The sequence below is a fragment of the Trachurus japonicus genome, chromosome 14 (assembly GCF_045865225.1).
Source record: "Trachurus japonicus isolate A0001 chromosome 14, Traja_1.0".
NCBI classification, from domain to species: domain Eukaryota; kingdom Metazoa; phylum Chordata; class Actinopteri; order Carangiformes; family Carangidae; genus Trachurus; species Trachurus japonicus.
The window spans coordinates 27,906,254-28,119,122 of NC_140920.1; the positions used below are offsets into that span (position 1 = coordinate 27,906,254).

The 212,869-nt window shown below is 41.5% G+C and overlaps 4 protein-coding genes across 11 annotated transcripts; 2 read left to right on the top strand and 2 right to left on the bottom strand.

Moving 5' to 3' along the window:
- Positions 1-32,596: 32,596 nt before the first annotated feature.
- On the bottom strand, positions 32,597-41,653 carry LOC146974970 (pannexin-3-like). Of its 3 annotated transcripts, none has more exons than XM_085798708.1 (5): positions 40,858-41,064; positions 36,115-36,257; positions 35,553-35,767; positions 34,259-35,010; positions 32,597-33,238 (listed from the first exon to the last, which is right to left on the bottom strand). In XM_085798708.1, exons 1-5 carry the CDS (start codon positions 41,039-41,041, stop codon positions 33,180-33,182), a joined length of 1,353 nt encoding a protein of 450 aa, XP_085654834.1. In that variant the 5' UTR covers positions 41,042-41,064; the 3' UTR covers positions 32,597-33,179. The 3 variants fall into 3 exon arrangements, with proteins under 3 accessions (XP_085654834.1, XP_085654833.1, XP_085654832.1); XM_085798707.1 differs by lacking the exon at positions 32,597-33,238 and adding an exon at positions 41,371-41,653 and having other exon boundaries at positions 34,167-35,010; positions 40,858-41,050; XM_085798706.1 differs by lacking the exon at positions 32,597-33,238 and having other exon boundaries at positions 34,167-35,010.
- Positions 41,654-45,696: 4,043 nt separating this feature from the next.
- Positions 45,697-150,639, bottom strand: LOC146974971 (homeobox protein PKNOX2-like). Of its 3 annotated transcripts, none has more exons than XM_085798703.1 (12): positions 150,468-150,639; positions 123,941-124,023; positions 88,537-88,643; positions 85,895-86,031; positions 63,770-63,941; positions 57,713-57,898; positions 57,394-57,529; positions 55,309-55,406; positions 50,302-50,421; positions 50,062-50,138; positions 48,844-49,019; positions 45,697-47,479 (listed from the first exon to the last, which is right to left on the bottom strand). In XM_085798703.1, the coding sequence occupies exons 3-12, from the start codon at positions 88,621-88,623 to the stop codon at positions 47,238-47,240; spliced, it is 1,431 nt and encodes a 476-aa protein (XP_085654829.1). In that variant the 5' UTR covers positions 88,624-88,643; positions 123,941-124,023; positions 150,468-150,639; the 3' UTR covers positions 45,697-47,237. The 3 variants fall into 3 exon arrangements, with proteins under 3 accessions (XP_085654829.1, XP_085654830.1, XP_085654828.1); XM_085798704.1 differs by having other exon boundaries at positions 45,697-47,274; positions 48,840-49,019; positions 150,468-150,638; XM_085798702.1 differs by lacking the exon at positions 150,468-150,639 and adding an exon at positions 150,068-150,089.
- A 3,329-nt stretch (positions 150,640-153,968) lies between these two features.
- Positions 153,969-162,584, top strand: tmem218 (transmembrane protein 218). Its single transcript, XM_085796887.1, has 3 exons — positions 153,969-154,382; positions 155,341-155,443; positions 162,300-162,584. Exons 1-3 carry the CDS (start codon positions 154,273-154,275, stop codon positions 162,432-162,434), a joined length of 348 nt encoding a protein of 115 aa, XP_085653013.1. The 5' UTR covers positions 153,969-154,272; the 3' UTR covers positions 162,435-162,584.
- Positions 162,585-169,340: 6,756 nt separating this feature from the next.
- On the top strand, positions 169,341-202,187 carry robo4 (roundabout, axon guidance receptor, homolog 4 (Drosophila)). Of its 4 annotated transcripts, none has more exons than XM_085798709.1 (19): positions 169,341-169,557; positions 175,692-176,018; positions 179,860-180,017; positions 181,710-181,830; positions 182,563-182,701; positions 183,815-183,942; positions 186,046-186,161; positions 186,253-186,484; positions 186,574-186,695; positions 187,685-187,856; positions 187,979-188,176; positions 188,270-188,312; positions 188,745-188,857; positions 189,924-190,250; positions 190,930-191,034; positions 191,154-191,301; positions 194,546-194,764; positions 196,009-196,358; positions 201,175-202,187. In XM_085798709.1, the coding sequence occupies exons 1-19, from the start codon at positions 169,356-169,358 to the stop codon at positions 201,357-201,359; spliced, it is 3,405 nt and encodes a 1,134-aa protein (XP_085654835.1). In that variant the 5' UTR covers positions 169,341-169,355; the 3' UTR covers positions 201,360-202,187. The 4 variants fall into 4 exon arrangements, with proteins under 4 accessions (XP_085654835.1, XP_085654837.1, XP_085654836.1 ...); XM_085798711.1 differs by lacking the exon at positions 169,341-169,557 and adding an exon at positions 172,594-172,892; XM_085798710.1 differs by lacking the exon at positions 169,341-169,557 and adding an exon at positions 172,625-172,892 and having other exon boundaries at positions 196,006-196,358; positions 201,175-201,480.
- The last annotated feature ends 10,682 nt before the right edge of the window (positions 202,188-212,869 follow it).

Sequence of the window (212,869 nt, forward strand, 5' to 3'; positions counted from 1 at the left end):
GAGGCTGTGAGTCCCTCTGTTGTTACTTAAGTGTGTTGTTTTTTCTCTCTCTTTGGGTCCATGTCACATTTACTATATACTGGTTCCAGGCATGTAGGCCTACTGTCAGACATCCACCCTCTCAAAAGATGCAAATGCTCACCTCAAGTAAGTAAGTAAGTTACCATCTGTGAGACTGAAATGAAAGGTCATATGATGATGGATGGTTTAAATCTATGAGTTTGTGATAGTGATGCAAAATTAAACAAATCCTTGCTTTCTGTACACTTTCTGTTTTCTTTTTTTTGTATAAACTGTGCAACTTTAGTCAAGTCACACAAACAAGAAACAGTCAAATTAGGCAGAAGAAACTGAACAAACACATCTCGAAGATTTTACACTAAGATTAAGGCTGTGTTTGATTTAGTTGAAGTTCCTCTTCAGACACTTTTAAAACTATGTACAAATACTCTGCTGTGAATAATATTATCTTTTTTATATTAATACTTCAAAAATGTCCCCAGTGAGAAATCTGGATCAGGCCTTGTGCCCGCCCACCACCTGCTTTCTCCAGTTGACAGGTGAAAAAGCAGAAACATCAGAGAGACCCAGAGCCATGTTGGAGCCTCAGGCAGAGCAGGCGCTTAGAACAGATTATTGTATCGTATAGAGGAAAATGTGTTTATTTCAAGTTAAGTAACATCTGCATGTAAAGCGGACTGTTGGCTCTGGAAACCTCATTCACAGTCTCTGAATATCCAGATGCTGATTGCTACACATCACTGTGATGCTTTATATTTCTACAGTGACACTTTATTCAGATGGTCCACCTACACAGAGTTCAAGTATTTCTTCATTTTTTATCAGTCCATCAATTTAATATTCAGCTATACACAAATGATTCAACAATTAGTGAAGCATTTGATGTTGATGAGTTAGGGTTAACACTCGCATGAACCATCCATTGTGATGAAGTGTTAATTATGATATTTAATTATTTACCTCGTGGTGTGATACACTAATGCAATGTACAGTTGATTCATTTGTGGTCTTGTGAGGCTGTACTTCTGCACAGCAATGCTTTGAGCTAAATGCTAACATCAAGTCCTACAGGAGGACAAGAAGGTACAAAACTCCAGAAGGTTTATCCATCATACCAACAAAATGGAAATCATAATGAATGAATTATGTGATGAGCTGGCAACGGTGGGAGAAAATATGATCATACGTATGATGAGGCTATGAAATCAATACGAGATCTAGATATGAATGAGATTTGATGCTTAAATACCAACCCACAGGTCGGATGTTAACGCCTGTCCTATGTGAGCTGCAGTAGCCTCAGACCTTTGGCTGGAACCCAAGCAGATGTCATTATGTTCAATGATCCTCAGCAGCAGGCTGTGGGTGGAATCCTTCTGGAGGTGTTTGTGTTACCACGGCTCTGAATTCTACTGTTATCAGCAGTTTTTGGTTATATTGGAGTAGGCTTCTATCTGGGTCTCATTCATGAAACGTGAGTAAATCTGTGTGTAGATTTGCACATAAAAGCTCACTCTACTAAAACTCTACTCCGGATTCATGAACGGTGCGGGAAACTCAGATTTGATCGTAAACACGTGTGTAACTTCATGAATGCCAACCCATCGTAAACTAACAACACGTCCCCGGTGATCAGCAATTAGCATAGATCTCCATACATGAATAGCCATATAAGGAGATCCTGACCACCATATTAGGGGGTAGGTGCATCCTGCTCACCTGTGGCCGTGACGCCAACAAGGAAAGAGGGAGAGAGAAAAAAAGAGAGAGATTGCGGATCGAAGTCATTTTGGGTGAAGTGGAGTTTAAAGTATGTAATTCTCTTCTGTTAGTAGTGGTGTGACTGGGACAGGTCAAAGGCGTGGAGGGAAGAAACAGATTTAGTGAAATAAGTATCCTTGGTTTATTAAAGAACCGTTTAAGAAGTAGGCTAAAGCCAGAATAGTTCGATATGAAACATGAAAAAAAAATACACACAACTCCAGAGCTACAGCAGCGACGGGAGGAGGAGGCTCTTCACAGCCTCAGCTGTAGAGGAGCATGGTTGTATCAACACATGAAGTTATATAGGCAGGTTATATTGTAACAGAAGCACCAGCCGTCTGTCACAGCTCCATCCAAACCGGTGCCGACTGCGCTGCTGCGCAGGGTGAAGTGTGCGCCCACCGAGCGTGTGGCAACACAAAAAAGTTTTTTCCAGTTTTATACAGTATCAGATTATTATCATCATTAGATGGAGCCTTGACGTGTTTGTGTGTGTTCGATCCCTAAAACGTCTCTCTCTCCAAATATTTCTAATTGTTTGTCATGTTTTAAATTACGTGTTTCAAAGGCGTCGGCGTATTTTGAACATGAGAGAGAGTAATACGGATTAAAATTGTAATTTTCAACAGTGACAAGCAGTATTTATTTGCATTCCTACATTTACACAAGCGCTACACACAGTCCGGAGCAGGTGTAGATTTTGTGAGTAGCTACGAAAAAATCAGCACTACTAAAAGATTGATGAATGCGGAAATCCACGTAAATTTGCGCTGCACAGGGTTTACACACAAATCCGTGCTGCTCACGTTTCATGAATGAGACCTGCAGGCTCTTCTGCAGGCGGTGGTGGTGGGCAGGATGTGTTGCCAGCATCTCTCTCATGCACTCAACTTTTGCTAGATAATATTAGGAGGGACTGGCACTGGCCAATTGACTCAAAAGTTGTCCATAATCCTCAACAATGGAACTGCGATAGCAATTTAAAGTTGCAAATTATATTGTACAATAAAAGATGTGGTCATGCTGCATATTTTATATTTCACTCAGATCTGTGAAGAGTGCCCTGGTGGTCATTCCTCAGAGAATACTTTTGCATCTATCTATTTATAGTCCTTTCTCATTTTCTTCAATAATAATAATAATACTAATAAGCTGTAAAATGCATTCAAGGCAGCGTCCACATCCCTCCAAACACGTGGCTGCAGCACAGTTCTCTCACTCCCTTGTGCATACTACTCTCCTTCCATGTTCACTGATCCTGGGCTTGAAACATCTGCTGGTTTAGACTGCATTCTGCAGAACACAAGGACATCTGACTTTGTATCTCACATCACTGACGTACAGGTAATGAGACTTTTACTTTGAAATACTGCACAAGGGTGTGTGAGTCACTTTTGTTGCTCTTCAGTGGTTCTTCATATTTCACCACAACGTCCTTCAAAGCACAACAGAGAAAGTGGGTGCTAGCTTGGGCAAACTATTCCTGCCCCACAACAGGGAATGCAAACACTATAATTAGCATTTCCCTTTACACTGCTACCCCTGTTAGCTGAACTCACTGGGATGAGCAGTCTTAAATACATCATCATTAACATAATAAACCGGCATACAGAGCATATGTCTGCAAAGCAATGTCAAGTGCAAACAAATTTCTAAATTGCTGCAAATTATATAACAAAGCTGCAGCTCTCTTGTAATATCTGTCACATCACATCATCATCCTGAAGCTGTGGTGGTGTCCATAGTCAGCAGAGTAATGTGTGACACAGAAGGACAGAGGAGGACAACCGTCCCTCCAAGTGTTCCGCCATTTGGCATCTGGGTGACAGTGTCATCTGCACACTGTGCACTCACAGTATTGGTGCAAATATGTCTATTAGAAGATGAGTTTAAAAAGATCATCCCAAAGAGTGGGTGGCTCATATTGTATTTTTTTTTAAATTCAAGGTTAATCAACAGTTCTATATGATAATTTTTATTTTTTTTTAAATGAATAAATAAATAAAAATGCTTCAATAATTGGGTCTGCCACTTGGATCTAGACTAAAATATCTCAGCAGTCAATTACTGGATGACTGTACATGCACATACACAAGAGACTAAATCAAATCAAATCAGTTTATTTATATAAAGCACATTTAAAAACAACCGAGGTTGACCAAAGTGCTGTACAATTCAATGATCACAAATTACAAACAAAGTGCTGTACAAAATAACCGTGGCAAGAGGAAGAATTATCCTGACGATATACTGTTCAGACAAGGTTCAGATTAAATCCTATGTAATGTAAGGTTCCAGATTTGCCAAGAGGTAAAGAGTCTGAGTGGTTGTGGGAAAAATTAAGTTCACAAGCATAAACAGTTTGAGCTTGCTGGGTCAACTTGCCTATTATATGGTTTTTATTAGGTTTGTCATGGTTTTATTACGTTAACTTTTGTTTGTTTTATTGTGACTAAAAACCCCACTAGTTAAGATAAGTTACTGCTGTAGTGTACAACTCTTGTCGACCCCCTGTGGAAATCTGCATAATTACAATAACACTGCTGGCATTTCCAGTAGTATTGGCTGCAGTCACACATGAGTAGTCACCGGCAGATTGTGGCTGTGCTCACATAGGGAAATAACAGTGGTGAATATTCCTCTTCACTTTCAGTCTATGCGGTTGATTATCCTTCGCCTGCATTTGTGAACATCTGACTGAAACCTAAAGTTTATTCCAAGCTCCCCCAAGGACGGTGATGTTTGTGTCTGCTTCTCTTTTGTTAGCAGGGTTATGGAAAAAATGCAGCACTAAATCAAACAAAATTCTGTAAGATTGTAGCATGGGCCGATATAGAACACTGAGTTGTTCACCCATTTTCTCAAACAGTTAAGTGCAAACACTAGGTTGTTTACATACTGTACACTACAAGCACTATTTCCAATAAAACAATACATTATCCAAATAATGCATGTCCAAATAACAGCAGTAATGCTCTACATGGTTACACATGTGTTACCAGGTAAAGCACATGTAAAACATGTTACCACATGTGGAAAATGAGTTCACATGGGAATTCACATGTGATTCACATAAAATTGTGAAAAAACCACATCTTTCCCATGTGCAAGATTTTTCACATCTGAATAAATCACATTTGAAGTTCATGTGGTTTTTCTGTGAATAGCAAACTCCCCATCTTTTCCTAGGTTGTGAGATAAAATGCATCATTTCCTGTGCACAGTGAGGTAATGTCGTTGGTCGACACAAAAGTAAATACTGAAAAAACACAGAGATTTGTGTAGCTGTGTTGTGTTATGTAACGTGCATTTAACAGACATTTTAAAAGTTACGCACTACAGCTTTAACATTATGGCATCTTTCCAGACAGTGCATGCCCTGCATGCCCACAAGAGATGACCACTCTGCTCTAGACAAGATAGCCTGCACCGCCACATACCCTCTTCCACCTCTGCTGGATCGGAGAACAATTAAGATGGCAGTCTGGAATTTAAGATGCACTTTTGCTATTTTAATATCATCTGCTCTGGTCCACTCTGCTACCTCCTCTGGCATGCTAATGAGGACAGATGCTGATTTACCTGGATCAGCTGAGGTTGGATTCATGAATAAATGAGCACGTCTGAGGTCCCAAATGGAAAAGATGAATGTCTTTATTCTGACCTCTGCTTTTTTAAGATGAAATCATGCTGCGTGATACCTTACTTGATATTAAATTTGCAATACAATAGGTAACAGCTCAAGTGGATTATCTATCTATCTATCTATCTATCTATCTATCTATCTATCTATCTATCTATCTATCTATCTATCTATCTATCTATCTATCTATCTATCTATCCATCCATCCATCCATCCATCCATCCATCCATCCATCCATCCGGCCAGAGACATTAGAAACTTGAGAGGAAAAGTAAGACACACGTACACAGAGAGCAGGGGGCACTAATCGTTTAAATCTAATAAAGAACTTGAATGATCTAATTACATATGCTGATATGAATCTCGTGTTTGAGATATAATGAACTTGATAAGCACTTTGAAGTAACAAATCATATCTTCTGTCTCCAAGCTAATAAATCACACAAAGCACATGATAGTGGAAGTTATCATTCTGAGAAAGTTAAGCAAGTTAATGTTGGTCCATCGAGAAATATGTGTGGCAGTAGCTAGAAAGTTGTTGCATTGAAGTAAATATGGCTTCAACATGGCTACAATTAAATTTCATACATATTTCGTAAATATTACAAAATAGATTTTGGAGTTTAGTTCAGCTTAGTTTTCCACATCGATGTGTTATTTTCTATGTTCTAAAAGTTACTATGTTTGTGCCTCCTTCCCCCAGCTGTTAAATAAAATAGTCTTTAAGTTTGTGTTTGCAGTAGAAACACAGCACTCTGTCAGTGTCCTCAATAATTTAATATCCCTGTTGCTGTGAAGCACCTCAGCTCCTGTTACCACCCAGTCCTGTTCTGTACAGAAATCAAAGTTAGAAGTGCACAAAACACAAGCAACAGTCTGTTACAGTGAACCATCTGGGCTGATGTACAGGTCAATATAGACACAAACAATGTCTCCATCACACAGTTCATAAACCAGACAGCTCAGACAGGCATCTGTATTAGGTTCTCCTAGATGTTTGGAACAATGTATCTGAATGAGGAAGAACAGTTGTTGTGGGGTCACACCAAATATCAATATATAGTCCAACTTTTATTTAGACATTTTGATACTGACTTTGTTATTGGTCAAAACCCCAGGAAGCTGATTAAGCTGCTTACAGCTCTACAATCAGGTTTCATTTATTTGAAATAGTAAAATATTTTGGTTTTATAATGAGACTGTGTCAGAGGAGGTGAATAGACAAGGTGGGTCCTTCAATGTGGTCAATAATGTCACTTTTAAGGTCAGGGCAGATCTGAATAGGGCCTAAGGTAGACACAGTGAGAAGCATTGTTAACCACATATCAAAGATTTTATTTTTTATTAGATATTTTTTAAATAGTTCGTATTGATGGAGAAACTTTTTCCAACTTTGGGTGTATTAGCAGGAGATCATCAAACATGCTCGGCAACTGCCACACACACATACACTTCTTAAGAAAGCTTTCAAAGAGTGTAAGAAGCCACCAATTAAAGAGACAAAAGAAGACGGGAGTGCTATTTGTTTGGGCAGGACGTCTCGACAAATCAAAGCACACTTTCTGTGTACAACAGCAGAATTTCTGACAAATGACAAATAAGCATTGCTAATAGATTTTTCACGGGGCGGTTGGAGGAGGCCTCCCGCTGAGCCTAACGTACCGTGGTCAACAGTCCCTGCAGTCTGTCCACCACACCGCTTCCTCAGATTGGCAAATTGCCTTTCGCTGCATTACACAGGAGTTTTCTGAAGGAGAAGAAAAAAGGTCTCCTATTTCCTGCTCTCTTTAAATCAGGGGGTTTGAGCCAAACATAAGTTAACAGCAATATCTCAGAACAGGCAAATAAGGCTGAACCAAATGATTAATCAGCTTCTGAGCTGCAGGCACCTGAAAAACTGAACTGTGAAGGAAATTTCACCCAGACAAGAGGTTTTGTATCTCCCTGCTGAGTGATAATAATAGCATAATCCCTTTCCATATTGCTGCTATGTTGTTCAAGCTTAACCAGCTAATGAAAGCTTTAAGATGGGATCTTTAAATTCGCCAAAAAAGTGTTTGCTTCTTCCTTCAACTATAATTGCAATCTCTCCCAAACTTAAAACAAGTTCTCTTTGTGACTAAACCCAAGTTCACCTATGGCCACAAAGAAGACTGATGAGAAAAATGCCATAAACTGGATCACACATACTGTGCACTACACTGATAGACAGCCATCCCAGCTCAGCACATTCATATGCATGGGCGTCTCAGTCAACAACACCAACTTCATCAAAGCCTCTATCATCTCTCAGTCAGTTGCTGTGGATTTACCAAGACCACACAAAGGCAAACACAGTCAATTAGCTTTCTGGCAAATTAATATGCAATCATCCTGGCTTACACTGTGTTTACCTAACGTGATATGCCATTTAACACAATATTTGCAAGGAAAGAAAGAAAAAACTATGCAGCAGACCAGGATTTTCCAACACTGAGAGATGAGAGCAGCAATATCTTTGTCTCTAATATTTGAGTGCGCTGTTAAGGTGGATGCATATTAAAATGTTTCACAAGAACAACTTGGAAATAACAACTCCAAATACTCTATAATATCCACATTAGGAATGTCCATACAAAGGGACAAAACAAACAAACAAACAATTATAGACAATTGATTGAGATTAATTCAGGGGCTTATGTGAACAAGCTCTAAAAAAATAACCCCATTACATTAGATAATTGATCATTTGAAAAATCTATTGTGGTCCTTTCCCCACACAAGAATTAAGATCTCTGCGGGCCTTAATTCATTACCTGCTTGGCAAACAAAGGCACCAGTGTGTTCCTGCTGTTTCTCAATGTCATCCTGCAGACTCTGGGTGAAAATGTTGCTACATTGTAGACTGTGTTTTGTGACTTAAGGATTTGAAAAAGTGCAGAGAAAAGAACATAAAAACTTTTCTGGTCAGTGTTGAGGATCCAATCATTTTGTTGTGGCCTTGAATGATCCGTATTGGGTTTGATATACAGTATCAAGTCAGTTTATCTTGCACAGATTGTGTCTTCTAAAGACAAATGGTGGGGCAGAACAGAGTCCTGCAAGTTCTTCCACTGACCATCTACAGTATGTACACCACAATATTGGAGGATCCAACCCATCTTTGATGTGTCCTATAGGAGAGTTCTCTCCAACCCTCTGCCAGACCTTCACCTGCTAGACCTTGCATGTTGGTACACAGAGGAACATGTCAAATGATGGCATGATGTTCTTCAGGAGTAATTCCATCCATCACGATCATCTAATACTGCCCAGTTAAAGCAGAAGTATGCAATCCGGTCGTTTTGGCTAACTTTTTGTCAGCCGATGGAGTTAGCAGTCCCCGCCCTCGTCATGGATCTATTGGTCCTCGTCCCTACGTCACCAGATTCACGCGCATCCCTTGGCTGCACACACAGCCCTTCATGCTGTTCTCTCTCCTCATTGGATAAAGGTTGTAGGATACAAGGAAGTATACAAGAAGTTTTCTCCTCGGCTTACAGCAGAGCAGAGTGACCGACAGACCCGTTTTCCGGACCAAACACTAATTGCTGTTGGAAGATATAACTATTTAAGACTTATATTAACACAAAACATTCCGCTTACTTCTGCTTTAAATGATATAGATCTCCATCCATGTGTTAAGGTCAGACCTGAGGTGGGGTCTTCCTGTGTGCTGACGTAGGGTGATGACTGGTAGCAAGGTGATGCCCCTGAAACAGTGTTTGTGAGAATGATGAGAAGCTCCATGATGATTACTACAGTATATGCACATCTGGGGATTTATGTTAGTGGGATCCTGCGAGGCTGTATAGCCCCCAAAAAATAACAAAACATGAATGTTTTGGTTCAACAATTGACCAGGATATGAGACAGTTCCCCCTGCACTCCCCCCATCCCATCCCATCCCATCCCATCCCACCCCACCCCCACCCTGGTCAATCCACCTGTGATCCGGTTTTATGCTTCTTTGTCTCAGGCCTTTTAAACACAAACACAGTTTCTTCGCTAGTGAAGGTAATCTCAGTGCTGTGTATCACATATTGCCATCTCACGTGTAGGCAACTGTGTGCTTAAAAAGATGGGGAGCCAACAATAACAGGAGAGACTTAAATGTACACTTGCATTAACATGCACACACCAGATGCCTACAAAAAATGAAAACTACATAAACTCCTACGTTTCTACTCACTGTGCCATCACTTCACTTTAAGTAGTAGATGGTTTGTTCCTGTTATATATATTCTTTTAATTTACAGAACTTTTACATCACATAAAATGGGCCTTTGATAATAACATAAGACATCTTGAAATGACTAGAGCAGAGAAGTTTGCACCTCAAATCTGCAATGCACATTCAAAATATAAAATAAGGTACATCTGATTTTTATTGACTATATTTAAATTATTAAAGCATTAACTGAAACTCATTTTCATTTAGCTTCCAGGCAGCCATTTTTCTCAGTAGTGCCATAACTGTGGATGTTGAGTCACTTTGATTTGTTCATTTATTTGTTTGGTGTGTTTGTAAAGTTAGTTACCAATGTGTGCCTCTGCAGCTCAGAGCTGAAAAACCTTTTGAAAACTCTTTGTATGTTCAAGGCTGTTGCAGCAAAAAAAAGAGCATACCCAGCTGCTACACAGTGTCGTAGTTAGCTCAAGTGACTCTTTGATAATATCACCGAGTTCTGGTCTTCAGGGATTGGATTTCTAACATCGTACTGAAATCATTGCTTTTCAAGATCATACACATATTTCAGGAGGAGGAGGAGAGGTTTTATTCATTGCGATGTAGCAAAATAAATACACATTTTGGACTAAATGTAAAGTGTTAAAATGTTTAATGTAATTTTCCTCAACCTCAAGAAAGTTTAAGGTCTCTACAAATACTTGTTGGTTTTAATTTACAGTTTTAATGACAGGATTTAATGATGATTTGATGCTTTTTCACTGTTAAGTACACAATTTGTTTCTCCTTCCTTTGTCCTTTCCCTTTAACTCATCTGAAAACATAGAAATCTTAATATTTCACTGGTTTGTAGCTCTACAGCGGCTGCCTTCACTGATCTGTCACAGTGATCACTTTATAAGGAATTATCATGTCACATCAGTCCATGGTAACTAATAAGTAAGTTGCCCTGGCTTAACAGACATCAGGGTCAAACAGAATAACTGAGATGTGATTAAAATACAGGCTAGACATTTTAATCATCAGGGAGGGAAGATCAGAACAAAGCTGTCAAAGGTCAGGTTACGAAATATAATAAGTATATTCATAATTAACTAAAATTCTAATTGGGCGTCTTACTGCTTTGATGAATATCTTGTAATGATGGGTCCTGATGGAGGAACATGTTGGATTTAGAGGAAATCATTGTCTTATCCTTGTCGCTATCATGGGTGCGTGTGTGCGCACGTGTGTCTGTGTGTGTGTGGGTGGGAATGTCAGTCTCCTGAGGCGGAGAGACAGCTCAACCTGACATGAGGGATAGAGCAAACTGAAAAATCTAGTGTTTCCAGCATCACCACAGAGTTGCAGTGTGCGAGTAGTTCCAGTGGAGCTCAAGCAAGTGACACTGTGACTGATTCGCTGGCCAGGTCTGAGGTGCTGAATTGCAAATTCACTGAGATAAACTCCCCCCAAGTCCTCACAGCAGAGACACTCAGGCCAACGTGATCAGAGGAGGAAGGAAACGTTCATCTATGACACTTTTTATGCATCTACTGTACTGTATGTCTCTACAGCTAATGGTCATGTGTCTCCATCACCTAGTTCGTAATTCCTGATACAGTTCTTCATGAAGGAGAAGAAAGAGAAAAAGAAAAGAAATAATAAGGAAGATGAAGATTACTTTTATATATTGGGAACATGAGGGGCGTTTCCACTGCAGGAACTCTGGGGTCGTTTTACGTGGCCAGGGCCCTTGGTGCATGTCTCCACTGTAGGAACCGCACCCAAAGGACCATCTCTAGGAACTTATGCGGAGGCTAAATGAGTCACTGTCTCGGAGTACTGTAGGTACTCAGATCAGCCCCGAAAAACTGGTGGGGCGTGAGGTTTACTGTGTGCTTATTGGGCAGACTCAAAGCGGGTGGTGATGCCAAGAGAAAGCCCTGAAATAAGCGGCATTTCTAAAGCCCAGCATTATTAAGAAAATGTCTACACCGCCAGAAAAAAAAGAGAATAAATCAGTAAAAGACATGATAGTGGTAAAAAAAATGTATGATAAATACGTGATTATGCTATTATGCTATTAGGCAATAAGTGAAACGGCATAATAGAACCCACTTAAAACCCATCCGGAGGTCCTGGTCTGCATGTGGAGACACGGTGGCTGCGGGTGCCGGGTGAAAGGATGGTTCCTGTAAAGTTCCTACTCCCTGCCCTTTACCAGGAACTCCTGCAGTGGAAATGCGGCTATGGATACGGTGCTGCCGTTCTGTCCTGCAGCAAATTTTCCCAGTGGTCATTTGTGGTATTGGAATAAAAAATTCCTCTGCAGCCCAAAAGGAATAGTACGTCTCCAGCTGCAGTCACTTACTAATGTTGCATTGTACAGGCCATTCTTTGCGTTACAAAGAACAAAAAGTCACAGGAAAGTTTATTTCCCGTGAAAGTAACCCCAATGCGGAGGGTTTTTTGAAAATTTCAAGTGGGCGCTATTTCTCCATTTTGCGTCGACCATGGGCGACACCCCCAAATTATGAATTTTTTGGGCCGTCTGGACATGTGTGCAAATTTACATGCATTTTGGGGCATGTTTCTATGTTACTGGTGACTTTGTACAGTGCAAATAAATGTTGTTAGAGTGAAGAGACGAATGAGTTTTCATTTGGACACATCAAGGTATTATGACTTAGTCAGTTTTAATGGCAGTGATTAGTCACTTGTCAGATCTTGTTCTCAAATGTAATTGTTTGATAAATTAGCCAGATAATGACTGAATTCACTGATGTTGCATGATTTTTCATAACTACCCCAATAACACAGTCATTTAGTCATTTATCTTGTATGTGATATTTCAGTGATGTGTGTGTCTGTGCCAGCAGCCTGTTCATCCATTCACAGCAACCACTTTCATTTATTTTATAGCTCAAACTGTCTCAGTGGTCCATCTCTAACTTTGCAACCAGAGTCAGTGGTGGTGGCCTGTGGCCCCCAAACAATGTGTCATTGAATCTCATTTGTGTTTGCTTTGTTGTTGCTTTTGAGCTCGCTTTCTTTTTGAGTGAGTGTTGTGGGGTCAGCAGCAGTGTGGTCTGCTTGAATTGGTATTTTTCTCTTACTGGTTTGGTTTAAACATCCAAAAAGACAAGTCAAATATCTGGGGAATTTGTGTTACCACTACACTACCACAACACTCAATATTTGCAGTATTGACTGACTTGAATTTTGATCACCCGAACCTACAGTACATTCAACCAAAGATCAACTTCTTAAGACGTTGATGGCCAACTATGTGCCTGGAGGGAGGCTGAACTTAATCATGGAGTTCTCAGTTGTGACTGTACACACTTTAAAACCTGGCAGCGGGTGTGGTGACAAATAAAAGCAGGAGAGGACAGAAGCTTTTGTCTCTGTTGGAGTGTGCAGAGGTGGGGTTATTTCCTGGAGGCAATTTCTTTTCTAGTGAAATCCCAATGCATCCTGAGGCCTTAAATCTCAGGAGGGTTGAAATGTGGTGATTGATGTTTTGCCAGCAGATAGCTGAACATTTGCAAGCAAAGCTCTTGTGTCCCCCTCACTTGATGCTCACTTCATCTAAACCAGAGAAATAAATTCATGGTGTCAAAAGTTAGGTAACCCTTTAATTTACAGGCCGTTAATTATGTGATAATGTCAAGAAAAAGCCTAGAAATAATTCAGATTCACAGTAATGTCATGTTTTTTATTAAGGCAAAAGATTACACATGCTCAAATTTTTTTGGGAAATGCCAGAATTTTTCTCCACCAAGTCCTTGCAATTGACCTTTATTGCTGAGTTATTTCTATTCTCGGCTTTTCTTCGATTCTAGGGCATTTCTAGACATTATGACATGATTAATTGTTATTTCTTGACATTATTATGTAATGAACAACCTGTAAATTAAAGCAGATATCATCGGCACGGCCGTTTCGGCTAATGCTGTGTTCAAGGCAGGCTTTTGAAACCGTAAGTTACAGCTTCAAGTCACAACTACGACTTGGTAGCGTTCCAGGTAACCCGTAGCTCGTGTTTTTACCGTCCTGTTGTCTGTGAAAGTTCCCTATAACGGCCACTCGTAACTTCCGACCCGTGAACTCGTACCAGATCGAACTGGTACGACTTCACAGGAAGGAAAAACACAAAGTACGAGTTTCCTTGAACGCACCATGAGTTAGCAGCCCCCGCCCTTGTCAGGCATCAATTGGTCCTCGTGCTACGTCACCACATTCACACGCATCCCTTGGCTGCACACACAGCCCTTCATGCCGTTCTCTCCCCTCATTGGATAACACTTGTATCCCACAAGGAAAATTTTCTCCTCGGGTTACAGCAGAGCAGAGTGACGGAGAGACTCGTGTTTAGGCTGAAATACTTCATGTAAGTGATTGCTGACGGAAAATAGGACTATTTAGGACTTATATTAACAAAAACATTCCACTGATATCTGCTTTAAAGGATTACCAAAAGTTACATGGGAAGTATTGCAAACTCTCAAGTACTGGACATGTATGCTCTACACATACTCACTCTTTTTTATTTTTTTTAAGAAAAATAAATATTCGACACAGGCTTTAGGCAGAGAAGTAAAAATGCAACGCTTAAATGAAATATTCAAAGTCAATAGCGGTAAAGGATGACCCAGATGTGGACGTGTATCTCCAGAAACAGAATCTGTAGTTGACTAAGTGCCACATGATGTCACTAGAGCAAAAAAAAAAAAACCACAAACAGCAAACCTGTTTTCAACAGAGCAAGTCTTTTGCTGTTGAAAGTCACTTGATAAATAGCTGGATTGACTGGAGGCCAAGGGCATGATATCAACAGAACAGAATGTGCTGGGGAACATGACACAGGCAATAATCATCACCTGTAACGCCAGCGTATACAAGTATGTTTAATTCCAGCCTGAAAATGGAAGACATACCCACACAATGAAAAATACACAGTGTAAACACTTACAGGGTTTCCAGTCCTGTGCTTTTCATGTTGGCAGGAAGTGACTGTTCCCCTTAGGCCCTGCAAAGTCACATAATCAGTAAAAGTCTGAGAACAGGTGCACAAACTGGCTGAGGCTGTTTGGAGTGTTGTTTTTTTGTTTTTTTTACACATCTGTGATACATTTTCCTTATAAAAGAAGGAAAAATAAGGTGTTTGAGGTCAGTGATGGTTAAAAGAGGACGAATCCAAGTTACAAAACCAACTCCACCATTGCTTTCATCTCTGTGAATCACATTGTACATGCCAAAGTGCTCTTGATAATCTTTCACAGGCTCTACATACAGCATCAGTGGTGCCTTTAATGGCCATTTATCCCATTGATGTAGAAAGAAATGTGCTTTGAATATAAAGGACATCAATCAGAGCACATGAATGAACAAATGTACTTCAGAGCAGCTGTCTGTCTACCACCTTTAAGCAGATAGGCACACAAACATGCACGTGTGAGAACACTACACACACACACACACACCTCCCTTGGGTGTGATGCTTCAGGATTGTTGACAGATGAAATAGATACAGATGGGCCAACACTTGGCACATTTATATCATTCTTCCCGTCGCCCCCTCCTTCCATTTCTCTCTCTCTTAAGCAAGTCATCAGTCAGCACGGAGCTTTCACTCAGCTGCGTCAGCGAGACAGCGGTGATATTTATTGCGCGGAGGCAACATACACACACACATACGCTTCCCTACATCTGCCCTCCAGTCAGCGCTGCAACCGTTTCTGCAGCCCACTTCATTTCAACCACAGCAGCAGGTGTGCCAATAAAAAAAAATCCACACCACATCACCTGCTCCCCCACCAGGGGAAGATAAACAGGTCTGAGAGCTTTTGCGTGTAAAGCCCTCCTCATGCTGCATGAGAAGAAATAAACTGCTGGACATGAGAATCAAAAACTGGTTAATGCCTTGTCTTCTTTTCTCCGAACGCCGATGCCAGCCGTTTGACAAACTGGGAATTGGGAAACGACACCTGCAGACTGTAACTGTCAGGACAGCCTGGAGTTCACACACTGTGACAGGAAATCCACTCCTGAATCTGACAGCTGGGCTATGGGTCTTAATTAAAGTACGGCACACTGGTGTGGCTACACTTATTCCTGGGAGTGGTTGTGTTGATACCTGTGGTGCTTTTCAGTGTGAGCCGTTATCCACTTCCCTGCAGAGGGGCCACAGGCTCTGTTCAGTTAGTGCTGGGAAAAGCAGTTCTTTAGAGAGTACTGAATCACTAGAATCAGGGGCGGATCTCCCATGGTGGCACTGGGGGGGCACCCTGTGTGCCCCCACAATGGTCATTGACTTGTGGTAATGTCAATCACTGTGTAAAAGCTCTTCACCACTGCTCTGTTCACTGTAAAAAGCTAGCACTAACTTCTAAGGCTATGTAAAGCAAACATCCTGGTGTTGTAGTAAATAAAAAATATGGTGAAGTGTAAGATTGTTATCGTTTTCATTTTCATTTGAGTAATGCTTGTTCTGGTTATTCTGTATGCATTGACTGTTACACAAAACAGTGAGATGTTCGTTGTTCAGAGTTGAGGTCTAGCTGACTACTGGGTAAGACTATAAGATATTCACATTAACTTTGAGAATTTATTGTGTTGCTAATTCTGCCAAGATTTCTTATTCAAAATGTAGAGCTGATTATTGATTGATTATAATTTTAATATTGAGTGGAAAATGCATCCTCCTTACAAAGTAAAAGATTCAATGTAGGCAATAAAGCCAGATAAAGACATAATGTAAACAGTGCGTAAACTGTACAATATAAATATTCAAGACAGTGATCCCTGGCAGCCTTCAATTTTGCTTTTGGGTGCCCCCCCAGATTCACTGTTGTTACCCCTTGTGCCCCCCCACCAGAAAATACTCTGTGTGCAATACTTTCGCAAATGACACAACACTACATTCAGTGGTACATTCAGTGAAAATGAGCCCTGAGCCCCGGGTGACGGTATGTTCAGTCAACACATCACTGAACATGTACTGTTCCCTCGCAGTGAGAGTCTCCACCACCAGATTTACGAGTTCCACTGCCGGCCTGCACGATGCTGCTGAACTCAACTGAACTAAGAAAAGGGTGAATCAGTTGAGGAAGTGATACCATTCAGTTTGTTCACTCAAACAAATGGAAATTAATGAGTTAACTTAAGTTCAGGAGCAGGGCCACGCCTCAGGCACACCTCTAATCACTGGTCAAACCTACAAATACCCGGTCAACCCCTTCCTTCCTCTGTTTCCCTCGATTTCTCGACCCACCCCCCCTTCTTCCTCTCGTCTAGGCACCTCCTGGTTCCAGCCTCCTCACTCATCCCTCACTCTCATCCCTCCATCTTTCCCTCCCTTCCTCCATCCCTCTCTTCTTAAAGCAGAACTTTGCAAGTCGGCCGGAAATAGCTCGCTCCTTCGTTGGTTTCTCTTTTTTTCCCTCTCCGGAGCTCCCCCACAGTTCTGGGAGGCACATGTCACTGTCGTAAAAAAAAAAAAAAAAAAAAAAACTCGCCGCAGCCACCTCCTCCACCCCCCCTACACGTGCTTGTGTTTACTGCTGTTTGCTAAGCCCTGCTAACACCGAGCTAACGCTAACACGGAGCTAATGCTAACACGGAGCTAACGCTATGCTAACACGGAGCTAACGCTAACACGGAGCTAACGCTAATACAGCCACACACAGGCACAAAGACACAGACATACACACACAGGAATAAAGGTTCCAAAACGCGAAGGTGTGTGTGTGTGTGTGTGTGTGTGTGTGTCATGATGTATTACATTATCTTATAAAAGACCCATGGTGTGTGTATCTGTGTTAGCATTAGCTCCCCGTTAGCCACAAGCTGAACTTCATCAGTAAACATTTCATGTTTCCATGGTTTCCTCCGACTTTCCGAACTCAAACCAATCACGATTCGTGACATGCATGACGTCATATGCGTTCTTATCTCGTACTGCCGTAAGGCAGTTTCTCGCGATAGTTCTATCCATTGACGAGATTTGTAACACCGAGACGGACGACTGATCTTGCAAGTGCGGTTTTCAGCCAGTGGGGGGGGTGAGCGCATTGGCTTAGACCCCATTCACTTCATAACAGGTCACTCAACCATCACAGTGACTCTGAGCCACAATAATTACAGCCCAATTCCTGCATAGTTCTGCTTTAACCAACGCATTCCCTTTCACATCTCCAAGGCATCGTCTGGGGGGCATGAATCCAGCTCGGACGGAACAATGCCGAGACGGAACCCCCACACTGAGTCTCCCTCCACCGGTCTCCAGTTCATCCCCCCAGACCAGACGCGCTGACATCAACCTTCCCTCACCTTTACCACGCTGTACAATATCATTCATTCATCCCATTAAATCATCTAATGGTACATTGTTGTGGCGTGGTCGAAACGTTCCTGAATGATACAACATCAGAGCAGGTATATCAATCTGTCTCAGGCGATCCGGCCATAAAGGATCAGCTACAAATCTTAGATCTGATCTCTCAGACCACATGTAGAGGTGGTCTGGACCACATGTGTCAGCATTCAGCAGTGTAAAGGCAAATGTGCTCTGTCCACCTCCTCTGCTACAGTCTAATTAGTCCCAACACAGTTTCATTATGAACTAAAAATATGTCTTTCTATTTCAAATGTAAGAGCTGCACAGCGCATTAACTCACCCCATGCCCATCGTTATCGCTCTTTCATCCACTGGCTCTGTCATTCTCTCCCTCTTAATCACACACAGACACAGAGACACACTGACAATGAACCCATTTGTCAGGTTGCCTCAAAACATCACATACCTGTTAATTTAGACATAAAACGGTAGCGATCAGATCACAAGTGGTGGACAATGACGACATTACATCACTAAAGAACTTAATAATAGGTCTGAACAGTGTGAGTATAGGCTCAATCTGCTACCCAGCATGCACTGTGAATCAGTGAGAACCGGCAGTATCAACTCTAACTTTGTTCAGAAGAATGTGAAATGAATACAGATTGCTTTAATTATTGATGAAGACCCTGATGATCATGTGCTGCAATCCGTCACAGAAAACTCTGCCTCCTCATCAACACTAATTGGTACCTAAGACAATTAAGTTAACTGCAGTTCGCTGAAAGTAAGGTCAATGGCTGTTTCACAATCCATCACTGAATAGTAGATAAGATTAAGCGCACCGAATGTTGCTTGTGTGATGTGTGGTGCCGTGGAACATCGAGAAACCGAGGAGAAGTGAAGGATGAGCATGGTAAAAGATTAAAGAGTCGGCACTTAGGTGTAAGCCAGAACGCCTCAGGCCCTGGTTATGGTTGGAGAGGAGAAGAAAAAGAAGAACTTCTCATAACATGTTGTCCAATGAGATAAGAAGGGAAGACTTGAAGGTGAAGTGGAACCAAGGTCGTCAGTTGTTTAAATATGGAGATGACACCACGCTCCCAGAGGGCGTTCATTCATTTGTACACACACAAAAAAAGAATGATACAGAGAACTGAGAGACTGAGTATTATAGTTAAGCAATATTGCAGGTCATCAAGAGTGACACTGCCATTGTGTGTCACTTCACGTACACATACAGTACCAACATTACATATATGCATCCTCTACATATACTGTATGTGGGTGTAAGTTTATGACATGTTGAAATACCTACTATAGTAACAACATGATGAATTCTACTAATGGTATAATACAGTGTTTGCCACCTGGAATTCAAATGGGGTCGCCTGAAATGTCTAATAATTGATTAAAAAATTACTGTTCTTTTTTAACAAATTATTCTTTTTAAAATTATGATTAAAAACACCACACACAATCTTAAACAACTGTATTCTATACTTTCACTTTCTCAAATATAAATCAAGTTTACATAAAATGCAGCATATAGAAATATCTGAGCTGACCCATCTTGATTGAGCCAGAAATTTGTGATATTAAAATGGGGTCACAGGCCAAATAAGGTTGGGAACCACTGGTATAGTATGTTGAGTCAATTAAAAACAACATTCATAAAAAAACTATTTATATATTTATATTGTATTATTCATTCATTTATTTTATTTTATTTCATGTGGCCGTGTTTCAATTTGAGTTAGTGCCAAATAATATCTCAGTTGACAATGGGGTTGGGGTTGGAGTGGTGATGGTTTCAAAAGCCATGGCCTTTCTTTTTTTTTTTTAAGTAGGCTATATTTTTTGGCTTTTCACACCTTTATTAGACAGTACAGCGGAGAGAGACAGGAAATGGGGAGACAGAGAGAGGGGGAATGACATGCAGGAAAGGGTTGCCCAATGTGGGATTCGAACCGGGGCTGGCTGTAGTGAGGACTGTAGCCTCCATGGGGCTTAACCTCCTGCGCCACTCCACACCTTAGAAAGTAGACTTAAAACAAATAAAAGTACAACAACTCCAGAGGCAAACTTTTTATTGCACTGCTTACTCCATAATATTTCAACATGCAGAGCATATCATGAAAGGAGAGCTACATTTATCATCTGGAGTAGAGTCTCCAGGAGGTGGGTGGAGTGGAGGTTTAGGCACGTCACTGTGATCCTCTTTTTTTAAGTTGAACCAGGATGTTCCTGAACTTGACATATACCCGTGAGACCCTAAACAGGGCCATTAAAAAGTTTCATACTGCAGTTTATTTGCATAGAAATGTAATTCTTGGAGACAGCTCTGAAATCAGCCGACACTGCCCAGTGAAAAATTATGGTGCAGAAGCCCTGATCAAAACACCAGCTGTGTTGCAGTGGGGTGCAGCTATAGAGTATAACACAGGGAATCAGTGATCAGTTTGTTGTAAATGGCACAGACAAACAGATCCTCACGTTTAATCAGATTTGCAGCTACAAGGCTGAGGTCACACCGCTTCCAAATGTCCCGCTCATGCTAATAAGAACTCGGGCCTTTGAAAATCATCTGTTACCGAACTGGACAGATCAGACACTTTCTCTGGCTTGAGCAGAAAAGCACAGCGACTGAGCTGATTCAGCGGTTTCCTCAATGACAAATAAAAACTTTGCAGGACCGATGAGAACATTCTCTGAGCTGTTTCCTGGTGTGATTCCTTCTACACAGTCTTGGTCAGATATTGTCAACAAGTGACATTAATACTACTGCTTTTGTATAGGTCTGAAATTTGGCATGTGTGTAGGCTTACTACAAATCTGACAGAAGGTCCATCAACCAACAGCAGAATGTATTTTCCCTTGGTGGAAGGTGTTTCATTGTGTTTTTGATGTTTCAACAACTTGTGTGCACAGTCGAATGATTGACTTCAACATAATATCATTTATAGAAACACAGGGTGTTTGGTGGAGGTGGTAAGGCCAGGTGTTTGCATGTTCTTTGATACAAAGGAATGAACAGCACGATTGTGTGTGTGCTCTATAAGGAGAGAAAAAGGGAAAAAAAAGCTGTGACTTGCTCATACAATTAAATTAGATCCCTGTTGCCAAGGTTATTTTGACTCGCATCAATTAGCTTGTTTGTTTGTCGGCAGGAAATGTTTAAAGTTACAAGATAATTGGCGGAATGAAGGGTGTGAGTGTACCAGGAAGTTGCAGAGAAGCTCTCTCTCTCTGTGGTTTTAAGAACTCAGTGTAGTTTTACATCTTCTATCTCAGGCCTCAAGCTTTTCTTAGTAACAACAGGTTGATTTGAGCCAATAAGAAGAGACTCTGAGTGTTGGCTCTTGAGTGGTGTAAATTGAATGCACCGTTGAATGTTGGTGGCCTGGGTGGGCGGGGCTGAGAGGAGAGAATGCTTTGTTGTGACATCACAAAGTGACAGGAAGTCCTGACGGCTGGTTTTAAGGCTCAGTTTCAGAATACAGGCTGTGTGCATTTCTCTGTGGATTGTGTCTTTGATACTTTCACATAAAAGAATAGTTCACCCAAAATTCAAATTGCACTTATTATCTACCCACCCTCATGTCGACCAAGGGCTGGGAGAAGTTTCAGAGTTATCCGTGGCTACAGGGGGTCTCGGCGTAGCAGTGATTGTCCATATAACAGACGGTCATTACATACGAGCATTATGGAGGTATTCAGATGTTTTTTGTTGTGTCTTTTTGTTAAGAAGAAAAGTGATATCCATTTGCAACCGTCATATGAACATGCAGTGCTGCACGGAGCCCCGCTGTAACTCAGAGAAGCCATGGATAACTCTGAAACTTCTCCCAGCCCTTAGTCGACATGAGGGTGAGTAGATACAGTACAAATGAGTGATTGAAATTTCAATTTTGGGTGAACTATCCCTTTAATATAGAACCAGGACCTACTTTGTAATCACACTGCACATGGACATCTACTTTTGTGCAATGTGAGACCTTTAATCTATCCTTTGTACAGAGAACTGATGTAGAATATATTAAAGCACATCTTTAAAAATAAAATAGACGGCAAACGACAACAGTATTAGAGCTGCTGTTCATTGTACATCTCAGCACTGGCATTTGAATGGTGATACCAGTTCTTTTCTCAAACACCTATTATTTTGGATCATGTGGGGTAAATGACTCCATGAATAATAAAGCTGAAATGATAATACCCATGCTCAGCGCTCGGCAGAGGTGGAGAGAGGAAGATTTCCACCTTTCAGGACATTATCAATGTCAGGGAATGACAGCACTGACTGAAATACAATGTCACAGCCCCACCACCCACCTTCCTCCGTCTGTGTCATCCCACATCCATACCTGCTGACAGCTGTACTTGACACTGACACCTGAGGTAAGAGGCTTGTCAGCACCACAAGTCAGAGTGGATTGGAGTCAGACTGGAGGTCAGACCTGTCTGGGTGTTGTGTAAATACAGTTTGAATTACACAAAAGGTTAGGAGGGAGGGTGTGTGTGGGTGACAGCACCTTAGTCAACCGTGAAGCAAATGTGTGTTACTGTAAGACAGTCTAAGTAATGTTAAGCTGTTGGAGGACAAATTGCAATAATTGTATTGATAATGTGTTACAGTACGTCTAATTGAGTAACTTTGGGAAAGGACATGATAATAAACCCAGTGGTGGACAGTAACAGAGTAAATTTACTTGAGTACTGTACTTAAGTACATATCCAGAGGATTTGTACTTTACTTGAGTATTAGATTTCTTTGGTACTTATTACTCTTACTTGAATACATTTCCAAGACAAATATTTGTACTTTTACTGGAGTTAATTTCTAGGAAGGCTGAAAAGTACTCGTTACTTTCAGGTCTGCCTTTTTTTTTCTAAAATACTATTGGACACAAGCTGTGTTTGTCAAAGAAGGAAACCCCAACCCCAACCCCTTAAGGCCCTTAAAAATGTTGACAACGTCATCATTAAACCGGCCGACAAGGGAGGACAGATTGTCCTACAAGATAGGGCCAACTATTTACTAGAGGCCCACAGACAATTGGAAAACTCAAATTATTATAGGCCACTCCCAGGTCTTATGCAATCTGAAACACAAGAAATCATCAAACCCATCATTTATAATCTCTATCACAAGAAATGTATTAACTTTAAACAACTTAGCGGAGTATATAGACTATTATTTGAATCTGTTAGCACATATGCACTCCAGCTATGTTAAAGATGATTTTGTTCACAAGCTACGCACTCTCAGGGTTCCTGCTCAGGCTTTTCTTTTCTCTATTGATGTAGACTCGCTGTATACCAACATTGAAACCGACCGCGGTTTGCTAGCGGTTCAAAAAACCTTCCAGAAGTCCCCTGATAAACATAGACCAGATGCAGAAATTCTAGAATTATTAAAAATCACATTAACTAGAAATGATTTCCAATTTGAAGATAAAGCTTACCTACAGAACTGTGGATGTGCTATGGGAAGAAAATACTCCCCAACATTGACCGATATAGTATATATGGCCGAGTGGGAGGAGTCGGCGTTAAAAAAAATGCACCTTTTTACCGCTACTATATCTCCGTTACCTTGACGACATATTCGGCATATGGTCCGGCACTGAAAGTGATTTTGAGGTCTTTTTGGCTACTTTAAATCAACATCATCCCAAAATTAAATTAAAGTGCAATCTACAGAAAGAAAGGGTGGAGTTTTTGGACACACAGGTTTTCTTTGTCCCGATTCCCAGTAGTTCTGATAAAAAATTAGCCACCAAAGTCTTCTTCAAAGAAACAGACCGCCATGCGCTCCTATACAAAAGCAGCTACCATCCAGCACATACTTTTCGTGGACTTATTAAATCACAATTAATCCGTTTCCATCGCATTTGTTCTTACCCTGACGACGTTGAGGAAGCCACCAATATTCTTTTTTCAGCCCTTAAACATAGAGGCTATGCAAGACGGTTTCTAAGAGAGATTAAGAGCGAAGTCAACTGCAGTTTTCAAAATGTACAGGTACATACAGCAGCTGACTCTGATCACCGATTGGTCCCCCTCGTCCAAACTTTTTCTCGTCACCTTTAATCCTCTCCACAGGAAGTTTAGACTTAGCTTCCAACAAGTGCAGCAACAGATCCAGCCCCTTCAAAATTACAAGCTAATCATGGCTTACAGAAAAAACTCCAACTTGAAGGACAGTCTGGTTCACACTGCCTTAGATAGAAAGAGGTCAGGGGACGATCCGTGGCTGCTCAATCGAACCCCTTTTATTTTTAACGGTTCCTCAGGGAGAGGTCACCCCATTAGAGAGCTCATCGCATCACAGGTCAAAAATGTTATTTACATTGCCCAGTGTCAACAATGCAAACTTTTATATGTGGGCGAGACAGGCAGAGTCTTAAAAGTGCGCATAATGGAGCATGTGAATAATATCAAAAAAGGTCAAACTAATACTACCCTTTATGCGCATTTTCAGTTTCATGGCATTCAGCATTTCAAATACATTGGAGTGGAACATAATCCACTCTGGTCCAAAAATCAGAGGATCAGACGAGAGGGACATATTATTGTTAATTTATCCTCCATTGTTCCTGGAGGTTTAAATGAAAGGACCTAATTGGTCGCAAAAAATCCAGGTAAAAGAAAAAAACAGGGTTATTATAGAATATTTCACATTATACATTTAATGTTTCCTACTTACCTTATTTCTCCATCCAGGATCTTCCTGGCACTTAAACCAAGTCTAATAGCTATGATATATTTATTTGTTTGTCTAATACCTATAAATATACAGTATTTATTTTTCTATATGTTTTTTGACAATTATGTCTCTATACTATCCTAATATATTTATTTCAGGTGCTGTAATTTGCACCTTCTAGCTTGTTTACTATTTACTGCATGCCTTCTCTTTTTTGGTGTGTTCATGTTTACTATTTACTTTTAAACAAGTTAATATTTCCATATATGTCATGTTTATTTGTCCTAATCTTTTTCCTTCCTTTCTATTAGACTTTCCACAACTGGTCTCCTATGATCCTGCCGTCCGGTGTCTCCTATTATGTATATTTTTTTCTAGGCTTGTCAAGATTTTCTCATTGGGCACACTTATTTGTTTATCTTCCCTAACCCATTAAAACAATATTTTTGTCTTTTTCCTGTGTGTTTATATATATTTTTTAGGGAATCATATATATATATATTTGTCACCTTATAAATCTTTCTTATTGACATGTCTGATATTTATTATTATTGTTTTTTTGGGTTACAACCATCTCATAATATTTATAGATCTTAGCCCTTTATAGATATCTTAACTTAGCCTTTCTTGACCTTGGTCATTCCTGACCTCAACCTATTGGGGTATTACTTGCTGTTGATTTGCAGCAGTACTATCAGATTTCGTATCATACCTATTTTTACCCCCTACCTTTATTTTTATACTAACCCTAACCATATATAATATCTTACCTAATCTTAACCTGTATCCCTGGGTCTAAATAACCTAATACATGATCTGCCCTACTCTGATTAACTCTTTTTTATTTTTTCTCTAACAATTTAGATTAACACTTACCCTGCCTGTCCTGACCTTGTGACCTCTCCCTGGGGTCCATTTTTTGTTATTAAAATGATTTGTTCATTATTATCTTTTGTTATTCCCTCATCCTATGGTTCCACTGTTTATTGTCTTTATTTGTTTTTGTTTTACTTTGAATTAGTGTCTTAACTGGATCATGTTTCCATTATTTTTACTACTATTTGTTATATCAGACTACATGTTATCAAACATATTACTATTTCGGATTACCCGATGTAGGTGACAGCCTGTGCCTGAGCCCGCTGTTTCAATTTATTGATCTAGCAATTACCTTCCTACAAACATAACCCCAACCCCTAAAAGCAAGCATATCGCCAGTGAGTCAATTCTCAGAAACAAGAGTTAAAAGGTCCTTAAATTCATTTAGAAAAAAATATAGTAATTCATTGATGTGAAAAATAAGAAATTTACTCTTACTTTTACTTAAAGTAAATTTAAAAGCATGTACTTTTGGATACTTAAGTACCTTTAAAAGCAAGTACTTTTTTACTTTTACTCAAGTAACATGTCGACTGAGCTACTTTTACTTGTAACGGAGTAAATTATGACCAGTAGTATTTGTACTCTTACTCAAGTACTGGGGTTGAGTACTCTCTCCATCTCTGAATAAACCCAAAATAACTTTATTGAGGGAGTGATACAAAACAGCTAGGGTGGCTGGAGTGTCCAGGGTCAAACAGAACAAACAACAAACAACAGTAACAAAGAAAACAACAAGAAACTGTGCAGTGGGGTTAAAAGCCTGCAGACACACAGAGAGTAACAGAAGCTGAGACAGACAGGATGAACACATACAGTGATGAAACACAGACAAACAGATGAAGAGGAAACACTGAGACTAAATACACAAGGGAGAAACGAGACACAGGTGGGCCAATCACACAGGTGAGACACATCAGGTAATCACTGGGAGAGACCCACAGGAAGTGGAACAAGCCTTTTTAAAACAAAGCATAACATGAACAATGACCAAAAAAAAGGAACTCAACAGCAAAACCGATACACAGAAAACAACCGAAAAACATCTTTAACCCTGAGTACGGTCTGGACTACGGATGTACCCAGACCAATACATGATTTATTCAGAAGTAGGCTACACAAATAATGCTTAGATCCAGAATAGTTTTTTTCTAATGAAAAAGAAACGTTTGGATGCCTGTTTTGAGCATGATTTTGAGAGAGCAAGATTAAAACAAAACAGAACAAAAACACATGTTGGTGCATGTTTTGAGCCAATCTCATCCATGCATGAGAAACTGCCACAGTTTGGTTTTGGTTAGTCTGGGGCCGTTCACTTGCTGTTTTGGTAAGCAACCAGAACCAGGGCGAGGGAGACAGGCCTTTTATTTCTGTCAAAATAAAAGCACCAAGCCAAGAAAATGCGGTGAAACTCCTTAATTTAAGGAATATCATTTACAAGAAAATCCCTGAGCCATTAAATTAACCATTTTTTCTTTTATCGTATTTAATTGTATGACAAGTTATGCTATATTTTATAAGTAGGCTATCATGTTGATGAACACTTTTACTTTGGTGAATTTGGTGATTTCCAGATCCGGAACCAGAATGCACACAAAATTCGGAGTTAATAGAAACCAGACAAAAGGCTAGTTTTGATGAAGAGAGCCCTCAGGCTTAGTCCTTTATGTTATTGCAGAGGAGCAACAGCGCATAACCAGGTGACTCTGGTTCACACTCCAACACCGTAGGTGGGGCTTAATGCACCTTAACGGGAAAAGAAGGGCTATAAAATGGTGGATACATTTTTTTTGAGTGTAACAACCCCGCTAAACGGCTCATTTCACTACCAGAATTTGATCCATTCAGTCCCATTACGTTTGGAAAGTCTAGAAGAGCTGCACGGTTAAATTATTTTATTCCCGTTCTAGTTAGCCGAGAGCTAAAAGCAGAAGTTAGCCGGCTAGCTCGGCGGAGGTCTCTAGTGCGCCCACTTCTGGTTTCTTCCCGAATACGAATAACAAATCTGAAGTTTTTTTTTCTAAAGCCCAAATCCGAACTCGAATACAATTAGTGCACTGGCTGTACACCCCTAGTCTGGACGTCAGGTCTTAATTCTACATTAGACTCTAGCCACCAAAAGGGCCCAAACCCAGTCCCAGAACGTATTGACTGATTGATTTACATTACCTTCCTCTTTGTCTGTTGTATGGCCATCGTTTACAGTTTTTCGTGTGTTTCTTCAGCTGATCAGACCTTTTCCTAGGCACCGACATGAGGTTTGTACTGCTGGGAAATAAATGTGATTTGTTTGGCCTCTCTTAGCTTCAAGAGAAAGTTTAGCAGAATGTGTTGTTCAAATGTTTTGCTTCAAGACTGATCTGTGTCTCATGGACATGTACTAAAGTAATAAACCTGTGGATTATTATATTATCAGCTTCTCCTCCTGTTTGATGAGTTGCACCGAGCTTCATAAACACAATATAATAAAGATTATTCATCTTCTGTTTGAGAGCCCTTCTTAATTTATTCAGCCTCAGATGCCTTCAGATCGTCGTTACTGTTTGCTCTCGCATATGTGTTATGAGTAAAGTCGGGCTTCATAGAGTGTGAGGATTTGTACTTATTTTACATGAATGTCAGAGATTTGGGAGGAATGAATTGCTAAAACCTGATTACAGGAACACACTCACAGGTAATTCATGCAGCTCATGAAAGCAGCACAGCAGCTGTTGGGTAGGAGTTTCATCCACAGCTGTTATACATTTCCTACTTTGTTTAAACAGGAGTGCTTTACATTAACTTACATGGCTAAATACAGAAAGGAAGTCCACTCAATTCAAACTTGACAACTGGAGAATCTCATGAAAAACAGACAGATTAGTCAGTTAAGAGCAAACCTGTGAGTCAAATGTAGAGTGAGCATTCACTGTGCACGCTGAAGACAGAAACCTCTCCATGCTGAGAGGGGTCAATGAGGACTTGTGCAGTTTTTTCTCTTTAGACAATTTCTCTAATTAGCCACAGTCTACAGTCAGCCTTGCTGTAAGTCAGTGCACTTTTGTAGAAGCACAGAAGCACCAACTGCTTCCATTCTAAGATAAAGTTTCTATGATATAATACTGAGAAAACCCTTGTTATTTCTGCCACTATGGTGAACTGCAGGCAGTACCCTGTTGCTTGCGCTCACGTGTTCACATGCCGTGTGTTGGCAAAGGCAAGCATGCTGGGCATCAGCCATGACAGTGACCCAGTCATCAGACTGGGAAAGGAACTCAGCCATGTGATGATGCCAATTTAAGGATTAAGGAGAAGAAGGAGCCGAGTACCTTTCTGTTATATGAGGTTTTACATGGATTTTAATTCACTGAATTGTGACCACCAGCTAGAAAACATTGACTGCATCTGATGATGCCCGAAGTCCTGGACTTACCTGTCCATGTGGCGTGATCTCAACAAGTCCTCCAGTCTTAACAACCAAAGAGGTTGTTTTTTTTCCCTTAAAATACCTACGGCACCACAATCAAGTTAATAAAGTTACCATAACGCAATACAGCCCCTTAAGATGAGCAGCAATTTGGTTTTCGAGGGGGTCCAACATAAAACACAAAGCACATACTGTATATGTATACAGTATGTGTATACAATATATACGGTCATGACAACAGACATACACACATGCTCTCAAATACCCATCCACCCAAAACGCCAAAACCTATCCAGCCACCATACATATCCACCAACCAAGGCATAATACAACGTGACACAACACAACACATAGTATACTCATATAGAATAACACTATGATGCAATAAATATGTCACTGATATTTTGAATTATTCACAGAAATGTAATCCTCCATTGGTTATGTAACTAAATGTTTTTAAACTTTATTTTGCAGTTTTTCATAAAAAACATAACTTCCAAACATAGACAAGAAAAAAAATATCCCTTCTTAAATTTGTGAAAACTGAGAAATCAAAGTGCAATCATCTGTGACAAAACTGCAGTTGTCATAGAGGTTTCCAAGGCAACCACGGTAGGTAATTGACTCACATGTGAGGGTCATTATAGCTGATGCTGCTCACCTGGACCTTCCACGCTGAAGAAGCTGGGTCATGTGTTAATTTGTTCTCCTTCTTTTTGGCCTCCACAGCACACATGACGCTCATCCTTGCACTGTGTTCATGATTAAACTTACAGACCTCCACTCCACATTACAGTATATTTTCTTTATATGTTCAATTTGTAATATATCATTTGCTAAATAGTTTGTTAGTTTAACTATGTGTGGCTGCAATTTCAATGCAAAAAAACAGAACAGAAGTTTTCAGGTTTCAAAAGTAGAGACAGGTCTGGCCATGCAAGACATTCAGAAAAAAAGGCTTGTAGGCTTATAACTTTTTTAGTTAGTTTTTGTGCTTGAGTTTGTGTTATGCTGGGAGCTGATTGTTTGCTGACGACAGACTCCATTTCAAAGTAAACAGTACATATTATATATATATATATATATATATATATATATATATAGGGCTTGATTTCTTATCATTTCATGAAATAAACAGTACCTCATAGCGGCTGTTAAATTGTATTGTATTACGTATACATGTCTCGCTATAATCACATCTTTCCCTGACAGGCATGTCAGTTGCTATTCCAGGCTTCTCTAGTCATTATGGCAACAGCAAAAACTGCCTGAGTGTGAGTCACTTTCACTTTTAATTGGAGATTCTCTGTGCAGTGTGAGGAGGGAGGTGATCAATTGTATCATGAACTCAAGGTCACCTCAGCGTAAAGGTTTACCATCGGCTCCTATTTGCATGCTGTCACCATGTGAAACCCGCTTTAAATTCCTCAGGAAAATGATCCGCAGGCAGCTGACCCGAGGCACAGCCAACAGAACAATGTATTTGTAAAAAAAAAAAACTGATCATGGAAAGTCTGGTACTATGTTCAGGTAGCTAATACTAGAAATCAACAGTGCACATCGACACAAAAAAATATGGCTGTCCTCATCCATCAGTGCTAATTAGATGGCAATGTGATTAGTTAAAGCAGCCTCCTCTTACATCAGCCTCATTGCTATTGACAGTGGAAACCAAAAAAAGGTTGAGTGCAAAGTAAATTGATGGTTTCTATCTGTTCCCTTCAGTAAAATCCTCATGCAGAGTTGAGTGAAAGGGTTGTGGCTCTGAGAGTTGTCAGACTGTATAAAAGAACAAACTCAATAACTCGAATCCCGCCGCGCTCGCCGCTGTGCTGTGAGCTGCGTAACCCTTGTGATGATACCGCCTCGGAATTGTTTGGATGCAACAGAGTCATCACCATTATGCAGACGGGCAGGCGGGCAGGAATGACAGCGTGGAGCGGGGCTGAGGACGCCCTTGATCTCTCATTTCACTCAATCAAATTCTGCTTTAAAGCCTAAGTCCAACATTTTGGGGAAACGGAGCGCAAACAGTGGTAGCCGGTGTCCAGCCTGCTGACATAGCCGAACTCGGCGAAGATTGCCAGCAGTTTCTTGACTCCAAAAAGGCAGCTCTCCAATCACAGCGAGCAGCCTCACCATAAAATTGGCTGCGGCACAGAAGCTTTTTACAGACTCTGGCAGGAGAGTTTGGACCTGGTGAACGCCTGATAAGGCTGATTTGAATGAGACTGCATTCTCTTTTGTTTTGATTACAGGAATTATAAATATCATTACTGACCCCCACTTGTGATGCAGCCCTAAATTAATACGTTGTTATCAAAACAATGCAGGCGCTCTGGTTTTCAGGATGACTCAACGATGCCCTCAAGTGGCCTGAAGCAGCCAGTAAGAGAGGGCCCGGACGACGGCAACAACAGCAGGATGATCACAGACGGTCGGAGGACTCATGTTCTTGCCTTTTGAGTAACGCTCTGAAGTTTAAGTTTAAGTCCATTTTTTCAAAGTAGGCCTATGTAGTTCATCATCTGTGGGGATTGGATCTTACATGCATGACTGTTGATGACAAGAAAAGTCTCTAAAGTTGTACATCAGCTTAAAGAGGCCAAGCCATTACTGTAGCACAGAGAATATCTGAAAGCTGAAATGCTTTGACTATAAAGTAATCCATGGCCTGTGACTTCCTGTTTCCATAAAAAACTCACTTCATTAAGTTGTATTTTCATTTTTTTATTTTTTTTTGTAGTGAGTCACACACAGACGCATGCACACACACATCATTTGTAACTAAACTTCCAAAGGGTTCATTATAGGCCTCAGATCTTCATTGCATTCCTATTGTACACCAGTGGCCCCCAGGAAACTAGCCTGCCTCTGTGCCTTTGACTACATCAAAGTAATTGCATGCTTTTCCTCACACTGCTTCACAGCATTGATTCTGGGCTTACTCAGTACAATAGTCACACATACAGTTACACAAGTGGAACCTTTTTTTTTTCCTCTGACAATTCTGGATCATATTAAAGAGACATTGCATCTCCAATTTGTGTCCAGCCAGACCTCCACTCACATGATTCTGGATCCTCTGAAGCATACAGTTATTATGGTAGATGCTGTATGTTGATTGGCTGCTTCCTGTGTCATCTGGGTACCAGTTAAATGTGAATTACAAGCACTTGGACACAAGTGATACAGGGCCATCACAGCCACCATGGAAATACTGTAATTTCCACAGCTGCTTCCCCCACACACACCCTGCGCCTCATTCTACATGCCTGTAAATATACAGTGCTGCCAAGTCATACAATCATGGAAACAGTACACAGCCATCTGTTAAAATCAAGCCTCTTAAAGTCATTAGCCGTGGCCTCAACAACAGTGTTCTTTATGTATGTCTACCTTTTTGTAGATGAGCATCTGACATTTCAGTGCAGACACAGTGCTCAGCCCACTCAGCTCTGTAATTACATGTACTAAAAATACAAGCACTGAAATGACAAGTGGCTCTCTGTTGCCCTTAAAAAGGACAGCTAAAAATAAAATCATACATGCATATCAAGCAGAAATCGCAGAAACTGAGACTGAAACACCTGAAATTATACCAACTTGATTTATTTAAACTGACATAAAGAAGAAAAAAATCAGAATTCTCACACAGACAAATTTCATCTTATTTACTGATAAAGTAAATGACAATACAAGGAAGCAAAAAAAAATTAAGTGAGTACATAAATTACAATATTCACTCATGTTAAAAAAGTTACAGAAAGTTACTCACATTGGAATCCATAGTTGCCACTGAATACTTTTTTTTCTGTCTCTCGAATGATGACACACAGTATAAACTTCTATTTCTCACAAACAGAGATCACATATATAGTTTATAGCACATGTGATTGGAACATCTATGTCGATGTGTATGCTGCCGCCTATTAAAAATAAATGGGACCAGACTGAGAGACAGAAGGAAGGTCTGTGGCAGCCACAGATGCATAGCTGTTGAAAAACCTGACAAATCCAGATCCATAGACATTTACAGCCAGAACAATTTGCCCTTTAATTCTAAAAGAGGCTCTTTTTTTTCTTTCTTTTTTGTCTTCACACTGCATAGACCAATGATTGGTATCCACAGTGTTTTTAACGAGTACAGTACTCTTGAAAATCTACTGTAGAGAGTGTCCCCACCCCCCCATTGTTATCACTCTGATTCAGTCCATAGGTGGCCTAGTAATGACTAAATGGTGCTGTCTCCTTCAACTCATGGTACCCCTGGTGGTTTGGCTCTGTGAAGAGACAGAGAGGGCAGTTAGGGCTTGAAAGTACCACAAATCTATCTCTTCTACATTAGCCAGTGATTTGACTCTTTTTTTTTAGAAATAGGTGAGTCCAAATTGATTTCAGACAGAAAGAGCGAAACCAACACAGATGGAGACAATACAGTGAAACACTTTTACAGTTTTGATGAGGATCCACGGTCTACAGTTTCTCAAATTGTCCACTTCAATATGAAATCATTCAAAATGCACACTTTTTATTCTTTGTCCGAGCCTGTAGCTGTAGTCTGGACTGCCCTACAAAGGCAAAGTGCAGTATCTGTAAAAATGCCAAACTGAGAAAAACAGCTTTTTGTGTTTTTCATTGTCAGGTTTAAGCATCAAATTATGAATAACTACCAAGTCTATAATTGATTAGAAAAGGTGGACTGAATTGGATGCATTTTGTAGTTTGTCTTTGTGACCAATTTTGACCGTTTTATGGTAGATAGGCCTACTGCACTTTTGCCTTGGTTTTGGTGCAGATACTGCACTTTGGCTTGGTATTAGCTACAGATACGGCACTTTGCCTTGGTTTTACTCCAATGGAATTATAGAGTAAAATTTAGAATGTAGGGAGTACAGTTACTCCTTGCAGATACTGTACTTTGCCTTGTTTCACAGTGCTTTTTTGGATGGACAGCAAAATAAAAAGCACAATAACTCTGGAAATTTTAGTAGTACCAATATCAAATTCTACCAGATTGAAGAGAATATGCCATACTTTTGATTGGTCAAAAAAATTATTTTTGAAAAAATGCAGATACTGCATTTTCTTTCTTTCTTTTTATTTATTCCAACCAAGGCAATTCCAAAATCTGACAATATCATCACAACATTTCTTTCACTGGAAGGGAGCAGGGAGAAGATACTTGTACTTGGGCGGGGGCAGTGGAGGTCACTTAATAATTTTCTGTACATCCCAAATGATGAAGACAAAAATAGCAACTAATAGGAAGCGTTTGAGTGTGTAGATAAATGTTACGGTACCCAGACTCATATTCTGCTCCACCAGCGGCCTCTTCTCGCTGCAGTTGACCACTCTCCCTTGCGCCGCTCCCAGAATGGTCATGATGTCCACCAAGTTGAGCTTCCCTTCCTCTTTGGCCTCCTCCACCTCCTCCGCCAGCTCCATCGCAGCCTCTTCCCGCTCCTCCATCTCCTCCTGGGTCAGCATCGCGTTCAAGCCTTGGCCCGCCGTGGCGTTGCCCACTTGGGGCGGCGCCAGCGAGCACAACGCCCTCACGTTCCCGTAGGACTTCAGGTGCGCCACATTGGCGCGCAGGAAGAGCAGGAGGACGTTGAGGTCGTTGAGCGGGCAGCCCAGCCTGCGGCGGTTCAGGAGGTCCAGAGCCGGGAGGACCTCGTAGACGGAGATGAAGGTGGTGTCCCAGACGAAGAGTCGAATCAGGCTGAAGAGAACGATGGGAGCCAGCAGGACGTAGATGGCGCCGTTGGCCACGCTGATCACCTGAAAGACCAGCTGACCGATCATTTTGCACTGAACCAGCTCGGGAACCCAGCTCTGATCGCGCAGCATGCCCGTGCGGACGAAGCAGCTGAACTCGTCCTGCAGGAACGCCGACATGTGGAAGTAGGCCAGGTAGAGGCAGGCGGCGGTCATGAAGGTCAGGAGGAGGAAGCCACGCAAGAAAAGCATGCTGACGAGGAAGTAGGAGCTCTGTTTGCACTGCATGTATCTCTCCAGCAGAGGGTACTCAAAGTAGCGCTTCTTCTTGGCCCTGCGATCGGACAAGGAGAAGAAACTCAGTACAGTGTTCTCCCTCATGTTCATGCAGCTACACATTTCCAGCTGGGAGCCTCCCAACACCCGACCACAGCCTTCTACTTTTAGCCACTGGGAGCTGCCTACCACAGCACTTACAACAAATCGTCCGCTGAAACTTTTGGATCATAAATCCTTGCTTATGGGTACATCAACAGAGACTATTGAGTGAGGGGAAAACATTACTCCTCACTTTCCAGAATAGAAGTTCCCTAGTTTATCAAGTGATTCAAACTGAGAGCTTTAGATCATTTCCGTAACGTTTGGGCAATATTTCTCGATGGTGGATTGTTGCTATTTGCTGCTGCAGTGACCCAATTTCTCTACAGGAATCATTAAAAGTTTAATTCAACAAGCCTTATTCTTGTCTGGAGGCAAATCAGCACACATGGAGATCACAAGAAAACTGCAATAGGCTATATGTAGCGTTTTTCTTTTAGATCTGAAACAGGCAGATGGAGCAGCGGGTGTTCGTGTACCTAGAGTTGCGGGTCTCACCTCTGCAGCTCCGCCTGAAATGTGAGGGGGTTCTTGGTGGTCTGGCGCATATCCAGAATGCTCTGGGCGAGTCGTATCGAACGGTTGTATGACTTGTCCAGTTCGTCGATTATGAAGAGAAGGTCCGAGCCCAGCGACGGCATCACGAGCTGGCGCCAGATCAGAGCCGGCAGGTACATGAGCACCGCCATGGCCAGGAGGGAGTAAGGAAACATCTGGACGGACGATGAGAGAGAGAAAAGTGGTCAAGAGGGGAAGTACAGATGGAGTGGAAGAAAAGGTAAAAGACAGAGAAGCAGACGAGTCAAATATACACTGGTACCACTTAGAACAACTTTCTTTCTTATAATTAGGCCTTGAATGTCAACTGTACTATTTTAGAATGCCTCGCCAAGGGTTTAACAGGAAATCAAGTACTCCTACCAAAGGGTTATGCTGACATTTTCAACTCAAGTCCTAAAGATTACAATAAGATAAAGTGAAATGTTTCAGTAGCCTGTCTGTCAGGATCTCCAGGTGAGCGTGGCAGGTCAAGAAACTCGATCAGAATCTGGCAACTTACTTTATGAACCCAGAGAGAGCGCTCCTCAAAGTTCCCATCGCTGTCAAACTCGTGATGCATGAGAGAGTCCCAGCAGTACGTGTCTACGTAGCTGGCCTGCTTCATAGTGAAATTGCTGGGAGGGAAACAGCTGATCTGAGGCCCTGCAGAATAAACAAATGTTGATCTGTAACATTATCTGCTCATACAGGGAAATGGTTCCTGCAGCCTCCTTTGATCCCGTTTTATCAATTTGCCTGTAAGCAGTCTCTAAGCTCTTGATATCTCTCATACATATACACACATGCACGCAGACACTCTCAAACACATACACACTATGCTCAGTAGTGGAGGTCCACAACCAGACACGTACATGTGGGCTTCTGCATGCCCTTTTCTTTTCAGTGCTACAGATTTTCACTGGGGAAATCATACATTTCCAAATGGCAGTCTGGCATTTAAAAAACCCTGGGTGGCTCCTTTCCAAAACTGGCCTCCTCCTCCACCTTATATTTAGTTCACCTTGATATTACCACATATAGTCTGACCACTTGAATCCATGCTCTGCACCCGTCTGTCATTTCCCAAGAGTTCTCCACCCTTAAACATAGAGCTCGGGAGGGAACACACCAAAGGGTGTGCCCGACCTACAACACAGCCTTACAAGAGAAACATGGAGCTTCTATTTTTTACAAGCAGCCTCCACATCTGCCCCGAAACATGCTGCAACTAATTTACTGTCAGGACAGAATTTCCTTTGCCTTATTATAGGCGACTGGTACTGGTCCAATTATCCTATAGCCGTGCATGTGTAATTAATCAACAGCATTTTCTTTTTTTTTCTTTTTTAACATACTGATAATAAAACCTCACACATAATTATAGAAGCTGAGGTTAAAATTTAATACATGTCTGAAAATGTTTCCTATGGATACAGAGGTTTGCTGTGAAGGCAACATTAACTCGTCTCATATTGCTGTAATATAGGGTAGTTATTTTTTTAATGGCAGTTATAACTACAGTTTTTTAGTGGTTTCTAAATTAAGTTGTCAACAGTGTGTTTCCAGTGCTTCACTCAACAGCATAAACAGCCTATTTGCATCTGTGCAGTGTGACTGCAGTGATAGTCATGCTAGTCGATAGTCATGCTAGTCATGTTATGTGTTACTATTGCAAAGCTAAGTTATAATAATAATCTAAAATAAAATGTATTTATATAGCACCTAACAAATTTTACAAAGTGACAACCAATAAAATGACAACCAATACAATTAAAGAGACAACGAGGAGTTTCTATTCGGTTATAAAAAAGTCTCACGTTAATGTGGATGAATCTCCGCTACCCACACTTGTTAATGGGCCCATTTTCGATAAATATATCGTTTTGTCTCTATCGTTATTTTGTTATTATTAGTGGTGGCGGAAATGCTGGTCGAGCCGACCAGCGTTTCCTTACTTTCGGTTTCGTGGCGAGTTATGAGAATAACGCAGCTGAATCGCCGTTTATGGTTGAAACTACGACGGTAACTGAACCTCTTCGAACATCTGACTTTAATTATTGATGAATGAAAACATGAGTCTGTCTTGCGCCGGTCAAAGAATTCTACGGTGCGCGCGGAGGCTCATAAATGTAGTGTGAAAACGCTTCGCTTTTCCAAAACTCCTCGTTGTCCCTTTAAAGGAGCATTATCGCAAATTCTTAATTCGGCCACTAGATGGAGCCAGGCGGAGCATATCAGATATAAACAAGTGGGCAGCTGTCAGAGAGAGAGAGCAGCCTCGTTTGTCTCTTAAGGAGGTCGGGTTTGCGAGTTCCAAGTGCAATCGAACGCAGCAAGTGCCAGACCGGGTTGTATCATAACAAAAGACGAATTCTGCATTTGCCCCGCGGACACTACACTGTTGGCTATTTTTTTGTAAATTTAGTTATGGCTCCCCCCGACCTATCTTTTGCATATTTCAGCTTATTTTATGCTATTACTGCTGTGTTTGCGATAATGCTCCTTTAAGTTAAATCAAATAAAATCAGGGGAAATTCTCAGATAAAACTTAGTTTTAAGGATAGATTAAAAACATCACACTGATAGCTGACCTAATGTCCTCTGGCAGGTTGTTCCAGAGCCTTGGGGCCCGAACTTGGAACGCTTTTTCCCCCTTTGTCATTGGGCCCCAGGGACAGCTTAAAGACCTTTGCCTTTGCTTTAAAAGTAATCAATAAAATCTTAAAATCAAAACATACAGGTAGCCAGTGTAGGGAAGCTAAGACAGGCATATGTTCATGTTTCTTAGTCCTAGCTAAAAGCCTGGCAGCAGAGTTCTGCACAGCTGGAGCCTATCCAAGGACTTCTGATTAAGACAAGTAAAAAGACTTGTTAAGGTAATGCAGTCATGGTGAAATAAAAGCATGTAAAACCGTTTCAGTGTCTTTAAAAGATAAAAAAAAAAAAAAAGATTGAATCTTTGAAATGTTTCTAAGCTGATAAAAGCCAGACTGTACAAGTTTTAGTGTGCTGTTCAAGGCTTAGCTCAGATTGCTATAAAACCATGGTTTTCCATGAAGGGTCTGACGCCATCCAATAACTAAGTATAGTTGAAAGGAAAGAGTTAAGCTCATCTATCTTTTGAAGAAAGATGTGTCATCGTCCCTCACTAATGCCTGATGCACATGCATATACATTGAAATCTGGTCCTGAGATAAACATAGGTTTTTACTTATAGTCCAACATGGTGAGGACAGATGGTGTACAGAGGGAGAGAGCAGTGATGGTTCATCATCACCCATTACTGGCAGCCAGTCAATGACATTAAGTGTTATGGTATAAATTGTTTTTGAAAAGCTGTCCATGATGCTCTCTGTACCCAAAGCTGTCGAGTCTTCACCAGCCTCCTGAGGCAGCACGCTGGAACCATTCATGCTTTCACTGGTGACAACATGTCATGTGATTTGTGGGTCACCAGATGAGCCTGGAGAAAAATAATGTCAGTGAATGGTGTCCTGCTTTTCTTTTCTTTTTATATTTTAGGGCCTCTGTAATTACTATTGTAAGTTATAACAACAGGAGCTCCAGTGGTACTTGCTCTGGTCGAAGTTGTGATGACTGCTGTAGTTGTAATAATAACCGACACCGCCGTATGTTCTGGTGCAGCCTGCACCATGGGGATCTATTTTTCCAGTTGGCCTGCGAGAACATGTGTGGGCGCATGCGTTAACATGTCACCCTAAATAAAAAACGACAGCACATGCCTTCTCATGAAATCTTGTAAAATCGCCCTCCCTTCCTCCTTTTAGCTCCCAACCCCTGTGAGCCATTTGGCAGAGCGAAGGGGGTGCCTAAATTTATGCCGCTGCTCCTATCTCTTCCTCCCACTCCCCAGTTAACGCTGGCAGATCATCCTCACATTTCTGCTTTTTTGTACAAGAATTCTTGGCTGAGAGTCCAGGTGCAAGTAAACCAGACTCCAGACAGCAGCGCAATCAAGCACTGTTGTGAAACTGACAACCCGGCAGATAGGCAGCCAAGATCCATCAGTCGAGCCACTCGGCACCATGTCATGTTCTGCCCCCCACCCCCCCCACCCCACCCCACCATCCCATCATCACCCCTCCCTCTCTGGTTAATCAACATATCCTCTCATTTGACTGAAATAGAGGGGGAGCCGCCACAGAGGAACTTCGCCTTGTAATTACAGCGTTGCCAGCGTTAGTGAACGCTGCTCTCAATCATCCCACCACCCCACCCCGCCACCATGGCAATTAGCATCAGGAGCATAAGGCTGATTGCAGACCAGCTCTGGAGAGATGATGTTTAGTTTAAAGTCAAGGGAATCTGCCTCCTTAGCAGCAGGTTTGTGCTGAGGACTTGCCACGTATCCTTTCGCCTGTCACTTGTAATGCGTGCAACAGGCTGTGGGCACAGAAACATGTCATTTTCTCCATGTTCCACGGTAAAATAAACAGCAAAAGAGTCAATAATGGACCGAATGGGGGCTCCGAGCGTCATTGTGATTTTTGTGTTGTCATATCATTATTGCTATATTCTGTTCAGAGTTGTAGTTGTGACGCATTGTTAATGGAACCGACAGTCAGCCTTCCTTCCTTTTATGATAGGTGCTGTTTAAGTGTTTTCCTCCTCTTGCTTCGCAGCAGCCTAAATTTGTCGAGCAAAGTGCCGTGTAATTATGGCTCTCATTGTTATTGCTCCTAATAATTAGTTTCCTCAAGTTGGAATTGTAAGGGATGAGATGTTTCTGAGTGCAAAGATAAAAAAAAAACCTGCTGTGAAAGAGTTGAGATATATGCATACTTGTCAGGACTTTCAATAAAAACACATTAGGCCCAACGGCCCACTCTCCACTTTTACCTTCTCCTACGTTTTTTTTTTCTTTTTCTTTGATGCATAGAAACTTTTCAGACATTAGAGTTAACTTTAAATCGGCTGCCACTGATCTCTGGAATGATAAGTATGTTTACATTAGTATGTATGATACCCCCCTCCCCCTCATCACAAGTTAAATTAAATGCAGTTTAGCGAGTAAACGGTGAGCATTTCAAGGACAAACGATACACAATTACTACACAGAGGACACTGCAGAACAGTGTCGCTGAAACGCAGAGCAAACCACAAAGCCAAAAGACAAGCATGGAATAAAAAACAAGCGCTCATGAATACAGGGTGTAATTAGGGGCAACAGCAAAATGGAAAACAAAACAAAGGTCCAAACATTTTTTATTTTTTTAAAGGATGGAGACAGAAAGTTGCTCACCCAGGGAGATCTCACGGGCGAACGCCATGCACACCAGCAGCAGTGGAAGGCCAACAGACACAAATTTGATGACCTTGTCCAGAGGAAGCTCCAGCTCCAGGTGGGTGATCCGGTTTATCCCGGGGGCGTCCTGCAGCAGGGCATCAGATAGCATGGCCTTGGCCGCTGCCTGGGCGATGGACATTTTGAACACCTATACCCCCGGTGATAAGGGGGGGGAGAAAAAGGTTTATTTTTTGACACAGTCAAGTAGAAAGAGAAGATACGGTGCGCTCTGAGCTGCGAGTACAAATCTGACTTGTGTGACCTTTGTCACATGTCAACGCTCCCCTTTTCCCTATCTTATCTTCCCTGTCAGTCTTCACAACATGTGGTATAATGAAGCACAAGTGCATACAAATCTCCACAGTAATAAAAGAAACCCTCTTAGAGTGGCGATGTGCTGTTGCAGTTCACATGAAATTCGTAATCTTGTTATTCCAGGTAAACACCGCAGATATCATGGAAGCCAACCACCTTACCTTAACTCTTCCAGCTTCCTCTATAGTGACAGTTTTTATTCAATATGTTCCAGATCCAAGGAGGTCTTGTGAAGGCCTGCTCAGAATTGGAAAGCTCCTTAAGTATTCAGGGAGGACCTGGGTAAATGAGAGGTTGGATCTGGGCTGGACCAGGCCAAGCTGAGCCTGCATGGCTCTAATTACAGGGAGGACATCTGGGATCATGTAGTCGCCCAGATGGCACCGGCTGCACCAGACCTCCAGTACCCAACAGTAGGCCATGCAGTCTTTGGGTGTGTGTGTATAGATGTGTGTTTTCTCTGGTGTATGGAGGCTGCTGTGAAGCACGGTGGCTGTGGCCCACTTCAAACAAGTCAACCATCGCCAGTGGCTTTTTCAGCCTCTGTCATTCTGAGACTATTTTTTACCTCAGTCCAGCCCCAGAGCTGCTGCTAAATACTGTACTGCACTGCATGTTTCTGTAGAAGTAGAGAAAATAACGTTTGACTGAATCGATCTGACATACAGAGCTGAATGGGAGGGACATTTTAAGAACACTGTTTTGAAAGTTTCACATTTCACATTTACAGTACATGGATCCAATGTATTGTAGACATATAGAACTACAATATATCTGCAGGTTATTTTGTGTGTTACTTGTGTTTTTTTTTATATCGAGATGTATAATTCAACAAACCACATTTTATTCAGTCATAAAAATATCTTGTTTACACTTTCACAGCCAACAATCTCTGGTGGTTATGCAGAAATGAGCTGCTCTCCCTCACACCCAGAGGAACAAGCACCATCACTGTGCAAAACATCTTTGGGAGGGGTTGCTGGAGGGTAATGGGCCAGAGGGTACAACATCTACAACATCTACATCATCTGTTGTTTTCAATCACGATGAACAGTACTGGCCTCCTCCACATGGTTTTAGTTTCCTCACATGAAGCAAACCTCCGCCCTCCCTCCATGGTGTGGACACCACACTCCATGACCGTGGACCTTATGAACCACTGTTCAGCTCCAACGATTCCTTCAAGCCTTAAGCTGTTGGTCTGAGGTCACCAAATCATTCCGCGTTCAACTGACGCCCACTTCTGTGGAGAGTGGTAATCGAACTAAATCTGTGTTTACAGTTTGTCTGGACTGATTACGATCTAAGCTCTTTGAGATGACTGTGTGACCCTCTCAGCTTCATGCAAATCAACTATATAATCCCAAGTCTCCTGAGATCATTGACTGATATTTGCTGTTCACAATCAGCAGCTGCTGATGTAAACCAGGCCTCACAACAAAGTAATGCAAGATAACTCTTGGCTCCAGTTAGCATCTGTTGATGTTATTGAACATCATGTGATACTAAATATCACCCATGTGCCACAAGAAGCCACAGAAGTCCTAATGGCTGGTTTTAAGGTTGTGTGTGTTTTTCTGTGGCCTAAGGATTTGAACAGTGTTAAAGCTAGTTCAACATTTTGGCAAATTGGCATCATCCCTATAGTTTTAGGAGTAGGTTCATTATCTTTAATTGTCGGTGCAAGCTGTTTTTAGAACGGCGGAACAGAGCCGTGAGCTGCTCAGAGCTACGCTACAGAGGCTCATGGGATTTCTTGGTTTCCCTCATCCAACTCATCAAATACACAATCCAACAACTCCAACTGTGACCTGCACATTCACCACGCTATGAGATAATAACGGAACGTTACCAGACAGAGTTGTTTTCGAGGTGAATTCATGCAAAACCGCTGATGCGCGTTCCTGTTGGGCGCAGTTTTTCGGTAAGCAGTCTCTGCATTTGCCTCGAAAACAACTCTGTCTCGTAAGGTTCTGTTATTATCTCATGGTGGTGAATGCTCACAACTTGACCTTGACCTGCTATATAATCTGTCTTTAGCCTTCAAAATTAGTTTATAACCATGATACTGTGTAATCCGCAATTGTAAATGGTAAATGGATTTGAACTTATATAGCGCTTTTCTAGTCACTCAGACCACTCAAAGTGCTTACCCAGTTTCGTCACATTCCACCTTTCACACACATTCATACAGCTCTCTTTGCAGACAGGCTTTTGACACATCGGAGGACAATTGTGGTTTCAGTGTCTTGCCCAGGGACACTACCGCCCTACCAGGTAGTGAACTCTACCTCCTGAGTCAATTACAATTTATATTATCTGGCCAAATTTAGAGACTAATTTATATATTAAAGGGATAGTTCAACATTTTGGCAAATTGGCCCATTGCCATGATCCCTATAGTTTTAGGAGTAGGTTCGTTGCCTTTAATTGTTTGTGTCAGTGTTGAATGTACAGGCCACAACTTGTCCACCAGAGCGTTTTGGAGTTGTTGGATTGTGTATTTGATGAGTTTGATGAGAGAAACCGCTGGCGGCTCTGCTCTGCCATTCTCAAAATAGCTTGCACCGACAAATAAAGGTAACAAACTCTACTCCTAAAACTATAGTGATTATGGTAATGGGCCAATTTGCCAAAATGTTGAACTATCCCTTTAATGAAGATAATACTAATGAAACCACTGTGTGACATTCAGACTGAAAACAGCACTGTTCAGAAAACAAAAGGAGGAGCTGCAGTGGTGATGCCATGTTGTGTCCGGTACCAGTGAGATGATGAAATATGAATCTTCAGGAAGATGAATTGAGAACGGTGCAGACATGAGTTTGAAGGCTTACTGTATCTGAATGCTCTCTGCACTGGCATCATCACACCGATCACATTTAAGTATTTTTTTTCTTCTTCCTCTCCGTGATGATGTCTGTGAGTGACATGCTGATCTTTTCAGGGTGTGTAACCTATAAAAAAGAAGGGTCACCATCATTTATCATGTCATATTTTCACATACTGATATGCAAAGAATCGCTGTTGCAGACTATCCTTGGATTATAAAGTACATGCATTCACTGATCCTTGAACTCCACCGAACTCCTGAAGTGAATCACAGCACACGGAAACAACCTGACTGTGTATTAACACACAAATACAATGGTAAATGATTCATGGCCGGTCCTCCTGCTGTAGCTAATGTCACCTCATGATAAATTAAAACGCCCACCGTGGCTACTGTATGGGACGGATTATTACATTTACATTTTAACCCGCTGCCTTTCCAGCTGATGGGGCCGGGCTGAGCTGCTGCGTGGAAACAGAAGAAATGCTGTGTCCGTAGTCTCCTCCAAATTTAGTCCATTTCTCTAACATGGGCGATTTCCCTCTAAGGTCTAACAACCTCCACTTAATCTGTTATTTTGAGGCCCTGCATGGCCACTTGTATTCAAATTCCTCCTAAGAGAGGAAAAAAAAACAGTGGCTGAAGCAGGAGAGAAGTAGCAAAAAGTACATGATAAAAGATATTTAATAAGTGTTTCTGCAGTTTAAGTTTGACCTTTTTTTAAGAAGGGGAGGACTGGGAGAGAAAACAATGCAAGGATGCAATTACATACAAGCGTACAAGCCGTGTGAAAACAATACAATGCGGCTTGTTCAGTAAAAAAAACACCCACAACAGTGATTAACATTTATTCTGAGGGAGCAGCATCCACATTTTGAAAAGTTGAAACCCCCGACGGTCAAAAAGCTCTGTCGGGTTCCTTTGTGGTAAGTCGGATGGAAAGGTGGGAGAGCGTTTGGGTGGGCGTCTTCCAGCGAGTGAAATCACAGGATCGAGCGATAACCAGTGGGTGGGAGACTGCGCCATGTGACAGGAAAATGTGGGATGTTAAACCAATATTTAGACTGTTAACTCTGTAATCTGGGAACGTGTTACAATACAGCAGGGCCCTGAGAGGGTTCGTAAGTGTCTGTTGAGATCCTGGCTCAGTGTATGTGTGTCTGTGTTAAACTGCCTACTTGCTCTTTGTGGATTCATGGCCCCGGGTGTTTGCTTTCACTCTAAACACACGCAGGATTTTCAGATAACCAAGTCAGAATCGGTACCTTTATATGTTTAATTATTAAAATTGGTCTATTGAAACACAATAGATTATGACAACAAAGTGTACAAATGAAATAGAAATATTTCCTATCGTCTGTCACTTGTCCTGTAAGATCCATTAAAAAAAAAAGCAATCAAGAAAAAAGAATATTAATGAGCAACATACTTCACAATGAACAATCAGAACATTCAATATAACATGTTTTTTTTTTCCTTTTTCTAGATGTGTTCACATTAGAAACGAGTGACTCCATTGGTGTGTGTTATTTTTAGTACAAAACAGCTGAAATTGTTTCACAGTTTCTTCAAAATCCTTCACATAAAATTGAAAGAGATGTCACTGCTGAGTTTTTTTTTTCTGTTTGTGTTCCTTTTTTTTCTCCTCCCCCGTCTCTCTTTCTCGTTTTCCTCAAAATTGTCTGCTTTCTCTTGAAAAAGTTTGTCAGTAAATGACACCAGCTCCGTCAGGTCAGGGATTCCAAAGTCGGCGGCCATCTTTGTATGCGTGTGTTTGTGTGAGTGTGATCTCTCCTGGGTGCTGAGATGTGAGCGAGGACGGTCTGCGGCAACAGGCGGGGGCTCGTCATGCTCTTCGTTTTGTGACAGAATCACCCGAGGGTCACAAAAAAAATACACCAAGCAATTCTATGAGTAGATGAGCTGAAGTCAAGTATGTGCACGGCCACTGGTTATTTCAACAGCCAAAAAACCTACAAGCTGTCATTGTCATGTAGTTCTTTCAAAAATAAAACAGAATAAATATGCAAACCTTCAACACCAGAATGCAAACATATGAAAAATCCAATATACATACTATAATGTGCAATCAGTATACACTGGTTTTACTACAGGATTTTTTTTTTCTGACTTTTTTTTTTTTTTTTTTTTGAATTTTTTTAAACTTTTGCTCATGGTAGAAGAAAAATAAAATAAAGTTTGTTTTCAAAAGTCATGCTGGAAAGAGATTCGCTGCAGCAGTGAGTGAAATGTTTCACTTATGAGGAAGAAACACGTCGTATGAGAGTGTCGCTCAACCTGAGAACGTATGAGTCAGTTTAAAGGCGCAAACCAGGTCCCAGCAGTGGATGCTGATATTTGCACAGCATGACACTTTTTTTTTCTCCCCCTTTTTGTGCGTCACTTTTATTTTAGGAGGTTAAATGACACGTGAACTGCAAAGTTCAATAGTTGACAGCCAATTTTTCATACCTTCAGTCATATTTAAAATTAACAGTTGCAGCCCTTTTCTTTTTTTTTTTTTGCAACTATCTCCATGCTGCCAAAACATTTGTGACAGGTTACATTCAGTTAAGTAGTTGTTTACACATTCAGTCAGCAATTATCACCGTGCAAAGATTTTTTTGATGCGTGTGCAGCTGCTTCTCCTCTCCGACGTCCTCAGTTTCACTGTACCTTCGATTCAAAACAGACTCAAAATGTCATCACCTCCTCTTCTTTTTTTCAACACTGACAGTAAAATGGGTGAAAGTGTCTTCAATTTAAAACTGACAGTAATCTATTCAACCTTTCAGTTTCTGTGCCATTTTCCCCAGAAATAACAGGAGCTGTGATTTTGTCAAAAAAAAAAAAAAAGTGCTACTATCCAAATGTCTGGAGCTCACTGCATGAGGACATACTGTTGTAAAATGGATCAACACATATTCATCATTAAACTAATATGAATTCTCTATGATCATGATCATGATAGTCGTTGTGTGTGTGTGTGTGTATTTGTGTGTGTGATTAGGCTCCGCAGGAGAGTCTCTGGTGACGGTGGAGAAAGCCTAATATGCCCTTAAATGCTCTCATGAGTCACTTGATGTCCGAGCCGTCTATAGTTTGAGTTTGAATGGAGCCGAACTGAAGTGGACAAACTGTGATTAAAGTTCATATCTCCGTTTCTCCTCCTCCCCCCTCTGTTGCGTTACTCCAGTTCCTCTCTGTGCTCCATGCTCAGATCTCTCCTTTGCCTCCCCCTGTCATTCTCCTCCTCCCCGTCCTCCTCCTCGTCCTCCTCCTCCATCCCTTCCTCCTCTTCCTCCTCCTCCTCCTCGTCCTCCTCCTCGGTGCCGTCCATGGAGTCGTCGGCTCCCAGCATGGCTTGCTGCATGGCCAGGGTGGCTGAGTCTGAGGACAGTGACTGGAGGCTGTCCATGCTCAGAGGGTCTGGGGGGGGGGGGGGGGTTAGAAGAGGAGAGGTGAGGATGTGGAGCACAATTACAAACTCTGTTATTAGAAACTCTGATCATTAGTAGGTGTTTTCAGTCACTTCAGTGCAGTTCGGTTGTTTACATCCAGCCATCATCACAGTACCACTAATGACTGTAATCACTATTAAATGCTTGTAAAAGTATGTCATTATATAATCAGTGTCTTTTGATTATAACTCACTGAGCTATTATATCACAATATGTAAATGTGTGTATTTTGAATGAGGGGCTATATAATGCAGTGTGTATATCTCCAAGCTTTCATCTTGACACATATACAGTAAGCTGGTGAACTGGTTCAGTTATTAAGTCATTTTACTTTGAGAAACTTAAAGGGATAGTTCAACATTTTGGCAAATTGAGCCGCGAGCTGCTCAGAGCTACGCTACGGAGGCTAATGGGATTTCTTTATTTCCCCCATCAAACTCATCAAATCAAGTTGTGACCTGCACATTCACCACGCTATGAGATAATAACGGAACGTTGCGAGACAGAGTTGTTTTTGAGGTAAAATGCAGAGACTAGTTGTCGAAAAACTGCCCCAGACGGAAACGTGCATCAGTGGTTTTGCATGAATTTACCTCTAAAACAACTCTGTCTCGTAACATTCCGTTATTATCTCATAGCGTGGTGAATGTGCAGGTCACAACTTGTCCACAAGAGGGTTTTCGAGTTGTTGGATTGTGTATTTGATGAGTTTGATGAGGGAAACCAAGAAATCCCTTTAGCCTCCGCAGTGTAGCTCTGAGCAGCTTGCGGCTCTGCTCCGCTGTTCCAAAAATAGTTTGCACCGACAATTAAAGGTAACAAACCTACTGCTATGACTATGGGGATTATGGTAATGGGCCAATTTGCCAAAATGTTAAAATGTTGAACTACCCCTTTAAGATTCTCAACAGTGTTGTGTCTTCACCTGAAAAGTGCAGAACAGAGAAGGCAGACCGGCAATACATTACACCTAGCAACTAAAATCTATAATCTACTCTGAGGTTTGTCATGAAAAACCTAGACAGTTACCATGGGTGACGGCATTTATCACTGTTTTTTCTCCCTGACTGAGGGAGAGCTAGAATCCACACTGTTTTAAATACATGCTCAGATCCAACATATGACTCCTGTGGGACAAATTCTACTTTTTTCCAGTAACTTTTCAGATGGTCTTTGTTCTCGACTGTGCCTCCACAGCCTCTCACAGGAAGAACAGGTGTGTCAACAGTGACATCTAGTGGTTGAGACTGAGAGAGACATGCAGGATTCATTTCTGAGTAATCTGCCATGCATGTGTTAGAGGCTGGATTATGTTTGTGCTTGTTGACATACTGTCTGAGTTTCCTGTTTGAGATCGATGCGTCTGCAGAACTCCAGCCACGATGGAGTCGGGCCAGAAACGCTGTGTGGGACGATGCTGGGACTTCATCTTCTTGGCTTTAGGAGCTGGGTCTGGGTTACTGGCATCCAGCATCGGCTGGAGGATGCGCCGGCGAGCATTGATGAACCTGGATCATAGAATATGACAGATTATCACATCATCATCATCATGGTCAAAAAATATAGTTACATAGATTGTAATAGAACGAAAACTCAGGGGAAATCTGAGTGAATACAAAACAATCTCTGTTTTATCAATGGATACGAAGCAAGGTTGAGATCAGTGTGAGATTTAATACGGTGCCATCCAAGATTATTCATCCACTCGACTGCGTATCTCTGGGTGGAGTCTGAGGTCGTTTCTGTTCCTTATAGAACAGGCATGGGCAACTTATTCTACAACAGACTGGTGTGGCTGCAGGTTTTTGTTCCAACCGAGCAGCAGGACACCAGACCGGACTCATTTAATCAACTGAGCTCAGTCTGCAGACAATGCAGGAACTGTACAGATTCCACTGCCTTAAAAGAGCCAGGAACATACTGGGGCACTCATCACATACTGGTCGCCCTTTGTTTGAGCTGCTGCCATCAGGCAGAAGATACAGAGCACTTAAAGCAAAAACAAATAGATTAAGGAACAGTTTTTACCCAAGAGTCATTGCCGCCCTAAATGCCTAAGCCAATGTACAATATGTATGGTGTGTGTGATAATTCTTTTAGAGTTTTTAATTTAGTGTTGACAACAATAAAGTCTATCTATCTATCTTGATTGGTCAAACTGTGTGCTCTTGGTAGGTTGGAACAAAAATCTGCAGCCACGGCAGCAGCCCTTTGTGGAATGAGTTGTCCATCTCTGTTACAGACCATTGAATGAGTCATGTGACTTATTATAGATCACCACAGATACAATGAGAAGTAAAAAAGTAAATAAAAATATAATCATCCCTTATAAAAGCAAAACTTTATAGTACAAAGTAGAAAATACTGGTTTTAGAAAATCCTGTTCAGAGAAAACAATATGACGAGGTCTCAGGTGTGCTGCAGTGGTGTGACCAGCAGATGGCAGCACAGTGTCAGCAATACACCGAGGAGCTCCAGTAAATTCAAGTTTGGTTCAAGTAAGGCCTCCTGTCATATTTTTTTTTACATAAGTGACATCCATCGTCTTACCAGTTGTTGACTTGCAGAAGGGTCAGACTTGTCTGTGCAGCAATCTGCCTCTTCTCATCTTCTGTGGGGTAGGGGTGCTGAGAGGAGGAGGCAGAGGAGGCAGGTTCATCCAACTGACAGTATTTAGCCCTATTGATGTCATTTCAGATTATCCAAACACACACACACACACACACACACACACACACACACACACACACACACACACAAATGTACAGTAGTAAACACACTGTGCCTCACCATGAGATGCTGAAAGAGCCAGGACCGCATGATGTTGGTGGCGTGTTTGGGCAGGACCCCTCGTTTATTCTTGGACTTTTTGTCTTCACTGTCCAACAGGGACGACAGGTCCACATTCACCTTCACAACAAAGAGCAGGAAGGAGGGAAGGAGGAAGAAAAACAACAAAAAAGAGAGAAGAAGGAGTGGATGGAAGGGCTTAGTTATTGTTGCCACGGAAACAAAGGGAGACTACCAATTACCTATCTTTTTTTTTTCCTTTTTTTTCTGTGGCAGGGCCAGAAACACCTCCTCAAGTGTCACCATGGTAACTGAGATTGAGTAATGATACTTAAAATAAAATAAATAAATAAAAAGGCAGCACTCTTAACTATGAGGAAACAAGGCAGCCGGTGTGTTGGGGGCTGCAGGGGGCTGGAAGACGACGGGGTCAGTCGGCCTTCGGGCCAAAGTTTGGACTCCACAGTTTGATGCTGATCTGAGAGCAGCTGCTACAAAGCGCGGCTGCGTTTGGCTTCGCTTTTCATTGGTATTGACCTGAGCATGCCTTTGTGTTGAGTGAGGAGAATCATTATTCAGATGTTTTATGTTAGAACAGGATGAACTCAGGGTATCGACAGTCTTCGACAGGCTGTGTGTGTGTTTGTGTGTGTGTGTGTGTGTGTGTGTGTGTGTGTGTGTGTGTGCTCAGTCTGCACTTCTGAAGAGTGAGTTGGTTTGTAGTAAATCTACTCTTCATTTGAAGACGTTTAGATCTTTGTGATGGTGCTCAGGGGAGGTTTCTATGGTGACAGTCAAGGGTAAGGTCGGGAAAGACGATAATTTGGTTAAAGGTGAGGTAGACTAAAAGATAAGTCTGGTGATTTGATGTATTCTTCCCCCAAAATAACAAAAAAATGATCCGATGATCCCGTCCTGCTCCACTATTTAAAAAACACACCAGTAACTGGACTGTTTTCTTCATGACCATGAACAAACACACATCAAATGTCTCTATAATAAGACACTGAATATAGGAAACAGTGGCCAGCCTGACTTAGACAATTACTCAGCTGTTTCTTTTACATGAAAGTAGTGAAGTCAGAAGTCAGAAGGTATTGAAAGCTGAACCAATATTGTAATTTCTTGGAAACTAGAGAAACATTGAATCCATAGAATTCCACCAGTTTCTGTGATCTTCTTTAAAGGGACTAGGAGTTTCGGAAAGCAAAGTGTTTTCACACTACATTTCCCATGAGCCTCCACCTGCATGGTGAAATTCTTGGACCAGCGTAAGACGGACGAAAGCAAAAGCATTTGCCAAGAATGTTTTCATTCATCAAGAACAAAAGTCGGAGGTTTGAAGACGATCAGATACCGTCGTAGTTCCGACCATGAACGATGCCAACTAGCGATTCGGCGGCGTTATTCCCATGACCCGTCGGCAGCGCCCGGGAAACCAAAAGTAGGAAATGCTGGGCGAGTCGACCACTAAATAATAATATCAAAATAACTATAAAGACAAAATGATATATTTATCGAAAATTGACCCATTAACAAGTGTGGGTAACGTAGATTCATCCACATTAATATGAGACTTTTTTTTTTTAAACCAAAAGCAAACTCCTCAGGGTCTCTTTAACATCCCCTACAAGATGTTTTAAGACATGAAAATAGGAATGATGTGATGTGGGATCTGGGATGTGGGATTGCAGCCTAGTGCCTCCTTCTAGAAAACCCATAGTGTCACTCTGCACACACATCATTCTACACAGAGAAGCTCAAAGTGAAGCAACACACACTTGTGAGTGGTGATGGACTTTATCAATAGAGATCATGTTTCTTTTGTGTGCAGTAAAATCTCAAAAGGTCTACCCCAAATTTCCAGAAAATGTCTTAGGTTAAGTTTCAGGTTAGGTTAAGACAGGGAGTGGGGTTAAGCTTGTCTTAGTCCGGGTTAAAGGTTAGTTAAGTCCCCTGAGAACAAGTGGAAGCCAACACAATGTTCTCCTAGTGGGAAAAAAAGAAAAAGTAAAGAGTGTGTGCATCTGTGGTGTGTACACACACTGTGTTCTCATTTCATTGTAGCAATAAAAGTGTATGTGGGCTCTGAGGCAGATAATGTGAAAGACAATGGAGCCTCAGTAACAGCCATTAGCAAACAGTGTCTGACACTGCAAAGAACTAGACTGAAACCCTACTGAATCACATCTGTACACTGTCTTTTAATGTCTGAATATTCATAAATATATAATATTTATGTTTCCAATTCATAATATGAAGCAATAATTTAAATCCGTCATCGTCATTGCGGCAGGCAGCAGCGCCCGTGCTTTGAGATTTTTACGATCTTTCTGAATTTTCTGAAAAATAAAATATATACATGAAAAATTCATGCACATGCAAGAAAAAGCTGGAATAAATAAATCAAGAAGGGCATAAATATCAGACCTGTATGCATTCACACTGCCAAACCTTCCCTATCTCACACAATGCCCATAAATACACACTGACATCCACTCAGAGCCCCCCCCCCCCCCACCTCACAGTCTCCACACAAAACAAGACTCATTACAGCTGCAGCTGGGTGTCATGTGGGTAACCCCCCCCCCACCCCCCCCACCCCCCAGCCCTGGGAGCATGTGTGTTCCGGGGGAAGGCGAGGTTTGGATTAATTGGCGGCACCGGACTCGACAGTGTGATTACTCCGGGCTTGTCGAGTGAAGTAGTGACGGGGCCACGTTCAATTCCCAGCCCACATGTAACGCTGGGCCTCGGCCGGGTCACGGCAATTCACCCAGGCCTTCACCCCCCCCCCCCACCCCCTCCCCTCTAACCATCAAGCACAGAATTACTCTAAAACTGAGCCGCTCTCCAGACCAGGACTTTCTTTTTTATTCACACCTATAGGCTCGTGCCAAGGCCGAGCACACCGCTGGCCTCGGTACAAATCCACCTTTCCAGGCTTCTCTGACTCTTGGATAGACTAACGTTTTTGAAATGTTCAGGACAAATACAGAAAAAGAAGGCAGTGACTGTGAAATTGAATCCTAAACATTGTTTAAACTTGAACTGAGTGTGTCTTCTGTTCTGATTATTCTGTTTCTTTTGCGGTTCAAACACAAGTTACAAGTTAATTTTCTGCTGAGTGCCACGCAGACTCCCACTCTGAAGAACAGAGTTAAATATAAAGGGAAATTTCTTCAAATAATTCATTATCCACTTTTTATCATGCATTGCCTGCTCTGTTACGTTCCAGAACTGTCCTCGTAACTTTATCTGAGGCTGTTGCACATCCTACACAGCTTAGTCTTCCTTCCTAAACAACACAAACATAATGATGACACTCACACTACTGACTGGTGCAGAATAAAGCCACTGTTGCTTCTACTCCTGATGCCAGATGCTGTTTTCTATTCAACCAGCCTCCATACACTACATTTAATCTGCTCTACATCTGCTTTGTAGCCTTCGGTGCGGCGTCCCAGTCCCATGTTGTGTCTACCTATTAATGAGTCAGCACCAATTATCCAGGTCACATTCCTTGTGCTTCCGTTGCGCACAGCAAAACAAAGACAGTCTGGCTCTGGGAAGATCCTGGGTCCTCCGAGCAGAAGCTAACAAGGGCTCAAGTGCCTTCAGAGGAGGGTTTACATGTATACCCTTGATACTGTGTCGCCCAATAGGGGGAGGGCGTACGCTACATAAGGAAAAGTCATAAAGGATGGATGTCAGGAGTGCTTTCCTAACTAGATTAACTTTTAAAATAAACAGAGGGAGATTCCTGATGGTTAAAAGCAGCAGTTGTTACAGTACAGCTAAGTTACAAACTGAACAATTTACATTGGACTTAAATAGACCCTGAGGAGTCTGCTTTTGGTTATAAAAGAGTCTCATGTTACAGTAGTGTGGATGAATCTACGCTACCCACACTTGTTAATGGGTCCATTTTCAATAAATATATTGTTTTGTCTTTATAGTTATTTTGATATTATTATTTAGTGGTCGACTCGCGCAGCATTTCCTAGTTTCGGTTTCCCGGACTTATGATCGGAACTGCGACGGTATCTGATCGTTTTCGAACCTCTGACTTTCGTTCTTGATTACAGTAATGAAAACATTCTTGGCAAATGTTTTCGCTTTCGTCCGTCTTATGCCGTGGCTCATAGGAAATGTAGTGTGAAAACACTTTGCTTTCCAAAACTCCTCGTTGTCCCTTTATGGTCCTATTGTTAAAGTTTTTAATATGTTATTATACATTTTCAAAATTCCCCAAATTAGATGGATAGATAGATAGATAGATAGATAGATAGATAGATAGATAGATAGATAGATAGATAGATAGATAGATAGATAGATAGATAGATAGATAGATAGATAGATAATTAAACACTCAAACAGAGAATATGAAAATGACACTAGTATGAAATGAAATATTAAAACCACAAATGTGACCTTGCATCATAAAAAATCTAACTCATGGTGCAGTTGGCTCTCTCTCATGGAAAGGAGATAAAACATTTGTAGTCCCAGTAATATTTCCTCTCAAATACTGTACTTTCTTTCTTTTCACATGGTACTTGGTGCACAAAGACTGAAGTGTGACACAAGGTTGTTGGGTTGAGAACGTTCAATGGCAACTTGTAAGTTTGTCTCCTTGCATCTGTGCACATCTCACCATCGTAAATATCTGATCTATAAAGAGAGTTTGCGTTCTGTGACTGACTGAACGGCTGTCATCTGATATTGTACCTGACGGGATCATGTGAGGGGCTGTAAACATCATGGGAATAAACATTTTCCATTTTGTGTCTCAGCGGGGGCTCGTGTTCAGATGCAGAAAAAGAAAAAAAAGGCGCCCAAGGGGGATTCTGTGAGATGTAAAGAGGGCCGTTTAATGACAACAAATTGAGACAGTGGGTGGCGAGTGCAGGGGGGAGGAGGAGGAGGAGGAGGAGGAAGAAGAAAGGGGGTGGGGGGCGAAATGTGCCGGCCGAAGCATCATCACCCCAGCCCAAACTGCTTTACCTGCGAGTTTTGGATCTGGATGGTTCCCGGCGGCAGCGCCTGCGTTAACACTTGCCCTTGCGATGTCACCATGGCAACCGGCTGGTACAGGGTCCCACCTGAGGGGATAATTTGCCGTCATGAGTATCAAGTGGCTTCAGCAGCTCCTGACAGTCACATCCCACACTGCCGACGCTGCCTTATTAACTTCTCGTCGGCCGCGCCAAGAAAAAGGAAGCAAACAAGAGACCAAATGATTCAATTCAAGGTGCATTAGTATTCTTTAACCCAGGAAAGAAAGAAAAAAGAAGAAAAAAAAGGAAAAAGAGGAGCGAGACTGTTTTTGATGCTGGCTTAATTAGCCTTGATCAAGACACTCTTATCACAGTCTGTTTGAGCTCTTCAATGTGTAGTGATCAAAGGCAGAGACATTGATTTATTTTGGGTTAAAAGGGATTTCCAGAGGGCAGGATTAACATTTCACTGTAGAGGCTTGACATTATAAGAACCTATCAGCCGAGCACTCTGTGAAGGTAATACCACAGCTCTCTGATACACAAGTACACAAAGATCAGTCACTAAAGCTGTAACCAAGATTACAATTTCATATAATAGCGGTTAACCACCACGCTTCATTTCAGAATGCTTGGGCTGAGAGATATGGTTGTAATCAACTATATGTTAACCAAACAGCATATAATCTATGTCACAATATGGATTATTCATGGAAAATCATGATGAGTGAGAACATTGAAATGTGTATTGGCTTTTGTGTTGGTTCAAATGAAGGGTTAGTAATGTCTCCTTAGTAATAAGAATATTTTGTCCATATCCTACAGATGATTTACTGTAAAAGAGAAATTGGAAATTGAAACAAAGAACAAATAAAAAACTTGACAAGAGCTGAGCATCAGCAGTTTGAAGTAGCTTCTCATTTCTGTCTGATGCTGAGTCAGATGTAAACTCGCTCAAAATTGAGGAAAGATGAAAATTATTTTGTTCTAAGCTGATTCACCCAGGCTGCATGCAGTGTCCTACACTACCTTCCTGTGTTAGAGTCGGCACCGACCTGTTTCTAGGCTTTTAATGCATCAAAGTAACACATACACTTGTTTATTGCATCAAGGCTTTTTGACTTTGTCAGGAACCTCTATTGAAACAAAATTGGTTAAAATTATGACATTTGTGTTGTTAGGGTCGGTTTTGTTATAACGAAAAGAACAATAATTGCAAAACCAACCTTTTAATGGATAAGGAAGCCTAACAATGTAACCAAGAGATGAGAAACAAATAGGATGATAAATAATTGTCTAAGACTCAGGTCAAAACCGACCCTAACACAAGAGATGGTAGCAGAAAGCTAAGACAAAGGTAAATTTTGGGTGACACACAGCTGTGACTGGACGAGGAGGGTGATAGAGAGTAGGGGCCGGACAATGATCACCAATCAGATGGGGTTGGAAAAGGTTTTGTGAGATTTACTCATGCTAGTAGCGATACGATCAATGTTATGTTAGCATCACCAGGTCTAATGTCAGGTCTCTGGAAAACAGAAGTGGGTCAAACTGATCTTTGACAGAGCAGGTAGAGAAGGGATCCATCTATTGGATGAGAAGATCATGTTGGACTGGTCATCTGTAGGTGGACACTGCATTAGATTTACAGACTGCATCCATGTTACTATTTGGTAACTAACAGAAACGACTACATAATGTCTGCGTGCCTGACAAGTAAAATGTACATCTTAATGTGAGTTTTTGGAGGAACAGCATTTCAGAGCTGGAAATGCGTCCATTAGAGAAAAAAAAAGCACACAATACATTACTAATAATACCAGAGGGGTGCTGAAATAGGTGCAAGCAAGTGAAAGCAAGTGTGACCATGGAAATCATAATATGCCTTTTTAATGTGGATGCTCCACAGTCTGTGTGAAATGAGGCTGCTTGTCTGTCCAGAACAGCCTGAACCAATCCCAGTCTGATGGATGTCAGAGTTATTAGTGGGGTTTAATATGGAGAGTGCAGTTCATGTGAGAAAACTGATACAAGACGATTATTTGAAGCTCTCATTCTGTGTTTTCATGTGTGTCTGTAACCTCATGCTTACCCGAAACCACTTGAGAGTTGATGGTAGTCATGGCGACATTGCCCTGTTGCAGACCCCCGGCGGGCACCACAATCCCTGAAGGGTTAACAGAGCTGGAGACAGAGGTCATGGATGGAGAGGAGGTCTGAATTAGTTCCTGGGGGGATCACAGAGAGACACTAGTGAGCAAATGTGAGAAGGTATAGCGCTACTGTTTGTGAGCATAGAGCTCCCTAAAGCAAAATCTGCCCGGTGACAAATGACAAGACTGGGGATCTTGGGGGGAGTGCTCCACAGAGAGAGGGGCTGTAAACCAGTCCATATACTGTATATGACTGACCTGCTGCATGCTGAGACTGGTGTGTGTCGGAGAGTAGGGTCCTCCCAGGTCGTTACGGAGGAGGTTGTCGCTGTGCATCTTGGTCTTCAGACAGGTGATGTAACGGTTACAGAAATCCTTACACAGCTCATTGACCTTCTCTAATTCCAGCAGGTGGATCCTCAACACCTGAATGGCCTTCACCATCTGAAGGACACAGAGACAAACACATGCCACTCATCAACATATCACACAACTCAATCCATGTTACAGTGTTTCCAAGCAGATAAGGGATTAATACGATATAAGAGCTTCTTATGAACTTCCTGGACATTATAAATGTTGTCTATGGTGGCAAAACTTCTTTAATATTGTTTCCATTTTATATGAAAATATGGGGATAATTGATCGGTTGATATTTGGTTAATTTTAATGGAACAAAAAGATTTTGAAACCAACTCCATCCTCATATTAGCCTTGCTAACGCCAGACTGCATCTCATTCTCACTGGAGATTGAGTATGTATGTATGTAAAACAATTACAAAACCAATTTTCATATTACAAAAGAGAGCAATAAGGATAATCAACAGGGCCGATTATCGAGACTCAACAAACACATTTTTCATAAACCTACAGATCTTGAAATTTAATGATCTTGTGGACTATAAAACTGCTCAAATTATGTATAAAGTAAATAATAATCTGCTTCCAGATGGTGTCCAGAGGATGTTTCAGACCCGAACCAGTAGATATGAACTAAGAGGGACTCATGTGTATACAAAAGCAAAAGTACGAACAAATGTGAAACAGAGATGTATATCAATTACAGGAGTCAATCAATGGAATAATCTAGAATTAGAAATCAAACTGTGCAACACACTTAATAGATTCAAAAAGTTATTTAAAAATAATATTATTAATAAATATAAAACTGATTTATAAATACCAGTGTGCTTATAAACTGCTGTATGTAGAATATGCAGGGTTTTTTTTTTTTTGTTTGTTTTTTGTTTGTTGTTGTTGCTCTGTAAAAAAAAATGTTTTAAATTGAGTGAACGAAAAATGTTAATTTAAGAAGGGTAGGCAAAATAAGCTGATGCTTCAGCCTACACCTTTTCGGTCAAAGTAAATTGATTTGCTTGTTGTGTTTTTTGTTCTGATTTATTTTGTTTTGTATTTATACCTTTATATTTGTCTACTGTATTTGTTTTTATGAGACCGAAATAAACATACTAAACTAAACTAAACTAAACATGTGTCTGGGGAAGGTGTGTTCACCTTCGGCTTCCAAGAGATGTGAGATCAAAATGCCAGTGTGTACACAATTGGTTGACCTCAACCAAAGCAACAATCCAGATGATGTATGCAAAGCGATGGGAAATATGCCAATAAATGTGGTTGTTGTAGTTTTGCAGGAACAACGGTGTCTAAGGACTTCTGCTGGTTTTGCAAAGAAAATAAAAGAATGACTGATTTCTATAGCCACTAAATCAACAATACTACAGCCAAAGATCCTCTACTATGACAAGATGGCTCATTACAAACTGTGCCAATGATATGCAATGGTACACTTCCTGTCTCCTCAGTGAGCGTGGTCACCTGTGTGTAGATTTATAAAAGTTGTCCGTAGAGGAAAGTTGTTTATATTTTCTTATGTTAACATTATGGTAACAGCTGACATCATATATTACATCATATTTAGCGTTACGAAAATTAGTTAGCGCGGGCGTTCGTGAACGTTAGTTGACGTTGCCTAGGAAATTTGTGCCAAATCTCACAAGAGTGTGTTGTTGAGACAGAGACAGGCCTTGAACAAAGTTCATTGTCTCCTGATGTGTCCGTCTGAAATTTTTCCTTTTTAGTACCAAAATGTTCAGAAGAGATGTGGCTTGTGAAAAAATGAGTCCAACTTCATTGACTATGTCACAGATACAGGTCACAGGACGTCTTGTTTCCAAACCATCTTTGCTCTTTGGTGGCCGCCATGTTGCATGTAAACAAAAGCTGCTAGATGTCGCTTCTTTGTTGTCATCACATGAAGCCCACCTATGTAAAAAAGCTTGTTTTTGATGTATTCTCTAGTCTGGAAGTCCAGATGGACCTTCAAGTGAAATGAAATTAGTGGCAGGTTGGTCTGGATTCACCCAGTCTGTCTCCATATTCTATATTTCATTATGTTCATATCCATTAACATCAATCTGAGATTTAGCAAATACTGAGGCATTAAAATATGTTTTATGAATATTGTTAATATTTTTTACCAAAAAGAACCCAGTACAACTGTGAACGCAAGACAACCACATGTTAACACTGAGTTACTGGACGGTTTGTTCCACAGAGACAATCACTGCCACCAGCCCTGGATCTACTCAAACACCATTTGACCACATTAAAGGACAACTGCAGGCAAATTCAACTCGGGGTGTATTTTCCTAACATTTTAGGTCTAAAAGAATGAATCTGAAGATTTTCAGTCCAGGAACAGCAACTCTTGACTTGCTTCAAGTAATAAAAACTTCTTGGCGCATGTTTAAGTGGCCACCTGACCCTGTCTGTGGAAAAAAATGTACACTTCAAGCAAGTCAAGAGTTGATATTCCTGTGTTTATGACACAAACGGTAGCTCCCACTAAGCCGGTGCATATTCTCATCTGTCCAGGTCATAATATTTAAGGAGGTTAAATCGAAAGCAACTGGACTTAGTTATTTGTCTAGGAAGACGTTTCACCTCTCATCCAAGAGGCTTCATCAGTTCATGTACGCATCTGACCAGGCTGGGACTGACCCACTGCACCTGAACACACCGCGCACGGCAACTTGGGTCTCACGCGAGACTCTGGGAGACTTTGAATTAGATCTAGTTTTACAAACATGTCGGCTTGCTTGAAGTAAATAAACTTCTCAGTGCATGTTTGAGTCGCCATCTGACGCTGTGTGTGGGAAAAAAATTGTGGCTTTGAGGGCTGTAAACAGCCTAAACAGCGGAACTTGCATCCGCTCCCATTCATTGCTGCCATGGCGATGCGGGGACAGACACAACTACCGCAAAACAGGTGGAATTAAACTGAAAATCTTCAGATTCCTTCTTTAGACCTAAAATGTTAGGAAAATACACCCTCGAGTTGAATTTGCCCGGAATTGTCCTTTAAGTAAAACTAAATTCAGAGTCAGACTGTCGAGTCTCGATGTAAAACGGTGAGCTGAAGTGTTTACAGGCTGTTTCAAAGGGTGACAAGTGACAGGCAGCAATTTCTTTTATTGATGAACAGGGAGTGACATTCAATTTCCATGTTTATTCCTGAGATGGGTATAGATTGTAAGTATGGAGGAGGGGGTGTAATCCTTTCATCCTCCACTCTCCCACAGATAGAAATTAACACAGCAGGCCTCTAATATATAATGAAGGGAGCTTTGACTGTAGGACAGGCTTTGTTGGCTTCAGAGTCGAGACAAATAACGTCTTATATTTAAAATATTATTCTAGTTTGATATCTCGGCTGTTCAAAACACTTCTTTTCATTAATCCAATTAAATTTAATTAAATCCAGTGTATATCAAGAAGGATGTTTTCTCTCTTCTCACAGCCAAGGACAAACACAACATTTAAATAACATATATTTTTAGAATATTTCCGGTTTCAATCTTCAAAAACCCTCATTACTCGTTACACTTAACCTGTGAGGTGAAGAAAAACTAATGGTGCTACCTCCTGCTGTTGTAGCTCTAAGGTTATTGTCAAAGACCAAAACACCCTTTGAATAAAAATAACATTCGGTAGGAAATAAACAGTTTTAATTCGACTGTAGTCATGCCAAATCATTCCCTCTATTTGCACGGATTCAATATTTCCCTCAGAAGGGTGTTCCTGGCGTGTGAGCAAAGACTTGGAGGCAGCGTTCAGGCCGTGATGGGGATCAGGAGTCTCCAGTGAAACACCACCCAGAGGAATAGCTGCTTCTCCTCAGAGGGTTTTGATGATTTTTTCCACACGCAGACTCTCCCTGAAGCTGTCGAGGAAAATCCTCCTCTAACGCAACAGAGTGATTGGATCACTTGTTTTTCTCATCTATAAAATAATTATCAGAGAGCAACTCCTGTAATATCAGAAGCAGATGACACTGGTGGACAATTATCTGATATTTAAGTTAAGTTTTAGTGTTGCTAGGAAACATAGTAACTGGTTATATAATACTTCTAATGATAAAAGCAAATGATTGGAAAACACTTGAATGTATGGGATGCTCGTTGGTCGAGTGGTAAAGAGCATGTCCCTGTTGCCAATGCCCGATGCAGTGATCGCCAGATCGATTCCTGACTGTGCTGACCTCTCCCAGTCTCTCTACACTATCACTAGTTTGCCTCCTGACTCATTAGAGGTGGTCATGGAGAAGAGAGTAGTAGTAGTTCCTTTAGTGACAGACTAGTGATGCCAGGGTGCTTCTCAGAATGATTTAGGACAGTGTTTTTCAACCTTGGGGTTGGGACCCCATGTGGGGTCGTCTGGAATTCAAATTGGGTCGCCTGAAATATCTAGTAATTGATAAAAACAATTACTGATAAAAATATTACGATTAAAAACACAACCACACACAATCTTAAATAACTGTATTCTATACTTTCACTTTTTTGTATAAATCAAATTCAAATAAAATGCATCATAATAAAAATATCTGAGCTGGCGCATCTTGATTGACGGCCACGATCACGTGATCGCGGGGTCCCCAGAAATTTGTGATGTCAAAATGGGGTCACGGGCCAATAAAGGTTGGAAACCACTGATTTAGAAGGTCCTTTACCTGGTGCAGTAGGTTTCTTTAGTGAACATTGTTGTTTATTTGTTAAGTGCTATGCTAAGTAATAATTTGCATTGCACTTATTTGTATTCATAGTGTACTGCATTGAACATTTTTGTATTGCTTGAGATTTGTTGTTGTTATGTTGTGTGTTGGCTGTCCTGTACGTGGGGACATTTCATTTCTCTTTACTTTCAATTCAATTTAATTAAATTCTGTCAATGAAAGGAAAAAATGCCCAAGAAAACAGCTTAAAAATCAAACAAACTTGAATGTAACATGATTGGAATTCCATTATAAATCAAAGTTTGGCAAAAGTTTAAAGCAACTACAAAGAACTTTTTTTTTGCTGATGTCTCTGTATGACGCCAATGAGGCCATTGGTTGGAAATAAGCTATTTCTAATTCGCATAACTCTTTACCTTCAGGAGGCAGTGGTCGGGTCAGTCCAGTGGACAAAATGATTTATGGCACAGGAGCCAGATACGCGTCTTTACGACAATACGCTCATGGGAAATGCAGTCTTCATTCTGGCAAAACACTACCGCTTTTGTCCACAAGGGTTGCCAAAATCAACACAACATGAAAGTTCTTCATAGATGCTTTAACCTAGTTATGAGAATATGTTAGTGACACTGTTTTAACAACAGGAAACCATTTGTACACTGGATCCCTCCTTCTTCTCTTCTGCCGTCACGTGGCTGTCAGCAGGCTGGCTGCTCTCCGCTGTGCGACGCTCACTCCCTGGAAGTCACCAGTCAAGGTCAACAGGATGGCCAGGAAAGTGCTTGGCCAAGGAAGAGATAAATCAGCTAATTAAACTGCACTCGCTTAATCAAGGGACCAGTAACTCTCGCACCCATCGCAGCCAGTCAAGCCCAGTGTAACATTACTGCCCTGTGGAAGAGTTAGTGCCCTCTGGGAGGGATGCCTGCGCCCGGTGCCTCATAAAACACACAGATGCAGGGTTAATTGACTGTTGAACACTTGTCGGCCTGCCATCCCGAGTACTGTGATAGCAAAAGTGCACTTTTTCTTTTTTTTTTTCCTCTTGTCTCTGTCTGGCTTCAGCTCCTCCCCCTCTTTTCTGAGGGAACATGATCAGCATCCACCTCTTCTTAATTTGTAATTACAGCAAGGTGTCACACAAGAGGAAGTGTAAGGGTACGGAGGGGGGGATAACATGGAAAAGGAGGGGATGATCAGGAGAGGGGATGATGGGATCTGTTGCCAGTTCTACAGTCGTACACCTAGACATAAGTGTTTATCACAGAGGTTGACTCACCAAGTTGTCCAGCTCTGGATCTTCACTGAAGAAGGGCTTGTGTTCTCGCTCCTGCTGGTGCACAAAGTTTTCTATATCCACATCGAAGCTGGCTGACGTGATGCATTCAGATCCCTGCGTGGCCTGCTCACACTTCTCAAACAGCAACGCCAGCAGAGGGAACAACGGATGTCTGAGGAGAGAGAGAGAGGGAGCCCTTCATTCTAAATTATTATGTTTCTGATTTTAGTATTAGTAGCAAATGTTGGTGTGCATCAAGACTTCCTAATGTCCCATTGGAGGACAGCTTTTGTGTTGTAGTTGTCTCCTCTCTAGTGTGGTGCTGCAGGAACAATCTCTCACTCAACACCCACAGGACAAAAGAGACGGTCATAGGTTTCAGAAGGCACAGAGTGGAACTGGCTCCAGTTTATATCAGTGGGGACCTTGTGGAGAGAGTGTCTACCTTCGAGTTCTGGGGAATTCACGTCTCAGAGGAGCTGTCCTCTGGTCAGACAACACTCTGCCAGTGGTCAGAAAGTCCCTGCAGGAGCTATGTCAGAGTTTCAGTGGTGTATTTTCATTCATAAAAGATGCTGATTGATTAAGATGAACTGATTGATTTTCTTTTTGTAATTATCAGTAATTGTGCGTGCTCCTTCCTTCTTAGGTAGTAAGGGCTTAACTTTTACATTTTAAAGGAGACATATTTTGTCCCTTTTTCACAAATTAAAATAGTTCCCAGGTGTCTTAAAGACATGTCTGTGACATGCTTTGGTCAAAATACCCCAAGGATCAAACATCACAGCTCTTTTCGTCCTCTCAAAACAGCCCTGTTCAGAATGGCTGGTTTCAGTGCCTGTCCCTTTAAATGCAAATCAGCCACTGCTTGCCCCGCCCCTTCTACTGGTACCAGGTAGGGGTGGTATTATGCAAATTCGAAAGCTAGTTACATCACTGGAAGACAACTGAGGGAACAGCCCATAAAACCACATGGATTTCAACCTAGGGAGCCTGAAAATTACAGATGTGTTTGTCAATCCTCACATTTTGGGGGCCGAAAGCCAAGACAAACACCCACATATATGTTAAAGAGCCTTCAAAAAGTGATATTTCCATGTCCCCTTTAAGATGACTGTAACCTCTCTGGACTCACCACAATACATCATGTCGTTCTCTCATTTTGCTTTTTCATGTTTGACAATGAATAATAATCACCAGACCAGACTGCCTTTCCACAGCTCTGCAGGAACCAATTTATTTCACATCTTCAAATGAACACTTGTTCTTGTTTTAAAGGGCTAATCAATAATCAATAATCTGCTACAAGTAACCAACAGAACATGTGTTATGTTGATTACTTTAAAAGATTAGTCCAAACTGAGAGCAGTGTGTTAACTATCTGGAAAAGATACAACAGAAACTATGCAAATAATCATATGAAACACCACCAGCTACCTTTATAACGATTAAACAAAACATACATGAGAATCAATCGCAGTCAGAGACACAACAACAACGCAGCTCTGTTCTACCACTTTTCCAGACCTCTGCGGTGAGAAGACGTCAAAGGACGGGAGGACAAGTTCATATTTTCAATGACTAATGGTGACAACCTGTTGATGCCTCTCTGTGGCTTTTCCTTTTTAATCCGTAACACTGATCATCACATATCTGACAGGCATCTGTATTCAACTGGCTCTGTGTTACAAATCCCATATACAGGTGATTATTAGACTGTGTCAGTTGTAGCAGTGTGTCTGTAGCCAGTCTACATGACACTGTATACTGTACATTACATCAGCCAGACATCAGCATGAGAGCATTACAACTTGCTGACTGCTGTGCTGACACTGAGTAAAATCAATACCAGCTCTACAGATACACACACTTAACAAGCACACTGTCTTTCCAGACTGGAATTAGATACAGGAAGAACAACACATCTACCAAAATAAATGTATTGGTTAATAATAAATAATTGACTCCCATGTAATATTGAAAGTTTTTTCTAAAGAAAATCCTTTTTGAATCGTGTCTGAAGTAGTTACAAGTTACATAAGTTACATAAACACTCCTTTTACACACATTTCTGTGCACTGTACGTGTTAATCTGTCCATGGTTCCCTTGCATCTTTAAAGATACATTAATGGCCTATCAATGGAGGGAAGGATTCAATATCTAATATGAGCTCCACTCCACACTGCTTCTCCCTCCTTCCCTGTACTTTTAATAGTGTGGCAGCTCCATGACATTCCCTAAAGGACACGCTGAGCACACGCACAAGGTTAAAAAAAAAAGGATCTTTAAGTGGAGAGGACATGGTCCAGTGATGGCACCAGCTTCCACAGTGTCACCTATACATTGTTAACATCTGCCTTTTACTGGGAATGTCACTCACACAAGATCCCCTCAGATACACGGCGCAACTGTCTGTGCTGCCAAAATTATTGAGCATTTCCTGTTGGAGAAAAACTACTGCCCTAATGGCCTCAAGCACAGAAAACTATAGCGGACAATAAAATTTGGAAGCAGGTTGGACAGATGACTGACTGAGAATAAAAGGTTCTGGTGGATCTGAATATCTGTGCTCCATTATTGTTTTTTACAGGTCTCTCCATTTCACAATTCACTATTCCTCTGTTCTTCTTGTTACCTTTAACTGAGAGAAGACCCAAAGGAATGTCCAAAAAAACAAAACAAAACAAAAAAAAACGTATGTCACTATCAAATCAATTACCTATCTGCCTACCTACAGTACTAGGGGTGGGGAAAAGAAATCAATACAGAATTGTAACGCAATAATTTGCATGGTAATACTCTATCAATACAGTCGCCAAGTATCAATCTGAACAGACTAAGTCAGTGTTTTTCAACCTTGGGGTTGGGACCCCATGTAGGGTCACCTGGAATTCAAATGGGGTCGCCTGAACTGTCTAGTAATTGATAAAAAAAATACTGATAAAAATATTTTTTAAACTAATTATTATTCTTTTTAAAATTATGATTAAAAACACCACACGCAATCCTAAACAACTGTATTTATACTTTCACTTTCTCAAATTTTAAAAGAGTTCAAATAAAATGCAGCATATAGAAATATCTGAGCTGGTGCATCTTGATTGACGGGGTCGCCAGAAATTTGTGATGTCAAAATGGGGTCACAAGCCATAAAAGGTTGGGAACCACTGGACTAAGTTGATCTTATTAGAAAAAGCAGAGTTTGCATTTGAAGACATTATTGCAGCTGAAAAAAGTTAATAGACCTCAATATATTGCACTATTTCTAATATCGCAATAATATCGTATTGCGACACAAGTATCGTGATAATATCGTATCACAGGGCCTCTGATGTTCCCACCCCTATACCTACCTACCAATCTCGCTACCTATCTGTTTCACAGTGATGATAGGTATAATTCATGTCTGTCTTACTACACCTGTATGTCCCCAGGCTGGAGGGAAGAAGAAGGTATTCTCTCTGATTCTGAAAAGTAAACGTTCTGAGGATCCTGTTCTGTAAAGCCCTGAGAATTTGCTTTGGCCAGTATTAATTAATATTGAATATTGCCATATTTCCCACCTAATCCAATATTTTTCACAATATTAAATTATTTATTTTACTATCTATTTATTTTGCAGTTTTCCACAGGTCTGCCCCGCTGCAGTCCAACAAATTAAATATTGAAGCATTTCTTATAACTGAAATATATTATTACTCTAGTATATACTGTGTATCTCTAATGCCTAAAGTATCAACTAAGTTCCTACTATTGTTTCTTACCTGTAAGCTAAGTGCTATACAAATAAAGTTCAACTGTCTGATTGGTTGATTGATTGTACCTATAACACAAGGGGGGTTCTTTTAGGGCACTTTCATACAACCCTGTGGTTGGTCTGCTTTTGCTTTCACACCACAAGTAGTCCACATCAGTGTTTGTCTTGAGACTTGATACTTTCAGTTCTGTTCTTTTAGTCTGAGTTTCAGTGAAAAACAGCCTACTGAGCCACAATAATCAGTTTTTATGCTGGTGAGAAACTATTCTTTAACATCTTTAACTTGTTTACTCTCTGACTGTGGTTATACAGCAGGCTAAAGTCCCTGCAACAGTCAGTTCAATCCCAGACTGACAGGACTCATCCTTCCTCTCCTCTCTGCCAAGGTGCTGCTAAACCGGGCATGTACAGTGGCATGCAAAAGTTAAGCAAGTGGAAGATGAAATGATCTCCAAAAGGCATTAAGTTACAGATGACACATTCCCTTTATATGTGTATGTGTGTATATATATACAAAACCTAGTTAGTCTGGGGCGGATTAGTGGCTGTTTTGGTAAGCAACCGGAACCAAGGCAAGAGAGAGACAGGCCTTTCTGTCAAAATAAAAGCACCATCTAATAAAATGCGGTGAAATTTTTTAATTTAAAGAACATAATTCATATAATAAACCTTTTTTATTTTATTGTATTTAATGTTATTACAAGTTATTGTCTGTTTCATAAGTTTTATGTTGGTGAACACTTTTACTTTGGTGAATTCGGTGAATTCCAGATCGACTCTCTGGACCGGAACCAGAATGCAGACAACATCTGGAGTTAACAGAGACCAGGCACTTCTCCTCTCTGTATGTATAGAGCCTAGGGACGCTAGTACCTAGTAGCCCTCCCTTTGGACACTATCATAGCATGTAAATAGTAAATATCTTCTGATCTTGTCTGATTGGTCAAAGTTTTCTGAGAGCTCCAGTCTCCTGGGTTTCCCATTCTTTTGCAGGCTGCTGCTTTGTTTCCATTTTCACTCTAAAACTGTAGAAAACTAAAAGAATACACTGATATTGCTTACAATAAATTGCAAAAGAGTGTTTCATGTTTAACTTTATGTCTTTTGGAGATCATTTCATCTTCCACTTAACTGTTCACATTAACAGGGGTGCCCAAACCTTTGCATGTGACTGTAACTGCTCTGTTGTTTTAGTGGAGCTGTTTGAGTACACTCACTCCATGTGGTGGATAACTAAAGGTCCAATGAGTGTAGTTTTATTCCTGAAATTCTGGCTATTGTTTTTTTTTCTTTTTTTTTGTACTTTGATCAAATACAAGAGACACAAACTGGAGGTCATATTTTTTCACGCCTTCCTATCTCACACAGCGTCATTGTTGTGACCATGTAATCATCAGTGTGTGTGTGTGTGTGTGTGTGTGGTGAGTGTATATTGCACTGGCATGGAGGGAGGCTGGGCCCCTGCTCAGGCTCTAACCCATGGCTCTCATTTGCAGCCTTTAATAGTCGTCTATATTATACTCTAATCTGCCTGATCCCAATTTAATGCCGCTCCCTCAGCCAGACGTGACAGGAATACTAAACAGGGAGAGGGTCACATGCAGAGTGGAGAGCTTCTGCCTTGTCTGCTTAATGTCTGCTTGTGGTGGGGTGGAGGAGAAGTCTGGGTGGGGGAGTGAAGGAAGGAGGAACGCAAACAGGATCACTGTCAGCACTGCAGATGGCATCTTAACAAGTTATTTACTTTCACAAATAATCCCAGTGTTATTTTTATTACAGAAAGTGATTAATTCTAACGATGAGGTGAGATCATCAACACGTCTATTTCTTTCCAATGAGTAATAATATCTGAAAACAAGGAGGAGTGTTAGATGGAGTCTGCACAGTGACACCGCAAGTCACCTTGATTTACCTCGAGAAAACACACACTCGTGAACATATCTTTTCATAAACACATGCTGCAAAGGAGAAAGGCCCTATAGGACACAGGGGCATTGTGGGTATAGTTACAGACTGCCCTGCACCTTTGTTCCTATATATAATTCATGTGCATTGCAAAACAAATGTAGCAATTACCGGTGACAACAAATGACATGAAGTTGTTGACCCCGAGCATCAACATCATGATTTTACTGAACAGCAAAATTTCAAAATAAAATCCCACCAGCTAACAACAGTGTCACATCACACAAGAAAAAATGTGTTTGCTTCAATGAGATCTTTGTCGCGTTATCAAAAGATAATTTCCATGCTATTAAGAGAAATATTCTCATTAAATTATTACTTTCACATTTCTACATGTTGATAAAACTAATACCGTCGAGAAAGAGTAGTTCAGGTTCCATGTACATCTGTTGCAACTGCTCATGTGTAACAGTTTTCTTTCTTAAATACATGAATAAAATATATGAATCTGAATTGGAGGTGTGAATGCACCCAAGAGAAGACCCAGTGGCTTTAAAAGTGGCTCATATATTTTGGGTATAGGTGGCTGTAAAGGAGCAGGGGGAGATGTCAGTTGATGTCAGTGACTGAGTCTCTGCTGTCTAATCCACTCCGACACCAAATCCACACAACAATTACACATATTCACACAAACAATAGAGAAGCAGCTCATGATAATTACACATAAAGGCTCATCATATATTATGAAAGGGCTGTGCTGTCTCTGTCTCTTCAGGCACTGACTGGGTTTCAATTCAACATGAGCGAAGGTTTGTGTTGGAAAAGTCGTGTTGTAATGACAAAGAGGAGAGAGAGAAGCTGACAAAACTGATTGAAAGTGATGATGTATCTCTTTTATAAAATAACTGGTTTATGTTTAAACATCATATTATCTTTTTGAAGGATTTTTTCACATTTACAGACAGAAATATAGACTGTCAACGAAATGGAAAATGTGAAAAACAGGCTGTGATGTGGATAAATAATGTATAGACAATATTTTTTACAACCTTGGAGTTTGGAGTGTTCCATAATAATATTTTTAAGGGATTGTCACTAAAGACTTGTTCAATTTTATAGTACAGTAGGTCTATAATTTTTTTTTTCTTTTCCTGGCAGGCATACTTCGTGCAATAATACTGTAGGAGAAACACTGCCAATGCCATGTGGCCAATGACCTATGACATATAATGATATAAGAACCATCTTGTCATAACATCAACATAATTTAGTTAAAACATGATATACAGGTACATATATAGGAACCATTTTCTTTTCACAGTGGTAATTATACGCCTCAGATTTACGCATGTCGTGGCATGGCTGTGGCAGCGACTAGCCAACAATTAGCCACTGAGAGGCTGAGATAGGGTGACGATGTCGAAGAGAAGCATCCCACCATACAGAGTTGCTTTGCACACACACACACACACACACACACACAGATTAACTTAATACACATGATGCCCTGAGATGTTGTTGTAAAACTGAATGCAAAGAAGATTCAATATAGTTTATCATTTGTTTGTTTTTTGTTGTTTTTCTGGTTGCTGTAGAGTGAATTACTTAATCATTTATTTATCGAGTTATGATATGAAGTTATGGTGCGTGCATAAGAGATATGTAGTATGCACATACTGATGATATGTTTTGATCTATTTTTGTGTCGTTAAATATATGTTTTGTTTGTAGATATATGTTATTGAATATGTTATGTTTTTGTTGTAGTCTTGTTAAATAATAATAATGAAAAAACTGAATGCAAATTGCGGTCGACAGAAAGTGACAGGATTGTACTCACTCCTTCTCTGCAAACAATGAAAAACCTACAACCTGTTGATTACTGCCACTAGTGACGAGTGACAGGGATGCAAACTAATAGGTATATATACTGTTCTCGCTCCCTCAGTGGTTGTGTGTGAATCAGACTAAAGATGCTAAATCATCATCCAGGTGGTTGAGAGCTCTTTGTTTCTCACTCAGCGAAAAAAAATAAAAAATGTTCTGATGTTTATTTTTATTGGCTGTGTGACATTTACCTGATCAGAAATCTGACGGTGGGGAATCAAGTGAAACGTGAATGTGTGTTTTATTACCACTGCAGCCGGGCGTGCTAATGCACCATCATCTTCCAGACTGGTAAATTTGCAGCTGTAATTCACGTTATGCATCTTTAATTCTGAGTGACTTGAGACAGTTCTTTATTTTATTTTATTTTTTTACAGCTCTTACATCAAACCGTAGCTACAGAGCAGCAGAGAGACTTTTATCTGCTACAGTATGTTGGTTCTGCCGCGTCGTCGTCTCTCAAACCAAAACAATAAAGTGCGACTCGTTCATTGATGCTGAATCAAATTAACATTCACAAGCAGGGAAGTACATTAGGCTGAAACTGCACATGTTCAACAGACTCTTCTGAGCAGAAATGTTACTTAACTGTGTAAACAAGTGCATGGTCAGAATTTCATCTTGACAACAACAGCTTTGTAAAAGCTTGATGTGGACACATTTGCATGAAGCGTATTGCATCTGCATTTGATTTTATTCATTGCTGCTGCAATTAATTCCCTTTCTTTGCTCACCAGTGGTCAACAAACAATCAAATGTTCATTATTCAACCGGTTAGGCTGAGCCCTTGAAACAATCATGATAACAAGATATTTTATAACACTTTATAATAAGTACACATAAACATTAGTTAAGCATGAAAGACTGAATTCATCATTATGACACATAGACACTCATTAGTATGTAGTTATATAAACATAGTGCTTACCAATGATGAGTAAAACATTTTTAACTAACTGCATTTATAAACTACTGAGTATTCATGTGTTATAAATGAAGAGTTCAGTATTTATTAATGCTTAACTAATGCCTAATAGTGTGTACCGTACTTATTATAAAGTGTTACAATATCAATATTTTTCCTCCGTTTTCCCGAGATGGCGAGATAATTAATTTGAGAGATAATGAATGGAAAGTGATGGCCTGAGATTTCCATCACGTGACAGGTCGTGCTGACTGCAACTCCTTGAGAACCAATGTAGGTAACGTTAAGCCTATAGTTCTCTGTTTGTTTATTTGTGTTTGTTCTCATGTTTGTTTTATTTTATCACGAGAAAACTGAGGAATTATCTCGTTATCACAGGAAAATGGAGTAAATAAAATGTCTTTATGTATGTATGACCCTTTAGGGATTCCATAACTTATCACAGGTTGACGGACACGATTTCCTTCTCATACATTCCCATAACGTCTAAGTGCATTAAACCTGTTGAAGCTCAGTGTCCATGCACTTCGGTGGGGCGGCGGAGAATCATTTGTTTCACTGCAGTGAAGCTGGACAGTTATTGGATGACTGGAGGATCTGTCTAAAGCCTGAATCCTTTTTTGATAGACAGCTACTGTATTTTGAAATATACAACGGCACTGGAGCATTTTCTAGCATAGTCCAGTTCCATTGCGGATTTGGCAAGTGAACTGGAGAGACAAACTTGCAGCTCACTTCTCGCTCTTGTTTGGCGACATAGCCCATTAACATTTAGGTAGAAACAAATGGAAACGTTTTATGATGCAGGCTGGAAATCAGCTATCCCTCTTTGAAAGACCAGCAGCCGCCAATGTGTGAGGGATGGAAGAAACATGAGAAAAACCTGACATGTGCTCAGTGCACATGTGTAAGAACATGTAGGTGTTTTATTGGAATTGTAGGCACCTTGTCTGTGGCTAGAGGCCAGGTGTGGGATTTAAGATAGAAAAAGGCTAATGCTATCAAGGCTATCGGGGTTTGCATGAGCAAACGTGTATCCTTGACAACGTACCACCGCGCACAGTTAAACCTGGCCAACTCTGGAGCGAGCTAAAGAACACTACTAGCCTTCTGCGCTTTCTATGACCTTTACACAGGAAGTTGGGATTAAGGTAGATGGGGTGTGAAAAGGCATGCATTTTTATGAACGGGAACATAGCCGGATGTGTCTGCCCGCGAGTGAGTGTGTATGTGTGTGTGTGTGTGTGTGTGAATTCATGGTCGCACAAATGTGTGTTTTCCAGTCTCCCACTATACCTCCTCCTCCAACCATCCTGAGCCCCCCCATGACGGCTGCCAGAAGCGGCAAGGTTCTATCTGCAGTGCGACGGAGTGGAGATTGCTGGCTGGGGGATCATTACAAGGGCCATAAAAGAGCGATTTACAGGACGGCCAGTGAGTGGAGTCAGCACGGCACCCCCCACCCCCATCCCTCAACCCTCCACCCCCCACTCTCCAGCATGCACCGTGCACCATGCTGGGTCACCAACGAAAAAAAAAACCCAAAATGGCGGGGGGACGTTATGACTTAAACATGAAGGTGAAGCAACGTGGCAGCTCTGGTGGCATCTGCTTTATGGTCACAGAGTCCAAGGTGCTGCTTGGGGGGGGGGGGGGTCACGACTAAAAGGTAGAACAGGACATGCTTTAGAGGCTGTAAAATTATTTTTTAATGCCGCAAAACATATTGTCAAGTCGGTTGTTTAGATCCAGCAGCTGTTCTGGAGCAGGAATGAGTTCCAAGTGAGATTATTTTAAGATTAACACGGTACAATCCCAGCAGGATCCTTGTCTTTGTCTTTTATCTATTGTTTAAGTGAGTCGTGTACATGAACTGAGCAGACTGAGGCCCATTTAATTAACATGCATGTCAGTTGATCCAATCACAAGTGGACAGCCTATACCTAGCGTTAAAATGCACCTCCACTTGCATCTCCAGAGAGCACTTTACATATAGGCTCTCACTTCCCTGCCCTTAATGCAAATATATAGGTACTGTATGAACTGTTGTTTTTAACAAGCTTGGTAGACAGGTATGAACAGCTCTACGGTGAAATAACATTTGATAGGCCTATATATTAAAAAATACAATAAAATAGTATAATATTTCAGGTTTGTAATGGAACTGTGTTGGGACTAATGAGACTGTGGCAGGGGACGTCAGTAGAGCAAGTCCTTCATTATGGTCAAGGTACATTTACGTTCACACTATAGGGAAGTCCCAATCATGTTTTTTTCTGCCACCGGTCTCATCTCATCTCTGAGTGAGATCGGCCAATACACAGCCAACAATGACCACTACTATTGGCTGCAGGGCTCCAAACTGCAAAGCATGGGGAAGTATTGTGTGCGTGTTGATGATCATAATTCATAAGGCTTTTTGGTAGTTCAGTTTCCTGAATGCGCTTGAAAGAGTGCACATCCAGACAAGGACAGAGACACTGAACACACCAAGAACAAGCTGCTGTGGTGTAAGAGCAGTGCTACGTAGTGTGAATGTAACAAAGTGGCCAATTCATGGCAGACAACTCTAGACTTGTTAGAAAGTCGACGCAATTTGAGGTTATAGTCCAGCAATTCAGGCTCAAAACCTGCTGGTGAATGACAGACAGACTGACTGAGCCCCTCCCTCCTCTGTTCAGAAGGAGAATGGAATGGACACATTCAACTTCGAGCCAGATGTTAAACTGGGCCGCAGCTCAGATCACATCCTATAGTAGCTTTTAAATCTCCCAGTAAACCCAGCAGCAGATGAGTATAGCACACAGCCGCTAACAGAACAGACAGCTAAATTCTACACTCATAAAAATAATTTAGCTCCGGTTGCTGACAGCACATGGACAGAGAGAGAGTTAGAGAGAGAGTGTGTGTGTGTGTGTGTGTGTGAGAGAGAGAGAGATATACCATTCTTCAGAGCAACAGGGAAAAGTGAGAAATATCCATAAATCTGCTACTGCCATTCATTCCCATTCCGATGCTTCACTCCAGCCAGGTGTGTTACCATGGTTACCGTGACGCTCTGTGTCTTTCCGTCGCTCTGCAATGTTCTCATCATGGGTCAGTAACAGGTTCATGACTGCTACCGGAGCGCATCACTGAAATAGTATCTAGATATAATTACATGCTGTTTTAACAGAGGCCTCCGAGCCTCCTCCATGAAGAAAAAGGCTGAATTTATCCTTTAAAAAAAGAGGCTGCGACTGGTGACTGGAGCCCTGTTGTTGCTGATGGTCACATGGTCTCCACGTGGCCAACATGTTGTGTTGAGGTTGAAAATCAGCCAATGACAATCTGTGGCAGATCAATCAGGTCAATAGCTGCAGCCACATGTACAGAACAGTGAGTGGATCTGAGACATGTCTTCAGTGTGTCTTCACACCAAAACTTTTTTTTAAAGGTGCTCAGAAAATAAAAATTCATTTGAGCCCACTATCTTAAAATGTGTGTAATCACTCATCTATCAGACGATGTAGCCCAAACTTTGTGCAAAATTCTATTTTTGAGTAAATCTGGGGTGAAAGTGGGGTAGGTTTTTTTGTATTGGATAACGCAGGCGCGTGAATTATGCGTCATGTTGCTCACGATTCATCAGCCAATGATATCAGATGATATTTGTCAATCTAACAGCTACCGTTGCTGCGATATAAACGTCTGAGAAAAAACTAGCTACTAGCTAAGTTCAAGATCAAGATTATACTTTATTATCAGATCACTCTGAAATTTGTCTTGCGTCCCATGACGTCCAAAGTTTCACACAAATAATAACAAAATACAAAAAACATACATTTACAGAAAGCATAAATGTTACCCTCAAAAGTCACATTTAAAGAAAAACACAAACTACCTCCTAACTCCATTAACAACATAAATCCAACATTACAATGTGTCTTTGGTGCAACACCCAGTGCTCAGTCTGTACATGAACCTTAGGGTCTATTTAGAGACCAAACTCTGATTGAACAGTTTGACAGACTGAGGGACAAAAGAGTTCCTCAGCCTGTTCAGTCGAGCTTGTGGAACTCTAAACCTTCTGTTTGATGGCAGAAGCTGATATTCCTCGAATAACACATGAGAGGGGTCAGATGAGATATTACTTGCAAGAGACAACATTCTTTTAGTGTATGCTGCTTGAAAATGTAACTCCAAAATTTGACCCACAATCTTTGAACAGATATGTATCAGTCTGGTTAGTTTGGTTAGCAAGTTAGCAAGCTATAATGTAGCTAACCTACTAGATAACAGTTAGCTATGTTAGCTAAACACACGGTGTCCACACACACCGAAGTGGACAACATCCAAATCAAATTCCTTTGAAACAGTGTATCCCGCCCCAAACATTGAATATCCCGCCCGCTCGGTAACGCCCAATCAAATTTGTTTTCCTTACTCCTGTAAACTTGTGCAGGACAAACAGGACAGCCATTTCTGATCACCTTTAAGGCTCCTGTGTTGTTATTAAAAAAATGCTGATTCATACATTTAGCAATTACAGACCTGCACTGTCATATCTTTTGGTATTTATAGTAAGTCCAATATTTCCTCTTTTTCTCCTCTCTTTTAACTCAGATTTTGGTTAATTCCTGTAGAGATGTTTGGATTGTAGCTGCAATCACAACCTAGCCTACAGTTACAGTACTAACTTTGTCATTGCTGTCAGTTTCAATTCCACACACACGCACACAGCCGATAATAAAATGAAAGCACAACCAAAAAGCCAGCTCTCAGTCAGAACACTCACACCTACTCTCTCATCACATGTCTAACACCAAGAGGCTTACAGTGTTAAATGGTCAAAAGCTCCACAGCAGTGACCAAATGGAACCTTGTGATAAACCTTTTTGTGAGCTAATGTTTCTCTGATCAAGAATGGACTTTCAACCTCAGCTGGATTTTTTATCCTTGAAGGTTGAGTTTTATCACTAAAATGTGAGTTTTGGAGGTTTTTCTGTCAACATCGACGGCAATGACAGCGATGTTAAACCTGCAGTTGCAGAGGTGTGTGCACGAAAAAAAAAAAACAAGCTGGAATCAAAGCGGCACAGTCATCTAAGGAACAAGTCATGTTTGCCTGTTTTCGCAATAATCTGGCAGGCCACCAAGGGGGTACAGAGAGAGGTGGGGGTGGGGTTGGAAGGTATGTGTTTATGTGAATGTGTGTGTGGGGCGGAGAGAGAGAGAGATGGAGTTCCCTCCCTCCTTCCCTCTCTCTCTCTCTCTCTCTCTCTGCTGCACCCCACTGTTTGCCAGCTAATCAGGCCTGCTGTACCCGCGTATATTAGAAGGCGCTTCGTGGTGGAGCCCTGCTGTTTCTGCTCCCAAAAAGGGCTCTGTTTCCCCGGGCTACATGTCTGAAGCACACCCAAACGTGCACACACACACACACACACACACACACACACACACACAGGTACTGTACACATGTACGCCCACACACAAAGAAAGAACCCTCGGCACAAATCTGAATAAACCCATGTCTCCTTTTCTCCTCGTTTCAAACTCTCCTTTTCATTCCCATGTCTGGTCCTGAACCTTTACTTTTGGTTTCTTGTTCTTTTGAAGCCTCCTGAAGCAAAAGGCTGAACACACACACGCACACACATAGATATATTTATATTTATTCATTTATAGCATAAAAAATGGAATAATTATAAGTAAATAACTGTGCCCATTTCCATGAATGCATGACTCATGTCTGCAGTTTCCCTTTTCAGACCTCACAAACATCAGCAGTCTGTTGTTTTTCCTTGTCTTTCCAGAGGCATTACTGAACAGCTGCTTCCCTCTACGTTTTCTGTGGGCTACTATTGTGCCAGGTACAGATAATGCCGATTACCAAACATAATGATAATAATAATAATAATAATAATAATAATAATAATAATAATAATAATAGTAATAATAATAATAATAGTACTATTATTATGATGAGGAAATAAAATTCTGGCCTTCCTGTTTCATCCAAAGTCAAGCAGCGAAGGAAAGCCATAAAAACGTGTATCTGAGAGAAACAGCCAATAAAACCACTTGAGCTCGGACACGGTTTCCTGCGTTCAGCGGCGGCTGAGCACCAACACATGCTGACCCGCTAAATGGCGGAGGCACGGCCTGTTTTAAAGCCCCGTCAGACGGCGAGAGTGTTCGCGCCGCTGGAGGAGCAGCACAGTGGTCGTGGATGCATTGATGCACTGTGGCGGTGAGGATAAACAGACTTTATGGTGCATTACAGAGGCACACAAACAACACGGGGGAAAGCAACAACAACAAAAAAAAAAAAGCACAAATGTGGCCTCGGATGTGTCAAATTAAAAGCTTTGCCTCCTGTCGTGCACGACACGAGTGGTCTTCAAATTTTCACGTCTATGCCAGCATAAACACAGGCTGGATTCTGTTTTTTTATTTTGTATCTCTTGTAGTTTGGCGAGTGTTAGCATGACAGCGGGTTAACCTTCCCACAAATACACACAAACCCTTAAATCCAGTCTCAATGTAGAACACCCTGGCTGACCGGCATGAGAGAGGCTTTCAGCAAAGACCCACTATGGAGAGGACTGAATGATAATATGCACCATACAGGGCTCGGCACTGCAACACTGGAATCTTTGTGAGAGGATCCCCCCACTGTCAACACAGAATAAATCCAATTTGACTGCTGATCTCTCCCATGCAACAGAACGTGTTACAAATAATGAAAAACTGATGAATACGTTCTTGTAAGACATGAATCTGAGGAGCAGGTTGTTTCTTCTATAACAATATAACAGACATGAACAGTGCATGGTTTCATGAAGGCATGCTGGATATGGGTCTTACTGTATGCAGCAGTGTAGAGTAAATGGTGCATGGATTTGTGGTTATAGGCAGCTTTTAAAGTCTTACTGATCCCTCATAGTGCTTTACAATACTATGCAATATAATACTCATACATACAGTATATCTCACCTAAACACACTCAGAGGGAGAGCACATACTGTTGTGGTCAAGACCTAACCTGAGACCGAGTCAAGACCAAGACCAGATCATACCCAGGCCAAGACTTATAGGGGGTCGAGACCAAGTCAAGACCAAGACCAGTTTCAAGACCATTCCTGTGTTCAGCAGTCCTCATAATAATCATGTGGCTTGATATTTACATTATTCCTAGGCTAAAAAGAAAAGATCATTTTATATAAAATCTAAACCATATTTGGGGTGGTGTTTAGCTCAGTTGGTAGAGCACCCACATGTGTTGAGGCTATTAGTCCTCACTGCAGGCGGCCCCGGTTCGAATCCTGCATCGAGTGGCCCTATTCTGCGTGTCATGCGTGTCTCTGTCTCCCGTTTCCTGTCCCTCTCCCTCGACTGTCCTGTCCATTAAAGGCGAAAAAGCCCAAAAAATATACTTTATTTATTTATTTATTTTTTTTAAAATCTAAACCATATTTAATGTAAACAAAGTTTGGACTGAACAGAAGAACACAGCACATAACCTGCTGAAGTCTCCTCCACTGTTGACTCTGGTACAACCAAGTTTTCCAGATAGTCCAGATACTTTTGTAGAATAATTTTAATTATCTTAAAGTTATTGAATTAAACCAAAGTCAGGGAGTGACAGAGACATTTGTGGTTAAAAAACAAGATGCCACAGCAGCTGTAGTCTTGACTGGTCTTGAGAAAAAAGCCAGCGTCCAGCTTGACCGAGACCAAGATCAAGTGTAAAAATACCTTAAAGATACCTTGAGATCAGTACTACACTAATATCACATATGACAACACTGCCTCTTCTGTTTTATTTGTTTTTAGTTTGACAAATTCTTTTTGTCTCATGGAGCGTTTTTCTTAGCTCTAGGATACAATTTCCCCATACAGGTGATTAGCCTGTGTTTCAGTTGTAGCAGTGTGGCTGTAGTCAGTCAGCAAAGACAGTGGACATCTGCATGTAAGCACTGTAACTGTCAGCTTGTTAGCTCGCTGACTATCAGTAATAACAGCTCCACATCAGATGCACATGTTGAAAGTTCAAACTGGACTTGAATAACAGGAGGAACAACACATCTGCCAAAATGGACTTGGCCTCCCTCAGTCACAGGGCTTAACAACACCTAACCACCATCACCCATTCACTCACACTGATCACTGATGGAGTCAGGGATCAAACCACTGACCACAACCTAGAAGCCACACCTCCCACCCCCCCACCCCAGTGTAATAGGCCTACAGTGCCTGTGAGGACTTCAAAAAGAACACACCAATCCTCCTGTTTATTTCCACCTCCCAACATTTTCTCCATGTAAAGCAAAGGAGCAGTTAACTCAAACAAACTCATGGTTGTGCGACCTCAAAGTGGTGTGTTCTGGTAAATAAAGCTCTTCTACCAGAGTTGTTTCAGGGCATCGCAAGGACATTTCTGTTAAATGAAAAGAAAAAACATCAACAAACAAAATAAAAAAAACATTAAAAAAAGGATTATTATGATGTCTCTTTCAATTAAGTGCATGTTTCCATCTCCGAGTCAAATCAGCCTCCATCAGCTGCGAACACTACATCCCACAAACCTGCAAAACAAAACCCTCACCGGCTTTTTTAATAAGATGCAGAGAATCCAGAAGGATCTTTATAGTAAATGCCACAACTCATTAGGCTAATTACCCTATCACACATTTACTCCGCTGCTAATAACAAAGTAGGCAGAGAGACAGAGAGAGGGATAGAGGAAACCACACATCTCCTCATGAAGTTGGCATTCTAGCAATTAGTGAAAAGAACCATTAAAGCCCACACACACACACACAATCACACACACACACACACTTCCTGAGCGGAATAATTAAAGAAAAATGGCAGCGACACTGATTCTCGCTGCTTTTCTCTTTTCAAAGTCGACGGCCCCCATATGAGGCAGGAACACCGGGCGGATCAGACTTCTATTAAAACACGAGAGCTATTTGTGTCTTTTTGTATAATTCCACTCACCGCGGGAGAGACGGTGACTTGTGAAGTCAAATTTAATTTCCGTTTATAACAAGGTAACGAGGTGCGTTTAGTCATTAGCTTCTCGGACGGACAAAAAAAAAAAAAAACAATTCCCAAATTCTTTCGGTGCTCTGCCTCCTCTGAATGCAGAGCGGCGAGTATATTTTCACTTCAGAGCTGCAAAATAATTACATTTACACGCACACATGCCGGTGAACCCTCCGCTCCTGTTGCTCCCCTGAGCTCGGCGCTGCTCTGACGCCGTTGATCACAACATTTTAATTGGCCATCACACACATTTACAGACTCAGCTGGCTCTGTATTCTCCACAGCGCCGTTTAAGTCGGCTTCCCATCTCAGCCGCTGCACCCTCGGCGCCCCCGTAGTGTCACATAAACACACAGATAACATACAGCATGCAGACTAAATGATACTTAAATCTTTAAAAAGGTTGCTTAGTGGGCAGATATTCACTTAATGTTAGAAAATGTGTAGTTAAAGGGACGTTTTACATATGAAATGAAGTCGACTTTATTATGGCGCCAACGCAGCAGCTAATGTCTTCTGTGGGTCTGGAGGACAACAAAGCGGAGCAGGTGGATGCTAAATTGAATTGGGTGTTCAGTTCAGTGCGTTGTTGCTCAAGGACGCAAGGGCAGCCGTCATTATGAATCAATGTCTTCCTACCACTTAGGGGCCTCGCTGTAGTTTTACAAGTTTGAGGGTGAGATGTGGGCCTTTTAGATTCTTTTTTTTTTTTTTTTACCATTTATCCATTAGCATGTGTGTGTTAATGGCAATTTATGATGCTTTAAAACTCATCTGGTGAAAAAAACAAAAGCCTCGCGTTGTGGAGAGGTTTCATCGAGCGACGGCAGTTTGCTACATTTACGGTTGCGTTGGAGTGCTGTGGTTATGACTGTCGCTTTAAGAAAAATCACAACACAAACACCATATTATTTCTGCTGGGCTACACCTACACTTGTGAATTTAATGACATTAATTATATTACAATGTGTCACTGTTATACATCTTGTCGACTTCTGGCCCCTAGGAGGTCTTTTGCCTCCTACCAGGCTGTTGCCTCCTAGCAATTTGGCCTGGTTAAATAAAGGTTGTTGATGATGATGATGATGAGATACCCTCATGATATGTTACCCTATGAATGAAAAGAGAAAGGAGACCCCCCCACCACTCTCCCTAACTACCAACAGTTCTGTTTACCAGCATAATAAGCAGCATGACAAGAAACCGAGCTGTCGATCACAGAGCAGCTCCCACACATGATACAACAACAGCGTCATTGCAATCAGCTGATCAGTGTGTGTGTGTGTGTGTGTGTGTGTGTGTGTGGCAAAACTGAATCTAGATATATCCTAATAAGTTTTCTACATCAATGGGAAAACAGGTCAAACATAGCAGTGACATGCAGACGCATCGGCGATCAATTTATGATACAGTAGCTGATAATAAAGCACCTTTTCAGAAACATAACACAACAACAAAGTTATGGCGGCAGAGCAGATGATATGCATCGATCAGCGCGTAGGAACTCAACAATATCATCCCCAACAGATCACCAATAACACCATCTATCAGCACATCACTGCCCTCAATCTTTATCCTCCCATTTCTTTTTGTACACAGGTCATATAAAATGTAAATTGCTCAGCCTTCGACGTGTTTAACGACATGTTCTTTCCCACTTCGCGTGGAGCCGTTTCTCTTCTTCTACTGTGCATGTTAAAAACTGCTCTACATTAATTAACACGCTTGAAGAAGGGGGGAAAGACAGATCTGGGCTCTTATAGAGGCACTCCAACCAGGCAACTAATAAAGTACATTAGCATTATTAACATTAATGTATTCTCTGCAGAAGACAACAAGAGAGCTGAGAGCACATTTAAATACACTTCTAAATAATGAGCTCTATACAGTATGCAGTCGCTGGAGTCGTTCTTGTTGTGTTTTCTTGCTGCTGAGAGCGTGTTTTTCTTTTTTTCCCTCCTATTCCATATGTGGTTTAGTGGCGGGAAAGAGGAGAAAAGTGGAGGTTGAAGCCCCATGTGCAAGTAGAAGAGGGGCTGATTTACTGATTTGGACTGCTCCTCTACCCCCTCACACCCCCCCCCCTTCACAACCACCACACCGAGCTGCTTCAAACATGGCTGCTCACATCAAAGGCAGCCGTGTATCTCAGAGGAGCTGCTAAGGACTTTACAGAAACTCGCCTCAGGCCTGAGCACAGGGGGGGCTCGCGCTACCTCAGACGGCGGCGTATAAAGCGGATACCCGTGGGTGGGACCCGAGGAGCCGGGGACAGGCGGGGGCTCCGGCGCGGTCTTGCAGCGTCATCATCGTGGGTTACTTCACGGGGGCCTGCAAGCAGACGGAGCAGAGCCAAGGCTCCCGGTGCTCATTTGGCTCTACAAATCTAGTTTTGTTGTCGGTGTGGTGCCTACACCAGGAGAACACCCAGCGCGATTAAAAATGTCTGTATTTTGAATAATTTACCTCATAAATAGATAATACAAGCTCATTATAAGGGTGCATCAATATTCTAGTGATAAGCTGAGAGGAGTGAGGTGTTTTTATATATATATATATATATATATATTTTCACTGGTGTTTTGCACTTCACCCAGCAGTGATTTTTTTTTTTCCCATTCTCCTTTTTACACCTAACAGCCTGCTGCCTTTGGGGGTTTTCACATGGTAAATAAAAGCACAAAAGTCGAAAATTTACTGAAAATATCAGTAACATGATCTGTACACACCCTTAAACAAAGGAAACATTAAAAAAAGGTGAAAAGTTTCTCCGCAGTTCAGTGTGGATTGACAGACAACATGACTCAATAGCAGGGGTGTTGCTAACAATTATGCTCTACTGGGGCACAGACCCCCCCCCACAATCACCACCACCATCACACACACACACACACACACACATGACCTTCCTCACTGCCATACCCCACTACTCCTGTTAAAGGCAAAAATATAGAGAGCTTAAAGGGATACTTCACCCAAAATCGATAATTCACCAATCATCTACTCCCCGTCAGTTATCAAAACGCTTTTGGAGTTCCACGGGGGGTCTGGCTGGCAACGGGTTTTATTTTTTATGACACGCAGGATAGGGCCGCTCGGTGCGGGATGATGCTGCGAGATGTTCGTTCGTCGTTGTAAACCATTGGATGTCTGATGTAAACATGAAAGAACATCTCGCAGCAAATCTCGCACATCTCACGCAGCCACTGGGAGCTACTGCTACAACAAGGCTAAAAACACTTGGGTCAGTACAGACGACCAGTATGGAGGTATTTGGATAGAGCTCTGTCCGCCGGCATTATATGAAAATCTGTTGCCAGCTGGACCCCCCCTGGAGGTCCAAAAGCGTTTTGATGACTCCGAAAGTTCTCCAAACCCTTCCTTGGCATGATTGGTGAATTATCGATTTTGGGTGAAGTATCCCTTTAATGGCGGTATCTTACAGCCTGTATACAGTATATGAACATGTTCAGTGGCAGAAAAAGGGATAGGCTACTCTAACATCCAAATAACAACAAAAAGTACTTGCATCATAAGATCCCTTCATCTACATTACCAATTACAAAACTATTAATTCTAAGAAAATCGATATTTCAACTCAGTCTGAACTGAGTTTGCTTATTCTTTGTACCACCTATATGACAATCATACTGGGGCTCGTCACCCTGTGTAAGGGGTCTGGTGACACCCCCTGCTCAATACTGTTACCCAGCTTTAAAAAGTCTAACATGTACACAATTGTTTAAAATTGTTAACACATTGCCTGTGGTGGGTGGGTCAGCGTGTTCTCCCTCAGCACTGAGTCACTTCACCTGCACTGGTTGATGAGGTCTCTATGACTTGAAGAGTGATGCTTACCTTTGAAAATGACTGTTGGCGTGAAAGAGAAATAAATTATGTTTTAAAATTAAAGTCTGGAGTCAGGCTGAAAGCTCACACAAAACAACTCTGATTCCAAAAATCATTTTGAAAATATGTTGTGATGTTTCCTTTATTTTCTTGTTTTGATTTTTACTATCATCCATCTGCTCATTGTCTCAGCCTAATGATGACAGACACGGGAAGTTAGAGTCAGAGAGCTGCTGCTGCTGTATTATACATTTATTTTAAAGACAATTTATTAAAAATTCAAAGAGCAAATCGAGGGTGCTTCTGCTCGCCTTTGATGAGTGAACACATTCACTGAAGGTGCTCTTTGGTTTAAGAACGACACTAAGTGAAAATTGAAGGATGCACCCTTCAAGTGCAATTTTCAAAAGCTTTTATGTCATGCCAGTTTAAGCGCACCATATTAAAAAAAATCAGCACCACTGCTTGTGGCCTTCGTCGGCGAGCAGCGCGTCAAGTCAATTTACTGCAATTTCTTAAAGCACAGCATGAGGCTAGAGAGAAAATGCAGTAATTGTTTCACAGGAGGAACAAGTGAAGGGACTTTCAAGAGCTGAATGCTGCATTCAGCTCTAGCTACTTAGACATTTCTATACCAAGTGATTAACAAATGCACAAATGAAGTTGTGTTTAATTGCTGGTTGACCATGATACTAGCTTTGTGTTAACTGGGGTGCGTTCACATAGATAAACAGACATTTAAATGACGCATAAACTTGAACCAACCTGTAAACTGCCCTTTTGTCAGACTCAAGCTGGGCCTGAGGGTCGAGGGTCACACTGACAGAGGTATTTCCTGTTGTGGTGGCTGCTGGGATATGGACCTGTGGGGTCTTGGTGTTCTGCTGAGTGGTGCCCGTCATCTGGGGATAAAAAAACAACAACACCAATATTAATATTAGTCACAAAATGACCTCACATTTTAAAGGTTATAGCTACAACTTTTTCATCAAAACGATTAATTTTTCAAAAATAATACATCCACAGAATGTCTTCAGGAGTGCAGAATAAAATTATTAATTTTACTTTTATAGTAGGCTATGTAGATAATTGTTTTATAAATTCTGACGGGTCCAAAACATTTACATCTGGTTACGTTGGAAACGTCGACATTTGATCTCTGCGCCAACAGCATTCATTGATAATTTATGTCACGTGATGCGGAGCTCAGGGGGAGCCAGATCTTGATAACTCTGTGGAGAAATGGCATCGCACTAATCCTAATCCTAATGCTAATGCTAATGCTAATGCTAACTAACGGTCAGCCGGTACTGTAACGTTTACAGTGCAGGCGTGATGCTGCGGGTTTCTCTGGTTTGTCTGCAGGTGAGTTAGTGTGAAATGATTCAAATGTGTTTCCAGTCCGCTGTCAACACCGGAGCTGCTGCTCGTTAAATAGGTACGGTTAGCGTTAGCTCAGCTTTAGCTACTAGCCGTTCCAGTATTTGGCATATCTAGCAACCAGTGCAATCGAAGGTTGGAGCGAGAGCGGGCGAGTGTGAGTGCGACACTTACTGGTTGGGAAGAATTAAACTTGTAGCTAACACCTTTAAATATTTAATGAAACTAATTTGATTGAATACCATTATAGTTTTCCAATGGGATTCAGTTTAAGTGGGTGGGAGTGAGAAATCTCACACGGACAATCTGTATTCATATGTGTATGTACACAAAAAATTAATTAGCTTTAGTATTAGGGTCACATGATCACAAGGTTTGCTCCCGAGCACTAGGATGAGCGTGTGGCTCCTTGTAATTTTTTAATCACTTTAAAAAGCAGTAAGGTGCAACACAGACTGTAAATGAGGCCAGAGCTGGAACCAGTAATTGTTGCTAAACAGGTCAGTAGCCTTGTAATGAAGCTGTTACAGTAAACCAATCAGCCAAGACGGATTATGTAACTGAGTGAGGCCCGCTCAGGTCATATATAGTGTTGAGTTAAATAAGTCTAACCCTAGACTAAATGGTCATTTTATATTCAGCAATAGGGCAGTGAGTGTGTTCACAGCTGCTGCTCTTAGATTCCTGCTGCTTCTGCTGCATCCTGGATTCTCCTGCTCTGGACCACAGCACCTCCAGGGGTGGGGGTGGGTGGGGGGGCTCAAGTTGGACTCATTAGAGAATGTGTTAAGTTGCTGTGTTGTGATTCGGGCTGCGGGGGCGGACAGAGGAGTGACATGCTTTACAAACACAACCCCATTGTCTTCCTCGTCCTTTAGCCCACTTTCCTCCTTCTCATTCCTTCTCTCGGAGGAAATGAGTCTAACAACCCCCATTTCCCCCTGCCTCTTTTTTTTTTTTTTTTTTTGAGTCAGGGGTGGGGTGGGAGGAAGCTTCAAGTCTTAATCCAAGCACCAAATGGAAAATAAATTAGCTTCTTCACACTTAACTAGCTCTCATTTGCATTTGCCGAGTGCGCAGACTTGCAGCTCGGGAGCTCTCCCCTGGCACTAATCCTCCGGGCCGCGGCAGACAAGAGGTGGTGCGGACAAGGAGGAGGGTGAGGCGGTGGGTCAGATGAACCTGCATCTAGCTCCACCTCGGCGGGATGGTCTGTGGTGTGAGACAAAGCCTGTGTCCAGCCACACTTAATTACTCTGACCTGTTGGTGGCATCGTGCGCTGTGCTGAACGCCGTGGGCTGGGGCTCGTCCTTTTTTATTCTTACATCACTGCGTTTCACTCTTAATTTCAGTCATGGCGATTATAAAATCAACTTATTATTAATTTTAGCATTTACCTAGACCCATATTGTGTTTGCTCACTTTTCGTTTTTCCAAATATCAAAGCAAAAGGGTGTCTAAAGGAGAAAAATATGACATAATTCACTGTGATATTCACTATAATATTAACTTCCTTCCATCTGGACTTACGGTGTAAATGTCATTTGTAATCTCCCATGAAAACAAACAAACACTTCACTTTACAAATTTAGTTTTATCATCTTAAACAGAAGCAGACGTCACTGATTTAATGCTTTCTTGCACACACACACACACACACACACACATGAAAAAAAAAATCAAACTTCAAGCACAATAATTATGACTAAACAATCAAATTTGAAAATCTTCGGGAGAAAAATATCATTATTCATTATTCGCCGCTCAGCGCTAATCTGCTTCAACTAATTAACCTTCATCACATTCTGATCTTATTATCTGATCCATGAGTCAGATTGGTGCAAAGAACTGAGCCTCGCATGGAAAAAGAAAAAAAAGAAAAATCCACTGAAATAACCCCAAACAGGGAAACAGTGTGTGTGTGTGTGTGTAAGAAGAAGTTCACACTCATATCTTCATTCATTCATACACTAGCTGCTGCTGCTATAGGATGAGCTGGTACAGTACTGTATGTCAAACCTCTGACCTGTTGGCTCTCCTGGTACGATGGTGGAGGAACACTCTGGGTGGCCATCATAGTCACTGCAGGTGCTGGGGACACATGTTGCATCATGGGATAGCTTCACTTTGAGACTGGTAAGGAAACAAAAACAAAACAAAACAGAAAAGAGAGGAAGAGAGAAGAACATGACTCCAGTGCAAGGCGTGATTGTAAATTCTATTACAGCAGCAGCCACCAGGTGCTGCTATAATTAAATAATAGCAAATGGGATTCTCACGCAGCATCTCTCTCACTCTCTCTCTCTTTCTTTCTTTCCTCTCCCACTTCTCTTCTCCTTCCTCGTTTACTAATTTATTTTCTTTTGCTCGGTCTCCCATCAGTCTCCCTCTGCATGTGTTGCATAGAGCCGGGATGATGTATTAACACCGAGCTGCTGCCAAGCAGAAAGAAAACAAAGCAAACACAAACTCAGTGACAGAGCCCTCCACTGATATATTTCTTTTTTTTTTTTTTACATACCAGCAGGTTCATAATGACACCGCAAACAAACCCGACCACTTGTTTACCAATTACAGCCAGCTATGCTTGTTTACTAATTACAGCTGGCTTTAAAGGAATGCATCGTGGCAGAGTCACCTTGGTTTGTCTGGGTGTGTTATAGCTGCTGCTGCTGCTGCTGCTGCTGCTGCTGCTGCTGCTGCTGCTGCTGGTGTTGTTGTTGCGCTGTTACCAAGCCAATCAAGAGGGCTAATTAGGGCTCTTGTTGGTGGGCTAATTGCTATTGGCTGGAACCCCACAGGGCTGAGGGCCGTACCCTGTAGAAATGCCGCTGTAACCGTCGCTCCCACCCCCACTGAAGGAGCTAATTGTGTTACACACACCGACACACACACACACACACACATACACACAAAGACCCCTACCATTGCCCTAACTTACTATATAGGCAAGCACAGCAGGTGCTCCATCCTGAAGCTACATATAACCTATGTGTATTCACTGCATGAAAATGTCTTGTAAATTACCTATGTGACCTGAGGGAGGGCGCTTTTATAAATGTGAATTTAATTAAAGCTTTTATTTATCAAATTTAACCGCTTTTAACCGACATGAATAATAAAAACCTGTCTGCTCTCATGCACAAAGACGTGACAGTACGTGGATCCAGAAACTTTACCGGACACCCTGAGCTACTGTAAAAAAAAAAAAAATTGTCTCATAATGCCATATAAATCCTTGTGTGGTCATGAAAGACAGGCAGCAATTACAATGGGTCGGTGCACTTGGACTGAGTGGTATTGACCTGGAGGGAAAAACGCTTGATTATAAGCTAGTGAAATGGAACTGGAACATCTGAGCAAAATCTCTGCACCGGGTTGCAACATCCGTTCAGAGCTGCCTGCCGCCTCAGGAAATAAAAAATGTTGCCGTAAATCCTCCTGACCGCTAAAGCCGAGGATTTGCGGCTCTGCGATTGTGAGTTGCGAGGGTTCTGGCCTGATGAAAAGAAACTATAACAACCACATGATAAGTTTTAGAAGAATACCATGCAAGGAAGGATTTTCAAAAAAAAATCTAATAATATCTCATACAAAGTGAACATACTGTACATCCATAAGGTGCAATGAGCTTACTCTGAATGTAAAGAATGTTGCAAGGGGACATGAATGTGATTCTGTGGTTGGGGTCTGATGAGAAGAGGATTACACAGCTACTCCTGCTCTGGTTATAGTCTCTAACACATCTCACATCTGTGTGTCCATCCCCACGCTGAGGCTCTCTGGGCCGATTTCAGGTTCCTTCTGCCAAACAGGAAGTGATGCAAACATGTCGCCCCCCCCTCCCCACACACACACTCCCCTCTCCCTCTCTCTTCTCAGAACCAGGACAGTGCATGACAGACGTTCGCAGACAGTGAGCTCATCCCTCGCTGAGACTCAGACCCTGGCAACGTCTCAGCCTGGGAAAGTCAGAGACAAACCGACTGAGAGTGAGCGACATCTGAACCTCCTGTTCCTCTGCTGCCAACACTCTGATGTTGAATAACAGTTTAGTTTCATTGATGAGCTCTAATTTGGGGTTTTAGCTTGCAAATCTGCATGTTTTATCATGTCATACTGTGTGTGTGTGTATGTATTTTGGTGCAGCATTATATGAGCACGGCTGTGTGTTCACATTTTGTTTGTGTGCCACACGTCCTTGTGTGTCTCAGCCAGTCATTTTTGTGTACTGATTGCGTCTCCCGGTTCCTCTCTCCTCATTCCAACTTGTATCAGCTGAAAGGCATCTTCTCTGTTATCAGTCCTCATTTTAATTGCAAATGCAGCGAGCGTGTTAGTGATTAAATGGAAAATTGCACATTAATTGATGAGACTGAAGATAAAGCAATTCCAATTACTGCACAGTATTTTAGGCGGCCTCTCAAGTTTCGCCGTCCCTCGAAGGAACCAGCCGCCAAAACGCCAAATTTGAGAAGGCAATCATGCATCCATAAATAAACACATGGGGACACGTAACGCGCGCAGGCACATGCCATACCATGGCCGACGAAGCGGAAACGTACATAGGAGAACAGACAGGAACACTGCAAAAACACCAACTAACAAGACGTTTAATTTCAAGAGTGAAATTAAACACACCCAAAGAAAAAAAAGAAAAAAAGAAAGCACAAATCTCTTTCAAAGTCGTGTCGCAGAAGGAGACAATAACCGCCCCGCAACCGCTTCCCTCTCTCTCTGTGAACTCAAAGGTGTACAGTTACACAATAAGTCGTAAAATTCATTTTGAGGACAAATGACATGTTTGTTCCTCAACAAAGGCCTTTGAATTATTACAGTGTTCATAATGCATATCAATTGAAAAATGCCTGTAGTCGCAATCAAAATTCAAAAGCAAGCATAAAATGGAAAATGAGAAGTAGGCATAAAATTATTCCAACAAACATCAAAGGGTTTTATGAATTTGGATTGGAGGCACTCGCACTCTTTTTATCGGATTCTGTGCAGTACCAAACGCTTCTATTCAACATTCAATTTTCCAGCAATTCTCAGGCTCAGAATGGGCCCGTGCTCCACTGATGTAAGGTTAGTCAGTGGCGTAGAGCTGCAGTTTCACTATGTTTTTTTGTTTTTTTTACCACCGAGCAACTGAAATGAAAATCCATATCTGGTTACATATGATGTGATCACAGTCTGCCTCTGGCCACCACACTTCAACCTTGTCTTGCCTTTGGTTTTGAAGGTGAATTCATCGCGCAGCGTTGAACTTCCATTAAATGTGGAATGGGAATGTTTCCTGCTGCAAGCCAAGGTGATAAAACAAAAAAAAAAAAGGAAAGCATATCCATCCTTGTGATTTAAACACAGAGACAGAGCACCATGCCCTGCGATCCATGATCGTGACCTGGCAGGGGTTTGCCAACAGATCATTAAAAGCAGACCTGTGATAAAGATATGATCCTCTCTCGTGTGGAATTATCAACACCTCAATGGCTGCAAAATCACAGTGGTTAAATGTAGTGAACAAAGGTGACAGCTGCACAGGTAATGGATTCATTCCTCCCTTAAACAATATAAAACAACTGAAAATAGACAGAACCGGCGTCAGGTGTTTGATACAGACACTGTGAGTTTTGTCACTCACTCACTCTTCTACCAAATCAAAGACAGGTGATGATTGGAGTGGAGGGAATGTACTGTGATCAGTGTTAACATTATTAGCATAACGCACCGCAAATCCCCGAATCAACTGTAGGCAGACCTGGTGCATTCTGGGAAATGTAGGCACCCATGAAAGTGGAAGTCATGTTTTTGAAGCAGCTATTTGTGAACTCTGTGTGAACTGTGCTGCAGCTACATCGCCATTGTTAGCATTAGCCTTTTTACCAAGCAACAGCTCCAGCCACTGTTTATAATACAAGAGGATAACACATCTGTTTAGGTAGCCTAGGCATTTGAGCAAGCCTGCTGGTGACTGTATTGTTTTTGCAGCATTTCATGAAATGTGTTGCTGCTTTTTCGTTGCTATTTATTGTGTATATTAAAGGGACAACGAGGAGTTTGCTTTTGGTTATAAAAACGTATCATATTAATGTGGATGAATCTGTTACCAACACTTGTTAATGGGTCCATTTTCAATAAATATATCACTTTGTCTTTATAGTTATTTTGATATTATTTAGTGGTCGACTCGCCCACATTTCCTACTTTTTGGTTTCGCGGACGCTGCCTGGCGGGTCATGGGAATAACGCAGCCGAATCACCGTTTATGGTCGGAACTACGACGGTATCTGATCGTCTTCAAACCTCTGACTTTCATTCTTGATGAATGAAAACATTCTTGGCAAATGTTTTCACTTTCGTCTGTCTTGCGCCGGTCCAAGAATTTCACCGTGCGCACAGAGGCTCATGGGAAATGTAGTGTGAATACTTTGCTTTCCAAAATTCTTTGTTGTCCCTTTAATGGTACTGTATGATGAGTGGGTCTTCGTGAGTATTCTCTGTGAGAAGTACTATATAAATAAAATTTTACTTACTTTTTTATATGATATGTCAGTGGTGCAGAGAGCCAGAGTTAGCATTAGCACAACACTGTGTCAGCCACTGCAAATTACATGCTGATAGCTAAACAAACAAAGGATGCTAACTCTGCATGGTCTACTGTACTTGTCTGATCGAGTTTGACTGAGCCTCTAACATTAAAAAAAAATGTTGATATTATGAATACACTTATTTACTTCACTTAGTATTGATCACTGACAAAAGCTCTTGGAGCTATTCAGAATTCTCCAAGCAACTAGTATAAGAGCCCCTCAAAAAATACCACGCAAGGGTGCTTCATTCACCTTCATAACCCACGGAATTGCTTGGAAAAAAATTTTCACAAGGGCAGTCTGCAATTCTAAGGCAAAATTAGTCAAATCCCCATGATGCCAATTTCTTAAAAACCACCACCACAACAACAAAAACACAAGTCTGACTGAAGTAGTGATCGATTGGATCTGCATCTCAGAATCCTGAAGTGCGCCATGAATAATATCTGGAGCAAATTCATAAAAGAAGAGACACAGTTTTTACACCGAAAAAATTCCGCATTCACATCCACCCTCCACAGGTTGGAGCCGTGACAGGTTCCCTGAAACCTGATCTGACATCACACGTGCATGTGTGCGCGCCATGGTGACAGAGCTTTTCTGCGGGTAATGCCGTCATTTGCACATTTCCCCATCAAAATCTCATTTAATCTGAGTTTGCTGGTTTAAGAGGTTGACCTGCAGATGCAATGAATAACATTTTTGGAAGTGGGTATGTCACCTTGGTCAGAAATTATGCATCTTGATGCCCTGCAAGAGAGAAAGATGAATAAATAAATCAGGTGTTTTTGAATACGAGTAGGATCTAATCATCGCCTTATTGTCAGGCCTGATTTACAATGCAAACACCAGGAGGCGAGGCCTTGATGGCGTTGAGTAAACTGGTGGAGGGAAGTGCGGAATGGTAATGAGGCTGGGGCAAGGGGAGGGGGGGGGAGGGCCCCTGTTTATACATTTGTGGTCGGACTCGACACTGAAATCAGAAAACACACAGATCAGAGCGCAAACACACACACACACACACACACACACACACACACACACACACACACACACGGGAATGGGCATACATGCAAACACAGGCATGTAGTGTATATTAATGCACAAATGCCAACACTGAACACAGCGATAGCAAAGATTCAACCACTGTCATCCTGAGGGCAATATCACGCACACACCGTGTCTTGCCCTTATGTACACACACAGGCACGGATGCCTCAACACACACACACACACACACACACACACATAGAGGCGTGAGTGCATTCACAGCCAGAGGCAAAGATAGTCTCACCAGTGGTCTTAGGGCTACAAATAACCCCGAGGCTAAAGAGAGCCCCGCACATACTCAGGACCCAGTCCACACTCCCAGACCACCTCATTAACCTGAGCCAGCCGCCCTCCCTCCCCCCCTCCCTTCCTCGCACCACCCTGCCCCTCACCAGCCCACACTTACAATTCATACCAGTATCATTTATTCATCTGCTCTTGTTGATTGGACTCATCCTCTCGCCCACCAGATAGATAAGGCATGGATTTGAAGCTCGGTGAAGGACGTTTCAACATTATTGTGGACATTGTTAACTCGGGGGGTCGAGCGGGGGGATTGCAAGCGGTGGTTTGCGAGCCATGCCGGATTAATGTCGGGCCGTTGTCTGAAAAGATTTTCCTCTCATGGGGCGGCGGTGGGGAGAAGTTTGTCTGATTTCATGTCTCCGGTTGCACTGGAAGTTTTCTCAGTGTTGCCTTATTGCAAGTACAGTTGGGTGTAGAGAACGAGATGTGTTGAAGAAGAAATGAGCGCCCCTGTGGTCACCGCAGGGCTCAGCGAAAAGCAACACACTCACATACAAATTAGACAAAATAAACCCAATGTTAGGTTACCCACTGCTTATGAATATTGACTGAACACGGACTAATTAATAAAATGATCAGAAGCGGGAGTCAAGTATAAACAAACTGTGATGCTCAGTCAGATTTTGTTTATGGCCTCACAAGGTTAAATCTTCAGCAGACATCTCCAGCGCTCAGAAGCTCAGCAGGTTCCCTCTTCTCACTCCAAAGACTCCTCTGACTCGTCCTTATCAATTTTCAATGACATTTTGCGCTCAAATTTAAATTTATAACCTTTCCAGTTTATTCTTTCCTACTGAACTTTTTAATGAACGTCCTTCACATATTCAAATGTGCCCCACAGCCATAATGAAGACACAAGGATTTCCCCTGGGCGTAACAGTTTGCAAGATTCATCTCTTTCTTTCTAACTGCTGACAATGGCGTTGCTGCTCCAGTCTGACTGCGAATCTTGTTTTCTTTGTGTTTATGCTAATGTTTGTTTGGATATTACAGATTCCGGTTTGATTGTCTTCCTTCCTGCTTTTAAAAATTAGATCAAAATCGCAAGTAAAATGAATCGTGGCGCAGTACAGAACATTTTTGTAATTCTCACAGGACAGAAGCAAATAACCTTATTAGCATAGCTAAAAGCCATTATTATAATGAGGAGAGCTGTTTTATTTTATTTTTTATTATTTTTTAAGAGGCAAAACATAAGACCGACATGAAAGAAGTATTCAGGCTGCAGGTAAATGACTGTAGCGTCTCGAATCATCATTATCTGGAGGGGCCTGGTTTTTCTTTCATTTCACTGAATAACATGGAAAGAATGAGTTTATATTCATGACTGTATTCTATTGATCCTTACTGAGATAAGTCAAGTCATATCTAATAAACCTGCTCAAAATGTTGACTCCATCTATCAATAACTTTTCAATTTAATATATTATATTGATTTAAATATTGAACCACACAAAGCACTAAGTTAATGTGGTTATATTTTCATTGGAGAACAGGAATCAGGAAGTTTTGACAAGAAATGTGTCATGTGTCAAATGGAAAGCAGGATGTTTGACTGCAAAATCAATTTGCTGTCCAATGTCTCATTGTGTTATATCATGATAAATAGCCATTTTAATGATAATTTATCATTAATATTAACTGACGAGTGGTGGAACTTAATATATCAAATATGCTATTCTATCATTTGACTGTGCTGTATGCATAAAAAATGGAAAACAAACACAACAGACAATAAATCTGAATGATCATACAAGGCTAATATTAGCTCATGTATGTAACATTGCTAATATTACAGACATCACTATCGCACGTACTATGCACTACTGTATCTGTCAGGATGCTGGTTTGGATGGAAATTTAAAAAAACTGCACTGAAGGTTTCTGATTGGTTACTGTACTGTCACATGATTATTGCAATAATCACAAATTGACTTCCTTGACTTCAAGTAAAAAGCCAAAACATCAGAGTGAGGACTCCAGCTTCCCATTGGCTACACCAGCAAATATGCCAGCCACAGCACACATGGACGAGTGCAGTGTGCAGCAACCCAACGATGTTGGACCTGCCTGAGTGAACTTATTTTTGGTTTCAGCCCTGTCATGGATAAATTTACACAAAATGGCGCTGCATGGTTTCCTAAAACAAACACACATACACACACTCTCATACAAGTGCATGAACACACACTACTGTGGGTGGGTGGAGAGTGCTAACAGTGCACTCTGCTTCACCAACAAAAATAGCTTTGCAACAGCGTCTGTACGGTGCAAAAGGCTCAGAAAAGCATGGTTGATGATGATGATTATGATGATCAGTAGAATGTGGATCTCAATGACAGGTGGAGATATTCTGTCTCTGTCTCGGTCTCAATCAATCTGATGAAACGACCAAAGCAAACACTGCACTGATCCCACCATTAAGCGTCCCAGTATCCTCCTCTGCACCACAAAGCTCCTCTGTCTCCACAAAAAACTATTTCAAAACAAGTCAATGAGCCTCACTGTTGTACTGGCTGACAGCTTCACTTACACCGAACTGTTTATTTTGATATAGTCCCTCACGCTCCCAGGTCTGTGGCTAAAACAACTTGTTTTTTTTACAGTTTGTTTTCTTTTACAGAGTCTCCAGTCATGCTAGGCTCCACTGAATGAACATCAGCCTGCTCACAATAATGGTGCTAATGCTAATGCTGATGTTTAGCCAACAACTCATCCATAGAACAACCATAGAAGTGACTTGTCCGTTGACCTTCACTGTAATGGAGACAATGATACAACGCTACAATAGCACCCATAGCATTTCATCTCACATGTGTGGTAATATAATACAGTAGTAATTTAGTTAGGGATAAGTACAAAACCATGTTACCGTTAACCCCGGTGATTGGTTCATTTGGGCATATGTAAACACACAGCAATCATGCTTGGATGCGGAATAAAACAAGCGGGCCGAGATCAATGGGCGGTCTCGGCTCGTTTCCATTCGCGCCCTGGAACGGTCTCTTTGCAGTGAGAACGTAATCGACTCAGCAACCGACACAATGGTCCATGGTTCTTGATGACCGGGCGCGCTGATTTGGGCTGAAAATATATAGGCTACCTTTTTTTTTACCATGTTCGGGTTGGGTTTGGGTTGAAAATACACAAAAAAGACTCAGACCGAGTCAGATTTTAATTCTAAAGCCCATTGAGACCTCTATTTCATGTTTTTTTTTATTTTTCCCGGGTAACATCCTCCTCCTTCTTGGTAAGATTTCTAACCAATGAGAGAACAGTTGGTTTGCACATGGCATTTGTTTACAACTTTGGATCGTTTGGGACTGTTAACGTGTGAACACAAACAACCCAAAAGAAAAGTGCAATTGTATCGGTTTAGCCCCTGAATCAGAATAAAGCAAACAAGCCACAGGTCTGAATACACCCTAAGCTACATTAATAGCCTAAATGTAGAGATAAGGCTGTGAACTAAAGAACAACACAGACTGATGGTTTCACACTGGAAATGAAAAGCAGTCTCCTGTGTTTTGTCGACATCATCCATTGACCATTAGAGGTAACAATAAAACCTGGCCTTTTTAAAGGTCAGGTATTAACGGTAACATTAATGGTGTTAAAAGCATTGGGCAAATCTAAGTTTTGAAACAAAGAGTCACCAAGGGCAACTGAACTGGAGCAACATGAAAGACTGAACCAAATTTCACAGCAATCCATGTCATGACACAGCTAAAAGCTACAGAGCTGAAACTATACATTAATTGTCCCAACCCATTTCTTCAGGGAGAATCAATGGGTTTGCAACAGACTGGTTGTGGAGGTCAGACCGTACCGACATGTCCAGTTTTTTTCCTTTAAAGGAGACATATTATGTCCCTTTTCCGCAAGTTAAAATAGTTCCCAGGTGTCTTAAAGGCATATCTGTGACATGCTTTGGTCAAAATACACCAAGGATCAAACATCACAGCTCTTTTCATCCTCTCAAAACAGCCCTGTTCAGAACAGCTGGTTTCAGTGTCTGTCCCTTTAAATGCAAATGAGCCACTGCTTGCCCCACCCTCTCTACCAGTACTCACAGGTAAGGGCAGGTATTATGCAAATTTGAATACTAATGACATCATTGGATGACAACTGAAGCAACAGCTCATAAAACCACATGGATTTCAACCTCGGGAGCCTGAAAATTAAATAATTTTTTTGTCAAATCTCACATTTTGGGGGCCGGAAGGCAAGACAAACACCCAAATATATGTTAAAGAGCTTTCATGATTGTCCCCTTTAAGGTCAAGGTCGATGGTCATTGTGTCATGTAGGTCTCCCTCACATCCTCATCTAGATAATGTCATCCCCACATTTGGGATGTTCAGCTTCATTATTACATAATTAATAATAATAGCCTTGATTAGCAGTGGTGCTAAGATTGGGAAGCGTAAGTCATCTTTTGCTTTCATTGTTGTCATACACATGTTCCTTCTCCATTCAGCTGTGTTCAGGCTTCAGCAGGAATGGCAGCCAGGATATTTTATAGTTGAAAGGTGGTGCAGGGCTGAGTGTCTGTGGAGTGTTTGCTAAGCTGATAACCATCAGAACGACAAAGCTAGAAAAATTCTGGCAAAATTGGAAATGCAATCAACCCCCCCACTGTTCCCCTCACCCCCCACAACACCACTCCAGTCCTCCTCTGTCATGTGTGCTGCCAGCTGGTACATACACTGTGCACCTTATCAGCCATTGCATCTCCAAGGTTTCTTCTTTTTTCTTTTTTTTACAGATATCTTATCACAGTGAGTGTGTACCATCCATGTCGGTCCAGAACATCTTGAGCTACTGGTGGACCAACGACGTGACTGACAAGTGAATGACACACAGTGGAGGGTTGGCTCATTCACTCCAAACACAGCACACAATCGCACACATGCTCATATATTAGCTTTCCTCCAAACATAGCAATACACAATACACAGCACAATGGCACATTATCAGCTGATGGCTCGCTGCTTCAAGAATCCAGGACTGTGGTCTCTATGGAATAATGAACTCCTGCACAACAGCCTTGCAATGGATAGACCTGCATTGTACATGTACAGTATATGGCAGCTTATGGCAGTGATGTAGTGATGCAACTCTATTGTCCATTGAGGCTGTAGTCTGTCATCATGTTGTGTTACATTGTAGTGAATAACACTGAATGGAATGTAGCTTTTGTGACTTTCTCCTATGCGATCGTGTGTACAGCATACCGCTACGTGCTCTTTACATATACTGTAAGTATTTGTTCTTTCATTTTACTATAATTTGGGTAAAAAATACTGTTAAATTTGTCCTGAGGGTGGCGCCATAGGGTTTATTCTTATACATCCCAGTTGATCAGACTCAGCTCTACTATCTATTTGACCACTACACAATACAGACAAACTTAATCAGTCAAGAAGCAAAGTTTTTTTTTTTTTGGGCCATATGCAATTTATATGAGAGTGGGCAGGATGGAAGGATGTGAAGGGCTCTGATGCTACATTCAACATTTAACAAAGACTAGCACAGTGAAACCTAGTTGCTACACATATTGTATTTTTGGGGATTCATACAGTATGTGGTTCAGTTTGCTCAACTTCAACTAACTTGTAATAGTTTGGCTCCAAACATGACCTTGTAAAGACTCCTCACATTTATATTTAGTTATAAAGATGTTAGCAGCATGTCCAATGGGCTCTGCAGTCACAGGTGTTAACTTATCTCAGTGAAATAAGCTTCAGATAATAAGGGCTAGGGTTAGTCCACAGTAATGTTAATACTGAAAATCCAGATTGGGTTAAAATGAATGAAATGAACACCCTACTCCAGATTAACTAGTTATTTACCTTCAACCTCCACTCATGCTGCACCATGCTAACTCTATCAGTCCAAGGTTCAGCTGTCCGTGGGACTCTACTCATTTTCTGGCTGCAATCTTAATTTTGGAAATCTGAGTCTCCAACACAGTTACAAACAGCTGAAAACGACCCCCGGAGTTATCATGTTTTCTGTTTGTCTTGGATCTGCCTCCTGTACACATGCTTCGCTGTCATCTATAGTCCAGCAAAAAGCTGGTGAGATATCCCCATCAGCGTTACGGCGCTTCCCCCGGGCCGCTCGGCTGATGTTTGCGTTTGAATTCTCCTGAACTCTCCTGAGCCGTAAACCAGGTCAACACCTAGTTTATGACTGACCTTGGGAATTGAAGACACGTTGTGGAACTGCAAGTATTTTCAGTGGAAAGCAGCTGAAAAACACTTTGCGTCTGAAACCACTGACTCATTTACAGCTCCTTACTCACAATCCAGGGAGTTCTGTGTAGAGGACTATGAAGTGAACTCATCAGCAAAGTGGAAAAAAAAAAAACTTTGACTGAGGGGACGGTATGATACATTCGGACAACATTACAATGAGGTGAACTCACTTTATAGTGCAGTGAGTAGTGAGTGATTGGTAATGGTGTAAATGTCGCATGACATCCTCTCATCAGCATCTCCTCTCTCTCAGGGTTTTAATTCAGCTGGATTCACAATTAAGCTTTGTTTTTTTTTTACTGTTTCTGTTGTCATGACAACATAACACGTTTGAAATAGTGAAAGGCAACCCAATAATGATACATGTTAGCTAGCAGTCATTTCAATGGTGCCTGACTTCACACTTGCAGGGTGTATATGCGTCAGCCATTATTACCCAGAAAGTAGTCCATCTTTGTTCAGAAAGTGACTAGATTTTTCACTAATGGAGTTTTTTGGGATAAAAAATAATTGAATAAAAAGTGTCTGGAAAATTTGTGACGTGAATGATGTGAATTTAAAACCTATCCCCGATGATGTAACAGCCTGTTTGTGTCGAATCAAAAACCAGTGGTTGATGAGGAAACAAACTCCAACCACAACTGGCTGTAACTGCATCACTCAGCCACTCAGTCAGTCACAGACGTTTTGGGATGATGGTTTGTAATGTCCAACACACACACACACACACACTCAACACACACATACACACACAGATCAGCAGAAGGGAATATTTGAGGAGAATGGTGGGGGATTAATGAGATGGGGTTTAGCAGGTGGGCGATGTGTGCGTGTGTGTGTTTGTGCATGCCTGTGTGTGTCTCCAGTGTTAGCCACTTAAGTGTTAACGGAGCTCTGGTGGTGGTGGTGGTGGTGGTGTGTGTGTGGTGGTGGTGGGGGGGGGTGTTTCGGTGAGCTTGTCTTGGCGGGACCAGGCAGACAGGAGCATGGTTGAAAAGCGGCGCTGCAGGCCAGACAGAAGCAGAGGATGACAGAGCAGACTGGCATGTACAGAGGAGCTGAGCCGCGGTAATGACAGGTCAGACTGAGCATGAAGAGCAGGGGGCTCAGAGGAGATATATGCAGCTGACTGCAGCAGAGCCACTGATCATTTGAAAAGAACAAAAAGCTATAAAGCTAAGATCCTGTTAACACTGTTGTGCTGTTGAGATGCCACAAAAGATGCATTTTAACCGGGATATACTGCAGAGAGGGGTGGATATTAGGGGCATTACAAAACCCCGCCCCCATCTGTCCCCATAGCCACTTTCCCACTGGCCAAAAATTCATTTAAACCTGCTAACAATCGGCCTCTGACCACAGTGGGAAAGGGCCACTGAGCTGCGTCAACCCATGTGAAATGACTACACAACCGACACAGGTTTTAATTGGCTCGCCTCCGATCGGCTCGCAGTGGGAATGTTACACCCGGGTCAACCCGCTCATTTACGTGACGTTGCGCCAGTCGAAACTCGTAGGCTACAAGATCCTTTGCGCGCACTCACCTGACACAGTACTGACAAGACAGCAAGATAAGAGAGCTTCTCATGATCCGTGGGGATGGAGGGGAAAAAATACTGACCACTGCTGTAGCGTATAGACTAGGGATGTAGCCAAACCCGAATACGTTATTCGGAAGTAGCCCTACACAAATAATGCTTTGATCCAGAATAGTTTTTCTAAAGAAAAAAATCACATCACACTGCCACAGTTTAGTATTGGTGAAGAGAGCCCTTACGTTATCACAGAGGAGCAACAGCACATAACCAGGTGACTCAGGTTCACACTCCAACAGAGTAGGGGGCAGTAATGCACCTTAATGGGAAAAGAAGCAGTTATAAAATGGTGGATAGGCCTACATTTTTTTGAGTTTCAACCTCCTGAAACGACTCGTTTCACTACCAGAATTTGATCCATTCAGTCCCATTACATTTGGAAAGTCTAGAAGAGCCGCACGGTTAAATTATTTTATTCCTGTTCTAGTTAGCCAAAAGCTAAACCGGAAGTTAGCCGGCTAGCTAAACGGAAGCCTCAAGTGCGCCCACTTCCGGTTTCTTCCCAAATATGAATAACAAATCCATTTTTTTTTTCACTATATTTTTTTGTATTTAGATGCTGCATAAAAAGGTGATAGGAAAAGTGATAGGTCATTGTTTTCCTGTGCGTAGTGACATGTGTGCTGATGGCAACGCGCTTTAGTGGGAAAGCAGCACATGCTACATCTGCACACAGTTTTTTCAGGTACTTGGCAGGTGTGTTGGTCCAGCATCCTGAGAACCAGCCCCCGGTTCTTCTGTCTATTTATGCGACCACAGACTCTATTATGTCGAGAGCAGCACTCTGTGAGGACGGGGCCATCTGCTGCAGGACACCTTGTTCTCCTTGTATCTGAAGTCCGGCTGTGTGTTTGGACTCATCGTCCTGCTGCAAAAAATTACAGAGGGACTAATCAGACGCCTCCTCGATGGGATTCTGCGATGGATTCCTCACGGCGTTAAGGGGACCACTAATTCTGACCAATTCCCCGGCTCGGTATTTAGAAGTGTAGCCGCAAACCTGCGAGGAGCCTCTCCGCCATGCTTCAGTGATGCCTGCAGACATTCATCATCTCGGAGAACAGACTTCTGTTGCAGCCAAATATTTCCAACTTGAACTCATCAGCGCAGAGCACCTGCTGCTGTTTTTCGAAACCGCAGCTCTTGTATTTCTGTGCATGAGTGGATGACATGGCTTTGGAGGAATGGCTCGTTGGCTGCGGGTCTCCCATACGGACCACTTCTGGCCGGCGTGCCACAGTCCGACCGGTCGGTGCCAGCTCTGAGCTGATGCCACCGGATAACGATCAGCTTCAAAGTGAAAGAGAAATCTTCTTTCTTGTTTCATGTTTCCTTTCCTTTCCGACCGCCGTGTTTCCGGTCCTCAAACTTTCCCATTTGTGCTTCTGCAGGAAATCTTGGATGGCACAACTGTAAACATCTGTAGTCTTACTGATACAGAACGCACAAGGTGGTCATACCTTGTGCGTTGAGTTTAGTTGTCCCTAATTTCCTATTTTTTTCCTACACAGCTGTTTCAGTTAATTATTCAAACGCAGCATAGTTTTTTTTTTCTTTTTTCTTTTCTTTTTTTAATTAACACCTGTTTGGTGTAATTTTATCACACTGGTACCTTCACAAACTGCTAACTATGAAACTGCACTGTAAAATATGAACTTTTGTTTTTAAAATATATACCGGTGTGTATATATATATATATATCTTAGGTTGTGAACTGTGCGACTCTGGCTACAGCTGTGCTTCTCAGAGAGCCAATCAGTATCTGACACATCTCCTTCATACAGAGTTGGTCAGTGTTTGAAGCTGCTGGACATTGGCAGGAAGTGGAACATGATGTCATACATACAGTACAGATCCGGATCGTCCCACCGACACGCTCAGTGGGTGACATGTTGTGGTTGTCGACGCATGCAGGCTGTGCGAGGCCTCGGATGTTTTTTAAGCTTCCAGGTATTGTGAACAACGAGGCGATGGCGGCAGATGCACGACGCGACAACAAGCCTCAGGATGAGACCAGTACATCTGTCGTAAACGCCTCAGATCTTTTATTTCAACTCGTGAAAAATGGGCGGAAAAAAAAAAGGTGTTGAACAGTTATATATGTCCACAGGAGTCCTTGTGCAGTCCTGTACAGTATATCACTACAACATCATGATGCTGCTTTTACCTGTGCTGAAGTCATTATCTGCTCATATACACATGATTTATAAAAATCTGTTTACATCCCCATCAGGTAACGTAAAAGCTTTCAAATGCTTGTTAAATGTAAAGGAAAGCTCTTCACATAGAAGCTATAAAGTGACCCTGTGCGGCTGCCATCAGAGAGCTTTCACTTTGCAGGTGCATTAGATCCCAAAGTGAAGCTATCTAGAAAAGGAGTCAGGCAGAAGGGAACAAACAAAGAAATGAAGTGGAGACGGAGACGTCTGAAGACCAAATAGTGAGGCCAACATCAGCGGTGTTTGCTGCTCTTGGCTGGACGGCCTCTGTTTGTCTTAGTGTCGGGGGCAAAGACAGCCGGCAGCAGAATGGAATTCTTGGAAACACCAAACAAAGCCATATTAAATTTCCTCCGAAATGCCACGGGGGAGGGACGAGGAGCATGCGAAGCAGGGGAGGATGGACGGAGAGGTGGACAGAAGGAATGGGAAAGACACATTGTGAAGAGGACGGTGGGTGGGTAGACAGCTCCAAATAAAGGGGGGAAGCCAGAGAGGAGAGGAGGAAGGACTGGCGATGCACAGTCATGCTGGAGGTTAAAAAAAAAAAGACACATCAACCAAACTGCTGCTACGAGCTTCCACACTGACCGTTGGAGTGTGTCAAGACTGGAGGAGCTCTGACAGTCACCAGAAACCAGAGAGTTGATGTTTCAACACTACCTGTGCCAGAGCCAGTACATAGCTACATCTCTTCTGTTACTGTGTGTCTCTATTGAAGCTAAATACAGCACAGCGCCCAATAGGAGTCAAAATCCATCTGTGACAGTAGATGCGTTTCCATTACCCCTAGAAATGCGTTAAAGGGACAACGAGGAGTTTTGGAAAAGCAAAGTGTTTTCACACTACATTTAGGAGCCTCCGCGCACCGTGAAATTCTTTGACCGGCGCAAGACGGACTCATGTTTTCATTCATCAAGAATTAAAGTCAGAGGTTCGAAGACGATTAGATACCGTCGTAGTTCCAACCATAAACGGCCATTCAGCTGCGTTATTCTCATGACTCGCCGCAAAACCGAAAGTAAGGAAACGCTGGTCGGCTCGCCCAACATTTCCGCCACCACTAATAATAACAAAATAATGACAGAGACAAAACGATATATTTATCGAAAATGGGCCCATTAACAAGTGTGGGTAGCGTAGATTCATCCACATTAATATGAGACTTTTTTATTGTCGCAGAATTTTTCGTTCTGCCAATGGAGAAACTCCTTGTTGTCCCTTTAACCTAAATATCACAATAAAAACTGGTAATGGAAATGCTTACATTTCAAAAAACCTCTCAAACATCACTAGAATATTTTTACGCTCTCATGAAGTGGTTTTTCAGATGTTTCAATATAAAAGTGTATAGCAAAAATGCTGCGAAACACTTATTTCGCATTTACACATCACCGGCGTCACCGGAGATGACGCAGGGCGTCATGTGACCAGTTCATTTGGAGCAAGATGGCGCGCTATGTGTGGACAGAGGAGGAGACTGAAGTGTTGTTGACTTTAATACGCTGCCTTCGTCTCCTGTTAAACACAATAACAGCTGTAGTGGCGGCTGAGGTCGCTGTCCATGAGAATTATGGGATATCGCGAGACTAGGCTTTAGTTACCGCTCATCCACTCACACTTGCAAATAGCTATTGTAATTTTTCAAAACTTCAGAAGTAACAAACGTAAACACCACTTGTTACTTATCAAAACTCAACTTCTTAAAACCCACCTGACTGCCATCTCAAGTGCTATGACTCTTATTTTGTCGTTAGACTTCCTGTCTATATAAAAACCAGATGTGTCTCATTGTGTATGTTTTAGTAAACACCTGGCAGGAAGCTAATGTGCAACTCATAATTTTGGACGTCTGCTCTCAGCTTTCAGAAATATATGATAATGATAATGATGAATGATAATAATGTGAACAAGACTTTTGATGTCTTTACTGTGGTTGGCAATAGCAACAAAACCAGAAATGGAGCAAAAGAACAAATTGGATGTGTAAACAGAAAGTCATTACTGACTAATACTGACCAAAACCCGTTTCTTTCAGCATCTGACATGTGGTTCGTCTTGTTTCATCCTTTAGCACTGAGCCTGATTTAAAGCACTTCTATACAAATATATAGTGTATTGTTTCGGTGGACGTTTACTGCTCCAAAATCTCTTTGGTGTAAGTGGCTCCCCCCGTAGGAAGGGAGGAAGACAAAGACAAAGCCACACCGGACTGCAGGAAATACACAAAGATGGTACACACACGCACACACACTTCTTCGTGAGACAAAAGCGAGCTCAATTTGTCACGTTTCGAATGGTGAGATGCATCTTCAACTGTCAAAAACACACAAAACTGCAGGTGCAGCAACAACAACCCTCGCCCCGAGGAGGAGATCGACATACCAGAGCTACAGTTGGCGAGCCGGGCCGAGGTCTGCTTTAAGGTAACCCCCCCTCACCCCCCACCCCCCACCCCCCTCTCTCTCTCTTGGCTGAAGGGACATCTGGAGTGCATTAAAGCACTAAGGACATTGGATCTCCCCAGAGCGCCTGACTGGATGGGTGGCCCACTGTAGCCCCCTTTCAGCAGCAGGGCCCGGCCCTACCTGATTGATAGAGGGAGCCCCCACATGCACACTTAACACTCACACACACACACACACACACACACACACACACACACACACTGACAAATCCCACACGGTTGACATACAGTGTGGAGCAGCGAAACACTGCCGGGGCTGCTAACATGGATTAGTACGGACACGTGTACTTCCACCTTTCTGTGTGTGTAGTCGGGCCCATCAATCATTCACTAGAAACTCAATAGACTTTAAGTGCAGCGCTTATACATGTGAGTTTAAACCTAATGGGTTGAAGTGTTTCTTTGCAAACGCTTGTAATCAATACACAGGATTTTATATAATAATAATATGTATTAATTCTGAATTGTAAAATTTTCCTCCACAGCGTTCCCTGAAATACAGACATGATCTTGTTTCCTGCTATTCATTAAAAGCACTTTTCTACATGTGAGTTTAAACCTAATGGGTTGAAGTGTTTCTTTGTAACCACTTGTAATCAATACACAGAATTTCACATGATAATAATATGTATTAACACAATTCTGAATTGTGGAATTTTCCTCCATAGTGTTCCCTGAAGTACAGACACGATCTTGTTTCCTGCTATTCCTTGAAAGCAAAAGAACAGACGCTTCTATAAGATTTTTTTTCCTCCTTTTTCTTTTTCTTCACGGCTGATGCTGCACGTGATGACAAAACACACACAAACTTTTTTTTTTCAAATGAGGAAAAGTTCAAAGAACCTCTTCATCCCCCCCCCCCCCCGACAAATTGCTTTGCCTGATTTGCCATTTCAAATAAATTGCAGTGTTGGCCAAAATTTGCAATTCACAGGAAGTTGTCCCCTCAGCCACACAGAAGAGGTTAATCCATATTTCACGTTTGAATATGAGATGGAAGGAAGGAGGGGGGGAGAGAGAGAAAAAAAGGGAAGGGGAAGGGAAGATAGGTAACTCTTTGCCAGGAGATGAGGAGCGGGAGGAGGAGGAGGAGGAGGAAGGGGGTGCAGTAAGGAGGGGGGGTGAAGCTGTGGGAGTGGAGGAAAAAGGCGAGAGAATGGGAAGAACCAGGCATCATTTAGAGTAAATGGCATCCAAAAACCTTCTCCAATTATCTTTGCCTACCATGCCAGTGAGACTGACTTAATTAAAATGACTTGAGAGACGAGGGGAGAGAGAAAGGAGCTGCCAGTGATTGAGGGGGCAAGCAGGCGACGTATCTGCACTGAAACACAAAGCTCAGGCATCGCGCTGGCTGTCGACCACTCTCCCTTTTCAATTCCCGACTTCAAAAGAGAATAAAGAAATAATAATAAAAAAAGAGAGGGGGCTCTCACCATTTGCAGCCATGTAATTGCGCTATTTAAATCCTACATTTTTTATCATTGTGAGAATATTCATTGGGGGGAAAGAGGAATGTATAAAAATGGATAATAAAACTGCTTTTCTTTTTTCTTTTTTGTTTTGTTTGTTCTTGTCTGCCCCCCCCACACACACACACACACACACACACTCCCCCTTTCTATAATCCTTCTGCCTTTTTTTCTCAGAAAAACCTCTGACAGTGACCTTTTCACATGAGGTCTGTTACTATGGAAACACCGTCCAGCCCCGCTATGTTTGGTGTTTTCCTGTCACCGGGCGGCCGAAGCTGGCCCACTTGTAACTGAGAGGAAGAATGAATCACATGTAAAGATCTGTCAGTGTGTCTGTGGCGTCTCGCACTCGTGTGTGTGTCTGAGGCCTGTGGAGGAAACGCAGCGTCTGCTGCTGTCAACATGTGGATGGATAGTTTTGTTTTTGACCCCTCAGAGCCTTTTGAGGTCACCTGACATAGTAAATACACTGGATAGCCTATATATATACTCTATATGTTGATACATTCCAGCCTAAATATCATAGAATAGATATTGATTATGGTTACCTAATATTATATTATATTATATTATTATATATTGTATCATATGACAAGTTCTTTTGTCTTGTCACATAGGCTACATACACTGCCCATTCAAAAAAAAAAAAAAAAGGATCTCCTTTAGCTTTGATTATGGAATGCATTTGCTTTGGCATCGCTTGAGTAAGCTTCTGCAATGTCACAACATTTATTTCCGTCCAGAGTTGCATTAATTTTTCAAAGAGGGCAGGACTCTGTGGTCACATTGGACCACATTTCTTCCTTGAAGATGATGGTTCTCCACTCTCCTTCCAGTTTTTAATAATGTGTTGGACAGTTCTGAACCCAATTTTAGTCTCAGCAATCTCCTTAGATGTTTTATTCTTGATGCCAATAATTTGACCCTATAGAAACAGATGAACATCTTCTCCACGACCACTGGATGAGTCTTCCAATGTGGTTGTTTAAGAAATGAGACTGCATCAGTTAGGGTTAACATAATCATCCATACAGTAATTATCCAATGGGAAGCTCTTACCTATTAGCTTAGTTAAATCCAAGTGGTGTTTTTTTTTTTTTTTTTTTGGACAGCCAGTGTATAAACAATCATGATAATACTTGATTATTCGAAAATATATATGAGCCCATGTGTGCTGTTCCTAAACATAACCTATTCATTTTAGAGGAAAGTCAGACTGGAGCTTTAGACTTGGTTGCAATAATCATCACACATAATTTTCTGGATAAATTTTGACATATTTCCATCCACATATTAGTATTAGTTTGTATGTTGTTGTTTTTTTTTTTTGCTTTATCTTCCCTCCAACCAAACACATTTCTTCAGTTTCCTGCAGATGATGAAGGAGAAGCAGAGAATATTTGCACTGGACAAAGAGGAACAGGATTTATTTTTTGCCACTTTTGTCACCTATTGTTTCTTTAACTGCTCTAAATAAATCTGCTTCCTTACAAATAGTTTCATAAGTCGCTGCTCTAAAGGAAATTAATTCAGTTTGCACCAAACTCTAATGTCAAAACACACTCTTCTTCTCAGTAAACACACACACACACACACATACACACATTCCCTCCTCCCTCACATCTTGCTCAGCCAACACACTGACTGCTCAAGTGTCATAGCCAACACCTGTTACCGTCCTTTTGTCTTGCGAGTTTATTGTGATACAGTGTACAGCACTTTCTCACCGAGCACAACACAAACTCAGGCTGTTCCATCAAATGTGTTTGCACAGAAGGTTGGTGGGCGCTACAGTATATAATTTGAAGTTAAAGTGTGAGAATACAGTACGCTGTATACCATGACTGCCAGGATTCACAAACCACTGTATCCATATTCATTGGGCTGGAATGTGTAGGCAAAGGCAGCTTGGATATAAATCAAAGTAAAAAAAAACAAAACTGATGATTAAAACTTTGAAATGACCTCTGTGTAGTTAATGTATGTAAATGACATTTTATCATCATGTGCTGCAGCTTCTTTAACTGTAAAACAACTCATTTCTAATAAGTGTTGTGTTTGATTAGACGCTGTCTGTCTGAGAGGGTTTGGGCCTGAAAGAGAGAGTGTGTGAGAGAGACAGAGAGAGGAGAAGGAGGGTTGAGTTAGCATGACAACCGCTATTTTGATGGGGCCAAAGCCAAGTATCCCCACGTATCCACTTTCCCTCTCCTATTCATCCCCTGTCCTCCCTGCCTTTCCATCTCCAGAGGCCTCCCTGTCCTCTCCTCTCCTCTCCTCTCCTCTCCTCTCCTCTCCTCTCCTCTCCTCTCCTCTCCTCTCCACTCCATCCCCCCTCAGTTTTCTTTCTCATTCTCGCCCATTTGCTCTCTCTTCTTTCTTCCTTAACTCACGTTCTCCCCTCCCACCCACCCACCCCCCTCCTTTTTCTCCTTTCCTTCTTTTTTCACCGCCCTCTCTCTCGACGTCTTGCTCTGCTTCGGGGAGCTTCACGTTCACTTGTGTTGAGCTTAGAGAGGAGTTACAGGGAGAAGAAATAATAAAAGAGGGAGAGAGATAGAATATTAATCATGTCAGTGTGTGTCTATGTGTGTGTTATGTGGTCATCTGCTGGTTTTTGCCAAACAAAAAAAACTAAAATAGTTTGCGTGGCGCTACTTTGGACCGTGTCCCGTACTATCTGTGGAGGAGGCCCGAAAAAGTTCAAGCTAATAGTTGTGTGGATTGAAACAAATACACATCAGCTCAGTCCTTCTCACTGGCCAGATTGTTCTCCCCACTGCTGCTGCACACACACACACACACATATACTGTACACACAGAAACACACACACAACCACCACCACAGTCTCAGCTCTAGTTGCCAGGGAGACCGCCATACCAGGGCTCTGACCCAGGAGGTTTGGGACTGTTTTTCAACCCCCCCACACCCACCCTCTCCTCCCCTCCCTCCACTCCCCCACTCCCACCAAAAAGCAGGAGAGATGGCAGCTGTAGGACAGCTGTTCCTACCCGGCCTGAGCCTCAGACCACAGCCATCATCCCACCATCAGCGCAGCCCAAACAGCATTGGGGGGGGGGGGCAAAAACACCCCGCAGCCCAAATGATTAGACACATCTGCCTCACACTTAGCCGATTCTTCGGGAGGAATGGTTTGTGGAAAAAAAAGGAAAAAAAGGCCTGACCGAGCCTATTATATTAAAGCTTTCTATTAGCTAATAGCAAACGGTCTGAATGCTTATGTCAATGTGACATTTCTTCTTTTTGTTTTCCTTTTTTACAAAATTTGCTTAAAAAAACAAAAAAAAAACACTTTTACTTGCGGTTGTCAGATATTTCATGAGGCCTTCTGATGTAGTTCAGTTATTCATAACATTGTACAGCATCATCTTTCCATCAGATGAGTTTTTTTTTACCTCTGCTCACTGCCCACAACAAAAAATAGCCTGTGGATAATTGGCCTAATTTCCGCTGTGTGTCCAGACAACGCTTCCTAGTTGTTTATGTCACCGAATTTTCCCTCTATATAGCGACTCTGAGCCCTATTTGCATGTCATCCCCAAAAGATATAATTATCTCTGCCGTCCGGCCTCGCTGTGAAGAGGTAGCCATGCGGAGCTCTGAACGTTTGTACGGACTAATCAAAAGAGAAGTCTGCCTTTTTTTGGGGGGTTTTTGCACAGCAGCACGCGCTCTGTGATATCTGCTCAGAAACTTTCTCAATCACGTCGACGGCATTACTATATCTGATGAATGAGCCAATAACCAAAGCGTTACGTTTATTAACAGCGGTGGCAGCGTCTCCCCCAGGACGCGGTCGGGCTGGATGGCAGCTGTGCAAACCGCACGACTGTCACCCCTGGAGGCCAGGGGTTCACATCCTGTGGTCTGTGGTCGGGGTTCAGGCAACAAAAGCACTTTGGTTTTTAAGTTTAGGGGAAAGATGGTGGTTTTAAAATAAACGGATTGTGTCTGAAGTCACTGCAAAACTTTCTCTGTGTTAAATCTTTTTCCTGTCTTTTAACCGAGTGCTGTGAGAGTCTGAGCAGAACCAGGAGACAGTTTAATAAAGCTTGAGTCACTGCGAGGAGATGTTGTGCAAGATCAGATATTTTGGACATGCAGTCACAATCAACAGATTTGTAATTTTCCAAATGCATAAAATAACAAGTCAATCTAATTATATGTTTATGACTTTATAAGACAAGAACTGTTTAGTGAGGTAGATCCAAATAACAAATTTGTGTGGTTGGATGATGCTGAGAAGCTAAAACATCTTTTTCAGTTTAAAATATTTGTATTTTCTTTATTTCTTGAAAAGGCCTGGGCAATGAGACGAAGAGCAATATACAGATGAGTACTGAAAGTAATCTTAAATTGTTTATTTATGTGTCACACCTGTGTGGCAGGTAATACCAACAGGAAAAACTCAGTAAATGTGTCTTGTAATCCAATATGGGATGGGCCACAAAGTTGGCATGACACAAAGTAAAAAAATCATTCATTCATTCATTCATTCATTCATTCCCTTACAGAAAAAACACATGAACATCACGTGATTCACATGTGAAAAATTTTGCATATGGGAATCATGCCATGTGGAAAATGGGTTCATATGGGAATTCACATGATTCACATAAAATTGGGCCAAAACCACATGTTTCTCATGTACCAATAACATGATTCACATCTGCAAAATTTTTCACATGTGAATCACATGTGCAAAATTTTTCACATGTGAATCACATGTGAAGTTCATGTGTTTTTTTTCTGTAAGGGTTCATTCATGTAGGTCTGATTCCTAAAACATATCTGCTATAAGACATCTGGTGAACATGGTTGTCGTCGTCGATACAAACATCAGCTTTGTGTGGCCTGTGGCAATGGTGCAAAAAGTCAGGACATGTTGCTTGGTTATATTAGATCTTGATAACCAATAGCTGACATTCATTAAACTGTAACAGAGCCACTCTCTTCCAACAAACCAGCAGATACTTAACAGCCAGAGCATGAACCCGAGACGAGCCCGTGGTAGCAGCAGTAGCCCCTTCTTTCCAGTATCCGTTACCCCACTTGCTCCATAATGCCTCCTGCTCGTAGGTGAACACATTGGTTTATTCAGCGTGTAATAGAATTTGGCAGGGCCTCCTCACATACGAGGAGCTACAAGAGGCAAACCGAGCCGAAACCCACGACGGCAGACAAACTGTGTCGGCTTTTAAGATGGCTCGGCAAATTAAAAAATACGGGGGGCAACCGATCTCGCAGGCCGCGGAGCACGCGGTGTAACTGTACTCCATTGGGGGAACGGAGCGATTACGCCAAGATGGATGGCCGCCTTTCAATGCGTTTCAAGGGCAGACAGATCAGTGTGGGATCATTACTTCTGCGAAGGGGTTGGTTTAGTGGCGTGAATGGAGAAGTTTGTTAATGTGAAGTGAGCATCTTGTGGCAGAAGCACAAAGAACGGACACGAGTGCTCTAAAGCCGAGCTGTAACGCCTGTTAGGAATATCAATACAAGAAAACATATCTTGATATATCTGCAGTTGATGAAGTGTATTCTATCAGTATCAGTATTAATTCATGCAGTTTCAACCTTGGGATAATTTATTACCAACAACTGCAATGGTAAAGGTTTGATCTCATTAACAGAAAACTAGCTTGTATCTGAGTCAAATGAATTCTCATCATCCAAACGGACTGATTGGAGGTCAGATTTAAAAGCTCAAGGAAGAACTTGAACTAAGTCTACAGGGAGGCTCACACACAAACAGCCAACACACACTAACACCAGTTTAACTGGCTATGTAGAGTATATCTTCGTGGAGGTAGGACAATTTTCTATATTGTTTTCTTCTCCACATTAATGTTGAATAAAAACTTCAATGTAAATACATTGTATATATGATTATTATGCAATTGACAGACATTGTTGATACTGGCATTGGTATCAGTTAACAAGATCTGTTCATAAATGTCAGTAACACCCTACTCACTGTACCTGTTTAAGGACATGTATAGTATTGAATGCACAATAACTAGGTATGTTTATACATGGCACTAGGCCCAGTTTAATATAAAACACAATCTATACAATACAGTATAGGGTCCCTGCTCCATCTCTCCATCAGTTTGGGGGTCCTTTGACCCATGCGTTATGTTAATTGGGGATTTTAGCAGTTGAATGTACATTGTGTAATATGCTGCATAAAAATACTAATAACTGTAAACTGTAGACATTTATTTTTTGATAGAACTGAGACATTCTTTCTGTTCATGTTTGTCTAAAGCTACATGAGCTACAGTACACACAGTGTATGATTTGCTATAGGTCATGTTACATGAGCCTTCTCTAAGTTTTACATTATGCTGTTTTACATTTCATAATAGCAGGCTTAGCAGCATCATCAAGCAACAAGAATTATTTCTGTATCTAGCCTTCAACCCAGATGCTACTTCACAGAATACTGTATGCCATTGCCTTATTGGACTTATTGTGTTTGAGCTGTGTATTCACATCCATCCATCTATGTTTGCCTCTCCCTGTCTCAACGAAGTGTGAAAAGTGTGGGAGGACTTGGACCGGACCGTCCACTCACTTCTGAAATATATAATTTATACAGATCCATTTCTGTTACTTTGCCAAAAAAACCAAGTAGCTGCTTTTAGACGGCTTCCAAGAGACCGAGACACATAAAAATAACCGCGTTTCATGTTGAGCCGGACAGCCTGAGTGAATTATGCAAACTTATCCATTTATCAGTGTGTATATCCTCACACTATCGCTGTACAGTCAGTCATATTGTCTTTATAATTAGGTAGCAGTCTTCTAGAGGAAGTCTAACCTGTTCTTTTTTCATCAGACTGCCAGGAAAGGGAGCAGGCTAAGTTAGAAATAGTGGTGATTTGGCTCTCCCCCTCCATCTGTTTTGTTTTCCTTCCATCTCCCTCTTTTTGATGAGCTGGGTCTTCAGTCCCCCTTATAAAATCCCATTAGCTCTTAATGAAGTCGGGCTCCTAGCCTCTCGGCCTCACCTCATTTAGCACGATTGTCTGGCGACCATTAGCATGGAGGCAATTACAGCCGCACGACAAGAGTAATTGGAAATGCCGACAGGGACACTGAGAAATGGGAATAAATAAATATAAAAAAAAGAAAAAAATATTCCAACTAATAAGCCTTCCATTCAGATGGCGGGGATGGAGCCGCATGTGTCTAAGTTAAATCAACATAATTACAATTAGGATTGGTGGGCTAAAGAGCCTGGGTGAGGGAGAAATGGATATGGATGGATTGGAGGACGGTGGTTAAGCACAGAGGTAGTGAGTTGTGGTGGAGGGAAATGTGGGATCACACGGCGACGGTAATAACCAGGAGCAGAAGCGTGACCCCGGATTTGTGTAAAGGGGAGGTCAAAGAGACACAGTCTGCATATCTCAGTTTACCTATAACCTTCTTTGATTACGGGTAGATTTCCCATTCTGTTGCTAAAATAGACCCTCGAATCATTTCATTAGCTCAGATAATCTCATCCCCTCATCCTTAAGGATAGCAAGCGGTCCAATCTGACAAACTCTTTGCTAAAGATGGTGTGATATTTACCGAGGTCAAAGGAGCTCCGCAAAAAAAAAAAAAGGTTAGGAATTTCAAATGGCTGCCAACAAGACAGGCTAAGCTAAAGTAAGCATTGCTATTGCTATGCAGCAAATACTGCATTATCAACAACAAGCTGTATCCCAGACATTTTGTTTTAATAACAGCCTCGCAGGACGATCACCCGAGTCAGACGGGACCGGAAATCGCAAAGAAAAAGCTGCAACTCGCCGAGGAGAGAGAGGAGGGGAGACAGCAAATGAACTTCTCTCTGCGAGCGAGGATAAACGAGGCCCTGGACACCTCACCGCCGGCACTGCACCACCGTCTGATTTCTACTAACATGCTGTGTTTGTGAGATGAAGTCCTGTAAAGAATTACAGCAGGTTCTGTTCTTTTCAAGCAGGTTAATAACTACTAATATAATAACGTTGGGCCCTGTTGTTAGTTAGCAGGATACTAGAGAGTTAGTGTTTCAACGGTGAGACACAGGTTCCTGTGGTCTTTGGTCCGACTTGTATCTGATTCTATTTCCAAGGCTCATTTCCATTCACCTTACACTCAACCTTGCAGAAACCTTCTTCAGCACTCCTCCTGGCTGTTGAGATGAATACACATATATATTTTTTTCTTTCTCATATCTAAGTGGCTGCTAACGTGATGTGATTTGTTTCACATACAGTGCAGTGATGCAGCGTTTAACGGCAGGTGCATTCAAACGAAATGGTCGTCATCTCTACCCACTTGAAAATATTGCACACGGCTCACACTGCCGTATGATTTACAATTACAATCATACTGTCCATCATTGGGCTGATGTAGATGTGGATCCAGACACAGATAGAGATGAGGATCTGCCTCTGTCTTGGCAGATGTGTCGTCTCTCTGGTTTCTAGAGTGGATAAGAAACTGTCTGTGTCTGCACAGACAGTACAAGTACAGTGTGACTTACAAAAATTCAGATCAATCTAAAGCCCAATCCCATTGCTCTTTTCTACCCCTACCCCTTCCCCTCGAAAGTCAACCCCTACGAATTGGGACACCCCTTCAACAATCATATACGTCATCAGTAGTCTCCACTGGCTTTTACGTAAGCAGACGCAACAAGCTTTTCCCAGGAATCCTGCACTCAAAATTGCATACTATACTGCTAGCACGTACTGATTTGGTCAAAATGCAGTATGTCCAATACAGACATGAAGCTTCACTTTCCATTCAAACAAACTAATGCGACTGCCACAATTGTTAGATTTCATCAATGAGACCAACATTTATCTGCTAAAAAGAATTTAACCAGCCGGTGGTAAATCTCTAAAAACCTGCGGGTAAGTTAATTGGCGATCGTTTCCCCCCCAGGATGACGACGCAGGCTGACCGGCCGAGCAGCTCTGCAGATGGACTGCTGCCTCTGTAATGAACCGGTCACTGCTTACACGCGTGGAGCTTCACTCCTCCGAAAAAACATAGGAGCAAACTTCTAAACACAAGTCATTTGGATAACTAACCACACACTGGGGATCTAAACAGTTACTTTCTCGCATGAAAAAATATGAAACTTTAATAAAGTGACATAATAACGCTACAGTAGGAAATAAAACAGCTTTTCGTTTTACAGCTACTACTGCTAGTTGCAGCGAGATGCATTCTGGGAAACTTGTCATACCCCTCTGTTTGAAGTGTGCCTCTGAAAAATCTTCATTTGAAGGGGTATAAAGCCCTACCACTTACCCCTACACGCAAATGCACAAAACAGAGGGGTAGGGCCAAGTGGTAGGGCCATGGGGTGAAATGGGATTCAGCCTAAAACATAAAAGTCGACTTTTTGACCTTCATTTAAAATAAATGCAATGTAAAAATCAAAAATGATGCTCTATCATTAACAAAAAACATACTAACTTCTTTGAAGGTACATGGATTTGATAGAAACCTAAATGTTTTATCTGTTGAGAGACATATGAAATATGTGATTTTACTGTTCAGTAAGTTTAAGGGAAAAAAAGTAAAAGACCATGTTAGTAATTATTATTAGATTAAATGGGGAGCTCACCACTGCTTGAACTAAGTGGACTACTTAAGAAGTTGGGAAGGCTATACCGAAATAACAGCAGGCTTCGGGCTTGGTGCCAGATTGCCATGGCATCTCTTCTGTTCAACCCCCACCCTCGTCGCCCCCCCTTCACCCCGCCCCCACACTCCCACCACTCACAACCACTCTTGCCCCCTTTCCTGCCTCCTAAGCTGAATGACAGGTGGCAGAAACCCGATCAGCATGGGCCTTCATCAAGGAAGCACTCCCGTCTGAAACGGGCACGCTGCCCACTCGCCCACCCATGGGCCACGCAGCACAGAGGCTTCAGAGGCCGGATGGGGTGTGTTGATGTGTCTGTGTGTGTGTGTGTGTGTGTGTGTGTGTGTGTGTGTGTGTGTGTGTGGGTGTGTGTGTGTGTATAAATGAGGCAGGGATGTAGGGGGAAAACCGAGAGGTGGCGTTGGCAGAGGGTGTCCAGGGCTCAAATGGGAAACGGGAGGCCGGCTCCCACAATAGTCAGCGCGACGGTCCCAGAGGGTCGTCCACAATAGCAGGGCAGGCGGCTACTGTCAACAATGACCTCCAAGGCCTCGCCGCCCGAAATGAACCGGTCCCACCCTTCATCACTTCCCTTTTAGTGCTGCCACACAGCTAATGCAGGGATTATTATTAGGGGACGCGTATCAGCAACATGTGTGCGCTCCGTCAGTGAGGCGCTGTCACATGGACCGATTCAGAGCAGTGAATAGAATATTCTCGCTTTGAAGAGCAAAAACCTTTAAAGGGATAGTTCAACATTTTGGCAAATTGGCCCATTGCCATAATCCCTATAGTCATAGCAGTAGGTTCGTTACCTTTAATTGTCGGTGCAAGCTATTTTTAGAACGGTGGAGCAGAGCTGCTAGCTGCACAACGCTACGGAGGCTAATGGAATTTCTTGGTTTCCCTCATCAAACTCATCAAATACACAATCCAACAACTCCAAAACGCTCTGGTGGACAAGTTGTGACCTGCACATTCACCACGCTATGAGATAATAACACAACGTTACAAGACAGAGTTGTTTTCTAGGTAAATTCATGTGAAACTGCTGATGAACCACCCTGTCGGGAGCAGTTTTTCGGCAAGCAGTCTCTGCATTTGCCTCTAAAACAACTCTGTCTTGTAACGTTCTGTTATTATCTCATAGCGTGGTGAATGTGCAGGTCACAACTTGTCCACCCAAGCGTTTTGAAATTGTTGGATTGTGTATTTGAGAACCAAGAAATCCCATTAGCCTCCATAGTGTCAGCAGCTCACGGCTCTGCTCCGCCGTTCTAAGAATAGCTTGCATCGACAATTAAGGTAACGAACCTACTTCTAAGACTATAAGGATTATGGCAATGGGCCAATTTGCCAAAATGTTGAACTATCTCTTAACCACCAATTAAATGTAAAAACACAATCATTGTAAAAAAAAAAAAAAAAAAAAGATGTAACACGGCTCTCCTGACACACTCTGTGGCATCCCGCCCTCGACGGAGACACATCGGGGTGTACAGTACTTGACAGCTACTTCCTGCTCTTCCCGCACCGAATCAGATTTGAAAAGCTATTGGCTATCACGAATGCAGCGGAGCATCTTGGCGCGAAATTGGAAAAATCCGCACAAAGTAACACAGGCCTGTTGTTGTTCAGCCCACAGTCCTTGATCTTCAAGGAAAAGAAGGAGGAAAAAAAAGTTTATTTGTCTAAAATAGCTCTACAAGCAATGGGTTGGAGTGATTGTTAGTGGAAGGGGGAGGGGCAGTGGGGGGCAATATAATGGTGGGGGAGGTTGGATGGGTGTGTGTGTGTGTGTGTGTGTGTGTGTGTGTGTGTGTGTGTGTGTGTGTGTGTTGGAGGGGGTCTCCAACCAGGAGGAGATTTAATTAGTGAAATCTCATTAAGTCTAACAAAATTAAGCGTAAAACAATCCTTGGTGGGGAATCGTGGTGGAGGCTGTGTTTTTTTTTTCCTTTCTCCTCTTTTTTTTTGGGGTGGGGGGCAGAGAGGGAGGGAGGACTGGGGCACACTTAGGAGCTGAGGGGACATGGAGACGGGCTGTGCGATTAGTCCGGCCTGTGTGTAGGAAGAGACAAACGTCTTAGTGGGAACCAGACCTCCTCTGGAAACCAACAAGACTCTGCCCATGTGAGTTCAGATCCCCCGTCGTCCTCGCTCTTATCTTTGTCTCTGGCTTTTTCCAAAACACAAAACCCCGACTACAGAGGCTAAAACAAAGGATTAAGACGCATATTTTCTGAAAACAACACTTTAAATGATGGGTTGTCGCAGGAGCAGGAACATCCCAGAACAAAACATCACGTGCATGTGAATCATAAAGCAGAGAATTAACCAATATAATCCTGTATATTCTTATTGATACTGACTCGCAAACATGTGACTGTTGGGATGTCTTTCAGAGAAAACTTTAATGACCCTGTGTGAGGTAAACAGCTTTGTCGTCATGGTGAAGCAGCTACTCAACGCTGAACTACGTGGCTAAAGTTTTCAGTGGTTTCAAACTCTTGGACCTCAACCAGAATGAACCAGTGAAAGAAAGAAAAAAGAAAGAAAAACACAAACCCAAGTATCGGTTACTTTTCTAACGAAAGGACCCGATCCAAAACTGATCCTAGCACAGTCAGACACGACCCAGACGCAGGTAGACCCTCACCAAAAACAAAAAACAGATGACACTGGCAGCAGCATTACACATCCAGACAGAACACAGTAAAACAATGTGTTCATAAGAACAGGATGACACACAGACAGCAGCGCTTCTGCGTCATAGCGAGAGAAGAATGACTCAAACTGGAGAGAGAGAAAGAGACACATGAGACGAAGAAAGAAACTTTGAAAGAGATTTTTCGGAATCATTCTCGGTTCTGCGGGGACAACCGTAACTTTTTCACTTCTTCAAATCAATTTTCAATTAGTTGCAAATAAAGAGGGAGCAGAGGACGTAGAAGTCATTTGGCTCATTTCAGTGAACCAGAGGGACAGGCAGTGTAATATTCAAATGCTGCCAGACAGCCAGCTAATTTCACAACACATCACATCACTCAAACAATGAGAGCGTTACAAAACAACAGCTTGTTACTTCATCCCTGTGTTATTGAGCTGTATTCAAATGACAATAGTGATTATATAGTGGTGGAAAGATTACCAGTTTCATGTTCAAATTTAAATGATCACTAATGTTGGCTGATTACTGCGGTTAATTTGGCTGGAGTTAAGATCTAACACCAACCAACCACCATATGACAAACATATTGCATCAACCATGTGACTGCCAGATGTATGTATGTAGCCTATGTGGTGAGCATGTGGGTTTGTTAAGTGTCAGTCAAAATAATTTACACCAAAGTTTGTGGCTACAAGCAGTTTTCTTATAAAAATGAGTAATGCCAGATGTTTGGTTTGGTTGTGTTTTATTATTTTATGAAGATTTGCTGCCAATTTTTAAAAAAGCACCTCATTAGTCATGCTAATTCTGAGCTGTCACTGATTGTACTACAATTCTATAATGACCCTCGTCCCTGTCTGATCCTTTAAAGCACAGCTTCCGTGTCTTGTAGTCATTATTAAACTGCTGTAAACCTCATACACCAGTCAGCCATAACATCTACGTCTAATATTGTGTTGGTCCAACAAGCTGCTGCACTGTGTTCTGACAGCTTTCTATCAGAAGCAGTATGAACTTTCTGCTTCACCACTTTTCCTTCCTTGGACCATCTTTTGATACATCCTGACCACTGCAGACCTGGGAACAGCCCACAAGAGCTGCAGCTGCAGCACATGAGAGACCCAGTCGTCCTTTTAGAACTGGATCAGACCCTTACACTGAACATTTTTCCTGCTTCTAACACATCACCTGTGAGGACAACATGTTCACCTGCTGCCTGAGATCCACCTGGCCTGGGGTTGAGGAGTCAGAAGCCCTGCAGCCAGCATCAGTAGCAGAGGCAGTGCACACGGGGACTGCTGGGCTCACCTGCCTCTCAGTTTGTGTTAGTAAACCATGCCATTAAACCTTTTCCTATTTTTATTAGTGTCTTTGTGTGGGTGTCTGAGGGCCATTGTTCTGCACCTTGGGGCCAACAAAGCTGGGAACTAATGCTGCGTTAGCGACAAATCGGAACTCTGAATCTCCCAGTTGAAAAAGCCGATTCCCGACTTCATTTGAGACGCACCACACCATAATAACCAAAAACATGGCGGACCGAGACAAACTTTACATTCAAAGCGCTTCATGTAAGGCATTAAAATATTACAAAGGGCGAAAAAGAATGAAACACATAATTTAAAATCGAAGAGAAATAACAACATGAATTTATTGTGGTCCACAACATCAGTAGGTAATCTGTAAGCCTAAATATTGTATATATTTCATAATGTTTTTATGTATTTTGGCATTTTAAATACATTTTAATCAATGTTTTACCATTGATGGTGTGGTTCTGCACGGGTGCAGTCAGACAACTGGTTCTCAGAGAAGTTGGAGAATTTGTTTTCCTCCGACTTTCATGAGTGGGAGCTTATAGTCTCTATGCGGAGCTCTGAAATGAGGTGGCGTTCGATTGCACTTTTTCAAGTAGGAGGTGGGAAAAACTTGAGTTCCGAGTTGTCTTGAACACAGCATAACACCTAATATACCCCACTCACTAACAGGTGCCATGATGAAGTGTTATTCACTTCACCTGTCAGTGCTCATAATGTTAGGCCTGATCGGTGTATAATATCTACATGCACACTATATATTATATTAAAATGTTATTGTTATAAGTAAGACACCTCTTCTACTGCAGAAATGATCTATTTAAAGTGGTAAAATGTCATGCAACAACTACTGTATCTCTACATCAAGATTATTTGCATGTGCTGCTCCATGGAAACAAATTGCTTTTGCTAAACCAACATTACCATGAAACCTCTATTTGTAAATCCAGACATAATTACTGTATATCTGCACCAATGGTTGCCTGTAATTTACTTGAAAGTGGAGCACTCCACAGTTATCTCACTGCCTCAGTGATTCAGCAGCGGACTTCACCTCACTGAGTGATTTTGTGGGAAGAACTCAAGTTCCAGTCATGGGCAGAAAAACCATTTGGGGGGGGACATTATTAGGGCCGTTCCATCATGGCGATACATTACAGAAGCACTATTCACTCCGAAGTAACACTGGCCCACTGAGTCTTTGGAGGCACCAGGTGTCATTACTGTAGATAGGGATGGTTGATATCGCTCATTTAAACCTATTTACGTTTGTTTTTGGTTGCTGCTGCTGCCTACAGTATGCTCCATGAAGAGAACAAACTAAACTAAGTGCAGTGTAAGTGCTGTACATTGTAAGAAAGAAAGGAATGAAAATCTAATTAGCCACATCTTCAGTTTCACTACTGTCAACACAGAATCAGCAAATCGTTATAAAAACACACCTATAGACTGAAGTTCAGACATTCAGCTTCTCCTATAGGAGCTGGATAGATGGAAAGAAAATAAACTCAAGTGAGTGAACTGATTGTTAGGAGTGAACTGCAGCAGTGTGATCATTAACTGTGTGCTCCTTGAGCATGGCGACGTCTTTATAGCATGAATTAAATGAAATCACGGATCGGTACTAGCCTGTGAGGAAACAGATTAGCTCCACCAGATATGCTGTTATACTGAAAATCTGCACATTCTGTTCATCTAACACATCCTTGAAACCAAGCACACACACACACAGCTTTCTAAATGACATGTGTACAACAACACACACAACCAGGGCTGCATCATATGTTTCATAGGAAGGCGAGTGACAACTTACAGTTAGCTTGCCCACAGCAACGCAGCAGCTTTCAGTGTTGTTGTTCTTCTCCGTTGCCCAGTGTCCGGCTCTCCACACAAAGCCTGTTGACAGATGACAAAGGTGTAAAAATTTATGCAATTTAATTAAGTCCTCATTATTACTGAAAGGGATATTAAAAAGGATGGCACGCGAAAGGTCAGTAACAAAATGCCACGGTGATGAAGGAGATGGTCAACCACTTCTTTTTTTTCTTTTGTTTTACGGGAAAGGCAGATATCGCATGGTGACCACCACTCAACCTGTGCAGCTCTTTGTTGAGGTGCAGGAAATATTAACGTGTGTTAAATATTTCAGATTTACACACTGTCTCCAGCTTCAGGTAATGTGAAGACACTGCATATCAAGATCAAGATCAAGATACACGTTATTGTCCCAGAAGGGAAATTGGTCTCGGGCAACATACTGTAGCTGTGCAAGTGTAAAATATAGACATACACTACACATTACACAAGACAGAGATATGTTAAAAACAAGGACACTGACATGGTTATCACACAATCAATACAACTGGTTGAAGTGATAAATAAATAAGCTAAAAAATAAAATAGAAGCTACATAAAACTGTGCTAGGTTGGACGGTAAGAGCTAAAAATCCAACTGAAAACAATAGTGCAAATAAAAAAAGCATAACATACATAGATATACAATGTGTGTGTAAATCTTTTCGATCATCACCGGAAGAAGAGAGAAGTGTTCTTTTCACCTCACAACCACAGGCACATCACTAGCCTGAAGCTTTGGTGCACATGGATCCAGCATAGCTTATAACCAGGGATTCCAGATGTTAGCACGACAACCACAGGACTAGTGTCAACCATATAACAAAAAACCTATAGACTTCAGCATGAGGGAACTAGAAGCTAAAATGCAACTAAACTCCATGTCTGAGAACTCACTGATGTGACAGTGGATAATAGCCTCCTGCTGTCCAGTCTGATTGCCTGAATAAGACTGCCCACAAAAAAGTCACTTTAAAAAAATCTGCCCAGAGCTTTGCAGTGTTTTGCTGGAAGAATGTGGTGAATAGAATTTAAGATCCTTTCAAAAATGTTTTTACGGTCAAGAAAAGAAACAGAAACACTCACTTCAACTTTTTGAAATGACAGAGCATGAGCCTTAAATATCCACTGCTGTAAAAGTAGCTGAAAGCTGAACTCATGGAGTAGCTCTGAACAAAATATTGGACATCACAGTGAAAATAAATTTAACATGAACTGTTGATTGATTAACTTAATAAAAGCTTAATTTATTAGTTTGTTGTTGCCTTATGACATTTTTTTTAATTTTGACTGACAGTTATCTTTATGTAACGCTCCATCCCTGCAAACAAACGGCTTTTGATTGGAACGTTCGCTGCTGTAGGTGAAAACAGCAGGTTAGAGCGCTGCTGCTGCTGCTGCTGCATGCGACTCCGGCTCCTCCGAGCAATTGAGTGTCTGTCCGTGTCTGAGCCACATGGAGCACGGCGCTGCAGAGAGAGTTATGGCGCACATGCAAAAGATTTAAGTTCAATCAAGCATTCAGGGCTGGACACCTGATCTTTCACTTAAAGCTCCTCCAGAACAGTGGGAGTGTGGTTGGGCCTCACAGCGGGCCGCCTACCTCCAGCAATCTGCTAACACAGAGCCTCTGAAGGGATGGTATTTACCCAGTCCTGCACTGCTCAGTGGGGACTACTGTGTGTGCGGTAGGTGGTTACTACCAGAGGCCCTGTGTGGATGGGGGATAGGAATGAAGGCAGTGGAGACTCAGCGAGGAGAGAGAATTTTTCTCTCTGGGTTTTGTTTTTCTGAATCAGAATTAGAGTCAGAATAGCTTTTATTGCCGCAAGGAATTCAATGGTTGTATTTGTGCAAAGAAGAAAAAAAAAGTATGGAGGTGGTTTAATAAGCACAAAAATACGATGACAGAGTAAATATGAAAAAAATGAAAAATGAAGAAGATTATATATTAAAGGAATAATACAGTGGCAAGAAAAAGTATGTGAATCATTTGGAATAACCTAGTTTTCTGCATTAATTGGACATAAATAGGGATCTGATCTACATATGAGTCACAAGTAAAGACAAACACGATGTGCTTTACCTAATACCACACAAACAATTATAACATTTAATGTCATTACTGACCATAAAAAGTCACAGTGCTGGTGGAATAAGTAAGTGAACTCTTAGGCTATGGAAAAAAACTACTTGAAGTCCAAACAATGACGCTAGATTGGGTCAAGGTGTAGAGCCACTTCGACCTATAAAAACAACACACTCAAACTATTTGGAGTTTGTTATTCACAAGAAGCATCTGCTGATGTGAATAACAACACAGAGATCACTGTTGAGCTGCATGAAGGTGGAAGAGGTTACAGAGTCATCTCAAAGACTTTAGTATTCACCAGTCCACAGAAAACCAGCATGTAATTTGAATGAACAATAGTAACGAACAAGAGTTTATCGTGTTTTTCACGCCACTACACCATTTGGACAAATCTGAAACGATCGAAGAAACATTACTATTTCTTGTTTTGTGTGTGGTATTTATTCAGTTTGGGGGAATCAGTGTCTAGAAAGCATCAGTGGCTCAGCTGACATGACCAGCTAACGGCGGTAGCTAAACTAACGGCGGTAGCTAAGCTAACATCAGGACGTCAACTATTAAAACCCTCATGTTGCCTGACACGACATGAAACTACTCCAGTTAGCTCAGTCATGTTGGAACTAAGATATCTGCTGGAAAAAAATATTTTTTCATGGACCGTTTATTGAGTCACTGAATTTATTAAAGTTAAACAGGTAACGGTTAGCCCTGCCAATGTACGATAACCAATTACAAAAACGTGCACACAGAAATAGTAATGTCTGTCCAACCATTGGTTTATAGACTTTATAAACTTCAGATTTGTCTAAACAGTGATATAGTGACATGAAAAATTAGATAGACGTTCGGTGAAGTAATTAGAAAGTAACAGCTACAGACTTGAAGACCTCACTGGGACTGGTTCACATCCCTCTGCATGAGTTGAACAGGCATGGTCCTAACCCTAACCCAAAAAATATCAGTGCATGACTTGAGGTTTTCCAAAGAGCGCAATGGACACTTGACTTGACACACACAATGCTACTGGTAAAAGGTTTTGTTGACTGATGAAACTAAGATTGAATTGTTTGGGAGGGGTTCATTAATGCATAAAACTAAGTACTTCCAGAGGGTTCTCATATATTTTCTTGCTACTATGCCCACAATATAGAACGGTGGGGTATGTATAGGAATGTGCAACTGGACAGTGGACATAATGTTTTAGAGTAAGTTGATATTCTGTCCCACTGTATTGATCATTGTGTTAAGACTACACTAAATCCTGTGAGATGCACAAAATAAACATTAGTTGGATGATCATTCTTGTAAGTAGGCCTACATGATGCTGCCATTGTTTTCAAAAGGCTGTACTGTAAAAGTTATTACTGGTATTAAGTGTCTGCTATTTTTCATGCTCAGATGGCAGCTGCTGCTGAGGATGATATGATCTAATTCCACCATTTTAATTATTCATTAGAGCACATAAATATATCAAACATATTTGATGTGATGGAGTGTTTATCCACTCAGTTCTTCCAATTCATAATTTAAATAAATGCTCTTTATTTGAGGCGGAATGCAGAGTAGCGTTGGTCGAACCTGCATTTAATATCTCAACGATAAAAAGATCTAAAGCTCGTCGCTGTGAAAGAAAGTATAAGTTAATGATTGTAAAAAAAAATTTAAAAAAGAGCTCAAAGGCCAGGAAAACGAAGACATCTTTAGGATGTAGGTTGAGTTTCCCTTCCCAACAGCCCCCTCAGACCAGGGGGAGATTTGGTTGAGAGCATTTCTTAGGTTTCTTTCAGCCACAAAGAAAACATTTTAGCCTCTCAGTAATCCTTCCCGAAGCCCTCCCTAAGCTCCAAGGGCCCTTCCTCCCTCGGTCATCCCTCCAGCCCCGTCTGGGATCCTGGAGGATCGTCTCTGTATACCGAAGCCCGACACACACACACTCGACACATATACACACACACACACACACCATTCACCATCTCTCCATGACCCCTCTGGGACCCAGCTGACCTTCCTGTTGACGTCAAAGTAAATCAGAGCGGGAGCCGCTGCAGCGAGGGGCTCCACCCAGGGGGCTGGAGGTCTAATCACTGTGTTCCTCACAAAAGCCACAGAGGAAACATTAGCATTCCTCAATCTGCCCACCATCGCTCACACACTGCCGCCTCTGCATGTGTACACAGGTACACACATATATACACACAGTCAGCAGCACAGGGAAGGAACTTGTATTATACTTTATTTATCTTCATCCTCTGCTACTTCATACAGTGACTCATTCAAGAGGGAGATATCCTACCTCTGAATCCGCTGCATTCATCTGACACCTATTGCTGTTTTGCAGATTAATCATGCAGATTCTTCATGGATCAGGTCTTTATTGCCTCACAAATGAGGATTTCCTGCCTTTATGTCACTGTGAATTTAAATATTCATGATATGGACGTGGAAATAATAATCAACGCTTGTCACAAAGTTTCAACATTTCAAGTAAATGAGAAAATAATCAGTGAATTCTCCAGGAGTGGGAGGATGAGACCTTTCTCTCTGTCTCTGTGTCTCTCTCAGGTTCCTACACTGCAGCTTTAATGTGGCTGAAGGAATTGGAAGTGGCAGAGGCAGCACCGCTCCCCGGACAAGTTGTGCTTCCTCGCAAAATGATTGTTTTATTGTTGCGCCGTGTACAACATTTGCTCATATCAATAATGGGATATGCTCCAGTGCAGTCAGGCAACCCCCTCAGAGAGAGAACCTAGGCTCATTCCACTCATTTGATTTTTTTTCCACCGCTCGCATTTGTGGCAAAGCAGGTTCGCAAAGGGAGACGCGGGCGTGATAGAATATTCACCACCTCCTGCCTCAACTTTCTCTCTCTTGATCGTATGCGGGGTGGCATATAGGCCTATACAGCGGGACATGTGACTCCAGATGGACATCTTTAAGACTTCCCGAATCTTCCTCTTTTTTTTTTTTTGCGGCGGCCAGGAGTTTTGGGGTCAAGGTGCGAAGGCAGGAGGACCGAGAGACCCCGCAATTTCCCACAATCCCTCCACTGCTACAGCCCCCCAGCTGTTCAAGGGGCTTCCATAACAACAGCTGCGCAGAGGTTTAGTGGTTCACGTTGCCATGACAACAGCAGGATCAATTGGCATGCACAGACTCAGTGCTAATAGCGAAAGTGACATTATGCCATAATTTAATTTCAATATAACACAGGCAGGTTTTTTCTTTCTTTCTTTCTTCTTTTTTTTAATACAGCTCTAAGATTCAGGAGGACATAAAAAAAAGGAGGCAAATAATTAATTTTGCATGATGATAATGTGAATGGCTCCTGAGCCCCCAAAACTAGAACCAATCTCCCACACATATTGACAAACCAAAAAAAACCTGCAACCTCACACTTCAGATTCATTCTCTGGCCGTGTGGATTAACTCAGTACAGAGTGAGACTGTTTCCGAGCTCATACAATAGAGGAGCTAAATAAGTCCTCATGCCCGGCAGCTGGATGTGCCACAGATCACTGACCGGCAGGATGTGCAACAATCAGAAATATTTCTGCTCTCCTGACAAACAGGATATCGGGTCACTTGGCTACCTTAACAGTGAGGACCGGGACGCCGCGGGGGGGGATTTACACTATTGTACGAGAAGCAACCTCAGCTGTACTTGATGTTTACACATCATGTGGGACAATAGACTCTCAGGTGGCGCGTCGCAAGCCGAGGCCCCCCCTCAAACGCGGTTAAAGGGATAGTTCACCCAAAATTGAAATTTCACTCATTATCTACTCACCCTCATGTCGACTAAGGGCTGGGAGAAGTTTCAGAGTCCTCTGTGGCTTCTCTGAGTTACAGGGGGTCTCGGCGTAGCAGTGCATGTCCATATAATGGTTGCAAATGGATACCAACTGTCTTCGTAACAAAAGGACACACCAAAAAACATCCAAATACCTCCATGCTGCTCGTATGTAATGTCAGTCTTGTATTGAAGCCCCGAGATGGGAAATTGTCCCGAAAAAAATTAAATAAGTCTATATTTCAAGCTTGTTTTGTAGCGGAGGCTTCTCGAAGCTCCTCTTCTCGGTTCGTCAAATTTGGACGAAATGGGAAGAATGGGAAGCTTGAAAAATAGACTTATTTAATTTTTTTCAGGACAGTTTCACATTTCGGGGCTTCAATACAAGACTGACATTACATACGAGCAGCATGGAGGTATTTGGATGTTTTTTGGTGTGTCTTTTTGTTACCAAGACAGTTGGTATCCATTTGCAACCGTTATATGGACATGCACTGCTACGCTGAGACCCCCTGTAACTCAGAGAAGCCATGGATAACTCTGAAACTTCTCCCAGCCCTTAGTCCACATGAGGGTGAGTGGATAAAGTGTGGATGAGTGAAATTTCAATTTTGGGTGAACTATCCCTTTAAAAGTGAACTCAGCCCCCCCCTCTGTACATTTAACAGATATTAAAAGCTTTAGTTCCTGCGGCCATGATCCGGCCGGCCCAAACTTCAACCACTTGAGGTTAATTCCCTGCGAATTATAAGGGGGGCTCACGGTGACAATGGCAGGTATTCCCACAGGGGTAACCTGAGCAGGCGCGGCGTCACCGCGGGTTTAAGCCCAACGTTTAACGAGCGGGCAGCTGACACAGACAGCTGTGCGAGACAAAACACAGCGCAAACACACACACACACACATCCACACACCAGCGCCGGGTCCAGCTGCTACATCAAACTTCTAGCGTGACACAAGGTTCTCTAACTTTTTAGGGCTCCGCGCGACTAAACGGCTCTTACTTGATATTTGACATTGATAATTCCTTCCCTGTCTCTCAGAATATGATAGCCCTGATAACCCCCGCCCCCCCTCTCTGTGAACGGTGGGGGAGGAATTGCTAAAAATACCCATGTCGTGATGAGTCAGGATGAATAGCGCAAACAAGAAAGAGACCAGTCTAATTTCCTCCAGACTTGTGGAAAAGAAGTTGGGTGCCACCAGTGGATTCTTCTATTTAATGAATCAAGCTGCATCAAGAGGAGAGAAGAAAGCAATGTGCAGACTGGTGGGATAAAAGGAGATTATCCAAATGGAGGTTAATGATGTGAAAAAGAATCGCAGACTTAAAGAGAATGTAGGTGCGGGGACATGAAAGTGTTTTGTGCTGAGATGTTTTGGGGGCGTTCACTAACACTGAATTGCTCAATACTGAGTAAAACTTCACTGTAGGCCTACATGTGGTATAATGGATTGATTGCCCAAATTACATTTTCCTCACTTTACAGTACAGGTCCTTTATTTCAACCTATAGCTTCCCAAATGCAGTAAATGTGACAGCTATAGAGGCCTTTGGACTCTGGTGAGGTTCTTGCATCCATGTACTCTTTCACTTACACAACAACAAGGCAACTACAGGGGTCTGGTTTTCAGGTGGGCCTCAGCAGGCAGGAGTGTGCTAGTCATTTTTAGAGATGAAGCTGGTGGTGGTGTTGGTAAGTACCAACTGCCTTCCTTTGTGAGTAGCTAAACATATCAAATGTGCAGTCAAAAGGGAAAATATCAAATAATTGCTTCTCAACCTCAGATATTGTGCAGTTAATACAAAGGAAAAGATATGAATGCCATCAACTACTGTATGGAGCAGAGCAGAATTAAAAGACTGAGCTGCTTTCGCCATCTTGGCAGTATCTGACTCCGTCTCTGACTCCAAGCTAATCCAAAATGGGCAAAGCGGAGGGGCGTGTGTGGAGCCAAGGCTTGTGGCAGATGATCCACTCACCCACCTGTCACAGCTGTGAGCCTTGAAGGTGTTATGTGTAAGATCATGCTACTTGCTCCACCTTCATGTGGGGCAGCATTTCACCTCCATGCCTGCACCAAGTTAGTAAATCATACTGTTGATTACTGTGCTTTTTAAAATTTATTTTTTATACGTGCATTTAAAAGAGTAGATAGCACTGAAGCAAACATGGCTACAGCAGTGAGAGGAAGAGATGATGACATCTTCAAAAGGCAGAATCTGAAAATATCAGAAAAAGTTTATTGTCAGGTTGGTTTTCACTGGACATGGGTACAGATCACAAGGAATGAGAAGAATGAAAAGGTAAAATACTGCAATAGTTAAAAGGATAAAATAGACACATGTACATGAGAAATAAAACAATGAAAAAGATGCTCCATAAAAACACTATAAGAGTCTTAGAATGACTAAACTCCTGCCAGGATGTGCTAAAGTTCACAATATGGACATGATCTGCTCTGTACAGTGACAACAGTCCAAGGTGTTAGTGTGATGTGTTTGCTGATGGTTGATGAGAGCAGACACAGAAGAAGAAGCAGGTGCTGGTCCATCACTGAGGACGACTGGACTGGAACTCTGGTCCTGATGCAGAAAAAAAACATGACAGGACAAACTGTTTAGATCACACAATCTCTTTATATTCAAACATGGCAGATCTGCTATCTGTTGAATAATCAGTAAGCATAGATTTGAATATACTGAAATAAATACAGCATGAACATTGATATGAATATGCTGAGCTATACAGAAGCTGAAGACAATCTGACTATCAACGTCATGTTTGTGTGACGTGAAAAAGTGACTGATGGAGTTTGAGTCACTGTGTGTGTGTGTGTGTCCACTCTGTGCTGTCTTGGATCAGCTTCTGATAAACACAGAGGTGAAGCTGAAGTCTCCTCTACATGTTCAGGTCTGGTGAACTTTCAATCCTGTCTGATCTCATCACAGTAAACAGTTTATAATATGATTAAGTGATCAATATGTATTCACTCAGTTATAAATCAGTTATAAACTCAGTCTAAAGGTACTGATGTGACCATGCAGCTGAGCAACTGTCCATACACATACATCCATATCATACATTTATAACACTGAAATATGTGGCCTTTACAGTTTGTTATTTAACGTTGCTGATTTTCACTAAAGAGCCAAAGTTAGAAGTTACTCACCAGTTTGAAGCTCTGGACGAAGGGTCTTCATACAGATCTGAGACTGTGGAGGAAGTTTTTTAAATGTGCGCTGCCCGCAAGTATAATCTCCTCGTCCGTGGAGGTGGAAGAGCTTGAGTTTGAGAGGAGAAACTTGAAAAGCAAACTTTGTGGCGACGGAGAGTCACCCATCAAAGATCCCAGCATTATTCACAATGTGCAAACGTGGGGGTCAGGAAGACGTCGGCTATAGAAAAACAACGGGTGGTCGCCGGGCTATAGGTTCCTGAGACAACAGCTTGCTGCCACCACAAGCGGCGTGTTTGCGTGATGGATGCAATATCAGTTCTGAGATGAAGGGAGAGTTATCATTCTACTTGATAACTATTTTTATCCTCAGCTGGTCAAGCTCCTGTTGCCTTTGTCCTGATGGCTGCCAGCGAGCGTTAGACATTGAATCACTTAATCATTTGATTTATTGACAGGAGACGCGGGTGTTGTTGTGAAAAACACAGTAGTTAATGCTCACCTAAATGACTAATGGAATCCATTATGTGCACAGCAAGTATATCAGAGCAGAGGTGGAGTAAACACTGACTCTTTTCTTTTTTTAATTGAACAACTTTCTTAACTGGCACAAGCTCAATCAGCTAATGAAATGTTGTCTTGGTAATCACACAGACTTGTTGTGTGTCTCCTTTCGTGCAGGGATGTTATGTGTGGACGACTACAGACAGAACCGACACAGTAGGCTACATTAGTAGACAGTAAGTTAACAATAGCCGCCGCTGAACGCTGCAGGTGCTGTCTGTTCAGGACTGATTGAAATCAATATTGTTTGATCAACTGACAAAGAACATCTACAATTAGAGGTCGACACAAGGTGACATTTTAAGAATTATAATCAATACTGCATTTATCGTGAGATATTTTATAGTCATCCAAACAAACAAAAAAGAAAACCATTAGCAGAGAGACTGGAAGCCATTATGTCTTGTCCTGTATGGTGTGCAGATGGTGGGAGAAACCATGCTGGATTCCTTTGTGTTGGGGGTGGACAGGCAATTGTTTTATTAAATGAAATAGATTGTGGTTCTTCAAATGAAGATGAAGGTGTATCGACTGATTTCCAAATGTCAACCACACTTTGAGGATCATAAATGGTCCATCAGTGAAGATGGAAAGACAGAAACCATCCTCCCATTCATCCTTCACTCTTCTATCAGTTTGTTTAGAGTCACTTCCACAGAGCTGCTAGCTAGCTATGCTATGTTTTCCTAGCCTAGCCTGTTAGCTTAGCCTGGCCTCTGCCTGCTCTGCAGCTTCTCCTCTGACTGGATGTTGTGGCTCCATTTGTTCAACACAAGTCAGTAAATGTGTGTAAACAGGAATAAAACGTGACAAACATTACATTGAGTGTGAAACTAAACTAAAGTTAGCGTTCTGGTACGTAAACAAACCTCTCGAGAGCAACATGGCCGGCCACCCAGTGACATCACCAGCAGGTCTAAAGACGTGAGGCTGTGGCTGTGTCTAAATCGCTCACTACACACTATACAGTGGATCATACGCTATTTTCTAGTGATGTCTGAATGTATAGTGCAAATTAATAGGCTATACTTATGGACTCATAATCCCACAGTGCAGCATCAAAGGTAGTGTACAACTGATGGTCACTCACCAAGCAATATAACATAATACATTGTTGTGGTTACACTGCAGACAATATCGATCTGGCACATTTTAATTGTACAATGACACAAATAAAGGTCCAGTGTGTAATATGGAGGTAAAACCATGATACCTAGTGTTCAGATTCTAGTTGGCAGCACTCATTTGCTTGCACTCACCCCTCCCGTCGGCAAAGTGACGGTGGCCTCTGAGGACAAAAAAACGTGTTCACCACGACTGGGACGACTGAGTATTTCAGGAGCATGGAGTGATGAGGTGAAGTCAGATCTAAATCATTTTACTATATGTCTGCTGTTTACTACTCCTTCTTCTTCCTTGGTTTATTTATGCTCGTGAAACCTGCTCTCTGATTGGCTGGATTAATCCATTCGGGCTGCCGTACAAACATGGCGGCGCAAGATGGCGACACTCTCTAAAGCAAGACCCTTGCTATAAGAATAATGATAAGGCTACGAAAACCAAACCAATTTTATTTTATAGCGATTATACACTTATACAAATATATTCATGGGTAGAATATTCAGATTTTGACAATAAACCTTGCCAATTATTACACACTGGACCTTTAACTGCGCTGTGAAGTGGTGTCTGAAAGTGTTTTCTTTTTCATTTCACCAATGAGTTCACCACAGTATATAACCCCAGATAGTAAGTAGGGAGTAGTAAATGAGTGACACATTTTGGCCTGTGTCAGACTTAAAGACATGAAGACAATGAAGAGCTGGACAGGAGCAAAGCTAATTATTCAGAAGAACAAGAAGAAGCTGAGTGGACCTGTTCATACACAGTGTAGCCGCTGCGGTACAACACACATTACACCTACTACATTATTCATTGAGATGCTCGTCTAAAGTGTTGCTGATGTTAAATAGAAAGTGCATTAACATAACTGCTTCAGGTCCATTTGTAATGTAAACATTAATGTGTTAACAATGCTTCCAGTTAGAGGTTCACTTCAGAACTGAGAATCTTATTTATATCATACAAGTATTAATATTGTACCTGAATATTATTATTTTTTGTGTGTAATAGTTTTATGATACATTATTGTTGTTACCACATTTTTAAAATCTTCTTCTTCCCCTTTAAACTGTAATGTAGTCTGGTTACTACACTTTGACTGACCTACTTTCTATACACTACCTTTACTTGCACTTCTGTAGAGTAAAATTTCTTTCAAGCACCATACTTGTACTTAAGTACAGTTTTCCAGGACTCTTTCTATCCCTGCTCTTTAGTGCACTACAGTCTCCTCTAGCTATGTCTAAACTGTGAGCATAAGTGTGTGAAACTTATCCACTACAGTCGCACAATGGAACAAAACTGTGTCTACAGCGTGTACACTACTTTCCGCTGACAATTCTGGAGTGTGTTGCATTTTATAGAGGGGCAGAGAGAACATTGTGCGATGTTACACCTCAGTAACTACACAAAATATCTCTGATTCATAGATCGCTGCTGAAATACAAATTCAGCAAGCGCTCGCTGCGTAGAGTAAACTACTTATATTGTGTGCTGTGTGAGGGGGAGCCAACCTGGGAACAAAGAACTAATTTTGAACACAGTCGATGCTCTTGATCTTCACTGTGACATCCATTCTAGTTGTTTCCATTTTGGTATCGTATTTTATATAGCTATCACTTGTTAAATATAAAAAAAAAACACAATGCATTTGAACACTCTCTGATTGTGTGGGCATAAAGCAGACCGGGTAGGCCTGGAAGATGGAAACACAATGGACTTGGCAGCGCCGGCCCAGGCAGAACAGACAGTGAGGAATTCCCCATCAGTGTCTGAAGTGAGCGAACTTGCTTTTTTTCTGTCTCTCCCTCCCTGACTCTTCCCTCCTGGTGGGAGTCCAAATGAAGAAACTTAACTCTTTCGCTCACACACGCTCTCTATATCTGCTTCAGCTGTTTCTTCGCCACAGTAAAAGTCCCTCATAATAACGCATTACATCCCTGCGGACCGAGCCTTGGAGGATCTACTGATGGCCAGGTATCCTCCGTAACGTCGGCTACGCATTTCCACACATTAGAGATGCATGGCTTCTTTCACAGGGGCCCCTCAGCTCTGCATCCAGGTGGTTTAAAGACAAAGTGCTTTTTAAAGTCCATTTCCCAGGACGGAGCAGTAGCAGTATGTCACTGCGCTGAGATGGAGAGAGACACAAACACACGGGCTTCTGGGAGAAAAACAAAACGACAAATACTCAGACTATACAGTCTCAATCAATCTTTCCCCCCTCTTTCTTTGTATTCACAGTCTTACACACACACACACACACACACATATATATATATGGAAGTAGGCTTCCTGTGGAGTAGTTGTCATATAGGCAGGTATGTCTCACATTCACAGTCCAACTTACAGAGCCCTCCTATAGCCACAACTCTCACAGAGACACCTCTAACCTCTCTGTGAGCCCTCAGCGGAAAAATTGGCCCATTTCTCAACTTAAATAGATGAACCGTGTTTCCCTGATGAATCTCTCCCAGACTTACATGATAATAATCAACTGACCTAAGGTCTAATTAAGAAGCAAGAAACGGGAGGTGATTTATGACTTTAATTCACCAAAAGGTGATGCGGATATAAATCGAGTCTAAGACAGGAGGATGCCTCCGTGGTTTTTAAAGGCTCTGAGTCCAAATCTTTCATTTTCTCTGGCAGTGTAATCTCCACATCCCACAGCTGTTTACATGTGATCAACTTCTCAACAAAAACGGTTAATCAAAGCCCTCACTATAGATTTCTGTTCCCTGCATTCATTATGGACATTTTTTTTTTTGTTAATGCCTATAGGGACTGAATGAACAAATGAGGACTGCTCCTTCTTCTTGTACTGCTCATGGAGCTGATTAAAAACTTTCTGTCCAATACATCTGTGCTTGTATAAGACAAACTGCCTGAAGCTGATTGGATTGGATGTTACTGAGCTGGACACCTCAGTAGTGCTGAGGACATTTTGTCTTTGACTATGTACAGAACCAATTTAATTACAGTATAGTACTTAAAACTCTAAATTGTGATACCAAAAGAGGGATGCATTGCAGTTGCAGTTGCAGTTACAATGGTCAAAAATCAATGAATTACCATTATTATTACAGTACTAGTAGTAGTTTGGGATTTTTATATACGTACTATTGGATAATATTGGCCAATCTGCAGTTTTATTGTGCATCCCTATATCTCATTTCTGTGTCGCTGTGCGTGCAACATTTTTAATGCAACTTATACTACACGACTTAGGTGACAAGTTCTATAGATGCTGTAAAGTGAAAACTAATCTGACTTGTACAGTTCATTACACTCAGTGACCCTCACTGGAAACTATGTTAACGATGAACACATTAAGTCTGCCTCCTTGCTGGAAAAATGCAGATTAACCGTATTTCTTTTCATTAATTCATTTTTAATGAAGTGAGATGATTTTTTTTATCCCTTTAAAGGTCACACGTGTTGCATGCTAACCTGTTAGCATGGAGCCTGTCATCATACGGTAGTCTGTAAGTGCCATACTTTGGAGCACTTGAGAAATCTACTTAGGCCACAGAGATGGTTTCAGGTTGACATGCCCCCCCCCCCCCAACAAGTCTTCGTCCTAAGAGCTAAACAAACAAATCCGACCCGCAATCAGCACTATCACATGTCAAAGTCCCATTTGCACCACACACACTGACACTGTAGCAATGTCTAAAGGAGTGCCAACGTGGGGGAGACGGGCACAGACATACCACAGAGGTACGGAGAGAGACCTTGACCAGAGGAAAGCGGGCCCAGAGGGGGGGTGGGGGTGGGGAAGGGGGGGGGTCAGCTGGAACAGCTCTTGCTCCTCGTTGCCACATAGGAGCAGCCGTGACACCGCACCGCCTCCAAGCTGCCGTATTTATCCGCACACCGGCTCGGCAGCTGTTTTATAATTCACTTTTAGCACAGAAAGCATCCTCACTCTTTGGGAGAGATGAACCTTGATGAAGTTACACAGGGAGTGGGAAGTTGCGTGTGTGTGTGGGTGCGTGACTGTGTGTCATTTCTTTTTTTATTCTTTTTTTACACAATAGCTACGTGATAATTAAAGTCCTCTAAACTTTGTGATGAATTCGCCCGAGATGCTTCCTTCGTCACGTCACTGCCTGCAAACTTTGATGGAAACTAAATGGGGTTTTGATCATCTTCACATTCTACTTATTTAGAATTGGTTGGGATTATATGAATAACTAATGCATCTATGGAGACTCTGTGGGGATAATGTGCTGTTACATTGGCACGCTGAGCTGTTCAGGCACCGAGATGTCAAGGAAATATTCGCAGTGAGGATCTCGCTTAAAAACTGTGCACCTTTCTGTCAATAGACAAAAAAAAAGATCAGTCTGTCTGGCTCTGTGGTAATTACAGCAGCATGAGCCTGTGGCATTTATTGATAATAGCAAGAATGACATTGAATTTAATTGTATAAACTCTGACAACCATCTCTGTCTAACTGATGGCTGTCATCACGCTCTGAATGTGACTTTTTATTTATTTATTGTCCCTCAACGGCTCGGTGAATTAAAAGAAAGAAAAAAAAAACACCTCAATGCTGAAAATAGCTCATTATATTTGAGTTTTCCAGGCTTTTTGGCACAGGTTAGTGAGGTGTCACTGCCAAAAGCGCTGCAGGACTAAAAAAAAAAAAGCTGCAACTGAAACATTTGGCGTCAAAAGAAGTTGTTCTTGTTATTTAGTGGCGGAGAAGAAGTGAGAGTGTGAGATGCTGCTGGCTGCTTTTAACTCGCTCTCTGGTGAATGATAAATTTTGCAGTGTGACCAAACTATACAAGTTTGGAATCTAGCGTGGGTGAACAAAATGTTTAAGAATCAGTGTAAAAATCAATTGGACTAACTATTTTCAATCATGGTGCACGTTTCCTGGGGTTACGTGTAAATGTTTGTTTCATTATTATAAAAAAGCATTTAAAATGAAGCTGTGGACACACACACACACACACATACACACACACACTCTATAAAATCAACACCACTGCTGCACCGGGTTTCACCAGCGTTCACATTTCCTATAGCTTTACATATATGACTTTTTCACGGGTGTTTAATAAAGACACTGTGACAATTAGATTTTAATTGGGTCGTAAAAATTTCAAATTATTGCGATTTCAAAAAAAAAAAGTCCTGTGTGTCTTTATGGGCAGTTGGGAGTAACTCCAGGCGAGGCATCACAACTGGACCGGGTCCTGATTGGCTCCCCTCATTAAATGGAAGCTGAAATGTTTCCAAGTTGTGAAGTTGTTTCCATAAACCTGGCAAGCGCGTCCAAGCAGCAGGTTTACCTAATCTGAATTGGAAGAGGCTGCTGCTGTCGAGTCCATAGCAGGCCGTATTAGGACTGCTCTGCTCATCAACCTCTGTCTGAACTTCATTTGGAAAATAAAAATATAAAAGAAGATCTAGTCAAAAAAGGCTCCATGAAGAAAAGAAAAGAAAAAATCAGGGAGCATTCGCTTTATTATATCAACAGCGGACCGACGCAACCTGCTCACTTGTGCGATCTCAACTGGACTGATACACATCTGTCATTTGGATTGGACAAGATCTATGCAGCAGACAGCTGCCAAAGTCAAGTAGCATACTGGTCTGTCTCTCACAATGGCCTCCATTATGCTCTTATGTCTTCTGCATATAAACTACTGTCTGCTCCACACCCCGAATCAAACGTAGAACACATTACAAGCTACATTTATTTACACGAAGAACAGCCGACGACCCACCCCCCTCCACAAAAAAAAAAAACAACAGACCAGGAGAAGTCATACACCTAAACACACAAACAGATTTAAGGATGGATATTTGTCGAGATGCTGGAGTGATGTCAAAGCTCCCTTTCTTCTGCGGTTTTCTCACTTTTCAGGAACGTCTGGAACAATACAATCTTTGAGAGAGCAAACCTCTTATCGTGGCACATATCCTAACATGCTAATTACCCCACACGCAGTTTGAGTTCATTTATTATGCATGAAATAATCTAATATGATGACTGTGATAATTATGCGCACATAGATAAGATAAAAGAGTAGTAACCAATTATGGCCCGGGAGTTGGGAAAAGTAATTATTCTTTGTAGTGGAAAGAAGTCTTGGTTTGGAAAAAGGGGGCTCAGTCTGCTTCCCTTTTTCTTTTTTTTTTCCACTGAGTTCACAGTGCTGCAATTAACATGTGGAATCATGTCTGCACTCCCTGATAATGTTGAAGGAATATTTTCTTGATTAAGCGTACAGTAACACAGACACTGCAGCCTTATCGTCTTAAGTATTTAAGAATGTGGAAGTAGTTTGCAGTAAAAATAAATCAGTGGCGGCGCAAGAACCTGCTTAGTTTATAAACTGCTCTCTGCATAGATTCATTTACAGCGACGTGTCTGTTATGATAATTGTGCACGCCCGCTTCCCTGAGCCTCTTCACACACTCTAGAAAATCTGACATGTTTACATTGCGACTTGAAAGGCAACACGGCTCGATGCCTCGGGTCTCGGCGGCGGCGGCGGCGGCAGCAAATCAGAAAGGACACTAAAAAAAAGAACACAAAAAAATAAAAAACACCAAGGAGTGGTGCTTAAAGTCGAGCGCTCGCAAATCAGACGTGTGTCGCAGAGTCATTAAATATTACCACTTCTAAAAAATCAGAGCTGGTGTGCGGTTAGCCCGCGCCACTGTACAAACATACTTAACACAGCGCAGCTTTCTTTCGACAAATTATGTGCCTGCCACGGCAAATCACAGGAAACAGAGGCTCACACAGTAATTTAATTTCTCTGTGACTGTCTTGGCTGGGATTCTTGTCGTAAATCAAACTTTTATGTGATGGAATGTGGCAGCCTGGAAACGGAGTTTAACAGAGCTTAATATGTCCTCGTGCATTCTGCTCATAGGGAAGATGAGGAACGCTCTGAAGGGAAGATGCATAGCTGCAGAAAACACTACAAGTAAATGGAGGGAAAATTGTAACCTCGTTAATGAACAGGAAATTAAATCTATATAATCACATAGAGGGAAAAAAAGGCTTGTGCTGGATTTGTAAACACTAACCAAAAGGAGGACATTCTTAGTAACTTCTAACTCAAACCACATTTAAGTGACTCAGGAGTGCACACGTCATCTTCACACTCATCCGGAAACCTCTGTCACCCATTACCCAGTCCAGTTCTCCCTCAGCCCCGCTGCAGTTGACTCATGATTACTTGCAGACTGTAAGCTGCAGGCCAAACATGATACTGTGGGACCAGAGTTCTCCAGAAGAGACACGGCTGGCTCTCGCAAAACAACGCAGAATGACTTTTTAAAGACGAATGCCAGACTTTCATATTCACACCAAACGTCAGCGCTAACGGGGGACCGGCTTCATCCCCCAGTCACCTCACAACAGGAAAGAGAAAATGCTGAATATGAAAGAGCAGACGGGGTGAGGCAGAGCTCTGTAGCTTTAAACTGGAGGTTAATGTCAGCGGCGCTTCGTGTTTCCTTACACTCTCAGCAAAGTCATAATGTTCTGAATGTAATGAAGTGAGGAGGGGAGAGAGCAAGGACGACGGAGACGGCCGAGACGGCGAACCGTCGCCGTTGACTCGGACAGCTGATGCTGGCGATAATCGAGCTACTGTACGATTCTGTAACAAATGACTTTTTTTTTTTGGCGTCACTGACAAAAGCACAAGAAAAACACATTCACCAAAGCTAATTAAGTCCTCGTAAAACTCTGTGTAAAGCGTAGTAAGTCTGCAATTTACTACATCCACAATACATTCCCTGGCTTTAAAGCATGTGACTGTGAAAGAGCTTCAAAGCTGGTTTGAAGACAAACAATAAGCAGATGAACTGAGTTTGGAAATTCAATGGATCATTTAAGACAGAGGCCTTCAATGTATCTCAGGCCAAGGACCCCCAAGCTGATGGAGAGATGGAGCAAGGACACCCGACCCTACTATATATTAATAAAATTGTGTTTTATATTAAATCGGATCACTGTTTTTTAATTAGGGACTGGATCATTGTTGGATCAGCGGGGGGAGCAGCGATGGTACACAGGATGGTAGAGCGAACAATTTTCTTAGGGAACGTACAGCTGCGTACAGCTGCCAATACGAGCAGAGTTGTTTTAATCGCCCGTTCACTCGGTTGCGGCGGTGCGCCTAAGTGTTTCCACACTACAAGCACAACTTTTTTATTTTCATCAACCAATCCACGGACCACTTGGGTGCCGATCCGCGGAGAGCGTTCCGAACGGATCATGGATCCGTTGCACCACTAGTGGCCATACCACTGTCAACTGCATGACAATCATACAGACCCTCCTGCAGGCCTTCTGTGGACCCCCTAGGGATCACAGACCCCCTGTTGAAGACCTCTGGCTTAAGCATTAAACGGATAGTTCGACATTTTGGCAAATTCGCCTATTGCCATAATCCCTATAGTTTTAGAAGTAGGTTCATCACCTTTAATTGTCAGTGCAAGCTATTTTTAGAACGGTGGAGCAGAGACGTGAGCTGCTCTTGAAGCAGTTTCCCTTTTCCTTCAAAACTCATCAAATGCACAATCCAACAACACCAATATGAAGAAGTTATGACCTGCACATTCACCACGCTATGAAATAATAACATATACTGTATATGAAGCAACTAACCTACTCGGAACCACTTGTGTTTTTGAAGTCACTCCGCCCAGCGCACCTGTATCGTCCACCTCCATTGCGTTCACTGAGCAGCTCACGTCTCTGCCCCGCGGATCTCAAAACAGCATGCACCGTCCGATAATTAAAAGTAATGAACCTACTCCTAAAACTATAAGGATTATGGCAATAGGCAAATTTGCCAAAATGTTGAACTATCTCTTTAAAGTAAATGTGATATACTGTGGTACTACTGTATGAGTGATTGAAAGTCATGACCATTACATTATAATGCCATATACACATCACTGTTGTGTTTTAGGATAAGAAATCCCACAATGTAACATCTGAAATACCACCCAGCTCAAACATCATGATATACACAAGTGAGGGACAGAAGTGTATTTTGTAAATATATGAATATTGACTACATTTTACATTTAGCTTCCTGTCATTCAGGAGCTAATGTGCTTGTATGCAAGGCTGTCAAGGCATGAGTGATGGGTGAGCCAGTGAATGACACCGTAAGGCTGGCGTCTTCCTGAGTACTTTGACTTAAATAAGTATAAAAGTTATGGTTTTGGTTAAATGTTACCATTTACTATTATTGTAATATTTAAGTGTTTAACCAAGACCAGCATCTTTCTTTAACTTCAACCAAACACTTGAGTTCCCAAACGCAACCATCAAACTAAATTGAGAGTCTAACCATGCTTCATTTGCTAGGAGGAGACATTACATTGTAAATTGTATTGAAGGAAACCTATTAAAGACGCTATCAAACTAAGTTTCACCATTATATTTAATAGGAGCATTTGCAACTTGGTGTATATATTCATTAAAATGTTTTCTTGTTCTATTGATTAAAACAATAACTGGGGCGGGGCCACGTCTCAACATGTACATGTACACACTCACCTCCATATTAGCAGCACAATGTGAGCATATGCTAAAGTGTTTCTTTTGTTATTTTGTATTAAACCATGTTATGTAGCATTAGCCGCACTATACTGTAGGTTATAGGCTGTAGTGGTTAAACAGTTGTACGTAACGTAACATTGTTCATTCTCTGATACAGTAGGTATCTGCGTTGGGCGCTGATATGAACTGATGTGAATCTGGCACTGAGTCATCCACAACGCCAAAATCCTTAATGAAATATTATACAGGAATAAAAGAGTGCAGACCTCCTTTAATATTTTAAGAGCGACAAGTCTTGTGAAACACCATAAAAGATGTAGCCTTCCCAGGGAAAATTAAATGCACTTTGACTGAAGCCTGTGCTGTCATAAAATCATGGCACTTTTATAGCAGGGGACAGGACTACATAAAGGAAGTCATTTGCAGCTAATAAGAGCGATCACTGAAATGCATTAGGGCAAATTATTCTGTCCTTGCCACTGTGCAATGCTTTTACTAAAGTGTGTTGATAAGCTGCTGTTTCACCTAAGAGCTTATACACTAAAGTGTTTCATCAGCCAGCCTGCAAAGACCACTTGGAGATTAACAACAAGGTACACAAATGGATTTGGAGAGAAAGCCACTTTTGTTAAAGTCTAATGTCAAAATAAAGGAGCAGCTATAGACTGAGTGAAAACATTGTCCTTCAGATCAATGGTGTCCTGGAGTGCAATAGGGCTGAAACATTCAGATGAGACGTGAGTGGCAGAAACGCTACAACAGAGCCGACACACTTGAATAATATCTTTGGAAAGGATTCTGAAAAATGGAAGCGCGCGCTCCAGTAAATAGCCTTTAGAGGTCACAACTTCAGCGCTGTTGCATTTCTCCTAGGAGTGTATAGCCTGACTTCACTGGAGTGCTCTGCCAATAATCAAAGTGAGCTGATTTTTCAAAAGGCTATCAACCACTATTTTATTTTAAAGAGGCTAATTATTTTATTTTTTAATCGCCATTGCACATTTATCACAGCACCCGACCTGTCTCTCCTGCAGCATAGCAGCTCCTCTGTGTGTCAATACAGCTGCCAATGTGCCCGGCCTCGAGAGTGAAAGAACAACAACATCAGGAGGTAATCAGGGATGCAAAAAAGCACTTCACAGCGCCGATATAAGTTAGCTCGGCGTTCACCAAAATAGCTTCTGTTGATGTGTTGCTTGGCTGTAAAACTTTTTGTAATAAGAGTTCATCTGACTCACAGGAGAAGGAGGAGGAGGAACAACAGCCTTCCTGCTGGCAGCGACACCGCAGTGCTGCAAAAAAACAGCTGGTACTGTACCTGCACAAGCTCCAGGAAGGCTCAAATGGAAGAAAAAGAAAAACACACTAATATTACACGATAGCAATTTTGACAAATGTGTCAAGCTGCGAGCCGCCTGAACACACAATTTTTGCATCGAGGAAGACGCAGGCCGCCGGCGCTTTCATGGTTAACCAATTAATGCGCGGTGTAAAGTCGGTGCTATCAGCGTGGAGAAGCGAGCACTCGTGACATTTCACTCTTAACTAAGTTTTAAAGAGTATTGCACCGTGGGAGATTTTTCAATAGCGGTGACACCGGTTTGGCCCGCGCGTTTATTCATTTTCAAAGGGAGGCACAAATATGCAGCCACACAGTGCTTGCTGGGATTTTCTCGGCTATGATCTGCTGTTGAATTCAAATCAAATATTTTGAACCTCACCCAGCTCAGCTGTTAGCAGGACTCTCAAATATAATAAATTCAGGATTTACTGGCAGGCTTCATATTTCTCTGTGTGAAGCTCTACTCATTTATTAGGATTATCTACATTCCACCAGAGATAAGAACCAAAGGCACAATGAGGTTTAGAGTCTTGTTAAAGGTCTGTAAATGCAGAATATATAATAAGCTGTTGCTAATTTGATTTTGTGCTTGATCCTTGAATAATAACCACCAGTGTCTAAAAATAATGTTTTAATTGTTTTTTAGTTCATAAATAACAGCATCAAAAGCAATTCATGCTAACAATGTGAATACTGAAGACATAGGAGAATAGAAATAGCCTACTTCTTGCAGCATCTTTGAAATGCATTTTGCCCAATGCAAACACTTCTATCTGTGTGTACTGTGCATCCTGCTGCTGAAAAGCCGTATTTGATTCCTTTATTCTGTGCCACGACTTCAACTTAGTTTACGGAATGTGTTCCTGCTGGGTTTTCATTTCCTCTGTCTGAAAAAAAAAGGGAAGGCAATCAGAGTACTGATGCTAAAATCATTACCTAATGACTAAAGCCTTTGTATGACTTCCTCCACGCTGTGACATTCATTGTTCAACCACACATCTCATGTAATTGTGTGAAAAAAAGGAGCATCTCTGAAAGTTTGGAGGACTGTCTGCAGGGGCCAGGGGGTAAGGTCTGCAAAAAGTCCCATCGATCGCCGGATCACGTTCGGGAGGAATGGTATGGATTTTACTAACACTGGCGGGGGGGGGGGCTTTTATTTTTTGTCAGCACAGGATGCAGAGATGACATGCTGTCAGTAAAGTCACGCTGCTGTAATCACATGTTGTATATGAGCAGAACACGATGTGATTATCACAAACTACAAAGTACTACACTCTCATTTAAACACTTGCACACATTTCCTGTGCAAGCTGTGACTGTGTTAATATTATAGGGAGCTCAATACTCAAGATTTTATTGGCGAAAGATAATTACAAATAATATAGTGAATTGATTAGAGACATGTTTCAGGTTTGAGGCCTTTCATTTGAAAGTCCATGGCTGATGTTTCAACAATAACGCTGACATTACCGTCTGACTGTCTAACCACACAAAGCCCTATGCAGCATGTATTTCCATGACATCTCTATGTCCTTCCAGAAACAAGGCTCCGTGATGTTGATAGTATGGAAGATCATTAAATTTGCCTGCTGCTCCTCTCGGAGCATAAATCAAGCCAATCCATCTCCCTCTGACCCGGGTCCCTGGTGGCTTACTTAGAGCCATGCCAATGCAGCGCTGGCTGTGGAATGAGCAAGGGTAAGCATGCAAGGGCTGTCCTTAAGCTGAGCCGTCTGATGGTATAAACAGGCCTCTGCCTCATCTTGAGAGCAATAGGGATCAAGTGGGCTTAGTGGGCATGACCTGTGAGGACCCAGACAGGGCCAAAACATGCAACACAACACAAATGTCTTAAGGATTGCTGCACTATCGAACAGAGGGGAAAACTAGCAAAACATCACATTGCTCAAAGGCCCCAGAACAGGACCTAGATGCACTCCGCTAAAGGATTCCCAGCAGATTAAAGCCTTATGAATAATTCTTCCAGTCTGATTTGGGGAAAAATCAGGCCCTCAAAAGCAATTAGATATTCACCGAGAAAAGAAACCCTGCAAAGTTAGGTCTATTAGTCTTACAGGGGCCCTCACGAAAAAACCTTAGATCTTCTCAGAAAATGATGTATCGGTGTCTGCGGCACCACGCAGGGTGGAATTAGAGGCAAAGGCGAAGGAAATGACAAGACATTTGTGCGTGGTTTAATTTCCTCAATTGCTTTATGGTCATACATAAATGCTTAAATTGGTTTGTAACATATGCTCTCCTCGCTCTGTTTACTTCCTTCATTTAGTGTGACTGAATCACTTTATTAGTGATTATGCCCCCAAAAGCTGCTGGAATGCACAGCATCCGCACCTCGTCGTGTAATTTACCCATATAGTAGGAATGGGAATATGCAAATAGTGTCAGAGTACTTTGCGGCAGCGAATGTGCCCCAGGCTGCTTGTCCAATGACACAAATCATCAATTAAGATCTCAGCAGGGTTTGGGGATAAACTAAATTGGCATTATCCCTATCTGACAATATGCAGAGCCATGTGGGGTACAGCACAACAAAGAACAAACAGCACTGAGGGTGATTTGCTGGATATGCATTTCAACTCTTGTTTTTTTATGTGTGTGTGTGCATGTGTGTATGTGTGTGTGCTTTGTTAAGATTAATTCCCAGCTGAATCATCCACTTTGAGACAATGACAAAGGTACAGCATCATTTGAATAGTGTAAAAGGCAGCAGACCTCCTTTGGTCTTTCAACAGCGACTCAACAGCAACAACAACAACAACAGTGTCTTTCAAAGCATTTACTTTGACAGGGTGCTCGAGTTTGGCTCCTCATGGGATTTCCCCCCGCTCAGCACTTTGCACCTGCCCAATGTGTTTGATGGAGGGAGCTAAAGTGGTCTAAATCGCCATTGTGATTTCTCAGGGAAGCAGATGATTAGTAAACAAATGGTTCAGGCATATTTAATTAAGCTAATGTACTCCCAGTGCTCAGAGTATAGCTCTGGCTGCTGCGAGGGGCCTTGACTTTGCAAGATACAGTTGTGACATTTTAACAGCAAATTAACTATGACAGGAAAGCTGAAGAGAGATTTTATAGTTCCTTCACTTTACGATCTTCACATTTCTTTCTTTTTTTTTTCCAAATGTAGATATATTTTCCGAAATCTGGGCACGTATCGGTGATGTGATACTGGATTGGTCTCAGATCATAGCTGACAGAGCCTGAACAGACGACCTGCAAATCTGCTCATTTTAATTGCAAGATCATAAAAGTCAAATCAAACAGGGCCCCCAGTGTTTAAGACAAGCTGCTACCTGACAGACTCAGGCTTCGTCAAGTCACACTGACAGAATTTAATGCCAGTCAAAAGTCTCCTGTGAGTGAAATAGTCATTTTGGGCAATTGTGGTATTAAAAAAAAAACAGTCAGCTGAAAAAAGAAAGTGGTGAGTGTGGCACACAAAGAAGGCCAGTGTTCAGGCTAGAGGGGTTTTGCAGGGCAGGGTAGGCTGAGTGTAAACATTAGACCTCAGTAAGATGCAGATAGTTTTTTTTAGCAAAGATATAGTGCAGTTTAGGGATTCGCACAGAAATACAGACACGATTGACCTTTAAAACACTAAAGGAGGGAAATAGCTCATTTGCTTTGCACGACTCTGGGATAAATGCAAGACATTAGTTGTTTTACTTTGATGAAAAAAAAAGAAACTGCTATTTGTGAATCGCAAACAGAAACTGAATAGACAAGGCGACACACTCAGAAAGATGTTACTTTGAAAGGAAATTATAATAAAGATAAAGAAAATTCAAGTACAGGTGTTTTTTTCTCCTTTTGTCTCTGACATTCATAAACTGGCATTATTAATATTTGTTAGACACACACACACGCACACACACACACACACACACACACACACACACACACACACTAGAAAAAACATCTCAATTAAAATTTATTATGAGCAAATAGAACCGTTGAATTAACTTCGGTCAACAGTAGGCTATGTGGAGGTTATTTTTACACTGAAAATCAACAACTTCACCCGTCAAAATAAAAGCCTTTCTTTCTTTTCTAATATCTTAGGCTACTCCAGTAGTCTGGGTTACAACACAACACGTAACTTCAGCACTGAAGCGAAAAAAAATCGCAAAGCAAAAAACAAAAAACACAACGCGGTGTTTGCGTTGAAGATTCACACCATCACATGTTCATTGTTAATTTATAAATCATCTAAACGCGACGGGGCATTCCGCTGCTGACTGACAAAAGCCGCAGAAATAAAAAATAAAAAAATAAAAAAGCGCCAGTTCCCTGCAGCTCTGCGCTCAATCTGTCCAGTCCGCTCATTATTACCTAGTATTATCATCATCAGTCTCTAAATTACAACCATAGGCACAAAAGCATCCGCTGCGAAACACAATACATCCTAGATACCTGCATCACAAAGCGACATTTTTTTTTTTAAATCCAAACGCTGCATCAAGCATAAGAAAAAAAAATCCACTGGTCTTTCAGTCCAGCACAAAAATGCATCTCCTCTACTTTCCCTCTCTCTTTTTTGTCCCCCTCCTCCTACTTCCCCTTCCTTCCCTCCCTCCCTCTCTCTCTCTCTCACACTCTCTCTCCCTCCATCACTCTCCCTTACTCTCTCTCTTTCCCTCCCTCTCTCTCTCTCTCTCTCCCTCTCCCTCACTCTGGCCCGGCTGGCTGTCTGACTGTATGAATAATGTCCTGCTTTTTGTAATGAAGAGGGGGGGAGGGAAGGGGAAAAAGGACGCTGAAGTGGAAAAGCCCTGCTCCTATGCACTGACATTGAAAATGAATGACAGCTTACCTGCATGCCAATCTTCATCAGACTGACACTGGGCTGACAGCACAGCCTATACTCCTCCACACAGCCGGTGACGTCAGCCATGCCAGGCCCCTCCCACCTCCATCTCCATCTCCGCTCCCCCGTTTTCCCAACACCGGGCCGCTGATGCCTTCCAGTGTCCGTGGGAAATACGGCAATCAGCCCACAGACCTCCACCAGACAGGTACTGTATAACCTCATCACCCTGGGAGAAGACGGGACTGAAACGTGGTGTGTTCAGGGTGTGTGGCTGGCTGCACCTGCTGATTCAGACCTGGAGCTGATGGACTACTGAAAAAGAGGAATATAGAGCACATGTTGTAGTTATTGTTTTGTATTGATTAGTCCTAGTCAGTTTGACAGTAGCCTAAATTTAAATATCTATGACAATCACAAATGCAAAAGTAGCATATGTTGCATTTTGGCTTAAACATATGTAAATAACCATGAGATAGGTAGGCTATCTTTAAGATGGCTACAAAACAACAAATGCCTTTTTTTCCGTACGGTTAGATACCACTAGGCTATATGTCATTTTGTTGGAAAATCTCAATAAAAAGATTTGGAGAAAAAAAAAAACTCAAAACATGTTATTCCATGTTAATAATTTGTATCCAATTCTTATGAGAAAGAGGCAACAGTATCTCTGATGTAATACAGGCGGTCTTGGAAAAGGTTGTGCAAAATGAAATTATTTTATTAGAGAGAAGTGACATGTTGATGGTTTTGCACTATTTATTGGAAGAACCCTGCTTAAGATTAAGCCAATGTCAGCTGGCTAAATGCTGAGGACTCCTGCAGACAAATATAGCTTGTGGTTACCAAACTTTTCCAAGTCACAGCCAATTTGACAATTTAAAAAGATGTTAACAGCCCACATCCAACCCTGCTACAACACTGATGCCAAATAGTGTCCTCTCAGAGCAGTTATCACGTTAATTATGATGATTAAACAGTCAGGACTGAGGGAATGGGAAGCCTAATTTTTCTTTTTTGTTTAATAGAGTTGGGGATTACTTTCTTTCCTTGAGCTTTCCCAGAGTTAGCAAACTACTGCACTACTTCCTTTTGTGTTTTTTGTCAGTGGGCTAACAGAAAAAGGTTTTGGAAGATCATTTTTGCATCATCTATTCCACTTTAAGTCTAACCCTTCTCTTACTGTACCTTTTCAGATTATAATGAGGTCAGGTAAGAGCCAGGGACTGTGGACAGATTGTCAGTAGGAAATATTAGACTCAAAGATAAACGGTTGTAGCCTATTAGCCACTTAATTTAACCGTCACTGTCACTCTCATTAAATGTGACTGACATGTTAAGAGTGTGAAGAAAACAATTGCCTGAGGCAAACACGACGAGAAAAAACAAACTCCTCTCAGTTTGCAGTAAATTACACATCAGACAGTTCCTTTTGTGTCATTAATTGCTCTAAACATCCAGCACCTCTGCTGTCTGGCTCATTCGTGGAGCAAAACTGTTTCATTTTCATCTAAAAAGCCGATGAACGCATCATGCATGGATCTTACGAGGGTCTCCTAAATGCAACACGTCTTCTTCCAGTAAGCGCGAAGAGGCACCACCACTTCCAGTAGGACCCACAGACAGACGCGGGTCTGGCCAGCCCCCTGTCGGTCTGCATTCATAATTACATGCTTCAAAGAGACGGAGAGCATGATGCTGCGAATCAGACCTCAGACCCTCAGACCCTCAGACCCCGGCGTGGCGACTGGCGAGACACGACGGAGCTTTCCTGTCAGACAGTGAGGTGAGGTCCTGTCTGGTCGAGGTGCAGCGAAGTGTAGAGCTATGGACGACAACAGGAACCCCCCTGCTCCCTCCCCCCCCCTCATTCAGCTGTGTTGGTGGAATATAATATAATGTTTTACAAGATTACTTTATTGTCACTTTTTTTCTTTTTCTTTTCTTTCTTTCCTTTCCTTTTTTTTGGGGGGGGGGGGGGGGTACAGTTATCAGACATGACCTAAGTGATGATGATGATGGTCAAGATGAGTCAACTTGGCCACTCCCCCCACCACCAGGACTCAGCCTGACACACTCACATACACACACCCTTGCACATTTTTTTTACATTATATTAGTTTTATTTCATTCATATTTATCTCATTCATTCAATTTATGAGGCCAGTTTCAGAGCAACCAGGAGCCATTTCACTGCATGTTACTCTGTGACTTGTGCATGTGACAAATAAAGCAATCTTGTAATCTTAATGATGACCTCCATCGTCAGTGCTGCAAACTCTATGCACAAGCCAGTGTGCTTGCACGAAGATCCAACAATTGTATCCTACTGATGGTGTCAATATAGCTTTGTTTAGGACATATTGTACTCAATTGTATACAGCTCATCTGTGGTGCAAGTAGGCCTACTACAAAAAAAGAAAAGAAACTCCAGGTTTCAGATCCTACTCAGGTGTCCAGGATGGACAAGTGCATGTTTGTAGCCAGTAATGCACCCACTTCTCATGCCATACTAAGAAACTGTATACAGATGTGTGAAAGAATGGGATCATTATGGACCTAGCTGTGTTTGCACATAGTGACACAAAATATTTTTCATGCTTCTGGAAACACTGAAATACTTGCCTGTACTATGTGTTTTAAACCAATTTGTTGTAGCCTATCTCTGTGTTTGTATTTTTTTCCCTCCTTTATCTATTTTTATAATGGACCTGAATCTGTAATAAAAGTTATCTACAAACACTACACTGTAAAAACACTCCCTTGTGTCTTATATAGGCTATAGTCTCTAGTAAATGTGCCCAGAAAAGACCCTACTTCTTCGAGCAGGAAAAGTAACACTGTTCTTTAGAGAGGAAATAAGTAAATCAAAATGCAGGTAGATTCTGGTGAATTATAATCGTTAAATGGGAATATCCTTTATTTTTTAGTGAAATGTTACATAATGTGTTCTCTGTGTAAACGAGGAGCTTTTTAAACCAACAGGACGCTCTTTACAAAACCAATGGAATAAGGTCAAACTCTAGGCTATTTCAGCACAGTCTACTTACTAAATTAGTAATGCAGTTTCTTTCAGTCTCAGACAGTCGTTTCTTTTTTTTCGTCACATGTTCCTCCATGTGTCTGTGGTGCTGTCCACTCAGACCTCTGCTTCCTCACTGCTCCAGCCGTGAAGCAGCTCTGGGATCAGACTCTTACCTGCTGCTGCTGAGGAAAAACCCGGGAACACGAGAGTGTGTTTTTAAAAAATAGTTAGCTTATAAAAACAGCTTTCCAGGGGACAAAGAGGAAACTTTGACCACAAAACTGTTGTAATGCAACAAGCAGACTGTTTAAAGTTTAGGACAGAGAGGACATACAACATGAGGACATTATGACGGTAAAAGAGGACGGAGATGCTGAAGCTCTGTTGTTTATCATCCTCCTCTATGCGTCTCGGCTTTCAAGTAACGACGCGTCTGATTGGCTCCACCAGAGTTCTTCTATCCAATCACAGTGCAGTTTGCTGTTACCAGGAAGCAGGGGACGCCACGGAGGGGCTTCATCGAGCTAAGTGATAACTCGAGTGATAAACAGTTATTACAGGCTGTGAACAAAACTGCAAAGCGAACACCACAGTGTTTTTTGTGTGTTTGTTTAGTTTAGCATGCAACTGCCTCAACACAGCAGTGCTAGTAGGGGAAGCTAACTCACCGACACAGTGGTGGTGTGGTTACAGTTAGCATCATAGCTAGCCTGTAACGTTATATTAAGCGACTGCCTGCTATATCTGTCGAGGAAACCTCCCTGAAACTCATCTCGCTGACTAAAAATGTCCAGCACCGTGTTGGGCGTCGGTACGGGCGTCGTCGTCGTTGCGGTCATTTGGATTTCGGCTCTGGTGTTCGGGGCGATGCTGCTGAGAGCATCTGGGTCCGCCAAGTGAGTGAGGACAGACACCGCAGCACGTAAACACACACACAGACACAGTACAACACACTGTTTATAGGCTACAAGTCGACCAGGAAAAGTCAGATTTGTGAATCAGTCAGTGACTCAGTGCTTCGATGCTTTATCCACATGAAATCTGGTTATGTTTGTTATGTGACGTGAAAAACTATTACTATTACTATTACTTTTCCATAACATGGTCCCGGTGGTCGTGATTCATCAAGTAACCCTTTATTACAGTTAAATGCCAAAAACGTAATGTGTCACATATTCCTGTTGACCACAGTGGTGTCATGTGGGGAGGGGAATTTACAGGAATATAGGAATTGTAGGGAATTTTACTCAATGAGTTTCAAACTGAGTAGTGGATGATAAAACACCATTGGCAGTTAAGTGAATTGATTGTAGGTCAATATTTATGAGACACTGGGCTGATTTTCTCACATAAAGATGTATATTTCTCATATAAGCCACATTTCTTGCCACAGAAATATTACCACGAGAGAGCATCAGGAATTCAAGATTCTTTATTTGTCACATGCATAGTCATAGTGGACACTTACAACAAGCAGAGAAATGAAGGCCTGACTACCCCCCAAGACTGTACTGCCCCCCAAGTAGTAAATTAAGTTGTAATAGCAATAGTAGTAGTAGTAGTTTTTGCATTCCCTGTGAATTAATATCTGTGCACCTGCTTTCCTTCAGAGGCTCACACTGAGGTAATCAGTAATTGTGTATTGTTGTGAGGAATCCAAGGTAACAGCAAACATTGTCCAATAGTAGTAAAGTTTAAATGGGGTGAAACACTGTGTTATTATTTTACTTGTTTGGCAACTTAAATACTTTAAAAAAAGAGTGGAACAGTTCCGATTGGTGTTTAACCCTGTGTAACATGAAATCAGTGATTCTTTATGTTTCACCTGTGTATGTGTGTTTATTTCCTTACCAGGTTAGGAGTTATCCCTCTTTTCCTCCTGGCTCTCACCATCACTCTGGCACTGGTGTTCTTCCCTCGCAGCCCAGAGACAGCCCCCCCTTTCAAAGAAATAGAGGTAAATTCTTCCGAGTGGTCTCACACACCTGTCCACACACTTACACAAGTACTCCAACTAATATGTCATCAGGCCGTGCATTGACTATATCAGCAAAGTAGATTTACTGTATATGCAATGCAGCTTCTCCTTAGCGTATTGTACTACATCAAAATGCAAATACACCATTAAAGTGTTTGTATTTGAGAATGTTTTTTTTTAAAGCAAATAACTGGGTTTAATAGGTGTTAACACAATAAGTTGACATTTCCCTGCATGAAGAGGCAATTCAAAATTCTACTGCAGCCAAAGCCATGATAATAAAAGCTCCCACCATGATTACATCAGACCATTTACTGCAAAACACAGACTAGTGTTGTTTTCGTGTGTTATTGTGGCTGGTGCACAATGGCTGACTAATGTACTTCAGTTGGAAATAAAAGCAGGCCTGGGATGTTTTTTTTTGTGAGGCCAATTGACTTTGATTACCCCCAAATGTTTTTAGCGCAGCGACCACTGAGTAAAAAATGAGGATTCTACAGCCCACAAATAAACAAGTAAATCTGGCTAAGTGGCTATGTCATGCTCCTAAATCCTGTATTTAATCACATATGCGGTATTGTCTATGTAAGAACGGTAAATTAGATAATACTAGTGTCTCATTCATGCACATCAAAGATTACAATAGAAAAAGAACAGATATGCAATCAGAGAAACTATTATGATCGTGTGCTGTAATTGTTCTCCTGTATTCATATTGACTGAGGATATACTGTATTGGCTCTACTTAATTTCAATTCATTGAAGTGCATACAGGCAATCTTTCACATATAAAACCTTAACGCTGATATAAGCCCGTATTCACCGTATAGTGTGCCTGTACGTAGCATGTGTCATCGTGTGTGCACTTCTGTGTGTGTGCTTGTCGTAAAGGCCTGTTCTGCTTTATCTTAGTCCAACAGCAACACAGAACAAACACTCCCCCATGTTGCCTCTGGGTCGTGCCAATAAGCCGGCCAGATCTGCCAAGCAAGCTGCCACCCCATAGAAATAGCAGAGCAGAGCCCCGTCCTGGCCGGCTCACATTTTATAGCCTTTGTGCAAAGGCAGATACCAGACCAGCAACACAGAGAGGCAGCAAAATGCACCTACTTGGATTTCTGTACAAGGAAAATTAACCCCTTGCCGGCTTTTAGGAATCGATTCCAATGTTTACGAGAGGTTACGTATGAAGTCCTTTGATATAAAGACACTTTATGACATGAGAAAAAAGGGAACATCGCTCATTTGTTTGGTTTATTTAGAGTTCTCCAGCTTTATTAGACGACAAGAGGCTTTTATTGTTACAAAATTACAATGTAAAATATTCAGTTTAGAGAGGAGCTCACATGAACTGATTCTTGTTTGTGTTTTGCTCATTCTAGGTGTTTGTTTAATTGAACAGAAAATAACTTTTTGTTACAGAAAATTGTCTTTATCCCATCCAGTAAAACATCACAAGTCACACACACACATTTACCAAAAAAAAACTGACAGTTTAAATTCTCCAAGTGGTAAAACGAAATGCACAAAAAAAATAATAATAATAACTTGAAATGAAATAAAAAAGATTAAATTGAGTCTCTAAGAACTGAGTAAGTCTGTTGCCTGTGGGATAAATGACGAAGCCAGAGGCAACATGTAGCACCGGAGCTCAGCGTCTTAAATCTTGGAAACAGAGGATCTGAGAGCTCCTCTGTGACTCACCTTTGATATTTTAAACTGAAATAAAATAGTAGCATACAGTATTACAATATAAACCTCATCTATGTGGTCAGATATAGTGTTTGAATAAGAGTAAGGCAGAAAACAGCTTCAATCAGGACCGTGATGCTTCGTATTCACATCATGGTTCGGTGTTGACTAATTTTTTTTTAAGACCTGAGAACTTACTTGCAAGCAGGGAGAGATTGTGTGTGTGTGTGTGTGTGTGTGTGTGTGTGTGTGTGTGTGTGTGTGTGTGTGTGTGTGTGTGTGTGTGTGTGTGTGTGTGTGTGTGTGTGTGTGTGTGTGTGTGTGTGTGTGTGTGTGTGTGTGTGTGTGTGTGTGTGTGTGTGTGTGTGTGTGTGTGTGTGTGTGTGAGTGCATGTGTGTGGGTGGCTGTAGACTGTGAAGAAATGTCTAACCCCTTGCTGTTAAACAAAAGTAAAATAACATAGTGCCAATTAAGCCAGTCCCAGACTAGTAGTGGGGGGGGGGGCGGTAGTGGTTTATACCAGACCCCCCCCCCACCACCACCTCTGCTCTCTCACCCCTCCTCCACCCACCCGCCTGCCTGCCTGCTCCCACCCGTGCGCTCAATGGCACATTAATAAAACATGGCCCACACTTTGGGTTCCAGCTTACTGCGTAATTGGCAAATTAAAAAGTGAGATGTGTTAAATGCATCCATAAGAGACAGCATACATCATCCCCACCTCTCCCAGACACCGGCACATTTCTACACACACACACACACACACACACACACACACACACTGCACACACACACATACACCTACTCTCATTCCACAACAGTTCCTGTGAAATCTCTCTTTAGTCAGCAGTAGGGTTGCTGCTCTTCTGGTATTATCTGGCTTAAGGGCGTTTTTTTTTCTCAGTTTGTATTTGCCAATTCATGAGTGGCTCATGATCTAAATATTAACAGAGAACCTAGAGCCATCAATGAAGTGTTGCTTAAATCTATTGATGGTGATGGTATAAACTTTTCACCTCTCCTAACTTAGAAAAAGCTGCAGCGAGGTGCTGTTCACATCCCTACTGGTGAGGCATCTAGATAAGAAATGGTTAAAGGAATTGTTCAACATTTTTGGCAAATTGGCCCATTGCCATATTTCCTATATTCTTTGTAGAAAGTGTGTTGCCTTTAATTGTCAGTGCAAGCTATTTTCAGAACGGTGGAGCAGAGCCGTGAGCTGCTCAGAGCTATGCTACAGAGGCTTATGGGATTTCTTGGTTTCCCTCATCAAACTCATCAAATACATAATCCAACAACTCCAAAACGCTCTGGTGGACAAGTTGTGACCTGCACATTCACCACGTTATGAGATAATGGAAATGCTGTGACACAGAGTTGTTTTCGAGGCAAATGCAGAGACTGCTTGCTGAAAAACTGCCCCCGAAACGGTTTTGCATGAATTTACCTCTAAAACAACTCTGTCTCGTAACGTTCAATTATTATCTCATAGCGTGGTGAATGTGCAGGTCACAACTTGTCCACCAGAGCGTTTTGGAGTTGTTGGATTGTGTATTTGATGAGTTTGATGAGGGAAACCAATAAATCCCATTAGCCTCCGTAGCGTAGCTCTGAGCAGCTCACGGCTCTGCTCCGCCGTTCTAAAAATAGCTTGCACCGACAATTAAAGGTAACAAACCTACTCCGAAAACTATAGGGGTTATGGCAATGGACCAATTTGCCAAAATGTTGAACTATCCCTTTAAGAGAACCCGGAATCAGCATCTAGAATCCAGGAGCTGTGAGAGATAACAGTGGAAAAACAACAAATGTGCCGTGTCAGTCCCTGAAATGTACAGGTAGTATTCCTGCCTGAATCAATTACCACTGCTTGGCTTTATGTTAGAGCTTGTAGCCAGGTGTGAAAGGCAGCGCTGACACCAGCTTTGATAGTCAGGTCATGGTGCAGTTGTAGTCAGCAGATACTGATAGAGATGTGCCACTTCCACTCAGCTCTTCTCTCCCCGACCGTGCTTCGGATAATTCAACTCGGATTCGGTTGGTGCCAAGTAGTGATCCATTACCGGTTCTCATGTTTCTCTCTCTCTGGGAATTGGCTGGGATTTTTTTTTTCTATGAGTGAGATAATAAGGCTGTACTCATTACCTCTTACCTTTGAAATGGAGATGTTCATACAAAGACTGTATCGCTTGTCTATTTGAATTTAATGACATTCTCGAGACAAAGGACTGAGAAGCGTTATTTAAAAAGGATCAGTCACATCTACCTGATCTACATTTATTAAGTATGATTGTACTGGCATATGCTCAATGTGTTACTACTTTTTAAATGTAGTTTCACCAGCAGAACTATACCACATGCCATTTAAACATTTTAATGGATGGAATGTAAGTGTTGAGGATGGGTGGATGGATATTGTACAGACAGGTAAAGGTGAAGGAAGGATTGAGTGGATGTAGTGGCGGAGGGAGACTCAGGGTGGCGGAGTGGTTTTGCCAAAGCTGGATACACACCCCTCAGACAGTACCTGGACATGGAAGGGTATGCACTGCTGAAAAGGATGGAGGGATGAGAAGGGATGATCAGAGAGAGGGATGTGGGTGGAGAAGTCTGAGGCAAACGGATCAAGAAGAGGTTGACCAGGTGTATGGAGGCTTGGCTAGTGAGTAGAGGTGTGCCTAAGTTATGATTTTATATAGTCTTCACACAATGCAGTAAATATACAAGACAGTGAAAACAACGCCATCAGTGTGTGTATCAAGCACCTCATTTACACCACTGTGACCACATTAAACACAAGTGTAAACGGTAATGCCTCCTGTAATACTTCTAATATTTATTTTCTTTCTTCTCTTTTAATTTAGCCACGCAAATATGTGATTGGATCACAATGTGGACACTGGAGACGCATATTAATTCCAGGTGTAAATGCTGTCCTGTCAGATTGTATCCAGATACAATCTGGATATGAGACGCATGTTAATGTCAGGTGTAAACGGGGTGATGGAGTGAGGGAACAGGCTCAGTGAAAAGCAACATGCTTCTTTATCTCTACCTGCATTGTTATCAACCACGAAATCAATCAATCATTCATCATTCAGACACAGTTATACATTTATATTGATGTCCCATAGTTTACTCCCGAACTTACTCTTTATGTTAACTTGAAGAATGAATATCAAACTATAGAAACCGCTTGAATGCATGTGTGATGCAGTTGTCACCACTCTCTGGGTTCAAATCCCAGACTTGGGGCCCTTCTGGGTGGCTTCTCTCCTGGTTCTCCAGCTTCCTCCCATGCACACTTACGTTGATGTGTGGCTCTAAATTGACCGTAGCTGTGAACGTGTGTGTGTGTGTGTGTTGCCCTGCGATAGACTGGAGACCGGTCCGGGGTGTATCCCGCCCTCGCTCTGTTTCGGTTGGGACTGGTTTGATGGATGAACGGTGAATTCAAATGGAAGCGAGAGTGAGAGCAGGTCACTGGAGAGTCATTTAATCACTTTTCTGCTATTTTTCTACCACGCAGAACCCAACATGTGCACAGCGTGTACAAGTAGTTTGTTTATGTCACTTTCACAACAGATATAACAGCAGGTCTGCTCAGAGTTCGGCAATTGATCATTACTAGATGATCATAAATTAGATCTACCTGTGTACTATTGAAGGCAAATGAGCAAGATTCTCTCAAAAATAAGCCAACTAAAGGGCAAAGTCGTAGATTAGTGTCCAGTCACAAACCTTGGCCTGGATGCATTCAAAATGCTTCAGTATAACATTAGTTTTTTTTATACCAATGTCATTAAACCCATCCCAAAAAGAAAACTACCATACATAATTTAACTTTGTAATAGTTTTATTTTGATATCCAGTCTCCTAACTCAATGGTTCTCAAAGTGGGGTCCAGGGAACCCAACATGTCCCCTTGAACCTCCTTGAAGAGGGTTCAATGGGGTCCCCAACTTTTTCTTGAAATTTTTCACTTTTTTCTAGAATTTTTATTTATTTATTTTTTAGAATTTTTACCACTTTTTCTAGAATTTTTTAATTTTTATCTTACCCCTTTTTTTCAAAAAAATTCTCTACAATATTTCCAAAAATTCATGCCATTGGCCCTAATTTGAACATTTACTGAAAAAGTAATGTTCTTCAGTCTCAGAATAAATATTTGTGTCTGGTGTTTGCTTCAAATGTTTGTCTAATTTGTGTCAATTTAGGATTCCTTGATGTAAAACAGTTTGAGAACCACTGTCCTAACTCACCAAAACATGTTTATGTTCATAAACAAGTCATCACCATTATTAGATCTTGGGTGAAGTGTCCTGCATGCTGATTGGCTAACTCACACTGATGAGATTTACTCATTTACTCCACACATAGCAGAATGTGGTATGAAGCAACAAGGCATTTCTCAATTCTCATCAGATCAAACCTTGGTCGTTTGGTCAGTCCATAAGTTCAATATACCCAGCGATACACAAACTGATGCTGCTGTATGACCCTGTGTTGACTTAAAGTTCTTCTATACTGAACACTGATGTAGTTGTTGGAATCTCTTAAAAATGTCATCTACTCCCCCTTCAGGAAAAATCTATAACATATGAATATGCAAATATTTTTCATTTCAAAGTTTTCACTCGACTCTAAGAGATGGCAGAAACTAAAATGCCTGTCATCTCGTCAACTCGTTTTAAGTTCACAAATCACGCAACCGCGGTCGGTCTCAAAAGGGATGGTGATATCCCAGAATCCTGCTGGTGAAACTAAGACTTAAGGTGAGTACAGAGAGAGACTTTCCCTGTCAGCTTAATGAACAAGAAAAGAGTCTTTTATACTGAAACTCTGCACATACATCACACATGAGCAGTGCAACTCAAACGTCTAATTGAAGTAGCAGTGAGAAAAAAACACGATTTAAGTAGTTGAAATTTTGAAGGTAACAAGTGAGTGTATGTGTGCAGAATTCTTTCACTGCCTCTGCACTACGGCTTTGTGAAAGCTCTCTGGTGACATCTAGTGGCTGCCGGAGGAAAGGCTGAATTCATGAGAGATGTTTTTTCCACTACACTTGGTACTGCTGACCTGGTACACATGCTTTGGCGTGTAGTTATGAAGAACCTCTCTCTCTGTTTTGCTCTACAGATAGTGGACACTTTGTTCATCGGCCGTTACGTGCTGCTGGCAGTGGTGAGCGCCGTCTTCCTGGTGGCGTTCTTCATGCTGCTCCCCTTTCACTTCCTGGAGCCCGTCTACGCCAAGGCCTTAAGAACTCACTAGAGCTGCCAGGGTCAGAGTTGGCAGCGGGATCACGTCGCTGAAGTATACAACTTAAGAACAAAACAGGACCTGGCACTGGGGGCGAGGGGGGTGGGCCCCTCTGGCTTCATGTGGAAACAGATTACAGAGTGCATCCCACACAGAAGCAGCAGGAGTGTTTTCTACATGGCCAGCAGTTTGTTGGTTGTTGACTGTTTACATACACCCGACACAAATGAGGTATCCAGCAGTAACTGTGTTGATTTATATTCTGTAAATGTTCATTGAATACAGTACATGAGAGGATTAAATAGCTCTAATTCAAGTATGGAAACCACAAAATAGCAAACATCGGAATACTGCATTCTCCATTTTCCCCCTGAAGCACTGAGGAGGAAACAAGTGGTGCTGTTAGTGATATACACAGTGACTCAGTGCAGTATGTGAATGTTGTTCTGACGCCTGGAGATGTGTCACTATGTCTTCAGCTGGACTGACTGATGAACAGTATTAATATGTGGATTTTTCCCCCCTGTAGCTAATTTGAGTGATGCCAATAAATGCATAAATTCATAGCCTCAGTGATAACTTGAGTCATTTTTCAGCAACTGACAATTCATATATTAACAATTGTATTAATATATGTATTAATACATGATTGAATGTATCTGCAGTGCTGGTTATAAATGGTAAGATCTTCCACTGTTTCACATCATGATGTCATTGTAATTGCCCTTCAGATTGTGGTGGAAAGATAAAAATGGACTGAAGAAATCAATTTTGCTCAACAAAACACCGTAGAGGCAGTTTAGTTAAACGTGTGTCTTCTATTTTGTTATTTTTTATTTTGTTATTACTCTAGGTTTTTTTTGTGTCACAGATGCTCTGGTCTCGTCCACCAAAGTTGAATTCATGTTTTATAAATGTATGAGTTTAAAGTAGATGCCAAAAGCACTTGTTGAAATATTTTGAGAAAGATTACGAATTTTGTTTTATAGTGTTTTTTTCTTTTTTTTTTAATTAAAGGGATTGAGTTTTGCAGTAAATGATGACAGTGGTATCTGATACTATTATGTATCTGACAAAAGTGACTTTCTCTGTTTTGAACACTTGGGATTAATTTAGCAACAGTGGTTATTAGATTTGGTGTTTGCATAAGAGGCATCACTGTGAGTTGTATATAGTTTGACCAGATGGAAATACCCTCTTTATGTTTTAAGGGCCAGAAGATTGACGAGCCTTTGTCCAAATCTACCAGAGTACCTCTAAAGCTTGCTTTAATTGACATGTTGTAGCTATCTCGTTAGTTAGTTAAGTCCATAAAACAACAGCAGTAATTGACAAGCTTTGACATTCAGGTTGTGTGTAACCAGAAGTTTGAGGGTGCCTCATACGTATCTTCCTCAGAGAAAAGCTTCTGAGAGGCTAAACGCATCATTGTGTTTGGCCATTGTGCGCTGCTATTCTATATTCTGGTTCCACATTTTTGCCAGGCATTGAGTCATATCCCGCGCTGTGCTGTCATTATTTTTGACAAACACAAGCGCTGCATTCACATGCGCTGATGCCGATTCCACGGGGTATAACTAAGCAGATGATTCCACAGAGACTAATGAGCTTTTGCAGTCTAGAGGCCCAATTATAAACACTTGCCACCCTCCCACCTCCATTTTAAAAGTGTGAAGCCCGAGGAGACGTGGAGTGGAATTCCAACCAGGATGATGAAAGAGAATCTAATGAATCAAAACCAATCCTATTAGTTCCGGCCCACATCTCCATACTGTGGCCCTTCTTCTTGCACAACAAACCACCACATGATTTCACACAAGCCGGGGAACTGGAGGATTTTCGACAGAGTGGGCTCGGGGATCTAAAACCTTTCAACCTGGAGGGACTTGTTGCCTGTAATTGACCGCATGATTACCGCAAAACATGATCTTAGCCCCCGCAGAAAGTGCCACTGAGAAACAAGTGGCTTTAAGGGGCACTGAAGGTTTACCTGGCAAAGACAAAGATATAAACAGAAACTCTTTGGGTTGTTGGGAGGGGAGGGGAAGAAATGGTGTCTTTGAGAACATTCTGCCTCAGTTTGTGTTTCATATTCACAGTGCGAACGATGTTTTCACCATCTGAAGTCTGAAAACTCAAGGTCTTTCCAATCCCTGAAGTCTGGGGTGTGGAAGATCTGATAGGATTCCTTGGCTTACTCTGTTCACACACTCTCTCCCACACTACCTCATCTTTGTAATCGTTCTCTCTCTCCCTCTATCCTTCCCTTATTTTATTCTTTTTTTTTTTTTTTTGCTGCGAAACTCCATCTCTGGGGAGTGGGAAAATGAGCAGAACAAAGCGCGTGGGGGTTTGAGGATCATTTGGAAACTGGGAGCTGGAGTCTTTGTAGCGCAGCCAGCTGGACATATAAAGAGATGGGGGGGCGGGCGAGATAGAGAAAGAGAGAGCAATGCAAGGGCAAAGAGGTGTGAGCAGAAAGCTCAGGGCGGCCGGGGTTTTGAAACCCCCGAGAGGGGACGGGGGTCCGCTCCTCTCTGGTAGATCCCTTGCTGCATTCAGATGCACTCAAGCAGAACTCCTGGCTTTCCATTCACATCCTCGGCCACCTCGCCCTCTGTTTGTGATATGGATACCGTGGTGGCGTCGCCGCCCCACACGGCTCCCACCCCAAATCCATTAAAGAAAGATCTCTCCGGGCAAAGTTGGTGCACTTATCCCATAAGAATGCCACTCAGTTCATGTTAAATCAAGCAGACAGCAATGTTTGCCGTCCTTTCAGAAAGTTTGGTAAATAAGACTTGACGAGTGCTCTGTGGGATGAAATCTAAAATGAACAAGGTAATTTTTAAATCCTGGCGCAGGCTTGAGTCAGATAAGGATTTATTAGGCAACAAGTGGAGGTTTAGATTTTGCTAAGCAATGAATGGGACGGTGGTGGTAGGGGAAATGAACTGGGGCCTGGTCAAACTATGCAGTTTTGGTGCCAATGGGAGTTTTTTTCTCAGCACTGCCTGTGCTCCATTATGTATACAGGGGGTTTTGGTGGGGGGGTGCTATCATGGTTACTCACACTAGGGGGGCGAAATCCTCAAACTGAGATGCTGATGCTGCCTTGGCCTTTTACCTCTCTCTCTCTGGCTCTCTGGGAGGATTTACCCTGGGGGGGTGCGACGACAACGAAGGCCCAGATTAGAGGTTAGGCCACTCACCAATAGCCCCTCCGCTGCTCGGACACGACGCCCCAGCGTGGGCCGCAGCTCTGCCCGATGGGGGGTTCCATTTTGACAGTACTGAGGACATGATTGACTATTGGGCAGGCTTAGAAAGGCAATGGCTAGCCACACTGATCAAAGACCACGGTCACAATGGTTGGAGCATGGGTGGCCACTACTGGTCCTCGGACCACGCTCAGTTGCCGGTGTGGTAATGGTCCAGCCTTAGGGCTGATCCAGGTACAGCAAAAAGAGCAGCAGTAACACTAGAGGAGGGATTTAAGATAGGAAATATTAATGCTAATGCTAGGTAAGAGAAACAAATTTCTCTGCTCTGTTTGAAGGTTGTGCATAATGATGATGATGATGAAGTACTCATACTGTTCAATTCCCTCCTGAGTGACTTGTTAATAATGTGTGGCAAAATCTTCCTCATTTCATGTAAAGTAGATTCCAAAGTTAGTCCTTTAGCACACACACCCTTCCCTCTGTGTGTTTCCTTGCTGAGCTGCTGTTACCTTGGACACGGTATCAAAAAACAACAGAATTTTAAATTCATGAAAACACAAGATTAAAATAAGACTAGATAAGAATATTTAGATTGTACGTAGCAGTTGGTAGCTCTTGTTTTGCAGTGAGGGAGAATTGTGGATTTTGCCCCTCCCCTGCTTTTATAACATGATTATGGAAGAACCCTTTCAATGTAGGCTACTAATGGGGATATTGGTTTTGTACCAATATACAAAAATACTGTGTAAATATAAAAAGTCAAATCATTTTGTCCATATTTTGTTATGTAGGCTATTTAACTATGTTAATTCTGACTGAGATCAGGAGTACAACATATTTTAGCAATTCGTAAAAACGTTTGCAAAATTATTGATAAGCCCCAAAAAATATTGGTCCAATAATCTCACACCCTCAGACAACTCCAGAACATGTGAGCTTTAATACTCCAGCATGAATTATCCATAATGTGGAAATATCTAACTGGGCTTTTAGACCAGTATAAAAGATGCATCAGTCTGCATGAATGTCTTTATACAGCAGAATCAGTTTCTCAGTATGTGATACAAGATACGAGATTACCTTATTTGTCACATACACAAGTCACAGAGTAACAATAATATATCCTGGTTGCTCAAACTGGCCTTATAAATAGAACAAATAAGATAAATTTGAATAACATAAAACAAATGTATGTAATCAGAAATTAAAATATGCAATGGTGTGTGTTTGCATGCGTGTGTACCAGGTATGCAGGTCATAGGAAGCAAACAAAAGGGGAGTCAACTTTTTTCTACAACATCATTCTGACAGTTGATGAACATAGTTAAAGATCATTCACATGAGTTTGAAAGAAAAAAAAACAATCAGACAAATAAAAATAGTCACCACAGGATTGATTAAACACATTTCTGATAGACAGCAACAGCACTTATCAGAATACTGAGTTGGTGAACATACTCAGACAGCTATGATGATATAGCTTGATCATAAATTGATCAAAATTACATTTTGGACACGGCATAGACCTTTATTAGGTCTTGTATTTATAACATTGAAAACAGACGTGAGGCCTGTCTGCCTCATTTTAAAAGTTTAACTGTCTAACATGTCAGCCTCTATTGAAAAGTGTTTAATTACTTTGTATTTCTCACCTCGATTTTTCACCATGTTTCTTAATATCACAACGGTGCGTTCACAAAGAAAACATTACACCATGAGCTATTTGTTTTAATTAGTACAGTACGGAGCACATAGCACATGCCTTCCTCATAGGACTCACTAAACACAGATGTGATTCATGACATTAATAACGCTGGCATGTTAATGTTAGTGGGTCCTGCTGTAAAGTTCATTAATAGCAGCTGTGACCACCAGCACTAATGATGGTTCTGTTCTGTGTTTCATTAGGTCAGGTAAGTGAGCCAACATAGACGACATTCAGACTTGTCACAGTAGGAACAACAACAAAGTTTGGACAGCATTGTGATTAGCTGTTTCACTTTCATGATGGATCATTGTCACATTGTCAGTTCTCAGTGGGTCAGAGCTGTTTTCAATCAGGTTAGTACCACCAGACCAAATAAAGGTGTATCTATCAAGGTCTATCTAACATTTTGATCCATTTATGATCAAGGTTATATCATCATGGCTGTCTGAGGTGGGTCAATTATCTACAAGCATTTTTTTTTTGCTTCTTTGGGGTTCCCTTTCATGTACTTAGAGATACAGTACTTTATTCACCCCAAAGGAAATTCAAGGTTAGATACATCTAACTGTTTTACTGAATTACATTTTCTTAATAAATAAATAAAAAAAACACCTGAATCTGAATCTGAATAATCTGAATAAAGTAGATGATGGAGGTCAGCAGTCTTCTCTATGATAGTGGAGCTCTTGAACCAGACTAAGAGACCATACAAAGGCTCAGGAAACCTTTGGAGTTAATCAGCTGATCAGAGTGTGATATTAGGTTACAATAGTGAACTTTTTCACTATATTCTAATTGTCTACTGTCTGTAATTTTGGGTTTTCATGTAAGCCATAATCATTACAATTAAAATAAATAAAGATATAGATACATATTTCAGTCTGTGTGTAATGTATTGAATCTGTACAATATCTGAGTTTCACTATTTCAATTGAGCTACTGAAATGAATTTATTGAGATGCACCTGCTGTAGTATTCTGATAAGTGCTGTTGCTGTCTACCAGCTCTGATAATGAACTACTGAGCTCAGGAATGTGTTTAATCAATCCTGTGATGACCATTTTTATTTCTCAGATTGTTTTTTGTTATTTCTTTTCAAAACCATGTGAATGATATTGAACTGTGATCACAGACTGTGAGATAATGATGTTGTAGAAAAAGTTGACTTCCCTTTTGTCTGCTTCCTATGGGAGAGCCATTATGATGTATGAGAGTCATACTGTGCAGACAGGCAGCTACAAATTTGCTTGGCTAGTTGACTGGTGGGAGGTTGGTGTGTATGGGGGGTGAGGGGGGTGAGGATTCTTCGGTCTGATAATTTATACTTAATTTTCAGAGAGAGAGAGAGAAATGTGGAATTTGACAGAAGTTGCATTTTGATACAATTTAGCTGAAATACTTGAACACACATGAATCTGTCGCATCTCATCCGTCTTACCGGCCGACGTTTGATTAATGAAAGTGATCTGACTCGGGGGAAACAGGCCTCTCTGTGTTGCCTCCCCCTTATTTCAACCTCCTTTTTGGACTCCCCCTCCCCTAGACTGAGCCTTGTTTTCTGTCCCCCCTCCTCCTCTCCATCCCATGTTGAATGAATGGCACAGATGTTGTTGGACAAGACAGTACCCCTCGGTCCCCATTCCCCTCACTATTCGCTCAGCATGAGGTCTGAAACTTGTTTTTTGATCATTGTTTCCCCCCCTCTCCCTAGCGTCTCTCCACCCTGAAGAAAAAAGGACCCAAAGAGGAGGGAGATGGGGAGAGCAGGAGCAGCCAAATTAAAGAGGGAGGGAAGAGGAGCTCACAGCCATGTCTGAGGAGTATGGAGAAAACACTGTTTCACTATATCCAAATAACCAGTGGTGCGTAGGGAAGGTCACAAGTTGAGTCTGGTGGAGTTTTGCTGAGGGCATGGAGGACACAGGGGAGCTGATGTGATAAAAGTTCTGATCTGGCATCCAGGAAGTGTGTGTATGTGTGTGTGACTGACGTGCAGTGAAGATGCGGGTCGGTGCGTGGCTGCTCTGTGTGTCCTGGCTCTGCACTTGGGCAGAGTATTCACAGAGGTGCGTGTGCCAGGACATCTGTCCGAGCGCAGAGCCGCGACTGGACAAGAGGTCAAAGACCCGGGTCAAGGAGCATGTTCGTCACGGCGCCGGACACCAGCACGCTCCTCACAGGAGCAGGCCGCACCGCAGGAAAGGTGAGCGCTCACCACACACCACACACCACACACATCACTCTGTTGTCATGCAAGACCTGTACACTTCAAGGTAAGTCAGACTTCTGATGCATCCCATCAGATACGATTTCAGCATCATTTACACACTGAAATTTACACTGATAACACATTTCAGGTGTTATCAGTTATTATTATTATTATTCATTTATTGACTGGTTGTATCACTGTTATGAGTGTATGAATTGACATGTGTGTTGACATTTTAAAAGCACTGTTTAAATTTTTGTTTTACTGCTTTTTGTCCAAGGACAGTTAACTGAATTATAAATAAAATGTATTTTACTAATGTAATATTAATTTATTATTAATATAATAACCCACAGTCCCAACTGCTGCATGTTTTAATAAAATATATAAAACCAAATTAATTTTTAACTTTTGAAATGCTTGAAATATTTACTTTTATTCTTCTCTGAATGTACAATATTGGAAAGAAGAAACTTCCCTTTGCCAGAAAATGAGCTCATACAAAGTTATGAAATACATTAATAATCATAATATTGTTTTACACCAAGTAGGAAAATATATTTTTTGTTTTATGTGAGACCTTAAACAGGTTTAACTCCCAGTTAAATGAACGTACCGCTTTGGAAATGTCATGGTGCTGTCATTAATCCTAACAGTAAAAATCTGTTACATTTAATTATATTTTACATCAAGCGTTTTTGAAGATACTGAGCAGGGCTAATATGTCATGTTGACACTGTATTAGTCTAGAATTATCATAATAAAATGCCATATCCTTTGGAATAAGTTATATATAAGTAAGTCTGATTGTTCAGCTGTTAAAGTGCTGCAGCGAAACCATCGCTCAGGAAAAACAAATGTTTGTAGTAAAAATGTGTTCTTTTGATGCTGTAGAGAAAATCTACTCAAAGCTGTGACAGTCATTATCATTACACTGATCTGCTCTCTTCTAAAGAGTTGTTTGCAAAAGACTTAAATGTGATGGAATGTAATGATGGCATGTCTATAGAAAAACTTAATTAACGCAATTAAGTTACGTCCCAAGCTGATATAGAGAATACACAGTGTATTTTCTTTTATAACTAACTCCAGCCGTCATTCATGACCACAGTTATTGTTTGTTCCTTTACCAAACCCTCAGAATTTACTCTGAAGTCACTTTTTTTTGTCAGATTCCAGGCTGACACATTCTTTCTTTTTCTTATTGGGCCCCGCCCTCTCTGCCCACTCCTACACTTCTCCTGACCTTTGGTCCACAGCCTGAAAAAGGTTCCTTCCCTCACCACATCTCAGCCCTGCAACATTCCCATGAGTTGTGTTTAGCCGGGACTCATCCTTCATCCCTCTCTAAAGCCTTTGTTGCGGACTGAAAGCTGGCCGATGCTGGGGCCATCAAGCCCAACTTGTTGGATCAATATAAACATCCATCACCTAGCCCCGGCTCTTTCTGAGCCTCACAATGAGCAGTTCACTAAACAATACTTTATTTATGTGCGCCATTGGGAGGAATGAACTCGTAGTAGTTCACTTATTTCTAGTCTGCTCTGTCTGTCTGTGATGGAAGGCTGTGAACACAGTGTCTTTTTTGTTTTCCTACACAAAGTTACATTCAAGCTAAATTGCTTTTTTTTTTTTCTTTTTAATATTGGAGTTTTGTGGAACGTATTCACAAGTCTGTGCATGTGCCACCCTTTAAAATGCGTTTACAGTTGGTATACAAGAGATCAACATTAACATTTTGCACAAACAGGAAATCACACAATAAGCTACAAGGTCACAGAATTTCCTTTTCAGAAGGACGTTAATGAAACATCAGCAAGAGAAAAAGTTTTCCACAGAAGTTTTCCGGAGGTTTTCTTTTTTTTCCAAAGTATTACAAGAGATGTCACACAGCACTTAAAAAAAACACTTTATCTTCATTTATTTATTTTAATGTTCTAATTTTGAATTTGAAGTAGTGGCTCCATTTCCTATCCGCACCTCTTTTTATTTTTTATTTTTCATTTGTTTTTTTTCTCTGACATTTGCACACTACACGCTGAAGTTCAAGTAAATTACAATTCTGTGACTTCAGATGATGTGATGCCAACTGTCAAGAAAAAGACTTTCTCATGTATCATTCAGCTCAAGTTAGTTATACTAAAACCATACAGAGGCAAAACTCCACCAAGGTTGGTGGTGGAAAGACTTTGTGATGTCACTGCATGAGTAATAGATAGGCTACATCATTTCCTTCAATTGTTTGGAAACAGGGGAGACTCTGAACTTCCTTGTATGACAGTGTTGATGGAGCCGCTGCCACGAATCACAGATTATATACATAAAACAAACAAACCCAAAAAAAAAGAAATATAGCAAGGGGGCAGAGTTTCATGTGGACACCAGAATAGAATTGTCCTTTTTTTTTCTTTTTCTTATTCACCTTTTTGCACTGCAGTGTTTTAGGCAGCACTTGTTTGGAAGGCATGTGAGCTGACCTGAATCTCCTTAGTTTGAAAACTTAAATACAACTTGAGATGTCGTATGGTGCTTGAGAAACAACTTTTCTCAAACACTGACACTCTAATTTAGATGTTTTTTTTCCCCCCAGCATTGTCTGACCCTAAGAATTACAGAGTGTGAGCAATCTAAGGAGCTTTGGTGAATCTGTTCTAAACTGACTATTGAACATTGAATCTATAGCTTTCTCTCAATATGGATGCAAAGAAAACAGACAGTAGTTTTAGCTTGATTTTATAGCCCATTATATTGTTTCATAATTTACTTTCCACTCCGTCCGGAAAGTCTGACAGAAAGCTAGAGATCAACCGGAAGCTTGTGGAGCAATCTTCAAAGTAAAATTCTGATACATTTTTAGCAAAGGAAGTAGAACATCATTAGACAAGCTGTATGGTAAAACAATATAGAGCAATTGAGCAAAATCAGACGACTGGACTTGTGTTGTAATAAATATGTGCAGGCTGTGTTAAAGTGGAGTGTAGTTTTTTCAAGATACATCTTATTTTGAAATCTGCGCCGGCAGGAAGCTGGGTGTCCCTGCGCCAGCTTGATGTGGTGGTGCGTTTGAGGACAGAGCCAAAGAAGCAGGCGCCGACTTATTCTAAGGGACAGGAGTTTTTCCAACTAAAGCTGATATTTAATTGGGGGGGAAATGTTTTTGTAGCTTGAAACAAATTAGAGACAGAGGTGGTTAAATTACTCATTATACTTCCAGCTTGGTAGTTAGCTAAAACGTTATCTATCAGCTAGAAAGTGGCTGGATGACAGTTACGGATTTAGGATGAACGGTGTTTTCATATTGTTGTCGGTGTTTGGAGTTCTTCTGTCAGGTGAGGTTGACTTTCTCATTCATTCATTCTTAGTCTCATAGTCTTCTGGATGTCCAGGTAGAATTATGTTACATTTAATTATGCCCTGTTGTGAATAATCATATTTTTTTTCTTCTCCACAAACCCACAAACCATAGCCTAATTAACTTTTCAATTTCACTCATCAGTTCACCAGTATGGATTTATTGCTTGATTGAAACAATATCAGACAATCCTGAAAAATGACAATACACCAGAGGCAGCTGACATGTTGAGATAGTTGCTCAGAGTGGTCAGTAAAATAAAGTCTTCTGCTTAGAAAAATACTTTAATTTCATTCAGTGTCTTTTAGAGTTAGTATTGTGATGCAACAGGTGTGGTGCTTGCCAACACATGGGACAGTAGGTACAGGTGTGGACCTGAGATGGTTTGGTTGCAGCACACTCCACTGTGCTTCCCACACATGTCTGAATCCCTTCTGTAGGCCTATCTGAATTATCTTAATTTCCATGAGGTCCCAAGAGTGAGAAGCCTCACTCTCTTTCTGAAAACAAAACAAACAAAAAAACAGCTTGTAGGAATTCAGTTAAGTGTAGCTGGATATGGCTAATTCACATAAAAGAGTAAAGTCAAGACTTTGCTTTATCATAGAGAGAAATCAAACAGTTCTATAGAGCAGCACTTGATGATAATAGGAAGAGGAAAAAACTCTTTAGACAGGAAGTAACCTTCAGCAGAGCCAGGTTCAGGGTGGGGGTCGGGTTTGATCATTAATCGTCATGGTGGGAAAAAAAACATCCAAAAAAATACAAAGTCAGGGACATGAAATAAAACAATATAGATGAGTGAGAGAGTGAGACTTTGTGCATCATCAATTCAGACCTAAAGAAAAGAGATGGACTCACTTGAGCCAGCTCTAACATCTTAGCAGAGGACAGTTTTACATATAATCTTAAATGTAGAGAGGATGTCTGTCTCCTGAACCCAGACTGGGAGCTGGTTCCTCCTGATAGCTGAGGGCTCTGCCTATAGGAACCACCTAACTGGAGATTTGTCACTTTTATAAAGTTATGGGAACATTGTGGTAGCCTAATAAAGAATTACAATAGTGCAGTCTAAAGGTAACACATGCATGGACTAGTTTTTCAGCATCCTTGATTTTGAGACGGGATGTTTCTCATTTGCACAGGTAGAAGAGGGCTGAAAGCTCTAAGGCCTGCAAATATTTGAACCATGACACACTGACTAACGTGGATGACACAAAGTGACATTGAGGGCAACAGATTATTTTTGGCTGTGATTTGAAGGCATTTCCGTCCATAGTGAATGAATAACCAGCCCGAGGTCAGTCTTTTTCTGACTGACCCAGCCCATTCAAAGCATCCAAACATGCAGTGTGAAGTCAGATTAGGGTTGTAGTCAACATTTCTAACATAAATGCTTCATGTTTGCAGCTCATGAACATCTCCAAATTCATATTTGATTGTTTTTCTTTCCCATGCCTTCCATTTATGGCACCAGCTTTTATTTTGTAAGGATTCAGCACTGAGATATCCAAACACCATGCAACACAACACTGGAGACTTCTGGACAAGCAGCAGCATCTGAGAGATGAGCTTCTCTCCCATATCTTGTTAAACTTTGTGGCCTTCTGTCACAACTTTATCTCTAAAATTGTCTCGAGAAATATTTACTTTGCAAAAAAGAGTCAGAAAGTCGGGGGCAAAAGAGTTCCTCTTGAAGAGGGTCTTTTGTTCTGCTGCGGATGTGCCGTTGATGGGGGAGTTCCAGTCGGCTTTTGTTGCGGTTGATGTTCCTGAGACCCTCGAACCTCCTCTGCTATCAGGAAGCAGATCACAGTCTCCCCCAGTTTCCTTTAGTGTGGTCATCCAACTGCATGGGAAGTTCAAACAATGGCATTCCACTGCTGCCTGCTGCAAATAGGCATTGTTTGTTGGTGGCAAGGCTTCGCTTGTTTGTTGTGTGTGCTTTGTTGCCAGTTAGATAAACTCCAAGCTGGTTGGTGTATATATATGTATTATATATGTTTTTTTTTTTTTTTTTTGAATGATTGATTGATTGATTTATTTAAGTGTCATGCACATTACTGTGCCCAGCCCACATGGGCTTATAGGACACTAAACAATATAAATACATACATTCAAAGATGGCTAACAAGTCTACTCATAAATATATGTCAATAGACTCAAGCAACAAAAATTCCTGTGTTATTATGCAATTTTCTAAATAACTAAAACAGTAGTAGTAAGTAGTCTTATGTAGGATATAATGTTTTCTGTCTCAGAGTCCATGCTTCTTCAATGAATCTGGCGAGGACATGGATCTCCTCCTTGAAAAAACAGACATCCATAATAAGTCGGGGTTCTTCACCTGAACTTTTTCAAACATGAATTTCCTCAGTTCATTATACAGAGGACATTGAAAGAGCGTGAAATGTATCCTCGACAATATCAAGGTCACCTCTGACCTAAGTAAGGTTCTGTAGTGACTCTTTCTAATTGAACATAGCTTCTGAATTTGGGCTAACTCCAAATCTCATCCTGCCATTGCTTCTTATTGAGTTGACATCATTTTTTTTTTGTTATTTAACTTACACTGCAAATTATTACTAGAAATATGATTTAACTCAGAAAGTGAAAACACTGCAGAGACATCTCTTGACCAGGGGACATGATATATTGTGTATAAATACTTTAGGGTACACCCATGATGTTTCTGTGATCATAATCATACTCAAAGGATCAAATGGAGTCAAACATCTAACAGTACTGTATGTCACCCACTCTCTTTCCTCCTCAGCTTCCAGAGTGCACGGCGAGGACACGCCGCCCCGTATCGTCCACCACCCCGCCGACGTGGTGGTGAAAGTGGGGAATCCGGCCACGCTGTCCTGCCGGGCGGACGGGACCCCGAAGCCGACCATAGAATGGCTACACAACGGCCAGCCCCTGGACACGGCGAACGGGGACTCGCAGTGGCAGACGATGCTTCTGTCAGAGGGCAGCCTCTTCTTCCTAAGCGTGGAGGCGGGCAAGAGAGGTCAGACCCACGAGGGCATCTACACCTGCGTGGCCAGGAACAGCGCGGGGAGCGCCACCAGTCGAAACGCATCGCTGTATATCGCAGGTAAGACGGGAGCATGTGTCTGTTGAAGATGGAACTTTTGGCATCAACAGGCGATAGAGTCATCTCTGATCAGACTCATGAGGCTATTCCAAAAGTTTAAAGGGAGGGTTCAACATTTTTGGCAAATTAGCACATTGCCATAATCCCTATAGTTTTAGGAGTAGGTTTGTGACCTTTATTTTTCGGTGCACGGCACAGAGCCGCAAGCTGCTCAGAGCTAGGATTTCTTGGGAAACCAAGAAATTCCATTAGCCTAGCGTAGCTCTGAGCAGCTCGCGGCTCTGTTCCGCCGTTCTAAAAATAGCTTGCACCGACAATTAAAGGTAACAAACCTACTCCTAAAACTATAGGGATTATGGCAATGGGCTAATTTGCCAAAATGTTGAACTATTCCTTTAAGTCTGATGTTAGGTTCTTGTCCCATCATCATCATCATCATCATCATCATCATCATCATCATCATCATCATCATCATCATCATCATCATCATGATTATTCCAAATCATCACTGATGAAAAATATGTTTTTTTCTTAGAAATAAGTGCTCAAAAGTCTCACTATCTTTCTAAAGTTTTCTGCTATTCACAAAGCTACTGGGACCAACTTTAAAAAATGAAGTAGTGTATTCTCCACAATGGATCTGCAGGGTAATGTTTGTGTGGTTGAGGTTTGAGTTCAGTGGCCCCTAACTTGAAATTTTAGAAGACGTGCAAGCAGAAAATTTAAGGGTGCATAGCATAAATTGACTTGCAAAGCAGATACATGTTTCCTTTTTATTAATGATCCTCACACACACTGGCCTGACACCTGTAATGACAGATTCAAGATAGATTCCAGATTCTTTGAGTCCCCCATTCTGCATTTCACCAGTGTCTTTTTTTGTTTTGTTTTTTTTTCTTAAAGGCAAATGTCCTGGTTGCACATGCACAGGATGAAATTTTTACTGGTGTTGTCTCAAATTGTAGGGACAAAATGCCCTCATTTAGGAGCAGTCTGGAGCCCTGCAGTAGACCCAGTGTCCCCCACCAAGTGGAATGGGATCTGTTCACACAGTTTCATCAGGAAACTCTTTATAGATCCTGGACACTTTGCAGCAGTGTCTGCAGCATCTGTACAGGCAGCATCAAACACAACCTGTGTGTTTTCTCCTGGCTCCTCTCCATCTTGTGATGGTGCAGTCAGTTTTACGTGCGTTCCACCTAGGCCTGTCACAATTATTACATAATCGCCTGATTGCAATTATTTGAGCCGACTGCAATCATTTCTTATAATCGTTCAAATCATTTCTATTCATCTGTATAAAAACAGCTGGATGAAACTAACAGAAAGATCATATTTCCATCACTGTTTCCTTGTTATTTTCCACCGTTTGAGGTTTGACTGGTCCCTCTTAATGACATCATCACGTTGCGCCCCCTTCTTCTGCTGCTGACACATGAGTGAAGCCACACACTGTTTATATGGAGGAGCTTCATTTCTAATATGTGATGATGACTGCATTCAAATGACCATCTATTGACATCAGCATCACTGATTTAGTTGCAAAGCCTAAAATCAAACAGAAATGTAATTTTTATTTATATGTTACATATACAATACAATGTTTAATGCCAATAAATGGCTCTTCTTCTTCCTAGGGTGTATGTGTATTATTAAACTAACTATGTTTAGGCTTTTACTACACTAGTGTCATAAAATGATCAGAAAAAGACAATTAAATTGCTTGTATCAATTATTTGTATGGTAATTAATCATCAACTAATATCTTATGATTGTGACAGGCCTAGATTCACCATCACATGAAGCTGCTTCATTGCTCTGCACCACTACTTGTATGTGGGCTTTTTCCATTGGTGGCACATGTTACTGCTTCTCACAACTCCATAACAATCACTGTTCCCTCATGACTGAGTCGGATGTGAGCGAAGGAGACAAACATGTATTATGGCCGTCATCTGTAACTGTTTCCTCCACCACTGCAAAGTTGAATCCTCCCTTGAAACCCTTTTAGAAGAGAGGGCTAGGAATGTGAAGGCAATCCCCATTCCCCACTCAAAACACACTCACACACACTCACACACAGACATGGGGGCTGATGAACCTGTATGTGGCGACAGTGAATGTCAATGTTTGCTGGACAGGATGGAGTCAAACTGTGGTGCTAATTGACCTCGGAGCGTCATTGTTTACTTGTCTGCATCCCAGTGAGCTCGTCTTTGAGTCTTTACAGCGCACAGAGCTGGACGCTGCAGGGGACACGGAGGCCCAAGAGCAGATAATGAGCTTCCATCATGGATCATGTTTTGAAAAATCACTGCCATTAGGAACGGTTTAGGAAAGAAGGACCGGAAACAGTCAATTGATCGAATGATCATTTGATGGAAAATTAATGATATGTTTAAGGGTCATGGCTGGGCCTGTTCGATTAATCGGTTTTAAATTGTAAATGTGATTATTTAGTTAGGACGATGTTAAAAACGTGAAAACGTTACAACTCTCGTCTCACTCTCTTTTTTCGATCCTCACTCCCCACAGCCTGGTTTTCTACACAGCAGCCATTTAAAGGGACAACGAGGAGTTTTGGAAAAGTGAAGTGTTTTCACACTACATTTATGAGCCTCCGCACCGTGAAATTCTTTGACCGACGCAAGACAGACTCATGTTTTCATTCATCAAGAATTAAAGTCAGAGGTTCAAAGACGACCACATACCGTCGTAGTTCCGACCATAAACGGCGATTCTGCGGCGTTATTCTCATAACTCGCCGTGAAAGTAAAAATCGCTGGTCGGCTCGCCCAGCATTTCCGCCACCACTAATAATAACAAAATAACGATAGAGACAGAACGATATATTTATCGAAAATGGGCCCATTAACAAGTGGTAACGTAGATTCATCCACATTAACGTGAGACTTTTTTATAACCAAATAGAAACTCCTCATTGTCCCTTTAACTGACAGAATAACAACAGTCTCAGAACAGATCAGTGGTCGCTGCTGTTTAAATTAGCATGTTTGATTCTCGTGTCGGATGCATGGATCTAGATAATTTACATCCATGGTCGGGCATCGCAATCACGACTCCTCCGGTGACAACGCTCTGGCCAATCAGTGGAAGGCAGTTGGTTTTAGTATAGATACTATCTAGATAGATAGATAAATGTATAGACTTTATTTTTAGATTCCAGGTCCATTAAAAAAGACACTAGCGGCACACATAAAATAGTTTGTCATTTCACAAAAAAAATTGTAATAGTAATCGGGAATCGGTTTTTGAGAGAAGAAAATCTGGATTTCATTTTTTGGCAAATTGAACAGCCCATAGTCAGTCAGCCCGTAATTGTATTGTGTTTTATTGTATAGTTTTATGGTGGACTGCTGCTTATGTGCCTTGGATTGCACTGTACTTGATTGTATTATTATTATTACTGATTTTACTGTTCTTTTGAGGTATTGTGCCTAATAACATCTGGCAGGCGGACTGCCAATGTAAATCAGCCGCGGCTGCAATTGGGTACAGCCACACCTCATCCTCTTTAGAAGGGAATGCTGAATACTGTACACTGTCCTCCAGAAAATAAATACATTGAATTGAATTGAATTTTTGGGCAAAATCGAACAGCCCATAGTCAGGGTGTTACCTGGATAGTTTTCACACTTTGCCAACATTTTACAGACAGACTATATCAATAAATAAATATTATAATAATTACAAACAGCTTGAGTTAAATGTAATATTGAGTGTCATCTTTAGTAGAGCTACTGTTTGTTTGTGTATCTGCTGCTGTATCGTTAGACATGTGAACACAGAGCGATCAATGAATATGTTATTGTTGTTTCAGTGCTGCAGGAGGAGTTCAGCGTGCAGCCCACTGATGTGGAGGTGGCGGAGGGGGAGGTGGCTGTCTTAAGCTGCAGCCCCCCAGTGGGACATCCTGAGCCTAACGTCATCTGGAGGAAGGATGGCCTGCCCATCAACAGTAGTGACCACCACTATACAGTAAGCCCCATTGACATGTTTACCTGGTTATGATGAAAAATAACCAATATTAATCATTTGTCAGACAGTGAGGCTAAACATCAGGGCATCGGTCTCTCTAAGTCAGACACTTCCAACATGTTTTTCTCCACAGTTATATCAGTACATGTACATAAAATGATTTTTTGGGGCAGAAGAGCAGAAAAAAAGCATTAAATAAATACAATAATAATCAGAGCAGCACCCCTTCTCTATTATTCTCTCATTATGAATAAACCAAGAAGCTTTTCAAACAGCAAGTGAGCAAATTAAAAATTAAATGAGATTCCAAACTTGTGCGCTGCTGAATCTCTCTCATAATTAGTGTGTTGTGAAACACTGGATTTGAGACAAGTAAAGTATCTGTTCCTTCTTGCCCATTAGGTACAAGTATCATACAAGAATTGTGTCTCTCTTTGTTAAAGGCTTGTTGATTTCATTTTTTTTGTTTTATTTATTGTTTTACAATTGATATACATTAAAAAAACAAGCAAAACAAATAACATACAGTGCTAGGAGAGAGCAGCAAGAGGTAAAAAATCCAAGGAACTGAATTAAAACCTCCCCCTTACTGAGGTTGAGATATCACAAAGTTATAATAATACAATGAAAATTAACAGCAATATTGAGATATAGATCAGAGGAATGATGAGTTGATTAAGAATACTCTGAAGTACTCTGAAGAAGTCTCTGAAAATAGCACAAGTAAATTCATTATTTTCAGTGGAAGCAGAGCCACATATGTGGAATCATTTCTACTGAGTAAATTGGATTTTGCCAGACTCAGACTGGATTAACATTACAGATTGAGGTGGGGATGCAGTCTTCAATTTTCCGCTCAGTCTCAGAGTCTCATCAGATCATTCCAGGGGTCATTTTAATGCTGGGAGAAATGACCAGTTATATTAGACATTCAGCCAGACAGAGGCAGATAGAGAAGGACAACACTCAGGCATCAGAGTTGTAGGAAAAGTCCACTCCGTTAATTAAATCTGAACACATGATTTCTATTTTTTAGTTTCACTTCTTTGGTTTAGTGTTGTCTGATGTCCAACAAAGATACATGTCCTTAAAATTTGATGTTAAAATCTTCTGTAATAGAAAGGTGATTAATTTATACTTGCATTAACTACAACTCTACAAATAAAACATAAATGTTGCTGGGATTACAATAGATCATCTGATGATCTTTTCCTGGCTCTTATTAGCCTGATGCCTTCTATTTAATCTAGCACAATATAGTTTCCTGAAGGCCTGTACTGTATGTTGGTTGTAGTATGTTTCCATCCCATCTAATCAATCAAAACATAAAACCACTTTGATTCGACTTAAACACTTTAACTATAAAACAGCATAAAACGTGTTACGCAGCTAGCTCACAGAAAAACTACAACTCTAATCCTTACAATTTTATATATCTGAAATGACATAAAAGTATCAGAGGTTGGCATCTGCTCATGTTTCTTTAAAATCCATCTTCGAGCTCTTTGTATTTTAAATGTCAGGATATCCCTCAGATAAACGAGCCACTGCACAGAGCAGCTGAACATCATCCTGGACATCTTATCTCACTCAAAGACATACCTACACACATCACATGTGAAGTTGTTGTGTTATAACTGTGAACTGTGCTTCCTGTGTGTGTTCTCTGTGTGTGTGCTGCCGGTGCTGTAGCAGCTGAGTGGAAAGCTTATCATCGCTCCTGCAGAGAAGAACCACTCCGGTGCTTACGTGTGTGTAGCCAGCAACACTGTGGGGGTGAGAGAGAGCAGAGCGGCCCGGCTCTCTGTGCTGGGTGAGAAAACGTTCCAATGTGAACTGCTTTAAGGACAACCAGCTTTGGATATAACCTTTAAAGAGATAGTTCAACAATTTTGGCAAATTGGCCTGTTGCGATAATCCCTATAGTTTTAGGAGTAGGTTCGTTACCTTTAATTGTTGGTGCAAGCTGTTTTTAGAAAGGCGGAGCAGAGCTGCGAGCTGCTCAGAGCTACACTATGGATGCTAATGGGATTTCTTGGTTTTCCCTCATCAAACTCATCAAATGCACAATCCATAAACTCCAAAACGCTCTCGTTGACAAGTTGTGACCTGCACATTCACCACGCTATGAGATAATAAAGGAACGTTACGAGAGAGAGTTGTTTTCGAGGCAAATGCAGAGACTGCTTGCCGAAAAACTGCTGAAACACTTGCAGTTGTTGGATTGTGTATTTGATGAGTTTGATGAGGGAAACCAAGAAATCCCATTAGCCTCCGTAGCATAGCTCTGAGCAGCTCGCAGCTCTGCTCCGCCTTTCTAAAAACAGCTTGCATCGACAATTAAAGGTAAGAACCTACTCCTAAAACAAAGATTATGTCAATGGGCCAATTTGCCAAAATGTTGAACTATCCCTTTTTAAATGTTAAATTTCTGCAGTTTTTAACAATGACAAGGGAAGATCACAACCTCTGCAAACTAAACTACACCCAGGTACCAAACTGTTAAGCACCATAGTGACCGAGCTCTTCTTTCCCTCCACTGCAGCCAAGCCTGTTCTGGTGCTGAAGCCAGAAAATGTGTCAGTGAGAACTGGGGAGTCTGCCCAGTTCTACTGCCAAGCTAAAGGTGACCCTCCACCTTCTGTGGTCTGGAGCAGAGAGCAGGGGCCGCTACCCAACGGCAGGTACTTTATTTAGTATGACAAAACACAGACACAGCCTGCATCCATAGAGTCCACTTAGTATCTGGTCAGTGTTCATTTATGGAACTGGACTTTTATTATGAAACCTTCCTGTAGGATACTGAAATTGAAAATGAATTAAATGTAATTGTTTTGACAGTCTGCACCAATTTAACCTGTAACTGGCTGTTCTAAATGCTGAGACATAATATGATGTAATTGAATGAGGAAGTCATGTTAAAGGGGTAGTTCAGCTTTTTGAAGTGGGGTTGTATGAGGTGCAAATGGCCATTAAGTATAATATCTGCGGTGGAAAGGTCTCTGAACTATCCCTTTAAGATGGAGATATAATTAATGAGTGAGACCTGAATACAAAAAATAAAATAGATAAAATAAGAATCGCACATTCCAGTTATTTAAATACATATTCAGATAATGATATGATATGTATAAATAACAATTTTATTGCGTATTTTTTTCATGAACAGTATTTAAATGTACACATACACTACAGTCTATATTTACATGGATCTAAACATGAAACCATGTAGGATACCATAACAACCATAATAGGATAAAAAGATGACACGCTCATACATGCATTCTATTAAAAATGGGATTATGTAATCATCATCATTTCAACATAGCCACACTCACATTTTACTCCCCAGAATTTATTTATTTCCGGACATTCTGGTTTGGAAGTGAAATACCTGCCACATCTAAATAGTTCAGTTTAGTTTATTTGCACATTATATACATAAAAACATACAAAATGAAAGATTGAACAATGGCAATGTAGATGTTGGTAGATGTTGATTGTAGTGATGCAGCCAAATTGTTTCATAGTGATGGTCCTCTGTATTTTTAAGTGTGTTGATTAAGGCACGGAAGATAAAAGTCCTTTGAATGACAACATTTCTGGAAAGTGAATGGCAAGTCATGAGTTAGATGTACTTATACATAGACACACAGGTTTGTTTGGCATATGTCCACATTAATGTTGATAGCAGATTACATTTTCTAAAAAGAGGAGCAGAAGATTCACTTCTGTGAATAGCCATTATCTTGTAACAGTAAATACAGTGATATTAACAGCTCCCTATGTACATGCAGGTATCTTGTAAACCCAGACCAGACTCTCCAGATCCACTATGTGACCGCCCAGGATGCTGGGAAGTACACCTGCACCGCTGTCAACGATGTAGGTGTGGTCACTGCCAGTGCACAGCTACTAGTCGAAGGTAAGACAGAGATTCTCTTTCCACTACAGACGGGTTTTCACTTAACAGTTTGATGGCAGAGCAGCTAACACCGTGGGTGCCGAGCCTGATTGTTCTCTACACCCCATCAGTATAAACAAACAAGTTAGACAGGGGGTCTGATTTAATCTGTTTGCTGCTGCACTCGCTGTGCACAGAATCAATTAATTCAAGATTTGGGTCTCAAATGATTTATCACATAATTTATCCTCCCAACACACGAACAAGCCTTAATATCGAGAAATAAGTCCTTAAATAAGTCCAGATAGTGTCCACACTTATTCCACACAGTGATGGTGAAGGCTGAAAGGTGGCAATGACATGCTAGTTAGTACTTAACTAATCTTTCGTACTGACGTTTTTGTGTTTAGTCAAGTAGTCCTGTCAGTGAAGCATCACTGTTGTGGTTCATGGGCACTTAGAGTAGTTTAATTTTAGAGTGCAGTGGTGGTCTTTCAAAGAGGAGAAGCTCATTTTTGGGCCTACATCATAAAATTTGTCCATTTATATTTTTCTGCCTCCGAATGAACAAACTAAAAAAACTATATTAAACTCAACCAAGGGAACGTGAGAATTCTGTTAAACTGAAACAACAGAATACTATAATTGTTTTTTTATTTATAGTTTATGATATGTACCATGGACATTGGCTGTATCACCAAGAAAACACAATGAAATGCTGCACGAGACAATGCCGGTATAGCTGTGAAAATAGACCTGCGATAAGTAGCTGATTCTGAACAAACTCATTAAAAAGTGTTCCAACACATTTTTAGTCAATAAAATGAAAACACAACAGCTCTTGACCATTTTTTTTTTTTTTTTTTTCACATTTTAGAGCTTCAGAGCGGTCTTAGAGCAATCACCTCTGTTAGAGTGATGAGGAAAGAAGCAGCACAACCCGCTTGGGGTTGGTTGTGTGGGCTAGCTGTTAGCTGTTAGCATTGGCCACTGGGTTGTAGCCTGCTGTGTTCTGGTGTGTGGAAATAAACGGCCCGCAAGTGTTTGGTCAAAGAGACAACTGTCCTCCTCCAGTTCATGTCCACCACATTTGTAGGATCATAGTGTTCCTATGCAGTCCATCAGCAAATGTTCAGCAGCTCATTACTGGTTCCAGTCATCCTTGTCAAACTGGATCAAATCCTTACACTGCCCATTTTTCCTGCTGTGTTATTCAGTGTTATTCACTTCACCTGTCAGTGCTCATACTGTTAGGCCTGATCGGTGTATAATATAACAAGTTTTCCACTCATATCCACTCAGTATCATATTTGAGTAGGTATACTGTAAGGGCCAAAAACAGAAACACTGTATTTGCTGTAGTGACTGATGTGTAAGCATCTTGATTGAGAAAATGAGCTTTTGGTTCCCAGGAAGGAGCAATTCTCACTAACTGAGACGCACTGACATCCTATTGTTTGATATCTTATGTGTTTTTGTTGTGAATATTGTATGGTTTTACTATTGTATTATAATTCTACTTGGATGCATCATCTGTTGATGGTGTGCTAACAACTTTAACTTTGCAATCCTTTTTAGCTCCTTCCCCCTCTCCCTCAAAACATCTTGCCTTTTGCTAGATCGCCATTGTAAATTATTACATTTGTTCTAACTTACCTAGATAAATAAAGTTTTTTAAAAAAAGGAACCAGGAAGACACAACCAAACTGTTGACAGATAAAGACATGAGGAAGGAGAAACCAGGAGAGGACAAGGGGGACAGAACAGTAGTCATAATCCTAACACAGATGGGCACAGAAATTAGGAAAATTCAGGAATTATTTCAAGATTTTTTTTTTTTTAAAAGAGGTGCTTGGATTGTCGAGTGGTTACAGCACATCCCATATGGGAATTGTCTCCCCTCAGGGCAGTGGATCACTTATGTCTACCGGATTTCCTGTCTCTCTACATTGTCCTATCTAATGAAGGCAAAAACAACCACAGAAATAACTTGTTAAGCTTGTTTAGAAAGAGGTTAAATATTGTCTGCAATATTAATTGAACTGATAATAAGTTTTAAAGTTTGTCCCAGGTGTCCAAATAATTTCAAAAGATGAGTTAAAATAAAAACTCTTGTCTTTCCAGAGGCTGTCAGCTCGATCCAGAAAGACCTTCACAAAGAGCTGTCTGCCCTGCGAGCGGCTCTGGAGAACGTCACCATCGTGGCCCCGGGATCCAACATGTCCCGCGTACAGTGGAAGGTACGGGGGGAAGCTGTTAGTTTCAGAGAGTGTAACAGACAGTGGGAATATTTCAGGTGTGTGATGCATGTTGTTTTCTCTCTCTGATCAGCTCCAGTTCCTCCCAGCTCAGCCACATTACCTGGATGGCTTCGAGGTGCTCTATCGCTCCCTGCTGCCCGCCACCTCGGACTGGGTGGCTAAGAAGGTGGCGCTGCCCAGCTTCCAGGCTCAGGTGGGCCCGTTAAAGAGAGGCTACAAGTACGAGTTTAAAGTGCGTCCCTATGGCGGCAACTTATACGGGAGAGAGAGCAACACCCGGCATCTCAGGGTCCCAGAGACGGGTGAGACATGACTTCATCTGTCTGTTTGTCTGTGTTTAACTACAACAACATGTTTTGGAGACAGTGGTAAAGTGTAACTGTCTTTGTAGTTCCCAGTTCCTCTCCGCTGGCTGTGTCCCTAACAGTGAACCATGAGCTCAACAACACCATCCACGTGAGCTGGGAGCCTCCTCCTCATGACACCCACAATGGTCTCATCCAGGGTTACCAGGTAACAACACCACTGCTTTATTTCTTCTTAGGGATTATGATGATATTTTAATCCATGAATACACAGAACAGCAAAAATGTAACCCTCATGAGGTCGGTGCCATCGTATACGATGGCGGGGGTTTTGTTTTACTCTTTCAAGTCTATCTCCGGAACTGAATGATAGCGACGTAATTCTTTTTTTTAATTAAAAGTGGGAACTTTGGCCTTCACAAAGAGTCCACTGGTGTGTCTGTAGCTCACTAATAAATTGCGGAGTAGTCCTGCCTCAAATCATCTGTGTCCAATAGGAGACTCCTGCCCCATCATAGGATAGGCTAAAGTCCCAGAGGAGACCCGTGCGCCGTCACACAATGTGCCAATGAGTGTCCATTCACATTTTTTGGAAAATCAGCCGTAAATGCGATAAATAATGCATAGATTGATGCATTTTATGCATGTTAAGAACAACCAATGGGCTCATATGGAAGAAGAAAGTTTGTTCACTGCAGAAAACAAGACAAAAAAGCCTGTGCCCCCAGTGGAAATGTCAGACCTGTGATGTGGTTCTCTGCCTCATTGCACACACTGTTTTCATGCCAGGCCAGTGGGGCATTTTTTGTAATAATGTAAATAATATATTTTATATTCTTTCAACTCCTTATCCACAAGACCTCAAAGAACAGTTATATAGTGTCTAAGAATAATAATTTTCTGTTTCCAACAAATGGTTTTTTATTCCGTTTTTTGCTTTCTTTTTCTGATCATATAGCTTTTTTCTACATTCATATGACACCACTAGAGAATTAATATTCTGAAAGCCCAGGTTGTCCTGAAAAAAAGGACGTCAACTACTTGATTGTGCATTACAGGACTGAGGTTTTGCAAGCATTAATAAACAAAGAGACCAGGCAAGAGAAATACAGGAGAAAAATGCCAAAGACTCTGATAAAAACAATACAACTGTTACTGTTACAGTAAATAAAACCGTTTCTCCTTGTCTCTGCTCAGGTGTGGTGTGTGGAGTCTGAGGAGCAGCAGTACCACAACTGGACAGTGGACAGTGGTCAACACACTCTGGACATCGCTGGTCTCACACCCGGAAAACAATACTGGCTCACCATAGCAGCTGTGAACGGGGCTGGAGGGGGAGCGCAGAGTGACCCTCATGGATTTGTCATCAGTGAGCAAAACAACACTTCAGCTGTTAATCTCTGTTGTATCAACAGCACTGAAGAGGAGAGGAGAGGAGAGGTTATCATGACATCACTGCTGGATTAAACCACTTCCTGTTGTTCTTCTCAGACCCACAGGTGGGAGGACTCCCCGAGCCCGACAGCCACAGACGAGACCTGTCCCAGGCCTGGGCCCTGCTTCAGGACCCGGTGCTGATCGGCAGCATCGGCACCCTCTTGTGGTGCATGCTGATGGTTGCAGCTGTTTACCTTTTCAGACGCCACAGCAGGACGGGCCACCTGATGTCACGACATGGAAAGACCAAAGGTGCATTGTATTGCATAGAGAAAATACTGAATTAAATTATGAATAAAAGAACTGCTCTTTATTTCTAATGCTTGTTTTCTTTTTTTTCCTTAGGTTTGCGCAGGCTGGCCAATGAAGATCTCATTATTAAGCACAGGTAATGTGAAGAAAAGACTGGTTATTATACTGTAAATATTGCACAATATTAAATATAATAGCACTGAAGTGATGAGAATAAATATAGATTTAAGTGAGTTGTTATATAATTTCATGCCAAACTGAGATTGACTTTAACCAATGTGAGTAGAAATACAAGATACAATTTCAGTTTTCAAATATTGAAGACTTCACTTCAGCCGTCTGTTGTGTATTACAGTTGTTATTTTTCTTCAAAAAAGAATATTATTATCAGAGAAGTTTTTATTTATAATCCTTCCCCTACACCACACAAAAAGATGTGAGACATGATAGATAGATAGAAAATTGTAGATACTGTCATATTTCTAACCCCTGGAGGAATGGAATTTTATACAGCCTTATAAAACCTTTTAACTTGCCTTTGGCTCTACATCTGCTTCCCCCTCTAAAGGATGGCTGCTCCAGACTCCCCGTGGATCTCTGGAGGCTGGAGGCCTGCTTTCAGCCAGAAGTACCAGGATTTATGGGCCCAAGGTCAGAAACATCCAGGGCTCAGGAGCGCTAGTGAGTATTGGTAGCAAATGATCACAGGTGAAGAGTGTTGAAATGGCCGCGACTGTAACTGAACCGGTCATCTAACACTTTGACATACATGAGACTAATGTTAAACTATCCATCTGTTGCCTACAGGCCACGGTAAGATGCTCTGCAGGTGTGTGCCTGTTGCACCTTGTGTGTTATACAGACCAACACCAGTGTGTTTGATAGTTTGATTCAGTTCAGACCGATGTGAAAGCTGCCAAATCAACTGGAGTTGAATGTAAATAAATAAATTCTTGAAAAAATCAGAAATAGTCATTTTCACCTTCTTCATCTTTTCTATTTATTTATGTATTAAAATGTTTAGGTTTCTTATTTCTTCATGTTTGTCCCTCAGCAGATACTGTTTTTCAGGTGGTCACTTACAGTCTAATATCTACAGATACTGTTATTTTGTAGTCTTGAAAACACATTTTATTATTTTCTTAATCAAAGCTTAGTGAAAAAAAAACTGTCTTGACCTTGGTCTCGAGAGTTAGATTTACCCTTGTGGGTCCTTTCACCATATTCACAGCGTCACCATCTTTCCATACGTCACCACTCAGGGTGGGTAAACAATTACATTAGCCGGCATCTTCATAAAAAAATATAAAGGAAATACGTTAGCCGGTCTTAGCTGCAACTGCTAACGGTAACATGAATGTTTTTTGGTTGTTTTTTTTTCATCAACTTTATTATTGCTTTACAAAATACACAAACAGTGCATCACCATTATGATGAGCTTGACTGATTGATATCACATCCTTGCTAATGTAATGTGAGCTAGAAAAGCAGTAAAACTGTGGATAGTCAACTCACACCTGAGATACATTTCACATTATTCAAGCCTGGAAGATGCTAACAAGCTTGTATTTTTAGCCAATATCAGATGTTGTTGAATGTTAAATAGCTCAACAGTTGTTATGTGATGGCGTTTAGCAAAGATGGCGACGCTGTGAATATGGCTAATTGTGGTGCATTTGATGCGAATGACATGACTGACTGACTGATATGAGATGTTGACTGCACTCCCTCCTCTGTGTTTCATCAGGCCTCCCAGTCTCATCCCAGAAGGACGCCACCTGCCAGGACTCAGCCGTCCCCATAGTGACCGACAGCTGCGGTGTCTACGGTACCTTTTACATGGACCTGATGGGAAACGGCCTCAAGACCTTCAACAGCCCTCAGCGTCGCCCTAAAATGCCTCACGGTCCACCTCAGCAGCAAGGAGCTGAGACCATCCAGATCTTCTCTCAACCTGTCGCCAAGTCCTCGCCCTTCGGGAGCCGCGAGATGCTGCCGTGGAAACAGGCCATACGCCCCCAGCCCAGGATGGGTGTACTGAGGGAATCTTGGGAAAAAAAACACCACAAACAAGGTAAATAGGTGTAGTAGTAAACCTTTATTTAACCAGGCAAGAATTAAGAATACATTCTTATTAAGACAATGGCCTGGTAGGAGGTGAAATAGGGGGCAAGGGAGAGGGGGAGTATATTAACAATAAAATATAGACAATAAAAGCACATACAACAACAGTGACACAAAGAAAAAGAAGAATAGAGACAATAGGCCAACATAACGCAATGGCATACCACAAAATGACAGTTAATTTGACGTACAGTGACATACAACAAGTTATGTAAAGGACAGAGATACTAAATGTAAAAACAGTTATTAGACAACCATACAAGAGACAGTAACAAAATAACAGCAGGTGTAAATCATTGATTTTTGTTTCTTTTCTTTTTTTTTTACTAGTGGGGATCTTTCTTTTCTCTTCTTTCTTTCTTATTCTTTTTTTTACTTTTTTCTTTTCTTTCTTTTTCATTTTAAGAAAAATGACACAAATAATCAGGTGGCAGTAACATACAACCCATAAACATCACAAACATAATGGAGGACAGAAAACAAAAAACAAACCAAAAAAACTAAAAAAGCAAACAAGCTGTAACAGGACAATATAAAGCAACAGAAACGTATTGAAAGAATCACTGAAAATGTGATGGTGCTTGGATCCACACCATTTAAACAAAATCACCCAATTCATTCTCTCTCAGAGTTGCATGCAGTGAACAGTGTGCCCATACTGTCAACCAGAAACCAGGCTTGTCCATCCAGTGTCTACAAACAGAGACTCAGTCGCGTACCATCAGGCCAATATGGTACAGTATGTCTCAGCAATGCTGTTTACTGTTGAGCTACAACATCTTTAAAATCTATATTGTAACAGCTTGGTTCCTGTAATTAGTAAGTATGATTTACTTTGTGTATTTTTTTCTAGGTGGACATCCAGACTGTGGTCAAGTGGCCGGCTGCCCTCGCCTGCTGCATTACTCTGCGTCGGTGCACCTAGTGGACATGCTGCCCCCGCCTCCACCGATGCCTGTGGACAACACCATGGACACACACAGCCTGACGTCAGATGAGGGGTAAGACAAACAGAGATGCTGCAGCTGCTGCTACACAACTACTACTAACCGAGAAGCAGTGTGATAGAAGACTGCAGCACACAGGCACCAGGACTCATCAGATGAATCTATACTGAATTGACTTCTATGGTGAGGGCCAAGTTCAGGTGTATGTTCACAGACACTGTTTTCAAAGAGATGAGGCCTGCATGTGCACTACATCCCTACAAGCTACTCATCTATAGAGTACTATATATCTTCCCACAGATTCACACTGCACTTTCTATTCAGTTCCCTTCCCTACAGCTGAGTGTAGCTCGAGTACATGACAGCTATTGAGAGGAAGGCCGACTGAAGCAGAGCTATTCATTTAGGTCTGCTCAACTACTTTAATATATTCATTTTAAATCTGTATAGAATAGTTTTGTTAGAGTTGTGAATCACTATGTGAATACATAAAACCTCAACCTTGCCACAGCATACGGTGAAGTAAGATAAGATTAACCTTTATTGACCCCTGTAGAGGAATATAAAGGCAGGCAGGAAGGAATAGCGGCAGCGTGGGGGAAATGTAAGAAATAAAAATGTGATTAAATACAAACTCAAGAATAAATACTATAAAATATGGATACATATAAAAATATAGAAATAAATAAAAGTCTTTGTGCAATTTATGCAGTGCAGTCTTTTTGAGGTTCATGGATGATGATGGTGAAACATGTTAGTATGTTTTTGTTCTCTGCTGAGACATCAGTCCTTCACCTCCTGGTGAAATTTAGGAGGCGAGACCTTTAGAGGAGCGTCCTCCCTCTCGGCCGTCTAAGCAGCTGTGTCTCCACTGCAGAGTACAGTAGGACCAGTATAAGACCCACCGGACTGTTGAGACGACATAATCATTGTCAATAGCTTTCTACTCTTCTGCTTGGTTTTTAGAAATGAATGATAGTTAGTTTGGTGCTTTATTTTTATTTTTTATTATCACATCCTGCTTCAAGTTTTCTTTTTTTTTTTTGAATAATGTTTTTATTATGGTTTTTCCATAAACATACAAATTGAACACATTACAAACAAAGAAAAACAAACAAACAGTGGCCACAGAAATCAAGCATATTGTCGAAATTCCTGATATTCATAGCCCACAACCTCCCTAGGAATAATTGCATAATTATATAGGTGTATTGTGGGAGGAGTCGTACACAGGAGCGCTCAGTCCATTACAATTGACAGTGATGCAACAGCTAATCATTTTTAGAGAAATAAGTGGAAAAAGGATACAAATTTTCATAAATCAAAAGATTTGAAATCTTTCACAAAATTTTACAACACAAAATATGAGCAATAAATAATTGACTAAATGACAAACAATTGATCCACTTCGAGTTTTTAGGGATTCAGAGTACCAACCCAAAGGCAGACTCGTTGAGGACCTGTAAAGGTTCTGGGAGAAGGTCCCTTTGGGGGCAGTTCCTGTTCCTATGAAGACCTACGCTAACAACCCCAGCCCTGTAAAATGACCCCGTAGTTCCTGTAGTGGAAATGGGGCTGATGCGTCCTGCAGACTCCAGAGCAGCCAGTTGTCTACAGTTAATTGAGAGCAAAACACATGAGCGACTGTGTGCACAGACGGGCGACATCCTCATTACACAGGAGACGTGTCCTCAGGCGAGATTGTGATACCTCCATCAGTGTATGTGTGTGTGTTTAGGTAGAAACACTGAGTGGGTAAATGTGGAGTGTATTATAAAAGTGTTGTGAGTGGTTATTATGACTATGTCAGTGCAGTCCATTTACTTTAGAAAATGACTAGTGGCAGCGACTTGATGATGGTGTAGTGAACATTAAAGGAGCCACTGAAAGAGGTTTTGCATCTTCCTACACACCACACACACACATCTGCAGCCTTCATGGATGAGCAGATAAACTTGTTGTTGACATTGAGCTGTTCACAGCAGAGCCGTCTCTGAGATACAACAGGCAGCACCGTCATTTGAGGAAACTGTGACTCTACCTCAGCCTCAAGTTCAAGTTTATTCAAGTTCACTTTATTTGTCCCCAGTGGGGCAATTAGCAGTGCAGCAGTGGGAGCCAAAAACATACAGCATACACACATCAAACATTTAACATACCACAGAAATGCAACAATACTTCACTTCACTTTACTTTATTTGTCATTGTCATAATAACACAGTTATAAATAACTACAAGATATTGTTTAGAGCAGCTTAACACTGACGCAGAACTATCATAGAAAGTGCAAAAAGTGCATATTACATGTCCAGAGGAGCTCAGCAGAAGTGCATTGGGTGCATATTACAATAATATCCCACACATACACAAGACATTCTGACATACTGAAACTCAAGATGGCGGCGCGCACAGATGCAGCGACCTGCAGCTCTTACAACTATTTTTCTCACTCTAAATGCAACAATAGCATAAATACATAATAAAAAGCACTCAATTTGTTAAATACTTCAAATGGATTGTTTATGTCTGTTAGTTTTAGCTAGTGGGAATCTGATGGCAGACACTGAAAATGTTGATGTAAAGAATGAGAACAGATCAGACTAGATAGATTCACACTGTAATCTCACAGTCCTACATTGCTTTTCCATCTTTTTGATGTTGATCAGTTATTAAAACAAATGTCAGAGCTCCCTAATCATGACCATGACATATCAAAGTTATCAGATGAGAAGATAGACGTAGCTACATGTCATACAATATTGAGTATTGAATTAGCTTATCATCATCATCATAAAGGTGGAAACAGAGGAAACAGAAACTCTGGCTCGATGCAGAGGTAATAAAAACCGCTGCTTACCTGGCAAACGCTGCATCAACAACAGCATTCCAGGTCACTGAGCACAACCACTGTGTTGATTTTGCATTAATGCTTGTGTCTGGATTGAAGATAGAAAATATAAATGTAGTCAATAGACATGTTAAAGAGGCAGGAGCACTAGAGCAGAGACTTTATTACATCATCTGACATTTTGACATTAATGTGACTCCTTTAGAATTTAAATAGCAAAACAAACCCACTGCTCCCAGCCAAGGAATTGTTACTGGATATTTTTGCTGTTTCTGACAATTCTCATATGGTAAGCTTGAAAAAGCTTCATATTAGACAGACTTTTGCCTTTTTTTTTTTTTTTTTTACATATCAGTAGTCTCTGATGTCTCTGATGTGCATCATTCATTGAGGGAGGTTTATGATAAAAAAAACAAACCTTCCTACACATGTAACCCTCTCTTCTCTTAGCTCCAGTCGGTCCACCAAGCTCACAGTGGACATGGGCTCTCTGCAGTCGGTGTCTGTTGCGTCAGGACACCGCGGCCAACACGGACCCACCACCCACACCTACAGCCACGTGCCCACTGCATCCTACACCATGTCGCTGGATGAAGACCATGACGGCACTCTGACTGCAGAGGAGGCTACCCAGTACCTGGAGCTCAGCGACAAACCGGAGAGATGCAGGTACATTCTGGTGCAGAGTGGTGTTGAAATGTCAATATTGATCTAAAAAAAAAGTTCCAAAACATTTTTTCAGGCAATCATTAATAATGCCAACTGGCAGTGTATTGTATATTGTTGGAAAGTCTGATTAGTCATCTTTACAATGAGGTACTTGTAAGGATCATGTATTCGTGGATTGAGCAAAACAGCTAAATGGGTAGCGCCCAAAATGTGCCAAAATCCCCTGCACTATTGTCCTGTTGGTATTCACACATTCTATTAATAATATACTGTATATATTTTTTTTCATTTTATTGCGTTGCTTGGTGGATTGGATGATTACACAGTAATAAGGAAAAGAAACAACAGGAAAATTCATACACATCCACAGCAGCCTGGCTCCTCCCCCTCATGCTGGTCACCAGCCTGCTCACATTTAGTTGTGGGATGGCATCCCATTCCTCAACCAGGAGACCTGGAGATATGGGATCACACTGACTCAGAAACTCATTTCGATATCTCACTGCATTGAGATTGCCTTTAATCATTTGGCACATTTTTTGGGGGTGTTACCCACATGTTAAGCTGTGTTGCACATTCCACGGATGCACGATCCTTACCAGTTGTACCTCATTGTACAGGTGACTAATCAGGCTTTCCAGTGATATAAAATACAACACCAGTTGGTATTATCAAAAGAGACATATTATCCCCCTTTTCCCTAAAATTAAATAGTTCCCAGGTGTCTGTGCCATGCTTTGGTCAAAATCCCCCAAGGATCAAACATCACAGCTCTTTCCATCCTCTCAAAACAGCCCTGTTCACAACGGCTGGTTTCAGTGCCTGTCCCTTTAAATGCAAATGAACCACTGCTTTCCCCGCCCCACCCGCTCTACCAGTACTCACAGGTAGAGTTGGTATTGTGCAAATTTGAAAACTAATGACATCATTAAATGACAACTGAGGGAACAGCTCGAAAAACCACATGGATTTCAACCTAAGGAGTCTGAAAATTACCCATTTTAATGTCAATTCTCACATTTTGGGGGCCGGAAGGCAAGACAAACACCCAAATTTATGTTAAAGAGCCTTCAAAAAGTGGTATTTCCATAATATGTCTGCTTTAAAGGGTAAAAATGAGTGACTGAAAAAAACGTTTCTGAACTTTTTTTGAGGAGTGTACATCATCATCATTTGTTCTTTCCCAGTCAGTGTAGTTGATACACATGTAGTAACCTGACCCTGCCATCGCTCTGTGTCAGCAGTGTCCTTCCTGAGCAGCGTCCCTCCCTGTCCCTGCCCTTCTCCCCCACCCTGGGCCACATCTGCGGTCCGCTGCGCTCCACCCACCCGGAGGACGACCTCGCCGCCGACGAGCTGGAGGGTCCGTTGATCGGCCTGCGCCGCGGCCACCTGCAGAGCACGCCCTCCTCCTGCTACAGCGAATGGGACAGCTCGCTGTGGAACACCTGGAGCTCGGTCACCGACGGCAACATGGCCAGCGCCCGCACCAGCCTCATCAGCTCCGTGGACAGCTGTTACACCAACGACAGCGCCAACTTTGCCCGCCTGCTGGCTGTGGCAGCCGAGTCTATGACCGCAGCTTCTCTGTCAGGTAAGAACAGGAGGAATCTGACCTGAGACCAGAGAATACATCTGAGTACAATCTAATAGAATAGTAATGTTTTGTGATCTGATTCATGTCTGAATGATATAAATTTAAATTTGAATGCTAATCGGTCTTTGCTTTAACACTTATTTAAAACATCTCAATTTTATTTTTAGTTAAAGGTACAGTGTGTAATTTATTTGCCTTTTTATTAGCAAAAATCAAATCTTGTTTTTAATAAATACATATTTACCAAAGTCTAATCACAATCGCATACAAAGTGAAAGCTGTCTCGTAACTTAGAATGAAATGTTTACAAATACATGTGTGGTGGTGCACCCAACCAAAGCTGCCATGTTGCATCGCCATCTTTGAATACGGTAGCCGAAAGGGGACAAACTTGGTGAGCGCTGCTCATTTCGTTTAATAAACAGACCACTCCAGTTCGACTGTAGCCGCTTACGGAGCTAACAGAGCTAACAGACCTAATGGTGCTAACAGAGCTAACAGACCTAACTGAACAGACCTAACAGCGGTAACGGAGCTAGCGGCGCTAACAGCTTAACGGTGCTAATAGGTACTTGCCGATACCGATGACAGCATTTTCGACAGTATTGGAGTCATTTCCGATACTGGTTTCGGAATCTGAAATGACTCTATAATTAGGAATGAAACACCTAACTAACCTACCTACCTAACTTCTCACTGATAACCTATGACATATCGTAATAATAACAATCTTCACCTCATCGCTTGATGATCCTGAACTACTCCCAGTCGTATCACCCAAGGAAGACACAATTTCCGCAGAGGTTTTTGTTGTTGTTGTGTTGTGGTTAAACAGCTAATCATGTGTTAGCTATGAACTTCAATGCCATGAGTTTTCATATTTCGGTGAAAATGTCATTCATTATATCAATTTCTTTAATTATCAGAAGATACATGTCACTTATTTTCAGACACACAGTGCCCTAAAACAACACTGAAACAAGCTCATGGTCAAAGTCCAGTTATCTGAAATCTGTGACTGATCTTCATATAATTTTAATCATATTTGTTTGTCATTTCTTATATTTTTTATGTTTTGCAACATAGCCTGTTCTCAAAAATGTGAATTTCTGACAGAGGGATTAATAGTCAATATGACACCCTCTGTTTATTGACTCTTGACAGGGACTAGGAAATAGACAAAGAGCTAAAGCCTGAACATGAGAGTGGACTCTTATTCAAGACAGACAAGCACAGGTGGCACTTGTTATAAACATATACAGACACAATTTGCGTAATAAGAGAGAAGAGAAGAAATGCTAGGAGAGGGAGGACTTACAGTAATTGCAGACAGCACATGATGTAAGAAGAGTCAAACAGTGACAGAGTTTCCCTGGAGGACATACGTAGACCTGGATGAAAGACACTCTCAGTTCAAAGTAAATACCCAGTTTGGAGAATTCATATTTGAAAGGAGCAGCCAGACAGTATTGTGTGTTTCTGTGACTGTCAGCAAATCTACGATCAACAGCCCGACTCACACGTCTGTAGTCTGTCTGTGGCCCTCATCCCTAAAGCTCTTTATTTCCTGCTGAAGATGTAAACCTGTACAAACAGTTCAGAAACATATAGTTTATTTAAGCCTTGGTAATCCCCAGCCCAACAGTAGGAGGGGGAACATTGTTGGAGGCTATATCAGTGGTGGATTAATACACTACATTAGTGCACTGGCCAATATCTTTGGTTTGCAGAATGGTGTAGTGCTTAAGACAAAGTAGTGCAGTGGTGATGAAGGAACAAGCTGTTTTTGAAAAGAATGCAGCTCTGAGGCAACAGAGATGATACAGGTAAGATACAGGTGCAGCTCAATAGATTAGAATATTCATTTATTTCAGTAGTTCAACTCAAATAGTGAAACTCATATGTATAGATTCATTATACACAGACTGAAATGTTCCTTGTCTTTATTTCTTTTAATTGTAATTATTATGGCTTACATTTAATGAAACCCTAAATTCAGTTCATTATCAAAGTTCACTATTGTAACCTAATGATGTCACACTTTAATCAGCTGATGAACTCGAAACACTGCAAAGGTTTCCTGAGCCTAAATGGTCTCTCAGTCTGGTTCAGTAGCTCCACTGCTGACCTCCATCATATTCTACTTTATTCAGATGCACCTCTATATTAGACTTTGGATACACATACAAACACACACACACATACTGTATATGTTAGTTAATTCAGTGTGGCTTTTGTTCTACATCCAGTTAGCGGTTGGAAACCTGTTTGACACCTTAAAACAGTTCAACTCTTGTAACTCGTATCACCAATTGTGTATTATTAATCAATTAGTTGAGTATGCAATCAGTTCATTAATATAGTATTTTCTACCTCATATGTCTTCAGCATCTCAGTTATTACATATTTTAAGCAGTTTGCCCTCCTGATTGTAAACATGTAGTGAACTATTGTGTGTGTGACAGTGAGCATAATCTGTAAAAGTCATTGATATTTAAAACCACACCTACGTATAGCCACTGCTGTAGGACAGTGTTTTTTTAGGATGCTGCTGTCCAGTTGTGTTTATAACATCCCTCCACTAGATGGCAGCGTTTGTCTAAGAACCGTCCCACTGGCGGCACCCAGTCCTGTAGAAGGACTGATCTGATACAGGAAAACCATGAAGCACACAACACAAGTCAGTGATGTGTTGTCGTCCTGTTCAAGATTCTTATGGAAACAGGTTATCACAGGTTTAAAGGTCACGTCCTCCTCTTTAACATCTGTGTGTGTTCACATAAGAGTGTGCACACATACATGTCTGAGTAGGCTTTCCATCATTATTCATGAACTGCAGTGCGTCTGTCTGTTGCTTTAAGAAATAAAGACAGATAGACTTATATTAGACTTATATTAGACCAACAGTCTCATATCTAAGGTGAAAGCAGGCAGTTACTTAGAGCGTCTCAGTAAATCAAACCTGCAGATGAGTCATTCTTCCCCCTTTATCGCTCCATCAGTCACTGTGCTCTCCCCCCGACAGGCTCCATTCAGCACTTCTCTATTTGCCAAACTCTCACGTTGGGTTGTTGTCTGCCTCTGCTGGTTTTCACTCACTCAGCAATTCATGGTGTGCAGCTCTCAACACACTCTCTTCCTAACTCTGACTCACCTGTGCCAAAGCCTCAAAACTCCTTAGAAAAATCAAAGCCTTGTTCTCGTGTATTGAAATATACAAAAAACAGTTTGAATTAAACCTCTTCACCAGCGACTCGAGTCTCTGACACCTAAATCTGACTGACTGTAAAGAACTGTAGGACATATAAGGTGAAAATGTTCAGACACAAACTTTACGAGAGTTACAACAGTTATTAATAACTATATTCTGTTTCAACATTGCGGCAGTGTTTGAGACCATTTAGACTTTGTATGGACATGTATCTTTGTATGGAGGAAAAAAGGAAAAAAGCGATTTAGATTTAATCCACGAATAAACCATCAGTTTGGCATCTGATGCAAATCCAGTGTTTCTTTTTGTTGCATCTACAGTGGCATGCAAAAGTTTGGTCACCCCTCATCAAAATTTCTGTTAATGTGAACAAGCAAGAGAAAAATGAAGTGATGATGAAAAGTTAGAGATGACACACTCCCTTTACATTTTAAGCTATATATTTCATCTTTTACATTTCCAAAATGGCAGAAAAGGAAAAGGTCTGTCCCCCCTGCATAGTTAGTACCTAGTAGCCCCCCCATTTGGAAACTATCACAGCATGTAAATAGTAAATATCTTGTCTTGGTCAAACTTATCTGAGAGCTCCAGTCTCCTGGGTTTCCACTTTTTCATTCTAAAACTGTAGAAAACTAAAATAATACACTGATATTGATTACAATATTGCAAAAGAGTGTTTAACTTTATGCCTTTTGAAGATCATTCCATCTTCCACTTACTGAACTGTTCGCATTAACAGAAAGTTTGACTACGGGTGCCCAAACTTTTGCATGCCACTGTATGTAACACTGATAATGATCTTTTTAATACAGTACACAGTACATTAATACAGTGGACGTTAAAACCAAAGCTAGTTTGCATGAGGAAATGCAGGAAGTGTTTTGAGAACGACATTAAAAGCTGTGAGAATGATTTAAAAACAACAACCAGCTTCACATTCACCAAGACAGAAGATGACTTGTGTGTCTTTTGTGTTTCTTTGTTTTTTTATGTATTCAGTGTCTTCTGTATGTATTTTTGTTTTCTATGTATTATTATGTGTCGTTTGCAGATGGTTTGTATTGTCACTTATGAATATGAAAAGACCCCAGGAAGAATAGCTGCTGCCTTGCAAAAGCTAATGGAGATCTTAATAAACCAAGCCAAACCAGACTTTAGTTAAGGCAGACCCTGGTTTGAAGAGTCAGGGTTCTGCTTGCTTCAGACTGCGCCACAGTGCGTCATGCGCTGCCACATTAATCAGCAGGGCCTCTGCAGCTCGGGCCCCTTCAGCTACGTCTGCTCAGCTCTTTTGAAATGTACCAGTAACTCCAAAATCCAGAGAGGCTGATGTAAGATGGCACTGTTTGTTTTGGTGCCTGGGATGTACGAGAAGAGTCTTATTTTCAGTGACAGACATCTGCTTCAAAGAAGCTCCTAAATTTGCTTTTCCCCCCCAGAGAATCAGCGTGAAAGGTGTTCCACGGAGGGTCTTGAAATGTTTACTTAGTCTGTTACCTTCTCCGAGGGGGGAGAAGAAAGGAGGGAGTTCTGTTTTAATATAATTCCCCTAACTGGATGTATTGAAAAGCATGTCAACATGTCTTCCTCCTCTGTGTTTAGACTTCTCTCCGCCGGCGTCCCCCCTCAGCGCCATGTATCCGTCGTCGTATCGTGCCGAAGGTGACTCGTTCGGGGAGGCGGAGCCTGTTCCGGCGTGGGACTGGAGCATGGCCTGGGTGGAGGAGATGGAGGCTCAGTACAGAGCCCACTACCCCGGCAGGAGCAGCAGACCCTTTAACACATAAAGGACCCGAACTCTGCTCGGCCACGACGAGAACACGACCTCACGGCAGGACCAGAGCAGCGTGAATCTGCTTCAAACCAGTATTTCAGATGTGAAGTGATTTCTCCACACAGGAACAGATAATTATCTGGAAGTGAAATAGAACTTCTTGATGTGTGGGTCACCCCTGCATGACCGCTGTTACTTGTCTGAAACCCTTTCACCAGTTTACCTCAGGGCAGTCCCGTTATACTGTTTTGCATCCTTCAAATAACTTCCATTGAGTTGCTCAAGTTTTTTTTTTTTCTCTCTCTCTCTCTCTCTCTCTCCCTCATTAGAGAAGTGGATAATGAGATAGTTCCCTCAGGATGCTTTCACCCAGTGTGATTTGAAAAGGCCAGAAAGACACAAAGACGGGATGCAGCCAGAGCACAGTCATTAGACAGCAGAAAAAGCTCCCAGCGCATGTTCCCTGTCTTCTTCTAGGATTTGATTAGTCCTACCAAATACACTGTAGCACAGTGGGCTTTTCTCTTTTTGTACAGACTGATTTACTGCTCACATGTAAATATGCAGCATATTATTCAACAGATGTTTTAAGAGTTTTTTTTAAGAACTCATTCCAGATGATTTACCACTTTCTTTCTTTTTTTTTTCCTTCTGGTGATTTAATTGACAGTCTGGGAATTCTTTTATGAGATTATTATTGCCTTGTTACACATCGTTTGCAACAAAGCACACTGTCGTTCTGAGTAGCTGTGATAGAAAGCATTATTTTGTTGACATGTATTTGAACTAACTTAGGGCTATATCTTTAAATAACTTGAATCTTAGTGAGAATACAGGAAGTGTTTTGTGTGAAAGTGCTGTATACATAGCTTAGTCTATTTATATCTGCTGATTTTTTTTTATAAATTCACTAATGGTAGAAGCATCAAAGTTTTATATTTGGTAAGAATTTGCATTTTGTTTTGTTTTTTTTGTACACATTAGAATTCAGTTGTGTTTTATAGTTAAGAATAAAATCTTTGTATTGGTTGAAATTAAATTTGTACTTGTTGCGAGGACCTTGTTGTGTGTGGAATGTGTTAAAAGCCTCCATATGCTGTCTTGTGATATTGGAGACACCGTCACACCCCCCCCCAAGCTGATGTAAGTAAACATCCAGCCTGCAGGATGGATGTGGGTGGAGTTTCTCACTGAGCTGTGGAGTGGAGGAAGTGGAGTATCTTTAAATTACACACACTGCCTCTCTGTGTCCTGTGGGCTGGGTTTTAATTGACCCCTGCTGTTCTTAATGGCCATGTAGAGCATGAAGGTGATGTTTAGACCTCATCTGTTTAGCTTGACTAACCAAGGCCAACAATGCTGCACTACCTGATAATGCCTGCTAATTACAAACCCAGTGGAGAGAATAATTAAACCTTTATCTATGTTTTGTTTCTCACAAAAAACAGGATGTGTAGTGTCATTTTTTAAACTCTGTATATAACTTATATTTCTGAGACACTACAGGCAAAAACACTGTTTTTCCATGCACTGATCAATTTTGAGATTTTGGGCTATTTTTCTTCCTTAACATGTATCCATGTCCACATTAAGGTGGTTATTTTACTTCATTTTGTCTTTTATCATCAGTAGATTTCTCCTAAATTTGCCAAGAGTCAACATGCTACTGTTGTCTGACTGTCATGTCAGGTATCATTGTAAAGCTCTCTCAACTAAACAATTATGTAGGTTCCAAAAATGGTCATCTCCTCTGTATCAGAAATCAATCATAAAAGTATGATTTATATTAACAATCTATGGAATTTTACAGTACAAGTCTTTAAAGGTCGTTTTCTCAAAATGAGTTTTTCCTCAGACTCTGAGCCTGAAATCTCCACTTCAGCAGCACTTACAGAGACCAAACCTTCCAGTTTGATCCCTTTCTATATTCTGAAGGTTTTTAGAGAGGGGATTGTTGATATATCATTCAAAGCCTGATTTATACAACATTTTATCCCTGAAAACATGGTGAAATTGGATTTTTTTTCTGCTGGTGACAGTATTTTCTCATTTACAGAGTGATAAAAAGATATCCAAAATCCCCTCTGTAAAAACTTCTGACTCTAATACATCAACAAAATAAAATAAGGATTTTGAAAGGGGCTTTATCCATTGTTCAGATTTCAGTTCTGGAAATGTATGCAAATTAGCACATAGTTAATCAGATATTGCCTCATTTACATATTTAAACATAAAATTTGACAAAACTTGTAATACAAAACATATTCTTAATGTAAGTGACAAACATAGGAAGTTTCATTGTGATTTTACCCTATTCACCTGTAGTAGCTCCCCTTAAGGGAAACCACAGACTTCATGTAATGTTGTTTCCACCACATACAAAGCATTAACACACATTTGGCTCAACATTATAGAGTATTAGGGAGGGAAAGCTGTGCAAGCCCGGCAGATGCTCTTACAGTAAATCTAACATGATTTCCACAATGACTTTGTGTTGAGGATGAGTGTTTGTCATGCAGCTGCAAAGCACTGCGCTCTCTCTCCTCTTTACAGTAATCCATGTCTTGTATTTGGGTTACTCGGGTCAAATGAGACGGGGAATGTTCCAGCTAAGAAGTGCTTTGCTGTCTGTTTCATTTACAGGCTGTGCAGGAGCGGCCAGAGTCCAGCCAGAGTCCAATGCATGTGTGCAGCAATCAAAACCTAAGACCAGCACATAATAACCACACAGCTGAAGAAAAGATGTAGGGATGGGGGATGGATGGATGGATAGATACATACATATATGCATACACAGATACATAGATACATACATAGTCTGTGTGTGTGTGTGTGTGTGGGTGGATGGATGGATAGACAGGCAGACAGATAGATGGATGGATAGATAGATACAGTACATACTAAAGAGAATAGAATAGAATAGAATAGATATTTATTGTCATTGCGCAGTAGATACAACAGAATTCAGTTCACTCACGTACTGGGCTCAGTAGTGAGGGGGAAAAAAGTAGATGCAGAAAATAAATAAAATAATATATTGTCATCCATTCATCACCTCATCCATTCAGTCACATTCATGTTGTCAAACACCATGCCATTTACTCAGTGCATGTGCTTGTGCATGTGTGTGTGGATGAATAGATTGATATACTTTGTGTGTGTGTATGTGTGCGTGTGTATGTGTGCGTGTGCATGTGTGTGTGTGTGTGTGTGTGTACTGGACTGTCAAAGGGATTATCCTTCATCTGTCTCTGTCACTAAAGGCCATATGTCTCTACATGAAGCCTCCAGCTCCACTGAGCAGCACACACTCACTGACGGACCAGACCACACACTATAGTGGCTCAGTCAGTAATGAATTAGGCAGCACTGTATGTCTGCTTGTCTTGGTTCATACGTATGTACACACACACACACAGAAACACACACACACAAATTGCCCTCGGGATTTGTGCATCACAGAGTTTGGTCTAAGCCAAAATACCAGCTTTATATAGCATGTCAGCTAACCAATGACCCATATTACACATGCCGTGTCACCACACACACATGTGTACTATTTGTGCATGTGTTTTCTGTAGCCTGTTATTTCACCAAATGGATAATTAGCAACAGCAAGTCCTGACATTCAAACACAGGCCGTGGTGTGTGAGTGTTGTTACTGTAGCTGCACTTCTGCTCTCACTGTAAACCTGCCTGTTAAACATCATGGGACACGACTCTGCTCAGCAAACTGGACCATTATCTGCACATTATAATAAAACATTTACAGCCTGTGTAAAATTATTCTACATTTTTGTTGGATTACACTTAAATTCTCACATTATCATTTCAGTCCAGTGGGTTTAATTGTCCTCATTATTTATACAATATGACGGCACTTCATTGATCTGTGGGAAAATGAGGTCGGATTCTACAGGGGATTAGGTAACACAGGGATATGATGTGTGGCTACAATAGATACAGATATGTTATGCAATATTGCCTACATATATCCAAAGCGTAAAAAAAAATGTGTACAGGATATTGATTTTCTACCTCGTATGAAATAGTGTGTGCTAATAAAAACAAGAGCCACTCCAGCCAGTGATATTACAGGAGCTGTCTCCCTGTCTGAGCCTCTGTCTGTCACACAGGCAGCAGTGACACGCTCAACACTGATTGATCGAGAGCCCTGGTTAACCGTGGTGTTGCATACTAAAGTGGTAATCATTCAATTAACTGGAAATCAATGGTGCCCATATGGGTGATCTGTTCCATTATTGCCCTGTCAGTCACACAGGGCCAGTTGACTGCTCACACACACACACACACATGTTTTGCATTGGACGACTGGACTAACAGGCGGGGTACCAGAGTTAGCCATATGTTCAAACCAGTTCTCTAGCTTATTTACAGCTCAGAAATCAAGGGGTTTTATTATGTATTTATATATTACTCTTATTCATATTTATTTTATGACACTGAGAAGTAGAACCCTTGAAGGAAATTTCAAAATCACAAGTATGGGGATGTTTTTCACTTGTCAGTATGATATACAACGTGATGCAGTTTTACGTCTTGGGATGACACTTTTCATAAATGGGTTTATGCAACTGTCCATCACCATAGATGAACAGGTGCATTAGTTGTACAGAGAAATATTGCTGTTGTTGTTATGATTCATGGTGAATGGGAATATGATTATATGAATATGAGTATTGACATGGAGCAAAAATGATACTGACCAGTGGTCTGTTCATCCAAGTGTCAATCATCTGTGCAGTAGAATACAGTAGACCATGGTGAATCTTATATTCTGGCATGTATATTTATTTTTATGTGCACTGTATATTCATGTGTTTATGCATTCATATGTATGTATATGTATATATGCATGTATAAGTATTTGCATGTATAAAAGTATGTGTATAAGTATATACCGGGTATGTATGTATATGTATGTATTGTAACATCGCTTAAATGTTGAATGTGTTGTTTCCAGAGCAGCCTGTAAATCAGCCAGCGACCTTGCTGCCTAGATAATGGCTTCATTTGAGCCTCTCTATGTATGCATCACATCATCCAAAAAAGTCACAAACATCCATCTCCGCTGTCACAGGGCAAATTAACATGGAAATTGGTGTGTTGCATTTTGAAACGAGGGAACAGGGCTTTAAATGATGCCGTCCCCTCCCTTTCATCCCTCCTTTTCTGTCTCTGTCTCTTCGCTCTCCTCTCAGGCCTCCAGCCCTCTTCCTTCAGCGCCGGTGGGCGTTTCAGGCCTGACACTGGCCTAATGAATGAGCGAGGTGATTTATAGCTCTGGGAAAGAGGAAAAGAAGGGAGGGATGGAGGGATGGAGGGAAGTCGAGGGGGGGCATGTAAAGGGTAAGGGGTTGTTTGGTCTCGCAGTAGAAGGTCAGTAACGTAAATCTTCTTATCGTTCTTATCTATTGTTCTTTGCTTGTGTTGGTTTTTTTAATTCCACAGGCCCATTGGTGGAACTCATGAAAGCTAATAACCTCTTAACATCATATGCATTGTAATCACTGTCAGGATGAATGGGATCAAACAGGAACCAGGGTGTAATGTAATGAAACTCTAAAAGAAGTCCCCAAAAAGTTATTTTTGACCTCTTATGATTGTTGCAGAAACAAAAACAGAGCTTCTTCATACACACTCACTTTAAATTCACATTTACTTATGTGACAGTCGCCTTTATTAGGGTTTCAGTGCAGTAGTAGACCTTGCTGTACTACATGTTTATTTAGGGCACGGACATTGAGTTTGTAATTGTAATTCTCTAACCATAGAACGTATTAAATTGAAATAGTCATATCTCATCTAGGATTAAACTGATAACTGTTAGTTTATTGGAATTATTTTAAAGGTCATATTGTATAAAGATAGATGCCTAGGTTCTAAAGTCATACTATGAAAGCATTAAAGGGATAGTTCGATGGGAACGTGCATCAGCGGTTTTGCATGAAACTCGAAAACAATTCTGTCTTGTAACGTTTCGTAATTATCTCATAGCGTGGTGAATGTGCATGTCACAAGTTTTCCACGAGAGCGTTTTGGAGTTGTTGGATTGTGTATTTGATGAGTGTGATGAGGAAAACCAAGAAATCCCATTAACCTCCGTAGTGTAGCTCCACCGTTCTAAAAATAGCTTACACCGATAATTAAAGGTAACAAACCTACTCCTAAAACTATAGGGATTATGGCAATTTGCAATGTTGAACTATCCCATGCTCAGTCCTTAAAGAACATGCACACAGTCACCAGCACTTCTGTAATTTTGTGGTTTGGTTTTTCTTCTCTCTTTTTCAGTTTACCTGAAATCAGAAGAGAAGCCCAGAGCCTCCTCTCCTCTGATTGGCTCACTGACCTGCTGTTACTGGAGCTCCTGAGAGAAGCCTGAGAGAGGAGATGGAAAACTACAATGAGATGGTTTTGGTTCTTAAAATCACGAATTTACACTTCAAATAAAACACAGGAGACCTGTAACATCTACGTCTTTATCTATTTTCTATGTGCCTGTATCCTGAGCAGGGCGCTGGAGTCGGTCCCTGATCACACTCGGCAAGGGCTTCAATGATTCAAGAGGAATTATGAAAAAATGATGAAATTGCCAATCCAATCACAGATCTTTGAAAAGTTATCTGACTCTGTTAGACCTTTCAGAACCTTTGCCTTTTCATATTCCAGCTGAGACAGAAACCCACTTCACCAGTCGTCTCACTGGATCAAACGTGAGCTGAGCTCTTTAATGCTGTTATTGATATCAGGTCTGATCTCTTGTCCAATCACAATCGGCTATCTGAACCTGTTTCTGCTCCGGTCCTTGCGTGCACTGACATTATCTGAAAAGAAAAGAAAGCAGTGAGCATTTTGTCCTGTGACATTCACAATCCCTATTTCAACAAACCTCTGAGAAACATAAAAAATAAAAAAATAAACAAATGTTCCCCCCCAAAGGCAGTTGAGATGGAAATGCACTGGACCTGTTTCTATCATTCTTTAAAAAAGTAAAGTCAGTAAAACATCCACACATTCAACAGGGTTCTCTGACACCTCCTTGTTTTTTTTAAAAAGTATTTTTTAATGTTTCCTCTCCATCTGCTACAAAGCTGCAGCATCTCATCGTGCCCCTTTCACTGGATCACAGAGCACTGAAAGGAGAAACACACCCCAGGCTGTATGTGTGTGTGTGTGTGTGTGAAGTGGAGTGTGCGCCTGAGCCTGTGAGTTAGAGAGTTTTTGTGTATGCCAGGACACGGCGAGCATCTGTAGAGCACCGGAGGGTAATGCATGCCTTGTCTCAGGTGGACAGCAGGAGGGACCGTGTGCTGCACTCTGAGAGCGCCGAGCTTGGCAATTTCACGCTCCTTGGCGCGTGCAGCACTCACCTAGGTTCAATGCACTGTGAAGTTGGAGGGGAGAATGAGGCATTAGGAGAATGAGAAGCAAACCAGCGCCGCTGCAATGAGGCCAGAGTTTGTTTTTATTTATTTATTTATTTATTTATTTTGCGTTGGCTCTGATTGCAGAAGGCGAAGGCTTGGAGGAGATTAGCTTCGCTCCAGGAGTTTTTTCAGAAGTTTGGGTGCACTCTTCCTCCAAAACACACTGATCACCTGTGTGACCTGTGTGTGTGATCAAGATGAATCTCACACCTGAATCTGTTTGGGCAGGATGGATGGACAACCCAAAAGTTTGTAGGTGAATGATTTTAGTTTCTGGCGACTCCATGTGTCATGTCTGTGTCTTTGGTCTAATTTTCCTTTTTGGTTCTATACTGGCTTTTTATCAGAGAGGGACAGAGTACTCGACCTCAGTACTTGAGTAAGAGTACAAATACTACTGGTCAAAATTTACTGACTTTATTTCCAAGTAAAAGTAGCTCAGTCGACATGTTACTCGAGTAAGAGTATAAAGGTATTTAAAGGTACTTAAAGGGACAACGAGGAGTTTTGGAAAAGCGAAGCGTTTTCACACTACATTTATGAGCCTCCGTGCGCACCGTACATTTCTTTGACCGGCGCAAGACAGACTCATGTTTTCATTCATCAAGAATTAAAGTCAGAGGTTCGAAGACGATCACATACCGTCGTAGTTCCGACCATAAACAGTGATTCGGCTGCGTTATTCTCATGACTCGCCACGAAACCGAAAGTAAAGAAACGCTGGTCGGCTCGACCAGCATTTCCACCACCACTAATAATAACAAAATAACCATAGAGACAAAACGATATATTTATCGAAAATGGGCCCATTAACAAGTGTGGGTAGCGGAGATTCATCCACATTAACGTGAGACTTTTTTATAACCAAATAGAAACTCCTCGTTGTCCCTTTAAGTATCCAAAAGTACATGCTTTTAAATTTACTATAAGTAAAAATAAGAGTAAGAGTAAATTTCTTATTTTTCACATCAATGAATTACCATAATTTTTTCTGAATGAATTTAAGGACCTTTTAACTCTTGTTTCTGAGAATTAACTCACTGATGATGTGCTTGCTTTTAGGGGTTGGGGATAGGGTTTTCTTCTTTGACAAACACAGCTTGTGTCCAATAGTATTTTAGAAAAAAAAAAGAGCAGATCTGAAAGTAACGAGTACTTTTCAGCCTTCGTAGAAATTAACTTGAGTAAAAGTAAAAATGTTTGTCTTGGAAATGTATTCAAGTAAGAGTAATAAGTACCAAAGAAATCTAATACTCAAGTAAAGTACAAATCCTCTGGATATGTACTTAAGTACAGTACTCAAGTAAATTTACTCCGTTACTGTCCACCACTGCTTTTTATACACTTCCTGTTTTATTATTTTGCTATCACTCCCACCCCTCCAGATCCAGATCCAGATTCAGATTCAGATTCTCTTCCTGCCACCCTGACTGTCTGCCCCGCCCTGATGCCTTGCATCTGCGTCCCATTGTCTGCCCCTCTCCCTCCTCTATTTAGCCTGTGTTCTTCTTTCCTGTCCTCCCTCCTCTTTGTCCTCCATCTGCAGCATCTCAGCAGTTGTTGTTGTGTGTACAACCATAGTTCAGTGTTCTGACCTTCGTGCCTTGTTTTCGTTGTCTTCCCCTGTACTGACTGCTGCCAGCGAAGGCCTTGATTCTTAGCTACAGTTGTGTGTGAGTCCCTTTCAGTGCACAACAGGATGTGAGTGTCCCGCAGTTTCAAATGGATAAGTCCATTCATCAGCCTTCAAGCATGTGTGAAGCTTGTGCGTTTGCATGTGGAATAATATTTGTAATGTTGTAAACACCACAGTTTATTAACTCTTATGCAGTGACATGCAAAAGTTTGGGCGCCCCTGGTCAAACTTTCTGTTAAAGTGAACAGTTCAGCAAGTGGAAGATGAAATGATCTCCATAAGACAGAAAGATACAGCTGACACATTCTCTTTATATTTTGAACAATATAGGCCTATACTGTAGGCCTATACATTTTCATCTTAGAAACTATCACAGTGTATTCTGATTAAGACATTTGTTTGCTTTGATTAGCTTGAGGTTATTTAGCTTTTGTTCCTTTTGTTTTTGCTTTTTGTATTATGTTATTTATTTTATTGTTTGGTTTTAGTTCAGGAGTGTATGAGTGACATTGAATGACTAAGGTGAGCTTTGACAGAATAATGGTATTTGAACCTGTATTTTCCTATTACAATTTGAAATGTTTTGTTTGGAGTGATAGTGGATAAGCTAGAAAAGCTAGATAAGCTTTTGCTCCCTCCTATTCCCTTCTGGACAACACTGGGATTCTCTGTGTATTTAACTGTCTGTCTTGTTACGTCCGAAATAAACTTGACACAAGAATATCTTGTTTGATCAAAGTTTTCTGAGAGCTCCAGTCTCCTGGGTTTCCCCTTCTTTTGCAGGCTGCTGCTTTGTTTCCTCTTTTCACTCAAAAATTGTTGAAAACAAAATAATAATACACTGATATTGCTTAAAATATTGCAGAAGAGTGTTTCATGTTTAACTTTATGCTTGCTGAACTGTTCACATTAACATACATTTTGTCCAGGGGTGCCCAAACTTTTGCATGCCCTGTATGTGTATGTTGTAGATGTGTTTGAGCTTCATCTGGACAGACTCTGGGTCTTTCTTGAACACAAACCCACTGAGCTAAAATGCATTTTAAAGTTCATCCGAAGCTCCAGAAGTCTCTTGACATTTCAGCCTGGTCCACAGTCTTTTTTAATACAAAGCTGCCACATTGTGTTACTGTGGCCCCAGTGTGCTGTTTCCACGGAGACAAAAAATACTGAATTTTCATCTGAACAAGACGGTGGCTGTGTCTTGAAACCGCTCCCAGTCTGCTCCCTGCTCACCATCCAGGCGCTCCTTTGTGAAGGTCTGCACACAGTCGACTCATCCGCAAGATGACATGAGCGCTGGGTTACTTGGGTGACAGAAATGCATTGTGGGATACGTTGAAGTCCCCCTGTAAAGAGAGGACCTTATAGGGAGTGGAGGGTGATGCTGGACACAGCCTGGGACTTTATGTGAATGGCGTCCTTGTCTCCTCTCTGTGTTTGTCTTCTTTCTCCTTTCTGTGTGAACGATGTTCCTGCTTCTGCCTCTGTCCTGCTGTGTCGTCTGCTCTGTTTCCTGGTCTCCACTGTGTAGAGGAGGCAGTGGAGCTCAGGTCCTATCTTTACCATATTCTTAAAACTCATTTCTAATGTTGCCAGACTACTTTAAAGGGATAGTTCAACATTTTGGCAAATTGGCCCATTCACATAATCCTTAGTCCTAAATAGTCTAAATAGTCTTAGGTTTGTTACTTTTAATTGCAAGCTAGAACGGCGGAGCAGAGCCGCGAGCTGCTCAGAGCTACGCTATGGAGGCTAATGGGATTTCTTGGTTTCCCTCATCAAACTCATCAGATACACAATCCAACTACTCCAAAACGCTGTCATGGACAAACTGTGACCTGCACATTCACCACGCTATGAGATAATAACAAAACGTTACAAGATGGAGTTGTTTTAGAGGAAAATGCAGAGACTGCTTGCCAAAAAAATTGCCCCCCGATGGAAACGTGCATCAGCGGTTTTGCATGAATTTACCTCGAGAACAACTCCGTCCGTAACATTGTGTTATTATCTCATAGCGTGGTGAATGTGCAGGTCACAACTTGTCCACCAGAGCGGGATTGTGTATTTCAAAGTATATTTTGGGGGGCTTTTCGGCCATTAATTGAAAGCACAGTCGAGGGAGAGACAGGAAATGGGGAGGCAGAGAGGTGGGGAATGACACGCTGGAAATGGACGCTCGATGCAGGATTCGAACCTGGGCCACCTGCACAGAGGCCTGTAGCCTCAACATGGCGCGGGTGCTCTACCGGGCTAAACATTGTCCCATTGGATTGTGTATGTGATGAGTTTGATGAGGGAAACCAAGAAATCCCATTAGCCCATTAGTGTTGTTCTGAGCAGCTTGCGTCTCTGCTCCGCCATTCTAAAAATAGCTTGCACTGACAATTAAAGGTAACGAACCTCCTACTACGACTATAGGGATCATAGAGA

What these genes read in the sequence shown, in the direction of transcription:
- LOC146974970 (XM_085798707.1), bottom strand. Translation starts at nt 41,041, where the DNA reads ATGTCCATCGCCCAGGCAGCGGCCAAGGCCATGCTATCTGATGCCCTG. An exon ending in CGCCCGTGAGATCTCCCTGG is followed by an intron (nt 36,258 to 40,857) that starts GTGAGCAACTTT and finishes TTTATTCTGCAG; the next exon opens with GGCCTCAGATCAGCTGTTTC. An exon ending in GCTCTCTCTGGGTTCATAAA is followed by an intron (nt 35,768 to 36,114) that starts GTAAGTTGCCAG and finishes TCGTCCGTCCAG; the next exon opens with ATGTTTCCTTACTCCCTCCT.
- LOC146974971 (XM_085798703.1), bottom strand. Translation starts at nt 88,623, where the DNA reads ATGATGCAACATGTGTCCCCAGCACCTGCAGTGACTATGATGGCCACC. An exon ending in CGTACCAGGAGAGCCAACAG is followed by an intron (nt 86,032 to 88,536) that starts GTCAGAGGTTTG and finishes TTTTATCCCCAG; the next exon opens with ATGACGGGCACCACTCAGCA. An exon ending in ATCCAGAGCTGGACAACTTG is followed by an intron (nt 57,899 to 63,769) that starts GTGAGTCAACCT and finishes TGTGTCCTTCAG; the next exon opens with ATGGTGAAGGCCATTCAGGT.
- tmem218 (XM_085796887.1), top strand. Translation starts at nt 154,273, where the DNA reads ATGTCCAGCACCGTGTTGGGCGTCGGTACGGGCGTCGTCGTCGTTGCG. An exon ending in AGAGCATCTGGGTCCGCCAA is followed by an intron (nt 154,383 to 155,340) that starts GTGAGTGAGGAC and finishes TTTCCTTACCAG; the next exon opens with GTTAGGAGTTATCCCTCTTT. An exon ending in CCCCTTTCAAAGAAATAGAG is followed by an intron (nt 155,444 to 162,299) that starts GTAAATTCTTCC and finishes TTTGCTCTACAG; the next exon opens with ATAGTGGACACTTTGTTCAT.
- robo4 (XM_085798709.1), top strand. Translation starts at nt 169,356, where the DNA reads ATGCGGGTCGGTGCGTGGCTGCTCTGTGTGTCCTGGCTCTGCACTTGG. An exon ending in CGCATCGCTGTATATCGCAG is followed by an intron (nt 176,019 to 179,859) that starts GTAAGACGGGAG and finishes TTGTTGTTTCAG; the next exon opens with TGCTGCAGGAGGAGTTCAGC. An exon ending in CCCTCATGGATTTGTCATCA is followed by an intron (nt 187,857 to 187,978) that starts GTGAGCAAAACA and finishes TGTTCTTCTCAG; the next exon opens with ACCCACAGGTGGGAGGACTC.